This window comes from Strix aluco, chromosome 18, assembly GCF_031877795.1.
Source record: "Strix aluco isolate bStrAlu1 chromosome 18, bStrAlu1.hap1, whole genome shotgun sequence".
NCBI classification, from domain to species: Eukaryota; Metazoa; Chordata; class Aves; order Strigiformes; family Strigidae; genus Strix; species Strix aluco.
The window spans coordinates 6,432,581-6,720,938 of record NC_133948.1 but is presented as its reverse complement, the minus strand read 5'-3'; the positions used below and the strand labels follow the sequence as shown (position 1 = coordinate 6,720,938).

The 288,358-nt window shown below is 37.9% G+C and overlaps 3 protein-coding genes across 6 annotated transcripts; 1 reads left to right on the top strand and 2 right to left on the bottom strand.

Annotated features, from left to right (window-relative positions):
• Positions 1 to 51,925: 51,925 nt before the first annotated feature.
• On the bottom strand, positions 51,926 to 208,525 carry ADGRD1 (adhesion G protein-coupled receptor D1). Its single transcript, XM_074844445.1, has 25 exons — positions 208,434 to 208,525; positions 208,301 to 208,337; positions 204,144 to 204,227; positions 197,774 to 197,896; positions 192,983 to 193,162; positions 191,555 to 191,809; positions 187,965 to 188,029; positions 186,798 to 186,953; positions 183,957 to 184,016; positions 182,603 to 182,720; positions 181,571 to 181,681; positions 179,764 to 179,839; positions 176,186 to 176,327; positions 124,653 to 124,726; positions 122,606 to 122,729; positions 107,036 to 107,139; positions 104,136 to 104,247; positions 98,007 to 98,160; positions 91,016 to 91,082; positions 90,030 to 90,096; positions 82,242 to 82,333; positions 60,247 to 60,373; positions 58,966 to 59,007; positions 56,190 to 56,282; positions 51,926 to 55,489 (listed from the first exon to the last, which is right to left on the bottom strand). Exons 1-25 carry the CDS (start codon positions 208,500 to 208,502, stop codon positions 55,394 to 55,396), a joined length of 2,628 nt encoding a protein of 875 aa, XP_074700546.1. The 5' UTR covers positions 208,503 to 208,525; the 3' UTR covers positions 51,926 to 55,393.
• A 16,754-nt stretch (positions 208,526 to 225,279) lies between these two features.
• RAN (RAN, member RAS oncogene family) lies at positions 225,280 to 231,454 on the bottom strand. 2 transcript variants are annotated; one of them, XM_074843692.1, is made up of 7 exons: positions 230,851 to 231,454; positions 229,873 to 229,915; positions 228,894 to 228,978; positions 228,675 to 228,800; positions 227,457 to 227,644; positions 226,709 to 226,879; positions 225,280 to 226,601 (listed from the first exon to the last, which is right to left on the bottom strand). In XM_074843692.1, exons 2-7 carry the CDS (start codon positions 229,906 to 229,908, stop codon positions 226,557 to 226,559), a joined length of 651 nt encoding a protein of 216 aa, XP_074699793.1. In that variant the 5' UTR covers positions 229,909 to 229,915; positions 230,851 to 231,454; the 3' UTR covers positions 225,280 to 226,556. The 2 variants fall into 2 exon arrangements, with proteins under 2 accessions (XP_074699793.1, XP_074699795.1); XM_074843694.1 differs by having other exon boundaries at positions 230,810 to 230,944.
• A 3,333-nt stretch (positions 231,455 to 234,787) lies between these two features.
• STX2 (syntaxin 2) lies at positions 234,788 to 253,492 on the top strand. Of its 3 annotated transcripts, none has more exons than XM_074843889.1 (11): positions 234,788 to 234,998; positions 241,500 to 241,571; positions 242,068 to 242,167; positions 243,651 to 243,725; positions 244,678 to 244,751; positions 244,942 to 245,050; positions 246,691 to 246,764; positions 246,876 to 247,013; positions 248,413 to 248,523; positions 249,861 to 249,909; positions 251,400 to 253,492. In XM_074843889.1, exons 1-11 carry the CDS (start codon positions 234,969 to 234,971, stop codon positions 251,522 to 251,524), a joined length of 957 nt encoding a protein of 318 aa, XP_074699990.1. In that variant the 5' UTR covers positions 234,788 to 234,968; the 3' UTR covers positions 251,525 to 253,492. The 3 variants fall into 3 exon arrangements, with proteins under 3 accessions (XP_074699990.1, XP_074699988.1, XP_074699989.1); XM_074843887.1 differs by having other exon boundaries at positions 234,789 to 234,998; positions 249,861 to 249,988; positions 251,400 to 251,545; XM_074843888.1 differs by lacking the exon at positions 249,861 to 249,909 and having other exon boundaries at positions 234,791 to 234,998.
• Positions 253,493 to 288,358: the final 34,866 nt, after the last annotated feature.

The following is a 288,358-nucleotide window of genomic DNA, read 5'->3' as shown; positions in this document are numbered from 1 at the left end:
TTTTCTTTACTTCTTTCATAAAAATATTTCTTAGAAAAAGCTGTTCAAGCAGGGAGGAAAGGGTGGCTAGATATCTCAGTGAGACCTGTGGCATCAACTGCATGGACAAGCTCTGGTGCTCCATCCCCTTCCCTTCCACTCCTGTTTCAGGCCTTTTCTCTCAAGTGATGGATGTGGCTCCCCAGCGACGGTCATGCTGAGCTTGGGTCAGCGTGTACATGTCTGGGGTTAAACCGTACAAATCCTGCCATGAAGAGGATCTCAGGCAGAGTCCTCACTCAGCCACAGCCCTCAGGCTCCTGCTTGAGCCTCCAGAGGTTTCTGCCCACTGCAGCACAGAGGTCCTGGGGACCCAGCAGGATGCTGACAGGATGGACCCTGGACTCCTCCAGACCAGGGCCACCTGTTTAGCATACACACCCACAAATAAACCACCTCCTTCTTTGTCTGCTCAAAGCCCAGCCAGGCTGGAAGCACAGGTCACAACCTTTTTCTTTGTGCTATGTCTGCCCTCCTCTGCCATTTCACCGTATTTAAATCATCATAAATTACTAACCTGTGCTGTTAGTATCTCCACTGAGGTGAATAAAGTGCTACAAAATTTATTAAGTCTAATTTCTTTGCATATTGGTTCTTTCTATATTCCAGCTCCTGCAGGGTTTAGTAGATATGCAAATTGTGTTTGATCTATTTTGGGAAGTAAGTTTTAATTATTAATATTGTAATAAAACAATTGGAATAATTTTTTTGGAGTTGTTAAAGATATTTTAAGTTCATGTCATTTTCTTAACTGTACTGCTGGTTATAAATAAAAGTTATTATTGCAATCTCCTGACCTAATGGGAGTAACCTGGCAAGTATTATCGTTCCAGAGATTTTTTTCAATCTTTCTTTTTTTGCCATCATCTGAGCAAAGATGGATTTTTCCATAATATCATTATAAAACATTCATAAACAATAATGTTTTCCTTATTGTAAACGGTATGTTTTAAATTACGTTCAAAGCATCTGAAAGTAATTTATCCCACAGCTACACAGTGTCACTTGAGAAAAGAAAATCAAAATTGCTTTTGAATTTGCTGTGACTTCAGTATTACTTGTAATGGCAGCTGAATTTGCTGTTTAGAAAAATCAAGTCCCTAAGAATCGTGTGTGTGTGTGTGTATATGTGTATGTAATTTCCTCAACCTCCTGAGTACTTTAAAGCTTCACTTTCTCATTCAGGTGTCTCTGATTCCCTTGACCTTGTGAGCATGTTAATGTTGTACTTTCCAAAAATGACTATTGCAGCTGCAATTGAATATTTTAATTTGCATTTAGTGCTATTTTGCAGTGGCTAACACTATAAAGCCAAATTAGACAAATTGCAATGCATGTTCATAGAAATTAATTATTCTTAATGATTTTGTGCCCAAATATATGTTCCTTCCCATTAATGAAATAGAAAGCTGGTTCTTTACTCTGGAAAAATGTCCATATGTTTATCAGATTTTAACTTACAATCTTATTATAGTTATGAATTATACAATAATGTATTTCTATTACAACTTTGTGGGTTATGCTTTTTTTTTCTTTTGGACTATCATTCTCTCCCCGCAGCATGCGGATGTGGAAGCACTTGCTGACCACCTACCCAACAGGTCTGAAATCAGTTGTTTGAAATTTCAGCTGGCTTACTGTTCTGATCAAGGTTGCTTTGATACTGTAGGCAATGATCTGGTTTTCCTTGTGGCCATAAGGAGCCTGTTGGCTGTCCTCAACAGAATAAATAGTTTCTATCCTTAAATTTCCACTGTGTATAACATTCGTATTCACAACTCCAGGTAGATGTTACATTTCAGCTCATGAAGTGCTGCAAATGCTGGGCAGCTAGGGATCTCAAGTATAACAGATTTCTTCTGCATAAAGAGACTATAAAACATGAGTATACATCTGTTAAAATAAAGTTCCTATCATTTATGTAGTGATGATATTTTTCTGGCATAATAAGGCATTCACTCCCCATTCTGATAATCACCGAAATCGCCATCCAAGCCTGCACCACTTCTTCTGTACTCATTTGTTTAAAGAAATGGGTTTTTTGTGTTTTGGTTTGGTTTGGGTTGTTTTTAATCTCGTGAATATTCTTTGTGTTGCATTTAGTCTAACTTTCATTCATTTAAGAGTACAGTTCAGTAATTAATGGGCTATTAAGCCAACCTTATCCATACATCTCTGATGTCATCACACATCCAAGGGATGAGAAACAGCACACCTTAGATCTATGAGGTGCCACGCTAGCAAAGTCACTGGTTCTTCCTAGACAAGGTTAGCATTTTAGCCAATATCAGTAGAGAGGCAGACACTTCCAGCTTTGAACACTCTTTGCCAGTCAGAACCACCCATTCTCTCATTTCAGCTCTTCTCAAAGTGTCAGAAGGTGCAATGGGATGGATATATATAGCTGAACGTGCATTAAAGAAAAGCTGAAGGATGGGGTTTTTTTCAGTATTTTTGCACTTTATTTCTTTGCATTTTGTACATACAGGAGGACTGTTTTTATTAGACAGCTAGTCATTTATTTGTCCAGGTCAGGTTTAAGTGAATTAATGCTGTTTCCATGTCTTACAGTTAAAAGTAAAATGAGGCATTTATCCATGGGTTGTGGCCTCCTTAAGTAGCCTTGAAGGAGCTCAGGCTTCACTTATGGTCTTATTTTATTACTAAAATATGTATATTTTGGTATATTAAGATGAGAAGCCAATCTTGCCTCAATCTTATGGCAAGTCACTTTGTTCCTCTGCACCGTAGGTGCTCCTTTATGAGAAGAGACTATTAACATAACATCCTTTGTAAGTGTTTTGAGATCCCTGGTTGAAAAACATTATACAACAGCTTGGAGTCCTGATTTCTTCCAGTATGAGGTCTTGATTTTAAGAAATTTTTTCTGATGTACCACTTGATTTTTTTTTTTCTGCTGATTTTTTTCTCCATTATAAATTGTTCCGTAAACTCTACAGATAAATATCTCATATTTTCAGCTATTTATTTTTCACTGGTTGTTGTTTTATATTATTTACTGTTATGTTATATTGTCAGAGATAAAGAACTTGATCAAGTTTAATCACATATTCTTTCTCAATATGGCACTGTAAGAGAAATAGATGGAAATTGCAGGTCATTTTTTACAGCTGTCTAAGGAGACATAAGCAGTTCCACTGGATGGTTTGGGGGCTACAAAGAATTTTGAATCTCAAAATAATTAGGCTGGGTTTTGTGAATTAAGATATTCAAATAATGAAGGACTAAAATTTCTCAGTATGCTTTCACTTAAAAGAACAACAACTTCTATATATTGGTGGCTTTGCTGTTAAACAAGTGACAGAAGATCTCAAATGGAGAATAGTGAGGGATGGAAAGGATCATCTGGAGAAAGGTACTTGAGAATAGTGAAGATGATGAAAGATGTTAAAAAAACCTGCCCAGCATTCAATAGCTAAAGGTCTCAGTAAGTTTAGTACCTAAGACTTTATTTAATACCAGTTTGATGAAGTAGGGTTACATAGTGAGAGCACTGCTACCTCCTCTGCAGAGCGTTTTTCTACAAAACAGTAGTTAAAAAGCCCTGTCTTCTTGGTTGGATAGTCTTTTATTAGATCTTGTGTTATGTAGATGTGAGACAAATCACTAAGTATGGAGTATCTTAGAAAATAAAGGCTAGAAGAGGCAGAGGAGTCATAGCAATAAACTTTGTGTCTTTCTCTCAGTAGCATAGAGACCTTGACAGCAGAGCGTGTGCTTCCCACAAAGAGGGAACACAACTCACTTGGATGGCCTTTCCTTGTGGTGCTCAACCTCATATGCAACCCTGGGGAAATGTAAAGGGAGGGACTCAGCAAAACCAAAGGGTTCATTAATGTGAAATCCCAGCAACAGGAAATATGTCCTTGAAAAAAAAAGAGGCAGAGGATGTGCTGCAGTGATAACCGATGCAGAGAAACAACAGGATCAGCTCTGATTTCACGCTGGGAAAGATGCTGATCTCATGCATTTTGAGGAGGGCTGGCAAGTTCTGAAAAATTTGCTGTGATTGCAGAATGAAGCCTCTGCAAAGTGTTTGATTGTCACAGATAGCATCATCCCTAATGACAGAGCAATCTTCTTTAACCCAGTTTAAGCCTTCCATCATCTAACAACCTCCTTCTATACTTGTTAGCTAACACTGAGAGTTGGTGATGTGTTACCAAGGGGTATGATTTGTTTTTCAGAAGTTAGCAGAAATTTGATGGCATAAAAAATTAAGCCTTTAAGTGTTCCCCAGTCTACCATATTGTTATTTCTCAGTTCTCACCGGTATATGGTCAGGGAATATGGTAAGTACTGAAATCAGTAGGCACTGTAAAAAAGAAAATGTTCAAGCGAAAATGACAATGAATATTTAGAATAATTATGTGTGGACAGATGGTGAAACCCAGTAGAAACATTTACATATTTGTAAACAAAGGCAGTACATTTTAATGATGCAATGGGAATGATCACCAATCCTTTTGAGAAGATTTAAGTACAATCAGCAAAGAAAAAGGCCAACCTTTTGTTGAGACCTCAGTTCAACAAAACAATTACAGGATATCTTAACTGCAATGTTAGTGTACATTTGTATTCAAATCTTAATGCCCAAATCTTTTCCATTTATAAACAAATTCTCACATCTGTCTTGAATGGTACTTTAAACCTGGACTAACACAGTAGAGGCTACCACAAGTCTTAATTCCACTGGGAACAGCAGCCTGCCCAGTCTCTCACGAGGAAGCAAAATTAATCATTCAGGTCCAGACAGTGATTTGTGTCTTCCCCCTTATGAGGAAGTAACTACTTTTCCTACAACAGACTGGGAAACAAGTATTGCCTGAGGCACATTGCTCTTATCCATGAAGCATAGCAATATGCTATAAAAATGTACAAAGCAAGCAGAGAGAAAATGGTGACTTGTGTGTCATTGCAATGTAGCTGCTTACCCACGCGTGACTGACCAGGGCAAGACCTCCGTGCTGACCATGTTAGCACTTTAGTGAATATAATCTTTTGTTTGCAAAAGCACTCTGAGCAAAATGAGGCTCTCAAATCCAAATCAGGACTCAAGTTGACTCAGGATGGATGACCTCCATTAGTCCCAGTCCCAAATTGTGCAGAAATATCAGTGATGTATACCTCTGTCCCTCTAACTCAATATATTGTAAGACTTTGCACTATGAAGATGTGAAAACATTCAAAGACTTCATGTCTTTTTTCCCATTCTTGTGATAGAGAAAAAAGTTACTCAGGTTACTTCCAAAGTTGGAGGATTTGTCATAAGGTCATTTATCTCTTAGTCGTACAGTCTCAAATTCCTGTGCAAAGAGGTAGACACAAAATATTTTATGTTCTCTGAAGTCACCTATCTGACCTCCTGCCTCACAGAAATGGGATGGGTATTTGAGAAAGAACATGTTGACAGTGTCAGCCCAAGGCATAAATCTTCTAAGAGATTTCTCAGGACCCCTGACTTCTGGCAGAAGCAGTCCTATCCCGAACCACAACCTATATCTTTTTTATAAGCTTATATCATTTCAGAATGAAGTTTTTCATTTTCTGAATTACATAAGCCAGACTGACCTCTAAACATTTATAAGCATATCGGTGACTCTTTCCTTCCTCCTCAGCTCTGTCCACCCAGGCTTATTTGTCATTTAATGTCTTCTTTTTTTTTTTTTTTTTTTAGAACATTTGGTGTTCACCCCAAAGGGCTGAAAACAAGTATTGCAATTGGAAAGACCTAGTAATATTGTGTGAGCGGTACTGACTCAAAAGGGTGTCTGAGTAGACAGAGCCTGAATGCAGCCACACAGAACCTTGGGCATTGCAAATGCTGCAGCATTTCCTTGTCTCTCCTTCACTGCTCCCTGGGGAGAGGTTATTTTCCTTGCTGTTGTTTAAAAACCCATATTATTGCTAGACAAATGGATAATCTGGAAATGTCAAATAGGAACTAACTTAAAAACAGAAAACCACCAGACTGCAAAAAGTTTTGGGCTAAAAAAAAAGAGTGGCATCAGCTAAATTTGGAAGGCAGAGGGAAACCAATTAATAGAAACGTATTTGAAGGAGCATACAAAATGAGGCATAAAAACTTATATAACAGGTTTTGTTTTGGCAAGAAAAATAGAACAGAATATGGAAAGAATGATGAAAGTGGATAATAATGGTTTGAATGTTTTAAACAGGTTAGGGTTTGCAATATTTTCCACTTGAAGTGAATGCAGACTTCAGATGTTGTTATTCAAAGGCTTGGAAGTCTTTAACCAGGAAAGACAGTAATAGATGTAAGTCAACCTGCTGGATAGTTGGTTGAATGACAAAAATGAATCCAGCTGGACAGTAATTTTTTTTTTTTTTTTTCTCTCTGCAGCGGTACATTGCTGTTTAGAGATGTTGATGGTTAGGGTATTTCCCTCTCAATTTTACTTCCATTCAGAAAGCGCCTTTCCTCTAGTTCCATTAACAGTGATTACAACCCTGTTCTAGTACAACAAGATATACTGATTTATGGAATTATAACAGAGATCATTTTTCATGCTCAAACTAGCAGTTATCAGCAATTTTGATGATGCGTTGGAACCTACCTAGCTATAAAAGGCTCTTTCTAGTTAAATATGTGCTGAAGCTAGGTTGAGGCATTTGTTATTTCAAAAAATCACTTTATTAGATTGTTTCATAGCTCTTTTATTCCAGTATAAATCCACTTGACTTTACTAGAGAAAATTGTCATCCTCAACAATTTTAAGTCATTGATGGCATATGTGGCCATAACTTGCCCCCTAATGTCTATCCAGAAGGATAACGCTTAGTCATCACACTTAAATTTTTTTTCTAGAGGGGTGCTTATGAGGATGGGTATACAATGCAGCCTGCTAATGCGGATTGCATGTCTCCATGTCCTCGTTCTGTCAAAACTATCATAATGATGTAAAATGTTGGCCAAGAGAGCTATAATGGGTGATTACATTTTGACATCCAGGTGCTCTGTCCAACTATCTGTGTGATTCAGTACAGTGCATTGTTTTTACCACTATTCAGCATAGTTTTAACCTGACTTGCTCTTGGTGAAAGGCCAGATGCAGTACAATCAATCTGGCAACACTGGGAAAAGTGGAAAGATAATAAAAAGCCTAAAATAAGGAAATAAAGAATCCATCTAGAATGAAGCAAACTCAATTCTAGGTTTTATAATTTACATGAAATTAATTCATGTTGTCAAAATGAAATGGCCTTCTCCTAGGTTTGGCATGAGTCAAAGTATGTACTGTGCAGAGTATGAAACACCTCTGCATACTTTGCAGTGAGCAGGTCAGCCTGTGGAGGTAGTACCACCTAAGAGCTCTTCATGGGACAAGTAATATATTGCTTTTTCTGGTGACTCTAGGAATCTCTTGCTGACAGTCTCCAGCTCTGTATCACTGCCCCTATTCACAAATGGGCTTTGAAAAGCCATGCAATAGCACATTATTTTTTTGTCTGTACATGCACCCAAAAAAATTTTCTTGATTGGTAATCAATAATATATGGGCTGCCTCCAAGAATATGTTAATACTAATGTCAACATGAGAAAAAGCACACGATAAAACAGAATATATGTTTCTGCCGTTCCTGTCCTTGCATATTTGGGCATTGCACTGTAATGTTTATGAGCATAAGCTCTGTTCTATATCCTTACAGCAACGTGTGCCACCACAATTTATCATTTACTACCCACACAAATACTCTTTACTAGAAATTAATCTTTTTTTTTTTTTGTCATCCATAGTTAGAGGCACAAGGCAAGGAAGAGATGGAGAAGTAATCAATCAAAGTATTCAAGCAAAATGTAGCTTTTTTGACTCCTACTTGATGTTTTTTTGACAACTATCTGTTTTTCTTTCTTCTTTTTTTCTTGGTTTTCTTTTTTCTTTATTTTTCTTTTTCTCTCTTTTTTGTCTTCCTTTTTTTTTTTTTTTTTTTTTTTGACAACAGCTCTTGCTTCATAGGTACAATACCCTTCACTGCATTATTCCTTATTTAAGAAAACATTCTAGGTACTAATCCCTGAAGAAGACAGTGCAGTCCTGACACTGGTTCATAATAACCAGTGGTTACTCTTAATTTCAGGACATTTTCCAAGATACTGTCATTGTGTTGTAAGAAAATCAGGCCCAGGATCTCCTCCTTGTCCTTCTACCTCATTTCTTGCTACAATTTGCTCCCTTTCATTCTTACTCCAGTGTTTGAAAGAAAGGTACTTCTGATCTGGGACTACCCACAGCAACCAGCATCATTATATTGTCATCTTTCTTATCCTGCTAGATGTGCTATTATCTGTCTTGAAGACTGTCCTCAAAATCTGTTTTTTGCATCCACTGAAATCCCGTCTATCCAATCTGCTTTGCTGCCTCTTTCTCTACCTAAGAGATTTTCACAAATCTGATTTTTATAGATAGCTGTCCTCACACTCAGTGACCCCAACACCACTTAGCTAGAGGTCATCTCACAATACGTAGAGATTTTTGAAGCTCCTTCCTCATCCCAGTGCTGTGAAAAAGCAACAGAAAAGGAGCAGGTAAAGGTGCTGCAGGAAGCTGAAGCAGATGATGTCCAGTGAAGAGTTAGGCAATCAGTCAGCTTATAAAATACCACGTAGGTATGATCATGAGCTTTGGACTGGATAAGTATATAGTTGTTTGGATTAGCCAGACTGCCAGACAGCCTGGGCATATAGTGTCCAGCAGCTGAACTGCACAGAGAATTGCCTTTGTGGACAAAAATGGATTTTGAAACCCCTCAGACTAGACTAGAGACTCTGAAAACAAGGCCAATCTGTGAGGCAAACAGTGAGAAATGTAGCGCTGCAAGGATACCATAACCATCTGTGCTCAAGAAGCTGCAGGTGGAAGACCAGTAAGTTCTCTACTTAGAGGTCCTCTCCCCAGAAGTCCATCACACATATAGTACAGGAGGTTTCCCATCTTTGTTCACTTGTCTCTCATTCTTTCCTTCCATTTGTATACAAAGTTTTCCTTTCTTCCCCTCCCCTTTTTTATTCTCCATCTTCCCCTGTGTGACTCAAGACACCAAACATAGGATGAATTGTCTCATTGAATTGGTAGGGGAAAGGGAAAGATTCAGATGCTATGTGTAATATCTAGAGTTAGAGAAAATATGCCATAGGACATGAGAATCCAGGTGAAAATAAGTATTCTTTTTTTTTTTTTTTCCCCTGTCTATGGTATTCCACATAATTGGTATTCTGCTGTTGCTATGGTAATGACAGCATTTCTCTGTCTCTATATTGTCCTCTTTTCTGTCACTTAGATCTATGTACTACACGGACCTGCTTCTACCTAACAGATGAATTGCCCATCTAGAGGAGAGGGTCTCTTTTTTTTCTTCTTTTTTTTTTTTTTTTTTCCATCCTGCTTTCAAGCCTCATGCAAGAGACTTACTTTAAATCTGCACAAAACTTAAAAATAGATATATGCTTAAAGACTTGGCTGGACTGGCATCAGTGCAGTATATCTCACGTGATTAAGGTGCTACAAAAGCAATGGGAGCTCTCTCATTCATCCCAGAGTATTTAAAAGACCTCTTAAATTAAGGCCAACATTGTCTCTTGAACTGCTTTAGAAAACTGGCATGAGAAAGACTGAAATTAAGTCTACACTATTTTAGCAACTATAAACCTTCCTCATCTTGTGTGATCTTATATTTAGAGCTTGGCTGAACTTGAAAGGCTTCAAGAGAATGGAGTGAGGGCTGGCTGCTGAGCATTCCTCATCATTTATAGTGCATACCAGGACATAGCATGTGATTGGGACACAGGCATTTCTCTTAGTTTGGAAGGCTGTTTCTAGAGTTTCACAACCCAAATGAAAGAGTTCACTAATAGTGGGCAGACAGTTATCATAACATAACATCACAAAGTAGAAGCATCTTCATTTCTCAGGTATAATGGACACTTCATGTTCATCTTTTAGAAAATCAGAGCTATTGACTTTACTGGATGATAATGAAGGGCAAATTTTTAAGATGAGCAAGTTTTATGACAAAAATGGCTTGTAACTGATTAGCCAGATTAATCCTACTCTGAATGGGCTTGTCCATAGTAGTGCCATGCAGCAGCATAAGAAGAGATATGCAGTAGCATAATCTGGAGATGTCATTTATAGACAAAAAAATTGTGCATATGCTACAAGAGGGAGAAAATTAATCCAATATTTCCTGGACAACAGAACCCATAGTGGTTGGGTTTGTCTTCATGAAAATTGTGGTTTGAAACAAGGTTCGTCTGGCTGCCATCTCAGTACAGAGTGAATGACATCCTAGTTAAACTATCTCTGTGGCTCTTGCTCTGAATATGTTCTCCAGGATCCTTCTATCACTTAGCAGAGAATCTTCTATTTTTTTCCATAGACAAAGTTAACTTTGAATTAGAACTCTGGCCCTTTCAGGATCAAAGCATCCATATTCCAAAACTGGCCCCTACTTCTGCAGGATATGTAGGAAAAAGCCCACAATGGACAGATGGTAAGATACTTGTCTTTCCAGTATTATCTTGTCTCAGCCTCTCATTGCCTTAACATCTGCAGCAGACTTTATATTTTCTTGGAGAAAACAAAATGCATGAAAACATGAGAAAATGCAATTATTATAATAGGATAGACTGAGCTAACAAAACAAATAATGCTATTTTCCTCCCAATTTTCAGATAAACATTAATCTTGTCTTATTCCATTCATCTGAAAAATACAGTTATTGCTATTGTCAGTTGTTCAGTGACAAGCTCCAACTTGTCTAGAGTCCAGCTAGCATCAGACTGGCAACTGTAGATAGTGACTGTAATTTCTCTCATGCCAGTTTTGGTGAGGTTTTTCTCAACTGCTTTACCCTGAGACTCACTCAGGTTTTTAAGCTTGAGCTATATACAGCACCATACCCTGCAGAAGTCACTGGCCATGGCAATTGCACCTGGGGCCTCAACATTTAAAGGCATATGCTGGCAAAATTGATACTGATGGGAGTATCTTGTCTCCTGTGTGTGGCCCAGACTTCTCAAGGAGAGCAAAACATTGTATGGCTTGAGATTATACTACATCAAAAATGTCTTTTAAAGGTAGTAACCAATTGTAACTCATCCACATGTTCATGTGGAGATAGAAAGAAGGCACACCACATACTTTATAGTTTTATAAATGTAAAAAGAATCACAGTTAGCTGCTAAAACTGCATATAAAGCTACAGAGAAATGCTAATGTAATTTTGGCTCTTTTCTACTTTTGTATTATACATTGTAATGGCATTTATGTATATACTACCATTTGGAGATTTCACTTGAGACTGTGAGTTACATCTTGGGAAGAGACCCTAACACACTTTGCACTTGATGATATTTTCAATAATACGATTTTTCTGTACAGGAGGAGATGGATTCTGACACATAATTATATTGAGCAATGTGCCCAGCTGATCAAAATTCCACTTTTTCCCCTGGATTGAAAGTAATGTGCATTCATTAAATACTGACTCTAGAAGTTACATTCTCCAAAATTACCAATATTTTTTTTCCTTTGACTCTCATGTCATTCTTTCAGCCTTCACCTTTGAGAGGTGTTTTCTTTGCTGTTTTCAGTGGAGGCTACTACTGCTATTTTATTTTTTTTTTTAATGAAACTTTATACTTAATTTTAATGCAAATAAAACTTCAGTTTGTGGTGTTTCTGGTAAAATATTAACAAGTATTCATGTAAGTCAGTATTACCACAGCTGCTTATTCCCATCTTCTGATGGCAGAGGAAAGCATTTTGTCTGTGGAAGAATCCCCCATTAGTGATCTTCAGGCTTTCATCTGATCCAAATAAAGTGATAAAACCCAGATACTTTACTGAATTCAACTGTATGCACACTGATTAAAATATCAGTTTTTAACAATCACTGTTAATACAGGCACAGCATTTCCATGTTCTGGGGATCAGCTTTTAATGTTTAGACTTAATGGCTCAGTGAATGTAATAGAGATTTCTAGGGACTAAGCTCATATACGTTTTCATTTGTCTTATGGCAGAAAGGCTTATCAGCTACAGTAGCTGTAATACTATTTTCTCCTCAGTGTTTCCAAAGGGAATCTCACTGTTGCAGAACCTGTATCTAAACTTATTTCTGGTAAGGTATTCTTGGCCTCTCCGAGTATGTTCAGGTTTGTTGCATGATGCTATTACTTGCTATATTGTAATGGCAAAGATGTTTTCAAAGACTGGGGCCACCTGTGCTAGGAACTCTGTATGTGTATCACCATCCCAAAGTATTTACAGTTCTTACGTTAGAAGCAAAAAATAGCTGGGAAAAAGAAGGCTTGATACCCTTCCTGTACTGCAGTGAAGCGAGATACAGAAGAGTTTAATACCTTGCACAGATCAGTATGTGGGAGAGTGGGGAAGTGATCTCAGGTCCCCTGTAGTGCTAAGATATAGGCCTATCCTTCTTATTCAATTTAATTTAGAATAAGTATTCATTTTTAACTGTGCTTCTGTATAAATCATTTATTAATAATCCATCCTCTTGAAAAAAAAGCTATAACAATCAGCTGGATATGAATAATTGGTACTAAAAGATAAGTAAATTGTCTCATTCCCTATAAAAATGTCTTCCTTTCTGAATCAATTCAGCATTTTCTCTCTCCTAGAGAGGGAAGGATATTCAGGCTGCAAAAGGATAGAAGAATTTTGTTTTCGTTATTTTTTTTTTCCAAAGAACAATAAGAAAAGCCTCATCTCTTCCTTACATTGAGCATACAAAGAAATGGTTTCCTCCACCAATTCACAAAACATCTGTAGCACGTTGTCAAATAGCCTGGGGCAATCACAGTGCCAGGCAGATTTGGATTCATTAGTATTACTAGCTTGAATACTTCTAATAATTAGCCAAGTCCCTCTGGTGAAGAGTAGATAGTCTTTATAACTCTGAAGCCATGTCTCAATTACATAAAAGAAAGCGAGTTGCTACTCACAATAGGTACAATAGGTGGTTTGGAAATCTGTTTTCTCTAGATGATTAACAAACCTGATGTATCAGAGAGCTTTGTGCTTTCTTTTATCTCATCTTTTTGCACAAAAAGTTGATTTTAGTTATCATTGCTTTCATTTAGTGACCCACTGAATCAAATTTATAACTGGAAGACATGGAAACATTTACTGATTTCTTTTTTTGATGGAAGGAGGGGGTGTTGTTTTTTCTTTTTTCTTTTTTCTTTTTTTTTTTTTTTTCCCCTCGCCCCCCATCCCTCCCACCAAGATCCCTTGCCATCCAGGAAGCAATGCATTTATTTCCTCTCCTGTGTCATTTTAGGGAGGAACACTTTAGTAAACCATTAAGAACACCTTGTGGAGAAATTAAATTCAATGAGAAATGGAGATCAGGAGATCAGGAGGCCTATTTTCAAGTTCTGTAAGCACATTTTAAAACTAATCACCAATAAAGCCAAGGATCCTTTGAGGAATGGTCATAATACTGTATGCTGGGAAAACAGGTCTCTGTAGGTGTGTGCTGGAGCTTTCTCTTTTCATATGGCTTCAAGTCTCATTCCATATGGCAAAAAAAGTGACAGGCCACAAAGGATTTACAGTCATGATGAGTTTAATCCTGTTGAAATCAAGGAGAGTTTTGCTCAGAACTTCAGTGGGGCTGAGATTTCACCTTTGGATTTTGGAAGAGATGTTGGCTGCTCCTTAGTTTAATGTGATTTATTCTTTGATTCCTTTTAAGTTCATCCTCTGATCAGCTTTAAATTCAGGTTAGAGCTTCTCTCCTTCTTCTTACAGGGAGCAGTAGTGACAGCTGTGGGCTATGGCAGGGAGAGTGGAAAATAGCTGCTTTCAAGGAGGGACAAGGGTAATGCTCTGGTTTCCAGACTAAACATTGGTTTCCAGACTAAACACCACCAGCATGCTTGGATAATCAACAACATGCAGTCATGGCATTTCATTTAAAGTCGTTCAAATCAAAGTGCCATTAGGTGGGTGCAGGAACCTTTAAAAACATTTGCAATTTAAAGATGGTTTCTAAGATTTTTCTTTAAACTCTAAATGTTCTTAAGCCACTGAGGCCAGTGAAGTATTTAAGATGTGAGCTTTCCATTGCTTATTGTGGGGAGCCGTGCATGATTAAAGCCACCTGTGTGCTCCAGGCACCTCACTGAAATGGGGTCTGGGAGAGCAGAGGGTCAGGAGGTGTTGCAGAGGCTCTTTGCTTTGATAGAGCTCTTCAGAGAATTCCTGCAAGGAGAAAAACAGCTTCCGTTAAGAGAAGCAGAAACTGAGGAAAGCTTAGACTCCAAAGACACCCTATATGATACTAGATTGAATGGTTTCTGCTGAGTGAGTCTCGTGAGGTGCTTAAAAGAGGGAAAAAGGTGGGGGTTAGAGAAGCTGAAAGGTTGGGCACCGTGTGAGGGTGTTTATTAATGTTCTCTGTTACTAAGTTTGTTCTTTCATGTGGCACTTTACAAAAGTAAAGGTGTACAAATACCTGACAAGGAGAGTAATCAGAAGAATGAATAGGTCTGAGATGGATTGTTTTGTTGTTTAAAAAAAGGTATAAGAAGAATATAGTATTTCAAAGACATATTAAAATCATATGTCATAGAAGTGGAGCTGAAAAGCCTAGATACATTAATAATATGTGCTGTTCATTACTCCAGCCATGCAAGCTGATACAGAGTTTGGCAACTGAAGAGCAGAAGATTTTTGCTGAAACTGAATAGCTGGTATAAAATGCAGATCCAAGGCCCATACAGTTATTTTTAAGCAGACGTGTAAGGCCATTGACTTCAAGTATCTTACACAATTTCCTCTATTAATGCACCACACTCTAAAATACAGTATCATTATTTGCATTCTTTCATTGGCTCTTGTCCTTGTGTACATGTGCAGTACCAAAACTTGAAATAAAGAAATGCTCTACTTAAACGAATTTCTACAAGAGAATCATCCATGCACGTAATACCATTGGTAATTATCTGTCATCTTGACAGATATAATAATTTACTGTTGATACATTTGATAGTAAAGGTTCTGAGTCCTGGCTTCTCCTTATTAGCTACTGACAGCTAGTCACAGAAACCTTCACTGTTGTCACTTCATACAATATATGCAGGAAAACTGCAGTGGAATTGATAGCCATTTGTATGTTTTGTTTCATATTCGTATTTAAATGTGTGATTAACACCTGACTGCACTGTAAATCATAGCACTGACTAGCTGCTTACATGATCTATCTATCTACATTTGTCTACTGCACTAAAAATAACAAAGGAGCAATCAGTCTTTAGTATCAGATGTTTCAGGCCTAAAACAAAACCAGAAGGACTTCTTTCTTTTCTCTCTCCAGTAAGTACTGGTACTGCCACATCCAACCACCCCTCAATGAGTTCTCTTGACATTTACTTCTGGCTGCAGAACAATGCTATCACATTTTTTTTCTCTAAATATAGTACCTGAGAAAAATGGTTATTAGGCATTTCTGTAGGCATCATTGTTTTTTACAAGTACACCATAAAGTCTTTTGGAAAGTTCCACTCTGTTCTCTGATGGTCAAGGTTTACCTATAAATATTTGTTTCTCCTTCTTCCTGTTGCTTAGCAGCCTTTAGTGGTTGGTTGATACATCAGTTGATATATACACATAGATCATGGTGCAATCACAAGGTTGGAAGTTCAAATTTCCATCACACATTTTTTACATATATTTTATACAAACCTCTAAAGATCTTCAAGTGCAATTTGACACATTTGTTCTCATGGAATTTCTCGTCCTGCTGTCAACAATCTGTGTACTATTATTTGGAAACACACTTCAGATGGTCATTAATTATGCCTAGTTAGTGTCAAAATAGTTAATTCTTTTTCTTCATTTTTTTTAGACTTAATAGCATGCTATCATCTGGCATCTTAATCTTTGCCTTAAAGAACAGTACCAACACATTAAAATGATGTGAAAATTACTACATTAACTTTACAGAAAAAATATCATTAGTACAAGAAGCACATTAAATTCCTCAAGGATATCTTAAGTGCATGGATTTTGAAGTTGATTAGAAGTACTTCTGCAGAAATTGTTATTTTAGGATGTTTGCTACCCTTTCTCCTGATTTGCTATAAATTACCACTGTATGTCATAGATAGATTTATATATTCTGTACAGATATAATAGAATCTTAATGCTTATAAGGCTACCTCTGAGATTCTAGTTTATTACTTAAAATATAAATAATCACAGTTTTTAATGATTTTGGCTGGAGGTCTAGGCAGGAACTGTCACAGTATGCCTGTATTTAGACAGATTTATGTGGAATATTAACAGTATATGTATATAGGGACAGATGCTCTTTCTTGTTGCACTGATGGCACTGTTACCTTTTTTTTCCACAAAGACTCCACTTGTCTGAAAAAGCATATGTGCTGTTCTAAATGTTGAATTACTTTGGTCTATATTACTGAAAACCTTTCAGGGTCATCATACTACTCACTTTACCACTGTGAGTTTTATAAAATGAACCAGATTTTGCTGCATTGCTGGACTATTTCAGACTACTACTGTAACACAAAGCAGTTGTACATCTGGCATAGCTCTAAATAACGTAAAGCATCCAGACCTGTGGGTGAAATTCAAAGAGTGTAATATAAGGTTGTAGGATATAGTATTTTTGGCCTTTCTCTCCTGCTGGCTCATCACTGGCTTTAGTAGCCAGAAGTTGTCAGGAGTCAGATTTGCAGAGTATTAAGCACCTGAAGGCTCAGACAGGCACTCACTGACATTTACCAAGTGGCAAAGTGTGTTAGCAGACGTCTAACTCCTCACTGACGTTTTGTCTGCCTGACTTGCTTAGGCGCTTCTGCAAACCCAGCTGGATGTGTATGTTCACCTTCTGCAAATTTGACACTAATCCCATGAAGTGATCTACTTGATCACAGGAAGTGTTCATTCAAAAATTGTCTTGCAAAATTGGAAACTGATTAAAAAAACCCCAAAACACTAGAAATCTTTCTGTCTCACTATTTCTCATTTGTAAATCAGCCATTCTTGATTCTACCTGAGACAAATGAACTGGCTTTTAGAGACCGTTCTGACCCATCTAATATAATTATATAAGTCCATGGCAGGTTGATCTTTCTCTGTTGTCTCTTCTCATGATTTCCAACCTCTCTTACCATTTTACTTCTTTCCTGCACAAGATCATTAAATATGTTCCCAGCTTCAGTTCTCACAGCTAAAACCATTTCATATGAGTCTTTATCTGCCATTACCACATTTGTGCTGAACTTACTACTCCCTCATAGGCCTGAAGGGAGCCTGAAATGTGGCCTGAGCCACTGTTAAATCAGGCTATAAGATTTCACTCTATTACTCTTTTATTGAGCCCAGTATCTTTAGTTAGTTTGTCAGATCTTTCCTAAAGTTATCACTCTGAACCAGAAGACTTCAACACATGGAGGCCCATTGCCTTTCTTGGTCACTCATCCCTCATTTCCTCTTGTCTTTCTCCTAACACGATGGCTGGATGAAGCCACCATTCCTTCCTGTGACGTCCTGCAAAGACTTCTTGCAGTGTCCCATAGTTTACACTGCAGCACCTTGGCTTCTGAAAAAAAGGCTTTTGCCCACACTAAGCAAATGCTTCAGTCATCCCACTTCCCACCAGAGTGTCAGAGAGGACCACTCATCGCATGAGCCTGCGCTGGGTGGGTGCAGTCGTGTTGCAGCATCACATCAGCTAGCATATTTAAATGGGTCTGTTGTAGGTAGATGCTAGCAAATCTGTCATATCATGTACCATACTGCTTTCTGATCTAATTATAATTGTACCTTTAGAAAAGCCATTGTCTGACACATTGTTCCTCCTCTTTTTTCTACATACGGAGCTATTTCCCTTGATATTTCACCATCTGGGAATCCTTCTCTTCTCTGAATTTAAATGTTCTGCAGTTTCAGAAGGGCAGCTCTGTTCTCTTAGTTTTTGGTTATTCTCATTATCTTGATTAATTTTCTTATGATCAGGTATCTTTTCTTATTTTCTTCAACATAAGAAGTGTCCTGGGCTCTGAGCCATGAGATGGAAGTCTGTGATATTGGAGGTCTGGACCTGGATTTGGTTTTGGAATTTACTGACATGCCCCAATTCCCTGGTGGTTTGGGTCAGAATCTTCTGGCTACACCTCCTGCAATTTGCAGAATACATATGTCATACTTGTATCTACATCTAGTTTCAATTTGCCATTAGCATTGCTTTTCCTCCCCCAGCACTCTTACATGGGCTGTAGCATGTACGCATTAATATTCTCCAATAGTCTCTTTTTTTTACCTATACATTTTTTTTGCCTAGTTAATGTGATTTCTTTAGCCTGTATTTCTCATATGTCCTTTCTAGTTTTTGAAGATGACTTTATCTCTTGTCTCTGGAGGAATCTGACTTTCAATGGAATTCAGTATATTGCTTCAAAGCACCCAGAATGCTATGACCCTGCATCCCACACCTTAATCTTAATTTCTAAAACCTTGTGAAATGAAGCCTGCATGTAGATATATTTTTCATGGAGACCTGAATTCTCTTTTTTGTATTTTCACCTTTCTGCCAGTCCATATTTTCACACACTGAGTTAATATTGTTTATTTTCAGACCCTCTTTATCTGAAAAAAAAAAAAAAAAAAGGTCTGTTTTGAATCCCCTGTCTGTCATTTAGCATGAATTTTTATACTGATAACACCAGCAGATTGCCAGATGTACTTTTAACTTCTCTGCTTTGGAGATAAGATTGATATTAATCCCTTCTTTTTCAGTAATCTACTGAAGTATTTACCTGCCTGGAATCATCTTCTTTATTGATTTTTGGATTCTAAATTCTATTTTTTTTTCAATATCCCTTCTATATGCTTTTCATTTCAAGTTGCTTAGATGAGTCATTACTAGTCTCAGGTAGGGAATACATTTTCTGTGCCAGCCACAGAATAACAACTTCAGATGGTTTCTTTTCCATAGACGAATTTTATGATTATTATTTTTAATCTTAGCTATGTCTTCTTTCATGATGTGCTGCTGGGTACTAGCAATAGATCTGACTGTAGTTTGCATTGAAACTCTTTTCTGGCCATTTAAAGGAGCATTAAACTCGGAGTAAATTATTTGTTGCTTTTTTCTGATCCTCTTAAACTGCCAACATAATGAGAAAAGGATTTTGTGTAAAAGACAGCTATATTCTAAATGTGTCTAAAGAAGTAATAAAGAGTTTAGTCCCAAATGGATAAAGGTGAGAACTTGCCTGTATTTTTTAAAATAAAATATTCTATGCTAGAAGACCTCATTTAGAATTGAGTAATTCTCCTATTCTCCCCAAATTAACTTAGGAAAGGTCAGTTCCAACCCATTACAGAAAGATGATCCTTGTCCCAGGCATTTTTCTCTGTTTTGCAGTTATGTAAATCATAATAAATATTAACATTTTCTGTATTTTCATCAGAGGATGGTTTTATGGTACTGCAGGTGCAAGGATGTACCTTAAAACTCCCAGAGTGTCGTGAGAGTATAAATATAAATAATACAAAACTCAGAACAGATTTTGCAGGAGAGCAATCCCTTCTCTAATTATTCCCAGATCTCAGGGCTTGTCTGCCTTTAGCATTTTTAATCAAGAGACAACTGTTCCTGAATAATTTTGTCTACAGGCTCCCTGGTAGGCTTCATGTCACCTAATTATAAATGTGTGACAATGTAGGTGTTTGCATCTGAACTAGTCATCTAAGTAGTCAATGGAAGAGAGAGGCATTCCTACAGTGTGATTCCCCAGGCACACCTCAGAGGTCCTTGTGAGACTGAGATAACAACCGCTGGTTTCTTTCCCTTGATTATAAGGGGACTCTCAGACAGAGATTCTGATTTCTGCATGGCACATATTTAAATTCAGGTATGTTCTTCCATGCCCAGTTTCAGAAGTGGACTCAGCTCAAGCAGAATAAAGTGGTCATCATCCTAAACAGGAGTGTTGTCATGGGCTTGTTCAGGGGTCCATTTTGCAGTTTAAATTCCTACTCCACAATTCAAATATATTATTAGAGAAATTATTGAAAAAAAACATATGAAAATGCAATACCTTGGGGCTAAACACTCTGTTTTTTCAGCTAAGTATACACTCTGCTTGCCAAATACTGAGCTATATTAAGAAAGGTGTCTTGAATCTACAAGGACAGAATACATTTATCAATTTATCTTACTTGTGTTTACAATTACCTAGACTTTTTCCCTCCTTTTTCCTATGCTGAAGATGTTGCATATGATGGCATTGTGCCAGTCACACATCAGCAACTGTAACAACAAAATTTCAACTGTCTCCCCTATACTAAATTTTTATGATAATGTAGCAAGATGTGTCCACAAGAGATTGAAGCTTCAAAGTAGCCAGGCTCATAATGGATAAAACTGGACATCAGCACTTTAAATTATTTTGAAACCAACATTCCTCAAAATAAGGGAAAATTGCATGTAAGTCTTAGAATTTTCTTCCCCCAAGGCAACAGCTAAAGTATAGCTGAAATTATTTTTTTTTCTTTATAATGCATACCAATTACTTCTACAGTAAGTAGATCTGGTTTCCTCTCCCTGTTTTGAGAAGACATTACTTACATTATAGATAAGGGCACAATTCTGTGTCCAGCAGTGCATTAGCAAAGAAACAATTCCTTGCACCTGAGGGCTCTGCTTGCCATCTGTATAGCTCAGTGTGCCAAATTTGGACATCTATCTTGGAGACGTTCATCAGCAAAAACTCCTCTTCAAAAACATCTTCAGGTTTCCTCAGGGTTTTCCCCTTAGTTTTCATGAGCAATACTTCTCACCCACTCACTCAAATATTATTTACCACCTGCTATGTTCAGAGACTGGGACTTCCAAAATTACCATCCTATAGCTGAAAAGTCCATGTTTCTTCTGCTAGTGAAGTCAGGAGAATTGCAATAGATCCAAATGGAAACAACTGGGGAAAAGAAGAGGAAGACTAGTTTACAGAGGTAGTTGAGAGAATGAATCTCCACAACATACATTAAGAATCAGTAGCTGTTGTTAAAATGCAAATGACACAGAGCCTTCATCACTCATTCTGATCACTCAAATCAGCTGCCAGACTTTGAAGCACTTGTTGATGACGTGGTTTATGACTGCCAAAGTATCAATTTCCTTTTGTCTTTAAGTTAGTACATGACAAGAACAAAAACCAGTATGGAAATAAGTAACAATTTGCTTTCTGTTTTTAATTAATTTTGGCAAAATAAGGTCAGAAGAGGAGTATTTGAAGTTGCCTTGGGTATTTTTCATACTTTTTCAGTCAAACTGTTGCTAAAAATATAAAGAAAAATATGAGATACAGTTGGAGCGTCATTGTCATGACTATAATTGCTTTAGAATTTGCCTGGTACTCTCTAAAAGAAATGTGAAAAATTTCTGTTGACGTGTTTGGAAAATGGATTGACCCACTGTTTACTCAGTAAAATAATTTGATGTAATCATGATCTGCAGCTGGTTTTTAGCATTTGCTGAAGCCAAGACTTGAAGAGAAAAAAAAAGTAAATGTTGAATGCTGGCACTGATGTGTTAAGGACGTTAAATATGTATGTTGAATAATAGTTTTTGCATTTCTCTCTCCAAATTAGCTTAGTCACTGTGCATTGGTTATGTGTTTTATTTGTTCCTCTAAACTGTACAAGTCTAGAAGCTTTCTAAACTTTTTGACAGAGATGTGTTAGAGGCCATGCATTAGACTATTAATCTTGTCAGGTTCCTGCAAAGAACAGGCTCAGAGAAGTGTGAATTTGTGTAGAAAATTCATAACGAAAATGTCTAGTGGAACCTCAGCTGAGAAATACTTACGGAGCATTGGCCAGTTCTGTGCATCAGCCAGTCTCCATTCTTTTCCCACATCCTCTTTATCATGTTCAGCATCTTAGCAGCAGTCAAATGATCTCAAGCACTGAAGGTTTTCAGTCTAATCCAGCAAGGCATCAGCCTCAATGAAAATTAACCATGTCCTAAATGTCTGTGCCTATTTCAGGTGGGCTGAAATGTGCTGAAAGCTAAGCATTAGCTTAAATGCTTCATAAAATCAGGATCGTAATCAGTGATCATAAAACACTTTGGAGGCCAAGAAGATGAAAAGCACTTTTGAAAGATAAATGAAAATAATTTATGATCATTATATTTGTGTTAAAGCAATGACATATGCAACTCTTCAGTTTTCAGTCCTTATATATTTCACTAAGATTAATGTTGCTAAGTTTATTTCCAGCAAGACATGATTTTTCCACCCTTAGAAACTTAGTACACGAGGGCTAACAGCTGCATCTTATCTGCACCAGGCAGTGAAGCTGCAACACTGAAAGTGTTTTAGCCCACTAAGCTCAAGTACTCTGACACAAAGTAGAGAGGGCTACTCAAAGCACAAAGGGTTTTCCTCCCTGTGTACCTCCTTACACTTTGTTTTGGGGATGGAAAACAGCTCAAGCAAAGAGTTTGCTTTGAGGTTCACTAAGTCTTGTAGCACAGGGTTGCATGACACCATGAAGTTTGCATGCCATTTACACTGCAAAAGAGCTGTGTTACAGGCATACAGTCCTAAATCACTTTGTGCTTAATGGGTTATAATATTTTGCCATTTTTTAATTACATTGATTTGATGAACTATATTTTGATGACCCTCTCTGTTTTAAAGAAATGCCACTGATACAGACTGACACTACAGATTAATTAGGTACCACTTCTGGTTAGTCTGGCTTATTGCCAAGCATCATGATGGGAAAGAGTTTAAAATATCTGGTTTTAAACCTTAACAAAGAACAATTTTTCTTCTCCTCTCTTTTAAATCTGCACTACTATAATTATGAAAAGCAACTCATTTTTACCATCACCTACGGGCAGAAGCTAGAAGCTGCCATTTCTTTTCCTGTACAGCTGTCTGGTTCAGTAAATACATCTTTGGGGACTCATTTGCATTAGTTACCAAGAGATGATGTGCAGCAGTGAATGGTGGTTTGTGCTTTATAATGGGCTTTCTCAGCCCTCACTTTCTAACATGATTATGAGCTCTTCTGTCGTTAAGGGAGAAGTACAGATTCAACACTGTGCAGGAGACCTGAAGGTTAAGACTGAGTAGGCAGGAGGGACGTGATCTGGCATTCCCCATAGTATCTTGTAGCAGCCCAATGCCAGACTTTCAGCCAAGGTCCAGCAAGGTTTCCCTTTTTAAGGCCTGACAACTGTTTTTCAGAGTTTCATTAGAGTTTGGTATTATACTCTAGGAGCTTATGAGAGAGAGTAAAGTGCACAGTATTGATATTTGTAGTTATCAAAGAAGTAGAACAAGAAAGCCAAAGGGGTCTGCATTTAGATTATTTCAAAATATTTAATGTGTGGCTGCATTATTTGAAAAATAAGATCAATAAAACCCCAGGAGATAAGGCATTTTGGTTTTAGTGGAAAAAGGAAGAAGAGATGCTAAACCCTTCATTGAGCAGAGGAGCTTTGTCCCTGAGAGGAATATACTGGCAGACACATCCCTGCATGTAGGTGAAAGTGGGGAAGAGGGAGGAGGCACGTTGTCTCTTAGCCTGTCTAACCACTTGTCTCAAAGTTAAAGAGTTCAGAGGAACATTTTGGAATGTACTAGAAGATCTGGAGAAAACACATCCCACTGCTTTTCAAAACCACATTGTGCTCAATTCTTTAGATAATCTGCACAGTTGTGATTTCAGGTTTCGTAGGTTTTCAGTAATACACACTTGGGCATTTTATTATAAGCCCATATCATGAAGTGTTTCTCTTGGCTGGTCTACAAAAAAACGTGATGGCATGATTTTACAATAACAAGTAAACTCATTAGCTTCCAGTAGGGGCTCTCTTACCATGCACTTTGTATAGTTTTGTGTTCATACAGGAAGGACTGTGGAGTATCTGCTTTGCTTATTGTGTACTGATTTCCCAAGTGAAAAAAAATTGCATTTTCACTGAATAACATATTTTTCAGATTGATGTATGTTTTGTTGTGATGTAAGTTATTCAGGGCTTCCTCTGGAGCAAATCAGATTGAGTATGAACTAAGGGCTTTGTCTTGCAAATTTTTAACTTAATGTAAATAAGAGTGTGATAAATTTATTATATAGAATCTATCAGTAAATATAAATTATGTTTCGCATTGGATAACACGTGTTCCAGGTGTCTTTTATTGTATTTTGGAGTGAAGGAGAGGGAAGAAAAGGGAAAAGATACTGAATTGTAAATATTATTTAAAAGTATGATTTGATGTGGCCTTAATAAACACGAATGCCTGTGATCCAAGTTAAGGGACAGGTTTTAAAAAAAGCTGAGGAATATGCATGATTTTTTTTTAATATTCAGTGCTGTTCTCTACAAAACTTTTCAAAGCCATATTGATAAAGAAAAGCCACCCAGTCCTTTGGGATCAGCTATATGTAGTTGTTTTAGCCCACCATTACAGCAGTCTTTCAGCTTTATCAGTTAGTGTTCACTCTATTCTTATCATTTCTCATTATGCACCTTTGTTTTATATGTAATGATTATATCCATCAAAGCCCATTTTAATTAATAGGTTCAGCGCTTTATTCTCAACAGTTAAACCTCTTTACTTTCCGCAGCTCATTTATCAGATATATCTGTCAAAAATACTTCTTGCTTACAACAAATATTATTTTGAAGTCATATTCTAAATGTGAAAAGGACAATCTATTTGCTACCAGTCAGGACTGTTCTGTGGTTTATCAAAAATGAGGGGGTTGTTGTGAAATAATGGTAGTGGGATAGATGATTGATGTCACTAATTGGAGCCTGTGCTTTTAGGCTAGGTAGACATATCAAAGACTAAATGGACATGAAAGCTGAATTCACCTCTCACCCTTACAAATGAGCTATCTCAGCTGGGCTTAGAGCATGCTGTTTAATCAGTGAGGAGCAGCCTCTGCCGATACTCCCGATGTTGTTCCTATTTGTCATTAAACGGAGGTCATCAGTCTCCGTGACTCTCCCTTCGACCTTAGTATTAAATTTGCTGTAAAGAAAACAAAAGCACTGATTAGTGAGGCCTGGAGATGTTTGTCAGGGCTCCAGGCGCCTTTCTCGACTGGAGACAGAGAATAAAAATAAATCTTTGTAAAATCAAAGGCTTCCCTTTATCTCAAAGGGTGGGGGAAGGATTATGGATAGTTGAAGGTGGGAGAACAAAATTGCCAGATTTGAAAACTAAACACGTGGTCTTTTTGTCCATCAGAAAATTGGTTTTGGTTACTGTTTTTTCCCCAGCTGATTTTCTTGGACAAAGTTCACATCTTAGAGGTAACAAACTTCTTTTTTCTTTGTCAGACAACTTGTAGAAATAAAATTTTGCTTCTTAAAATATAATGCAATGCTGAGTGTTTAGTATCATGCTTTTCGTCACTGTATTAGCTTGCAGAGAATATACGTCTGTGGTTCTAGTAAACACCTTCCTTGATGCAACATCAAGCTATGCATCTTCTTCATCCTGTGCATATCTCTATATCCTTTGCCTCTTCTCCATCAAAATGCAATCACTAACATCTGATCAGAAAATGCCATTTAGATGAACCCTTTATCAGTTCTTCATGAGGAAGCTGAGTATGAACAAAATGATGGTGCCCTGTGTGGTATCATGAGGTTGGGGGTTTTTTTGAGAATCTGTAAGGAATAAATACTGTTGATTGCATCAAGTGCCTGAAACGTGATCAGAAACAATTCTGCTCTTTAGATTTACATATGAAAGTCATAAGCCAAGGTTAAATGTCTTCTTTGTACATGTCAATATGATACTCTATGCCAAGTGTTCTCCTTGAGCAGGTATAGCCAACTGTCTCCATCAGGAATGCAGGCTGGGGTTCAGATCAGTTTAATTCTCTATATTGTGACAGTACTACGCACTAGACTTTCAGACAATTTAGAGGTAACGTGCAGTGATGGTTATGTATTATGCAAGCTTTTTATCCTACTGACTTTTTCAGAGCCCTTGTAAGTCCTGCCCTTCTCTGTTCACACCATCTTCCCTGACATACCTGTAAATGTGATGACTTCCTGATTATTTAGGTTAAAATGTGCATTTAGTTGCATAGGTACCTACACATGGAAATAAGCAAGTTATGTTTTAAACTAGAAATACATAGATTTAACTTATCATAAAATCAGAGACAGAAAATGAATGGGTTTGATGCCTTGCATTTGGGAATAATACAGCTGGGAAAAACATTCCTTCCTGTTTTGCAGTACATAGAAAAGTGTGTTTCTTGATATTGATCAAATAAAATACATTTTATTACACTATAATTGCAGATGGAGAGACAGAGGGGAACTCTTATAACTGTGAGAATTAGATTTGAAAGAAAAAGAGCTTTAGGACTGATAACTAAAAGAGTATGGCTTAGATAACATGATAATGTTCTTTGTAGAAAGCTCTGAACAGATCAGACTGGAACTTACTGAATAACTCGGTATGTGATTATAGCCCTTGGTGAATTGTCTGAAAGTATACTTTGAATTGTGTATAGATTTATTTGTTAATCATAGTAGTTTAGGCAATTTACGTGATCTAGCACATTGCAAGCCTTCATCTGCCATCAGATTTTATTTCTTGCTCAGATCGTTCTGCCTTATGTGACTTGAATAAAAATTTTCATAAAACCTCTAGATTCCTCTTAGGCAATGCATGTTCACCTGTGAGTTAAGTCCACAAGCAGGAAAGACGAGTTCATTGAAGAATTAACGTGGCTATACCTTCTGTTGTATGTTCATGACTGTTACCTAAAAACTGGTGAGGAAGTTGCACTGAAGGAGCTTTGGTGTGCATTCAGACGGGCAGAGTTCAGACAGATCAAAGGGCTTGTTAGCCACTTCGTTCCCTGTGAAGAGTCAATCTCTGGGTTTGCTTACACTAAATAGGAACAAGTTTAATATTCAAAATAATCCAGTTACACCAATACTAGCCTGTCCATACAGCTTTTGGCACCACATACCTTGGTTTAAACTTTACAAATAATCCACGAAACACTGCTTTCTTTGTGAGCAAGTTTGGTTTGCTGGCTCACTGAGGTGGGAAGAAGCATAAAATAATGACATATATTACCTTGTAATAAACACATTGGTTTGCAAGGACAGGATATCTTTTCTAGCTGAATATGATATAATTCAAGCTGAGGAGTACCAATGCTATATGATGGACATGGGGCTTGAAAGAAGATGCTGATCTGCTCCAACCTTCAAGGATCACAAAAGTCAACAAATCAGATCTCACCTTGAATGACTAAAAATTTCCATTAGAAAATCTACACAAAACACAATAGGATCCCACTAACACCATTCCATAAAATGGATGCCTTAGCAGCTGATCTGCAGCATTTTTCACTTTTACATTGCAAGCAGCCAGCTAATAATCAGATCAGTGCCCTGCCAGTTTCCCTGGATCTCCATATCCTCATTATGTATTTATCCTGTGTTGTGTGTGACTACAGAGTAACTGAGCAGCCAGAATTGTTATGCTTATTCCAGAATCGACTTTTTAAAGCTTATGATGTGAGAGCATATACCTTAGATATGAAAATTGATCCATTCTATAAGATAGGAAATATTTGGGCATCAGCACAGAATCCCATGCAGTGTATATCTACTCTGAGCAGTGGGTGTAGCAGACTGTCTGTGCCACAATTACATCCAATTCAAAACTTCACTAAGTTTAAGTGGGATTTAACTTGGCTATAAGTGTTGTTCTGGTCTTCTGCAAAGATCTGAAATTTTGCCAAAATTTATACCAGAAATGGACTTTTATAATAATTAAAATTAAGACAAGATAACATTTTGTACTTGCAGGTGGCACAGAGGAACAATAGAGGCTGATCTCGTAGCAAAGAAATTAAAATAAAATGTCAGTTAAATTAGTTAACTACATAGTCTGAGCCAATGTGAGATGCTTCAGTGCAGCTTAAGACCCTGATTGATAAGGCAAATGCAGACCCAGTGATCACAGCAGCCAGCTGGTCTGCAGCTCTTTGCTCTCAGCAGCAGGCAGGATATGGCATCATTCTTTGCATTTGATCATTCCATTTTCTGCTATGCATATTCACCAGTATTTATAATTATTTTCATTAGATTTACAGCCAGAGATGCTCAATAAAATATCATGTAATTGTACTCACTTTCCTCTCCCTTGTTGCTCTGTTCCTGAATTTAGTTATGACTCTGAACTTAGCCATAGTCCTGACGGTGAGTATGCGTGAAATATGGACGGGGTGCTATACATGTCCACAAAGTAATTTTTCTTGCTTCCTGGCAGCTGAAAGGCAAGAGTTTTGTTCAGGGTCATCTAATGACAGAGAAGCAATATGTCCCTCCTGGCCATACAGCCCTCAGATTATAGCTCCTACTCAGAACTGCAGATAGATGTTGATGTTATGTACTCACTTTGGAAAGATCCTTGTTTCTTTGAGCTAATGAAGCCATGAAGCAAATGCACATGTAAACATCGAAATAAAAATTGAAGTAGAAAATTTTCAGAAGTCCATGGCATTTGTGGGTGACCTCATAAGAATCCAGGATCCACACTAGTAGTTAACTGAGATAACCTATCTTGGAAGCGTGGATGTGTTGCTCTTCATAGCAGGGCACAGACAATGACAGAGCCAGGGGTTCACTTCCTTCTTTACTCCCAGTTAGTACCAAATGTATTTCTGTGAGTAGGCTCAGTCTTCAGTTGTGTTTGCGATGCTTTCTGTGTCACACCATACTATTTTTCACTTTATTCTCAATGTATAGCTATTCAGAAGCTTTATTTTATGTGAAAATTTAGTTTGTTGCCTTGAATATAACCAAGTTTATTTTTTTCCCATTTTTAACCTCTTTTGAATTTCAACTTTGTAATGAATCTTAAATTCAAGTCAGTTTTGATTGGGCTGTAGTCTAGTTCCCAAGGCTTGCGTGCTGTCTCAAGGACAACACTTTTACATGTATCATTTAACTTTTCTTTAATTTCTCTGGTCTGGGCTCTCACCAATTCCTGAGAGAACTGGCTTTACCATGTTTCCAACCCTTCACTTTCACACATCTAAAGCATCATTTTTCTGTTCTGAAAACCCAGCATCTGGTTATGCTCATACTGAGCAAAATGAAATAATAGAGCAATGACATACCAATTAGATCACTAAAGAAATCACAGTCAGTTGCCATTTCCAGGAACATGTAGTACTTCTGCAAGACAATACTATTATTACCTTGCATTTGGAAGTACTGCACTCTTTCAACAACTTTCATGGATGTTTGCCTCAGAACTGAATGACTCCAGTTTAATTTAAATGTAAATGAAAAGTACATAATGTTTAAATGTTTAACAGACACACAGAGGATTTTGCACAGAGCAAAATTATTCACTTACTATGTTCTGTAGTGGTTATTCATTTATTGCCACATCTAAATTCCTTAATCAGATCCAGATGATATTCTGCAGATTCCCTCCCTCCCCTCTCCATGTAGATGGCCTTCAGGAAGACTTCCCAAGAGCTATGCCAGCTTGGCTTCTGCAAGATGCTGCTGGTTTCCTAAATTGTGGCTGGAAAATAGCTTCCATGATTGCAGAGCGTAACTAATGCCTTCTAATACTTTCTTTGCAATGAGTAACAAAACCAAAGCAAATGGCCTTAGTTTCCGCAGCAGTTCTGGACTCTGGCAGGCTCTCCTCAGGAGTTCTTGGCCTCTTTTTACCGGAGTAAACTGCATGTTCAAAAAGAAGGACAATAGGGAGTCTCTTCATCTTAAATCTTGCATAGCTTTTAGACACTGTTCCTAGCTCTTAAAAATCACTGCTACAGTCTCAGAGCTAAGAATAAGAAGGCTTGTCCATATCTTCAAAGCCTCTAGTATGTTATACTTTGTACAGCCATTTATTCATAATTGTTCACTACACTTGTAAAGGTTTTATTACTGGTGATTTACATATTATTCTGGACATTCCATTTAGTGTCATTATGGGTTTTGACGTACTTCATGTCTATATAGTCTCCACACTTTCTTTTGTAATTAGAAAATGTTATTTTTCAAACAAAAGAGCAAGATAAGATCAGGTCAATACTTCTGTTGCACATATCCGTAGTACAACCATGCCCTTCTCCATGGTGTATCTCCTGGGCCTAAGGACATCCAGGTGGGTAAATGATAACAGTACAGCTATTTTGACCTCCTTCAGCAATGACAGTGATTTCAACATGTTCAAGTTTCTTATATTATTTTCTTTTCTATGAAATAGCTACAAAATTGGAATTGCAAAAAAAAAATGGTCATCTTGCCTGCCTGAATCCTTGCAGATTCTTGTTACAGGTTCTTGTTACAGCCTCTTTGTTTAATTCATCTGCTCGAAAAAAGCATTCCATTTTTTATCACCTTCAGCCTTTGCCAGTCTGGAGTTTTCCCTATTTCTTATATCTGCTCAAATTAATAAGTGTAGAAATTGGTTTTAGTGTCATAACATTAAAAATACCTATATTGAATCCTGCTGAATTTCACATTATTTTTGATGTTCTGACTTGCACGGAGATCCCTAGCCTGAGAACTTGTTCATTCTTTATACTGTCTGAGATCTATGAGTTTAATCCTGTATATGGTAAATTTGTCAGATTAACATATTCTTTGATTTTGTTCTGGCTGCTGCTGCTGACAAGTAAATAGAGAGAAAATCCACCCATCTCAGTAGGAACTGTCTCCAGCCTTGGACAAGGTGTTGCAGCCACAAAAGTAGGTGATGGTGACTGTTACAGTGAAAGCTGGAAACTCGTTTTTGTTTTATACGAAACTTCTTAGGGGGACACTGCATGGTGCTAGACCTCAGCCCTCCCGCAAATGCAAAGTGAACAGGAGTGCTCGGGCTGGCTGCAACAGACTTTACCCAAATGGTGCTGGAGCCAGCACGGTAGTATCAATTTGGGAAGTTTGCCAAGATTTTCTGACTGGCAACTGAATTCAAGTTCCTTTCTGACCTCTCAAATTAAAGCTTAATCTTCTTTCTAATTTAAAGTGAAACCTATCCCTACTTATAAAACAGCTTTATATAAGTATCTGTTCTGCCTAGTTCATGCAAAGAGGAGATGAATTCATATTAACAGGGGCTGGTTGGTAACTAACATTTTCACTCAAAATATTTTGCTGAACATAGAATACAATACACCATAGTGCACTATATGACAACAGAAGTTCCCCAAGTAAATGTACCCTCATACACAATATTTTAGCAAAAAATAATTACTGAATTTACTCTGCAGTACAACTGTGTGATAAATAATTTCAATCCTTTAGTTACTCACTGTAAAGAAGCTACATAAATAATTACTGATTTACTGACAGCAATTAAGTTGGCCTAAGAACCCAAGATTAATAACACACTTACTCTGCTCATTCTCTGGAATAATAACTTAGATGCCATTTCTAAACATCATATATCTTTATCTTGGATTCTGATAACTGTCAGCTCATCCTGACCAAAGGATCTATGAAAATGTAGCTAAAATGGAGATTTCTTTCATCTCTGTAAATCTCTTTCCCTTGGTGCCTGTTTTTGCAATAGTCAGGGTTCTAGTGAGGCAATCTTAATTTATTAGTATAATCTGGGAAATTAGTTGCTGTAGGTTTTGGTTATACAGATTAATGGACAATAAAAACCATTTTGACTTGAATGAGATTTCTTTTCCTTTACTAAGGATGCAAAGAGAATGCTGAAAACAATTTGACTATTATTGTTTTAGAGACTAAAATTCAATAGAAAATAAGTATTGCACTGGAATGTCTGATAAAGGGAAGTTTGTTGCTATCTAACTTCAGCTGTATGCAACTGTGTAAAGACATAATATATTAAAAGTTTATATAAGTAGCATCTGTTATGTTAGAAACACACCCTCTCTCCCCCAATATATTATAAATTACATTTTACATGCAGGAAAAATGAAACATTTTTGAAAGCTTCTATCTGATTTAGGAATCTAAGTCACATCATTAAGTGACATGGGGCCAAAACCACATAGCTGTACCTTCAAAAACATCTTTTGAAAGTAGAAGTTGGACTTTAGTTGCTTTTGGAACATTTTGCTAGGTACCCATTTGTATTTGAGGACTTCAGTATATTTTAATGTTTGTGTCTGTGATTTAGACTTTAAGGCCTGTTCAACGTCTTTTACTACTTGGGCTTCCAGCTGTCTCGTCACTTACGAAAGCAGGATTTAGCTGTTCAAATCCTTTAGATCTTGTGATGCTTAGTGCAATGGCATGAAAAAATTCAACCTGGCTGCCTAAAGATACAGCTAAGTACTCAGCGGCATATTATAAAATGCCTACACAGGTGTCATGGTTTAACCCCAGTCAGTAACTAAGCCTGGCACAGCAACTCACTCGCTCCCCCCTGGTGGGATGGGGGAGGCAATCAGAAGGGTAAAAGTGAGAAAACTCCTGGGTTGAGTTAAAGACAGTTTAATAGATAAAGCAAAAGCCACATGTACAAGCAAACCAAAACAAGGAATTCATTCACCACTTCCCATGGGCAGGCAGGTGCTCAGCCATCTCCAGGACAGCCGGGCTCCATCACACATAACGGTGACTTCAGAAAACAAACGCCATCACTCTGAACGTCCCCCCCTTCCTCCTCCTTCCCCCAGCAGCATGTGTGACCGTGGCACCATTTGGTCTGGGACATCCCTTGGGTCAGTTGGGGTCAGCTGTCCTGGCTGTGTCCCCTCCCAACTCCTTGTGCACCCCCAGCCTCCTCGCTGGCGGGTTGAGGAGCAGAAAAGGCCTTCATGCTGTGTGAGCACTGCTCAGCGATAATGGAACCATCCCTGTGTTATCAACACTGTTTTCAGCACAAGTCCAAAACATAGCCCCATATGGGCTACTATGGAAAAAATTAACTATATCCCAGCCCAAACCAGCACAACAGGTTAGGCTTGAATTCAGTTTAATCAAAAATCACAAAAGTGCCCATGCTGTTTTTTGAATAGGGGCTAATTAGTACATGGAGATAGTGATAAAATGCCTTTTATCCTTCTGTAAATGAGAAATTATTCTCTGCTTGTATATTGTGCTGAAATGTGTATATAATTGCAGGAAAGTACCTGCAGGAAAAATAATCAGCCCAAGAAGATAATGCTCTGCCTTTGCTATGTGACAACTTCTGTGGTCCTGAGAGTGTCCAGTGTCACCATCTGATAACACCAAGCTTCCATGTCTCATGTAAAACGCATACAGAGGCTAGCTCTTAATGTCCTTTTTAAGTACAACATTGAGCAGCTTGAAGTGCTTGAGAGCAGATCACACTGCATCTTACACATTGTGCTCCAACCCTAACTGCTCTGCTTTTAGCAGTTAGAAGAGTCAAAGCCAGCAAGTACTCCAATTCGTGTTGTTCTTAATAGTCTTGATTGCTCATGCCTGCCTGGAAGAAGGGTCTCAAGCCAAAATGACAGAAAGGTGGGAGCTGCTTGCTCTTTCCCCCAGTAATAAATAGATTTTAAATTGTTCTGTTAACATTTGGCTGTTTGCAGAGTTCTGCTTTTATTCTAAAGGTTTTTGTAGGACTGAGAGGGACCTTCACTTGACTTTTTAACTTTAGGTTGCATCTCAGTATACTTGTGTTTTGGAGTGTAACATACAGTCTTTAGTTCTTTTTCCCCTTCGTTTAGAACAGAAATGAAAGCAGGGACCTGTTGAATGAGTTGGAGAAATCCCACTGCTACTCTGATACCCTGCTTCACATGGACTGCTCAGGCCTTTTGTGGGTACTCGGAAGAAAGAGAATGCCATGATGTATTCCGTTTGTGACTGAGCCACCTGGCTAGTTGGAGCTGTAGGTCATAGTTACCTATTAACATTTAAGAATCACACTCTTAATTTGAAGCTGAATAGAGTTTGAACAGTTTTAAATGCTAAAGGATTGATCAGTGATCACTGTTCAATGATTACATTGAGTTTATTCTAGTCTTTCTCCAAGTTTGACATTGTTTGGATAAGGGTTACATCTCTCTCTGCTTGAGTTAGATTTTTAAATGTTGACAATAATCCTGAAGTTTTATGTAAATTGGAATCTAGCCTGAGTGGGTAAATAGATGCCTTCCTTTACAGTGTCTATCAACTAATGCGAGCCGTCAACAACTGTTTCCTTTTAATAAAACATCTGAAATTTAGCTTCTCTGGCATTATAAAAAACTTAACTGAAACCCATCCATTGCATGAAGTCTATTAGGAGATTAAGGAACTGAATTAATCCAAATGTGTTAACGCAGCCGCTTTATCCTTTCTAGATATTTTGATACTGTCACACATGGGTGCCATAACCTTCAGAAACCCCAATGTTGTCAGAAGGAAGATCCTTAAGAGAGGTCAGGAAGGAAAAGGCAAACAATTATCTGTCATTTGTGACCATAGAGGAATCTTTTGCAAGTACCTATTACCTTTGTTTTCTCCTAAAAAAAAACCCCAAAAACCCACAACAAACACTATCTGCTCCTTTCAAGGTTCTTCTGTGTCTAAATTCCCTGTGTTTGGTAAAGTTCACATCCACTCAATGGCCAAAGCCTGCGTGCGTGTGTTGGCAGGATGTTCCTGGCCATGGCAAGGTTGGCCCTGCGGATGAGCAGGTGCCCAGTACTTGCTTAGCTGGACTTGTCACACAGAGCAAGGGTAGTGTGGAGCTAAGGACTTCTTCATGGAAAGCAAAAAGATGCCTTTTTTGAGACCTGGGCTCAAATCTCAGCTCTACTCTTTTTAAGTGTGCAACCCTGAGTAAGGTGGGTTCTCCAAGTTCCTCAGCTGTTAGACAAGATTGCATTTTATGAGACTGTTATGAGGATGAAACTCATAAATTTGACTCAAATATGTAAGGTAGTATGAAGTTTTTGCTCTTTCTTCTGTTTCCTACCTGACCTGCAGTGGTGATTTTAGGGGAAATTAAAGGATCTATTAAACTGTGGATGAAGTACCAATAACAATATTATTTCTAGAGATACATTCTTAATGTCCTTTTGTAATAATTATTCTGATATTATTATTATTAGACTTGTCTTTACTATTGTATTACAATAGCACTGCAAGGCACTAAGTAGAAATCAGGATGTGCACATAGTACATATACAGAGTAAACATTTGATGCCCTAGCAAAAAATGCACACTTTCGTTTTAAAACTAGGTGCTAGAGAGGGATAAAATGAATACATGTAAGAGAAGGAGACCAGTGGTAATGGAAGAATAGTAAGTAGCAGACATCATTAAACGTGGCAGTTTGGTTCAATTCCTACTTTTTTAAAAATTATTTTTGCATGCTTTTATTTTGTGAGAGATGAAATGCGATCTGTGGATGAATTGCCCTCTCTGGGATCACAAGACTTCCAGTTGTGAGAGGGCAGAAGGGAAATTATTTTCCATGAGGCATTTTAGTTTAGATTTTTTAACAACATTAGGTACCCACTTTTCCAAAGTTTTTACAGCTCTTGGCTGTAACATCCTTGCTTTTTGATTCAAAATATCCTGGACTGGGCAAGTGTTCAATGTATTTGTTTTATAACATCATGCTTGGATAATGAGACCAAGGTGGATTTTTTTTTTTTTTCCAGTTTGCCCTGGAAATAAAAAAGACTTATACTATTTCACAAGTTCTGATTAGAGAAACAGTGATATATGAAGGAAATTCTTGCACTATGACAGTATGAGGTAGGGAGGCCTATATTCCTATGCTATTAGCAAAAGACATTGAGGCATGAACTTACAATTCACTACCCTGTTTTACAAGACAGAGAACAGGATCTTATGAGAATAATCTTGTGGAGATATAATCCAGGGTCAATGATGCTCTTAGTGCGGTCAGTGATAAAGTCATTGTTTTATCATGTTTTAAAATGATCTTGCGAGAGACAGAAAAGTATTATTGTTCTTGTTGTGGAAGATCCCTTTATTCATAATCTAGGACAGCTCAGGTAGAGAAAAATGAAAAGATTATGCATTTAAAAAATCATAAGGATAGACAAATCCTGCCACAAAACATTTTTTAGATAAATAGAAGATGCTATCAGTAGCATCATCTTCAATAGCCTTTTAACTCTTCATCCATTCAGGGTGAAACCAGCCCAAATTCCTCTTCTGCTCTCTGAGGGTTTGGTCACTGTGATGTCTGTGTGTATTTTCTTGGACCATTCATGTCTGAGATAAGTCAAGGCACTCTAACTTTGATAGAAAATGTCTTTTGAATTTGAAAAAAACAGACAAAATTAAGGATTTTACATCTGAATTTAAGCAAATATGGAATGGTAAAGTTCATTGACAGAAAATCATCTTTATGCCAGACTGATGCTACTTGGTCAGTTCACTTTGTTCCACTTTGAGTCTAATGAGAACAGAGGGGCAGGAATGACCTTCTTAATATTACTTTCAGTCCTGCCTTTAAGCCATACCCTTCATATTTCTATTGCAAGCATTTCATTTAAATAGTTCTCAGAACAGCTTCATCAGTAAATGATTTAAGTCTGATGGGCTGCTGTGTAACTCATGGGGTTTTTTGTGTTTTTTTTTTTTAAGTTAAGGTCTTGTTCCGGAAACATAATTTTCTTCACTATAAAATGCAGTGTGAGGAAGAGGTTGCACTTCAGAGAATATATACCTTGCTGCAAAACATTAGTTTTTTCACCTCAGTATTTCCAGATTGCCTGGTAATGTCCCTAATGTATTCATTAGAGACCGGATGGATCAGTGTGGCACAGAACCAGAATAAGATTCGCACTAGGAGATGTGAAAACACAATATTGAGATAGGGAAAGGAATTATTTTCATGTATGGAATAGAAATACTGTGAAGATATAGTATCTGTGCTTGCTTTCCGCAAATATTTTTCTTCCTCTTCTTACATTTCCATTCTGAAATTACATTTCTGTATAAAGGCCTTGTATTTTTTCCTTTTTTGAAGTGAAATGGCATGTACTGTAAACTGATGTCTTAAACAATAATGACTTGCTCTGGACTCCTTGCTGGCGACTAGTGAACCACAAATATATACTGAGGTGGACAATGGGAACAAAAGATTATCACATTATTTACTTGAATTCAGCAGCAAACTTGGATTGAAGGGGGTCTGGTTGTATATTTGTTTCCCAAGAATATTTGAGTGTCTGACCTAAACACAAAGAGTAGTCATAAAAGTGTGGGAGTGGTTTACTCCAATGTTGGAATTTTTACCAGAAGCAAAGTTTGATACACATCTTTCTAGTTCATTGTATGTTTTATCAAATGAGAAAACCAACCCAATAAGTGACTATGTTTTCTAGCTGGCGCAATGTCTATTCTATTGTAATATCCTATTTTTGTAAGTATTCGGTATTTTTGCAATTAGTCACTTCCACCTGACTCATACAACTAAAAATGGCCTGTGAATGGAAAACTGTGAAAATTTGTGACAAGATTTTAGCAAACAGTTTGAAGAATGATCGTTACTGTGAAGTAGTTAATAAATGTCAATGTCTCATCCAGTTCCAGAACAAGACACGACAAGTGGTTGGAAGTCTTTCAACAAATTGACTCCATTAAGCTTCAAATTGGAGGGCTTATCAACTAAAATGGGATGGTATTCAGTTATTTGTATTATTTGTAGCATATTAATAACTTTTTTATCTTTGAATAATATCATAGATTTTATTTATTCAAAATGTCTGTAGCCTTTCTCTGAGCAAAATCTTTCAATCCCAGAATTTCGCATTCTGTAAACTGCCAGTCAAATTATGACAGTCTTATGGCAACCTGTTTTATTCTGCTTCACCTTCCTCTCTTTCACTGGAAGATAAGACATACAAGGAAATTAAAAATAATGCAAACTCAAGATAAGAATTCTAAGTCATTAGTTTTAGGAAGATTTTTTTTTTTTTTTCAGATTTGGGGTATTCCTCAAATAAGATACAATAACCTCAGCATGCTTATGAGAATATTATCATAAGAATTTCCATGTTATAGACCATCCAGAAAGACAAATACTTCAGAGGTAGAAACACAGTAGATTTCAGGTACCCCAGATGTAGCCATTATATATCACTCTCATACATCTGATTCCAATTTTGTATAAATGCTCATACAAAACTAATTATTTTTAAATCGGTGCAGCTATACAAGAGTAGCATTGGACCCTTCTTGCACCTCTCTGACTATTAAAACTGATTTATGATGGAACAGCTTCTGTCATTCCATTGTAGTTTTCTAATTGATTTTGGTATTAGCCCTAAAATCCTGTCTTGGTTTTTCTTTCTTTTTTTTCCCCCACAAAAAATTCTGTTCACTCTCTGTGGTGATCTTAAATGATTACACCAGGCATATGTTGCTAATGAGGAAATGAGGCGGAAGCAAACAAGGCCTGCATCTGTATACATTCCAGTTCCTGAAAACAATGGAGTGGGAGGGTGTGTTAAATGGCATTTCAGCAGCCAAATTATTCCTCACTCACATATCAAATGCTCCTTCCTGAATACTTAATTAACCAGTAAACTTCCTAATTAGAACACAAAGGCTAAATAGAGAGTGCTTCTGGCTAAGCAGGATGAGATGGCCTCTGTAGGAGTACTGAATAGGCTTAGGTCCACATAGCACTGAGATACATTAGTGCTGTAGGAGTACAAAGAATAAGTTTTCAGATGACATACTGGCTTTTCACCTCTAGGACCAGTTTCTGTCCGTATTCCTACTAAATGTGACATTAGCTTTATAATATATCTACTAGGCTTTTCTGAATAATATTTGGCATCTCAGAAGCTCTGATGTCTCTCAGCACAGTTTGGGCCACCTGCCCTTTCTGCTCAAGGCCTGACCTATCTGAAAGGTGTAGTATCAACTATTCACAGAGGAAGGGACCTTCCTAGGACTGCTTTGGCTTGTGTCCCCATCTAAGTCGCTTTAACAGATGCCTTTGATGCCTACATTGCATGCTCAATCCATAAATTTCCTAGGCTGGGTTCCTTCCACTACTTCAAAGCAGATGTTACATGGGCAGTGTCCGTATTCTCAGTGCACTAGGACAGCCCTTGCATCTCCAGAGACAAAAAAGCAGCACTGCTGCTATCATGCAAGGATATAATCAGGTCTAGCAACCTGAATTATCTGTTTGAAAGAGGTATTCCTTCCTGTTCAGGTGTTGAGTTCATTCATAAAAAAGTGTAGTTCTGGCATTGCCTGAATCGGTGCTCATTCTGGTACAAATACTGCCTAGGCTGCCCTTCTGTGTTGTGCTGGTTAATGTTGTTTCTCTTTGGTTGTTCATCCTCCTAAGACACATTCCTTTGAAAAAGTCACAAATGTCTAAGTACTGGAAACTTTTGTAGGCATCCTGACATTTCAAAGCCAGGACTGATCTTCTGGATTTGCAGTTTGCAACAAGGTTGCAGATATTAAGGCCAAACCAGCTCAGATTTTCAAATCTACAAGTTTAAAGGTATGTATACATATTGATATGTGCCTACATGCATACAGAGACCGCTAAAGAATAGCAGACTTGCATCTGACTTACAATTTGACTTATAGTTGGGAAACAGGAGTTCAGCTGAAATAGACAACTGAGTTTATATTAAGTCAATAAAAAATATAGGGTTTAACTAAAAAAATCCAGGATCTTTTAACAGAAGTCAAGTGATTTTCTCATTTGTCTAGCCAGCTTCTATCAAGTTCATTACTCTTTCTTGATTAAATCTTTTCTAATGATTTCTGCCTGAATGAGAAGCGGAGAAAGGGTAGTCACAAATCACTCCACAGACAGACTCTGACAGCGATGTATATGACTCATTTACGTTCAGCTGGATGTAAGTCTTTAATTCTTCTTCTTAACTGTAAGGAAAAGGGTATCATCAGCAACAAATATCCTAAGGGTGTAAATTCTAAGAAGGGAAATTTCTACCATGTTGTAGCTGGCAGTAATCAGAAAATTGGAAAAAATGTTGCAAGATTATCAGGAATAAATGATTTATCAACGATAAAAAGGGAACTAGTGTAATAATACTAAGCATTTAAGTTATTACAGTCCATTTATCTCATAGAATTTATTTATCTGGGGAAAAAAAAGGCAACTTTTGCCTCTATATTTCTATAATTGGAGTCTATAAACAGTTTGGTCTGTGAGCTGGACCACTTGAAAATGAGTAATAGGTACCTTTTGGCCTGAGTAGAGTGACTTACGTAGAAAGAGTACCCTATTCAAGACCAATAGCTACACAAGTTTTTGATGCAATCAAATCTTTCAGTGAAAGATATAGGTAAATTTTCATTTTATCCAAAGGATACTATTCTTATGTTCTAGCCTCAATATTGGCATATTGTTCATGTGTGTACCTAACATTATGCGCTTTGCTCAGCTTTACATGTTCAGGTGCTACCAGATAGGGGTGTGAGAAACTTGTTGCATTGGGAACCAGAATCGTTTCTTATTCTGGAATAGGCAGGTCTTCGTTTTGCATTGTGTTAGCATCTTAACTTCATTTAGATTTAAACGTGTTAGAAAATAGAGGTGGATGTTACTCTAGCCTGGATAGTGGGTTGCATGTATCTGTTTCAGCATCACAGTATTCCAGGATGCATGCTTTGCCAGGCAACAATAATTGGGAGAGAGAGAAGGGCTGCAGCCTCCTTAGCTCCATTAGTAAACCTGTGCTTACATACAATTAAACACGTGCTAGGTGCAGAATAGCAGCTTCCCTCAGTTTGGCCTTCCAGATAGAAGGGAAGGGAAAAATATTTTTTCCCTCTCAGACACCATTTGTCTGTTGTTTTTTATTTACTTTTCCTCATATGTCTGATTGTAAATGTCGCCTTTTCTGACAGAGAACTAGGCTGCTCTGAGCAAGATAACAAACACGTGCTTTTTCTCACACTTTCCTTATATAAAATAACATTTCTTATTCTATTTGCTTTGTTGCCAGCTCTTATCTGTAATTTGGATCATAAACCAGGACTGCCTTTTTCCAGGAACACTGAATAATATAATGGCTGGTAAATTGTGAAGATTCTTTTTTTTCCTTTTGTTCTGAATTTTTTGATGTTTCAAAATAGATTTGGGAACTATTCATACTCTATAGAAAAAGCAGAAACAAAAGCCTTTTATCCTCTTCATTTCTGACTGCTATGTCTGGTTGTTTTAACATGTTGTCTTTCCCTTCTTTACCAAAAATTAGGAAGAGCTTTATTTTTTTCAGTGATATTAGTGTGAGTCAAGGTCTCATCCAAAGCTTACTGCTGTTAGTACCAAAAATTTCTGTCATCTTCCACTGGTGCTGAATATGGCTGGAAATCTTACCGTTCAGTGGGGGATTTGGGTCCTTGGATAGGATTCCTGGCTTAAAGCTCCTCTTAAGAACAGCTTCCAAAAGAAGATGCTTTATTGTTTCTTCAAGACTTGTATTAACAGGTCCTGAAATGGACCACAGAGAGAGCTGCTCTGCACAAAGAGTGCTGAGAAAAGCGGCAGAAAAAAAGAGACCCCCAAATATCAAGCGGGAAAACCAGACTTCAAGATGGGTCTCTGTATGTTAAATATGTCCACTACTTTTTGGAGAACTGAACCCCCACTTTGTTCTCCAGAGCAAGAGTTTCTTCTTTGCTTTCCACTTTCCCTGTTTTTTCTTCCACAACTGTTTACAGGAATAGCTGTTAAGAAACCAGACTTTGGGATAGAACTAAATCCAGGGCTAGGTGATTTTACTTCAGTCATGGACATTCACAGGTTGTCAATTCCCTGGTAATTCCTGAATTAAAAGTTTGATAACATATTTTCAGTCCTGTTAGGGGAGAAGTAGACTAGGATATTTTAATTGTTTTCATAGTTGCCTTATGATTACACAAGCTGGAACATCACACGGAGTCAGTCTATTTAGTCATGTTTTGAAAAGGGGTTACTAGGTAGTAGGCTTATTTCATTCCTTCACTATGTTTTAGTAAATGGTTATTTCTTCCTGCCCCACCTCCCCCGCCAGTCTCTTTCTTTCAAACAATATCATTAACATGCTGGATGAAGAAAAGTCTTTCTGCTGTTGCTCTGGATTCCTGTCACCTTTTCTATCTCTTGTGGCAGTGTGAACATTCCTTTAGACTATGTACTCTTCTGGAAAATGACCCCAGAAACTTAAAAGTACGTACAGCCACCAATACCATGGGTTTCTGGTTTTGATCCTGGCCTTTAGACACTTCCATTGTATAAATAACTGTGCTTAATAAAAATAAGTTATAGAGCCACTTCCAGATGTGCCAGCACAAGGACCAGCAAGTAAACTCAGAGGGACCTGTATTGCAAAAGAAAGCTTTTACATTTATTGTTCACTTAGTTTGTGTGCTGCCCTTCCACATTCATCCTACTTACCAGTGAGGAGACCAGCTATTACCTTCTGTTTATGCAGTGTTGTTTCTTGCTAGCTGCTAAACACTACTGTCATCAACAGTATTATTTGTATTTATAATAATAATAATAAATAACAAGTAAACACTGTAAATACTGCACATGAAACTGCTCAAGAGAATACTTCTCACAGATTAGGGCTCAGTTTACTGTTCTGTCATGAAATCTCCTGGTATCTCCTCAATTACTAAAGAGAAGTGAATTAATTTTTAACTGAGATGCCGTGGGTTTTACTGCATTCGTCATCCAGTAGATCCTTCAAGGCATTTTGTCATGCTTATTAAAATGGTACCTTCAGCTGCTAGAAGAATGAAACTTAATTCTTTATTCACTGAGGCACAGAGGACTAATGTGACACCAGGAAAATCAGGGTCTCTGGTAGAAGTTGGAGGCACTTGAGTCCAACCTGTGGTAGGAGGTGGAGTGTTGCTGGCCTGGGGCAAGTTGCTAATTAAAAGAGTCTTTTCTAGTAGCGTATGTCAGAGGAGCCCTGACATAACTTTCAGTAAGGGGCCTCTTTATTTCTTTTGAATGCCAATGAAATTATTAATAAGAAGATCAATTTTAAGTGCTACTCCTAGTTTGGGTTGCCATGGAGACCACTGACCTGCCATTAGAACAAGGTAGACTTGGGGAGCAGCCCCTGCGTGCTGGTGTCAGGCATGTTCTGTGACTCGGATGAAAATGCAGCAACTTACAGCTGTGCATATCTGAGGCAGGGTAAATTCAAATGTCATGAATCTTAGGATCAATGGTTTTCTCTTCAGAGAAATAATTTTATCTGCACCCTTGCAGACTATGAGATAGCGAGAGAAATTAAGTTGGAGAGCAGTGGCAAGAAGCATCCAAGCAGAGCCTGTCTCAGGTCAAGGATGTAAAACAGGGCCTGGATGAGGCCATGTTCACACAGTACTCTGCTGGTTTTTGAACGGTAAAGGGGGAAATAACCCTCATTATGGGAGTCTATTCATGGTCCCTTGACTGTGTCCATTGCATGGTGCTAAGGATAGCAGAGAACTGGAGCCAGTGAGTGGGCTTTCTGTGCTCCTGCTTACAAAGGGCTTCAGAAGCTTCTGGGGCAAAGCATAATTTTTGCAGTCTTAATTATTGTTGGAGAACCAGTTTTAATAAATTCAAACTAGCTACTTACAAGTTTGTGCCCTTGATCTATCTGTGTGGGGAAAATACCTTGCATAGAAACTGGTATCTTAAGAGCCCCAACATGCATCACATGCCAAATTCAAAAGATAAAAGCAAATAAGGCACCGAGAGGTGATGTTCAGCCAGCAGCTGCCTATCAAGACACCAAGCCAGCCCAGAAGGAAACAGGGGAGGCCAGAACCATCCTGAGCCAAAAAGCAGAGAGGGGAGGTAAGCACCTGGCTCAAAGCCCTCAGCAGGGCTGCAGTAGCTCTTAGCTGCTAGGGAAGTCGACTGGGGACAGGCCCTCAGGTGGCACGAGTTGCCATAACTTAATTGATATCAATTCACAGCACTTCAGGATCTACTTCACAGAGCGTCTGGGCTCATGGAGAGGATGTTTTCAGAAAGCTCTTGCCCAAGTATGGATTTCTGTAAATGAGTGTTTACAAATAAGCCACTTACCACCTGGGCTTTACAGATAGCCACAAATTTCTCTTTATCACATAATGTCAGTCTCCCCAGCCAGGCAGAGCAATGTTAGATGCAAATGTTAAAGGGAAAATGTAAAATGTTGGCATTGCAGAAATGGACATTTACAGTATCTGACGTAAGTGCTGGCAAGACCAAGTAAGAAATGCCCGAGGAGTTAAATAAACTCAAGAGTTATTTATGGGAAGAATGAAGAAGGGAACAAGACCGTGAATGTATTTGATTACCAGAAACAGAGACTAGCTGCCTCATACATCTTAGACAAATGCAGTTTGACTTGTAATTAATTTAATTATATAAAAGCCACCATCTGTAGGAAGAAAAAGCAGAAGGTAGAAGTGGAGGTAGCATAACCTCTTCCCCCTGCCAGTCCCAAAATTAATACTGCGAAAGCAGCAGTGCCTGTAGACAATGTAGGAGATAAATGCCTATAGTTTATGACATCTGCTCTGGCTTCACTTGCATAGATAATGCCAGATAAGTGAAACAGAAGAGTTTGGGGAGTGACTACACAAGTGACTAAAACCAAATTGTTCTTAAAGCATTGTGGGAGGTGCCTGGTGGTAGTGATGCACTTTAAAAAGAATGTTAATTGCCAAATAGATGAGATAACTGCAATTGAGTTTTAAATATGTTTATTTTAAAATGTCATGAACTAAAAATACAGTCAAACTGAAAATGCAATAAGGCTTAAAAAAATGTTTTCAACTAATGGTCAGTTTAGAAATTCAGGTTTCAGATTGCTTAAACCCAGGATGCTGTCCATCTGTGCAATTAAAACAAGGGGCCATAGCTCTGGTCCCACCCTTGTGCTCTGCAGAGAAATCATACAGACCTAAGCACAGTAATTAATGTAGCTATGAAACACACCAAACCTTTCAGCTTTTCTTTCTACGAAGTTTTCTAGTTCTCAAACAAATCTTGAGCTACTAGGTATTTAACAGCAGTCACTCTTGAAAGCTGCTTGAACAAGGGTGGTTTAACATGGATTGCAACTTCATTGGCATAGAGAGACACAGTTTACAGATTTTTTATACTTTTCAGCTCCCTCAAAGTCAACAGCTCTCTATTTGACTGAAATTGTATCACTAGTAGAAATAGAATAGCTTTAGAAACAGTTGTAGCATGGATGATAGAGTGCTTGCATCTTATTCAGACAGAAGCAGAGAGGTCCAGGTTATACAGATGGTGTGTTATTATGCTTTAGTATCACTGCTATCATGTATGAGAATTTTATTGTTTTATGGCAGGAATAATTTGAAGGAGTAACAGTGGTTTTGGCCATGACAGCAGGTGACTAACTCTACTGTGATTTATGGGAATTTCTTATTTATAAGCAGAGTAAATATTGCTCCTTTTGGCACTCCCCATCACCCCTGCCCCTGCCAGGCAGGTAGCTCTGTTCCTTTGAAAATGGGGGTTAATGTGCACTCTGATCCATGAGCAGATCCTGTGTGTCCTGCTGTTTCTGCAGGGGTGCTTCTTGACTGAAATCAGATATTTTTGGCCAGGCTCCTACAGTGCTGGCAAGCAGGGAGAGTCTGCAGATGTGTACATGCAGTGTGTTCTTTGTACATCACTTCCATGGAACAAAGTGAGTTGCTGTCTATGGCCCTTGGCCCAAACAAAGAATAAGGCTGCAGCCTGCTTCTGTATTACTCATTTTGCATGGCAGTTTTCTGGGGTTTTTTGTTGTTTCTCCTTAGACTGCATCTCTAAATTCTTTCTTGCTCACTTTGGAAAGTACAATGATTCACAAATTGTAGTACACAGAAGAAAACTAGAGTTTAGCTCTTTTGAGCTTCCCAGTGAGCATTTCTTGTAGTGCCATTACTGAGGCTGTTATCTGAAAAATAGCTCTATTAAATGAAGAGCTTTGATATGTAGGAAGAAAATTATCTGATATTTCTTTCCATGTTAAATTATTGTACTGATGCACATCCAGGAGGGTCTGTATTTTTCTGGCAGAAAGAACAGTTAGGTGTTCGTAGGACCAAACATTTTCTTAATGGGAAGATGTTATTAAAAGTTGCTCTACAAAATGTTTTGTTTGTCGTTACAAGTTATGGCTAACATAACAGTCACAGGGGAAAGACAGACTGTTATTTCACAAAGTTTGCTCTGCACACAGACATGAGTTCTGCAGAAGGGTTTAGATGGCTGAAGGAAGAGGACAGCAGGAGGTGGGGGTGCAGGGGGCAGGTGAGCAAGCGATGCACCAGCACTCGCACCGCTGCAGCAAAGCAGGCACTGGCCACCGTGTCAGGGCTGGGGAGCCCCTTCCAGGAGGGATCCTTGCTGCAGCCCCAGTGCCAGACTGCTGTGCTTGCAGGAGACAGGCCTAAGGATGTTTTCCTTACCTCCTGCATTCTTCCAGCTGCCTTAGGCAGGTCCCTCTTGGAGTGCCAGCTTCTGTAGGGACTTGTCTCAGAGACCTGTGCATTGCTGTCACCCAAGGCTGAGCCCCGGAGCAGAGCTGTAATTGCACAAGGCAGCAAGTCCTGGACTTCAGGCTCTTCAGTGCCTGGGTGTGTAGCGCCTGCTCCTTTCATGAGTCTAGTCTGTTGATAGACTAGAAAATAAGTTTGATTTCAGAAGTTCCTTTGATTTCACCTGCCATGGATTCAAAGAGAAATTACTCATAGAAGTGACTTTCTTGAAGTCATGGCACAAATATTACCCTTTACCATCCACTGAAAGCCTCCTAAGTGGCTACTCTGATCCAAATAAGCTCTGCTCTTAAGATGGAAGAGCACAGCATGAGTTATTTTATTTTGCAGCACAAATGTATCCTGTATTGAGTGTCTGAGGCAGGCAATCCAGTAAGTGTAAATAATAACTGATTCTTGACAGAAATGTCTTTTACACTGGAGACTCTTCAGACAAGCAGAGAGTGGCTTTTACACATTTTTTCCAGCTACATTGTAGAACAGGATGCAGAAATCCAGATTTGTGACACTCTGGGTGATTCCTGCTCCCCTACTGGAAAAAAAAAAAAAAAAAAAAGAAAAGACTGCACTGCTTCACTGGTGTGGCTTTTTGTCTGTGACAAATGCATTGACATGACTTTTTCTGCAATTATTTATTTTCCTTAATGGGACTGAGTGAGTGGAAGTTCCTTGACAGTGTTATGGAAAGAAGCAACAACTATACAGTGGCAGGAAGGGAGGTATAAGGCATGTAATATATCCTGGCTCTGCAGCTGTGCTGCGGAATGAAATGCTGTCCTTTCCCCTGCAAAATCTAAGTGATGCAAATTGCATCTACTGTGGGGAAATCTCTGATTTTAACTGGGGTAGAGTCGCTCCTGAAGATGATATAAGCAGTGAAAGAAAAAAGGACAATACAGGAAATATAATACATACCGTACACACAGTGAATGAAACCACAGCTCTGCACACGAGGAGTGCAGCTTCAGTGGGGTAATGATGAAGCATTTACTGATACAAATGTGGGGGGTCACTGCCTGAGCTCGCTTGGCTTGACCCATGTCTCTGTGTGTGCATGCCTGGCACAGCAGCATGCTGCAGAAACCCGCTTCACATGCTGCTGAGCCACATCCAGGGCTGGCAGCAGGGAAGTCTCATGGGGTTTTGTACTGACCTTACAGCAGCTGTAATGCTCAGGGACTCTCGGTGGGAACCTCTGTGTGGCCAGTCCTGTGCTGTGCCACACACTTGCTGGCTCAGAGCACATGGGAGGCCAGTGGGAACATCTGCACTTATATGGGATCTGCTGCCAGTGCGTGGACAGTCAGCGTGTCAGGGGGAGGTCGATGAAAGTGGATATGGGAAGGTGTTCTGGGAGCTGCATCCAACATCAGAGTCTCCCCAGCTGGTCAGGGCAAGTTAAAGCAGCAAAACACTTTCTACAGCAGCCTTTGCTGCAAAGACCCACTGAAGATAATGGGTGTATCTATTCAAAACTTTATTCTGTTCAGTAGATGTACATGTGTGTGTATAACCACCATATTCAGAAGATGAATAATCTGAGGAGATGTGGCTGTCAGTATTACCAGAGCGCTGATCAACCTACTCTGAATGCAGTATCTTCAGATATGGCTTTTTCACACCAGCATGATTTAGTCTATTAGTTGTTGGTGTTATCAACATTTTCCTCAAACTGTTTTCTTCTCCACACACTGTACATCATCTGCATGGTAATACTTCTCTGTGTACTGTTTGCCCTATGCAGAATTTTTGACATCTTTCACTAACTTTTCTTTTTCAGACTGATTGAACACTGTTCCTAATGGCTGATTAGCAGTAAAGGTTTAGGCAAGCTGCTTAGAGAGTTCCCAACATTAAACTAATTTTTTGCCAGATGATAAACAGCCCCTAGTTTTGATATACCCTTCGTCTGAAGGTATACGAAATTATTTATAACATCACAAAATAATGGATAGTCTGGCTTTTAAGAATGGGTTCTGTGAGAGTTTTGCATGCTATATGTTGACTTGCTGTTAGTAGCAGGCAATACTGACCAGTCTTTTAGGCATATAAAAACATGAGTCTGAAAAATATCCCTATGTCAGGGGGTTGATGACACATAAACTTGCAGTGTATTCTATTGATGATACATCTGAGAATTTAATTCATAATATACAATCTAAATGCACAATATTCAGTTTACCAGTTATGAAACCTAGTCCACAGACTTTTTTTATTATATAATTATGTCCTTTGCTGTTGCTGAAGAAAGCTGTCTGTGCAAATATTCACAGATGCAAGCCTCAGATCCTGAAGCCTCCCACGCAGTCATCAACAGAGAATATAGAAGGCCTGTGGGTCAGTATGAGGATTGAGCTTTGCCCATTTTCCTCTATGAACACATGCCCATACATGCCCCCCCCCCCCCCTTTTTTTTTTTCTTTTGGAGATGGTAAAATATGATAAATTAGTGATACATGACTGGCTAAGTGAGAAGACGTGCTCACATTTAGTTGACCTGTGCAGAATCTGAAACAAAAAATGCCAGAAGGAAACATGCTGTAGTCAACATAATATGAATTTTAAGTTGTCAAAATCCTACTATATAAGGCCCAGATTTTCCAAGGAGCATTCAATCTTTGCTGCTTAATTTGAGACACTTTGTGAGGGTGAAAATTTTGTCTTGTTTTGTTGTGCATTTTCCTCCAGAATATTATGAGCACAAACTAAAACTTAAGGCTTCTGCAGTGACAGAGTTGTTCAGTGTGCTTCAATTTATTTTTTTTTTGGCTTGAATGGTTTTATGCATTATTCCATGTCCGTAAGTAGAGATAAGCAAATGCTTAGCTTGAAGCATGCTTAAAGGAACACATGCAACGCCCAATCAAGGCTGCTTTTGTACAGTAACCACAGAAAATAACATGGGGAGGGAAAATTTCAGTTGCCTTTGGTATAGGTAAATAGACAGCCTAAAGCTGCTCTATTGGGAATTACCCTTAGCAGGTTAGCAACTGGTCAAGGAAGCTTTTTGGTAAAGATGCACTGAACAATGCCTAAAAATCAGCCTTGCGACTCAATATTTCTGTCATGCTTCAGCACCTGGTGAAGATGCTGATGTCAGCGATACATTTAGCATTGTAATCACCCTTGACAAGATGAAATATGGCCTCCGAATTCCAAGAACATATGGGATTATTGAGAAAGAAAATTGTGTGAACAAGGGCAATTATAGCAATAACTATCTATGACATACTACACTTAGTCATCCAAGCGTAACATAGATATAATGAAAATATTTTTAAAGGCAAACATGATGTAAACCAGTGCCAGAATTATCTAATATATTATTCTATCATGAATGATAAATGTTAAAAATACCCTCTATATTTCACAGAATAGCAAGAAAGCATTCTTTTATGTATGCCTTGCTACACGATTTGGAGACATACAAAGGGAGGAAGGTTTCTTTGTAATGGGTATTGAAAGATGATGAAACACCTTTCTCATCTAAATTCCAATCTTTAATTTTTCAGGATATAATTGGCCTAGTTACTCTTCATCATGTAATTCTCCTTGTATTAAACTTTCCATCATCACCCCACAATATCTACACAGCTATGCAACATAGAGGAGGCAGCTGGCAGCCTATTAATCATAATAGAACTAGCCTTAACCTTGAAAACATGTAATCTACAGGATCACACCCCTATGATGATAAGCTTTTGGAGCGTTTGTTCTTTGAGATATAACATTTCTGATTTACATCGTCATTTTCAGATAAAAGTGTAATAGTAATGAAGTTTTAATACAATATGCATTAGTTTTAAAAAAATCACTGTTTTTGTAATGCACTTCATTATGACCCATTGCCCTGCTATAGAGTGAAATTAGTCCTAGAGCCAAAGCTTCAGTCCCTGAGCCACTCAAGCGAGGCCTGAACCTTGTGCTGGTTTTCTGCACTGGCTGTACTAAATCCCAGAAAGTCTCTTTCTGCTGGTAAGGCTACAAGTTCATTGTTCTGAAGGTAAAGAGGAATCCCACCTATTTGATGCAGCTCTGGGGCATCATCAAAGTCATTCCCTGCTTTTGGTCTGATGCAGGGTACGTGGCAGGTGGACCCACCAGCCCTACCGCCCATGCAAGGATGCTCCCATGTGTACATATAGACTCTGCAGCCACAATAAGAAAGACATCTCTGCAGCTGTTAGAAAAAAGTAAGTGGAGAAATCTCTGTCCTAATGCTGTAGCAGTTGCTTTCCATTGTAACAGGACACAGCAGAGTGTGAATATGTAACACGGTGTTTGGGGAGAAAAGGATGAAGGTTAGGGCCCACCCCATACAATGTTTTTGTCCTCAGCACTGGAGCCAGCAGTAGGTGAAAGAACAAAAGTTACTGTGTAGCATTAGTATTTAATAATAAATGCTCTGTTTGTCAGCTGTGAGTTTCAAAGCACTTAACAAAGAAGGCAGTATCATTATCTTCATTTCACTGATGGGATAAACACATAGTCAGGAAAAGTTACTTGTGAAGGTCACGCAGCAAGGTAAAAGCAGAGCAATGAGAAAATCCCTGGCATTTTTGAAACACCAGCCTTTCTGACCATGCCTGTGCTCTCAGGCATCCAAAACACGGATAGTTGATGGCAGTTGATAGTTGCTACAGTTATTTAGCTGCAGGAGAGTGCAAACTGCCATGGAAAGTTAATTGTTGCATGTGCACCCCTCTTCTATTCAGCAAATTATCTGTCCCCAACCACAGAAAATAGAGGAGAAGAACATGCTGGCGTGATGATAGGAAGAGACTTCCGAAAGATGTATATATATTTTTAAAATATATATATTTATATATGTAAAATGTGTGTGTGTATATATATCTAACCTTGTGTGGATATATATAAAAAAATATATATGTGTGTATATGTATCTATTCATACACACAATGCTATATACAGAGATCTGGTAGAATGAGAAGTTTCCTCTCTAAGTCTGAGATGGAATCTATTTGTCATATTCAAAAATGTCATTTTTTCACCTTGGAACTGACCTTGACCAGGTTGCTGGAATAGTTGTGTTAGAAGAAATAATCTGCAGCAGCTACTTTATAAAATAGACTCCTTTCTTAAAGAGGAGGGAATGACTTTCCTCACTATATTCTGCGGGTATAAACTTTAATATAAAAATATTGTCTGCACATTACCTAGGCACACCTGACACATATAGTAGGACTTCTCATATGAGTAAATCTCTGCTTGTTTAATCACAATAGTAGTCATAGGGAGCCATAATTGTTATGCTGTTGTTTATAACCCATGTCAAAAGAATAATTTGAACAAATACAAAGTTCTTTTAGGAAATTAAGTTTTCTTATTTATTTGGGGGAAAAAAACAACAAAACTTAATTATTTTACTACTTACTGGCAAAGTAATTCTTGCTACATTACCTATTTTAAAACTCACATCTCATTCAATTAAGATTTCATACTATTGACAAAATGATGCTGTCCTGAAAAAAATATTGCAATAGCTGCTATATACAAGCCCATAAATAAACTGCAAGATTTTCAGGCTTCAAAAGACTGAGGACAGGAAGAGATTGTTTAAAGATTCATTTGAGCATTTCTTATTCAGTACATTTGCTGCATTCAGTAACAACAAAAATACATTGAATCAAACAAAAAGAATGGACTTAGATGGCAATGGAACACATTTGTACTTTGTGGGTTTTTTACTAGTTTATCAAAACCAGAAGAAACCCCATCCCCAACCTGGCTCCTAACCTCATGTGACATAAACAACAAGATAAACTGCTTCATCACAAGTAACGTTCAAAAGTTAAAGCACGGGATGCAGGTTATCCACAGTGGATCTCAGTAGATAAAGGATAATAAATGCTCCTTCAATATATAATACATCTATGTCACGTTCTAGAGAATAAAACCAAAAACATTTTTATGCTCTTATTTTTAGTGAACAATTTTAAAATAGGGTATACCTGGATGAAAAACAGATTTAGCCCTTTATATTACTGTCATTTTGTACTGTCATTTGTATGGTGCATGTTTTTTTCAAATGGACCTTGGGTAGTGACATAGGTGACCAATATACATTAGCACAGGAGGAAATGCAGGCAGTGAAAATTGTGTAGAGGGGAATATTCTTAAAGATTAAGACAAAAAAAAAAAAAAAAGCTTTTATATGTCCTCTGGTTCATTCATAGAACTGTTTGTGCTATAATACAATGATTAGAAGAGAAATTATCAAGGAGAGTTTCAATCAATATCCACGGTCACAGTGTAAAAAAAAAAAAAAAAAACCAAACCAAAAAACAAAAACCAAAACCATAACAAAAAGAACACATGCTCCAGTATAAAAAAATATGCTTAAATATGTTGTCTGCACACAATACAAACACTGAACTCTGTTATCACAGTACTGTTCTGTTACAGTCTCCTCCATACATTCTGAGGGTTCCTTCTACTGCATCTTTTTGGGGAAAAAAACCGAAACATTCTCAAGCCAAGAAAAGTCCATATGTTTGCACAGCTGTAAGACAGTCCAATGTAGAAAAGGTGAGGAAAAAGCCATACACAAAAGCCAAAATTATGATATAACCATTTAGATAGTTAGCTTTTACTGACCCGCCTTTAGATTTAGCTGTCAACAATTTGAGTTGTTTAGCAAAAGGAAACACAAGATTAGAAGCCTATATATTTCATGCATATGTATACATGTGATATGCAGTATGTCACATTCTACTTCATTCCGTCTGCATAAATCCAGCATAAATCTGGTGAAAATAAGATAATTTCTGTAGAATGTTTTAATTTGTAGCCACAGACAAACTTGGGTGGACTGTGGTGTTTCAGTTTGGTGACCATACCAACAAGTCTTGGCCAGGAAGGGGAGAAGGTGGAAAAGATTGGTCCAAACTGAAACAGATTGTTTCTTTCTTAGTGCAGGAAGGAAACATGGAGAAAACTTGTTTTGGATCAATCAAAAAAGAAATACATTGATAGTTTCTAAACTTTCCATGCCATGTCTTTTGGATGAAACACTTCACTAAATTCAGTCCTAATTGATGAATGTCTCCTGTTCCCTAAAGATCAATTTACTTTTATTTTCCTTTTTATAAATTTACTATCCAATAAACAATTTCCACCCTGCACATTAGGGTGCAAATACCTTTTCTCTTGGAAATCAATAACAGGTATCTTGCTAGATTCACTGGGACCAGAAATGGCCTGAGCTGCTGAAGATACAAACCTTTAATTAAGAAAAAAAAATCAACGCAAAAAATGAGGTTGAAGATTTTCATATTTCCCTCTTTTTGTGCTATTTTGATAGCCCAGTGTATTAGGAAAGCTAATTACCTTGGTGGTTCCTGCAAATCAGTATACCCAGTCTGTTAGGGATACAGCTACTGCAAATAAGGAATACCCGGGGTTAAGGAGACATGACTGCAAAGCCACTCTGCGAAGGGGGCCTCATCTTTGGAAATTGCTCTGAAGACCCTGGCTGCTGAGTAAATCCTACAGCAAGACACATATTTAGGGGCCCTGACCACCTCCAGAGCTTATAGTCTGCTTTACCCCCAGCTGGGAAGGTGCATCGTTGGCACAGTCGAGATCACACTCCCTTGTGCTCCAAACATCACTTCTGAGAACGTACAAAACACTGGTCAAAAGAAAAATTACAGTGTTTTTTTTTCTCCTTAAAGATACTTCATAGCAGTACTAAAGCAGAAGCTATTAAGTGCTGAGCAGAGTTTAAAACCACAAAAGACTCTGCAGAGACCTATTTAAAAGATGTCTGTAGGTAACAATACATAGACTTATTTGTAGTCTGGCTGTCTTCACAGTATATCATTGTGTTACATTTTTGTGGTTGGAATTCAGTGTCTTGATCTGACCAGTAAAAGGAGAAAGATAAGTCACAGTGCCAGGTTTTGATTTCCAAAAGCTACAGCACATTTGTGAAATGCACTTGATGGACAGTTGTTGATTGCATCCGAAAGCTTCGGGCAAAGCAATACTAATGCTTTGTACTGCGATATGTCAGCAGACACAAATCAGCGCTAGAAATGCTGTGGACAACCTTAGCCATTCCTACCTTTTATAGACACGATGTAAACAGGAATATCTAAAATACTAACAGGCCATGATTAGGAGATTTACATGTTACATATGCTCTTTATGTGCATGGACACATATGTGTATATTATTAGCTTTGCTAATTCCATGCCCATGCTGGGAACTGAGTAGCTGGAACCTGCTTCTCCCTCAAGTCCTGGCTTCCTTGTAGCATTTAAATTAATCACCACTATGTATTTTGAATAAGCTTCACTTCGATAATTGGATTCTGTAAGGTAATAAATGTAAACAGAGAGTGCACAGCAAGACCAGAATAGCCCCATTACAACATCACAATGGGAAGCATTTCATTTTAGAGCATAAAAATCCATCTTGCCAGAGGTATGTTGCCTTTCCTCAGTTCTGGGAGCCGGAATGATTCAGATAGCAATAAGCCCTTTTTGCGTACCTAGTGTTTTCATCATTGGTGACAAAACCATCCAGTGTATATTTGTGCTAGTTATATTTACAGATATTGCTAATAGCCAAGTGGTAGAATGTGTTACAGTTCCAAAGGCAAGCAGATGAGGGCTATTTACTCTACAAAACAACATGGCAATTTCCAATTTTTTAGGCAGTGATTTAAAAAAGCAGTTTTCTACTGGTATTAACAGTGAGAAAAAACTGGTGGACACTGTGTCAGAGGTCCTGAATGTATGGCTTGATTTTCACTGAGAAGCTGGTATTACTGTCAGACTGCTGATAAATCAATGCGGTTGCCTGAATTGGTGCTTTTATCCCAGGTGTTCAGCTTTGTGGGGGTTGTGCCTGGTCTGTTCCCAGTCATCTGGAAAACAAAATAATATTGAAAATAGATTTATTTATTTTGCTAAACCACTCTTGTCTGGATGAAAAAAAAAAGCTTGAAAGCATCTATTTACATTACAGCGTTGTCACAGAGTCTTGAGAGCATATGCCATAAAGGACTTTTAAACAGTTGCTGCCAAGATCTAAGGTGATTGACAGCGATCACTTAATAATACCTATCACTTCAGAAGTCTGGTTCTTTACAAAAACAAATGTCTTTTGCCTCAAGACAATTTAAGGAGAGCTAGAAAAGCATATTCACGTGTTGACTTATTGAAGAGTTTATTCCTCAGGCTTAAATGTAAAAGTGCCCTATCAAAAAGCCATCATCATCAGACAAATACATTGCCCAAATGCTGCTTGAATGCATAATATGAAGTCCATTACAGCTGGTGGGAACAGTCTTATTGAACCATACTCCAGAGTTCATAGACCTTTGTTTACTTTTATGTGATGGTTTGCCAGAAAGCAGAATTTTGTCCTTTACTTTCAAAACAGATATTGTAGCTGCAACTTAATGCTTGCTGATTCCACCTGTCTACACCATGCATTAGGTTAGGTACTAAAAATACCCACGTGCCTTCTTGTGTCCTGTTCTTTCCAACAGAATTTAATGTGGAACACTTTCATGTGCAATAGAAAAAAAAAAAAAAAAAAAAAAAGAAAGGAGGAATACTCACAATGTCTGAATTGAAGGGTTTCACATTTATGTTGCGAGTCGAACTACTAGTAAGGGACCAGACCTTGGTTTTGTGCTTAAAGGCAGCTCTAACCTTTGGGGAAAAAAAAAATAATGTAACCAGGTAGAAGATTTCTTTTGAAAAAGTTGTGTTTATTTTCACAGATGCATTGTACGATCATTTCCCCATTATCCTTCCTCCACATTAACATCACTGTACTAAAAAATAACGATCTGCCCCTACATTTTTCTTTATATTCATGGTACTTTTTGAGTACCCATACTTTAAATACAAAGCATTGTATAACCTCACTTATGTCTCAGTTCATTGACAACATTTTCATGTTATCTGGGTTATCCTGTCCTCCTAGATGTCCAAGGTATGACTGTATTACCATTCATCTTGTTAAAAATAAAAAAGAATAAAAGCAAAAAACCAAAACTGCATGGAATGTAAGCATACATCCCCAGTAATTGCAGTCGTGGTTTGAAAGAGTTTGTGAGGAGTCATTATACTGATTTTCAGCAGCTCACTAGGATGCTTCCACATTTTCTAACTAAATATACAGCCCCAGGCTGGTCCACAAGCTCCCCTATTCGGGCAGGCTCTCCCTGGAGCTCACGCAGCCCTGATGGTACCCAGATGCCATGAGGACATAAGCCAGCTGCCAGCCTTTTGAAAACTGAAATTATTTAAAGATGCTGGATGAAATTCCCTATAGATGTAGGCAGATTCTGCACCAAGGTGAAAATAATCCGCTGCATAAAGATGGTGAGACAGTCATTCTTTAGGCAAGCAGGCAAGATTTATCAAGGATTACTGGCTGGAAGTAATTGAGCAGTGTTACGATGCTGTGATAAAGAGCATCTTGTCAGGAGGAGCATAGTCTGTAAAACACACAAAGTAATCTTTCCCCTCTATTCTACACTGGCATGGCCTCAGCTACTGTATTGTGTTCAGCATCCCAGGAAAAACAGGGACCAGGTGGAGACAGCCCTGAAGAGAGCAGTGAGGATGATCACAGGTCAAGCAATCACATGTTATGAGGAGCTCAGGTTGTTTAATCAAAAGAGCAGACTGGGGGAAGACTGGGTAAGTCTTACAGTCTTTCCTTTCCTGTGGAGAGGAAGGGAATTATCTGCTCTTTATATGTATAGTAGCTAAGACAGGAAAGAAGCTCAGACTGCAGTAAGAAAGATGAAAACTACAATTTAGGAGTGGCAGTAGTGAGACACAGAGCCAAATTGGTGAGGGAGGACAAGGGGCTTTGGTGACTGAGCTGTCAGGGGTGACACTGGCACATTGGACACGTGCTGCAGGAGAGGGTGCTCAGGCCCCCGTCAGACCCATTCTTCTGTGCTTCTTTATCGTGCATGTGCATTTCTTGTCCAGGTGCACTGGGAATACAACACAACCACTTGGAAATATCTGCAGATTTCGCTCTACAGTATCTGAGTTTTACTTCTATGGTAAGATTGAAATTCTCAGGAATTCTCACAATTTAGCTGAAGAAGTGTTTTAGACACGCATAGCCAGTGGAGACAATAAGACCGGCTCTCCCAAAATGACAGTTCACGTTAGCTATATATGAACTGGTTTTTGAGGATACAAATTCTGAAAAGTTTCTGAATTTAATTTCTCATGAGGTTCCTGAAAAAATGGCAGCAATTCAAATATTTGTATTTGATGTAAGACTTTTGAAGCTTGACAGCAGGAAGAAAGTTTTCTGAGCCCAGGGGAGAATAGCATAAAGAAATATTTTTCCTCCTTACCTTTAACCTGCCTGCTTAACTTTAGTTGATTTCAATAAAGATTAAGAATTTGATAGTCAGTCCTGACTCTCCAAAGTGATTGTAGCAAAGATCATATCAATGCTCTAAGACTGAATAGGTTGGCAAATATTAATAAATCATAACGTCTCCACAAAAGAGCTGGAGTGCTATTGTTGCATAGGAAGAAGCAGCAGGCTATTGGGACAGAGCTACTTAGCAGCATCCAGAAGAGCGAGCTGGGGGAGAATCAAAGCTGTGTGGGTATTCACTGAGCAGTACCTCCCTGTCAGCGTGCTGGAAATGGTTTTCATAAGAAACTTTCATTATCAGTAATACGTGTTGCTGAGCATTTCCTGCTATCTGCCATGGGAGGAGAGGATGCTGCAAGCTCCAGGCCCAGCAGAGGTGGTCCCCACAAGCCCCGGTTACATCAGTCTTGTCTAGGCTTTACTCCAGTTGCTCTGAGAGACCTTAATGCAAAAAGATGCCTCTTGGTCTCTGAACTTCCTGCCAAGAAAAATACCTGGAATATGTTCTACTCTGTTTGGTTTCCCATTAAGGATTGCATGAGCAATGTCCAAAAGTATGTTTTACTGAGAATATTTATTTTCCTCTCTGGAACTGCATTATGTAGCAAAGCCAGAGCCCCCTCAACAGGAACTGCCAGATTCCCTGCTCCCACTATTTAAGCATGCTCCCTTAGCAGCACAGCCCATGCCCTGCCCAGCCTTTCCAGCCCTCAGGATTGCTTCCTTCCCTAGTCCTGAGCTACCTTCTCTTATCTTTGGGGGTTTTTTTTAAACCTTTCTTACATTAAACAAAATAAATGTCAAGCATGGGTCAAAATGCTGCAAGTCACAAAGTCACTAACAGTCATGTATTAATTGAAAGAAAAAAATCAGTGGCATAGCAGGCAGTGATAATGGAGAAAGTCTTTTCTTGTTTTACACTCATGTTATTTAATTTAGCAACACCAAATTTGTTAACACCATTTGGCTACATACCTCTGAATTCAGAAGACAGTGAAACAGGAACATGAAAAATCCCTGAAAACAGATAAAAGGGAGAAGGGTGAAGACTGTGAAGAGTTAAATACAATAATGTATTTCTTGCACTATTGTGTAAAGCAGGTATTGAATAGTTGGAGATCTATAAATATCAAAGAGTAGGCCAAACTGTGACTCATGTTAAACTGGAGAAACTTGCAGCATTAAGTTAGTAAGAGGCTTGTCTCGACTTTTTCCTGTAAAACAGCACCTCCTAAACTTTGTGGTGCTAAAGGAGAAATCTGGCTGAAAAGAATCAGGAATTCTGTTTTCATGACAACAAGAGAACTTTCTGTCTGTGCTTGCAAAGATAAAGGCAGAGAAAAATGCTCTTTGGGAAACACCAGATCACGATTTTTCACATTAGAAAAGCAAGATATTAGCATTAGGAAAATTTTCACAGCAGAATTTTGCTATCTTTGGACTTTCTGACCAATAGAAAGTAAAAAAGGCCTATCCTCTTTCCCTCCCAAAATAATTTTATTTTCTTTTGGGGAGTATTCAGCCAAACTTTTGATTTTTATTTTGGATGAAAACTGCAACTTTTCTTATCGGCTTATGGGGAGAACTCTGTTGCAATCTTTTTGTGACCATAGTGCTATTTGTTCCTGAGACAACAAAGGATTTACAGGAGTTCATTTTTTCTTCCCCTTTGTAACCATTATTTGGGAAAGAACTATAACACATCTATAGATTTATGCCTCTACAGAAATGACTGCTTAAAGCTAAGCAGATGCTTACATTCCTCCTTGGACAGAGCTGTTTTTCTGGATTGGTGTATTAAGATGAGGGTCTAGTTGCCTGCATGCAAGAGTCACTTGCAGCATGCAGTATAGCTCCACTTTTCTCCTCATGCTGCACCTTTCTCACAAACTTCTGTTTGCTTTCATCTAGTCTCAGTAACGAAGCCTCAAATTGACACTGAAAAACTGTTCTAGTATCTCTACCAAAGAATCTTGCCTGTGGTACATGGTGCTGGAAGAATGAATTTCATTTCTCAAGCTCACTGTCTCATTTATTTAATTATTGCTACTGGAAACACTAAGGAGTGGGACAAAAGGTCTGTTCATAGAGACTAAACAATTGCCGGCACTGTATGGTCAGCACTGACTTAAAAAACAGAGGAAGAAACATAGGAAAACTCCAGTAAACGCAAGCATGTGAAAACATTAGTAATGATCCATTTATTGGATCTCAGCAGCGGTTTGGTAGCCATAAATTGTCCCACCAGGTACTTACTTGTAGTGAATTGAAAACAGCAAATATATACTGAAATACTAATGCGTGGGCATTGACAGCCAAAATCCCAAAGATCCATGAGCTTCCCAAGATTGGTAAGAGAACAGCAACGGCTTTAGCTGTTAGTCTGAAAGAGAAAATGAAAATAGGAAATGCGATGAGACAGTTAAACAAATTTCAGCCCACACACCAGGGCGTTTATCAGTTATATCCTGGCAGCAAGGCGGTGTGTGTCTATGACTCTCTTCACCATAAAATTCTTTTAATGGGCAAGTCTCTTAATTACACATTCCTCATCTATCTATGAAAATGGGGATCACATAACTTTGGTATCACCTTGAATAAATACAGATCAAGAGTCAGTAAGTGAGGGTGCAAAGGAAGAGATGGAGAGATGGTCATATAACTACTGTAGTCATAGCTTCAGTTTACAGTGAAGTGTCCTTTTGTCAGTGAAGAGTCAAGTGTAAGAGTCAAAAACAGAGGGCAGAAACAGAACAAAGGCAGCATGACATGGAAAAACTAAACTCACTATACAGTACATCCAAAATACCTTTGCTCAGCACTACAATTAGGTCAAAACATGGTATTTCTCTCATAGAAAGTGACTTGCAATTTTTAATCACCACAAATGGGAAGAAAAATGATGTACCTCTGCCAAATGCAAATCCTCTAACACCCCGGTATTATTCTGCTACCACCCTGCTTTGTTCAGAGTTGATTCAGAGAAATGTATGCCAAATATTTAAATAGCTTGTGTTTCTTGGAGGTCCCTACTGATATATGTTCACTCTGCTTAGCTTGAAGGAATTGGCAGAATTTCAATAAAAGGTGGTATGACATTTGGAAAGCTAATAGCACTGAGAAAATAAGAGGGATTTTTGGTTTCGCCTTAATGAGTTATGTGCAGGATGTTTGTTTTGGTGGAAGGTGAAAAGAAATTGTAGTATACCAGACAATTAAGTGATCATGGAAAGTTTTCTGCAGCAGCTAAATTCTGTGGACCAGATGTTATATAAAAAGCAAACAAAGGGAACCACAGAGAATTGTAAGATTGCAGTTAGGTGTCTTCAGTGTATACATAGCCTTCTATTTTAAACACCAAAGGACTATGCACTTTCTACAAGGAGCTCATTTCCTTCATCTGCAACAGGAATTAAGGGCAGACAAATCTCACAGAGCACTCAGGGCGCTGTAGAAGAGGCACAGGCAATACTTGCACCCGTTTTCTGCTTTGATGTAAACATTGTTACTATCTCTCTCTGCAACTGAATACCACTCAGACACTTCCAAGAAAGACAGGCACAACTGACGAAATTTAACTCACAAAGATTACTGCTTATCCCACACAATTGTCTTCTCCTTATGAAGCCCTCAGAGCATCATCTTTAATTCATGCTAATGAATTGCTCTAAAAAATTGTACTTTTGTGTCTGCGTATACCCTGTAATATTGACTTCAAGAGTATCGTAGTAACAGCCCTACAGAGTGTTTCTAGTGTGATCACAGAAAAAGTAGGAAGACAAGTGGATTACTCTACGGAAGTCCTGTCACAGGATGCTATGGAATTCTGAACATGATCCTATAAATTCATGGCAGATAGTTCTGTTGTGGATTGTTAAATGTGACGATACAGATGCAGCTGTTTGTGCAGGAAGTCCCTAATCTTTTGTGTGCTGAAAGGTGGGAGTGTGTATTCAGAGAAGAATCACTCTGCATGACTTTTATAGTAGGGATACAGGGTTGAATGGACCCCCAGCCCATCTGGTTTAATCCCAGATGGCAGTCCTTCTGTTCTTAGCCTAAACCATCTGGCTTTTTGATTAAAACAATAAACACCTCCACGGCTCGTTTTCACATCAGTTTGACCCAGTAAAGGCAGGTGTAAAGTAGAGCAGGGACAGGTGACCAATAATGCAATTAGTTAAGAAGTCATCACTCACTTTTTCCCAGTAAGTGCTATATATCTAGTTCACAGCACTGGGCAACCCAGAAGCTTTCATGAAGTCTGTCCACTCTGTAATTACTCAAAAACTCCTGTGAATCCCACAGGGCAAAACATTCTTGCTGTCAAGACACTACTAACTAGACAGGCCAGCGCAATTTTGCCTGTCAAGGATGAATAGACATCAAACCTTTGCACATCCAAGCAGCACATTTTCAGTGACAGCTATCAAAGGACAAACTCTTCCTCCTGGGCAGCTAAGTACAATCTTGATGGTACAAGACAGAAAGCACAAAGAAGGGACCTGTCCCCATTTGAAACATCCTGAACCAACAAGGCAGATCTAATCCCTTACCACAGCACTTATAAACACTTACTTAACTCCTGTTGTAGTCTGTGGGATTTAAACTCTTTACTTACAATTAAATAAGTGTTTAAAATATTTCAGTGAATTTAGTCTACGGTACAATTCTAGATAAAGAAGCCAAGAGGGCAATAAAGGGAACAGGGGCAGTGAGAAACTAAAAGTCAGTCTATGCTCACTAAAGATACATTTTTTCAGAAATCAGCAGATTTCTATTGAGCTGCAAACCTATGCAAGAGAGAAAGTTGTTCTAAGGAGATTAATGTCCTACTTGTGCCTTCTACCCCCTCGTACAGAATAAAGCACAGGTTCAGGAGAGAAGTGCATAGAGCTGCATGACAAGACACCACTTGTAATTACAACAAACATAAAACAAATGAGAACTTTGTACAACGCAATTCAATGAAGAAATCTTTTAATTAAACTTAGAGACAAGACATCTTGTTCATTTCAGTGATCTGAGCACACACTTTGTTATATCCTTGATTAAAAGTGTATGTTGAAGAACTGCATAGGCTTCAGGTTTATAGGGAAATCTGGGATGGGGAAGAATGTGGAATTTTTTAATTTTTTTTTTCTGTATTGAGTCATATATTTATGTCCTTGGCCATGAATATTTCTGCACAATTCAATTGAATTCTGCAGAATTTGTTCAGCCAGAAAATGAAGGAATACCTTAAAGCTTGAGCTCTCCTATTTAATTTAAAAATACATTTTAAAAGATACAATTTTAAAACAATTGATACAACTTTATTTTCATGATTCAAGGATGCTTTGGGTTTTGTTCTCTGTTAAGATTAAAGTTCATCACCTCAACTCTAACATAAGACGTGCTCCACTGGGGAGCTGCCAGCAGATCACCTCTTGCAATCAACTTTGTGCAGAAAGACCTGTATAATCCTACAGAGCAGAGCCCCTGTGCCTTCAGGAAAATGCGTTTGTGCAGGTCTTGTGGAACACCGGGGGGGAGGATACATGAGAACCTGGAAGATGGATTGGGTACATTCAGATTCCATGATGATTTAGATGCCCTCTCCAACCTGATACAGCAGGTGATTAGTATGCCCAACACAGCTACACTTGTAAAACTGTCTTCATTACAAACCACCCTTTTTTCCTTTTTCCCTTTTGTTCTCACACTCTCAATTTTTATGAAATTTGCAGTTTGGAACGTAATTTTCCTCAGCTGGTTTGTTGCCAAAAATAAGTTTTCATTATTTCTTTTTGAGTCAGAGCATAAAATGATTCATCTGTAATTTGTAGTTGGGGGCAGAATAGAGTTAAGTACTCAATTTCAATGTTTTCAAAATCATTCTTACAGTTTGGATTTTGAGGAGCCTTTACCATCACAAATGCCTTACATATTTTTTTAAATAATATATTAATAAAGACTGCTCACCATTAAGCACAGGGTTCAGCACATGTGCAACAGAAATACATAGCTAAAAATGAAAACAAAATACAGATATGTGGGATTTGTCATTCAAATGTATTAGTTTCCTACACATCCATTTAGAAGACCAGCCATGTGAGGGTGAAATTCATCTAAGACTATCTAAGGGTCAGCTCTGCATATGTATTGCTTAAATCTCATTAAATCTTTCTTTTTTTTTTCTCCTGATTATTGCATAGCTTTCTATGCTTGTGTGCTCTGACTTTCATCCTATGTATGAAATTATTAGTTCAAGGTGTTTATGAGCTTTACTCAACAAGCAAAGGACTCAGCTCTATTTTTGCTGGTCCTCTTATTTTCTTCCACTTACCCCTCCCCTTCCCATCCTTATTTCATTTTGTCTTTGAACTTTAAAAAAGAGAAATACTAAATGTAAAATGCTGCGTCAAACACCATTAAGGTGGCAAGGTTAAAAAATCTTAGAAATACAAAAGTTAATGTTCCACTAGGCACATTAATTCCGACAGACTGCACGTACTTTATATTTTTTTTATTCCCATTTTTCTTTTCTACATGAATATTTTAGTAGATCCGTTCTAGTACACTAAGATATAGAGCACAATCAAATACATATTGTTTTTGGAGAAGGAATGACTTAAACTGTGCAACCTTAAAAAAAAAAGTCACCACCATCACATGAGCTTTATATTGTCTATGAAATTGGTGACATGAAGAAGAAATACTTTTGGGGCAGGGGCAAGTCTTACTTTGTAGATATTGAGGTCCAGCCCCACCAGGGTTTCATAAACCTTGCTAAAATCTTTCTTTGTCCTTGTGCCCTAATGTGTCAGAAAACAGAATGGCCATTGCCTTATAAAGGATTCTCTAAATTTCTCCTGCGTGCCCCTTCTCATGCTCTGGCTTTTGAAATTAGAAGCAACCTACAGCCTGTTTCTCACATATACATTTAAAAGCTCAGATATTGTTACTCTTCCACAGTCTAGTAGCACTAAGTTTGGTGAGATTTTTGTCTTTCTGCATCTATATACAGTGAAATATCAGTCCTGAAATTAATTAATTAGGAACCAAGCAAAACCAGCACAAAATATTTCTTTTCTCCTTTCTACTGTTCCGTTTTGCCAATATATATTTATATATTTTTAAAGTATGTACCTGTTATTACCTCATTATATAGACAACTTCTGGAAAACACAAAAATATGTTGAGTCTGATTAAATTTTTATATCCAGTGCATATGGAATAGCCTTTGGGATATTACTAGCTGTACATAGCCTATCTATCAATTCAGTCTACAGTTGGGGTTGTTGCTCACTCTGCCCCAACACTAATGATCTCTTCAGCTGGGCTGCAGACACTTCTGAAGCATGGCTCACCAAGAACCACTTTGGCATGACTTGATTTCATTGCATGGTTGTTTATTGCAAAAAAGCAAGCAGCAATGACTTAGTACCGCACAGTGCCACATCCTTTGCCATCAGATCTGCAAATGCTGCTCTGCAGACATTGCTGGTCCTTATATAAGTTCATATATAGTCCCACTCACCTGAGCAGTCACATATGAATCCCGTTATCGGGGCGGGAGAGTAGAGTCCTTTGAAAATCCTTAGAAAATTTTTCTGATACACTTCTTGCAAGAACAGTGTTAACTTTATTAATTAATTGTTAATCAAGTTGTCCATTGAACAGGCATTCACCCTTTAAATCTGCTGATCAAAAGAAGTATTTTTGTTTTCCTGTTCTTACAGTTTAATTCTCATTCCTGAGAAGTAAACCTTGCTCACCAGAGATCTTCCACTCCAAATCTCTTCAAGTGGCTTTGTTTGGTTGCTTTTGTTTTAGCATTCACTTCAGTGCAGGATTTTGATATTTTTTTTATATCTTGCTCAGAGATGAACTGTTAGTCAGTGTTTCACACCAACTGAGATCCTGAAGTGTGCACAAATCAATCAATAGAGGAAGGGAAGTTTTCTGAGCTGGATAATTATGATAGCTGTATTGAAGTCCTGGTATAGAAGAAGTACAGGTTTCAGCACCTCTGAGATGTATTTTCATTACCAACATCATATAAAATCATTGCACTGTTACCAAAGTTACTAGGAACATTTTTCCAAAAGCAGGGTTGGGCCTTAGAGTTTTATTGTATTTGCAATTGGTTTGGAACAGCTCTACTCAATTGAGATTGCTCCCTTCCCCTTATTTAATCTCTGCCCTTTTCTGTTATTGCCCTGAGCACGCTGTCGATAGCTTACACCAATGCAGAACGATTACACTGACAGCTACAAGAAAGAAATTTCACTGCTTGCACAAAAAAAAGCTTTATTACTTCTGTGAAGGGGACCCCTAATTCACAAATCAATTTTATTGGTTATGTATGGAGCACTAATCCTTTTAAGACTTCTGACATCCACTTTTCAGTCATGATGCTTGCTGAAGTAAGAACTAAATTCAGACCCATAAGCCAAGATTATATAATAATTGGAAGAAACACTGTCTAAAAAAAGCAAAAATCCTTCACAACATTTCACCAAAATTGCTACCTTGACAAATAGGCCTTTTAACTGAAATTTCTCTCTTGTTTCTTAAACTCGTCACTAGCCACTGTCAGCAACATCCTTTGTACTTTATATAAAAATAAATAAATCCAAAATCCTGTAACTAACATTTCAGACTAATGCTGGAAAAAGTTGAATTTAGCTTCAGTTTCCCATTTGTTACAAGTAGTGTTCACTAACCCCTAAGCTGGAAGCTGGAGAGCTGCTGGGAAACTACATGCAGCAGTTCTGACTACGAATGAAAATGGTTGTCATTCCGGTCCATAAGCGCTTCCAACACACACCTTGTCTACTCCTTCTACCCAGCACTCATGCTTTTGTTCCTGCTGGTGCCTCAGGATGGCAGTTCTTCTGGCCACGGCGTTCAGGAGTGCTGTGTGCTGCTGCTCACTTTGTTACCTGATCTTCCAAGGAGCAAAACCAATACCAAGCGATTTAGGTGGTGAGTTGACACCATCATCAGACAAATGGAAGAATACTGATGATGCCTTGTCTTTTTTCGTGAACTAGGCAGTGAACAGCAATGAAAACATATGCAACAGTCTTCAGGGCTGATTCAAAGCCACTGATATCATCTGGAGTCTACAGAATCAAGCTCCCTTTTACTCCTCAATAAAAACCAAGCAAGTCTCAGTAGAGTAATGCACTGTGGGTGTGGTATAAGCAGCTCAGCAGAGTAGCCAAAGCACAGGCTTGAGAGCCAAATCCCTCAGGACACCTCCTAATTTAGCAACCAATTTACTCCGTACACTGCATGCAAATGACTTTGAGAGTAGGTGTTTGGGGTTTTTTCAAAATGAAATTAATCTGTGAACTCTGCTAGACATCTTAATCTAACAAGTAGAGCTCTTGTCTCAGAAAGGACAGAGGAATTTTAATTCTGCTCCTGTCACTAAGCAGTAGCCCATGAACTCCTGCAAATACATATGCATCTTTTTCTCCTCCTACATTTTGTCTTGGCTGTATAGGCAATAAGGTTGATGGCATAAGGAATGTCTTTTAATGAGCATATGCACAGTTCCTAGCCTAATCTTGGGTGATTTCTAGGCACAACTATAAGAAATCGGAAAAAAAAAAAAAAAAAAAAAAAAAGACAAAACCACTGGTAACTGCAGATGCCATTTCCCATTCTCCGAAATGTTATTTTGTCCTTTCAAAGTGATGTAGTGAAACTGAATAAGAAATATTTACAGACACTTCAGATCATTGCTTTCTAGTGGGTGCCATTTATAATCCAGGGAAGACGCTGCTAGTCAAGGGTATTGTAGCTAGGGAAAAAAAAATATCTAGGTTGCAACAGCAACTAAATTCAGATTGATTTTTATCATGTGAGTAGGAAGGGGGAGTGGCATTCTTTTCTCAGTGTACAATAACCAGCCCTCTCACCACAGATCCTCCCAAGAAGGCAGACACTGCCAAAGTAGTGCTGCTTCTTGTAAGTCTTCCCAAAAGTTAAGCTGCTTTTAGTAGATACAGCATTTGCCCAGAATATAGGACGTCTGGGCTCAGGTCACTCTTCTGCCTAAGGGAAAGCAGTTCCCTTTTATCCAGAAGAGCATTTCAACTCCCTGCTTGATGCTCATTTTCACCTGTTGAACCTGTCCCACTTACATTAAATAATTAAATATTCACTGGGTCAGAGAGAGGTATACTCCACAGATTAGTTGTGAGGCACTCTCCTGAGAGAGGAGTCCTACCTAATACTTGCTTTATTAATATTTCTTATTTTATATTAAATATTCATATATAATAATTCATAATAATGCTAAGGGGCAGGATCAAGTCCCGTGTCACCTCCAACACTTCCTAAATCTATAAAGCTGATCCTAAAAGTACAAAAGAAAAAAATATTTCCCAAAGAAAGTAATAAGTACTTAACTAAAACATGTCCTTCTCCTTGTCTCTAATGCAAGCTATTAAGAGAATATAAAGAATTAAAACTTAATGTCCTTGCAAGCTGAATTTTCAGTGGTTACGATTTTCCCAGGGGAATGGAATTTGCAGTGAGATTTTTCCATTTTCTTTCTAAAATTGCTTTCTCCAGCATTTTTTGACACTAATTCTCTCATTGCACTACCGCTGAGACAGCATTCTCTGCTTCTTGATCCCCAAGCCCAAGGTTAGAGCTAAATTTTCCTTGAACTTTGCCATTGTGTCATCAAAGAAAACAGTAAGAGCTTATTCTCACAGTAGAAGAATATTCCACATCCAGCCAAGGAGTATTAATAACTGGGTTTGGATGAGGAGGTATAGTACCTGCACTAAGAGGCTTTGTACCACAGGATATCCAGTTGTACATGTATTCATTCCTAAGAGACACCCAAAAGCTTCTCTCCTCTTAGAGAAATTGTCATATCTAAAAGGTGACTGGGAGCTTTTGCTAGTGAATAGTCTTATTGCATATCTGTGCTTTAATCATCCAAACATTGTGTGTCTCTGTGCTTCTTTCCTGCTCTGCTTCTATTGAAGCATCACTTGAACTGCAAGAACAACCCCAGTGTAACAGAATATGTTTTCTCTTTTCCCATAGCAACCTCTAAAAGAACATGCAGTAGAAATATTTCCAGTTAGATGATCACTTAAGATCTGCTGAGTACCATCATAGGCGAGCAATGATACAATCCTTTTGCATACAATCATTTATAATAAATTCACAATCAGTGGTGCATTTCTTTAAAATCCAGGTAGACTAAAGGGTTGACTGTTTGTTTCAGTCATATGCTAAATTTTTGGAAGTTCAAAAAACGTGGCTGCTGGAAAAGTTTTTTGAGAAACTCCAGTAATGGGTGACAGAACAAATTTCCCAGCAGTTGGTATTGACGTCCACGGCCAGAAGCCAAAACAATCACATTCTCAGAAAACCATGTGGAAAATGAAAGCAACTTAAAAGAAAAAGGAAGAGAACAAGCACTGATCCTTACAATAGTGAAGATTTATGGATTTCTTGAACACAAACCATTCACTTCCCTATTTCTTACAGTGTTTGGTTCTTCCTTAAAAGCTGATGCTGAAGTTACTTTAAAGGAAGTAAGAGGGGGGAAAAAAGACAAGGAAATATTACTCACTTCCACTTCAGGGGTTCTTTAATAGCCTCACAAAAGCAAATTGACTGGAAAGTCTGGAGGGATTAATTTGTTGTTTTAAAAAGAAAATAAATTGCAATGTTCTAATGAGTCAGGTCTTTTTTATATAGCATGCATTGGTTTGTTTCCAAAGGTGGAACAGTTCTCTTGTTTTTCCAGTTTGCACCTTACAGAGCAAGCACCCAAGAAGAGAGCAGCATTTTTTTCTCACAACCAGACAACAAAAATTATGCAGGAGGATTTTGTTTTATCCATATAGAGTTAGCCATGAGCTAGTCCTGGATTCAAAAAGGTTACAGTATTATTTCTGTTTCTAGACCAGACAAAGATATCAAATCATAATTGCCAAATATAACCATAAATTTAGCTATAGAAGCAACATATTAATAGGATAATCTAACCTTGGCTGTTCTGGATGCTCTGCATATGTGAAAACAGATGTGCCTTCAGACTCCCCCTTTCTTCTAACAAGGACCTAGTGCCTAGCTCTGCATTGGAGTCAGACCAGGAGAAGGAATTTGTTTTGACAACTTATTCCCAGAAAACTCATTACCTGTCTCTTCCAAGGACAAGGCAATGAAAATGTCCCAAAGGGCTAGATCCTGCCTGTGGGTGCCAGATGGACCAGGCTAGATGTCATCTACTTCTTTTCTCCAACATTTGCACCTAATTATTTCTTCCACTACAGCCTCCATTGTTTTATCCATTTTCAAAGCTCCCAATGCAGGACTTCTTCCATCTAATGACAGCCTTCTGTATAGATTATCCCTAGGTATATTGTCAGTGTGAGGCATGAATCTACATTAGTCCAACACTTGCTATTTTTAATTGGCTAAATCTCTGCAAGTCATCTTGAAACAATATACTGAAAATTAATCTTATTGTGCTATTTACAGCCATCTGAATCTTTTTTATAGTTATTATATCATGTGGTGAAAATCTTTGTTTTCCCGGCAGTAAACCAAGATGACAGACCCAGGGCTAATAAAGGGGGATTGTCAAATTACAGAAGTTATGAAAAGTACCTCATAGTGTTCGCTTTTCCTCACATAACAAGAGATTTGAGGGAAGAATTCATGTGCCTGGAATACTGATATGAAAGGGCAGAGCTTGTTCAGAAAGGACATGAAGGGAAAAAGAGAGGGTATATCAGAAATGTAGACCTGCTCAGAGAGCCAGAAACTATAGGCAAACAAACCTTTCAGAAATCTCTATGTAAAAATAAAGGCAAAGGAAATGGGAACAGTATGGCAATGTACATCTATTTTGGCTTGCCAAACCAGGAGGCTAATGTGGATGGGGCCTTTTTTTCCCCCCTAAACATCTCAAGAGTTTTCCAAAGCACAGTATTAGGTGCTAACATGAAGCTAGCTTCATTTAATTAATGATAATGAAATACAGTTTATAAAAATTTAAGACATAAAACTGCAGCCAGTGATGTAACCCCCTTACAATTTATTTTTTTTCCTTACTCTGGGATGTCAAACCAGGAACGTCATGTGTTAAAAATATGAAGTGGCCCCTACTTTGTGCTCTGTGCTGGTGATGCCTGCTGGAGCATCATTTGGGGTTTGGGTATCAGATTTCAAGAAAAGTGCAGTCCTCTAGAAAGACTCTGGAGTCAAGCAACAGAAATTATTGATAATCTCAAAAACATGGCCTGTCAAAAATGGGACAGGTTTTGAGTATACAAGTTTACAGGGAAAGGAGGAAACTGTTGTCAATGTCCACTAGAGAAGGACAGGCTCCTATTTGTGCTTTCTTAAACTGCCCTTGTAGAAATGTCAAGCTTCTTAAAAGAAGCCATTAGGAGAAAAACTTCTGAGCTAGCTACATCACGGAGAGACTCAAATTTCCATCCCCAGAGGCTTTTACCAGTATAAGTGATTGTGTTTTACACACAATTCAAAATGGTCAGGAGGAATTACACAGCCAGATACCACTGTTCAGCTGACAAGTGGCAATGAACTTCATAACTTGGTAGTTCTGTATGCCTGGGAACACCCAGAAAAATCAGACAGGGTTTATTGGAAATCTGTAGGTTTGGCAAATATTTCTGGCTCTTAGCTTGAAGTCAGTGGGGCTCATAGTTTAATTTAGGATGACAAAGTAACAATCACATCAGCCCATACACAAAATTTCTGTGGAATAACATTTATCCCCCTGAGGAACTGAACTCTGAAAATGATCTCTTGACCTAAACAGTCTCAGTGACCCTTAATTATGCAATGATATCAACAGAAAGATCATTCTCCCATTTCCATGGCAACAGTACCAGTGAACAGCAAAGCTATCAAGGTCAGGCATATAAACTGAGAAAGAAAAGTAATTTTCTGTGTAATGGTTCATATGAGCTTTAACTGCAGTAGTGGCAAATAAAGAGCTGTATAGTTGCTTGATCGCCTGTCTCAAATGTACATAAGAGAAAAAAAAGAATTGCTGAAGTACAACTACAATCACACTGCCTTGGTGTTTGGTTTCTAAAAAATGCTAGTGACTGCTGCTTCGGAGGATAACACAAACGGCAGAAAAGTATCCAGCTATGCAATACTGTAACGTGAGGAACTCGATTTCTTATTAAGCTGGAATTAATGAAGCCAGGCAGCATACAGTTTTTATCATGTTTATCAAAGTTAATGTCATAGCTGATACTGTATTGCAGAAAAACCCAGTCAGAAAAGTTCCAAAAAAAATTTCCTAATTTATCAAAATCAAAATGTTTTATTAACTGGTTTGATTCCTGCCTCCCCCCAAGGACCTGCTTGCAAATGGAAGATATGGAAAAAATCTGCATACTTCCCTACTAACTTCCTTAGAGCATGCAGGCTGTGTCGTGCCAGGCTCCGGTCCCCTCCTCTTTCTCCCTCACCCCTTTGCACCATCCGTGAGGTGTCCAGGAGCAGGAGGTTTGCAGGCTGGCCAGCTGCCTCATGGGGTGCGGGAGGCTGCTGAGAGCTGCCCCAATGCCAGTGCTTCTGTCTGAGGCTCTTTTGGCTTTTGGAACTGTCTCAAGCCCTTTGCTTCGGTAAGATGCTGCAGTATCAGGTACAGTTGTTATTCCATATACATTATGAAAATGAAAAATAGACTATGTGGTCATTTATTTTTTTTTTTTTTTTTCATTTCTGAGCTGAAGATTTGCTGGTTCTCTTGTTCTGTACAGTGTGCTCAGACAATAGCTCATGACAAACTCCTTTATGAGGCTACATACATATTTATGTCTCTTATTGCTGCTTACTTTTTTGAACAAGTAATTTGAATCATTACTATCTCTACTCACATGAGAACACCCAAGGCTTCTTTGTTCTGTTTCTGTGTTCAGATATTCCCTAGTTTTTTGATATCTTTAATAAAATAAGGCAACTAACTTGGGAGGGTGGCTGGAGAAGCTATGTGAGGCTCACTGGGGATAATAAACACAGTAGAGGTAAAGGACCTGGCTCTTCACGGGGTGATTGCAGCACCTCACTTCAAAAATCTCACTATTCTTAACATTCTCATGCCTTCAATTATCACCTGCTTTCAATTATCATCTGACTTAACGGCCTTTTTGATTATTTCTAATATTGTTCCAAAGAAAAGTGCTTTTTATCCAGTTTCTTTCACTAAAATATATGTTTCTGCCTCATGTCTTTTTCAATTGAAAAGAACTGAGCATAATTTCCAATTTCTCTTTCCAAAACACATGTAACATATCTATAGTTAATAGCATTTTATTATTTACCTGAAGATAATATCTAAAAGTTCAAAAGGACTTCTAAAATAGGATGTTTTCTTTATTGTAATTACCTGTATTTTTCATCTATTTAATTTTATTTGAGAGAGCATTGTCAGGAAGATATGTAAATCACACTTAGCTAAGAGCTGTGTCAGACTGGGTAGTGATTTACAAGGTTGCCTAGAGCTCTGCACAAGGTGCATGTTTAAATAAGCATTTACTTTGCGCGATGGCATAACTATAATATTTGTCTTATTATTCTGCATAAAGCTGACATAGAGTTCTAGGATTATAAATTGGACCAAGGATGTAAATGCAGTAGTTCAAGCAAACTCTTGAAGTTATTGCTGTTCACAGTGAATTGTACCATTTCATGATGAACGACCAGCATTTAATTGTTACTCTGGTACCAGGCATAAAGCTATGACTCATAACACTGTCCTCCTCCTACCAGTATTTTCATGGCTTAAAATCAGATATTAAAAGATTGAAACCTAAAAAAAAAATTAGGAAATCTTTGAAACAAAAGAATGTGAACTTCAAAGCTGTTTTTCACTGTAGATTTTTCAAAAGCTGAAACTTTCTGTTGTTATAATTCTAGAGTAAAGAAAACATGTTATTCTTTAGACTACTTTGGTGGGGGAAACCCCACACCTACATTGTTCCCACATGTCACAATATCATATTGCTAACGTCTTTGACCCTATTCCTATGTATGCTGGCACCTTGTATATCGCAAAAGACTCATCAGGAATGCTCCAACCTTAGGCATGAGGCCAGCAGAGAGTTTTGTTCTTATTAAATGCTGTATAAATCCTAATTTGACTTAAGGAGGCCCTGTCTCAACCTAGTGCGCCCTCAAGCCCCTGCAGAGAACAGCTTTCACTTGCAGCAACTGCTCTTAGTGTCTATCAGGTACTGATAGGGTGGAATCAAGAAATTGATTCAACCATAGATCAATAAGCACAACATAGGTTTCTAAACGTTGAAGAAGAGAAATAACTTAAGGGTGGCATGGTATGGCCCCTTCTCTCATACCCTGCCCTTCCATTACTGATTTTGTTCTGCTCAGAGCAAGATTTCATCGTAGGGATTTAATAACCGAGTTTTAATAAACCTCATTCTATCCTGACATTCAGATACGAAAACAAACATGCCTAAGCATCTCTAATGAAAAGTATATCTTTATATTCAGAAAATCCAGCACCTCTTAAATATCTAGTTTTCCTAGTATATTTTGTATCTATATGTTGTGTCTTACTGACCTTCCTAACAGAAGAAAGAAATAGGCACATGAGTATCAGAGCTGTTTCTTCCTTTGGAGCTCACAATCAACAGGCCCTGATCAAGCTGGAGCAGTAAACCCTGTGTAAGGAGAAATAACAGATGGAAACCGATTCCCACAAAGAACAATTTTGGTTCAGAAGGAATCAACTGAGAGAAAAAAAAGTTGTTGAAGACTCACAGTGTCATCTTGTCCAGCTCAGCCATGAGACAGGATCAGTTGTCGCTCCTGGCACCAGAATTAGCCCTGACAGACATTTGTGCAACCACTTCTGAAAGCCGTTTAAAGACAGCTCAGCAGCTCTCCAGGTGATCAATTCCATTGCAACTCCCCTCCCACTACTGCAAGCTTAAAGATACTTGATTTTTTCATCAGTTTAAGCCTATTACTATTTGTCCCTTCTCCTGCAGTTTTGCAGAGTAGCCTCCTCTCTGCAGCTATGTTTTACATACTTTTAAGCTTTTATTACTCCTCCCAAAATGTGTCTGAAATGCGCCTGAATGATCACAACATGGCCTGGAGCCTTTCTGTCATGCTATGGCTCTTAGCATCTGTGGTAAAGAAAGCACTACCATTAGTGTCATTATGGTTCCTAAAAGATTAGTACTTCCTCATTAATACTCTCATTGGCAACATTCAAACCCATGTATTTTTAGCCTAAACCTCTGAGTCTACTAAGGAGATATCCAAACTGCATTTGTATTTGTCATATTCAATGAGCCAAAAATTTAATTAGGTTGAAGACATTATCATTGGCAGTAGCACTTCAGCTCACTAATTGTCATTGCTTAATACTTTCATTTTAATTATTTCCTTTATTGCCAGTCAACTCTCCTCCCTCCAAGAGTTTCCATGAGGTACATCACTCATGCTGTTTGAAGACATGTTCAATGAACATGATTTCTTACACACAATTAGAAATAGTCAAGGAATTGCTGAAAGCAGATTTGGCCTGCCACACTGCTTTTTCTAACTGATGGCTCTCCTTCAGCAAATGGGAAAAGCTCTTTTCTTTTTCAACAGAGCACACAAAAGCAGGGGCTCCATTTCTCCCAGGGTTGCACTGCAGCATCTGCCACCCAGAAAGGCAGAGAAAGGGTTTTCTAGTGCTATGGATTTTGAATCCTGGTAGAATTTCAGAAGAGTTTGCAGATTGTAACTTGGTCCTCACCTCTCTTGAAAGGGGAAAAAAAAATAAAATCTCTAATGGTATCACAAAGGGGTGGAATTTAGTTATGGAGTGAGATTATGGTATCTCCTTTAGCAGGAGAGCTCCCATGAGAGCTTCAAGCAAGTGCCATGATTGACAAGTATGTTCTGTGAAAATGAACAGCTGCAAATAACCCTTAGAAAGAGAAGTATTTGGACATCAAATGACATGAAACAGGAATGGAATCACAAGAACAAAACGCAACAAATACACGGTATCGTGGAGAATAATGTCTCATGTTAAAAGCACCAAAGCTATCAGCTCTAACTTGGAGGATTGGTATCCAAGACAAAAGGTGACTGGGCTGAAAGGCAGGCAGTATGTTTATAAACAAAGTAAAATACCGATGCAGAGTCATGGCATGGAATGGATCATTGATTAAACGGATGAGCAATTTGCCACAGTGCATTCGGTGTGCTGCAGGGATATAATAGACGGCTTTGCAAAGTGCTTTGGAATGGTCAATTACACGGTTAAACCATACAGATGTCTGCAGCATCATGAGCTGTTGGAGGACAATCCTCTTGTATTTGTATCTGTCAAAGGGAAAATCTTTCTGTACAGCTTATTTTTTTCAAATAACCAAAGCAAGGAGTGGATTTGCATTAAACCTACATACTCTGTTTTCAGTGTCATGCAAAGTGGTTAAAAAATGCAGAACAAACTAACACAGCAGCTTACATGACTTGCTTGCCCTGCTGAGCTTTCCTTGAAGGCCTGTTTTGCTCCCGTGCACTGCAGCTACTGCCATTTGTTCCAATTTTCAGTCATTAATTTAACTAAACAGAAAAAAATGTTTTTCCTCCACTTAGCAGAGAACAAGAGTCTGTTTTATTATTTTACAGAGTGAAGACTGAGCTTTGAGGGACAAAGGAAATTAGTAAAATGAAAGAAAGAATGGGGTAAAAAGCTAAGAAATATTTCTAATTTTGTCATAATTGCTTTCTCCGTGGATGATTATGATAGCTATGACTTCTGGTTCACTAGCTTCTGAAGTGTAAGCTTTATACAAAAGATAGAGATTTTTCCAAGTCATTGGACCATTTCAGAGCAAGCAGTGAGGAAGTATTCAGTAAGAGTTGGACTTAGCAATTTATTCAAGAAAAGTTAATGAAACTGTGTCTTCCAGACTATACAATGTAACAGTGAACTAACTGGGAAAGCGCAGTGGTATGGCTAAGCATGGTATCTTTGTTTCTAGTTTAAAACTACTGTTCCTGCAACAGAGACTGCTTTGCATTTCTTCCTCTATTACAATGAATATTAGTCAGTGCAAAACTAATATCTTTGGAAACTATGTTATACTTTAACCTTTGCAATCCAGGAGCCAGGTAACTCATGTAATCAAACAACTACCTGTCGTGGATAGACTTAATCAGGGAAGCCTTCTCCCATGGCTAATGAAATGTGCACATTTCTAAAACTCTGACATATTAGATATCTTTTCTCACTGTAACAGAGAAGTAACTTCCCAAGTAAACACAGCAATGAGACTTTGAAGGGGTAGAGCAGCAAGAAAAAAGCTATTTAGGTCCTAATAAGAGTTAATGAATGCAGTAAGTGGAATTAAGACTTTACATGCAGCAGAAATAAATAAGAAAAAGAGTTCAAATAGTCCATAACTCAGAAATGTAATCATATGCCTTTTCAAGCACATGAGTAATTCCATTAAACTAGTCTGCTTTAATTGCATTAAGCTTAGAGAGACCAGTCATATGCTTAAACTCAAACATATGATTAATTATTTCCCTAAAAGAAGGCCCAGTCAAGAATGGAGAATGCAAACAAATGTTGTCTGTCAGCATTTAAATGTTTCAAGGTATTTGATTCAGCATTCTATAAACTAAAACATTCAAATTAGCTTCTTGGTGGAAAATCTGTTCCCTGGATCCAAAACATTCTCAGAAAGCAGCATGTAAATTATTGCACAGAATTATCTTGCTGAAAGTGAATAGCTAACCATCTAATAAAAGGTTCACATATAATCAATCACAACTAAGTGAAACAGCTCATTTTCTATACATGTGTTCAATCTGCTTCAGAAAACAATACAAAAAGCATGTTCTTGAATAAATTCAAGTACTAAATAGGAGCTGATAATAATTCTTTACTTAGCTCCTACCAGTAAACTGCTCTTGCAGAATTAAAGTTTCAGACACTAAAAAAGTCACCGTTTTCACACACATAAAAATTCCTACAATGACCAAATACTTACTGTTCAGACTGTCACAGGAGTTTATTGTGTATTAATTAGCATCTCTGATCATATACTGATTAATTAATTGTATTCATTTTGCCTTAAATTGTTGGGTATTTTACAGTTTATGTATCATATAAAGTTACCCTTTTATGCAGCTGCTTCAGTTTATCCTATATTTTATTTTGGGAGTGCTATTATTATTTACTTTAAACAAACAAACAGAGATGTCCACACCAGTATCTCTGAAACTAGAATAAAATGTTCAGCAAGATGCTGTCTGATATTGCCATTGTGACAAGCAACATCTAAACCTGAGAGGTCAATCAGCCCATAATGTACTGCACTTTATTCTGGACAAAATGTGAATAGGGAAGATGAATAATTAAATACTTTTATGATAAAAAAGTTTTGTTCACTACTTTCTATTCTACTTTGACCTTTTAATATGAAGTCCAATGGACACTGCCTTAGAGTGGAGCACTGGCTCACCCTCATACATATTCTGTACTCACACTTGAGTCAGCATTTGAGAGGACCTGTTGCCATATGGAAAATTGGGAAGAATTCCTCTAAATAATTACATCAGTTTATTACTGTCTGTTGCCAAGAGAAACAAGCCTTGTTGGTAATATCCACTTGCGTTGCCAAGTAACTTAATCTTTAGGGAAACTCAATACGCTCCAGTACTAGCACTTCTCTAACAATAAATATCCTTTCTAACTGATATCATCGTGGCTTGTAACTGCATCTTTGTTCTGACAATTTCCTAAGGTAATCTCTGCTCAGTTATGGGTTGATGGCCTAGGAGGTGTGAGTTATCACACCTGGCTTGAGACATGCACAGAGATGGTATCTGAGTATGAGCTGGGCAGTCTAGGTGACCCTCATGGTCACTGGGGAGAAATCAGAACCTTTAAGGTGAGATGAACACTTGACAAGATCAACTGCACGGTAGAAACACCCATTTCTTCACTGATGAGGAGTCCGGGTGGAGGTGAGCTCTAAAGTTAGGGGAGATGAATCCAGGTCAGGTGCTCTCCCATCCAGGCTGCCAGCAGGAATGGAAGTCAGTCCTTGTCAGTGTGATTAAACTTTTCCTTTGGCAGCAAAGCCTGGCAAGAGGCAATCCTGATGATGAGCCCATTCTGTAAAACCTGTGGGCTGGGATTTTCAGACTACAAGGGCTGTTGGTATTTGAACTCAACAACAGCTGCAAGTGTGAAGCCTCTTAGTCAGGTGTTTAAAGGCAGATATAAATATTGGCCTGAGTTACCAAGGAAAGGCAAGCTGGTGCTGGCACCTCCCTCACTCTTCTGCCACAGGCACCTTTGTGGTTCTCCAGCCAGTATTGCTATGTCTTTCAGTTCATTATCACTTGTAAACTTTGAAACCCTGCTGTTTAAGTGCTATCATCCAAATTGTTGCAGACAGCAACTTACCTTTCTCATTGTGCTTTCCACTTAAATTTCATTCCTGCTTGAAAAGACAGCACTGAAATCCCTCTTCTTTTCCCTCTCAAGTTTATTGGATCAAGCAGGCTTCCTCCACAGCTCCTTGCACTGCAATTCTCATTTTCTGTCTTTAGCTTTCTGAAACCATGAACACAGCCCTAAAAAAACCCACTTCTGCCTTATGTACCACTTCACTGCAACATGGTGACAAAGTGCTTTCTTGTCTCACCAAAATCATGCTGTGCCATTTTAATTCAGCTGTGTTTCTAACAAGTGCTTGATAAATTCTTTCTAACATATTGCAGTTTCCCCCATAGCTAATATCAAATGAACTGCACTATTCATACGGATGCCTGACAGGCCCTTTATTTAAGGCTGATCTTACACAGCATTTTGCAGTCTTCAGTGATTCTTCCTTAAGCCAACTGAATATGTTGATTCAAAAACTACCTTGCAGTCCTTGCTGACAGTGACTTGACAGAAACGACAGAGCTTATTGCATTTTTCTGATTTCTCTGTGCTCTCTGTCACTGATTCATTTTGTGGTGCTTAGCTACTCTCACATGTTAACCTCTAATCAACATCTAGGCTCCTTTAGTGGTTGGAGGCATGGTTTTTTTTCACTCTGAAAAACATTTCCTGTGCAGCTGTCAGAACAGAACTCTCTTTTGTTTTGTTCTCTTCTTATTTGGAAAAGAGTACCATCGACAGAATGATTTCACACTAGATATATAAACTTCTCACCTGTATAAGAAATACTGATGACAAGAAAATTAAATCCAGTGTTAGAAAGGACTTATATTTCTCTTTATTCCAACAGACCAGTTACTTTCTCCATGACATCCTCTGTACATGAAACTCCAATTCATCATGCCTCACTGCTACATTGAATCAGGGTATAAATACTCTCTAAGATCTGATTTGGACAGCTTTTCTCTGATGTTGGAATGCCTTTCTCATTTCAAATTTCTTCTGAGGACCCCTTTCTGTAATGATAGTTCCAGAAAAAAAAGCTATTCTGTATGTTCTGTTTACCTTCAATTATATTTTATTGAATTGATTTAGTTCTATGAGGAAAGCTGTTCTATCAGAGCACATTTCTGCTTAATCAATAATTTAAAGATTTAATGCTTCCAGATATATCTTCCCATCGATTATAATTTTTCTCCACCACCATCACTTTTGTTAGGTCAAGTCCTAAAACTGTATTTTAAAAATTATTTGGCACAAGGAGCAGCTCTTAGCCTGGTTATCTGGATTTTCAGTACAGAGCTCCACCATTCCAAATCCACAGCTGATAATATTTGAACTAAGAACATATACTCCTGATTAAATGCATTTCATCTTATTCCTAGACCAACCATTCATAAATCATTTTACTTATGTACACACACATAGTTTTCTTTTAAAAAATTAATATATAGTGGTGTGCAGGGTACAACGTGTATTGAATCAATTCTTTGTAATATAAGTAAGGAAATATCTAAGTACACAGAGCAATCTGTGTAGCTCATCTTCTACTTATGGAGGTTGTTCCTTTGTCTTCATAATTCCAACAGTGCATACAAATTGGCATTGACAATATACAGTTATTTGCTTCCTAAGGTTCCATATTTCCTTTGTATTTCTGAAGGTCACAAGGACTCAGCCAAACCTGAAACAGTAATTTTAATTCCCAGTCTTTTCATTTCACTACAGTGTAATTATCTTATAGATTTTTGTGTAGACTTATTTACTGTTTTTCTTTTCCTGTTGGATAAGTATACAATAACTAAACTAACTTCAATTAGGTAACTGTCACCAATATTTAAAACTTAATGGCATTTTAAAAATTACATAAGTAATCCAAGCATAAAAATTATTCTTTATGATAACATTTCAGAGCAGTGGCACCAAATCCTTACCTTACAATAGCCTGTGACTCAGAAACATTAAACACAAAACATCATCACATTATTCTTCTACCTAAAATACATATTCTTTGAGTTATATACAGTGTCCTTTATATATTTGCACTAAAGCATGTTTAGGAGATACAAAATATAAAATGGAATATTCGGCATCTTACTTTAAACTCAGTATATTAAATTATCTTCTTAGCTACCCATATATAATCCTATAGATTTTAGAAATCAGAATTTGTCCTTGTGCATTCAGATGTAGCAATGTGTCTACCTTACATTTTCTCTCTAGCCTTGCTAGCACAGTATTTTAAACATGATACACTGTCAGAGAGGCCACCATCCCAAGAGGCTCAAGGCACCTTGATATAAAGACCCATTTGAATTTAAACACACATTTTAATCTAGTATAAGTCTGTGCGCTTTGCAGTATCAAGAGAGTCTTAAAGATAAGCATTGCCCAAATATTATGCTGAACTGGGGCTAGAAACAAGGTTTATCCTTTGAAGGAGCAGAATAGTTGCAATACCCCAGTACAGATTAATGATGCTCTGCGAGATTTATCTTTGAATATAGCAGGAAGAGGAAAGTCTCCATTAATAAAAGGGAAAATCATGAATCAGCAAATGTTGGAGACTGTAATAAGCAGAAGAACATTTTAGCTCATGCTGAACCACAGGTTTCACCCTGTGCAGCATTTGCCTTTCATAAAATATAGGTTAACTGGCTGCACTACCTTTAACATTATTTGCTTTTTACTAAAGAGGAATGATATCAGTGTTCTGGGAGAAGTCCATAATATACGTCTCTGCGATACAACATTGCTAGTGTGAGATTATTAACTTGTTATAATTTGAATGAGAAAAACTTACTTGAGGGCATTGGCATCTCCGTGGACCTTATAGCTGTCTGCACTGATTCTTGAGATAACTCTGGTAACAGCAATGAGAATACCAATATTGACCTGAAGAAGAAGGAACAAGACTTGTTCAGGAAGGTATTGACTGTGTCAGAGGTGCAAACTGCCCTAGGAGTGTGTTGTACAATACAACAGAAAATAGGAACTTCGTGTGTTGTATTTATTTGGCAAAAGAGGTTTCCAATTTTGGATTGGTAGAGTTTAACCGTTGTCAATGGATTTCCCTCTCCCCACAGTGGGTAGTTCTTTCTTTCCTTCAGGAACAGTCCTTGTCTGTTTAGGATAAGGCTGGACTGGTACATTTCTTCACAGCTAAAGAAGTGCTCAGGATTCCTACTGTACAAATAAATACCCTAACAATCTACTACAGCTGACAAATCAGACAAGAACTCCAGTGAAGAGGGACATGTGTCTGCATGCTCTTTATTTTTGTCCTTGCATGTGCACAGACTTCAGAAGGCACCTTTCCCGCTAGACCTCACAGTGTACAGTTCCCGTTTCTTACCAAAGTCTGCCTGCAATTTAAGCACAAGATTATTTTAAAACAGCAATGAGGAAAATATGTTAAGCCTGAGCTCTGCTCTTCAAAAACCCTGCTCTTTGTGATGTCAGGCCCAGCAGAAACATCAGTAAAATGAAAAGAACTCCCACCAGAAAAGTAGGAAATCTTGAAAAGACTAACACTAAAAATGTCTAACAAAAGAGAGTTTGCTCTGGAGTCACAGGTGAAGAAATAAGGAAATCTTTATCACTTGAAGGAAATGTGGCAAAGACTGTCTTGCTGTGCAAAAACCTTAAGTTTAAAGGAAAAAAAAAAAAAAAAAGAGGAGAGAATGTGAAGGTAAAAGACATATTTCTCCCTTCTTGACCAAAGTTACATATCAGCTACAAAGCTAATATTTAGCATCAAGTTAAGAACAAGGGCAGAACAAAACTATCTTGAACTACAGAAGAAAAAGAAAGACTTCAAAATCATGCTGTTGCTCAATTAAAACTCAATAATTATACTCTATTTTGACATAAATATTCTAATTCTGAGAATGAGAGGATGAATTTAAAAATGTATAATTTTGATGATAATGATTTCCTTGGTATTTTTCAAATCTTCTGACTACTCTTTTAATTTTAGATTTCTAAGTGCAGATCATCACCTGGTGTGAAGTAGGAGCATAGCTGTTTTAGAGTTCATTTCCACCACGGCTTTTTTAGCCTGTCCAAAGAACACCCTGAGGAACCTGACAGCTTTTCAATTACAAGTGTACTTGTTCAATCAGCTTTAAAGAGATGAATAAGAAGTGAAATTCAATGGTCTTGGGATCATTTTCCCTATTCCAACCAAATCATATTTTGTAAATATCTTTTATAAATTCTTTGAGGGTGTAACAAGCATTTTTGAGAAACCCATTTATATGCTAAATATGCACGCTGACTGAAGCAGCAAACGATGAACATGAACAAGTTACACATTCTCTTCTCTTTCTCTCTTCTCCTTTTCCTGCAAACTTTCCGATTTTCTGCTGCATGTCCACCAAATGCTCACCATCATTACTCCAGCTTTTCAGGGGAATTACACAGAAAATGCCTCTCTACCCTTAACCTTTTTCCCAATACATTATCATTCAGCAGTTTTGGTCTTTTATCCAAAATATCAGTCTCCCCTTTTGACACTTCCTTGTGTGTGTCTCACTGACAGTTCAAGTTCATCCTGTCACTTTTGCTCCATGATCCCTGCTTCTGATGACTGCAAACAACAGCACACTCCTGCCAGCCACACAAGCACTTAACCCTAATGCTTTCTTTCATTCCTAATTCTTTTAAGACACTCCTAGATTTTGTTTTCTGCATAATATTTTTAAAAATATGCAGATTATGCCTAAATAATATATATTAAAATACTCCTCCAAAAAATCCAATGGAGTAAAACCAAAAAGATTAAACCTCATTCTTCAAATTCCTACATCTTACAAAAGTCAGTGAAAGTTATTAATGATAAGCACCACCAAATGAATGCTCAGAATCTTGCAAACTCTCACTCAAACTGGACACAAACGCTAAGATTTGGTCATGAAAACAGCACAAGCAAGATAGTCTCAAAGGAGACAGATGGTTTTCTAAAGCACAAACTGTTCAGCATTTCTAGCTGAAATTTATTTTCTTTATATAAAAAAAAAAATAAATTCAAAAATTAATTTCCTAGGTATTTTGGATGGTCTAAAGTGGAAATTTAAAAAGGCCTTGAGCCTCTCCTCTTGTGCAGTCAGTGTGACGATGCTTTCCAGGGTGTCTTAGTAATATGTTTAAAAGACGAGAAGAAAACAGCTGATAAAAACCAAGGTACTTGTAAAATTAGCAATGAACCATTACACTCAAGTCCCAAAGTTCTATATTTAAATTTCCTAAACTACTTGAAAATTTTTGCTTAGGTATTTTGAGAAATTGGAGTAATCTCATCCAGCCTAAATAAACAGATTAGCTACAAATGTCTTCCTTTGTTAATGTTTCAGTAAGTAAAACATGGAGGTATTTCCACTGCCCTTATAATTGGAAACCAAAATAGAGCCACTGAATTGTTCCTTCAGTGATTTTTTTGGCATCTGATGTAAATACTTTGCCAGTGATTTGAACAGGAGAATGCTTAGTTGATGAAACACTCGTTACGCTTTAACCTATATTAGAATGTTCAAACTAGGAAAATAAACATTTAGATATAGCAACTGTATATAGTTCCTAATTTTACTTTTCTGAAAGGCCAGATTACCTAACAGTTGCAGTTATTTTGCCTTAAAATTACAGAGGAGCTCAGAATATTTTTGATTGCAGGTACTGGCCACACTACTTTAAAAAAAATATATAGCTAAGAACATTAGCGCTTGTTTCCTAACTCACAGGATTTCTTTCAAGGCAGCTTGTCCAACCCCAGGCACTCACAAGTCTCTGTGAAATCAGCAGGAGTTGCCAGTTCCCATTATTGTAGGCTTGATCCAAAGCCCATCAGAGCCCATGGAAAGATCGCAATGACATCAGGGAGCTCTGGCTCACTGTAGTGACAACTTCATCTGACTAAAAATTGTCAGAACAGGAAGAGAGTTAAATGACCAAAAAGGACCTCTTTCAAAATCTTTTCTCATCTAAATTTTGTCAGACCAGATACAGCAAGACAAATTCTTTCCCTCACTTATGCTTTTTTGCAGGGGTTTCACCTAAGTTTCCTCCAAGTCTCATGAGATTTTAGTTTCTTCTTTAGTAGAGTGCAGAAAAATCCCATGTGTAACACCCTCTGATGTGGTGTGTTGCATCCTAGCCAAGAAAAGGCTTGGCAGCACAGAGGAACTAAAAAAAAAAAAAAAATGGATAAAACATATTGCCTTAATTAAATCCATTGACCAGCTTTCCTCTAAAACCACAAAGTATTTTAGACACCACTTCAGTTTTGGACAGTGGTACAGGGAGTTATAACTGACTCTTCCAATCTGAGGTTTAGCATACTCTCTCATGGTGCGAGGTAATTTGATCCTTATCATGACATCACTGGTAGCACACCATCGCTGCAAGTTGGTGCAGTTGCAGCCCATTGCTAGGGCACATCAGAAATCATTACTGGGTAAGATGCATTTCCAAGCACAGCTAGCCAATTAAATTAGAAAGATGGTAAAATTTGGGAGAATGATTTGGGAAAGCCCGATTCCACTTTTAGCTATCCCAAAGCAACTACAGATAGAACAGACTAAATTGAGTTATTTTAGACTTCTGTGTTCGTGACTTTATATTAATGCATACAGTGTCACACTGGTCAGAGCTGAATATCAGAGCAAAACTTTGAGGTTGAAAAGGAAATACATAAGAAAATAAATAATAAACATAGGGTGTAACAGATCCCTGACTTCTCTTTCCTAATATTAATCTTTAATTTTTAATTTCTTACAATCTGTCCCCTTGTTAGAAAAAATGTTGCATGCTTTCCTCTTGGTTAAGTAAGAAGAAATTTAATTTTAAAATAATGAAGAAATTTAATTTTAAAATAGTAAAAGTGCTCATAACTGAGTGCTAATAAGAAAAAATTAGAAGCTTAGCAGCTGTGGTCTGTTCATTTGGTCTCTAATCCACCACAGCACTGAAGTATGCACTGGATTTCAATGACTCTGAAGAATCCTACTGTTTCAGGACCTTTGAACGCTATGGCTCCAATTCTGTCACCTTTTCCCATGATGAATGATGTCTAATAAGGGACACGAATTGTCACTTTTCAATCAGTGGGCCTACCTGCAGAGTAAGATACTATTCAACATATGGAAATGATCCCAATTCTGCACTGGTACATAAAGGTATGAATAAATACCATACGGCAACAGAACTTACTAAAACATGTATGATCAGCAGGTATGAGGGAGCAAATTATTTTTTATATATTGAATATTCATAAGTAAGTCACAACTGAAGACAGTGATGGCAATCTCAGCCTGGGATCCAAATTCCATGAAGTCCCATCTGAGGACACTGGTTACGAAGCTGATGTCCCCACAGCACAGAACTGTTAGTAATATGCTAATGAAAATCTTTTAGTTCCATAAAAATGCTGTTTATCTGAAAGACTTGTAAAAAACCACCAGGAAAATAACTACTTACAGGGAAAACAATAGAAAGGACTTGCCACTACAGCCCAGTATCTACCCCCTGCAATGGATTGTTCAGTGTCTGCAGCACACCCACTGCTCCATGTACACAGATGCTTTTGCAGAATTTCCTTAATTTTGCCATATCTATGGAAACACACCAAGGCAGCAGATGGTTGATAACAAACAAAGCCTTCTGACAGAAGTTTTAATGTCTTGTTCCAAAAATTCAGGTGCTTTGTCAAGGTTTCTTTTTTTTTCTGTTGAAGTCACGTCCCAGGCCAACTTTGGCTGAGATTAGTTTGGTTTTCAAATTAATTGCAACAATTTTTTTGTGAAGCTGCCTTAAAAGGATGCTATGGAAGCTTGGGTGTTGTGGTTTGGAGGATGGGGGAGAGTGTTCTTTAAATCTTAAGATGCAGGTAGAAGCCAGAAGACCTACACATAGAAGGAAATATTTCCTTCATCCCATCCCTTGACTCAAACCCCAAAGAGCGAGCACTTTGGGTACGAGAATCCATATAGGACTGGGAGGTTCTGTGAATTACTCCCTAGAAAAGTATGTGTGAGTATTTTTTCCCAGTCACACTCCCACCACATCATTCTGTTTTAAGGCTCCGTGATGTCTATATTGCCTGTGAGGCTGTGGCAGGACAAAAGTAGACTGTGTCTGTCTAGTCTCTAGGGAGTGGGAGTTGAAAAGAGCAGTGCCCCTGTTTTCTTTGCAGCATAATTCTTTTTCTTGGCAGAGAGAAACTGTGGATGGAAGTAGTCAAAAACTGCTTTTTGAGAAGTATTTTCAGATCTAAACACTAGTTCATGCAATGAGTGGCTAATTTGTTATTTAAAGAGCACAGGCACACATGCACACAGAAAATAGTGTTTAGCCTTGTTATTTCCCTATAGGCTCTAACACATTTTTCAGCTAGCGTATTCAATGCCCAGAGAGAATAATTTGTCAGCTAGCTTGCTGCTATTTTGGACAGAGCTGGGTTTAGACTATTTAACAAATTGCTCTACGTGGATCAACCTTGTGAGCTCACTCTTTCTCAAAATATTTGTATCCCTACAAGAATATAACTTGAGCTACACAAACGTTATATATCGTAAGCAAGAGACAGACAGTTAAACCCTTACTTTCACTGGCAAGCAGCTATGCATGGAAATTGCTGAACACTGTGCTCACTCAGGTGAGTAAGCGTTTCACTGTTTGGCATGTTTTTAACTAATATCATCTTTGGACAGCAGCTGGGAAAGATTTGATTTTACTGGTTGTATCTCATTTCCTCCTTTGCTGCTGAACAATGGGTACAAAGCAAGTGCTAATGTGAGATGGAGACATTTGAGTATTAGATTATTTTAATTGCTCTCTAATCATCAATATCTACATATCTTTGAATATAAACTCACACACAGAAAGTCCAAGGTGCAGGCCACCAAGGAATTAAGTTTGTTGGAACAAGTCCAGACCTGTTTAGCCATCTCTAATCCAATGATCAACATTTCTTATTTACATGTATATGCTTTCACTTAGGTAAAAGAAATTCTGCCCTTACTGCACAGGGACTTTCCAGTGTTGCCATTAATAATTTGATTAAAATGCTAACATGAAACAATTTCTGTCACATCAATACAGCAACCATTTTCATTGGGTTTTTAAATATATATTTATATTATCTAGTTTTTCAGAGGCTATATCTTGGGTGGAAGGTGTTGGAGTGGACTGGGCTGCCTACAAGAGGTGCTGATTTCCCTGTCTCCCAGGCAAATGTTAGCATGTCCACTCAGCTGCAGTGTAATATTGCCTGTGATGGAAAAGGTCAGCCAAGGAGCCACCTTCTGCTTGCCGAATAGTTATAGACATATGCAGTGGTAAACACGAGTTCTATATGTATAGCTCTCCTTCCTTCCTTTGGCTTGTGAGCAGATTTGTAGGGTTTTCCTGTGTGAGGAAATTTGGTGAAGTATCTTTGTGCTTTCCACAGAAATCCTAGCTTTCTTAGGAAAGTACAAGGTACAGTCAGTGGCTCCTTTTGATGCTCTTCCATGCTAGTACTCAGGATCTTATTTTACCTGATCCTCCTTAAACACCACAGCAGTCAGTCTCTGGTATAGATTTGGGCTCACATCTTTAAAAATCTAAGTAAAGCTTTCAAGACAACCTGATTTCACTAATCAGTGAGTCTATTCCATGTTCATACTGTCACTCTGACATTATAACCTGCAGCAAAAACTGTAGATAACCTGATCAATTAAAGTATTGGAAACAGTGCTGAAGAGGAATAATCTCCCACTTAATCCCTGCAAACACCCCTGACTCCTTAAGTAATCATAGTGATTAAGCTACAACTCACTGTAATTTAATGTGTGGGCATAATTAAACTGCTGTAGAAGATTCGTGTATCAGCATCAGAGCCATGAACCTGCATCCTTCCCTCGAAAGATGATGTTCATTATAGCTGGCAGAGGTGTTTACGGCAGCCACCTGAACCCTGGCAAACTCACCTAAATAGCCCTGCCTTGACCAGCTGGACAAACTGCCATACCTGACATCAAATTCAAAATCAGACAAATAGCACAAATTCCTTATCACTGTAAGACAGGTGTAGAGGCATCTTGTCACCTTCCCTAGAGCTCACCCAAGGGGTGACAGCTCACAGAGTTGTTTTAACCCACTCTTGCTAGCTGCAGACTGCTTGCAAACTCTGCGGCTGATCATCTTCCCTTGCAAAAGCAAAGGCTTCAAATACCAGTGGGGTGGAATCAGACTTTCATCATTTACTGGTGCATATGAAACACAAACCACAGGGTTTGTTCTTTTGGGAGATCTTTCTGAGAATTATTAAATTAATGGCCCCAAGAGGACTGTTTCAGAAGAGGGCTGTCCCAGAATTTTAGGTTGTATTGTCTTGGAATAGTAAAATGAATAATGTGAGAATTAATATGCATAAACTAATACACAGGTGTGTACAACACAAAAACTGAAGGAGGAACAAAGTAATTCTGGACCATTCATCTCTGTTGTTTCACTGTGCTGGCACACGGTCTGACATCAGACCTCCAGCTAGTTCTGCTGTCCGGCTGACACAGACACGCAACAAGAAAACAGCAGCATCCGTGGTTTTACCTACCAGAATTACAAACAACGCCGGTGCCACAAAAGCCCAGATTGCTCCATTCTCTAGTGAAAGCCAGCAGCTGCAGAGAAAAATCAGAATGATTTTAGATGAAACACAGTCATTTAATTAGTAATGTTCTTAATTAAAAAAGAGAGTACAAAAAGACTGATGAATTTTAAAAGCAAGAGACATGATAGAGCATCAATAAGAAGCTCCTTTTCCCCACACACTCGGGGAATCTGAGGCAGAATCTCATTTTGATTTGTATCTTGCAGAGTGTTGGTGACAGCTATCTGCTCCAGCATGCCTTCGAATAGCATTAGGGACGGAACGATGGGAAGAAAGGAAAGGTTTTATTTGCTATTTGTTGTTCTTGTATCCTGTATCACAGGCAGTTATTTCTCTGCTGTGAGCACTGTCATTGTAGCAAGAGACAAATTGAAGCCCTCCCTGCCTTGCCTGGCTGGTGTTGAGGAAGAGGCTGGGAAACATGCTGTCAGCTTCACATGTCTTTCTTACAGCAATGACAATATAAGCTAGTTTACCACACACAAAAAATAACCCTTGCTCCAAATCTTTTTCTTACATTATGGTAGGATTGAATCTAGATCTTCAGATGTTTAACTGCAGTTTTCTTCAAAAGGTTAAATATCTTTAATCAAAGATTATTCTCATCTTGTTAGAAATGTTTGAGCCTGTGCTTTACTCTGTGTGTGGAGTAAGGAGGGCGCTCACTGTAGGAGGCCTTATGCCTCTGCAGAAAAAGGGAAAAATAGGGAAAACATTTCAGGAGCTTTTTGTACATCATCTCAGCAGTGAAAAGCAAATCTGAGGCATCTAGGGCTAAGAATATGCCTATACAACAGTCATGTTTTTGCAGGCAATCTCATCACCAGGATCTTGCAGATCTTTGGCCCTGTTAACAGATCTATGAGTTTTTCTCCCCATCAGATTTTTCATCCTTATTGCACCTGGAGTGAAGACATTTTCATACTCACTTCCCACTTTCTCCATAGCTGTCTAGGGACGATGTTGTAGAAATTACACAAATCACCAGCGGGCAGCCTGCAAAACGGCAAAGTCAGTGGCAATATTAGTAACAAAAGAATGTCTTCCAGTAAACTCTGCAAGTTCACCTAAATTTCATATGGACAACAAAGTAATTTTAGAATTAAGTCTAATCTGACATCCTCCTGCAGCTGTGTAATATGTTTTAATCAATTAATGTCAGACAAATAAAATGACTTTTCAATAAAGCACTAGTTTAATAGTTAAACTGAGTTAGTGCTAATTTCATTGTGAATCATAGTCCTTTTTCAGCTTGTTTTTTGTTTATGTAATTTTTATCTCTTGCTATTCAAGCAGTGATATCCTGTGAAGCAATATCAAGCTTATTTGCACCACTTTCCTCCAAGTAAGTGCACCGTGTTCAAGAATTCAAAACAATCTAGAAAACAAAGTAGGGTTTCTCACAGCAGTCCATAACAAGCAGGCAAAATGGCAACATCTAGTTATCTAGAGCATCACACACAGCAGTAAGTGACAATTATGAAGACAGAAGCAAATTCAGATCCCACTCAGATGCCCAACCAAGACTTATTTTAGCATAAATATGCAATAGCTCTACAAGATTTCTGTGTTTAAAGTAGACTACATTTCCAGATGGGTTTTGACAGTTCCAGTGTGCTGCATCCTGGGAGGTGGAGGAGTGCTTTACAGGATTGCACAGGGATTACACAAAGGCAGACAGTTATGGGCCTGCTGTCACCGGGAGCTGCGTGTCTCTGGCCCTCAGCACCGCCATATCCTGGTGTGACACTTTAACGCAGCTTTCCAAGCCAGGAGCTGGAGAGGAAGCAAGGTTTTTCTTGCCAACAGTTCTGAATATAGTAAAATCTCAATCCCTTTAAATATTAAATGATTGTCTGTTAATTCCTATATGATTTAATAAAATGAAGGTTTGGGGTTTTATCGTCTTATGGAATTTAATAACCAGATCCCAAACAGAGTATTATACATGATAGCTTAAAGTCTCAAATTTCTTTTAAATTCTTCAGGTTTTCTGCATGAGGATTTACAAAATTCTCTGAAAAGCAATTTCTGCCTAAACTTACCAATATCATCCCCATAAAATTCTGTAAAATTTGCCTGTAATGACAGAACTTTAATTTTTCAAAGAAGTATTTTTATTCTGTAATGATTGTGGCTAGAATCACCTTGTATTTATAAATAAGAAAGATATTCAGTAGTTAAGAAGCAGCATCTACAGGCATTGTTTAGGTCTTAGACTGAAATCCAATCTGCAGGATGGAGTTTAATATCCCATAATCTTGATTCTGCTCTCCCATGTTTGTCCAAATCAGGAATAACTCCTTAGAAGTAATATTTGTGTAAGACCTAAGCAAAGGCAAGATTTTAGTTTAGTATTACATTTGTCTATTTAAGAAAGGAAATTCCCACACACATGTGAACAAAATCAAGAATAATTATATTCAACAGAGCAATTAAGCACAGAGATAAGCCTATCTGCTGAAACTCAGTCTGCCATGGGTATGTAAACTACCTGGACTGAAGGTCCCACAGGTATGTCTACACATTCCCAATCACACCTTCTGTTGCTGCTGAGATGATGTTGATTGGTGCTGTTTGTCTTCTGATGCAAGTTGTCTCCCCACAGCAGGGACTTTGTCACAGAAGTAAAAATACCTGTGCCCATCTAACACTCCTTTATACTTCTAGTCTGCTTTTTTTTTCCCAAGTCAAATGCTGATTATTCGAAGGATTTAGCATGACTCTTTATCAATTTTAAATGGCAGTGAAGAAGAAAATTAAATACAGAGTTCCTTTGGAAGATAATAAAACTTATGCAGATGAAACATAGAGCAGCCATCTGCATAAAAAAGAGCTGTTAAGTCAGTGAGAATAAAATGGTCTGCAGCCTATAGTGCAGTGTTTGCTTTTTCTTTGCATTAACAAGATATTAAATGGATAACGGCAATTGAGGCAGAATCAAGGTTATGTTACACTGAAATTGGAGTATTTTTCCTTTAAGAAACAACCATTCAATAAATTCCACAAAGGTTGAAAAAAAATATATTTAGCCTAAGGGGATCGTAAGATTTGATCTGGACTGAAGAATTCGTATGGATTATATATTATACACAGAAGTAAGTGTGTTTGCTTAATCTTTTGTCAGCAATAATTACATAACAGATGTGAACTTTAGTCTACACCCATAATAGGTAATGTTAATGCTGTGCTGGCACTGGTTATCATCCATGAAAGAATAATGGTTATATTTTTTTACTGTATCTGAATGTTTTCTCCGTTAGTAGATGCTACAAATATGCTCACCAACCCTACTTTAAGTCGCCAAATTTATGATGCAATAGACCATGCTTTCCAGAGCACAGTATCAGATGAAAATGTTCTAGCACACCTTTCTGGCAGCTGATCTATGACACTGGTGTCATCTGTGTCTCTGCAGTCCTAGAGTATTACAGCATCACATTTAAATGGGGCAAATCAACCCACATGGAGCCGTGTGCTGCTGCAGGTTGAGTTCTCTGGGTCCCCAAGCCAGCTAATTTAAAGTTACCTCCCAAACTCAACATCAAAATACAGCCTACGGAGCAGGCATAAACTCTTAATACCCGGTATGGGAAGCTCAATAACGCAATCCTTGCTCAGACAGAATTCTCCCTGAATTCAGCCCAAATACAGTCACTAGAGTAAAGCCTAAAATTAATGTCAACTAGGTCCTCGTATTCAGCATTAAACTTCACATCTAATCCATTTGCTTTATGTTTCTGAGGCACTAATGATAAATAAAATGGAAAATGCTGTAAATCTGTATGCTGTATTTTGAAAGCTTCTGTGTCTTCTATGCACAGCAGAAAAACAGACAGGCTATAGAAACTCTGTGGCAGACTTTGAAGCAATTTTAAGACGTTAATTCTAAAAGGCTAAATATGTCATTTATTGAGAAAGATGAAACATTAGACACAAATGAAAGTGTATTTCCTTCCAATACTGAAAAGATCTACTTTACTTGATGGCAAAAAGTATATTCTCCCATTTGTTTTATAGAAGTTAATTTTCTGTGATTTTCTTTTTCTTCTGCTGCATTACACCATACCTGTGCAGAAGTCTGGGACTACATCAAGCAACAGCAAATAAAGAAATTTAGGTCTTTTGACAGCTCAGAACAAAATCTACATTCTAAGGCAGTCTCTAAAGTAAAGGAAATTGTCTGAAATAGGAAAACATGTTAAGGCCAAAGTCCCACAGCAAAAGCTTCAGTATCTAAAACTGTATCATCAGGGTCCTACAAATGGGTAGGTGGGAAAAGTTTTGCTACAATAATCTCTGTGTGATATGCTGAATCACCAAGGCAACAAAGTATTTTTTTTCCCCCAATCAATCTCAAGGTAGTTTTAAAGGTAGGGTATTATCACCTTCCTTAAATTGGTCTTCCTTTGAATTCCTGACTACTACAGTCTTTGAGGTAATTTTAGCACCCTTGGGACTAAAGATAATGCACAGGAACTTCAATCAACACTGCATATTTGGTATCCTGTCTCTCTGATTACTGTTGAATTCATTTTACAGGAGTAATATCTCTCAGAAATCTCAATAGGTGTTAGGAGATCAGTGATACTCAGTGCAGAGTTCCTTATCCCTATCTCTTTTCATTGCCTCAAGTTTCACTTTGTCATTAATATAGACTTTGCAAACTTTTACACACGTACCTAGCCCAGGTTTTCTGCTTAAATAATGGGTCTGGCTTTTTAAATTCAGGAATGGGGTTCGGCAGTATTCCAGGAACTATGAGTTTGCCAAAGTCAAATGCATTCACACTTCAATTAAAAGCAAAGAACAAAGAAATGAACTATCTGTTTTGACTAGCAGGAGATGAGACATCCTTGTCTTCGACTTCTTTCAACCATCTTTGGTCAATATAATAATTAGGCCTAAAAAAACAGCCATTTTTATCAGATACTGGAAAATGTACATCTATTATGGTCTCAGGATGGCACAAGAATGTTCGACTTCCTTTTGACAGTTGCATTCAATGCAAACTACCCTTATTTTAAGAGCCAAACAAAATAATTTGAGGACAAAACCTTTTCAGCCTCTTTCTCCAGCCTTGCAAGACTTCTATTCAGGTGCAGGGATTTTATGGAATATATATAACTTCTCTCTATTGTACGTTCATCAAGTTCATGAAGAAACAACCTAAACCCTACCCTGTGGAACATGAGCAGACGCTGCTGCTGAAGGCAGTACTGACACTTGACCTCTAATTAAACATTTCCATTCATGCTAACAAAAGAGAAAGTTTGGACCTGACAAACCTCAGAGTCCTTTTAAGCATTTAAGTAGTGAACACTGCACTGTGAATTTGCTCTCTAAAAACATCATTATTCAGCAACGTCTATTACCAACTGAATGAGCATTAGAGTTACATACCAGACAGTGATTTGTGATGCTGTGGACTGAATGAAGGTTGCCCTGATACTTCTCAAGAGATAAACAACTTGGAATGCAGTTGCCTAGTTAAATTACTTCAGCGATGCTTAGACACACTTGCAGAAATGATGCGATGTCAGATATGATTAAGGAAATTCAACATTTAATTCAAATGTAAATACTTCGAGCTATATGGAAAAACAAAGCAATACAAACTACTTTCCAAGCAACATGGTAGATTTACTGGATTTCAGAAAACATATTTTTTTCCAAGTCATTGTAGGAATAATAATTGGAACGTGCTTTCCAAAATTAAAATATTTGTCAGAAAAGGGCTTTGGAAAGGTTTACACACAGAAATGTATTACTGTTATATGGATGACATCTTCCATTATCAGCCTCCAACAGTACCTTTCCTAGATTTAAGAAACAGAGCATTGTGAGAAGAACTGATATAGAATCTTCTACTGCTGGTGCCTCCTGTATTTTGCTACATACATATATTTTGATGACGAATACCTACTGTTGGGCCTGAGGGACTATACTCCAAAGCATTACTCAAAATACCACTGAAGAGACTTTTTAGTAACCACATTTAACATTCCATTGGGTTATCTACCAATAGGCTATGTACTCATTGTGCTTATTACTACTAAAGGAGTGGTAGCAATCATATTGCAATAAAATGAGCAAAATGCAACATTTAGCACTTGTCATATTGGAGTCAGATGCCATGTTTATCCTTGTGTCTTCTAAATCACTTTGTAGATCACTGTCATTTTACAAGAAATAAACCTGCCACAAAATGCCAGAAGAAAAGGGTAAAGGTGCATTGCGGCATATATAAATCATTAAGTTATTTCCATAAGGTAATTAATGATTGATTGTAAATTGAGTTAATCAAAGCATCTGCTATAAGCAAATACCCCAGTGATTTAAATGCCAGTTCTTAATTATTTTATTAACTGTTGTGGCTTTTACTATAATATTTCTGAAGGAGAAAGAGTTCTTGGGCTTATGAGAACATTTTCTTTGGTTTGATATGCTTGGATTTGTATTCCATGAGCTCTGGATTAAATAAATCCACAAGAAACCTCTCTAACATCAGCAGGTTTCTCTATATTTAGTGCTGAATCTAGAAGAATCTACAAATCTCCAATGTCTTCAACCCTCAGTCTGTCTAGGTTCACTTACTTTTGGGTCTATGTGCATGAAAAAGATTAATTACTCCACTTAGCATGTTTTGAGTAGTGGTTTTGGAAAAAAAAAAAAAAATAGGGAAATGTTTTACACAACTCTACTAAAACTTCAGCAAAACAGCTTTCTAATGTTTTTAGCTACCGAAGCTTTAAGGTGCATATTGTTGGTATGCAAACTGGTCATTCCTTAAGAGGAAAAAATCTATCTTAAAGCAACCAGGATAAGGACACATGTATGTGATACTCTTGAACCTGTCACAGAGTAACAATGAGGGCAATGAAAAAAACTTCTAACTAACCAAACTGCAGATTGTCCCCTCAATCTAGCAGATAAGATGTTCACCAAGGATTGTATCAAGCGGCCCTTAGATCTGCTAAGGGGATTGTAAATGAAAGAGGAATAAGCACAGAATAAAAAGGCTATATTAGAAAAAGGACAAGTAGGCAGGTGTTGAAATATATGTATATACATATATATATACTAAAGTTAACCGCATTACTATCACCCAGATCTGCATGGTGCCAATAGGTATTAAATATTCCAATTATAACTGCAGTAGGTCTGTATTATTGGTATAACTGGTTTTCACTCGGTTTCCAAATGAATTGGGGGGGGGGGAGATAATGCATATTTTAACATATTTTGATATTGTCTTTAATTACATAGATATTCCTTTGCTATCTTTTTACATCTCTCCTTTTGACTCAGAGTATGGGGTTTTCTTCTTCTAAATGTAGAGGTTTGTCAAGCATCATTGCTGTACTTCCAGGACAGGGGAAGTAAGCTGCTTTCATCTGCTGTGAAGAGTGGAACAAAATAGTCAGCTTCGACTCCTCAATATGCACACGGATTATGCTTTCATTACTGCATTTAAAAAGCTGTGAATTGTTATCTGTGAGATTCCTGTGTCACAGGACTACTTCTTTATTCTTAATAATAATATTAAGGTTCTGTGCAGCCTTTTTCATCTAAGGATTTCAAGGCACAAAACACCAACTAATGAAGTCTTGTGATACTCCTGTGCTACTGCACCAATTTTTTTATGCATGTATTGCAGAATACAGATAGAAGCCAGTGCTGTGAGTTAGAACCAAAAAAAGAACATACCAGTGCAAAGAGACCTCCCTCCTACACCCCTGCTATTGATTTGGTAATAAAGGATCTGTTCTGGCCCAGTGAGGTCATGGAATTCACTGCAGTGGAATTAAGTTTAGGGACTACACATTTTAAAGTCTGATTACAATTTTACATATGCTTCTGAATATATTCTTGTCCTGCAGTGAGGAGACTTAGAGAAAGCAGCTACTAAATACTTACCCCATCCAATTCCATAATAATATAAGTGCTTGCTCTCTTCTGATCCAAATACTTTGATCACCATACTGTAAAGATGAAATCCTTCCACCAGCATCCATGCAAAAGCGCTCAGGAAGAAAAAATGAAGGAGAATGGCCAAGATCTTGCAAGGCACCTAAATTAAGAACAAAAATTAATACACTACTTCGTGATGCAGTCACATTGGTTTTTCTTTTTTTTTTTTTTTATTTCTGTATACATATACATGTTAAATGCTAAATCACTGGAGTAAAACAGTCTTAAAAACAAAGCACTAGAGAACTTCATTTCTCTACAACATTTTCAGATAGCTTCAGAGTAACAAATCCTCTTACCTTTTAACCAAAACTAAAACCAAACATGATATGGAAATCCAAACTGATTATTTATTTATCGTAGTAGGAGCAATACTCCTAGTAAAGTTTACAAAATATTTAAGAATTCAAAACTGAAGGGTTGACATCCTGTTGTTGAGCCTGTAGTAAATATAGGAGAGTCAAAGAAGTGGAGGTACAGGCATCCCTGTTCTGGATGGTAGAAAAACCATCATAGTTTTGATATGTTCATGTCTTATTTTCTACAAAGAACTGGTAGAAAGTCAGTGGATCAGTTAGGCTTGAGTGAAACATGGAAATTTTAGAATAAGGTGCCATGTTGAACCTGCCCTTTAGTTACACTTTGCCATGTGGCTTTCATATTTAATTTGTGTATTATCCTATTTTTAATCATATTGTATTCCAGTGTCTGTCAGTCCTGGTTAGAAATTCTCTGAAAGTCTCATATGCTCCTCCATCAGCAATACTAATATAGATATTTCAAAAAATTATAGCAAGTTACCATTGGCTCTTGAGTCCTAATGGCTATATGATGGGCATCTAAGTTACTCACCTATTTGAATTCTCAAATTCCCATAGTCTAAAGTATGTACCACCTGTATACAAAGTCATATTTGACAAGAACACATCTAGTGATTAAGGCAAAGAACTGAAATTCTTCCCTGTAGGGTGTTTACCGACAATTCGAATACTCCTTGATAGTCCTTTATTCACTATGTGCTATCAAGATTCTAGAAACAGGAGCTAATATGAAAGTCTTAAGCAACAGCAAAATACTGTCTAGAAAGTGAGCCCACCTGGTGTAAACTGGACTATCTGTTTCAATTCAAACTAGAACACGTTTCGAAGTGAAACAAATGTTGTCCCAAAAGAGAGGAATGCCATGACAAAGGCAATGCAGCAAGGAGTAAAAACATTCTCTTGAGTCCTGTTCACACCCACCTCAGTGCTTATGGCCCACTACAGCCTACAGGAAAGGTAGTCTGGGCTTAAGACCTGGATTCTACTTAAGTTGCACTTCAAAGAGATCTTTACATTTTTCTCTAAATTTCCTATCAGCCTACCTTATGACAACAGGAAGACCTAATCCTTTCTTCTTCCCCACTCCTCACGTATTTGCACAGCACATTCTCCTTTCCCCACTAATTGCTTTTCGAGGATGTCTCAACCACAAGTAGTTTCCCTCATCATACAGTAATTGAACAGATGTGACTGTCAATGATCTTACCACAAGATAACCTTGTTTGGTTTGCTTTCAGTTAAGGCACATTTTAAACACGCTCTTGGAATGAGTCCCAGCTATAGCTCAGTTTTGCATCTTGTAGCATACTGATGATGGTCATTCTGCTCTGTAGTTGTAACATCCCTTCTGTGACACCTACAGAATGTTCAGAGGGGTTGCCTGCTTGCAGTCCATGTAAATGGGAAGACTTTTTTTTCCTTCTTCAAGGTTTCCCTTCCTCACCTGGACAAGTGACAGTAATGTATCGAGGCAGGAGGAGTCTCTGTGATAAGGAAGCATTACCCGTAGGAACCAGTTTGCTGCCACAGTGATCTTCAGATGTTAATCATTAGTTCCTTTTGTTGCATTAGCTTAGCTGCCCTGCACTGGAATTTTATTCTTTTTGTTGATGGTTCAGGGTTTTGTACACTAATGAAAATTATAATCTGGGGACTTGTTAGTATAATGAAAATTGAGGCTTTCCCATACCTTCTCACTCACACTCAGCTGGTTCTATGCTAGCGCAAGGACATTCTAATGCAAATCCACTGTGACTACACATATTAAAAAGCAATAATTTTGGTTTTAATTCATGTAAGTGAGATCTGTAACTGGTTTAGTATTTCACAATGTTCGGTGACATATAACTAAATCAGATTTGCTTATTGACAAAAACTGTAAAAACCTTTCCAGTTAATTTAAGGCTACATAAGGCTATAGATTTCATAAGGCTATGAAATCCATTTTAATGCCTTTTGATTTCTACCAGAAGATTAGTCCATGGAAATAAAAATGCAACATAAAGCTGACTTACAAGCTAGTTCTGTCAAATGGATACTTTCCAATTTTTGAGTAGCCAAACAATATGAATCACAAAACAGCAGAAAAATAAAACATAGTGAAGTAGCAGGAGGCTGGTCTGTATATAATTTTGTATAATACTGAGTTGAAGATTTTACATAAAATCCATAGCAAAGTTGTTACTCATTCTGTATTTTTGCCTTAATTATTACTTTGAAGATACTCTTAAATGACAGAATTGCCTTCTTGAAAAAGGCATTGAAAAGCTGAGACTTTATATATTAAAAACAAGCAGGTGTCCTTTGCTGTATCATATGGTGCACACTACTTTTGGTAGAATACCTCTGAAAAGATAGATCTCATTATTGATATTCTTACAGTTGACTACTTGTGAGTCTGTGGAAATAGAGAAATCAGTCCAGCCTACAGCAAGGCCTATCGTGTTATAGTTGTTGAGAAAGTAACACAGGCTCTTAGAAAGGCCTCTTGGAAAATAATACTCATTTGTTTACTGAGGACAGTCTTAAAACAGATAGGTAAATTTGCATACATTTTCTAAATTCAACTTGTAATAGTGTTTTCAATTTAAGTGGCAATCTTACTGCATTATACAGAACCATTATACAGAACCAGGGAAGTCATTAGACTGGCATGTGGATAGCAAAGATATCTTAGGGACTTGGCAGCATAGAAAGAAAATGCTATGTGCGATGATATTTGCTTTCTCTAGAAGAAAGATATTCTGGTTTCAGGAATAATTGCCTTCCTGGAATATGCCATGATCATGTAGGACTGCTGTTTTAGCACTACTGATGTTAGGTATCAAGGACCAGCTTTTAAATTTAAAAAAAAAATAATCTTGGATGTATTAGAAACATCAAAGTCCTATTCATGGAAATTGAATTTTGTGGTTAAAAATTACTTTTACTCTATAAAAGAAAAATAGCTGTAATATAAATTGTAAATGATTAAATAATACATCTGAAATTACCAGGGGAATACTGTATGCCATATCTGCAATCAAAACCTAAATATCCCTAGAGATGGAGATGGGAAAAGGATGGCGAGTCTAAAAGCAGCCATGCAAGAAAGCAATGCCAGCTCATGGCCAGTTTCTATGCTGTCATTCCCCATCGCACTGTATTTTCTCAAGCAAACTGGTAGCACTTATAAACTGTTTAGCACTAGATACACCCATCTTTGGCAGAAGCAGAAGATTAAGAAATTTACACCTTCTAGTGTAAATACTGACTCCCTCTTTTTGTAAACTACCATTTAGCCGTCCATTTAAAGCAACACTTAAAGGTACTAAAACTGATGTCAAAGCTAGTGAGAGCAGAGCATGCAGGGGTAAGGACACAAGACTAATAGGAGGATGAAACACAACACCCCTGACCCCAAGAGGATAAAACAATGAAAATCAAAGTGTAGAAGATAGTATGTACATCATGCTTTTCAACTTTAAGATCTTTACAGTATTGTGCCCTACAATTACAGCTTTTACAGAGGAGGCAGGGCTGAAATATCCATGGATTCTGTGAAGCGTTTCAATTAGGAAAGCTTGTGGCATAAAGCAGGTCTGTCTTTCTGTGTACTATTGTTTCAATTTAACTGAAGTAAATTTTGGGTAATTTAAGAGAAATGAAAATATGTACCTAATAAACTGCAACTTGTCTCTGTGAGCATTTTGCAAGCTTAGCTACATCTGTTTAAGTAAACAAGCAAGAGGTCTGTGTGTGGACAAGGCACATTATAAATATAGGTGGACACCGGGTCTCTAAAGAACATGGGCTCTACCTACACCCAACTGAAAACAGGAAACCCAACTAGTGTTTCACAGTATTTTAAAAGATTGGAGGTGATGATGGACTTGATAGGGTGTAAAGAGGCTTTTAGACATTATCAGTGACTCAGTTGGATTGTCAGAAATTCTGGAATGGATGAAAAAGGAAAAACTGAGAATAAGACACCCTGTTATGCTGACCAAATGTTTTACTGCCTTCAAGCCCATGTTCTTTCAGCAGACTTTTAGCTCTATTCTTACTCAGAGAGGATTATTTTAATCCCTGGTTTCCATTGTCTTTAGTTTCAAGTTCTATCTGTGCTGCTCTCCACTGTCTCCATTTCATTTTCTTTCTAAACCATTCCCTACCATTTTCTTCCTTGCACATTATCTTACTCATTCAGGACCTACCTGAATGTTAAACAGTAAAAGAGTATGAACTTAGTTTTACAAAGTGCTTTTAGATCCTCAGTTAATAATAGCCTATGTAAAATCAGACTTTATTGTTATTTATAAATTTCACAGATATTCAAGGGATCCCATTTGAGCTGAATATAAATTTAAGTAGCTGTTGTATTGGCAAAATGAAGAGTGTGCAAACCTCATATTTGCTTGTACCGAGAATAAAAAGAATAAAAGATTAATAGAAACTGCTCACTACTTGTCAAAAGTAATATGGAGCAACAGCTGGTCACCAAAGCAGCCAAGTTTTGTCCATTACAAAAAAAGAGCACAGTGGAAGACTATTTTAAAATCAGGTTTTCCTTCTGCTTTTTGCAGGTGGCACTTTTCATCAACAGTCCTTATGTTACTTTAAAGAACATTTTTTAAACACAACAGTGGAAACAAATTGGGTTTATTGGAATGTAATACTGTTAACTTGGCATATTCGTCTTAACCTAACCCACCTGTTTTAGATGCCAGTTTTAACCAGTAATCTTGGTACTCTGCATAAAGAATTCCCACCTGTAGTAGCAGATCCATAAAATCAATCTGTAATTTCAAGTTCCGATCTATGTGATCAGGCAGAAAAAGCCTATACATGCATAGAGCTTAACTACCATGTAAGCAATATGATGGTGTTTGTCATTTGCTTAAGTGGTTGCCTTAGATGCCCAGAGGAGTATATACATGTTTTATGACACTAAGGATCTCAGATTAAACTCTTACGCAGCAATACTTAGAGCTAACGCTTTCCGCCACCTCTGGCTAATTAAGCAATATTTGCTACACCTTTCTCTTTGACTACTCAGGTCAAATAAACATGAATGCTACTTTAAAATAATCTAAATTTCCAGAGTAGAGATCAGAATTAATAGATTGGCTGTTCAGAAAACAGCGTATTCTACCACACAAATAAAACTTTATGAGCAAAAAACAAAGACCTTCTGTTTTGCCCTCCAAGAATGCAGAAGAAATTATCACAGCTCCATGAGGAAGCTTATTACCTTCCAACAAGAATAAGATGACTTTTTAATGTGGAAAAAGAAAGGTAAAGCAGAGAATCGATGATTAAACACCCCACCCCACCCCCCACAAAAAACAACCCAAAACCCTAACAGAAACACAAATACCTTACCTAGATACAAAATTCATACAATTTTCCCCAATACAGAATTCCTACAGTTCTCAATACAGAGAATGGATGAGAGAAAGCATAAGCCATGTCAGGCAGAAGTCGGCCATGCCATTTGAACACACAACTGAAATGTACTCCATTACTGTGGTGATTTTTCCATTTGATGGGTGCATATCTCTAAGTTTTGCAAACATCCAGACATGGCTGGATACTATGATAACACTATCTGGATGCACAGAAGGCTTTATCCAATGTTGGAGGAGGTCATTTTTGGCTAAGGCATGTTAAAAATAGAGGATCTCATATGAAAGACAGTTTCTTACATGTGCTATGTGGATTCATTCCACGGAAATGCCTTGCAAACACCACAACCACTCCTTTTAGCACTTACTGTTCCAGGGCTGAACTGAAAGCTGGTGAGAAGCAGGATCTGAGCCACCAAGACAGCAAAGGACAGATTGGCATGGATATGATAGCGCTGGTTGCGGATCGTGCTGACAGACCTGGCAGAAGATAGAAAGACACACGAATAAAACAATATTCCAAGAAGCATGAGCTATTATGATTTATTAGCAAGCATTTTGATTGGGTTTTGGTCATTCGTTTTGGTGAGGTTATCATGATGTCTTTCAAGCACTCCTTCCACCAGGATGGAGTGTTACCTAACTGGTTTCTTAATATTCTGCTGCCATCCTGAAGGCAGCTGAAAGACTGACTTGCATATTAACTAGCTCTGCTGATTACTTGTGATAGAATATTACCAAAGGGCTTGATCCTGAATGGTGCTGTGCTGTCAAGGAAATCAGCTCTGCACCTTACAGAAAGCATACTGCACCTTGCACCATTTAGCCCACACTACATCCCAGAGTTTCTGGTTTTATTTTGTTGGTATTTGCCTGTACTAGAAATAAGGGAACGTGAAAAGACATTGGTTACAATTCTGTCTTTACTATTACCAGCTTTTGAGCACGGGAACTATAACTACTTATACAGATGGGCAGTGCCTATCTTGACAGAGACCTGACCTTGATTACAACATAATTTGAACATATCTCTCCTGGCTTTTCAAAAACCAGCTGGAAATCTGACAAGAACATGCTTTCCTGGGAGTCTTCTGACCTCGTACTTCTGTTCTCATACAGAAATAGGAAGTAGGAAACAAAATAAAACATTTATCTGAACATTTCAGGCCTTTTGCATAATTTTATTCTTCTCTTTAAAAAAAATAATAGTATTACTGATAACAGGTTTTCTATTTCAATCCATACTGCCTGCCAGCCCCTGCCGTCAGCTTTAATCATTTCAGGAGACCTAGACCGTTTGGCTATGTGAATGGTAGTGCTTCCTCCACACATCAGTATGCACTCCCATCTTTTTGTTGTATCACACTGGATGGTGATGATTTTTGTAGCCGCTAGTGACACATCGTGCATGTCCCCTGCAGCAGGGTGACACAGACTGGACAATGCAGATGATGGTTTGCTGTCAGCCCTGCTCTTCCCGCACTGCTGTAGCGAGTGCACCATTAGAAGGGAGTGAAGGGGGAGACGACAAGAACTCCATGTCCTAAAAGTAATTCAAAGATATAGGTTGTGCTGCCTGGTACCAATGGCTTTCTAATAAGAAACTCCGTGTAGTCACAAACTGGAACATCGTTCCCCAGAAGTCAATCAGGACTGCCCTCCTGGGAAGTGTTTGTCCTTGCCAGTACGCAAAGAACTTGCCAGATTCCTCTCTACTTACCTCATGGTCATCTAACACTACATTGCAAAATTTCACTTCAGCTGTTTAATGAGGCCCTGTTCTCCAGTGAAAACCTAATCAAATTATTTTTAATTGGCAGTTTGAATGATCCTGTATGTAGGTGGGGTGCTTAACCTTGTGACAGTCAGCTGGGTCCAAGCTCTCTTTCCAAATCTTCTGTTTTACTCCAGTTTCTCGAAGAGTTTTCATCCCCGCTGCAGCAATACCATCTCCTTTTGCTCCTTTTTCCTTTCTAAACGCTACAACATCCAGTTTTGCACTCAGACAAAAATGGAGCAGATCATTCCCCTTAGCCTAAATATGCCAACAGCTCAATGCCAGATAGGCAGACGTTGGACTTATTTAGAGTGAATTTTGCCATGCGTTACACACTTAATCCAAGTATGACCAACAGAGATCTTGAGACTTGGAAATAATACCAGGTTTGGAACAAACAAACATTGCAAACAGTTTACTGGGTTTCAGCAAGTCCTTTTTCCTAGAAACTGGCCTCTTAACAGGATGTCCAAAAGACATGCTTAGGCACAGAAATCAAAAATTGAACTCTTGAGTAGGACGAACATGGTTTACTGTGTGAAAGGAGACAAGAATGCTATTCCTCGCTGTGCTCCAGTCCACTGCGCAACCTCAGACAAGTTACTTCACCCTTTTTCAGGTTTTCTATTTTGTGTTTAGACAGAAACCTCTATGAAAGCTTTTTGAGAAATGTTTGTATCAAGCCTAGCTGGGCATCAAACTCAATTGTCACTACTGGAATATAAACAGGCATAAAGACCCGAAGTCCCCCATGGCAGAAACCTTCCCAGTGCAGAGAGCCCTTGAAGGGGCTGTTAGAGGCAGGAGGCTGCAGAGATCCAGAGGATTTAAACATAAGCCATGGAGTGAATTTGTCACTGCCTATAGTGTCCTTCATCCTACAACACATTAGAAAACTAGCGTAACAGAGAACAGCAAGATTCTTGAAAATAAATGTGGGTTATATGATGTAATTGTATACAAACTGTATGAAACAAAAGTAAGGTAGCTAATGTTGGCCAAGCCTTCCTTTCTGGGCATACCTTTATAAACACAATGCCTTACAGACAAGACAGTTGAAAAGCAGAAGTACTGACTGTACACTGCAAGCAATCCCAAGATGTACGTAAGGGGTGAAGAATGGGTGATCCTCTGGTCCTGGTTCATATTGTACTTGTTTTGAGCTCCAGACCAAGCCCTCCTACAGCCTCCTTGCAAGATTCCTGAACTATAGCAAAATGTGGAGAGTTTAAAAACAATCCCAAAATCCCTCATAGGATGGAAATACCTTGCTATATAAAGACCACCTCATTTCAGGAAATGAAAGTAATTTAGAAATAACCAACCAACTGTTACAAATACATGTGCAGAATCTAATTAAGGAAGGTTGTAGAATTAATAGCCTTTATTTTATCCTGAGCATCTGAAGAGATCCTAACCAGTGGCCTGAAATGCACTGCTTGGCTTTCTGCATGACAGTTGCTCAGCAGGTATTAAGTTAAAATTACTCACGACAATATAGCAAATGTGACCAGTGTGATCGTCAGGCAGAAGATGGACAGAGCACAGCCAATGTAAGTGATGGAGGAGAGGGCCACCTGGTGTTCTCTTGTTAGCTGTACAGAAAGAAAGAAAACGAAATAAAAACTATTAATTGATTTATTACACTACAGAACCATAGGTCAGCCCCCCTGCACAGAGCATTTCCTCCTCCATCCGCCCAAATATAAACTGATGTTCACAATCCTTCGCTGCTGTTTCTAACACAAGAAATGAAGATCCAACCTCAAACTCAGTTGCGCAGTCAGGGCATTCACGTGTCCATGGCATTTTGGTTCCCTCTTTTATTTCATAAATCAGTATTTCCTCAGAATAAGTTCGTTTCTCTGCTGCTGTGATATTGTCAAGCCTGAGATTAGAGCAGTTTATTGGGCTGCCCAAACAGTATCAGCAATGGGATCTTTCACAGCTCGCAGGGCACTTTGCTAATGCTCTCATGCTGCAATTATTTACATCATTGTGCAAATACCAGAAGTGCTTCACAGCAGTGAGAACTGACAAACCAAGATAACCCATAAATCACAGGCCATTTATAGCCCACTTGTTTTGTTTAATGTATCACGTTTTCAGTGCCTGTTGAAGGAGCTGAACTGACATCTACAGAATGGAAAACCACAGAAAAGACCCAGCATGAGCACTCGCAGTGTAAGACTCTCATCTTAGCCTCTGTTTTTATCTACAGGAACATTTTGTAGAAGTAATTCGATTTTCATGAGCATTTAATCTGTAACTCCGTAGTGCCCGCCACCAGGATCTATGTTAAAACCTGGATAGATTCAATGGGGAGGGACAGTCTGTTTTGATCATTCATCTCAAATTAATCAGAAAGTGTGCTTTAATTTTCCATGCAATTTATTATAAAAGAATGACAAAAAAGCCACACCCAACAAAGGGAGCCAGGCAGTATTAATATATAAGAAGAACAGAACTAGGCAGGAAAATGTTTTCTCATCTCAGAAGAATTTTCAAACATTTTTCTGGGCTTGAATTTGGATAGAGTTGACATTTTCATAGACTGAACATTTGGGGAAAAAAAAGCAGTCAATCAAAAGTTTTAAATTTGATGCTTGGAATATTGTTTTTATTTCAACATCTATTCACTATAAATTAAATTGCTAGCTAAAAACTCATTCAACATATTTATTTATTCTGAAAAATACTGAAAGTAACAATATATTTTCCAATTTTTTTACAGTAACTCTATCTAATAATAAAAAAAAAAAATCCTTTCTCACAGTTTGGAATTTTCTATTATTTTCCCCACACACAATAAAAATCCCCCCCCCAAACAAAGTATTTCATTAGAGATTATCAAACCCAACCAGTTCTACCAATAAACTTCCCATTAAAATTCCTTTTAAAGAAGAGAAATAACATGCCATGTAGTTATGAGGAAAAAAGTAATTTTAAATACAGACAAAACCGATGTGGTTTATATATACATTTTTCTTGTAGTTATCTGCCAACAGTATCAGCTCACGTGCAGTAAGTTTTACAGCAGGATAGATTGTGGGTCACTCAGCAATCTGAGAACTACTAAGTGATGCAGCAGCAGCATTAAAGACAACTGTTGCTATGGTGTTACAGTTCCTAGGAAATATGATGCATCTCTTTAGTATTTTTTCTCTTTCAGCCAAAGATACATTTCTTTTCCCTGACTTGGACAGCATCGAATACAGAAACAAAAGGGTTCTGTGTGCTGAACCAGCTTAAAAAAGTCCATATAATTTCTACAAAAGAGCTCCTATCGTCCGTTATCCCCCAGAGAAGCCATGTATAGCCATTCTTCAGATTATTTCTGAAATAGGAATAACCTGTGTGGTAAATTAGGCAGTTTAGAAGTGATTTCCTCATCAGGGATATTCACGTCCAAAATGCACAGACCTTCTTTCCTGATTGCTCCAATACACATCCCTTTCTCTTGCTACAGGTAGCTTGCAGTTCTACAGAGGGAGGGGGGGAGCAGAGGAAGCTATTCCAGCTTCAAGTCACTCTGAAATTAGTATTTCTCAGCAGTTCAAGGCTTTCTTTCACTCCTTTCACTCCCAACACCTGCAGCCAGAAAATGTTCCCTGCAGAGGTCAAAGCTGCCCAGTGCTCATTTAGATTTACAGTGGTCTATCACAGTGTTTGCATTGGCAAAGGCACATAAGATCTTCAAAGGAAAGGTAATGTCTTACTATCGCATACAAGTACAGGAGATACAGGGGATCCATCTAGTGGAAATGGGCAAAAATCAACACCTTTGTTTTTTTCCATAATAATCCAAGAGAAGATAATGATCACACAAACATTTTTTTTCTAACTCATTTCTATCATAACTAACATGCCTCTAAGAAAGTCTTTCTCTGGGTTTTAGCTCAGTCTTCCTCCAGAAACCCCTGCAGAGCAAGACAAGACATGAATCAAGTTCTCCCAAGTGGAGTCTGTATTACTTAGAAATGAAAAAGGAAAAAAAAAGTATCTTAGCAAGAAAATGTAGAAGATTCATTCAATCCTAAAATAACCTACATAGGCCCCTGCATCTATGAACTGGAAATTGCTCTTTCTCTGGTAAACCAACCAAAATCTGATGATGCTCTAAGAATGTCAGTCTTAAATCAATACCCACATCAGTCTGGTAACAACTATTTCAAAAGAAACACTGCTGTAGTTCACATCCTCATCTTGCTAGTGTGAGGGACAGAAAGCTTGTAGGTAGTTTTGAACCATTGTTTGTTTATTAAGGAACAGGTGGAGCCTGCGATAGCTCTTCTCAAACTGAACTGTTGGGTTGGAGGAGTGCAAGAGAGCGGTCCCTGTTCACAGTGGCTCCAGCCAGTGAGACCAGCTCCTTTCTGTTGGTGATATGAATTGAAGGGGACAGATCCAGCATGAAAAGAAGGCCTGGAATGATTTCCAGGTTGTGGAGCCTCATTTTTAAATACAGGTATATGGTAGGAAAGAAGAGAACCTGCATTTAAAATATCAGGTCTCTACTAACTTCTCACAATGCAGCTGTTATAGCAGCTGTGTGTCTGTGTTCACATTGTAAGAGATAACAAGCATGAGTTTTCCAGAAATACCTGGATCATCAATGCATTGTGCATCATCAATTAAGAAACAATTTCCTCTAAATTCCAATGCTGTGATATGAGCTGATTTAATCTTACCTCAGCTTGTCTTTTTGAAAACTTTCAGACTTTGTGCATGATGTGGAATATAAGACAGTAATTTGGGATGATCTTGTAGTCAGCACAAAAATGCTAATCAGGTTGTAATGTTATTACTAAAGAAAATAGCATTAAAAAGTACCAAATAAAATATTGAGCAATCTGTAAAGTAGTCCCATGAGCCTGATTCTCACACTTGTCCCAATCTACATTAAATTATTCTTTTCTTCTAAAAGGTTTTGCTTCTTTGAGTTTATATGGTCATTCTCTTACTCTGCAGCAAGCTGAAAAGCTAGGAAACGAGCTCATGCAGTCATGAGTGTTAGTAATCATGAACACTAAAAGACAGATGTTTTTTAGTATTAATCTTTGACAGTCAGATCAAAAAATCATGCTCTGTGTAAAACTCCCACCCTTTTAGGGTTTAGGCTGTAACACCCTTTACAGTTTAGGCTGTAATACCCTTTACCTTGTAAGTGTCACTAACAGCATGGACAAAGATCTGATGGCTTCAGTAGTCACACCCATATGCAATATTTTAGTCTATTGTTCTCTCCTTCATTAAAGAAGTTAGTACATTGCTCAACATCTTTATTTTGGAAACTCACAGGCAACCGGATGGCCTGAGAAATGATCCTGGAAAGATACCAGTTCAGACTCCAAATACATATTTTTTCTTTATGATGTTGTTAATAAGAAGAAAAAGAGTGACATCTAACTCCCCTGTTTAAAAATAACTGCACAGGAAGATGAAAATATATTATTTTAATGGGATGGTACTTTTAATCTCTGGAGTACCTGGAAAAGATCAGTTGAGGCTGAAAGACTTGCTCAGTAGGCTATGCGTGAAAAATGATTTGATCTGTATCTAGAACAGAAAACCTTCTTATTTATATAACATTAATGAGCAACTGTATATACAACACAGCACAACAACCCATCAAAAAGCTAGATGGGCTCCAGGAACCCAAAATAGCAACTGGTCAGATCAGAGCATCTGTCTGGGCAACACAGGGCGCTCTCTGCTCACTGTCCATTTCTAGCTGTCCCGTTCTTTTGTGTGAAATTTGCACTCCTGTCCCTTTTTGTCATTATTCATCTCTCAGTTCACTGCACATTTTCTGCTTTGCAAAGGGGGTACTTCTGGCTTTCTCCAGAGGAAGGAACATTTTGGGGAAGTACAAATCTAAAATTTTCTTCTTTACATACTGCAAAACATCCCTCTATGCCTTTAGAGGCAACATGTCAGACAAAGGGCTGAGTTCAAGTACTTAAAACAAGGTTTGTCATAGCTGAACCTGAAAGGGTTTGTCCGTATACCAAATTACAACTTCACAATTTAGCCACCAAAAGCAGTAATTTCATTGTCTATACTACTTTTGAAATCTCCTTTCTGAAAAGCAGTTTATCTTCTTCCAAAAAAAGACAAGTTCTTGAACCAAAAAATAGTTTACAGCCTTAAAAAATGAGCCCTGCAATCTAAGTTCATATCATACCTATAATTTGTATTTTAGTGTTACTTACCGGTAGAACACAGAATATGATATTTTTGTACGTCCTTAGATAGTGTATACATTTTACGAAACCAGATTTGTTTACTGGTGGAAATGTAAGACATGACAATTGTATTTTGCCCTAAGTCCAAACATAAGAACAAGTTATATTTTAATGTCCCTTTTGGTCAGCTTTCCATCTCAAAGAAGCATTCCTACCATGAAGTTACTGACAATGATATATGGTTTTTACCCTGTTTATCGACGAACTGAGATCTGCCATGAGATGATTAGCTGCTGGCCTGGGCTGAAATCCACTCTCAAACCCTTCCGCAAAGGCTTGAAACAATATCTTATGAGACATTTCTTGGGAGGAGAGGTAGGGGTGAAAAATTAAGGCTCAGCCAACCCTATTGAAGCTGCACCTTTAAAATGCAATCTGAATCCAATTAAGAAAAGGATGAATAATTAACTTTGGCAGCCTGAGTGTTTCAGAGACATTAAAACGCTGGCCTTGGCTGATGAAGCTAATGGTTTTAATTGCCTCCAGAAAGGCTGCTGAAATTCAATTTCAGTCCAGTGAGGCCTTTATTTATATATTAAATAATAATAACAATACAAATCTCTGTTTTCCTTCAGCTTGCCAAGCACTTTGTTATGTACATAACATTATGGTTTTTTCAAATTAACATCTGTGTTTAGTTCAGGAGGCTCAGTCAACTCACTGAGACCACAAGAATGGTTTTGGTGGGGCCATACCTAATGGCACTGCACAATCATGACTCACAGGAAAAGAAAGTCTAACTTGATTCAGAGACTTCTTTTCTCAAGCTACAATGTATCAGATACCATGAGTTTAGAGAAAAAAGGCCTCTGAGAGTCACGCTTTGCAGCACAATCATCTTTATCAGCCATTTCCAGCAGAACTGCTTTTGAATTCCCATTCTCTATTAACTCCAAACTCCTAGTGATCAGCAATAAAGTGCTACGAAGGGGGCTTTTAAGGATTAAAGGCACGTTTTCCTACAGCGAGTCCAGCCTGGTGGCTGCTTATTTAAAACTTTTCACTGTGACATGAAAAATTTAGAATTTTCCAAATATCTCTGCCAAGTTATTAATTAGTATTTTTAAAAGCCCACATCGTCTTTTAAAGCAGTTCTGGGCAAGATGTCATCAAACAGTAGGTAATCTGCTCATTACAAATCACACACAGCACATTTTTAGTTCAAATGAAGCCTGAAGGAAGCGTGGCAGGGAGGAAGGACTGAAGTTGTGAAGTGGTACAAAATTATAATAAAGTTTGGGGATCAGAAAAGCAAAGTTCTCCCTCATACCTCTGCTCATGTAACACAAAGCAGTGTGGTTCTTCTGCCTTCATTTCAGGTCTAAGACTTGCAGTGTTTCTTATGAAATGCTAAATTCTATATTTACAGCAGATAATCCTCTGTGAAACTGAAGGAGCTACTTTTGCCCATACACCTAAGATTTGTACATCTGTTCTCTACTCTGTTCCAGCAAAAGCAGACTCATCCTGTTCTCCAATTAACAGCCAAACTGAAGTCCATCAGAGAGGGCTACAAGGAGAATAAAACCCAGTGTGGTTCCAACAGGCTCTTGCAGGCAGAGAAACGATGATCTCTTGCCAGACTCTGAGTCTGAGATTTTTCAGAGCAGTTGAGGATAATTAAATACCCAGCTCCCAGTAAAATTCAATGAAAATTAGTATGTCTACCTCCCTTATCCCAGGCTTGGGCTTTGATTCAGAAACGTCCATTTCGATTCAGGATTGCAACTAGCTGTGTCTTGCACTGCAGCCAAGAGTCTCCAGGTACCCAGCCCTGAATTTCTCCTACACCATGCTTCAGGGAGAAAGGGCATAAAAACACCAATACAGGAGACAGACTGAACTCAAGAGTACAGAATGACTAGATTTAAAGATATTCAATAGAGAACAGTGATGGATAAAGGTGCAGTATCATAACATTTTTATACTGCATGGGGAAATCCTTTAGTCATCAAGAAGACCTCGCTGCCAAATGGATCAGTGCTTTCATTTTCACCATAGGAAGGAAGTCTATGTTATTTTGTTAAGTATTCTGATTAAAACAGAGTCCTGTTTCATGTTCCTCAAACAAAAGAGTTCTTTTGACCGTTATAGCACTCTTAAATATTTGTGCTTTTCCAAAATAAAAAGTCATTTTTTGTTCTCCTCTGCTGAGTGAAATTCAGTAACTGCCAAAGAATTCCCTAAGGAATTTGAGGGGTTTAGTATCCTGCAGGGTTAGTCCAACATTTTCCATGTAATTCTATGGGATTAAGGACAGAACCAGAGTCTCCTATTTCCTCCCATCAAAATTAACAGAGTTGTACTGGCACAGGAATGGAATAGCAGAAGAATTAGCAATGGCTCTGAGTTAAAAATCAAGATTAGTGCTCAGTTTTCAGGAAAAATGAACACGATCATAGTAAGGACAAAAGAAATATGATGCACAATCATACTATGAACAGATCAGTGAGACAAGTTCCACCATAGGGAAAACATTCACTGCAATAAAATGGAGGGGGAAGTGGAGAGAGTAAGAAAGAGCAAAGAAAGTTTACAAAGCAATGCTAGAATAAACACATAGGCTGATTTATCTTTGTTCATGTGATGGGTAAGGGCTGTCTAAACTGTCTGTAGAGATCTCTTCAGTTAAATAAACTGTCAATGGTAATAAACAAGGATCAAAAAAATTGCAATGCCTATCCAATTTTTAAATATACAACACAAAAGAAAAATTACTGGACTAAGGCATTATTCTTTTTATGTTCCCAGCAATGAAAAGCATGCTGAGAAAAGTAATTATATTAAAATTACAAAACAGCAGAAATCGGAGAATGACACATTATTTCCATTTCATTGTCCTATTAGAGTATATAATCTGAACCTCAGCTTGCTGAAAAATTTAAGAAAAAAGGTTATCATTTCAGACTGCTGTTTTAATGCCCCCCGAGTGCAATATTTGATTAATAATGGCAATATTAGATTTAGGAAAACAATGCTCCAAACTTATAAATTACACACCTATCTTCCATATTTTAAAGCATTTCACAATATTAGGACATTTTCAAAACAGCCTTTATAAACATGAATAGATGCACTTTGTTCTCAGTCAGTCATACATTGTCAAAACTTGCTGTCAAACAGAGAAAAATAAAAATAAAACCACATATTGCCCCAAAGAAGAAATCTGGGATGTCTTTTCTTTTGTAAATAGAACCTCACAGCCAAATCCCCAAGCCTTTTTCAAAATCCTGGGCTCCCTAAAGAACCTATGGGTTCCCTCTATAGCTCCAGCTGCAAAATCAGACTTCTAAAATATTTTCCTCTTTATAAATGCTTCTCTGCTTTCAAGTGCATTGGTGGGCAGCTTGAACTATTGATTGATTGTCCCCTCTGAATTATGGAACAAGAGCTACAAATGGGATGAAAAATGAAGGAATTTCTAGCTTTAGAAATGCAGAAAATGTGTTTAAAAACCTGAATAATTTCTACCACAGATTGTACGACACTATTAGTTTGCTGGAAGTGTCCATCCACATGTGAACTTTATAGTAGTCATTTTTATACCCTCACAGTTGGAAATGACAGAAAGAAGAAAAAACAGGGAAGAAGAACAATTTAAGAGAATGTTCTAGGAGCCATAAATATTACAGTTGTGTCCTGCATTGGTTAGTTGGGGGACAGGGACCCAAACCTCAAACTCTTATTCTGATGCAGGAGACAATGATTTCCCCTTTAAAAGGATTTTTCAACTCTGGGTCCCCAGGTGTCCACCATCCTTTTGCTGAAATGACATTTATGTGGCAGATGGTACAAATAGCCTGGCATGCTTTGTAGTTGTTGGATCACTATAAAAATAAAAACTGCCAGATGGCTGGCATGTTTCCTGGCAGGAGCATAGGGCCCCACTGACTGATGAGAGGAAGTAAAGCTGCCCAAAAGAAAATAATAGCGTCTGAATTTTCTTTGGAGTTCTTTTGAAATGTGGCTTACTCCGTGTTGAGTTTGATTTCCGCTGTCTAGGAAGCACCTTGTGACATTCCTCCATCTGACTGCACTCACGTCTCTCCTCCTGATTTCATCTGTCCCTCCCACCCCAGGAAGGGGACCTCTCCGCCAGCCATTTCCCCTCTAGCAGGAGGTACCGCTGGGTGCAGGAGGTGGCATTGCAGGTTGAGATCTCCCCAGGCTCTGTGCCAGCAGATGCCTACTTAAGGGAACATCTCACCTCCCATCCTCTGTGGTTCCTATCCAGGTTCAAGCCTGCAGCACAGCAGAGGACTGTCATACTACAGTACTACAAGAACACCACCACAGGGAGCATATCACCCTGGGTGCCCTCTACTTGGACTTTCTCCAGAAGCGGCAAACATAAACCAGTGTAAACGGATCAAACTAAATGTATTATTTATTTTTCCTACTGTAGCTCTATTAATGCACTATTGTCTCCCTAACTATAACATTGCAGGGCAGCTGGCAGTACGGGTTTATCCTGACTGCACCAGATGAAGCAAAAGCTGGGACACTGTTCTCTGATCAAGGAAGGCAGACAGACACAAACCCCCAAGGTGCAGCTTTAGCAATGATTTGCTATGAGGGACTTTTTTAGTCCACCTCTGTTTCCCCCATCAGAAAGAGAAGTTTGATCAGAGCAATGAGTTTCCCGGAGGAGGGTACACGAATTAGTTAATATCTGCACAACTACTCTGAATGTCCCACTGACACATTTTGTTAGGGGGATGCAATTGTAAAATTCTCAGTCTTACTAACTTTGATCGGAGTTGTGAAAAGACTTCTTAACTGTGTTTCCAAATTCTGATCATGTGCTGACCTTAATTACATTCATGCAACTTCACAAAGGCAGTCAAGGGATGAACATGTTTCTCCAGGAACGTTCTGCTCATCTTCGGTCACATTTTTTCTTCAATTAACTAACTTATTCATTTAAACCAGTTGATGATCACTAATCTCCAAAACTTCAAATAAATGCTATCATTTCTGAAGTTAAAACCAATATGATAAATGAATCTCAGCAAGCAAGCATGAATTTGGGCCAGCCGTGATACAGACATAACAGCAGAGTGATAAAGACACAAATAATTTTGGCATTCCACATGGGCCAATTCATCAGCAGGCTAGCAGGTCAGTGCCAGGCTGACATCTGAGCACCACATGGTTGTAAGTTTTTCCAAGATGGTTATTTCATTCCTGAAATAAACTTGTTACAACTGCTAATGCCCTGTGCATCACTGAAAGCAGCTAAACTGCATACACGGATCTCAAGCTCATCAGCAGTATTGTTCGTACCATTCTTTCACAATCACTGCGACTTTAGTGCGTTCAAGCTCCTGTTGAAACTAATATAAAATCTGGAGTAGTGTTCAACTACACTTGTAATCTTAGCTTGGTTTTAACTAATTCACACCATTCAAAGTTCTTTTTCTTCATACACTGCTGTATAGCACACAGATATCAGTGGATGTTCGTTTTGTCACATTTAATTTAAAATTCCAGAATTTTAAAATTTTCTTTGTGACCTCTCTCTTTCAATTTGTCTCTCTGAAATATTGGAATACAAATGCTTTTTCAGCTCAGCAGATTTCAGTCTCTGGAGATTACTTCCAGCTGGCATACAGTAGAATAGTGACTGAATTAATCTAACCTGTTTTGAGTAAAGATCAAGAAGAAAAATCAAGAACTCACAGCTTGTTCCTAAGAACTTTCTTGCATTTCTATGCTCCCTGGAAATTAAACCCACCTGACAGTCTGCTCCATAAATGTCTAACAATTTGCCAGCATTCGTCATCTCACAATACTTCAAGTATTCAAGAGAAACCACCATCAGATACAAGACAACCTACAATTTCATTCTTATGAATGTCTCACCAAAACAAAATGAAATTCATGTGAGACACTGTAATTCCTCCCCAAGCCAGGTGCATAAATTATTAACATACATCTGCACCTTACAATAAAACTGCAATGATAAAGAATCTTGAGAATACATAAAGGCGTTTATGTCCACAAGAAATGCACAAACTGTGTAAACATATAGAGAGATCTGCTGGATATTGGTGAAGGTGTGAAAATGAGTACTAGCAGGAAGGGAGGTACTGGGGAAGGTTCGTGTGTCAAAGCTGACAAGGTCCAGATCATGCTATTGGTCTGTAAGTGGAAAAAGCTAGACTTAACCAGGTGAAGGAACAAAGAGAGGGAGTTGAGTGAGGAGATTCTTGCTCCAATTTAGCATAACTCAGAAGCCACCATCCTCTACAATTACTTATCATACAAGCTCAGCTCTCTGGTCATTAGAAATGCTCACCACAAGTATTTATGTGGCAAGTTACTTCTGAGGAAGAACAGTTATTTTCAGTATTTGTTGTTTAGAGATACTCTGGCTTTTTCTGAACTCAGAGAGTATGCCATAACGTTCAGTTGTGAACAGCAAACTCTTAAAAACTGCAGTGTCTCATTAATGGAAAACTTATGTTTTGTTTTGGGTTTTTAAGCAAAAAGAAAATCAATCTCGTGAAAATTTGCTGAGAGAGTCAGAGCACTTATCACACTGAACTGGCCTCAAGGGTTCATGGATTTCCACATCAACAGTGTTCTCCCTAGGGATGTTCCCCCAGCTGCTGCACACATACTGGCTCTGTATTACATCTATTTAGAATTGTTGATATCCCCCTCTTTTTTTTTTTCTTCTTTTTTTTTCTTTTTTTTTCTTTTTTTTTTTTTATTATTTTCTGTGCATCTGCCTGCCTTTCTGCAAGGGGTGGTAGAACTATTCATACCCAGTTTTACTGTTCCGCTGACTGGTGCATTAGATTAAATGCTGTTATGGTGCCCTTGGAGATGTGTCTGCCTGTTTGGGCTACCCTGAGAGCTGCGTTTATCCATACGATGAAGAGAAAGGGCAATGATACTTTCCACAGGAGAATGGAAGTATAAAGCACCCAAAGCAGAATTCCCATGAAGAATGAAGTAACTTTCTTGTACTAAAATACAGCTTTTGATGAAAACCTCTCCAGTTTTCAGGCAATCCTTTTCCACTATTTTGTTTACATTTTTCATGGAAAGCAGACCCCTTTTTGTAAGAAACAGAATTTAGACAATAAAATAAACGTTCTATCAAAAATAGCGTTCATGTGGAAAAATTTCATCCAGTTTCATTATACAGCCACAGATATATAATAGCTATATAAGTAGAATTGTTCAAATATGGGCAATTGCATACTCCTACCCTCTCTTTTCCTTGTCTCATTATCTGTTAACTCCATTTATGAAAAAAAAAATATAAAAGCTCAAGACTGAATATAACATCATTGCAACAATTTCTTAGAGCATTGACAATCTAGTATTCCAACAGGTGATTTATATGGGTCCTCTGAACCTTGGCTCATGAATTTCAGAACATGGTGAATAAACACGGATATGTGTTTAAAATCCACAGCATTTTAACATTTACTTAACAGGGTTCCAGGGATGCCTGGGAGAAGTTTCCAACTGTCTAGTTGATTCAGTAGGCTCTATTGCTTAGACATGTGAAGCAAATACTTAGCAAATGTTTTAGGAATTTGTAACTGAGCATAGCCTGCATGTATAGCTCAAAAGCCAGGCAGCTTGTCTTTGCTCAAATCTTAACTGCATGCCAATTACACAATGAAGATACCAATTTTTTTTCACTGGTTAAAAAAATTACTACCACAAGATAATCCTAAACAGTCAATTTAAAGGGTATATCTTGGTCAAAGATTTGGGATGAGATCTTCTGATGAACTCTGAGAGAGGGACGACATAATAGCCAAACAAGAGAAACTGGAATTAAAGCACACTGAAGGGATGGCATCCTTCACTGGCTTGTTAGCAGCAATATTACCTGAGACCCAACATGGCCCCACTCTCATTACCACCTCGCTGTAACATCAAGCTTGTGCAGGTGATGGGAGGGCAGGGCAAAGCAGCTGTGTCAAGGCATAGTTCAGGTTTATTGCTCTGCAGACCAGTGTACCTGATTCTCTCCATGCTACAATGTATGTTAAATTCTGCCAATTGAGGTGCATGCAAAAATTGTTTTTATGTAAGCTTTAAAAGGTTAGAAATGACTGCATATTTTATACCTATCCTGCACAATCTTCCATTGAAAGCTGCAGCAAGCATTTAGAATTCTCATGGATTTGCACTAGGAACATACGGACCCTATACTGGAAATAATTCTATCACCTTTCAACATTTCACTTTTCCTGCCACAAACTTATAAATTCTCTTCTTTTTTCTGTTCAGAAATGGGATTTTAGGTGGAAGGGGTCAAAATACAACAGAAAATTATAGGAAATAAGTTTAATTTAAAAGAAAATCCTGATTTATACAGACTTTTACAGTACTATGTCACATAGGGAATGTTTTTATGCATCAGAGTGATAGGTCTGTGTGTCTCACAGATCCATGTAACATCTCAGCAGTACTTTCGTTTTGTTTTTTAAATTATCATAAAGAAAAGAAAAAAGCAATGCAAAAAACATTATGCATAAACTTTGGCAGATAGAAATGCATTAGACCAAAAAGTTAAGGAGAGAGAAAATATTGAAAATAGAATGATTAAACGACTGTCAGGAACTGGACTGTCCATTCATGTCCAGTCTTTCCTAGTTATGCATTTCAAATCTCCAAGAAAGCTTGATTCTAAAGACTCTGATATAAAATATCTTTGATCTCCAATTACTAATATTGCATAATATTAGAGCTTATTGCAGCATCTCATTAATCACGACAATCTCAAATCTGTTTATTTGAAAGTTAGACCTTCCAGAACTATTCCCCAGTAGAAAATCAACTAATGTTTCACCAGCATTTAATTGGTGGACACCCTGTTTAATCCTGGTTAAATCCCTATATACAGCTCTTTAAAACTGGGTTAATAACAGTGCATTTCTTCCATTCTACTTTTGTCTCACAAGATGGGAAGCTCTTCAGGCAAAGCTGCATTTTATTATGAGTATGAAGAGTTCCTCAAAAAATAATACTTGGAAACCAGCTGGGGTCATTAGGTGCTTTACAAGTAATAAAGGTAATAACGCTTAGATTAAATCTGGGTGACCTGATCAAGATACCCCCATCTTCAAATGGTTAGACTAATACAAAGGGCTGTGGGTGTTAAGCTCTTTGGATAGCAGACCTTCTTGTTCTAAGCTGTGACCCTGACTTCGATGGCATTACACTGTCTAACCAGGATTACTGTGTGAGTAGTTGTGCTAACAGTGTTACCGAATCAGTAAGTCCAAATAGCAGTCGGATGATTCATTCCTTGAAAAGACTTCGGAGCTGCTCAGTGTTATAACCCTGATTAGAGTTCCCTTATGCTACAAGCTCACTGTTGTATCTATCTGCAGGAACTTTTGTGCCGCCCTCACGAGCACATGCAGCCCATCCTGCAGCAGTAGCTGTCTCGGCAAAGCTGCTGTTTGAAAGAAGAGCAAACCCATCATTCAAACCAATTAACAGGAGCCTGAGACATGGCTGTATCATCAATGCATCCACGCCAACAGAGCAGACAAAGCCCCTCTAGCTGTACCACAGAGTACACCACACTTGTTAGCAGCACACAGTGATAAATGTGATGGTAGGACTCCTACTGTCCTACTGAAGCTGCTCTTCAGTCCGTTAATTTATATTATTAGTATGGTGTCTGTAGAAAGAGGAGAATGTGCCAGAGAGTATAAATTTGACAAACAATTAGTATACATTTCTCTGGAAGTATGGTTTGTAAATTATTTCTATCATACGTTCATTATTAACCGAGGGTTGTCTGAGCAGGGCTTCATCACTACCTCCATTGGATCCTCCCTAACAGTAGCACATTCAAATAAAGCAGTAAAAACATATTTCTCGTGCTCATGGCAGTACTGTCTGTTCTTTTAAGATCCAGGATGGGGCTGACCTTGCCTGGTGTCGAGTTTTGTTGAGGGAATCCTTCAGCAGGCACAAACCAGCACTCTATCTGTAAGGAGCAGACATTCTGCTCCATCTCTGCAAAAATCTTAAGGCATCGTAAGGTCTCATGAAGAGAAGAAAACTTTCTAGTGAGGAGAGCAAAACGTTTGCCATCAAAGCTTCATCTGAAACCAGTGATGAGTATGACTAGCAAGCATAAGGTCCTGGGTAAACAGGGTATGTGTCATATTCTAGCTGAAAAGAGGCTTGATTGATAACTCTTTGGACAAAGGAACAAAACAGAGAAAACTATACATAAGGGGTTCACTCTCGACTGTAAAGCATCATTTTCTTTCTCATCCTCCTTCTACACAAGCCCCTGCCTGGTAACAAGGTGAAGAAACGGCAGCAGGGAGGCACTTGGAAAGCTGGCAAAGAATGGTAGGGGCCAGCTGGCAGCAGAGCTTGCTTCACATGGAGTTCATGCTTGGCTGTTCATATTCTACAAGTCTAGTTACCAAAACCCTTAAACAGTCACATCTCAGCTGCCTCTGTCTTGAAAACAAATCATAAAAGCCAGGGTCATCTGTACAATGTCCTCTAGTCCTTTTTCTGCCTAGTACTTTAAGAAATCATGCCAAAAGGGTGAGAGTAGAGTAAAGAGAATTCCCACCTACCACAGATGTGTTTCATTTCATGCTCCACTTCAGTTCCCAAAAGTTTTAAAAAATAAATATAGTCAAGAAGTATTAAAACATCATCCCAGAAAGCAAGATGCGGAATAAATTTGAGTTGAGCAAAAATGAGCCCAGTTCCAACCACTTACTGATGTGGTGTGGGGATGTAACTGATGTACTTATGCTTCATTTTTAACAGACAGATTTACTCCTTTGCTTTATCTCACCTTCAGAGGCACCACTTGCATCAGAATGGCGAAGTTAGTGAGGTGGTTACAAAGACACACTGAATAGTTGAGGTCCCCGCTCTCACGCACACAACCTTCATTAGACCAAACACCAGTTCCATTGCTGCAAAGCACACAAAAATGGAACATAATCTCTATCAAAATGCATTTTATGAGGTTAATTTGACATGCATTGTACTATACAGTACAAGATAAAAAGGTTTGAAAGCCATCTCAGGCTGGAGCATCCACAAACACTGTTAGCGTCTTCTCAATTCCATCATGAAAACAGTAAAGGAAAATATTGACTGGAACAGCGCCCAGATCAGATTCCTACAGGAATGTCTCTAGAGATTTCTTTCCAGTTTTATAACCAATGAATGATAACTACATTTTTAATTTACATTGTGCAACCCTTTTATATCATTTCACCTCGACTCAAATTTCTATATTCTGAGAACTATAGTATCAGAGAAATCAATAATCTTGCAAAAGTCGGAAAAGTCAGCGTATCATATCTGCTGCCTCTCCCTTATCCACTGTCCCACTCATCCTGTCAAAGTAAGCAATTCAGTCTGACTGAGCATGATTTCAAGTGACCCATCCGTATCAATTGGGTTTTGTGACTTCATCTTCAGGGGCAGCAAGAGCAGCTCCTGCTCCACTGAGGATATGGCTGTGTGGCCTGGTCGCAGGGTTGTGCAGGAAAGTGACCCTCATGAGTTTGCTTCTTCCTGGAGCCAGGGAAACCCAGAAACCCTGTGCTATCACACCCCTGCAGTGGAGTGGGGATATGGAAGCCACAGCCACACACCCGGGGGGCTCCATGGGCTCAGGCACCATACCTCATCCACCCAAACTGCCTGCTTCTTAACCATTTATTACTTTTGATATTATTCTGGGTCCTGAAGCTAGACTGATCGATCTCTATTTTTCTTGGTGCTTGTTTTAAAGATAGGTATTACCTCACCTTTCCTCTGTCTTTTGGGACCTCCCTGAGTTCTCAAAGAGAGTCTGTCATAGGTCAGAAACCAATTGCTTATTCCTTAACTACCATGCACTAGGGAATAAGACCATCCTGACACAAATAAAACTCATCTGGAAGGACAGATTTCATATTTCAGTTTCTATCCTGAGGCAAAGCCTCAAGGGCCCAAGCCCCAGTGGAAAACAGTACAGGAACAACGTTCCAACCATATTAATCCGCTTCAGTAAAATCTGTTTCTAATTTATCGTAATTTGTGAGTAACTATAACGACGAGTAACTGCCAACAGCTGGGAGAGTTCAACATACTTGAAAAAAAACTTCAATAAAACAATTACAGTGACCTTCCCATGTGCATGCCGGATAGGAGGGATCACAGCATTGCAGGCCATTGCTACATCAATTAGGCTTATACCGTTACGGCTCAAAAACTGTTAATCCCCATGAAATTCAAAATTCAGTATTTGTATTCTTTCTTAATTAATTCAGTAAGAGCAGCATGTTTGGAAACCAAAACCAGATTAAATACATTCAGAGCTAAAAAGAAATAGCTACTGTTTTTCCATAATTCCTATTTTCTGAGTGAAATTTAAGGTGATATTTATTTCCCTTTTATTCCAATTTGCATTCAGGGGCATAATATTTCTCCGTTCCATGCATTGGCCAAAATTCACAGCTCTGAAATACTGATCTCACATGATGTTGTGACACAGGCACAGATCCAGTGAAAACAATGGCTCTGCTGGAGGTTTGCCATTTTAAAACATCCAAGCATCTGCCCAAGTGGACATACTCATAAACCAAGATAAGCACGATTTGTATCAGTCTGCAGTTTTGATTCCAAAATTTTTCAGTCTCTCAGTTACCTACCTAACAGAGGGTCTGTGAATAACAAGTCTCCTATTTCTGGTAAGAAGCCACTATCAGATTGTGGTTTTTGCAAGCCAGTGGCTCCATTTCTTTAACTATTTCCAGATATAGTTAGAATATAGGTAATATATAGCATCAAAAGCTAAGGGTAATTTAATTAAACGTTAAAGAATTTGAAATTATGTAACCTACCTGTAGTCCAGAAATGCACAGTAAAGATGAACTCTGTTACTCTTGTTTAGTGCTTGGCTGTATTGTCTGGGAGTCTGCAAGAAAGAAAATATGAACCCTGAAGGAATGTTTAAAAAGGACTCAATTCCACTATTCAACTACTTTAAATTGTCATTGCTATAATAACTTCAATAGACTTATTCTAGATTAACACACCATAACTGAAAGCAAATTTTGTCAGTCTTTGTAGCTTTAACACAAACTCCAAACGCAAAGGCTGGCATTCAGTCTTAATTTTATGCACTGGGATTAAAGTCATGTCCCTTCAAGTGAGAAATCTGTGTCCAATTTAAGTAAATAGCAAACCAGAATTATATAAACACAAATATATGTGTTAATTTTTGCAGGATTGGGGCGTTATTCTTCAGCATATATTTGCTTTTGCTGGGTTTTGTTCTCATTGCATAATAAAAATCTCACATTTTAGGATTAATAATATTGAAATATGTGCATTACAATGACCAACTCACAGACATTTTCTTTCCACAATAGTGGTTATTTTAAAACATACAATCAAACTGAAAGAGCAATGCCATAATTCAAGATTTTATTTTAACACACCTTAGCATTATAGTGACACAATTTCCATCTTCCATAAACAGACTTAGCCACTAACTCAATCTCCTCCATTCAGGAAACTTTGAGACCCCATCCTCCACTCTGTTACACCAGTTTCATGACAAAATTACTCAAAGCATATTGGAGAGAAGTAATAGTTTGTTATAGACAAAATATGCAAACTAGAGGATTTCCAGGATCTGTTCAACCCTTTCTAATACATAAATCTCCAAAGTCCACATTGTGTTAGATCTTACTTTAAAGCAATTTTTTAATTATGAGAGTCTTCAACATAAACAAATCACTAGTGAATTAACAGCTCTCAGATTATTGGAACACAATTCTGCTGCCAAGCCGAAAGATAACCAAGTATTGCTTTCCTTGTTTTAGAGAAAAAAGGAAAAAAACCCACTGCCTCATCATGCTGAAACTCAACCAAGTACAAGTCGTCCCTGATGCAATTTTTCTTCTCCTCTCCCACAAACCCAGCAATGAGTGTCAGGCACAAGGTAGCACAGTTCCCTCCTTACCAGCGATAATAAAGAATTTCTGTCTAACCCAGGACATTCACACATTCATACTGGATTTCCACACATTTCAAGTAGCTATGCTGTAGATAAGACCATTTACTTCATCTTAACTCACATCTCCGGATAACATAGATGGAATTCTTATCTGCTTGAGCAACATTCCCACACAAAATTTCTAGTTCCTTGACTCACCCTGTTTTCCCTAAGCCTTCATCGTAGAAACAGCTGAGATTGCAAATCAGGTACTCACAGAAGCAGAGCTCTGTGAAGAGGAAAGACTGACACTTATCTGCCGAGGGTCTCTATCTTCCCCTTTGACTCTGGTGACATCCTGTAGCCTTCTTCCATGAGGGGAGCAAAGCAAATGATAAAACCTCACGCTCTCACAAGTGTGCCACACTAGGAAGTGATAATGGGACCAGATTCACATCCCTCATCACCAGGAAATATCTCACTGATATAACCCACAATCTGCTCATGCCACTTTCTTTCCAGCTGTGGTGAGACAGATGTAGTAAAACCAAGTATATGACAGTAATTAATACAGAGGAGCCCTTCCTCATCTGTGAAAGCCCTTCCCCATCACAGGCTGCCCTGTGAAGGCCCCATGCAAGGCTTCAGGATCAAAGTGGTATGTTCCCTGCTAGATCCATCAATTGTGAACTTCGCTTTCCTTTCAGAAAGTGCCCCATCATGAGCCTCACCTTTGAAAACAGCAGGGGACCCACACACCTTCCAAATCACAAGCCACCTATGAAATATGGAATGTCTTTCAGAAACTGCTTCCTTCCCTTAATCCCACTTATTGCTGCACAGAGTATTCTTGAAGAGCTCTAGTTCAGAAACTGCAGAAGACTAATAACCCGCGGCTGGAAAACTGCCTTCTGCAACTTCAGCTAATTTAGAGTTTTGTTGGTAGAGCTCATTCTGTTTTACCAGCAGCAAGGGCATGTAGCATAATGTTTGCCCATTACACGGTATAATGTTATGTCCATCATGTCTATAGCTTTCCTGAAGTAAGCAATTGAAAGAATCTATAGTCAGTTTGTATTACAAATTACTTCACTTCTATGACAGACAAACTGGCTAAAAAAGAGAGAGAGAGAGAGAGAGAGAGATCTGCTGTAATAACAGCTAAAATCGTACAACTGTCATTTCTGATTTGTGAGATATCTCTAGATAAATCTTGATTCTTAATACACTAAATGGAAAGGGCACCACAAGGTCATATTGGAAGAAGACATACTACTTCAGTTGTGTATCTTTTTACACAAATAAATCCCATATGTATGTTTTACCCTCAATTAAGTACCTCTGGCAAGGGATGAGTTATTGTTTTTCTCCATCTTTAACTCTAAACACAGATGTCACTCATTAGACAAAGAACTACACCAAGTGAGGCTATACAGTCTCTGAGCTGTCCAGAATGGTGTTCATACCCACATGGAAAAAGAAAAGATAAATAGTGCATATACAAGAAGGGTCCATACCAATTTGCCTATTTACTTCTCTTAAAGAATATGTCCTATGTTTTAACACACATAACATAGGCCTCACAAGGTTTTTCAGCACCATTTATAATAACTGCATAAAATACTTATCTTCTCAGACTTTGCTGAACTTCTGCAACAAAACCATCATTAGAATAGAAAGCCCCCCAACAGAAACTGGCTGCAGTGAGGAATAAACCCTCTTTGATCTTCAACAGCTCTACTTCAAAGTACTCTCTAATCTATGAAAAATGAACTGACTGTACCTCAATACTGCATTTTTTAAGTTAAACTGCTTGTGACAGCTTATATGTGACTTGGATCCTGTAGCACTGAGGATATTGATTTAATGACATTGATAGCAGAAAGCTTAATATACAAGTAGGCTTTTACACTAAAAGATTAAGTCACTTGAGTGTTTATAAAAGCCTGTAAAAGGACAGTTTATGCAGCTTTCAGTAGTGTGGAAAGGAAAAGCATGCTAAATAATCCAGGATCTGTGCATCAGTTCTCCCTAATCTAGGTTTTTTTATATCAGTCCTTCTGCATGGAATGGGGTCCACGCAGCTTCTTCAAAAAAGATTTACATTAAGAGAGGAAAGCAACCTCTTGTCACTGTGAAACAGTGCAAACTCTATGTCTGCTTGAGGGGGCAGGTGGTATCTTGAGGAAGGACTGTCTCTGTTTATATTATGGCTGTTCATCATCCCTTACACTAACCACTGACTCGGTAAATTAGTCACACTTACAAGTAAACCAGAGAAACTCATTGTATGTGTTGAGAGCATACAGAGGATGTGCACGGATGTGTGATGGGGATATGGTACTTACACTGCTGGGAACTAGGCACAAAGCCACGGTTAGTGGGTGAAGAGGCCAAAAAAGGGGGGTGAGGGACTGAAAGGACTGCTGGAAACCTTCAGGAAAACCTAGTTGCAGGAAATGTCATGAACACAATTGCAGAAGAAAAACAGTCAGCCAGCTGCTGCTGGGAAGGCTTGCCAAGGAAGAGAAGCCAAGCAGAGGGTGGGGTGAACCTTTATGAGATTAGCTTGTTTCTCCTCTCCTCCTCTGAATTTAAAAAGCAAATATTTAGCTACATAGTGGTGGCCACCAAGGAGGAGGGTGTGTACCTTCTAATTCAACATATATTTTTCTCCAATATGAAGAAGGACAAATGTGTGGGTCAGATCTGCCATTGATCTAAACTCCAAGGCCAAGGTGTTGGACTTCCTCTCATCCAAAGCAGCTAATTTACCCTGTTAAATTCAATTCGGAGTTCACTTGTCTCTACAAAATATAGCGTTTTGTCTAATTCAGAGATTCTGAAGCCTTGTCTTCTCAACCTCCAAGAATACCATGGATTATTCTGAAGATGGTGAGAAAAGGCACTAAGACAAGCCTCTTCTCAGTATGCTTGTGTCTTTTGTGCAGTTCACAGCCCCACCAAAATATTCTTACAGGTGTAGGAATCAAAAGCAGTTTTTATTCTGGTTTATAGATTAGAGACTAAAATGATGCCTCTAATTTAAGGATTTCTTGTCCTCACAGTGACACCCCGATTATTAGCGTGACCTATCCAGGGCCGCATGGTTTCTTTTCCATCTTATAGGATCTACTTCTCCTAATTACCTAGAAAATTAAAACTTTAAGGTACATTAATCTACTCAGTTCCCTGGAAAGACAGACAGAAAGAAAGAGAAAGAAAGAATAATCACCTATTTCTATAGTGGTTATCTTGGCTGTTTTCTTCCAAGCTGTGACAAAACTGCATTGCAACAGACCTTGGACTTAGATCACCCAACTATTTTAATTTAGAGTCTGTTTGGTTGATTCACCCTAAGGTGTAACTAGCATATGTAATTAAAAAAACCGTTACAAATTGTACAAAAATGAATTTAGCTTAAGTGTTATGCATAAAAGCCAGACCTTTAGTTGTTCCATTGTTGTCAACAGAGCTATGTCAATACACACTTACTGAAGCAACAAACAAAACACTGTAGGCTCCCAGGGTCAACATGAAAGCTTGCTGAATGCATTTCTTAATGGTACAATCTTATAGGAAAAAAAAAAAATCCCATATCACAAATGGTGGAACATTGTGACAGACAACAATATAAAAGAAAAAAAAAACCAGTGAAATATCAGAAGCAATAAAGGCATCAGAAATTAGAAAAGGTTGCTATATGTAATTGAATATGGATTGGGTTTGATCCTTCCTTGGCCTGAGGTTAAAAATAGTTGACGTATAAATTTCCTGCAAAAATATTGTTAATCAAATGCTACACCGATAGCCTTCCCCAGTTCTCAGAGTTCTCCATTTAGCAGCTGCTGTATTGGGCACGCAGTGTGAGAACAAAACAAGTAATGAAAAAACCCATGAGCAACAGACTGAAAAATATCTTGGCTGCTCTACCAAATAGCATTTTTATAAAGAGAGAAAGAAAAGGAGGAGGGAATGGATGAGGAAATTGTCCTGGTGCTTTTTTTTTTTTTTTTAATTATTGTGCATAGCAAAAAAATTTGATTGCTTCTGAATGTGTACAGCATCACAAGATTTTTCTATTTTTCTTAGACTAGCGAGTCCACATCCTTTTAAATAAAAATGCCATCCTCTTAACAGGATCCCATCCATCTTAAAGCACTGAACAAGGAGCTTCACCCAACATCTTCCAAGACAACATCTGACCACTTGCAGATCTCAGTGTGGGCTGTCAGGCACTGTGCATCTGTAAAACAGTTGCTTATGGTCTACAAAAACTGAAACTACTACTTGCGCTCATCTTTTTTCAGCTTGTCTCTTTGATCCACTTCAAGCTACCTGCTTATAGCATGGATAGGCTTCACGGCACCTACAAAAGCTGGGGGAGCGATTGCTGAATGTACTCCGGGTGCAATGTCATAACAGTGTTAAGAGAGTAACAGTTCTTCTCTTTGGTTTTGGGTGCTAAATAGTATAAAAGTCAGGTTTTTCCAAACTGCTCAAGGAAAGCTGAAATTTTGGCAACGGAAACTGACTACAACTTTTGAATTAAAATTATAATCTCCCAAAACACAAATGCACAACTCCCAAATGGCTTTTCTTTCATTTTACAGCTAAAAAATTCCCACCCTAACAGAAGTTACATTCATGTCAATTCCTCAGGCAGTTAGCACAGCATCGGTGGGTCAAGTGCGGAGGCTTGGACTCAGGAATTTCTGAGTACAAAGTACCTTGCTCAGCCCCACTAAGCCTCATATCCTCTATGGGCTATGCTTTCATACAATCCTCAATTTCAAAGATCTCAAATATGTAACAATATATTTCTTCCCTTTTGCTTTCTCTTTGGCCTGGGTGCATGTGGGCATGATGAGTGTTTTGTGTGTATTTGTAAACACTGGGCAGTGACAAGTAGTTGCATGCCAAATTCTTTCAGCTTGGAAGCCAAAACTATTTAAGATGCAGCGTAAAACCATGCCAAACTCCCATTGACTGCAATTTGGATTAATAATACTCACAATATTGTTGTAAATCATGGTAATAAATGGAAAGCACAGAAAGGTTGAAAAATAGCCACAGAAAGAAGAAAGTTCATTTTCATTAGAGATGCATGGAGCTGACTTCAACGGAAGGCATGCACAAATAGAAACTGCAGGATAAGGACCTTTGAAATTCAATTTGGGCAGCAACCAAGTTACATCAGTAAATATTTGATGTTTAAAAATTCTAAATGCCAGTCAGTGAGAAATGGGGCTCAGCATGGCAGCCTTTCCTTATGTGAACACCAAAAAACACAGGATTGGACTCATGATCTGTATGAAAATCTGCCTTAATGCTTAACTGAAAAAATGATTTCTCGTGCTTCTCAAAGGACAGTTCTGTTCCAAAGAATAATAAAGTGAAAATATTAATATTCTCTCCCTTAAAATAGTCTCGTTTAAGTAATTAGCAATATAGCAGTCAGATGGTTTTCATATGTTAAATAGTTATAGCCATATGTAAGAAAAAAATGTATATGTACACAGTCCTCTAAACCTGCATGTGATTTAGACACCTAAGGATGGACTGAGGGGTGCAAAGTTAAGTCTCTGATACTGAAATACCTGGGACATGTTTTTGCACCTCTTTGAGTTTTAGCAAGTCAATTCAAATGAGAGAGCAAGCAAGAGCTAGTTTCTTTCCTGCGTGTTATTGATAGAATTGTTTACGCAGAGCCAGGGTCATCAAACTTATTGGGACACTCCACATTGCCTCCAGCTGACTCAGGGCATAACCTCCAACTAGATATTACCTCTCCAAAATTAATGAATGCAGTCTGGCTCCAAAGAGGTCTAATTCAAATCAGGTAATTTAAAATGCAAGTTATTTCACTCAAGGTGCCCGTGTTGAAGCAGTTACTCATTGCTTATTTTGTTTTAATGTAATGCAAGCCCTGCAGAACAGCTTTTCTGCTCTTGCCATCTCCCCTCCCATCCAGCACACACTCAGAGCTACCAGAACTTCACACCTGACAGAAGAAGAAACCCAGTTTGATTGTCAGGCCTCAGGAAGAGTTTTTCAGACTGGCAAATAAATAATAAAAGGAAATCTATCATTGTTTTCATTGGTAGACCTACTTGAAGTGGAGATTGCTGAGAGGCTGTGAACACCAAATCCCATGGAGCCATTCTCCCCTAACCAAGATCTCATTTATGTCTTTTATGCTCTGATCTGTTTTAACACATCTGAGTTAGACAGGCCAGGCTGAAAGTAATCTTTGAGCATGGATGATGCAAAGCTACAACTACAAAACTACCCCAAACCTGGGCATTTGGCCTGGTTCTTCCAGGAAGTAATTTTGTGAGATACTACTTGCCAAGGCTGGCTATTCATGTAACTGGTTGTCATGTTCATTCCTCTGGTCCAAGACTGTGTTGCTTTATGCTGCTTCTGCACTCCTAGGCTCTTTGAAAACACTATTTTTTTTTAATGCAAATCATGTCAAATACTATAAAGTTGTGCAAACCATCCACTAGCGTTGCAAAATTCTATTCACATTTGCTGCTAGAAGCCTACAGGCTTTTTTGGATAGATGAATGAAATGTTTCAGCTTTTCCCCACCCTCCTTACAATCAGCATAATAAAGTAGATTTTATGGTCATGCTGATACAAGTTCATGATAACTTTCCAAAACTGCTTAATGAAATAGATGATGCTGTCTTTTGTTAAGGTTTTCTGTTTCCTTTTTCTGTGCCTTTTTCTGCTACTCTGCATTATTATATTAAAAATGTATTGCTTTTCTAAAACAAGAAGCAGATGTTCCTTCTATACACCCTTTCTTAAGCTCCTCTATTTTTCTTAAGTCATGTGAAAGTTACTACTAAAGGAAAACAACTAGTCTAATTGCTATTGAAAAGACTATTTAAACAGGTTTGCTAATCCAAATGAGCCATAATGAAAGAGGCAAACAAATCTTTCCCCTCCCCCCCACTCACCTGTGGTATTTTGACAGAGGCAGAAATATTTCCCTTTGCCATACAACTATCCAGGCCAAATACAGAGCTCTGTAACAGGAAACATCTAGGTAATGACAAGAGTGGTGACAGGGACCAGAAGGCAGACATAAAGCATAATCCCTAAAGAGATACACAGAGTAGAATCAGTTTTAAGGATACTCTTCCTATTAGGTAATATTTCCACAATTCTTGGTTTCCAAAACAGTGCTTGGACTTTTCCTCCTGATGGCTTTTTTTAAAGAAGAGAAGAAACATTTGCGTCCGATGAGAACCATTCAAGACACTCAGATTTAGCATTTAAAGTGCAGTTGTGATTTGCAATCCTCATGTTACTTGGGCAGAGAGAATTTAAATCAGAAACAAGAAATTGGGACAACTCAGCACTAGCTGGATAGGAGTTAGGCACTTTGCCTGTTGTGCCGCACTGCCCATGGAGGCAGTCAGTGCCTGAGAGCATTTGCTCTGATTTCCACTGTACAGTCACCCATATTCCAAACAAGATACGCCTGGGTTTTGATAACAAGCACCAGCAAGAAGTTGCACCTAATTCAAAAACAGCACAAAGCTACAAAACCCAACAGCAATGCCAAGTCTCACTAGCACTTTTTGGTTTCAATTTTACATTCTTCTTTGCCAAAACCCAAATGAAGTCTGAATTAGCAAACATCTGTTTCCTACAAGACTGAAAGTTGTAATTAGAAGAGGAATCGATGAATATTCACTCATATTATTATGGAAGAGGCTTTAGATTTAGGCCATTTTTCACACAAGGAGCACATAGTAGTTAGCCCAAGATAGGTTTCCAAGTGAAGAATCAATATGTATTACCTTTTCTACGTAGACAAAAAGAAAAAGCACAAAGATGTCCTAATTTCCCTGCACAAAGACCAAACAAAGTCTACGCCCTTATTTTTGAAAAGCACAAGGACTTTAACAGCCTGGAGGAGTGAAACATTAAAATTTCATGTACTCTACATGATAATAACAGGAATAATGGACTGTTTATGGAATAATTGGAAAGAATGCATTTATCTTCTTTACAAAGACACCAGTGCCCTGCACTTCACCTCCAAGGAAAAAAATAGCTTCTGGAAATGGGTAACTTTGGGAGTCTGGGAATGCAAGAGGTCTGATATGGCCAAAAATCACCCATGAAGCAGGATAAAGACAGAAGGCACCATGGAAATAGGAATATGGCAAAGGGGCAGGGCTGCTGCTCCTGGGGAAAGTTCCCTGAGCCTCCTTTGGGAGCCCAGTTAAGCCAGCAAGGCTTTACCCAGGGCTCCAGCTGAAGCACAGTCCTGTCTCCCATGTACACACCTGCATAAGCAAGGGCTTTAGCAACCCTTGGTGAGGAGGAATAGAGGGGACAGCAAAGCAGCAAGACCTAAGTAAGCACCCAAGGAGCAAGGTCTTCAAGGCACAGGCACAAAAATCCTTTTGCTTTGTCTATGCACAGCAGGTAAATTAATGGAGCTCTGGTTTATGACATAGATGTGCTAATATGAATAAAACTGTACTCCTGAAGGAAAATACCAGCTTCTTCAGATGTCAGAAGCCCCTTCATCAGCTTTACTAAGAGTTTGATCAGCTCTGCGTTGCACACTTCAAAAAAACCCAAAATTTTGTAAAATATTCAGCTGATTTGCCATCATACATTTGTAGAGTCATCTTTGCTAACGTTTCTTTCCAAACAAAGGACCATGTTTTAAAGGGTGTTCTGAAGATGTGATTTAATGAAAGCTTTAGGAGTATTTTAATAGTTCACGCCAGAAACAGAGTACCAGGCTTAATGATAAAAATATTTACCACTCAGTACATTTGTTGCTGATATTTTTTTCTAGGACTGGATTTATATGTTAGCATTTTCCATTCTCATTAAAATCCTGGCTATGTGAATATTGCCTCTGAAAAGCAATGCCTCACATTCTTTGTCAATTATATGTGGCAGCCTTTGTTTTATATTGACCCTTTCAGCTCTTACATCCCTTGACTAGCTGCTAATCATCATTTATCCTTTCCCTGACTCTGCTAATCTCCGGGGAGCGGGTGGGACAGGCAGTCAATGGAAGCAATGGAGTATAAATAATGACAGAGTACAATAAACATTCCAGTTGCAATGCCGTATCTCATGACAAAGACTTGCAGAAAGATACAGTGCACAGTCCTATGATAAAGACTGTTGTAACCAGACTGGAAAATATTACAAAAAAATTACACTTGCTTAGGGCCAAGATATTCAGGCCCGCTAGGTGAGATAAGGGAACGTTTATTCTGTATAATCAAATAATCACTTGGATTCAGGACACTTGGTTTTATTCCCAAATTCACTTTTGCCATGTGACTTCTAGCAGGTTCTTTCTTGTCTCTCTGTGTTTTGTTTCTCATTCCTTATCCTACCTATTTAGTCTGTAATGTCTCAGACTAAAATATGACTCCTGCAACTTGTTATGCTCTGCAAGGTAGGAATCCAGGTAAAGTCTGCAGAGACCAGTGTAGAAGCCTGTGTTCACACACAGCCTCATACTGCGGCATTTTCTGATAACAGCCGTGGATCATCTGAATACCTTAAGTAGCTGGTGAACCCAGGGGCTTTCTTCCCCTGACTTCTGTCTCCCCAAACTCCAGATGGGGATATACATGCCCGCTGCTTCACTTGTTCCAATTCTAACAAACATACAGCCACGGAGTGAAAATTATCTGAAAACAAACAAAAATTAACCCCAACAAAAAAATGCAGGTTTTCTATCACATTAATAAGCTACAGCTGCTCTCTTAATCAGTACAATCAATAAATGAGACAAGGAACCCATGGCAAGGGAGACAAGGACAGGAGCAGGACTGCTCTGTTCACATACGACCCAGATCTGCACCTAATTGTGTCTAAAGTTAATCCTGATCTTGAGACAAAAATACTCTTCCTTAATGCTTCTGGAGCAGCAGAGAGATGTAACACTCCCTCATGCAAGACTCTGTTTCTTAGACCTTAACATACCATTAAGATATTATATTCTCCTGACTAGATCTTTCTAGGATTAAGCTCATGGGTTTCCATTGCCTTTTTTTTTTCTTTTCCTTTTCTTTTCATTGTGGAAAAAAACCTCTCTCGAGAACATTTACATTTTTCTTCTTCTGATTTGAATCTTTTCTGCACATTTGCCAAATATGAGTTGTCTTTTAGTCTGTTGCATGAATGGGGATGAAATTCACACAACTATTTAGTTTAGTGTCATTTTTCATTCACAGGAAGTGTCAGGGTGCCAGAACTATTTGATTTGTGCATCAGCCACATCCAACGAATTGAGAACCAGTCTGGAATTAGGCCTGGTCCATTAACTCCAGCTACAAAGTTGAGTAATATGAGACTAAGCCATTGAGTTCGTTTTTCAGATGAGAAAATGGAAGTTAGTGGAATTTTGTGTATGTCTCTAGACATAACGCAGATAGAGATATTGTTGCTGATACAGCAGTGACAGAAAAATAGCCAACTGTAATTTAAGCCAGGGCCCCCGGCTCTGCTATGACTGAGGTGCTGCACAAGGACAGTGTCAAGAGGCTGCAGTGCTGGCTCAGCCAGCCACCCTCCTCCCGCACCCTGTGGGGAGCCTGGGCTGGTAGAGGGGCCGGGGCGCCCTTGGGGCTGCAGAAATAATGCAAAGACAACCTCAAGGCTGTGTTTTCAGAAGCACGATAAATGCAGCACTCCTGAGAAGATGAAGCTCTGAGTTTTCACTATATGGTTTTGGGTTTGGTTTTTTTTTTTTTTTCAGGATAACCAGGATGAACGTTTTAAAGTAGGGGTACATTCAACCTTCCAGTCTTTCACCACTTTGCAAATAACACCAGCTTTTCCCCTTTTTCCTCAGCTAAAGTTTACATGAATGTTTGACCAAAAGAGTTGTGTGCAGCTGTACAGAAGCGGGGGCAAAGCAAACCCAAAGCACACTGCAGCAAACTCAAGAAGAGGAACAAGCAGCCCCATAAGGTATTGCTGCCTGGCGGCTGATTAATCTGGGCATATCATAAAGTGCCACATAAAGGCATCTTCTGCCATAAATTTGAATACCTCCATAATTACTCAGTTCCTAATTTGTCCTGTTTGTCTGCAGCTCAGTTTTAACATGTGATTCCTGAATCAGCAATGGGTCCCTCTGGAAACTGAGCTAATGGTTTGAGGAATGCAGCTATGGTCATTAGAGCTTTGCAACATCTCCAAACTCGCTTGTCAATTACTTAGTACAGCAATTTAAAATGGGCAAAGAATGAGAAATCTTACGTTCTCCCTTCAATGGAAATGCTGCTACACCCCTTTCCTTTCTCTTTCTTGCACTTCAGTGAAATGTCACTGTGTGGTAACCCGGATTTTTAAGCATCCTGACAAGATGCAGTGACCAGTAGTTAAGTAACATACCAGAGTGCCACATTCCAGTAAGCTCCTGTGACAGAGGCACCCTGTAAATCACTCGGCATCTTTTCTTATTTTTTCTTCAAGTAAAATATATTACATAAATAGGGGAAATGCTTTTAGATCTAATAAAGCTATAGTCATACATAAACAGAAATGGCTGACTGCACAATTTAATTTACTAGGATAATTTTCTAGAACTTCCGGAAATTTACAAACCAAAAATCAAAAGCCTTTAGCAAACTGCTGCATGACTGTAGTTTTATAGGGCTCAGAGGCACCCGTTCTGTTCCCACTGAATGTAGTAGGGAAACTCCCAGTGACTTTAGTAGGTGCAAGGCACAATATTCCTGTTCCACGGTGATTAAGAGTTATTAAAAAGAAAGACAGTCCAGTTTTAGGAACACAGTGTCTCAGAACATTACAGCAACTATTTCAGTGTCATCTGAGTGCTAGTTCGGGATGCTTTATGCCATGGAGCCTGGAGGTTTCTTTCTTTTGCTAAACACATTATTTTTGGAAACATTCTTGCTAGCGTTCATGGGAATATTTCCAATGGGGCAACACTTCCAATTAAGACCTCCTTTTCATAGTTTATAAATACTTTAATAAGTGGCTGACAGCCTTAAAAATAAATATATTTTTTAATAAACTGATGATGGTTTAACCTGTCACAGAGTGATACACAGTCCAAATAAGTCAAGAGATTCCTTCCAACCATTACTTAGAACTTAAGAACTTTCAGTATGCTCATAACCAAAATTGACATGTGCTATGCGTATCTATCCCATGTTCATATCATCTACTACTTATTTAGGAATACTTAAAAAGTGGTTCATTAAAAAAAATGCAGTTACTTCTTACAAAGAAAGAGAGGCTCTTTCACAAACTCTTGTGGTAAGTAATTCAAAATTAAGTATTTCTAAAAATGGAGAATAGGAGAAAGAGGAAAAACAACCTTTCCTGGAGATGTATTTAGATCCTATTCAGCACAGTAAGTTATTGGGGTATCAATGCTGTCACTGGAATTCTTGGACTGCCCTGCACACAAAAGGCTTTGCTGCAGTTAACGGAACATCACACAAGCACTCTCATAAAACTGCACCATAAAGCTGCAGTTTACCTAGTGGGGACCATGATCACTGTAGGGAATAGCCCAGGTTGTGCCCGCTAATAAATCAGAAGTTTAAAGCACCAGAGTGAAACTGCCTTGGGTCTCAATACAAAGAGAAGGAATATAATTTAAATGCAATCTTCCAGGTTTTGGCCAGCTTTTCATTATGGTCTTGTGCTACACAGAATCAAAAAGCAGAAGAGCCTTGGGAAGAGGACGGAAAGACAGGAAGAGGGAAGGAAAACCACACCCCTTTCTTCCTCTTGGATTCAGCCATGTGTACGAGTTTGTAATCTGTCTCAGAGTACTTCACATGAAAGGAATGAAAGAAAATACAACTTTCAAAATTATGTTTCGACCATCTTCACCGAGCTTAGGTGTTGCACATCACAGAACAGAAATCTAGGGACCGATCCTACATCACAAAGATATGAGTATCATTCCCCCTGGAGTATCCCAAAGAAAGGAAGGGGCTACTCAGGCATCAAAATTATGCATGTCCTTGGGTCTGCACCACTAAGGATCTTCTTGTTTGCTGTTAGTAAGGGTATTTAAAGGATCCAACATAACAATCACAAGAACCTGCATGAGAAGACAAAAAGATAAAATACATGCAAAGACATCTGAAGGCAAAATGTAAACATTCAGGTGTACTGAGTAGCTATTTGATGCACTATTGAGGATTATTAGATATAATCTGTATTGCAGACACGTGTCTTACGCTTGAAGAATCAAGGTTATTAAAATACTATTTCTCCCTAAATCCACATGCCACTTGTAGTGGTTTTAGCTCCTCTTTCTTCCCTGCCCTCAAGGACTGAAATTATAACAACAATCACATTATTTTTTAATTTAATAGAAGGAACAATGAAACTAATTCCAGCCTTGGGCTGTCCAGACAGCAGTAATTTACTCTCATCCTTGACGTATTGTATATAAATCAGATTGCGGCTAGATTGCATCTTTTTATCAACCACACACTGAAGAACTGGAACATGGAGCTTCTCTCTGTTCTTTTCACTGGGTGCCTAGCATTCCCTCTGCCTCAGTGGGAGCATGGTAAAACACTGAAAAATCTAAAGATAAATTAAAGCATACATAGCAACATAGCCCATGTAATAAAATTACTGTAGATGGCTATATACGTTGTGCAAATTACAGCATACAACTATGTGGTACATGGATATTATAGGTTACAGCACTCACTAGGCTTGGATTCGTCAACTTCAGCTGACAAAAAATGACATCCCAAATACCGACTTTTGCCTACTTCTTCCTAGTAATTAACACAAGCAGCCTTTAATGCACGCTACACCAGGGGACTGCTATCCAACCGTTAATAATGCACACAGGCCAACAAACGTAGCAATCATGAGACTCTGATATGGCAGTCTCCAGTTCCCCAGCATCAATTACTAACACAGCTCCTCTGACACAAGCTATATAAAGCAGTTTGCTGGCATGCTGAGGGCTGAGGCAAAGTTTAAAATATCCTCAGAAAACTAATGTACGCAGATTCCCCACAATTAAAAGCAGTGGGGTTTTTTTCTATTAATTTTGATTGTAACATTTACAATTTTCTTTCCTTTAAAAAAAAAAAAAAAAAACCCTTATTTTATCTTGTTGGTTGGTTGTGGATTTTAAACATACTTTTCTTAGAGGGCCATTTCATGAAAACAAAAGAAAAAAAGAAAAATATTGTTTCCCCATACTCCTCAAGGTCACAAAAATTTCTTTGAGAGAATACTTCCATGTTAGGCTGAAACAGGGTGGATATTATTCAAACAGAACTATTGGAACCTAATTTCATATATCTATAGTGCTTCTTTTTACTCTGTTCTCAGGCTGAAACACATAATGTGTCTGGGCACAGCGCACAACTGCAACTAAAATACATCCTCTGGACCATGCCAGGAGTATTTTGACTGTGGTTGGAAATTACGCAAACACATGGATGAACACAGGAAAGAGAGAGTCTCAGAAAATACATTCTGTTCACAGAACAAACACTCTCCGATTAGATTAAATTAGACTCCAGTTTATCTGATAGTAAAAAGGATCACATCCAAAAAAGAGCCATAGCTACAAATGTTCAGTGCACAAACAGTGCTCAGCATAGTCAGAAGCCTGATGAAATATAAAATTATCTATTGGCAAGATTTGGACAGCTTTCTCATACACATACAGCAAAGTAAATGAAAGTTATATGTATGCCTGTCCATTAAACTCTTTTGTGGTATGAAATTACCCATTTCCGAGTTGATCCATTGGACAGAAAACTCACCAAGATTCATGAAGGATTGTTTCTTACTTTTCCTGAAATTTTACATGAAACAAATATTCCTCTCTACATTTCGTTTGGATGTGGGGGGGTGTTTTAATTTTGCTTGGCTTTTCCATTTTTGGTGCAATGTGTGATTGGAAAAATAAAAATATTATGAAATTCTAAAAATTAAAATACTGAAAAGTCCTAATTTTCTATACCATTTCCACCAAGAAATCACTCACTAATAAAAAAATTGTCCCCTAATTTTGAGTAAAAATACTATGACATTTTCAAAAAATTTTGATATTTCTCTTCTGGGGCATATTCTTTTGTTTTTCAGCCTATATATAACGCAGCAAATTATTAAATTCAATTATACTAAATCTTTCCTCAGAGCACGTATCTTGGTATTTCAGAGGTATACATTGTCACAGTCCAAAGTTGACAACATAACTGCTCAACGTGGTTCCCCATAGCATATAAATGAAACAGCCTGCAGGCATTTTTATCACATACATTTCTAAGGACATATGTGTCATTTTTCTTTTTGCACATTTCCCCTAACTGTTACCCTACTGCTTTACCCAAGCTTTTTTTCTTTTCCAGTATAGGGAGTTCAGTCACTGGTTTTGGTGGCAAGAGAATCAGACCCACCAAATTCATGTAAACTACAAGATCAGTCCCACTGGGGTGATGATGTCCAGAGATTTTCATTAAAATAAAAGAGAAACAATGCTTTTAGGTCTTGTTGGTTGTGGGTGGGGTTTTTTTGTGGTCAGGTTTTCCTTTTAGAGCATGACAAAGCCTGAAGCCAACAGTGTCATTTATTTATCTGAATCTTTGTGATGTAAAGGTTACTAAAGAGCTGTTTTCATTTTATGAGAGAGGGAGAGAAGGGGAACAACTTTGCTTCGAGCTTGTTTCTAGTATTTCAACTTTTAACTCTGAGGACAACTTCAAGGCCAAACTGTAGACGCCTAAAATACAGGCTTTCTAAAGAAAATGCTGACAGCCTATGAACTATAAAAGTTATGGAGAACCCTGTAATAGTAATAATAATATCTTTCATCTATATATAGTGCTTTTTCTCTGAAAACATTTCTTAAAATATAAGTCAAACAATCTCATCTGTGGCAGTAAAAAGGACTAAAATAACAATTGTTGTAAACTTCTGGATTGGAGAAAGGTTCCACCCCTGGTTCAGTTGCTGGCTGGGACTTTATTTCCAGCCAAATTGAGTTAAACTAAACAAATTATTTAGGGCAGCTCACCTGGTCACTAATGCCTTCCCTGTGAACTGCTCTGAGTGTCAAGAATGAGAGCGGGCACGCAGTAAGATCAGATGTCCAGAGATTCGCATGGTGAAGAAAAAAGATTTCCCGTAGGGCTTCGAGATCCGAGCAGCCTGAGAGTCACAGACCACAGCATACGGCTGATAACTCTGAAACTCCAGCGCTTGAGATTTCCCTCCAGAGAGCTCAGGAAGGAACAAGTCACCACTATGAAAATATACAGGCTCTTTATCTGGGTAAATAATAGTAGGGAAAGGGAAAGAGAAAAAAGAAGATAAATTTTTCCAGCAGAAACGAGTAGGACTGCAATGGCTTTTCCAGTTTCAGTTAAATCTTTCTGTTGAGATGGTGACTTCAACAGAGAATAAATTTTCTCCTGAAGTTTCTCCAAGAGATCGAAGTTACAATAAATAATAATAATAAAGTAAAACATATGTGAATCCTATATGAATCACAGAAACTAAGCACATAATCACTTGAGGAAAATTGAGGCTGCTTCTTTGATGTATGCTATTTCCTATTACATGACACAGTATACAAGAAGTCTAGCTGAAAACATGAAATCATTAAGAAAATAGTTTTAGACAGAACTTAGTGATTTATTTTGCATAATAGCTTCTTTTCCAAAGATCCTACTAGCAAGCTGAATAATAAATGTCTGATTCAAATTTATGATGAGAAATGGACACAAACCAAATAGTAAAATATTTGTGGCATATGGGAACCAGCAACTGTGTGAGCTGCCCAAGTTTTTTTCAGTTAGCTTCACCTGCTTTTATTGAAAAAATAATATCTATACATAAACAACCAGCTCCTGGTCTCTTTGAAGTCAGTGGGAATTCCTGCCATTGACTTCAGCGGGACCAGAATGTGGCTTACTTGGATCTTATTTGGAAGGTGGGGGTGGGAAGTTGTTTTTTGTTAAATATATATATTGGAACAGAAAGACTTGTCAAAAAACAAAATCATAAAATATCTGCCAATTAATTTCAACCAGTAATGTAGCAGCAATATATCCTAAAATCTCTGTTTCGAGTCTTTATTTGTGTTAAGTGCCAATATGCCAAGCACTGAGCGCACACACAGTTTCTGGTCAGAAGAGCCAAATATCTAAATAGAAAAGAATGGTTAAGAACAAAGTAAGTTGAACGATCGTTGTGTCCATTTCACACATGGGAAAACCGAGGTACTGAATTATCATGGAATATTTCCCTTCTTGAGATAATTCATCATACTTCCTCTTATTTCATCTAATTGAACCAACTACATTTAAATAGTTTGTTCAAAGTTACAGAAGCAGATTATACCAGATCCAGAAACTAATTTTACATATCAAATGCTTGGTCAGTGTAAAACTACCTTTTCACTCTCCTTTTGTAATTACAATCATTCACTCTATACAACTGCAGTTCACTAGCGTAATGATCAAGTGTATCATAGCAGCTCTAATCGAGAGACCATATATAAGGATTTTAAAGGCAGTAAAAGAGTAAATATATGAAAAAAAATTCTTGCGCAAATAGGTTCCTCTTGATATTTATCCTTACAGAAAGCAGATTTAAATATTCAGGACTGTAATTATGAATGAAAGCAATTTATACATTGATTCAGCAGCACTCTAGAAAACTGAGGGTAACGTGACTATTGTGAGCATTCACATTACAAGTGAGTACTGAATAAGCTTGACAGAACATCATCCATGCTTTTGTTTCCAAGAATTAGAACAAACCAAAGAGACTCTGAGAAGTTATATGTTTAGTTGGAAAGATATGAAGTATCTGAATTTCCCCCACAGAACCAGAAGTTCCAGGTGTCAGGTTTTGTATCAGAGGCAGGCTCCTAATGGCTGTTTAGGATAAGGACAGATTTTCTGATGGCTCAGCTTGATCCAACTATATCACAAGGCCTATTTAAAATTGAAGTGGGCATATCATAGAAAAGGGAAAATAACGAACAACGGTGCATTGGCAGAAAGATGAACTCTACAAAAACCGGATCATTTCCAGTCTTTTTTCTTATTTTATCTTTAGAAAGCTCAGAAATCTGGGACACTGCTCAAAAACTGCGTGGTTTACTTATAGCATATCTGAAACTTGGCCCACAAACTGCATCTTTTTCAATTTCATGGGAATGACAGTTGCATGAGATTCGCCGTAGTGCCTGGTTAGCCACAAACCAAAAATGCCACATGAAAAGCTATTTTCATAGCATTTATGTCCAGTTCAAACACAAATCAAGAAGTGCATAGTCTTACACTGTATTTTTAAGCTAACAATATCTTTTTGGATCTCGTTAAAACTTAGGTACTGTTTGGCTCAGAGTTTGAGCAAAGGTTTACATAGTTTTTATTTTCATTAATTTTATTTAAATTTCTTATGCTCCTACAGTCAGTCCTTAAGGACTGAAGAAGTTGCCTCATTCCACAAAACCTTCAAGGTTTTCTAGAACAGCTGGGTTTAAACTTTACCCTTATAATTTAACTTGCTGGCCAAATCTTTTGTTTGCTTTAGGTTTTTCTCTACATATCTTTTTTGGAACCTTTCCTAGCTTTTTATAAGACAGCCATTTGCATGTCAGCTTTTTTCCTGCTCTCAATGCTCTGGATCACTACAATATGATGATTTTCTCAAATTAAATACTTTGATTTGAACAGATATCTATCAAAGAGAGATATTGTATAGCATTAAGATTTAATAAAAATCAGGACTAAACAGAAATTTAAAAGGCAGATTAAAAGAAAATTAGGATATTTACAGGACTAAGAATGAACCAAATCTTGCAAAGGCACAAGTACCCAGAGCCTTGTCTAGTCATTTTTATATATGCAAGGCCAGCCTCAAATGCGACTGAACAGGAATAGAATTGCATCAGTGTCCACAGTACATAGCTACACAATGGAAAATAAGGTCCATGTTCTCAACTCAGTGTAAGAAAGCCAAGTTCTGAATTCAGCAGTTTACACTCACTGAGAACCTTGACCCCCAGGGCAATTCATCTTGTGAAATAGTGCAGACCCTTCTTGCTTGGGGATTTTCTCCCGATGCTTCTATCAATTACGAGTCATCAGAGGATGAATAAGTGGATTTGGATAAGGGAATTTATCGCTACCAGAAAATGAAGAAGGCAGTCCGATGTGGACACTTCGAGCAATTCACCTTGTGGCTAGGTTTCTGGATACAATAATTCAATATAGTTTGAAATATTCAAAGACAAGACAAATCTCATTGTAAATAAGGCCACAGAGATTATGATTAATTTTCACATATGCACTTCTAACACTCACTAGTATAAGCTTAAATCCATGTGCCAAATCCTTTTATTTTTGTCAGAAGCTATTTCAGATTAGCTGAATGACATTTAGTGATTAATTATTTTTTAAAATGTGGAATGTGAAATGAACATCTATTATTTTCTAAACTAAAAGGAGTACCATTTCTTAAATCAATCCAGATCATTCAATCTACTTGAAAGGACAAATTACAGCTTGATTGTAGGGCAATTATTCTGGCGGGTATCACTTGAATGACTATAAATGTAGTCTTTCACAGGCAGTATTTGTTATTTGAACACTAATGTTATTTAATTACAGGATGAAAAATATCTAAGGTACTTCAGGTCAAAAACTCATTGAATTGACTGTTCTACACATATGCTGTTGTACTTTTCTGGAATGGGTCTTTCAGCCTTTGAGGTCTGAATCCCAGGGCTCAAAAATAGTTCTGCAGATGCCCATGGAGCTACACACAAGAGAAAAAAGCACAGAGCCAAGCCCATGGATGATTTGCTTTCACTGATATCTGGATGACAGTGCAGGAGCTTGTAACAGCAAGCCCACAGCCACACAGAAGGTGATATCCTTTGGAAAGATCAACCACAGGGTCTGCAGGTTGAAGCAATTCATTAGAGCACAAGTATCCACTCATACTTGTAGAGCTCAATGCACTCATCTGCGTGGGTTGTATTTCGCTCATACCAAATGGCTCTCAGAAAAGACTTGGTCACAAACTTTCTGAGTTGGCCCCCACTGCTTGGCGCATCAATCACTCCCTTATTATAGCCTAGATTGCAATAAAAAAAAATACGAGTGTATAGTTTATATTCTGAACAATAAATTGTCTCTCCAGAAATGTTGTATCTAAGGAACAGTAATGCAGAATTTATTACCAAGAGCTGATTATGAAGACTGTGAACCAGGCTCTGGGTTATTATAATCTGATTAGTATAATAATCTATTTTATCCCTCTCCATGACAGTTCAGTGCAGATTATCTTGAATACTTCAGCTGGTTGTGCTAACCCACTGAGAAGTTCTTCCAATTGCACTGGCTAACATTAACTCACAACGAAAATGTTTACTGTGTTAAAAATAACCCTTTCAGCATTTAGGGGGAAAAAAAAATCCCTTTATTTGTATTTATCTTCTCATTCTTCACATTTTAAGTCATGTCTCAAGATCAACTAAAGAAGGCCTTATTGTGGTTCCAATGCCAATACTTTTATTTCTCATATTCATTGGAACTGACATTTTTCTGGACTCCGTTCACACTATGACTTATGAGCTTAATTGGGTTTCATTTGTTTTGCTGTTTAAAATAAATTAAGACCAGGGTGGGGGGATTTATTCTACTTCATGATCTTTATTTTCTAATATTGTGCAATGTGAATTCAGCATTCTAGTTGCTATTGAATTATGCCATCTATTATGCCACTCTGCCAAGGAAAGACCTTACCTAGCTCCTCTTCATTTCAGAACTACTATTTCATTTAATCCCTGTAACATAAACCAGAGATCTCATCTAGTTATACTCATGCTAGGGATGAGGAGCTGAAGCAGGAAGACTAAAACAAAATTAGCAGCTGTGCCTGAGATGAGATGGTTGTGCAAGGGACTGAAGTTCAATCTCCCAAATGCAGTCTTAGGATGGGTCATACATGTTCTTAAAATAATCAGCAACAGCAGAACAACTGGGCAAGCTCAGGCTCAGAGGATCTTGGAAGGTCTTAAAGAAAAACCAGAGTAACAATACATGATAAATTATGCACTCAAGCAGATTTAAATCACAAAATACCACAATTCAGGAAAAGTTATTCTCCTCTGATACTGCTGATGTCGGAAATAGCTGCCACATGTCTAGACAGCAGAATTCCCTCCCCTTCCTGATGGTCCTCTGCAGGCACGAGCTGCCCCATAGAGGCCATGGGAAGAAGGCGGCTATAGAGATGGATACTGCATCTGCCCTCCAAAGCCCAGGTACTGAGAGGCTGTACACTAATCAGGATCCCCCTACCTGAGTATAATCCACTCCATTTCTTCTTTGGAATCAAGATTCATCTGTCTCTGCTGCAGTCCAAACACCTCTGAAGCCAAATCCAGTCTACATCATAAGGTATTATTAATATAATAAGAAGAGAACAAGGTGATACAAAAATCTTTATGCTGTTACAGTTAATTCCTGCACTACTTCCTCATATTAATAAATTGCATAGTTTTGCCTGACTGAAGCCCAGAAGATTTGTCCTACATAAGGTTTTATGCAAAACTCACTGATGTCCAATTAAGTTCTTGCATCAGGGAAAATACTGTCTCCAAGGAGCGAGCCACTGCACCAGAAATGAAGGCACACTTAAAGCATGTATACTTGAGATGGAGAGAAAAGAAAGACTTGCCTAATCTGAAACGATGAGAGCAGAAAAGCCTTTTATTCTTGATTCCCAAGGCTCTTCACTGATTCTTGGAGCACTGTTTGGGTTCTTTTTGAGGTCAGAACATTTCAGAATCACATTGTGTAGGGTTTTCAAAACACCCTAACAAGGATCGCTGCCTCCTTCTCATCAAACTATGCCTCAGCATAACAGCAATGCACAACGCTCAGTTCTCTTGCAGTAAAGTACAGATCCAAGAATCTCTTGCAGGGTATGCAACACTTTCCTCTAAGAAATCTCCAGCCTAACAACAAACTGAAAAAGGCCCTCAAAACCTCAATATTGTAAGCATAGGTTAAATGCTTTTGCTGTGTTTAGGTCTGAAAACTGTTCACCAATAGACCAGATGTTTGGGATTTTAGGAGATGGGGCTCACAAAGATTTTTGATGATCCTTGGGAAATGCAGGAGTTATAAAGCAGAAAGGCAGAAAACCTGCTTGACAACCACGGGAACATTATAATTATACAACTGCCCATGCACAGTTTGTGCTAATCTTGGACAAAGTGGAAAGGAGTGAAAGAGGATGATAATTAAAAAGGTTAGTTCGGTTATCTCCTTTATGTGGATAAATAAGGCTGACGACCATCCAGACAGAGAGAACACCACCTTAATTAAATGAACAATTATTAACAACAAAAATTGTTAGGGGATAGCTGGTGCTCTGTTAGCCACCCCCAGGTCAGACACTCCTCCTAGATACGATGTCTCAAAGAGCAAACTGAATCAAATTTAAAAACTCTTGATGATCACCTGCAAAATAACAGTTGGCATGACTAATTTCTGATGAAACAAGCATTGATGACAATAAGGAAATGCTGTTTAATACTGTGCTATGTTACTGAAGCAAAGCTGGCTATTAATTGAAGTATTCATAAAAGGAGATGCAAAGCAATTCTGCTGGAGGAATAGCAGGGCACTTCAGGGATAGATGATGCAGACAGAATAGGAAAAGGTTGATGGGCCCCAGAATGTTCTCAGTAACTATTCTTGTTCTTCTTTTAAATCACGTTTCAAAGCAGTTTATGAATCCATCTCCAATAAGCTACAGAGGATCAGACAAAACCAACCTCAGGATAATACTTTAAAAGAAACTGGATTTATCCCTAGGAAGAAACAAGCCCACTATATCTTTTACATGAGATTTCTCACCAGCGCTTCATTTCTAAAATAGCCTTCTAAGGGCATGTTCCACACACCTTTACCTGATCTAGTGGGTCACCTTCTACAATAGCCTGGTGTTCTGTATACCTTATATAGTTTCTTCCCAGCTTTCAACCTGCCTGGTTTATCCCATATGCCAGCTCTGACAGCCAGTTCTTTTTATAAAATCCTAAGTTATTTTACTTCTCAAGTCACCACTTAATCTTCACCCCTTTCTTTATGCATTTGCTAAACAGCAAATTTTTAAGTTTTCACTTTGGTGCCATTCAATTTTGGTTTCGTTGAAACACCTTAGACCTGCTTGTTGGTTCTGGGATGACATATTAAATATCCTATTTGCCTCTGAAGGAAGGCATACATACAGGTTTCAGCCTGTTTAAGAGGGTACAGAAAGGTGACTACATTTGAAGCTGCTGACACCTGCAAACTCCAGATGGAAATATGAGCACTGATCAGTGGAAATATATTCAACTGCTGGCCTCCACATACATTTCTCTTTATTATGTATCTTTTCACAGAGTTTTGGCCTTGTACAGTTGCTCCACCTTACTGGGTTTTATTTTCCATTCTATTATTCCTTCAGTCCTATCCATCTTGTAATTTTATACAGATGGTGTTGAATAGTTTGATCCATCTCATAGTTAATCAACCTAGTCCTTTCTTGACAGCAGGGATTGATTACAATACCCACCGTTTCTCCTGAATTACCTTGCTTACTTAAATATTCTTGAAGAATTCTCCTACAATGGAATTGCCCTTTTATCCCTCTGACTGTGTAACGGTCTGCTATGTCCAATGAGGACTGTAAGACTATAACTGCTAAGTTCATTTAGTTTGCATTCCAAGTGTGGAATATCTTCTTGTTAGTATGAAACCAGGTGTCAAATGTACATGTCAGACAAAAGATGGTTAGCATTGTTCTGAGCAACCATTCTAGGAAGATAAACAAAAACTGTAAATTTGGTGTATATCCTACACAGAGTTACAAACAGACTTCTAGTATTTACCTTTCCACTATTTACCTATATAGATACTGTTTCTATGTTCTGCCTTCTAATTCAAAAATCAAGTTATGTTGTACATTTGCCATTGTTGATACAGACTAGATCTTGGCATGCAGTACAGACACTGAAGTTCGATTTTCAGAGACTATTAAGAAAATCAGAAATCACTGATTTTATATATAGAGCAGCAAGAAAAGGAATACAAATAGTCTAATTTTGTCTTTTCAACCATATATACCAAACTCCATGCTGTCTCAGGGTTGACAAGAAGAGTTGGAGTTGAATAGAACTGCTATGGAAACACTTTACTGAATTGTTTGTATCAGTATAGCTTTCAGTTAAATCCATCGTAATTCCCAGAAAATGGAAGAAAATACAGATCCAAAATGTCAAGAATACTCAAAGGTAATCTAAAAAGATGCCTGCTAAATCTCATCTTTATAAAGTCAGGTATCACAATACAAAACAAACTCTGAAAACTTTGCCCTTTGGGGAGATTTGTCTGCATTTGGTTTCTAAAGGCAGCAAACACTATCTGGTTGGTGCTCATGGAACAAGAAATGGAAAAGTAGCAGAAACGCCTGAAGACCAGTTGAAGTAGCTCAGGCAATGACCAGAGCCTAGCGAGGACCTGAGGACTTTGGTTATAGTGACCAAAGTAGCAAACAGAGCGGGAAATTGTAGTGAGATATTCTAGGTTGTAAAAAAAATCCATTTTCTTCTTCGATACAATGAACCCTAAATGCATGTAACAAAACATTGAATCTTGTTTCATTTTTGAAACAGAAACCACTCTGAAAACATTCAGATTCAATATGTCATGTTAAAACAAATATAAATATTCCATGTTTAAATACTGAAATGAAATGTTTCAATTTAAAAAATAGTACACAGGTTTATAAATACTTAGCCAGAGCTGTTCAATACTTCTAGCACAAATGACACCTAATTCAGCCCATCTGAAGTTACAAGCTTTAGTGAATAAAAGAGTAGGTAAGGAACACATTTCCTCGGCATACAGCACAGTTAATTCTGCATCACCCTCTGACTGTCTCAGGAGCCCTGGGCATTTTGGCCTAAGCACACTCACCCCAGTGAGCCTGGTGCTGCTTTGCCGACCCCAGTCCTGCCGCTCTGTCTCAGGCAGAGCACACTCCCCTCCTCTCCCACCCAAGGTAGCGCAGGACAGGGCAGCACCATCTGGCTCCAAAACTCACCCTCTCACCTCATGAATACCATTAGTGTTATTAGGGAGGGTACAGTAACAAAGATCTGTGGAGCCCATTAAAACATCGCAGCTGCAAGCCCACTACTCCCCTTTTCAAAAGTAGAAAAAAAAAAAAAAAAAAAGAAAAAAGAAAAAAAAAGGAAGTTCTTTTTCAGCATAATCTTTCTTTTAAGCTGAGCAACCTAAGGTAAGGAATGTAAATTCAGCCTCAACAGAAACATTATTCTGGTAGATTTCTTAAATTGTTTTGTGAAGTACTTCAGCCCCCGAGCTTCAGGACATAGAGAGCAGTGCAGTAAACACAAATTTTGGGATTACAACTTTGATCACACTGAAAAGGTTTTGCCAACACACTGACACCAGAAGAACTTTCAAGTAGATAGGCATGTCACTTATACCAGCAAAAAATGTTTGTCAGTCAAGCAAACCCAGGTCCCTGAATGACATAGACTGTTTTTGCACTGACACAGGCAGGCTTGCCTGCACAAATGTTATTGTTTGGGGTAAAGAGCAAAATAGTGTGGTGCTGGCCCAAACATTTCTCAGAAACAAGTACATCTCCTGTGCTCTAGAATTTATTGGAAATGGTCAGTGATTCAGCTAATTTCACACTTTAGTCAGAGCTGGACTTTGACCAGCATCACTAACATTTTTGGATAATTGTTAAGGAAGCATTGAAGCGCAATCCAATTTCTTAGAAAATAATCAGTCCATCTGAATTAATGCCACACATTCATTTTGCTGACTTGCTACACAGTTTGTACTATAAATTGTGGACTCAGAGACAAGCAAGCATAAAGGGAATACATCTCCCTCCCCTATAATAATCCTGCATGTTAACTCTGCACTAACTTTCCTGAGGGTAAGGAGGCACACAGACAGAACTGGTTACCTGAACCATACCCAGTGCCCAATTCCCCAGTCACCACTTGCAGATATTTCTCCAGCTTGCTTTTTTTCAAAGGAAGGAATGGAAGAAGAAACCTCACATTGTCTGGGGCAGAGACATGGTCTGAATTCTCTACCTTGCACCAAAAAGAGAGATTTTCTATATTTGTCAGCACAGGCCAAATACTGAAAAGAGTCAGACCAATATAGAACATTTCTGAAAATCATACTCTACGTGTCATTGTTTACTCTTGTAAAAAACAGATGGAGCTCTTGCACAAATCAGGGTACTATGTTTTACATCCCTTCCTCACAAATGTAGACTACTTCTGCAGGCAGTAGTGAATTGGGTACTTTGGATTATTTTTGTCCTTTTTTATCACTATGTCCACACATGACAACATGGAAAATAGAAGTAACAAACAGCTAAGTTGTTAGTACACTGAGGTAAAACTCATGAAAGACAAAATATGTCATCAATCTCCCTCAAAATTGCGATGCAAAGGTTTTTATGGAAACACTTACTCTCAACAGCATATATGTATTCCGGACATAGCAAATTACTTTAGCATGAGCAAACAACCCATTTGTCTATAGAAGTGTTCCTAAGAAATACCCTGAAATTATTTAAAGTTTGTAATGACAGTAACCATCCCCCCAAAAATGTTTCACTGCATGGAGATAAGTAAAGAAGCAAATATACTTTGTACATGACATGCTATTGCTTCTCTGAGTAATTTCTTGTCTTTCTGTTTGAAGTGTATTTGCTGTTCTGCTCTAAACAGCAGGTGCAGATGTAATTGAAAGTGGCTGATTGTGTCAAATGAGAAAGATTTAATGAGAAACCTTAAAGAGCTAACCTGTATCCTACTTGGGAGAGCTGGATTCACTGATCTGCAAGAGGAAAGTTGCAGGGTGACTGCAAAACAAGAGCGCCCAGTTGGCCTTCCTCCACCACTCCTGATGAAATCATGCTTTCCGGGGGCCAGTATAGCTCCGCAGATGTGCTCTGTCTTATAAACAAATGAGTGAGGTGCCTTGGGAACAGGCACTTTAATGTACGAAACAGATTGCATTCTGTTCTGCCACAAGCAAATAGATGACTGAGAGAACAACTGACATCTTTATTTGCAAGTATTTCCAATCCTTTCCTTGCACTGGGCCCCTAACACCTTCATCACAAAACTGGTTTCTCCAGCTCCTGGAGCTTGGTCCTACAGCCTCCATGAGGACAAATTTGAGGAGATGCAGACAGACCCTCCCAGTCTAAATGCCTCTTCTTACCTAAGTGGAAACAGGGACTGGTATTTTGTGAACTTCTGTCACAGCTAGTCATGTTTAAGGGCTTTGTCCTGAAGTAAGAGGAAAGATGATGGATGTCCTCCTATCTTCAGGTGAACCAGAATGCCGTGGATATATCTATCTGTTACACAAAATTGCCAGTTCTTTGGCACCTGGGTTAAAAAACCCAAGCAATAAAAGAAGAGCTTGGAGCAGGACCAGTGACGATTTTACAGAAAGGTGAAGTGCATGCCTGAGTGTTAGACATTAAAATTACTGCCACTCAGGGTGCCTTTGTGTGACATCCTAGAGTCATACTTCTTAGGGTTTCCTTCTCAAGGAAAGTTGAGAAGTCTCTCTCATTGCAAGGGCTGGAAAATGCAGAACTTGGCCAGACTGAAAACAGGCAGAGAAAAGTTGCCCCCGTTGTTTTTCTTTCCAACCTGAAGAATGAACAATACAGATGATAAACAAAGAAGCAACAGATGTTTTCGTGCCCATTTGGAAAGTCAAGAGACTCCTATACCCTAAGAGACTAAATAAGAACTGCAGTACTTATGACTAATGCTTCCATGCCATAATCCAGGCTGCATGATCCCTCTTATTTTCCCAGCTTTGTTTTTAAGTGTTTGCCTCCCCTGTCCTTCTTAAACCAATTAAAAAAAAAAAAACCCTTACCATTTTTGTTGCCACCCCACATTCAACCAAGAGCCTCCTGAGACTGAGCATCCTGGAAACATCCTGCAATGTCTGAATCACTAGAAATCTTAAAATCCTTTGTACCTTTGAGATGATCTCTCATTACAGTTCAAAAGGGTGGAAAAACAAAGAACAATGTGGAATGGGTAATTATTTAAAATTCAATAATTATCCAGGGGCCTTTTTTTTCCAGATGTTTTAGCCCAGTCTGACTGCAGTTCCAATACACCATCTAAGAATCTAACTCTCCAGTCACAGTGGGTGGTCCAGGAAACCTGTAAAAAGGCAGGATTATATCACAGTGAAAAGTGCTTTGTTTTATAGACTCATCCCAAGCAACCTAGATCTCTTCACAGAACTAATTGTAAAGACCTAATTCTCATCCAACCCCTCCGCTGCCAAAGCGCATATCAGGTCATGTCAAGAGGAGACAAAAAAAGAAAAGTTTTCACCAACCTGCTTTAGGTCACAATAAATTTGGGGAAATACATATTCACATTAGAATTGTAATATGTCCGTGTAAGGTGAGGCACAAGCATTAATGGGTATCCCTTCAGAAAACAATGTCTGAACTGATCTTTTCTCTAAACTAGGTAAATACTCCCATTTTTAGAGCAGCTAAAAGAAGAAAGGAGTTGGAGCTGACCTCAGTCTCCTAGTATATTGTAGTAAAAGTGACAAATGCCAAACAATAGCTGAGGTATTGCCTAAGTTGCACCAGAGCAAGACTGCCAGCCTCCACCTCTAGCTGGAGGGAGCACAGATTCAGACCATCAGATTCAGGGCTGACTCACCAGTCCATGTTTACACCTTCTGCTCCAAGAACGTATTTTGACAGCATGCAGTGTATGCTACCACCCGCCACAAAGACAGAACATTCCTGGAAGGGAGTTCCTCTCTTTCTTTCGCAACTGATATAGCTTTAAAGGCATTTTTCTGTTTTAGCATCTGCATTTCAATTTTTTTTTCTAAGACAGACTTTATAAGGCTCTTGTTTCTTCACAAGCAACAGCTGTCAGGTTTGATGAGAAGAGGCTCTGCATTTTACAGAATATGGCTACAGAACAAAGGCTGCAGGCCAACATTCTGGCCACATCCAACCAGAGAAAGAGTTCCTCTACCTTACACAAGAATTTATAGGATTAAGATCCATTGGGTCTCTTATGCAGTTCTACCGTTAACATGGAACATGTTCACAGTGAAATGGTCTCTATTATGGCTGATCTAAAGTTGGGCTGAAAATACCCTCATTCAAATTTTCAGCCCAATTTCCACCTCTGCTGTATTTTTTATCCACAAACATTAAATACAGTACTTCCAACTTCAGGAAATTTTTGCCATGTTTAAGTATAGTCCTATGTTGTTCCTTTGGGGATATTCATTGCTTTTAAAAAAGCATCTTGTTTCTGTGCACGCTCTATTTTAGGCAAGGCACTTATTTCACAAGACCTGGTTTTAATTTACATTTGAGTGACTGCCACTGCACAATGGCCATTCATGACGAACATGTTCAATAAACTTAACAGCCTTATGATGTGCTGTTTCCTGAGATTAGTTCCATTGTATAGCATCTGTAGAAAAATACATTAATTTTTTTAATTTGCTTTTGTTGTCTAAAAGAAATTTAATGACAGTAATACTGGAATATGAAGACTTATTAATAAATCAAGTTTTTGCCTGCTTTGTCAAGTTTTTCATTGCTTAGAGATGCTGACATAATGGCTTGCTAGAAATATTAGATCTATTAATGAAAATAAAGCCAGTCCAGAGCTGTACTCAATCTATTTCTGCCCTTAACTTGAGTTAGGTAAGTATGTTAACTGGTGTCTGATACTAGTTATGTTATGTAGATATTTTGTCTGAAAAAAATCCAACAAGCTACCAACTTAGATCTTGTCCCCCTAAATTATTTACGTGTATCTTTAAAAAGTTGATGCTAAAATAATGCTATTTCTATTTCAAATTAAACATAATGAATATCTTATTCATGATTTTTAGAAGATAAAGGTTGCTCAAAGTTTAATTAAAACAAAAGCACAATATATTATGAGATTTTTCACAAGGACACTCTGCTGTTTCAAATGCCATTAACAGAGAAAGGAGCCATTGTACTACTAAGGAGATTTGTTTGAACTGTAATTACATTAACTGTGAGAAATTGATAAGTATAGTAACAGAAGAGGAACACTAGCTGCTTTGTTTGAGTATTGGTCTACTCAAGTGACACTGCAAAAGCCCTTTCTTAATTCCCTAATCTTTAATATATTTTATATATAGATGGCAATTCTCATTCATGGATCTTATTTCCATTAGTTTCAAAAACGGTGTGTCCGTAACTGCTTAAATCAAATCCTCTGAAGTCAATCACATCCCGCCCACCATCTTTGATCAAACCCAGTAGAAGGAACGAAGTTATTGTTAGGATCATAGAATCAAGACTATAACTCTTCAAAGTACTAGTTATATAGAAGAAATTAAATACAGGTAGTTGTAGGCTTTCAGTCTAAAATTGCTTCTTATTTTGCAATTTTTAATTGTAGGAATAAGCACATCTGTTATTGCAGTAATAGTGTAATTGTTCTTTTTTCTGGCGGAAAAGACAGGAAATCGCTTAGCAGAATGTTAGAAAAAAGCTTACAAACACCTTGGAAATATCATAAAAATGAAAGCATAAGAGCAAATTTCAAAGGAGTGATTGACCATGGACTCTTCAGAGCGGACAGAGACTCCTGTGCTTCTATAACCTCCCTGCAAGAAACCTACCGTTTTCACTAACAGCTTCTACTCTGTTACACTAGGAAACAAACAGGATTTCAAAAGAGACTTTCTGTCCATAAAGAAAACAAGAAACAAACAGGGTACTAAAGAGTTAGCTGTGCCAGGATCTTTTACTGAAGGCGATTATTACTAGTTGATCCACCCAGAACTGGAACAGTTAAGCAGATGTGATATTTGAGCTGTGTTTCGTTTAATCGACACACAGCTCCAGTGATAACATTTTCAGGAGAAAAATCATCTCCACTGCCTGGTGCTCTCCATCAAGTGCATTCCTTCCCCAGCCTGGCCTGGCACCACCAGGCACAGCCGTATTGGAAGGCACTGCCTCATTGCTAACGTTTTCTTAAAGTCTGGAGTTTTTGTAGCTGGCATGAGCAGGACAGAATGAACCCTGGAAAATACTTACACAGATTATACCAAAGGAATGTAGGGCAAGGATTAAATTATAAACCAAAGTGAGTTTAAATGAAATAACACAGCAGGTTGTGATGGCCATTTGATATGGTCATTTAGTATATGACTTTCAAGATATGACAGAGGAGTAGGTAGTAGATGTGAGAAAGAGGAGGGGACTCCTGGCTTGCCTGAGGGCCTGTATGATATCCCAGGTGGGGTCTACATTCCTCCTCCTTCCATCTCTCCAAACTACTTCTCCTTGACTTGGTGCCTAGAAAATCTGGTCACCTTAATATATAGTTGGCAACATACCAATGTAAAAGTCCACATTGACATCTGAAAGTGATCATTTTACTGCCCACACTGGAGGAATGCTTCCCCACAGGAATAAGAAATTTTATGAGTGTTATAAAAAGTTACTGGCACTACAACATATTATCACTGTGGTATAAATTACTGATCTGCATGTCAGCTATGGGCCAGCTAGGATGACAGCCAGAACCATTGCTCTACTCTGAAAGAGCTGCATGGGCAACTGCCTCCCTTTGCAGCCTTCATCCTTAGTGTCACCCAGTGTATTCCTTCTCAGGAGGGATGGATCCTAAGCAGAAGGCAGAGAGGGGCAGAGAAGAAAGTTCTTGCATCACATATGATAGTAATACAACTGCTGTTGTCTTGCTGCCAATAAGAATAACACCATCTTTCATCAATAGATACCAAAGCTGCAGTTAGTTTTGCCATATCCTCAAGCTTGGAGTAAATTAAGTATACTTGGACATACTTAAGTATACTTAGTTCTTAAAATACAAGATACTTAGATTCTCTTCAGGCCGTATGTTTCAGCTGCACAATTATTTTTTTGCCAAGCGCTATGAAATTTACCTTTATTTTTAGCCTATGTTTTCTTGAAGTTGCCAGACGTTCTGTGACAGGAGATATTGAGTACAAAATGCAAAATATTGATACCTATACTGTCCCTCATATTCCTAAACCGAGCGTGCTTGAGTCATCTCCCAAGCAAGCTGTTACATACCAGCAGTAGCAGCGCGGGGAAGTGGCACCTCGCACGGGGCAGTTTCCTCCCCCTCTGCAGAGGGCAGGCACGTACCGTGCACAGTGAAGCTAACACAAAGGCAATCTGTGCCAACCCAGGCTTGCCCAGCACAAAAGGGCAATCCAGCTGAGAGCACAGACTCAGTTTTGGTCCTTTACTTTGTGGAAAAAAGCAGCATCCAAGCCCTGATCCATTCATCAGGAGTTAGGTAACTGAGGTAATACTGAATTTTGGATCCTGCAACTTAGCACAAACTACAGCTAGATGATACATCTTTATCTCCTGTTCAGAAACCCAGTGCTATGAGGCAATGTCATATAAAGAATACTGTCAGACAAATGAGAGGAACTGCAGCTCAGACTGAAACAATTAATCTGTATGCAACAGCTGTCATCATTTCCCATTAGTTTGGAAGCTCCAGCCTTGTCAGCGATCTATCAGTGGTTCCAAGACACAATTTTATTTTCAGGGCTCTATAGCTCTAGGCTGAAATGTCGCATTTGTGGTGTCATCAAAACATATAAAATCTGGTTCAGTCATGCAAGAAAAAATATGAGGAAAAATAAAGGACTTTCATAGTCTCAGTACCTATTCCTTTTAATTTTTTTTTCCTCTATCTTTCCAAATGTATTCATTAGACTTAAATATTGCACACTACAGAAAATCCAAAATGGGGCAAGTTTTCCTCAGCAAATAATCCAAACTTCAATCATTACAATTATAAATCTCCATATCTTATCTGTACAGTCTTTACACTGAGCAAAATAGTACCTCTAATTCCTTAATGTATCTCTACTGCTCCCCACACCATATTGTCCACAGCAGGGAACTTCCCTGTGAGTGCTGATCTGCATAAATCTGCAGTGAAGTAAGACACATAGGGCGGGTTTTAGCTGAGCAAATCTAGGTGGTTATCGCTCCAGGTTGCCTTCATATCAGTGGAGACAAATCGGTGTAATTCAGCCAATACATTTTAAACAAATACTTTGGCATGAGACGAATAGTATCCTGGAAGAACTAACATCTCTTCTTGACTGAACAGATAGTCTGGGCTGTTGAGCAAACATGGAGATGTCAGTTGTATAAGATGTTAAAATACAAAAGTGTTACTCAAACACACCCTGACTCAAATGTAAACAGGTCTTCAAATGCAAACTGGGTGCAAGCTTCATTCAAATAAAGAGTAAGTGGATATCCAAACACTTTTACAGATCTGGCTCTTACACGTTTTCTGAATTGCTATAGGGACTGAAATAGCAGTCAGTGAAACTCCATATCCCAATCATTGGACTGGTCTTCCTATCTCTTGTCCCTTGGAAGAGTGAGTTTTGTCTGCTCATTATTTTGTGTGAATGGCAACAAATACACCTCTAACGTTTTGGCTTAATATTCTACAATTCAGAAGCTAACTAACTCTTTGCTAACACTAAGATGCGTGCTATAAAAGTCAACGCAAAAAGCTGTGGCATGAAAGTAAAATTCCCTGATGATCTGAAAGAAAATATGATGAGACCTCGAACCTTAGATATCAAGTAAAAAAAATTATGTTCTACCAGGCTTGCACACCAGCAAAGATAGGGATGAAATGTGTGCAGCAAGAAAGTGTAAGTGAAAAGCAGATCTTTTAGAAGTAGCACTGGTACAGAGTTATTTTATTGATTAATTGCCTTTATACAACCGATCACTATATTTAATCCAGTAAGTCTCTGGAAGTTTTGACATGTCATTAGTGAAGATAGAGAATATAGTAGATACCTAGGAAAAAATGCCACAGTTTGGAAGAAATGCAAAATTCAGCATTTCTGCTTACTCTGTAACTTGAAGATACTACATCTAGTTTAGATAAATGTGTCTATGAGAAAAGTTGCCTTTCTGTAATATCTTGTACCTCTGCTTTAAAAAAATAGTCATGCATCGGTTAAGATCATTATTATATAAATGATCTAACACCAAAGGAGAAAACCTTGTTAGGTCTTCTCAGACAGGATAAGGAGTCTCCATGGGCTATTTTCTAAGATGGGACATTTCAGGCTGGCAGTGTAAGGTCCAAACAGCATAAGAGAATTGTGGCTTGGTCAGCAACCACTTTTGATCTTAAGGCATAATAGGAGAACCAGTTTGGGATGTTTCATAGGCTTTCAAAGAAGCAATAAGCAAGTTACCCAGTAACTCTTTCTTTTTATAGTCAGGATTTGGCTGAGTTTTCTGGGGTTTTTTACTGTATGGGTTTTCAACAACATGTAAAATTCAAGACAGCAGTACCTTTGACAATCCCCAAAGTCATAGATTATTCTTTCTTCACTTGAAGCAGCACAATTTTAAGTCAAGAGCTATAGTTAAAAATCCGGCTTTTTGGAGTCTGCCTTCCAGGAACAGACTTCAGTAACCACTTAAAATTTGCTGCGCTGCTAAATATTCTTGCCAGTACATTTATTTTCTGCTGGCTAGTTGATGGTTGCAGGAAGCAAACTTTAAATTATTTTTTTTTCCTAAGTGGAAGAATATTTATGGCTTTTTTTTAATAATATTTACTGAGCTCTAACTTTCCTCAAGAGAAAGCCAAAGAATGAGTTAAAATATGTAAATCTAGTTCTGGAACACAAAATATTCAAGTTGAGGGAAGTAAAAAGCTAATCAACAGTCTGCAGACTACGCCAGAAGAATGGAAATATACAATAAAGAAATATACTATATACTGACGTTGTGCTTTTGTTCCCTTGGGTACAGACTTTACCACAATAAAGCACTAAGTCTCTGGAATTCTTTTTATAAATTTTACTGGAAATATTTCTATCGTTCCATCAGGTTTGATGTTCACAGGATATTCCTGGGTTTGATGTTTATGTGGCTAGCTAAGAAATACATGATTTAAAGTGACATCACATACTCCAAGGTGGTTAGATAACTGTGAGGTTACACGTTTCTTAAAATAAATAATCAGGCTTAATGACACATTTATAAGGAGCTTCTTCCCTCCATGCTGCCTTCAAGGGATTGTGCAGGACTTTTACACGGAATGATTTGCACACAGCATCCCATTTCAGCCTCCCAACTGGTCATCCCCATGCTGCTTTTTCATTCCTGTACATTTTAACGCTAACGACAAGTCTACAAAAGAAAATAAGGCAGAAAATTCCCCGTTAGACAAATTACATACCTCTAGTTAGGATTTAAGGGCAGGAATTTCATGGTCACACAGACCTGTGCCTGGTGCTGCAGCTGTGCATGCTTGTTCTGACGACTCCAAGCAGGAACATGCCAAGCGGATGGCTGCACTGAGAAGCATCCTCTCACAGCTGGGTATGAATGCAGCCCGCATGGGTATGCACCTTCCTGGCTCCTGCCAGTTTGGCTATGAATGCAGTCATAAATGGGCTCCGAGTATCTAACTGAACCTCACTTAGTAAAAGCTTTGACCCAAAAGACTAAAAGTTAACCTAACCTTATCACATGCCAAGCTCTGAAGTGAGTGAGCTGACAGCACTTGGCCATTTTGCAAGAGAGCTCAGTCCCGCAGAGGATGCTGAATTTATGCCTATTTGTCTCACACTGGCAACTGTTCCCAAGAGCAAAGTAATGCTTCTCTGAAACAGAAATGGTGTTTGTGCTATATTTTCTTCTGCTATATTAAATTATTCCCTTGAAGATTTTCTTCCTTCGCCCACACCTCTTTTACCCCCACTAACGCTTTGTCTAACTTGGCAGATTTTCAGTGTAAATATTTCTGCTCCCTGAAGGAATTTACATAAAGCCCAACTACTTTGCAAAGGAGAAACGCGTGAAGCTGTCACAGCTCCTTGGTGACAGTTTAGGAGGACTCAACCTGCATTCACAGGACCAAGAAAGGGAACATTTTGACCTCCTCTCTAAGTGTGCTTCTGCCATTCATCAACCAAGTTCAGTTTAAGAGTTTGTTTTAAGTTTCAAAGCTTACCAGTCTGAAACACATTTTTACTGGTACTGTTCAACAGGTTTGCAGTAGCGACATTGTTGCAAATTTTAGCAGTTTTTGCAAGTATGATGGCTGTACAATAACGCTCTGGTGGACAGTGTTGGCTGAGCCTGAGAACATCTTTCCTGGAGGAGATGCCCTCAGTTGGTACAAACTGTCATCATTTTATTAAGTTCTGTGAACTCCTACTGATTGACTCCATATGAGAACCTGGTCCCACTAAATGTTTAGACAGTTTCTATAACCATGTCTTCTCCCCAGTTTGAGCAAGAACAAACAAGACCATTGGACTAGAAAACAGATCATCACAACATCACAACAGTTGCATGTATTGAAATCAATGGAAATTAGGACTTTAACACGGACATAAAACTAGGGGAAAACTTTTCTATGAAACACAATACAACCAGTAGATAGGAAGTGAAACAGAAATCAGAGATTAGAATAAAAATTCAATACTGTTCTAGCTTTTTAATTAGTTGGAATTCATAATTAACAGCATTACATTGCAAGGCTGACTTTCTTGACAAAGAAAAATTGATCCAGTTCTGAGGGACTTCAAGTAATACTCGTAAAAGAAGAATTATCACTTGCCTGCCATATTCAAAACTAAAACCCAATTATTTTTTAGGCGGGGGGGGGGGGGGGGGGGGGGGGGAACATGAAAAAAGCATACTTTCTCCCAAATCTGAAATTCTACAACTTGTTGAGGTTAGAATTGTCATCCCTAATAACAAGTGGGAACCAGTAAGATTTCATCAGTGTAGCTGAATAATTACAAACATCACTCAGGAAAACCAAATTCCCTGGTGTGTCTGGTGCTTTCTCCAAATTTATTCTTTTGCTGGCTATTCAAGCTGTATTTGATATCAATTATCACCGCAGACAGAAACAAGGAATGAAAAATACAGACAGCAGTGCTTCTGCAATTAATGCTATTGAAATTATTTAAAGCATCTTTAGACTAATAAAAAGTCTATTGTAAAAATTGTTGCCAAAGAGCAGCATAATTCACATACAGTCTAACATTGACCAATCCATTTCTTAAGTGGCACAGGATATTTTTTCCCTTGTAACTGTATTAATTAGAAATCTCCTTGAGCATTCAGTTCACACATTCTCTACTTCATAGCCACAGAGAGACTATGAAAGAAAGTGTCCACTGTGTATGGGGGCATTGAAAAAATGTTAGATTTTACAGAAGCTTTTTGTACCAACTTATAACGCATGTCATAACAATCTCTCCAAAGCATGGAGAAAAGGCACTCTGATGCTTTACACCACCTCTCCCCTTCCTCCTATTTATACAGAGTGGGAGTCTTGAAGTAGCTCACAGTAGAATCTCCAGATTTTTGGTAATATCACCAGTTATTACATCACTACACTGAACAAAGAGATTTAGGCATACTAAACAAGATTAACTTATTTTACAGCTCTTTGGTTAGCACAAATGCAAAATAATGAAGTTAATGACTTACATCGGACTAAAAGCTGGTGACTAAACATTTTTCACTAGATGATAAACTGTGCATCTAGGGATTAATTCCACCCTAAATCCTTACATGATTAGTCAATATACTTTCATCAGCAGAACCCCGTAAGTTCTTCCTACAGTGCACCATATATAATATAAATAAAAGGAGTGGTTTAATTCTAGGATGGAAGCATTACATCTTCCTTCTACCAAAGTTCTCAGGCTTAGTTAAAGCCCCACATTATTTGGCACAGCATTCCAGCTCTTGCCTATTTTTCAGCAATATGGAGTTTAATATTCACATTAAGCATACATATAAATGTATAAATAGCAGGCTATAAAATGACTAAATTAGGATAAATATAGATATATAGATACAGATATGGCAAGCCAAGAAAAAAAAAATTGCCAGTTGACCAGATTAGACTTGTTCTAACTAAACCTGAGAATACTTTAACCAATATTGGAAATATTTATCTATTTCTTTCTCTGAAGTCAACCAGTTGCTTTTTTACTAAAAATATCTGTGCCTCTGAGACGTTACTTTCTATACTTATCTTCATAAGGATTTCCAAACTGATCTTTATATAAACCATATTCTATAGTCCCCTACATCAGTTATATGCACGAAACATCTATGAGCTCAACCCTAGAAAAACAAATAAAAGCAAAACATCAAAATTCAATAATATGAGGAAAATAATCTCAAAGAAAAACATGCTTAGAAAATTAAAAACCCATGAAAAAGAAAGAAATTAAAAATGAGAATGTAAGGAATTACTGTTTTTAAAGAACAGGCTAATATTCTGAATTAGAATTTTAAACTTATCCAACTTCCACTTACTGCAAATTAATTAAATTTCTTTCTGTTTCACTTTACTTGTTCATGGGATTTGTCTCATTATGAATTTCACATCCTCTCTCTCCTTGTTTAGCACTAATACCCCACTTCAGCAAAGCACTTAACAATGTGCTTGATTCAAATCACATGAGTAATCCCTGTAAAACATGTTGCTACATTCTTCACTCGCTCTCCTAAACTGTGATGCTCTGGTTGTCATACTGAAAGTGTTATCATATAAGCCCTGCCTTCGTCTAGAGTGCACTTTCCCCTTCAAAACATATGTTAGTCATTAAATGATAGCTTGAACAGATCAAGATTACTGAAACTTATTGCGAGTCACTGCAGAGGAGGAAGGTATGCAGAGCTAACTTCAGGGTGAGTCACCAAAATGCAGTTCCTCTTGGCTGGCCCTGTTCTGATAGGAATCTTGCTGCTGACCCAGCTTGTGTTAGCCTTTTAAATTGGGAAGGACTCTGCTTTTATTTTTTTTTTAACAACAAAAATAAAGGAAAATCCCTCCTTAGCAGCTGCACATTTCCTGCTAGAAGTGCAACTCCAAGTTTCTATTGCTAGCTGTTAATATCATTATCCACCAGCTCTGTTGCAAAGCAGAGGAAGTCAAGTTAAAATGCCTAGTGCAACAAGTGGTGGGGAGGGGAAAAGCAAAACCAGAAATTTACCATCCACAGATTTCTCTAAAGCATGACTCCTCTGCCATTTCTGAGCTAAAATTAACTCTGTTTTCTAAGCCTAAGTTTTTATTTATGTTGTGTGAACTAAATACAAGCATTGTTTTAGATTGGTGATGTTACTGTAACACAGCCTCTACTTAGCCATAATGCTGCCTTGTAATAAGGTCACAGCCACAAGGCAGCATCAGGTGATTTCAGTTTTGCTTTAGAATAAATGCCACTGTGGAAAGGCAAAGGCAGATCACACTCACCACTGCTGAGCAGGTGCCTTGTTTTTAACATTGCTGGTTAAATGCAACAGCTCAAGAGGCTAATAAAAAAATCTGTTCAATTATTTCTGTACTAATGCCACTAATCACCAGCAGCAGAGCAATAATCTTTGCCTCTATTAGACTGTATAACTGGTATCTCTCCCTCAAACTTCCCCACTTTTCTATTACAGTTGTGATGACTCCACTCTGAATGTGGATCATACTCTAGCTTTCCCATTCAGTGGTCCAAGGCAATATTCACAGCATTTTCCTGCAGAAACTGTGAATATTTAAAGGGGGGAAAAAAAGTCAATTTGCATTAAGTGGATTTGTAGAGTTTTCAAATCCTCTTCCTCATAACTATAATTTCATTCCATTTGAAAACTGCCCACTACTTTATCACTAAAATTTCAAAGTTGAACACAACTTTTCAACCCTCATTAACACAAACCAAGCTTTTTCAGTTCCACAAAACCATACTGAAGTACCCTGCATTGATCGTTAATGTGTAATCTGTGTGGCCAATATGCAACTTTCAAAATTTCGTAGTCAGATCCCTCTTAACTGCTAGCTAAGATACAGGAGTTTCACCTTCAATAACCTTACATATTCTGTGGTTTAGATGTTCAAATGAATAAATTTCCTGTTACTATCTGTATCCTTCTAGATCTTGTACTCTTTTCAACGGACACATGCACCCCGCACCTCCAAAAAAAAAAGTTATTTAAGGGATTAAAAAAAATAGCTTATGGCATTTCCACAGCATTGTTCTAAAACAGAACATGTGCAGAAGACCCTACTCTGTTCAAAACATGTTCCATCTTCATAACAGTTAGCCTTTCATTACCTTATCATTTTCAGTACATTTTTGCATATGCTTCAAAGGCAGCTGGACATAAATCAGGAAGACAAAAATAGATCTAGTATATTTACCATTTTCTGAGAGAAGCACCATTTGTTTACATACATTTAAACATCGGTCATTCATGCCATATAAATCATTCCTGCAAGCTTAAGATGTTTCACAGAGACATGGGCAGACATGCCAGAAAACTAGGAACTTGAATACAAGCATGTGATAATGTCTTGGATTGGTGAGAAATGTACACCCACAATCTAAAAGGCAAAAGAGCATGAGCAAAAGTTCAAACTATGTACAATTAATAAAAGTAGCTTAGCTCCCTCAATACTTTATGCTAACGTTTTGAAGTCACCACTACTGCAAAAAAACTAGCAACTGTTACACCAAAGTATGTAAAGGAGAATGTACAAGTTATTCAGATCCCATACTACTGAAAGCAATAAAAAATAAATTAGATTAAATAAATTTAGAGTTGCAGATGGCAACCCAGCTGAAAAAACTAGTGAGAAATTTTACAGTGAACTTTCTACTTATTTACTTAATATATGCACTGACAGAACTTTGGATTTTCAGAAATTACTTGTACAGAGGGCCTTTGCTGCATTCCTCATAACAACAGGCCCATTTAGCTGCTAGGACTTGTCCTGTAAAACCAGTGGTATCATGGCAATTCTGCCTCTCAGAGATACACATAAGATGTTAAAGACAGAAAACCAGCTTAAGAGCAATTCTCAGCACTTAGGTACGTGATCTACTCTGATTTAATTCTTGCCATTTGTGAGAACACACTAAAAGTAAGATAAGTAGCTTAGGAAAATCTAGAACTTAAAAGTTTGTCAGTGTGTGTAAGACTTCCAGTGTGAAGCCAGACAACGTACAATGTGACGCAGTTGAAATATGAAGGATCAACCTAACAAATCAAGGAAAAATATCTTACTGAAACTTCCCTCCACGAGAGTAACTTGTCTGGAACCTAATAACATTGATCTGGAAGACAAACTGAGTTGAACCTGCCTAGAGTTGTCAATGGTTCCAGAGGATCCGGAAAGTCCTTTCTCTTTTTGCTTTTACATGGATTATTCAAGATGTAACTAACAGAGAGACAGCGATGCATTAGCATTAGACTTCTACTCACTAAAAAACACTGACTGCCAGTACAATCAACAGACAAACTATCCGAAACAAATTTAGTCTTTGGACTTGATTCTGTTTTCTCTTCAAATTGTTATGAATAATGAAGAATGGAGTTGTACCAGTCTGAAAGCAACATTAGATCACTGTGTGAGCACTGAAAGCTTGGCCCCATGGGAGTAAGCAGTTCTATCATGGACTATAATTAAATCAGAATTTTACCCTTTATATTTAATGTATTTCTTTACAAAAGTTTTGAAAACATACTCTATTCAAGTGTCTGACTCTAGTGAATTTGAAATTCCCAACCATCAAAACTATTTCTGACCTTTTTTTTTTAAAAAAAATAATGATAATTTGGGCATTTTGCATGTAAAACCAGCTTTTTGCAATTCAAAATGCTACAGTTTACTTCTCCCACTTCAAAACAGCTTGACCTCATCAAGAGAGATTTTACAGGATCTGTGCTCATAGTGGGGATTAAGGACTGGTGGTATGTTATTCTTACTTTTCTGTTTATAAGTTTAAATATCAAAGTTATTAACATCTGAATGTTGGCTACTTCACCTCTGCAGTAACTTTTTTTCATAACATTTAAATACATATATATCTGTATTAACACTGTGCAAAGAAATACAATGTTTTATAGCAGCAGCCCTGACAGTTCGTTAAACGTAGCACAACTGGCTGGAACTCTTGCGATAAGCCATCACCACATGCAAGGATGCTTTGAGGATGTAGTCACTGATGAGGAACTTAAACAAGAGGAACTAAATTGAATTTAAAAATTCTGTTCGCGGCTGGGATAGAACTCTACAGCGCTGGACCAGATTTGATCATGTCAAATATAAACCCTGTAATTTTTTCTTCTTCTCCTGTGACAAATGTTCAAAGGCAGAGAGTGAAGTAGCACAATATGCCACAGTTCTGTAAAATAGGATAACTGTGGAATTCAGCTCTGGGTTTATAAGTCAGCAGGATTTTTCAAAGTTTATTGCTTGATATTGACTGACCTCCAACTGCTGATACACTGTCACTTGCAAGCAGAAATTTAAAAGACAAAAAGCAGATGCTTTTTGCTGTAGGTTGATAACACTTGGTTCTGGTCACCAGTAGTTATTTTCTTTAGGCAAGAGGTAATTTTATAGATGCTAAGTGGAAGCTGGCATTAAAATTACCCACATACCCAAAGAATAAAAGTCAGCACCTAAACTTAAAATTGAAAGCAAACTTTACTTGCACACTTCCAAAAACATTCAATCACTTCATGATACCCTCACTTCTGTTGCAATATCGACCTCAAAAGCAAAGGACTCATTTACAAAGAAATATTGAGGAGTTGTTTCATCATAAATGAGTGATAACATAAGGAAAGTATTGTGCCTCCAAAGACTTAAGTCTGTTCTGACATGGAAATGAAACCTTCTATGAATTACAGCTTATTACAATGCAATCCTGATTCTTACAACAGGCAATCTTCAACGTGCTTAATTAAAATCTATATTTTTTGTTACTGCACCTTTCTAGGCTTTTAGAATGGATTCCTATGAGAAAATAAGTCCTAGGATGTTTCTGTTAATAACATTAACAATACAGAGCTATTGCTGTATTGTTAAGAGATGCGATATATCATCATAATGACTACTGGTATTTTAAGGTTGCCCAGGAGCAAGAAAATTAGCTGCAGCTATGTACATTTCTCATTTGAACTCAATGGATTTTCTGTATTATTTATAGCAAGGATTTAACTTGCGTAACAAAGTGCCGAACTTTGCATTGATTTTTAAATTACAAGCTTTATTTTTTTTTCTTTTTGTTTAATTGTGGTACACTCTGTAAGAGTCACAGTTTTAATTGCATTTTATTCAAGTTTTTCTGACAAAGTCCATCCAGTGAAAATTATACCTTTGTTCTGTAGATGTGGGCAAAAGTAATTGTTTTTCTTTGATTGATATATAAATTAGTCCACACTTAAACTTGCCATAAAAATAAATTGGCTCCACATTGATCTGTCTCTCTTGTGGTAGCACTAATATTTGTGTACAAATGGGAATTGGTTCTTCTCTCATTTTATTTTCCTATCAGTAATGATGTTAAACAAACCTCAGGACATGGCACAGTGCTGCCAGAGAGAAGGATGATGTCCGGGTACATTTTAGAGGCAAAAGTCCCATTGACTCAATAAAAGCGCAAGGAAAATGTTCCTTAACCTTATCTCCCTGAACTGCAAGAGGACTACCAGCACTTCTTTATAATGGAAGCGCAGTTCAGAGAAGGGAAGGTCTATCTTTTCCCTACACTTTACCATCTCCAAAGGAGGACCCAAAGGAGCACTTCTCAGACATGCAGGCTGCACTTACAATAATGAATGCTGATGCTCTCATATGACTCCTGGTTCTGGAGATTCAAGAAAGTCATGTAACACAATATGAGATGGGTTTAACAGGAAAAACTGATAGTTTCATTGATGAAACATTCTACCAAGGAGTATAGAGGAAGAGGAAGCAGGTTGCTGTGGGGTTCTGATGGGAAGCATTCATCGAAGAAAGTAAAAGAGCAGAAGCAGAGAAATGATCAAGAGAGGAGTTGGTCAAAAAATCAGAAGAGAAGCAGCTGTTTGAGTGATTCAGTGTAATAAATATGGTAGGAAAGATTAACACTTTGTGGTCAGGCAGACAACTCCCCAAGTACTACATCTGTTAAAATGAACCACATGGAGCAGAGGAATGAGATGGAACAATGCTAAATTAGTCCTGACTTGGTAGTATCTTAGCAAAGCACTTTTTTTTTCCCAGAATCAAACAAATCCCGAAATGGTATTTGCATTAAATATATTTGGGGGAAAACCAGCTACATTAAGAATTCCCAATTTGCATCTAATCTTCGCGGGAGGCCCTCTCACAGAGGTTGTAACAGTCAGGAGTTTGTAATTCTCCAAAACCGCAGCTGCATGTGTTCACTTTTGCAAAAAGTAAAGGGAAAAATAAAGCCCTGGAGAAAACTACAGAAGCCTCAAAGTGGTTGAAACTAGCAGTCTTCTAGCCATAAGACTATTTTCTCTATGGTACCAGTCAACAATAAGGGATCAACAGAGCAGTGACCACAGTGTGCTTTGGTGCATCATCCCGAGTATGAATGCTGCCCTTTTGCCTCATCACCTTAGTCAGTCCTTTACCCTCTCTTCACCAAATATACCTGAATTTACACCAAGCTGGTATTTCTATGTGCTGAAAGATGGTCAGCTACGTTTCAGGAAAGACAGGAATTCATAGTTACTTTGTCCCCAAGACGGTGTCAAAAAGCAACTTCAGTATGGTCACAGATCAAGGTCTATGCTATATAGCCATATGGATTTTACAAAATATTGGTGCAGTTTTACACCATTTCTCCCTCTGTTGCCTCTTCTGACACTTGTCAGAGCATGTTGTGTATGCATTTCAGCCTTGACATTCATCTCTTCTAGATTTCTAACCTGTGCTGTAATTTCTTGAATCATATAATGGAAAATGTTAGATCTTCTTTAGTTGCTCCTGCTATGAAAAACATCTTGCTAGAAACAGAAATTTTTTGAGGATAATCATTTTACAAAATGTACTGTTGCTTCATTATAAAACATCTGGACAGGTTGAGATTAAGCATTCTTCAGCTGCAAACTACCATCAGTCTTCACATCATCGCACACAGACTGAAGGTGTTGGTTGATTTCTGTTACCTTTTTTTGCTGGAGACAGTAGTTTATCCAAGTTGCTGAAGAGCATCATTTTTAAAATCAGTCAAACAATGTCTGTCTTCCACTGAAATGTTCCAACTGACTATGGTAACTTAGTATATCAACTTTTGTCTCTTAGAGGGCTTAGTTAGACAAAATTTTGCTTATAAAGAGAAACATTTATATTAGAAGAAATACTGCAACGTATTGTAAACAAATAATTTAAAAAATGCATCTTTAATATGACAACTTTACAGGGCCGGAAGTGTTCCAGTCTCTAGAACAACAGAGACTACAACCTGATCCAATCAGCAGGTATATCAAGGGAGCTGGTAACTTTAGTGGAAAACATGTGTTCACACTGAATATGCTGCAATTACAGGCAATACCGGCTGTCAATGAACATAATTTTCTTGTATTATAGCCTTTTTCTGATAGTTTTTCAGGTGAGTTATAGAAAGAAAACAATGTGTATATACAGAGCTAGCTCTTCACATCCTTTGCACAGGTGTATGCTGACTGGCAAGACTGTATTATGACAAACATTGAATCAACAATATAAAATATTTAATGAGATATAAAATCCCATTATTAATAAAACAGCTTAACAGAGTAACAATAGATCTGAGTCTACAGTGTCACAGTCAGTAAAACTACCCATGAATGTAATTCTTCAATATGTAAAAAGTCTTAAGGAAAAAGGCCCTCAGTGATCCCTAAATATCACAGGAAAAGCTATCTTATACCTACAGAGAAGGAAAATGAGAATTGCTTTTCACCCCTAGCTATGTCATTGTGTGGACACTGGATAGAAGGAATGGATAAGCATTCCTCAGAACGGCAGAAAGAACAAAACAATCACTTCATGTTCTTATGCAAAGAAGTTAATTTTAAACCCTTGATGAAGTCTTCTTGCAAAACAATCTTTCTAAAGCTGTTAATATTTTCCTAAAGATAAAGAGTAACAGAAAAACCAGTTTCAGGGATTGTGCAAGAAAATAAACTGTTGTTAGAATAGTGAAAATTAAAACAAAAATAACACTATAAGAAGTAAAACATCCATGTTTATCCTATCCACAGGGAGTCTTTGCTTCATAAGAAGAATTAAACAAGCAATATTTTTATCCTGTGAAAAAATTGGGATGACTTATTTATCCTGATTCATGAGAATTTCTATTTTAACTCAGAAAACTATTTCCCATTAATGGAACCTTAACTAGAAAATTTTCTGCCTCCTCTGTTGGTAGAAAGAATGTCAACCAGCAATAGTGGTCCCATGAGAATCCAGCTGTGAGCCTGAGCATCAAGGCCTAATGGCTGTAATTACTCATGTCCTCTTATGTCCTCTCTGATGGATATGAGTCTGTAGTCTAGTCTCCCTAGACCTTGTACCCAGGAAATTAACAGTGTATGTATTAACTATGAGATGGCTTCTCAAGCTCCTGGGCCCCACAGCACCAGTTTAGCCGCCAGCCTGTCCCCGAGGCTGGGCACCCATCTCTCTGTGCACTCTGCCCACTGCCTCGTGGTGCTCTCTAGAAAAGGAAGCATTAACATGTCATTTAGAAATATTCTCTGCATTCTTACCTAATTCATTAGATATTAGCATCAGTTTGTATTGCCTCATGTTTTAAAAAGGAAGAGAAATTTAATCATCTCACAAGCTCCTAAAAGCTACATAAAAAATGCAGACAACTTCAGAGAAACCTTGTCTAACAGAATATTTAACTAAGTGAGTTAGGCTGTGGAATGATAAATGCTCTGTGAAGTTTTGATTCAGGAGGTGATACTTAGTTCACAGACATTCTCTTTGTAACTATTTCCTAAAATAGACATGGTTTATTTTACTCCCTTTTGTTTTCTGTTGCTCAATGATTGGCATTTTTCCTATACACACTTGAAGAAAAAGAATTAAAATTTTATTAAGCTGGGCCAAGCATCACTACAATCAGTACAAGAAACCACATTCTCCTTTCACTCCTTGCATTTTTCTTCTTGTGAAATCCAGCAGACTCCTTTGGAGTAGCTATAACTAAATCAGATCAACTGAAAAAAGTCAGACTCAAATTTAAATTTGAATAGAGAAAAACTATTTGTTTGGACTTGTTATTTTTTACTTTTTCTTATTACACTTTCCACTGTTAAACTGAGAACATTATGTGGAACAAACAGGCAACTATAAGAATGATATTGGTATCCACTTCAAATGTTTCTCCCATTATTACAAGCAAGCAGTATGTTAATGGATGAAACAGGTTTCTAAACCAGATTTTATGCTCTTGGTTTAATCATTATATTCAATCATAAACTTACATAAATACCTTAACTTTTACTCTTTATTTTAAAGTACATACTTTAACACAGTGATCTTGCAGCCAGAATTTCTTTTGCATTTTAAATTCTACTTTTATTTCATGAGTGATCATACTCAACTCAATGAAATAACTTCAGAGTGAAATAACATGTATTATGATAGAAAAGACCTGTGCTGCTATCATATGAAAGCATTCAGAGACGTGCAGCCTTATCCCAATCTGCTTAGGTAAATTCACTTGAATTTACTTCTGTAATCTTGCTTAAGTAATTTACTTAAGTAAATTCACAAATAAATTGTCTAAATTTATATTTTTAAAATTATTCCATGGAATTCATTGGAGACACAGTAGTGTAAAAGAGAACAGATTTGGCCCGCGGTTGCCATATTTAGGCATAACTGGAAGGTATAATATATTCATCCATTCCTTAATATTAAACATACCTGCTAATTAAAAACCAGAAGAGAAATTATATTCCCAAAGCTATAAGTGTCAAAGGAAAGCAGTCTTCCTATCAAATTCAATGTAGATACCAGCAGAGCTGAACACATTCTACTCACAACTCCTTAGTACTTGTCTTCCTGACAGAAAAATACTCAGTTTATTTCTATCTACATTATATCTTTGTTTCTAAAGATTACTCACTGAATTTGGAATCCATATACAAGATACCCAGAGGCATTTGGGTTGGTTCTGTTGCTCACTGATTAATAGGTATTTTTAGCGAATTCACACCAAAAGCAAAAAAATACAGGAACTGCAGAGCAGATAACTAGATCTATTCCCATTGCCCAGATCTCATACTAGAGCTTTACTAATTCTCTTTACAAACTTTTAAGCCTAGTTCTCATTTTAAACACCTATATCTGATGCTAGATTACACTACTCCACTGGGAAAACAATATAAATGAAATATGGCAAACTACAATTTAAATAAAATATTTTATGATGTCAAAAGAGATTTTCTATTTCAACACATTTGATGATTTCAGAATGTTTTGGTATTTGAAACTTTTTAGCATTTGGATTTGGAATTTTAAGAGGAATTTTAGAAACCAATATAGGAGATATACAAAGTGCTTCACCATCAGATAACACTGAAATTAGGTTCTGGAAAAAGCATAGAAAATCTCAGACAGTTGCATTTAGTTTTGATTTGAAAAACACTGGAGAAACTGATATTTAGTCCAGTGTGGGACCAGTTTCTAATTCAAGTCCACCAATTAATAAGATGTAAAAGCCAGCAGCATAGTTCTACTGTAGGGAGTAAGTGGGTGAAGAGCTCCCTGTCTTTCAGAGGGGTGCACCTTCTGTTCTTTATCCATCTCCTTTCAGGGTTGTATGCCTAAGAGCAAAATCTAGAACAGTTATTATCCCAGTACAGTTTCTTGAACAGAGTTTAAGAGCATGTTCACTACACATTTAGAAATACTTCCCTCCTTATAATTAAAACTTTCAGAACTTTAAATACAAATGTATTGACATGTATTTATGGACTGATTTCAGACAGCACTGAGCTATTTTTAAAACACTGTTAACACAATGTGGTAAGGATTTTAAAAAAATATAATAAAATAAAATTTAAAAAAAAAAATCAGAAACCCCACCACAAACCAAAACCAAGTCACACTTGAACAGGTGTTAACACAGTTCATAAAACCTGAACAAATTGGAAGTAGCTGTAGTAAATATTGTGATAGATAGTAGATGGCTGCCTGTGAATGCAGTGCCAATTAGCAATAAGAGCTCAGTAAGGGAAAACAGCCACTCCCCTAATGCACAATATGAAGCACACACTGCTCTAGGTAGAGCCTGAAACTCCCAGTCAACCTGTATCTGTTATACACAGGATATGTTAGGCAGACATGTTCATACCACATTCTCATGCTGACTAAAACAGAAAAAGACAGATGATAAATGTAAAATTTCTATCTGTATACCAAGGTCACAGTGATCTTCAGTGAAAGTCAACAGGCATAAAGAAAGAACCACAGGTTTGTTTAACAGCCTGCTAGTAAATCATACTAAAGCATAAGGAGGTACCTGAATAAATAAAGCAAGGTACATTTTATAAATGATCTACACAAAATATAGAGTCTTCACTTCACAAGTGCCCACACCTCTAAGAGGCCACTAGGGACATTCAGAAGAGTCCTTAGTTTGAAAAACTGTCAGCAAAACAACACTTCTCATTTCTACGCCTTTGGGTTTTTTCATATATTTGTTTTCTGTAGCCTACTCCATCTTTATCAGAAGCCCAAGAGGAAGAAGATAAACTGGCTTGAAAATAGCCATTGAAAGAAAAATATGACAAAATATTCAGAAGAACATCTAAGAGATGTTTTCTAGGAAACATTTAAGAATCGAAATCTTTCTTTTTCACTTCCATTCAATGCTGTAAGTAGGTCATAGGTGCTGCATGCCTCATGCCAGCACCTCAGAGATTGAACTCAACTATTCTCCATTCCATTTACAAGGAGATGCGTTGCCCATCATACTTGTATCTGCCCTTGGAGGAGTTATTTACAAGAACATTCAAAACACCTCAGTTATCTCAGTGTAGATTAAGACCAAAAGCAAAAAACATAAGTGAATTCTTGGTTTTGACAGCTCTAATGAGAAATCAGTGATTCATACCATCCTAGTGTTGATTGTACAAACGCATCCATAGAACAATGCATACAGAAAGGCCTGAAGCTATACTTGTCACTTCACCTTCTTTTTCAACATGTGCACTAATCAGCCTTTTGCAGTGATGGAAAAAGAAGTTATTGAAGTGTAATGGCTGGAAAAATACAATATTGTAATCACAAATGCCATCTGAATTGCTACTAAAAATGCCCACAAAAATTACAAGAGAAATACAAAGAAGTCATCACAAACACCAACTTTTTGAAGAGCCCTGACAATAGCCCAAACTGGTAGTTTCCATTTCACTTACCAATTTGTGGGTGAGCTGGATGGTAATAAGAGGAGATCCTGACAGATTGTGGGACAACTTGGGTAGAGGTTCCACTTTGACAGAAATAAGATAACTGGTTGCTGATATCATATAACCTTTGTAGGCAGCAGCTTCAGCAATCCTTGGAAAGAAACAAATATATTAAGGAAGTAGAACAATGAAATTTTTTTAGTTCATCCACAATACCCACAACAACAGGAACACAGGACCTTCTTTTTCCATTCAAGTCACTGAATTTCTATAGGGGAGCAAGATCTGGCCCCAAAAGATCTTACAGCTCTTAGAAGCTTACAGATCTTACAGATCTTAGAAGAAACAGCTACAAAGTATAAGAAATGGCTTTAGACATTAGGAGACATGATATCATAAATATTCCTTCACTCTGCTTCTCTTTTGCAAAGGTTTACAAGCCTTGCTGAAAGTGCTTTAGATAATTAGAGAGAATTCTTCATAGTAATGAATCTATTGATAACCTCGCTAAGCACAGCAATCTAAGTGAAGAGTCAACTTGGAGGGGTTTCAGGCCGTCTAACTAAACATACATATTAGTGTGTAAGATGCATATATATATGTAAAAACACATACATAGGAATACATTTAGAAGTAGTTTATAACTTTACTTTGAAAAATTATGTCCAGTTAGGTTTGTTAGATAGTAAGTCAGGTCACAATACAAACAGCTGACCCTAACTAAACATCTGATTAGTCCAGGTAATACTTTTTTCTAGGCTGAAATAATTTTACAGTACATAAGAACCCTTTTATTTCTGCTTTCAAATAAAACTTATGACTTTGGCATTTTCGCACATTTAGGAATAACTAAGATCCATTTGGCTGTAGGGTAAAATTTTTTACACTATCAGTAACTAACTGCGCAGGTCTCTGCCATCTACCTCTTCAGTATGCAAATGAATGGTATTTACTATGAGAAATATGAGCCATGGCAAATTAACCATCAGCCCAAACATAGCCAACCACTGGAAAGAGCAAGTTTGCAAAGCACAATAAAACCACCTTATTTACATCTGCCACCTGTTTGCAATGGTTTCTTATTTTTCTTTCTGAAAAAAAGTCACATCAAACATTGAAATAACTTCATTCAGTTCCTCAGCAAGATCAAATAAAACAGAACTCATTTAGCACAACCCCAAGCACCTGTCCTTAGTTCTGACCACAAAAAAGCATCAGTATCAGAGATTCCTTCTGTTCCCAGTAACCAGCATGGGAATTGAATTTGTTCATCTGAGGGCAGAATTTGCTACTCTGATATGAAAAGTTTAAGTTTAGAGAAGGACACATAATGTTAAAACCACTATCCAACATTTTGAGATTTCTCCTACACAAGATTAACAGGATGGACATTTTTTCTACATGGACTCTCTGCCATTTTAACTTTAGAGGACTAGATGAATTTTGAAGCCTGAAAAAACTTCAGCACAAGCAAGAAACAGTGTTTCTGTTTTGTGCTTGCATACACAAGCCTTTCTTCACTGTGGTCCTGGATGTTAGATGGCAGTGAGTCTGTCACCCAATTACCTTCAGTGAAATTGCTACAGATTAGCACAAACTGTATATGAGGAGGAGCAGAACTGGGCTCAAAACACACATTTTTTTGTAAAGAATCAAAACTGACTCCCCTTAGAAACTGCTATTTATGTAGTCTGAAAATAGAAGTCATCTGTCTGTACAGCACAAAAGCTCCAAGAGTTTTGGTTTTAGCTTTCCACCGCAAAAGAAAAAAAAAAAAAAAAAGCCCTTAAGAAGAAAATGGACAGGCTTCAAATTACAGGTGTTCATGTAGCCCAGCGCTAGAAGGAACATAAAAGGAAGTCTTTAAAACAAACTGCTCTGGGAAAAAGTTGTTATTCTACTGAAATGTAATCAAAAAAGTTATAATAATACCTCACAAAAAAATAAAACCAAGCAGAAGATAAGTGCATACTTATTTTAAAAACATTTTTTGAATACCTGGGGTTTGATTCCACAGAAGAAAAATCACTAAGCTAGCATTCCCTGTATTACTAGGTTTTTAGATGTTGTTTTGGACAGATCTGCATCTAGAATTTTACAGATGTGATTCTGTAGTGGATTACATACTGCAAACAGTTCAAGTAGTTTGGATTAATTATATAAATCAGGAACATGTTGCTTCTCCAGCATCTTTGTGTTTCTCTTTAACATTGCAGCAAGGGCCAGATCCTTCCTTCTCAAAAAATGAGTGCTAAAAAATACATACAACTCAGTGGAACAGAAATGGGTCTCCAGGTTGTCTTATTCAAAAAAACTCAGAGGATGTACACAAAGATGACATAACTGGTTTATTTTGCTATATCAGAGCCCTAGGAGCTGTAGACTCTATGACAATGCATTAGAATACAGCATTTTGACATGCAGCATCTTTAATCATACTGTGTTTCCTAAACTTTGACCTAAGTCAAGACCATATTAATTCTCTTTCTCTCTTTGAGAAGCTGAGATTTTAGCTTATTATCTTAACAAATTGCACCAATCCTCCTGTTTGAAAAACATAAGCTGCCATAAATTATTGCCTCTATTTCTTCATGTCAGTAAGAAATATTGCACACTAATGACATGGTTCCTTCACAGCCACCTGCTAAGTGCCTTTTTTTTTTGAGAGAGAGAGCAGGGTAAACAACAGTACAGCTTGCTACTTGATTTTTAAATGCTATTTAGTAATAGCTATGTGATTATCTAAGTGTCATAAACAAGGATTCTTTACCCTAAAGTTCACAAATGAGTTCCCGTGATCATGACCTTCTGTAACTGTATGTGAAGAAAGGAAGGCAATCCCTGACAGTCATGACAGCTGAGATTCTGCATCTTTCCTTCTGCTGTCATAAACAACACAGCAAAAAGTCACAGATTGGAAAAGACTGAGAGTATGTGTAAACTAATCTACCTACCCCAGTGAAGATCAAATAGAAACATAAAGTCATACTAGCTTAAAAGGAAAGTCTAATGATTTACATGAATGGCCTTGCAAAATTCCCTGGGGAACTGTACTGCCAAGAGGTGTACAGCTCTGCATTTACTTTATCTTATCTGCTAATGATTTCATTGATGCAGCATATAAAACAAAAGGTCTTTAAAGCATTGCCTGGTCTCCTGTTATAAAATTACCTTACAGGCTTCTAGGATTAGGATTCAGATTTTATCTGAAGAGGGATGTTATGTTTTCTTACTTGTTTCATTTAAGTGCAAGCTTTATCTTTATATGTGTCAGGAGAATAGATGTAATTTCCTTTTATGAGACAGATTAAAATTATGAAATGCTAATACCAGATCTGATGAATGGAAGGAGAAGACAAAGAAAGACAAACATGTCGCTACGGGAATCTATTTTAGTACAGCATAAAATAAAACATTTAATGTAAGCTTTAATCTCTCTCTAGTTAATGACTACATGTCCTCAGTATTGCAAAATCAGGATTATGGCTCGTGATTTATTTACAGTTGATAATGACACGACTGTTATAAAAGTATATCGCTAAGGTAATAAACAAGCTCTTACAGCATGAGAAGTCTGAGATACTTACTTGGTATCCATAGGGTTGATATTATGAAAGAAATAATGCATGTTATGGTAAAGCAGGCCGACAATGGTAATCCAAGCTGTGGAAAGGGAACAGGGGTTAATCCTGAGAGCAACAGTTGTAAGCAAGAGACACTTCTCTCCTAGACCTGAAACTCCGTGTTCATTAAGAGCCTTGACTTTCATATCTTTGCTTTAGCAGATTTCTGATTATTCTTGTAAGTGAAAAGGTATGAACATCTTGCAGTACAGCATAGGAGACAGGTATCAAAAGTAAAATATAAGGGTGCCTGCTCTGTACAACTGTACTTCCAAAATAAGGTAAAGTAATCAGTTTTCAATTATAAATTTCCCCACATAGCACTAGAAAGGGTTGCATGACATACCAGAGTCAATGTCTCAATGGTAGCTACAGTAATCTCAAGGCTACTTCACCACCACCTACATTAACTGTCAGATTATGAAACTCAAAAATAGACAACAGGTTTCCACTTTGGTCATCTGTTTGCTGCCTGCATTCCAACTATTTATGGGTTCTCCAGCATCTGAGTGAAGAGACAGATGCATATTTTCTAAGTGTCAGCCACACAGATGTATTTTACTATCCCTTTTGCTGGGTTCCAAGTATTTACAGTGTTAACTGTTTAGGGTGGAAAAATAAATTTTTAGATTTGCTTATTTGGACAGTGTAGAAGTGTGGCCTAAAGGCTGAAATTACTCAGAAGTGAACTTTAGCTGGAAAAAAGAGTTAAACATTTGATGGGCTAGAGCATTTCAGGATACTAAGCATGATAATGTTCTGAAGAAAAAAAAATCTGCATGGTGAGAGACTAAGTGGGAAAGGAAAAAAAGTCCTCTCACATGCTATTTTTTGGCATTACAAGTTGGTTTGCAATTATAGTTATTCAAGCCTCAGAGCACTTGCAGTGAAGTCTCCAGCCAGAGCCCCCTGCCAGTGCAAAGAAACACAGCTGTCATCACAAATCAGGTAGACAGTTCAGTAATTATTAGAGTATTTCTCACTGCAGGTTATCTGCAGCTAACTTTCCACTTTATGAATAGGGACCAACCTTCCTTCAACAGAGGTGACTGCGGAAATGTCTGGGTGTGTAAATTCTGTGGGTTGGAATTCAGGGCACATAGGTCAGATTTTCAAAGATCTGAGGATGCAGGTAGATGTTTTTGTAGATAGATTCCTTCAATCCCCAATTAAAACATAGATAATTAACTTCAAACATTGTATTTTAGAATCTTGACTAAAGCTTCAGATTTTTGCTATACCTTGTTTTTTTGAGATTATTAAAATTTTAGCCTAGGTATGGATTTCTGAGTTCTGCCTTTTTGCCTTCCCTGTAGTTTACATCTTCATTCTGTTTCTGTAACTGTTGTTGCTTAAGCCTGTCATTTTACTTTAATTTCATACAACATTTTAAAAGCGATTTTGCATGAAAGGATAAGTAATACCTGATCTGACATCCTGGAATTTCTTAAAAATAACCAGTTCAGATGATTAAAAATAATTTATGAAATTGTCTTGTGTGATGTAAAAAGATGTCAAAATTAAATGGCTTCAGTCTCTGTGGCCCAGCTGTATTATTCAAGATTAACTCAAGTAATATGAAAATTCTACCACATTAATCATTCGTTAGTATGACAAGACAACTGCTGCTTTTTTAGAGCCAGTATGATCAGCAGTGATCAAATCGGTTACTTGGAAAAAAATAAAGCAAACTGAAACATCTTTTCAAGCAAAATCATTTTTGGATACACTGTTTACATGATTCTGCTCCTCCCTCTGAATTTTTCCTTACCTTTTTCATGAAAAGCTTCACTGGGAATGGAAATATAACTCTGTCCTTGAGATGGAAATCGATAGTGGGACAAATTCAGAGTCTGAGGCTGCATTTTGACCAAGGTGTAATCTGTGTGATAACCCAAACAAAAATATGATAAAATCAATAGCCTCTACAACCTACTTGACTATTTAACTAGACTTCCCTAATAGCTATAGCAAGTCTTGAATTTAAAACCCCAGATGTTTGCAGAAAATATAGTAAATTCCCCAAGTATAAAAATGCCTTTTATATCTGACTCCTTTATGACAGAGAAGGTGGTACACGCACTGTTAATATACCATGGATCACTTCACCCATGCTCAAATACTGAGCTTACCAGGGCAAGTAAAAACAGATTGATAACACACACTTCCACTGACATTTGAAGGCATTATTTCAGACCTCCACTGCTCCACTTGAGAACACCAGTGTCCAAGAGAGTACATGCAGTGATTAACGGTACTGGTGACTGCTCAGGTTACTTGCCCCCTCACATAGGTCTCAAACAAGGCAGAGCAGAATGACAGAACAGATAAATTACCTTTGCTACCTGTAGCATTCAAAGACACAGATGAAATCAGGGTGCTAGGATGCTAAACAGCAGTAAAATAAAATTCTCTTAAAAGGTCAAAACTATTCCTGTTATTTGCAATCCCTTGCAAAATTAAAGTTGCAGACATCTACAGCTTCAAAGTGCTGCATAAGAGCTCTAGGCCCTTTAACTGCCTATTAGTATACTATAGAATTGCTAGATTCATTTCATAGAATTCATATTCTAAACTCCTCCCCAAACAACCTCGAGGAAGTTTAGTACAGTCAAAGCTGATTACCTCTGGACTAACTGCACAGTCATCTTTCTACAGCTGAAACACTGTTTTGTATACAATGTATACAGAGAAAATTATCTGGTTTGATTTCCTCCTTCATGTTGGCAAAGGAGGGTCTGCAAGCACAGAAGCGTTTAGGACATCCAGACAGTCCAGAGAGAACATTTCTGCTAAAACCTACCTGCCACAGATGACGTGCCCTCAACAGTTAAGGGCAACGAGTTTTCATCCAGATTACGCATCACATGAGCCATCACACTGTCAATAGTTTGAATTAAACTTCCAAATATATGAGCGGTCTGAGGGAAGAAGAAAGAGAAGGCTCTACAACAAAAGAAATTGCAGTTCATAGCACAAAATGCCAAGGTGCCATGTTAAATTCCTGGATGACTCATCATTCAACCATCCAAAGTCAAATGTGACTTTCTCTACAACCTTTTCCACATATAGTGGATAAAATGTTACACAAATTGATGCCATCCAGAGCCTCAACTTATAAAATACTATGTTTTAAAGGATGTCTCCAAATTACTCTCTGCTTCTACCAGCACTTGACAGTTAATTATACTCAGGATTCACCAGAATGAGGCCAAGAACCGAGCAGATTATTTTGACAATATATAAAGACTGGTATCAGATCTTTATTGGAACATAAGCTGAGACACTACAGTTTGGCCTTTCTGTCATCTTCATTAAAATGGTCCCCAGTATAATGCTACTTTCAAAGTGTTTATATGTCCCCTGGAAAACAACCCTCCAGGTTAAAACTTGATCCATAAAGGAGTAAATGCATGTTTCAATGAAAAAGAAATCTATTTTATCTGAAATATATTTACGTCAGAGATGAGCAAGGCATCAAAGATCTTACGTTAAGAACTTAAATCAGTTCGACATCTTTTTGTCCTAAAAGCATTTCAGGCTTCAGTGAGACCTTAATTGATTTTAGCCTCTCCTCTCAGTTTAAAAGCTCCCTGTTCTGAAATCTGTGTTCCCTTAAGGTTCCTTCTGCAAGTATTTCTCTGCACGCTAAAAGGTATATTAGAAGATAAAGAACATTGATACAAGTTACTTTTCCCTATATTAGGTTTAATCTCTCTCAAAGCTTCAGTTCACTAAAAAGATAAGCACTACCGCATATTTTACATGCATTGAAAAACATCGATCCACAAAATAAATATAAACTTTCAAATATCAAAGTCCATTACTAAAAAAGGAGTGATTAAACACTTACTTTAGTGACAATATCTGTTATTTTATAAATACAATTTTGTTTCATTCATCCAGATATATGTGGAAACAGCAGCAGATAAAGTTCCCTTATTTTAGCCCTCAGAAACACGTTATAAAAGAAAACGACATAATTGTTTTGTCTGTGGATCTTTATTGCAAATATGAAAGTGACATATGAGAAGATAAATAAGTCATACTGCCAAAAAGTCCTAACAAGAAGAATAATAGAGGCAACCAGTTTCATTACGATCCACGTTAAATTATGCAACCAAAGTAACCTACAAATCTAAGACCTTTTGTCTCACCTCTGGTACATCAATCCAGTTGGGCAATAACAGAAAGTCTTCAATAGCTTTTAAAAATGCCTAAAAGACAAATAAAACTATATTATTTGATTATTTATTAATCCGCTACATCTCCTGGTAAGGATCCAAAGCAGATCTCTGCTAGTGGTTTTTAGGTTTATTTTAAGATGACAAGCCCATTTTCATCAAGTCACAAATTCATCTCTACCTGTCAGCACTCTCATCATGTTCTGCTTGGTGACATTTTGAAGTAATAGTTTGTTTATTAAAAGTAACACTACTGTGAAACTCCCAAAGTGCAATCATTATACTACAGCTGAGGTGACAACACTGGAACTAAGACTAAATTGAACTTATTCTTCCATTTTATCTAAACTCTTACAACATAAATACCTCTTTTAGATGACTAGATACTTCAACAGCACTAGATAAATATCTGGGTTCCATCACTTGTACAATTTATTATCTGCTTAACTTTTGCACTTAAAGGTTGTTTTAGAGGTCATGATCTGTCATGGTAGGTATTGTTTATTTGCTTATCATGATACAGTCCTTGTCCTAAGGAGTCTTGCTGATGAAGATAAATAGAAGGAGGAGAAAAGCGAGCACAGAAAATTAAAAGGAAAGAAAACCCACATCTCCTGCTTAAACTTCTTTGTTAAAAATGTCTTAAAAGCATCAACTGAATATAGAAAAGTTGCACTGAGAAATGTGGAAGAAAGCTGCAAAAGTTTTCTGAGCATAATTTTGCAAGCCGTAATACACAGGGCAGTACCAGTGGTTTGCTGGATGAGCTTACTTTCAGGCAGCACAAACCTTGCAGCCCCTCTCAAACATTCAGTGTGGAATTCTACCTGGCATGTACAGCAGCTATGCTAAACCCAGGACCCAGGCCAAATCGCCCAGAGCATTCAGTGAGTATCTCTTTTCAGGTCACAGCATCACTCCAGAATTACTCCAAAAAGGATATGTTAGACCACTGGAAAGGGAGGGAAAGCAGGAGTGCTGGAGCTACTCAGCAGAACAGCTTTATAACAGAAAACACAAGTCAGATTTGTCAGAAGAAATGCATTGTAAACGTGTGTCAGTAATCAGAAAGTTTATTGCCTATCACTTAAATCAAATATTCTTGTGCTGTGAGGCATATGACAACCAGGACAGAGATAACTTTACAGAAAATAGCATGCATGCTCAGTGCCTGTCTTTCGGGGAATTAGCTGCAGACAATACAAAGCCTAACTGTCAATCAGACAAATGACAGAGTCTGTATGTATGATCAGGACTCTCTTGTGTTTACTTCCCAAAATAGCATTGCTAAAGATAATCATGTCCCACATTTCTGTCTGCAAATGACTTTCATAGCACACAAAGCAGCATCAGATAGCATGAATGAGCAACCAAATGGCAACTGAAATTATGTGGGAAACAGGTACGATATCTGACAGGACGATGTTAAATCTTCAATTTAGAGCCCACACAAAATTTTCAGCGAAACAAAGGAAACAATGTATTAGAGCTTTTTAGAAGGGTTTTTGTTGCATATTAAACTGTGATCCATAAAATCCAAGCTTTACAGTTTGCAAATGCTAAGCTTTTAACACAAACTATCAATTGCTGTCCATGTAGTTTTCAGAAGCATTTATTTATATTGTTTGTCTGAGTAAATAATCCTTGTCACTCTGGTATTACCCACAGGCCAGAGCTGATTACTGTAATAATAGCTTTCTAGGCTGCTGAAATCAGGGAATTAGATGCCCATCATTTTACAGAAGGCTAACTTTATGTTAGCAGAACATGAGCCCTTGTCCTCAGCTCAGACTGCAGAAAACACCTTTTGTTTGTTTGTTTGTTTGTTTCCTCTGTGAATTAGCGTAAACAAAAATAAATTACTCATTTAAGCTTTGGACCTGATCTTTCCATGAACTAGTTTCAGTGGAGATTTGTGATATGTCTGCACAGGAGTCCTGGCCGTGACTGGAACTCAGTGCAGGATAAAGCTATTAACTCACAAAAGCTAAGGACACCATCATCACAAACAGGCCCTCTCCCGCAGCTCTCCACCTCCAACGCAGAGCTGCGGAGCAGTGCGTGTGTCTCTGCCGTTGCAGAGTCCAGCAAGAATAATGCAGCACTCTGCAAAAGAGAAGCTGGAGGAGAGGCACTAATCGCCCTCTGCTTATTACAAGAGCAATAAATGCTACAAAAGGTTGGGCAGAGAGCAGTAATTGATAACTTTTTAACCCTCTAGTGCAGGTGTGAAACTCAAGATGATAAGTTACAAGTTGATACTTGGGCAGTTACCCAGGGCCAGCCTGGTGCAGCCACAACCAGTGCTCCCTGCACCCAAGGTAGTTTGTTATTAGCTCATGCACGCCTCCATTTCGCTGCTGTCACTACTCTGATTACAGTGTCTTTATGTCTTGCACCTGACAGATGACTGTCAAACTCTGCTGCATTTTGGATCAGGTGAGCCATGCAGAGAAATGTTTATTTTTTTTCCAGACTTATATATTCTTCATTGGATACACTCACAGCTGAAAATAAAACCAGATTATTTTCTCCTCTGTTTCCTGCTCAAGTAAATAATTATATTTGATGTGTGGTCATGGTTCCAGGTACTTGTAATTTATGCATTAAATAATATTGCCAAGAACTAATGAAATCTTTAAACTATTTTCTCTAGTTGATGCTCACCTTCTGCTACTCCGCAAAATAGTTACTGCTTTTTCCATATATATTTTCTGCGAACAACAAAAACTTTCAAAGCTGCATTCAATATTTCAACTTCTAGAGAAATTTCAGGGTCATCTGGCTCCACACACAGATGTGAAAGACACGTACCTCTGTCAGGCTTAGAGCAGTATTTTTTGACAAGGATTTGTTGGGCAAGCTGAAGGACACGTTCTCCAGGTAGCCCAGCATGGTGTCGGGGGAGTGGAAGTTCCCTCTCTCCTCTGTCAGATTAGTTATGATGGGACGATAGGCATTTGTAGAGAGCTACAGGAGAGAGATGTAACTCATCAGAAATTATTCCATATGGCAGTTGTTATTTATTGTTTTAGCCCAAAAGGGAGTTTGAGGCATAGCAGACTGCTGTGTTATACACAGGAGGCTACACAAGCCAAGGGAAAAGGAAAGCACACAGATAGACAGACAGACAGGATAAACACTATATACAGACACAGCTTTATTTTTTCATTAGCAATTCAGGTCCTATCTGTCACAGTTTCCTGAAAGCCCCTGTGAACAAGAAAACAAATAGAACTTTGACACTGCAGATAGCAAGAAGGCAAAAATACACTGCAACGGCTAACTGTATGTATTCTGCATATGAAAATACAAGTTTTATTTTAATCTTTTTGCACTTACCAAACAGATGAAAATTAATTTTGTTATTGTGGTGAAAAATTTTTTCTAATTGTAAAGGAAACGAGGAAAAATGATCAAAATCATAGAATCATAGACTGGTTTAGGTTGGAAGGGACTTTAAGTCCCTTAGGTTGAACCTTAGGTTGCAAAGGACCTCATCTAGTTCCAACCCCCTGCCATGGGCAGGGACACCTTCCACTAGCCCAGGTTGCTCAAAGCCCCGTCCAACCTGGCCTTGAACACTGCCAGGGAGGGGGCAGCCACAGTTTCTCTGTACAACCTATTGCAGTGCCTCACCACCCCCACAGGAAAGAATTTCTTCCTTACATCTAATCTAAATCTAAATGTTTTTGAATGTTCTACGTCTTCAAAGTTCATTGAAATACTGCAGAAATTTCTACATTTTTTAATACAGAAAATATCTTTATTTAGCCTTTATCTGTCCTACATTAAGACTTCTGTAGTACTCCCATCTTCCCACATTGACTAAAAATTCTCCCTATGCATATCTTTAGTTGTTTATAACTGAGGTACTAAAATAAGTGCCATTAATGAAAACTGTAAAGTGAGGAGGGTCTGTAACTCTGTAATAGATACACATTCTGACATTATAGAAAAGAGTTATGAGGACTGTCCTACCACTGGTTTTGCAGTAGTTGTCATCACAGACCATGGAAGCGTTGAAGAAAGCAAAACTTGCACACCTGGGGAAAATACATATACAAATGAGAGTGTTAACAAATCTGATGTTCCCAATGCAGGTTAAATCAGTTCTAACTGAAAGTAACATATGTGCTGTTCTGTGAATTTTACTTATTTTCAGTACTGTAGCTACACAGGCTTGTTTAAATCATTTCATTTACTGATTCTCTCATCAATTTTATTTTGGCATCTTTATATAGATGAGTCTTAAAACTTAGTCTAAGTCTTAAACCCTTAAACCTTTGTTTGCAAACAGGAAAATTCAAATATATCTCAATTAAAAAAGGACAACAGTACAATTAAAACATTGCCATCCATCTTCCTTCTATATTTCTTCCCCCCACATTTACAAAAAATATTTAGGGAAAATTAAAAAAAAAATTCCTATGTCTTATCAGAAATTAATAACAATCTGCAAGCACTTCTGACAATTTCATATATGACCTTGCTGTATTTCTGTATATGGGATGAACTGGGACTGGGAACATACAAACACTGGAAAAAATGAGACTCAAGTCTCAGCTACAATCTTCAAATGCTAATGTTTACTTATATCTTGAGTTTAAATTGCTTGGGTGACAAATAAAATCACACCCATAAAGGCAAGTTCAGAAAGACTTTTCTACATTAAAAAAAATCTGTAAGAAATATTCAAAGCCAATGGAAATACTTTCATTGCTTGCAGCAAAACTAAGGCACACTCAAATAAAAGAACATTGGTAGAAATGGTGGGCTACTGAAGCTTTTGGGGCAAGCCAGTTTTGCATAAAACAAGTAACAGGGGTCTAGGAGTCAAAACACAACCTTCATTAGTAGTTTGAGCATCTAATAGATAATGTCTCTTATGATGTGTTGGTAAGTTGATTTCAAGCAACGGTGAGGTTGCTATTAATAATACTGGCTTTACTAATAAATGTCACCCACTAGCACTATATCCATTGAAAATTACCCTATGAGTGTGTCATAAATGATTTGTCAAGAAAGAAAAATAAACTCGATTTTGGATGGTTTCCAGTTGCTCCATTTTAAAAATATTGATTCTTTTATGTACAAAGGGATTTATTGGTCATTTGTGATAGAGAAATAAAATTTTCTTCTAATTTACATCTTACCAAGAATTTATATTTGCCAGGAGTGTGGTATTTCAGCACAATCAAAGAGTAGTTGCATATATAGGACACATTTTTCTCACAGATCCAAAAGGAACATGATTATTCATTCTATTAAAAACAGGCTGTCCTATTAAGTTTCTTATGTCAAATCACATTAGCCCAGCTTCAACCTTGCTTTAAGTCCTCCAAAGTCAATAGATACCAAGAATAACTTTTGTTTACTATGTTGATTAGTACTGTAATATCCATTGGTTCCTCTGAGAATGTTATAATTTCATCCATCAAATTGGAAATTTTATAAAATCTGATCAGTCCACTACTTTGAAGTAAAAAGCTAAAAATTCAATATTCCACATTTCTCAAGTGCTCCAACTCACCTGAGTACTTTAAAATAACATTGGCTTGAAATTCTTTACACTTAGAAAAAAATATGTATACCTACCACCTCTTTACATTTTAATTCCTAAGCCCCTAGAAAATACACCTCAAGCTTCACTTTCAATTAAGAGTCTAGAAATTTATTTTTCACAGATGATCCTGAAAACCTGTGAACTAGATGTTTAAGAAAAAAACCACCACCTAATGTCATGCAAATTTCAGTAAACTCACAAAAGCTCACATCATGAACATCTCTATAAATCAGGGAGTTTACTATAGAGCCTTCTAAAAATCAGCAGGGATTGAAATGTAGGATACAGGCAAAATTTTTTACAACTCTTTCAAAATTTAAACTTTATCAGAATTTGAGGGCTCACCTCTTTTCTTTCTGCAGTGTTTCAAAAGCTAGCTACAAGCATTAATGTCCAGCAACCAGATATTTTGAGCCCCAAACTCTTTCCAAACAAAAGTATAGAGAAAAGAAGTAGAAACTTAAGTCCTGAACAAGATTTGCATTTGTGGAAAGAACTTTCCATGATGCCTTGATTATTTGTTAGAGTGAAGATGGGAGGGTGAAGGGCTTCAGAGGATGTTTGCTGTAAGTTCACAAGAATTCAAGGGGTCAAAAAAAAAAAAAAAGAGTTCTCTTTGTATTTATATAAGTCATACTTCTCTGACAGTGAAACAGGGCACACATATAGATGGATCAGGCCAATTGGAAAATCTACTGTTCTTGGGTTTAGTAACATAACATTCTTCTGGAGTTACACTAAATCAAATAATGTGATTTATGGTAGCTTTGAGATGGATAGTGTTATAGTAACCCTAGATTGTTCTGAAAGATACAACAGCCAAATACAAAAGCATTTTCTCCCCACATGACCAGAACATTATAGAGTTAATAAAAACTTTAAAAAAAAAAAAAAATTTAAAACTATTTCCTGTACCAAATTAATACTCTCCCAATCAGAATTTTTGAAGACTTTCATGTGAATGACTTTTTAAACTAAAAGGTTTTAAAATAAAAAACCTGAGTGCAATTACTATTATTTGTGTGGCAAAGCAAATAAGTTGCTTCATTATATACCAGATGGAGGGGTTTCTCTTTCAGTGACTTCAATTCCACATAAACTAATTTATATTTTCTTTTTGATAAAATATATTTTGAATATATTTGATTGCTATAATCAAATCTGGAAGTCACAAACACATCCAGTCTCATTTCCAGGCAAGCATCAGAAGTTCTGTGTTATTCAAAGAGTTTCCATTGTGAAAATGGTTCCCATGGGTTTAGAAGCACAAGAGTTATGGGTGTAACTGCTTTAGCTCTCAGTAACCTAGTAAGAATAAATGAAAGCAGGGAAACTGCCAGCAAAGCCAAATGTTCCAGATGCCCCATAGCTTTATTCCCAAAATGGATGTTTTCTAATTGATACTCACACACAAGCACTTAATAGCAACAGTCTTTCTTGTAGCAAAAAGTTTATTATAAAGATCCATAGAACAACTGACAGGGTTTACTGGTCAGTCTTCTAAGTCTTTGTTCTAATTCTGATTCTTTGCCTTTTATATTATGTATCAGCTGATATCTTTCTTTTTAGTTCACAAGCATATATGAGTCTTTATTGTTCCAGGAACTGGAGAGATAACCATTATTATCCACATCTGCTGGAATACACTGAGTGACTTGGCTTTAACTTACACAACAACCAGAGCGCAAGTTAGAAATCTGGAGTCAGTCTTTCCTAATACTGTTCTACCTCCAGTCTAATTATTGCTCCTCTTCTCTTGATCCTAGGGGATCTGACAATGGCTGGATACTTCAGGTCTTGGTAATTTTTTATGACACTTTTAGAATGAAAAGACTGCACACCCAAAGACAGCTGAGCATTTTGGTGACATTTGTACCTGAATTTTCTGACTCTAAAAATTATGTTCAATAGCTGAAAGATGCAAAATGAACATAAATCCCACTAAACATTTTTAAGTCAGCATCTTTACAGAAAAATGAATTATGACTGCAGCACATATACTCACCAATAGCAGCTGTAAAGTACTGCTCAATTTCATTGGGGGTGAGTGCCCTTTCCCATATAATGAATTCATCAAATGCCCCATTCACATAGCGCTTAGTCTGATGCCCCTCTGTCCCAGTCAGCAGATTTGCACTAGGGTCTCCATAATCATAGAAGACTTTCCCATCTGGATCAGTTGTGTTTAGAGTTCCATTGACATAGACTTTCAATCCTTCTCTTGATTTCCAAGTAAAGAGAATATGAGTCCAATAAGGACCTGCAAAACATTAAAAGTCACAGCAAAATCCATGAATCAATTCCATTTAGAGTCTTTCCTGTCCAGTATGTTTTTGCTGACTTGTGCAATGCTATAGAGCTGTATAGGAAGTGCTAAGAGTGAATTATGGAATGCTGATGTCATGTATCTTAATCTTTATACCCATGGGGAAGCCCATACTTTGGCAGAATGCCTGTTAGCTTTTGTCTGAACTCTTACTTGGGCTCACTGCAGTTTCATAAATTACGCTTGCTAAGTACTATTGGCCAAGATGTGAAGTTTCTTCAATACTGTCTCAAACTCAGTTCAGCAAGAACCACACAAAGACTGCAAGAACTGGAGAACAAGCAAATAGACTAATTAAAAGTTTCTTTGTCATATCTGAGAGGCTGAAAACATAATAATTTTCACTTGGATTGGATAATCCACAAATATGTGAATTCTTACCATTTAAAATAAGATTTCTAAACTGATTTATTAAGCTTTATAAAACTCTGCTACTATGAGGTGAGAAAGTCTTATAAGTGTACAGGTAGTCAAATTTAGGCAAGAAAATATTTAGTGATTGTCAGCAGCATTACTAGAAGACCAGAATTTGTTCCAGTCACTAGCTAATACCACTCCCCAGCAGTACACAGTTTAGATAGAAGCAGTAAGATACATGATATACCAAAATGTTTATTAATACTATGCCATGGTATACAAAACTTGTCACTCAACAGATAACAAAATGACTAAAGCGCTAAACACCCAGTTAGGGAGTTACCAAATAAAGTCTTAATTAAGGAGGCAGTAGAGGACAGCACATATATCCAGTTTTAGAATATACTGAGAACTGTCAGGGATTATCCTGCATTCTTCACTCATGTTTCCATCTAAGCACTCATTAATCTGTTGATGTCAGTAAGAGTTCCACTTCAGAAACAACTGGAAGTTAGGTCCAAGGACTGTTACTGAACGGCGAAGTTCTATAATACAATATCACTGTTTTTTCAGTCTGTACTTTGTCTCTCTCTCCCCACATCAAGAGAATTCTTAAGCACAGAGGTCTGCAGCTATTTTTATATATCCACTTCTCTTTCCTGAGTTTGTGCTCTTATCACTACATCTCTCTGCAAGAATAAAGTAAAATATAACAAAGAAATTAATTAAAAAAAAAAAAATAAGGTTTACCTGGTGGACTAAAGCTTGCTTTCCACTTCATCATTGCATTCCCACGGGTGTAAAATTCCACTGAGCCTTCACCTTCATTTGAACAGATTTTGAAACCACTGGAAATTACTTGTCCACCAGAAGCAGGGAGAAACTTAGCCTGCTGGTCTTGAGTCTTCCAGAAAAATGAAAATGTTACTCCTGATGAAGGCAAGTGAGAGGAGATTTTAATTAAAAAAAAAAAAAAAGCAAAAAAACCAAGTGCAATTAAAAATTTCCAATACTGTAGAATACAGAGAGTGGAAATGCTTTTGAGGACAGATCATCTACTAGCATAAACAAGGACAGGATTTTTAAAATCAACAATGCTCTAACAGTTTAAACCAAATAAACGTCTCTTACTTGGTTTCATATCACATGCTCATACCCAGAACATAGTAGTAATTGTCGCTTCCTGCGTAGCTTCTACCAGTTAAAACTAAAGTTCTTTGAGCACCAAAACTAATGAAGTCTTCTTTTCTTACAGATTTATGTTTCCATTTCTTTGCCTTTTCTCTCCGATCACCTTACCCTTCTCAGCTTCCTGTGATGACCCCTTTTCCTCCTGTGATCTTCGCTTACTTCAAAACACAAGTTGTTCTCATATCTCCATATCCTCCACCAGCATCTACATCTTTTTTTGATGTTCACCAAATACTAGCTGAGCCAGAAACTGCATTGACTGCTTCCAAACTACTGATGCGCTAACTGGCTGCCAGCATGCCCATGCTTAGTGAGTAGCATCCATTGCCAATTACACTTTAATTCTTCTAAGCATGTTATTACCTGTGTTTTCACACTTCAGTGCTCCAATAATTGCTGAAAGGAAAGAACCAATGTAAAAGAAAAGGATAGCAACATATGCAGAGCCACGGTCAAAATTCTGAGGTCCTCACCTACACAAAAATCAAAGTCTTCCCAAAATGCAAGTGCAATCCTGTAAGTGCACATGTGATTAACTTTGTCCACCAATAATCCTGTCCAATTCACAGTAAATTTTACTATTATACTGTAAAATTGGAGAGCTCTTCAGATTGCACATTAGTGAAGAAATATGATTTCTATAAGATGGCTTGTTTCTTTAATAAAGGTTACCTCAAAAGGCTTGACTGAAACGCAAGTAGCAAATCAAACCTCCCTGGCACTTCAAAAGTTCATAGTGGCTCTGCTGTAGAGGTTCTGCAGTCAAATGCAATTACAAAGAAAATGGCTCGACTAAACAGCTCCTAAAAATGTTCATCTCAGAATTTATAGTACAAAGTGCTAACAATAAAATCTGAGTTCAGAGCAGGTTGAGAAAAAGTTTATGAAGTACAGAAGTGGAAGAGGTTTGCCACAAAGAATCATAATGAATTAAGTTGTTAATGACCCTGAAGATCACCTAGTCTAAACTGCCAGCTCAAAGCAGGGGCAATTTCAGAGCTAGATCTGGTTGCTCAGAGCTCAGCTGAGGTTTTAATGTCACCATGGATGCAGATTGCACAGTCTCTCTGTGCAAACCATCCCCATGCTTGGCCACCCACATTGCAAAGAAACTTTTTTCCTTAGATCTAATCACCATTTCCTGTGCTACAACATGCCTGCATTGCCTGCCACATTTCCATTGTGCATCTCCAAGATTGTTTAGCTCCATCTGCTTCTATAACCACCCATTAAGTAGTTGAAGACAGCCCTTAGCAGTCTCTTTTCTTCACTGGCAGTAAGGAAAAGCCTCAGCCTCCCCGCCTCGCCATGTCATGTTGTGCAGCCCCCTAAGACATCTGCTGGACTCTGGCTTGTCAGCATCTCTTTTGTATCAGGGGACAAAAACGGGACAGTACTTCAGATACGCTTTCATGAGCGCTGAGCAGAAGCGAATAATCACTTCCCTTAACCTGCTGACTATGCTTTTTTGATATGTAGTCCAAATATCTGTCTGGATGATTTTATAGTAAGTAGTTCTGCAGGCCCCCCAGGCAGTATGAACTTTGCCAATTTGCTACCAGATAGACCAGCACAAGTTAATGAAGCCCTCAAACTATTATGTACATTTCTTGTTAAAATCATAGACTTTTAACGTGTTTCATAATTTTATGATTAAAGATGGAAAATCCTCAGACAGGTCACTACAGTCATCGGAAATATTCCCCTCCACTACTCTCTAGAAAATAATTTTTTTTATATTTCCCATATTCTTTTTGTCACATTAACTTAGCAGAAAAATTAAATTATTTATTCTGGAATAATATAATTTTTAACTATGTATTATATACCTGTCTAACTGATCTTTCTGTTTATCCTTATGACAGCACCCATCAATTTACATGATCTACATACCATTCCCTAAATGCTTTATACATTATAAAATAACTACCATGGAAATGCTAATCAATTATCATTGGCCTCCTAGAAATCAATCAGTATAGGAACATCATCAATCTCAGTGCTAGACCTTGATGGATATGGGTTTAAAGCTATAAATGCTGTGAACTCCCAACTGAAAAATGTGAGGTCTGTTGTAAGTAAGTTGCAATACCTTCATCAACAAAGTGTGTATTTCAGCTTCTTTACCACACCAGTAACAGCTTGAAACACTGATCCAACCCTCTTGGGTTACTCCCTTGTACCTGCATACCACCCTTCACCACCCTAGTGAAAGGGCCACCAAGGCTGACCATGTTAATTTATTACTGCTATTAATGCGATTCCTCTGTCAAAGCGACACAATCTTTTTCCAGTGCTTCACCACACTTCTGAAGGATGGAAGTGCTGTTATTCCTTCTTTACAGGCTGAGAGATGACGTAGACAGAGAGACTAAGTTCTACAGCATGTCTGCAGTGGAGCTGGTTTCCCCCATCTTTGACTGTCTACCCTATTGGACTACCCTGTAGCTACTGATCATCCTGCAGCCACAAGAAAACTGTGGATCCAAATTCTCCTTGTGTGCACTTGGTTCATGGAATGCCAAAACTAAAAATAAAAACTGAAGTAAGGCACACAATAAACACACAGCTTTATGAAATGCTATGTTGTGCATAGGGTTGTTTTTATAAAGGTAGGGCTTTTTTAATTTCAACTTCAAATATGTTGACCAAATCCAACTTCTACTGTGTTCAAACTAATAATTAAGAGATCATTCTCTTGAATCTTTCACAAATGTTTCTTTTGACTGAAAATGCTTTTGACTTTTAATGAGCCCAAAACTGCTTACAGAAAACCATTGTTTAAAAATTACTTGAGAAAGAAGGAAGGCGGGGGAAGAATGTTTCAACTTTTAAAAAACAAGAATTGTTTGTTTTCTCAAGTCAAAGTAACAGTTCTGAAATATTAAATTTAACCTAGGAAAAAATACTGGGATTTTTGTTTCACAGGTTGAAATATTTCATCTGAAAAGATCTCAAGATTGTTTCAGAAAGCATTCCTTTCTTAAGTGTATTTAACACCAGTTTGACACAAATACAACCAACTGTCAAGAGATGTTTAAGCAATAATAGCCTTGAATAAAATTACATCTTATCATTGCCACAGGTTTTATTTTATTTGGAGAAAAACAGACACTCTCTTTAGATACAGGGGTGTTGGCTTTTTTTTCCTTTTTTTTATACCTGCTACAGTGATTTAGTATTTATTGTTTATATGACTTCTTCTCTTCACATTTCATCTGCTGAACATTTCAGTGTTTTATGTGTTTAATGTTCTTGTTTGTGAGATACTGGGAGTGCTCTGGTACTATAAAAAATTTATTCTGATTATTATGTTATACTATAGATGTAGAAATAATATGACTTACTGATGATTTTTATTTCCCAGTGGAATGAAAAAAAGTGTGAAAAGATACAGCATGTATCAGAAAATATACCTACAGCAGGATACTGAATTACTTTTTCTAATATTCTTATGTAATAGCTGCGTACCATCTACTCTCTGAGTTTCTCTTACTTTCTTAAGAAGTTCATACAGAGCTCTTGTTTTGGCAGGTAAAAAAAAAAAATCCTAATTGAAGTTATGCTACCCATTTGAAGAATGGCCTAAATCAAAATGGCCTAAAGCAAGAAAATTCAATATTAATAATACTGCTTAAGCTTAGAGACTGCTGGAGTTTATCTATAGAAAGCCAACATTTTCCATTGATCCTTCCATTTTTACTAAATTTTAAATCTCTAGTGACTGTTTTATGCTAGTGACTGGCTGTATATTTGGTTTGACAGTCATACACAGTTTTAATCATCTTCCATAATCAACATATTGTGAAACTTGCACCCACCTATTCCACCTGACATTTTGTGACCCTAGCCTAAGAATAAGAAAGGGAAAAGAAATAGAATTAAAAGATTTAAGCACCTACAAGACATGGGAGACTTAAAAATTTTCTTCTCTCCAAAGATAAATCTAAAAAAAACCCCAACTTTCCTGCTAAGAGGCCACACTGAAAAACTGTCTTCTAGATTTGAAACCTGTAGGACAATTTCTTTGTTTGTCAAACTGCAGTTCTTGTAGGAATTAATCTTGATGCCACAGGCAAGATTTTGGGCACTGTAAGCTTATTTTTGTTTTTGTTTGAAGTAATTATACCATAGATCATTGATCTGAGTAGTTGGTGATTAGTTCTAATTTAAGCTACAGTTAGAAAACACTAAATTTTCAGCAATCAACACTCAATTGTTTTAGAAGTCAATAAAGTGTTAAGCTAGAATTTTAGAGAGTACATTTCAGTGAGGAAAGAAACAATGATTATTGAATTACATAATTTGACATAAAAAGAAAAGTAAATAGCAATTAATGAATTTACTAACCTTCAGGTCCACAAACTTCTGGATTACTAATGCAAGAATTTTGATAGCTTCCAAAGAAGAGAAAGGTAACTCCTTTCTTTTCAGTGACGTAAATTCCTTTGTTCACCATTCCTTCTACAATATCTAAACAAAAAGCAAAATATAGTTTAATATTTGTATAAATCAAAAGTTCCTGAAAACATGATTTTAACAGACTCAAACACCTCACATGTTTATCTTTTTCCAGCTATAGTTTTGATTTTGTTGGGTTTTTTGGTTGTTGTTTTTCTTTTTGGTTTTTGTTTGAGTTTGGCGGGGATTTGATGGTGGTTTCTTGTGGTTTTTTAAAGAACCATAGAGATAACTCTTTCATTTCGAGTTTGTAAAAATTATATTCATATCCATCACTCATATTCTTGATTAACTGACTGCTTGACAGAACCTATACATCCCAAAATTATTATTTCAAAGTAATCTGAAAAAATCTTATGCTTTCCAGAGTTCTGAATACCAGACATCACAGCAGTATTAGGCTGGGTTAGTGAAGGAATTCTTTAATCAGTCAAAAATGTAACAGAATAGGTTTTTTTTTTCATTTTTTGAAAGGGAAATCTTGTGATCAAAAGCCACTTTTCATTAAAAAAAAAAAATAGTTCAATGAAATATACTTGACAAGCTATATATCCTTTTCAGACGTTCTTTGGTATGGCACCATTGTCATTTGGAAAGGCTATTTCTTTGTCTAACATGGGTAACAACTAATTATCTTGTGATTTGATCATGATTTGCTTGTGTTCCCTCCTAAAGGAAAGCACTGTTGATTCATCTTCTACTAGCTAAAGCACATGAGCCTTCTTAATACTAAAAAAAAAAAAAACCCAACACACTTGTTTATTATAGGAAACCTCACTAAGGTCTGAAAGCCCAACTGCTAGATGATGATGGGAAGTTCATTTCATTTATTCCAAGATAAAAAGAGGGACTAATTTTAGCAATGAAGACAATAAATCACAATCAAAAAATTCCGCTCTGTTAAAAAGCCTGCATTCCACGGACCACAGAATATTTTATCATCTATTTCTGATCAGATAGAATGTAATTGTTCAGTTTGGAATTTCATGTTAATACCATTGTTTGTGATGGCATTTTTGAAAGGATTGGGAAGATTCAGGACCTTGTTTTTAAGAACCTTCCCTATAATTTCTTCTGAAAAAGTGTTAGGAGAAGATGTGCTCCAAGGGAAACACCAGCGATGAGAATACAATCTTTTTCTGCTCTGAGAAGAAAATCCCAGCTAGGTGCTGCTTGACATTTGAAAATCTAATGAGATCATAGGGGGAATGAGGAAGGCATACAAATGGTCTAAACCACATGAAGGGTGGGACGTAAGGGACTTCTCTCTGTATATCTACCTGACTTAACCGAAGCCTTTTGCATAGCAGAGCAGTGTGCAAATCATGCCAAAGATGCACAGTCAGCGCTCACTAGGGACAGACCATCTAGCTAGAGTGATAAACGCCAGTACTGTTGTCACAACTACAGGATGGTTCATTCCTTTACGCAATGGGGACATGGGCAAAAGGGCATCTCATTTTCAAATTGCAGACAACCATCAGGCATGAGGACAGCAGTCACAGTGCTGGCCCATCTGTAGGATAACACCTCTCAAGGAAACAGCGACAGCATGGCATAGCCCTCAGTGAATGTATGTCCAAATATTTTCTTAGTTCATTCCAAACCTCAACACAAATATCAGAGTTTTCAGGTATCCTCCCTTTGAAAAAGTAATCAAGTTCTGTTTGTAATGAACAGATAAAATTTAGTTTCTTTTAAGAATTTGAGTGTGTATTATGCGTGTATTATGAGTGAAGCAAACATTTCTAAGCTCTTCTTGAATAACTTCAGTTCTAAATTAACCTAGACAGAATAAATCCCATAAGTTAACGCATTTCCATTTTCATGGCATTTCTTTTGCCAATGATGTCACTCTTTTTAATGTTCATATTGAATATATCTTATTATGTGAGAACTATGCAAATGGTCTGTAAAACAGATAAGAAAGGACTGAAAGGAATTAGGGTCATTTGAAGTTCATTAATAATAGAGTTCACATTTGCCAGCATAGTTTTAATGTTAGAGAGTAGAAAACTAGTGGGTTTAATATTTTAATATAAACTTCCTGGTATCTGAGCAGCCCAAATGATAGTTCTACTATTTCCATCCTTCTCCTTAGGTCAGATTTTCCAACAAGTAGATGTGAGTTAATACCTAATTGTAAAGTGGACAAGAGGTCATATTTCAATTGCACCTACACAAGTATAAATGCTAGTGACTTAAATTAAATGTCTTGAAGTTTATGCTGCTGCAGATGTAACTGGTTTCCAATCTGTCAGGTTTCTGCCTGGACAGTTGTCATTTTCTGTTCTTCCTTTTATCTCCTGGTGTGTTGGTGTAAAAACAAAACAAAACATTAAAAGGACATATATATGCAGATTTTGCTTGCCTTTTTTTTAAAAAAAAAAAACCAACATGTTAATCAAAGATGTCATGATTGACAAGATCTTACTTCCAGTCTTTCTTAATGTATCCTTTAAAAATTATTATAAAATGGTGAAAAACAGTTGGCTTCTTTTTCCTTTTAACCTTGAAAGACAAGAAAAAAAATTAACCTATTTGTTCTTATATGTTCCCCTGAAATGTCATGTCTGTTTAAGCTTAACAGAAATATTTTAGGTTTTGGAGGACCACGGGGGCCCGTCCTCCCATAGGCTGCTTAGCATTGGGATGCCTCTCCCGGTAGATCAGAGTAATTCAGGTGACACTGCAGGAGTGCTCTTCCAATAACATATGCCAACGTAAGCATAAATAGACCTTTACCACATGACCACTTGAACCAAAACTCAGTGTTAACTTTGAATCCAATGTTACAAGAACCATCCAAGCTTGACAAATGCAGAACAAAAAATATGTAAATCCTCACCTACAGTTGCAGAGAAGTTAGAGTAGGCAGAGTCATTGGTATATACAAAGGTAGAGTTATGGGAAGGAAGCACAGTGAAGTTGTGGATTCTTAGAGCTGGGTGGAACAACAAAAGAAAATAAGCAAATAAGCAAAACAATGAATAAACACAACCAGTAATGAATTGACCAGTTCATATCTCTCAACATAGCACAAATCACAGATGTTGGTCAGTGGCCTTAAAAATTATCATATAACTACTTCTCCCAAGGACTTTAGTTTTTTAACTATACAAGTTAAGTAAATGCAGTATCACTAATTTTTTTTTTTTTCCTTACAGTAACTGAGAGGAAAAAAACTATAAAAAATACAACTGCAGATGAAGGACTCTGAAATATAGTCATGCTGGTTAAGGAACTCTGCAATTATAACAAAAATCATTATACTGGTGCAAAAGCTATGGGCAATTCAAGTCCCATGTCCAGCTCTGGGCTCCCCAGTACAAGACAGACGTGGACATACTGGAGTAAGTATAATGAAAGGCTGAGAATGCTGGGACTGCTCAGCCTGGAGAAGAGAGGGCTCAGGGATCTTATCAATGTGTATAAATGCCCCACGGGAGGTGTAAAGATAGTGCCAGACTCTCCTTAGTTGTATCCAGTGAACAGGTAAGAGGCAATGGGCACAAATTAAAAACCAAGAAATTCCACCTAAACATAAGAAAAAAACCCAACGTTTTTATATCTGACAATAAAATTTTATTCTCCTTTTTTTTTTCTTATTCTGATAATTTAACAGTATCTTGTGCACTGTAATTATTTAGCCTGGGCAGGCAAATAGAGCTTGATGGAAAGACCATGAAAGTAAATAGAGAGACACTGATTCAGGATTTACAACTGAGCTCACAGAAGGGAAAGGCAAATGCTTTTAAAAAAAACCCCAAACCCTCACACAAAACCTCAAGAGAAAAATGCATGGAAAACAAGGGGTCAGATGAAAAACCTGAACATGGCCACATCTTTTTTTATTTGCTATATTTTAAGTTGATTGTTTCCCTTCAATTGCTTCTACTGCCGAGATAACCCCAAAATTAATTTGCTGACACTCTCTCTCACACAACACAAATGCATTGAGAGATATAAATCTGGCTTCACACACAATGGCTTCAACAAATAAAATGGATTAACATGACGGACAGATTATGATGCTTCAAGGATTTAAGAGGAGAAACATGGAATGAAAATAATTGCATGATATGATGAGTGGAAAAACAAGAGAGACTCTAGCAATAAACAGAAGAGTTGTGTAATCAGAATGGTATCAAAAACAAGCAAATTGTCACCTGCATTAGATTAAAACAATAAAGAAAACTTTTCTTGTATATCAAAGTCAAATATCAGATAGATACATAAAACCTCTGCTGGAGGCAGTTGAAATAATATCTGTGTATTATAAGACACAATATAAGCAACTGAGAATAATTTGAACTATCCACTACAACTAAAAAAAAAGAATTCAACATTGACAGAATTGCACTGCAGAGAAAAAGACTTGGCTGCTGGCATCCTCTGCAAATAATAGTAAGACAAAGTCCTCCAAACTTTTTTCAGCAAAGTCATGCAGCTGGTTCATTTATAAAGTTATTTAACACAATGTCATAATAGGAGTGAAAGGAGATTGCTCATGTGAGCCAGTCCCATTCCTGTAAGTGAAGACACTTTATATGTTCTGCTTTATCTCTTTACGTAGAATCAGGAACTTTATATGTTCTGCTTTATCTCTTCCAAGATACTACTGAAAAGATTTCTGAATTTTGCTGAAATAATGGAATTTAACATAATTTGAAAAACAATCTAACATCAGTTGTCATTTTTCCAAGAGATATATTTTACACATTACTTTCAAGCACATTCAAAACAAATTAGTTGTAACATGAGTGCCAAAACAGTGCTAGATAGGGAGTGCTTTACTATTCTTGAAACTAAGTGAAGTCCAGTCTCAGAAAATTACTTTAACACACTGTTAGAGAACTCATATGGTAAATTTTTGTAAGCCAAATTATGATGCTATTGAAGTCAGTAGGAATGCTGCCATCAGCTTCTAACAGGAGCAGAATATTGCCCAGATTTATTTCTGGTCAACCGATTTCATTCCTTTAAGAAACTTTGTGGAAAGATGGGTCAAAGTTTAAACTTAAAATACTTGAACACCTCTGCAATAAAAGGTTTTAGATATTTATGAATCTTTTTCCCACTTAGGAACAGAGATTGATATTGCCATTTTTGTGTAATAACTAGTAATAACTTTGCACTTTTGTAAGATTTTTCATGTAAGGTTGTAAAGGTCTCTAACTCCTGATTTAATCTTCTGCAGTGATCTTTCTGGGTAAAGATATTATAGTCACCTAGTCACCAGTAGTAACACAGCAGCTACCCCTTGCACTAGTACAAAACAGTTTAGCTCAACTGCCAAGGTGGTCAGCCGTAGTGTGAGAAATACTGGGGGATATACATCAGCCCAACATGGAATCGGCTAAAATGTCAGAAGAGAAAAAATAGTTCATGTGAAAATTACTAAGGGACCTTTGAGACTCAGAAGGAGGCAGAGCATAGCTGAAAATTTCATCTGAAAGGAATGGCCCTGCAAGCCCATAATGCTGCGATTGGATACAGCGTTTTGGTCAAAGCTCCATTAATTACATCACCTGCAGCTCCCTGGGAAGCACTCACCACCCTTTTTGGTCCTGATGTGAAACATCAGAACCAAAAAACTGCTGAATCCAACTAGTCTGCCTTCTAATATCATTCCCTTTGGGATCCTGTAGTCCTGGCAACTGACTCTTTCAAATCAGTGAGGCTTTTGCCTTGCCAAACCTCTCTTGATTTTGCCCAATTGGAAAAAGAATTTGAATTAATGCTGCAAAACTGTTTTTAAGGAAATACTCAAAAGCAGATAAAAATGAGTAAAAAATGAGCTTACGCTTCTCTTTCTATAGATACTACATGCAATTTTCAAAAGTGTATGAAGAATTTGGGCATTTAACTCCTTCCAAAACACAAAAAGAAGCAGGCATCTTCACTGCTGGCATAACCAAAGATCTCAGTCTCTGAGTGTATTAGTGCATGTTATGCATGTACCAAACCACCTAATAGCAATGTGATTTCAATGACTCTTTGGATCATAAACCTTTTCTCTTTATAACCTTAACAATGCATAGACAGCCCATAAAATGTCTGAGAATACTCTATAAAAAATCAGTTCACAAATACAGTATCATTTGGACATCAGAGCACTGCAAAAACATTAACTGAAAAAAAATCTCAACTGCTGTAGTACAAAAGCTAACCCCTTTCATTTCTCCTGCTCCCTTTCTACTTACAGACTGGTACAAATACTTATGTTATTGCCATTGTCAAGGAATCCTTTGTCTACCTCCATTTGTATCCCGAAATTCATGAATTCCTTCCACATCTTCCAACGGCCAGTAATGGGAAGCTGATGCGAGAACTTTGAACCCTTTCAAGAAACACAGATTAAAAGATTATTAAAGTAAGGACCAACATGGAGTGCAACAAGTCTCCACAGAAGAGAACAATAAAGGAGGTCAACAGGTTAAGTAAAACAAACTATTTAATGTAAATCAAGTACGACACATAAGCAAGATCATAAATCAAAATGGCAGAGTAGATTAAAGCCATATAGCTGATTGACCACTGCAGAAAACCTGTTTTTAGAACTGAACTGATTTTTATTTTAAATGCACTTAAAATGTCTAACAATCTCTGACTAAAATCTGCTAGCGTATCAGGCAGCATTTGTTGAAGTAACAGTTGAGGAGTCATTCAAGAGGAATTTCAAGATTTTACTGAGATTTTAAACACATGGTGGATAGTACAAAGCACTGATAAGGGAATGCACGAGGGAACATTTAGCGTCTATAGCATACTACCTCTGCTCCTGCCTCTTCCATTGGTAACTCAGCTCTTTGCAGTTCAAGGGAGTAGGAGAAAATGCTAGAGTTCCCAGGAATCTTATCCTCTCTCCAAAACCCACTGGAAAACCAGTGCAACACCTTCAAGTTATATTAATCCAAGCATTTTTCCACCTTTGGTCTTCTATGGAGACACTAGTCAGATTTAGTAAGGAGCAGTACTCAGTGATGGAGAAGCTGCAACATGGATGAGAGCATAGGTGCATGCACAGTTGTTACTGCAGAGTCTAGCCTTCCTGATGTCTCCAAATAACTCAAGAGTCCTAGAGCAAAATTTCCTTTAACAGAAGGAATTTGATGTCCCTCAAGAAAAGGTGTTCCACAACATGGAAAAGAGTTCACTCTCCATATGGCATTAGTGATTCCTTCAGAACCTTCTCCACTACACCAAAACTAGAACAACTGTTTATGGCTGATGAGAAAATTTTGTTTCCCTAAACATCCTCCTTAACAATAGGTGTACAAGCTGACAAAAGCAAAACTTCTTCTGGTTTCCCTTGGCAGATTTATCTGCACAGATTAATTGATGATTTTGAACAGATTTTAGTAGATGTGACTACTCAAACCTGATCAGAAGCAGGCTGCCCAAACCAATCAAATTTTCTGTTAAGATAACAATTTTATTTAAGTGTAGAGCATTAATAATGTAGAAAAGCATGAATTGCAATTTCTTATTATCTTGTTTGCTGCAAGAAACCCTTTATTCTCAAAATAATTAATTTAACTGGCTGTGCTGAAATAAATTTATAATCTCCTATATCTAAGAAAATTTTAGAAGCTTGATACAGATACACAGAAGTTTTACTATGAATGCAAATGAGAACATGTTTTGCTCACCATCATGGCATAACATCCTATTAGTTTGAGTTAATCTTTTCTTTTGGAGGTGGGTGGGGGAATGACACAATGGACAATAGGGACAAAGAGAGCAAGTATTTATATTATACCATATCTGTAGTTCTTTGCCCTACAAACATTTTTCATTCCCAAGCAATCTTTCAAGAGCCTGAGGTGCAAAGCTGATAGACATGTTTGTTAAAATCCACTTCAGCTGTCATGCACCATACAAAAGCTCCGTACACCCCGTGTGCAAATTAAAATAAATCGCAAGCAGTGTTCTTTGACATTTACTGTCTATCCCACACCTTTCTTCACTCTCAAGATCAAAACAACTTGCCTATTTGATAATGATTCTATTATTGTAATGCCCAGGATAAACATGATTTCTTTATCATTGATATGAAGGTGCAATAATTTTATTTGCATCCTTAAACTGCCTAGCCCACACAGCCAAGATTAGTTTGATGTCTTCCATGCTCATAGTATAGTTTCAAAACTGTGACACAGAGAGAATCCTAAGATTTTTTTTTTTTAATAAGAGTGTAAAACTGATAAAATTGCTAAACACCACAACAAGCAATTGTATATCTGACAGCACAGAACCAAAAGAAGCTCTGCATCTTGTGAGGATACATGAACTACTCAGACTTGCTTCCAAACTCAAGTATACCAAAGATATCTAACAAATGATGCATAATTGACCAGGATCTATTATTAGCCTACCTAACTAGAAATGTTTGCAGTTGTCAGAGGTTTTCCCACAGAGAGGGAGCATGATAGATAAGATGGTGATGTCTTTAGAGAAATGGATGAGATTTTATGACTATACATTTCCTTTGAATATTTGCAAGATACCAAGAAAGGTATTTGTTTGCTAACAAAAAGAGAAAGCTACTGCCAACATAAGAGAATAACGACACAGAATAAGCATGTACAAAACCCAGTCTGAAAATTCCAGGCCACCCAAACTCAACTAAGCCGAGCATGGCAAAGCACGCTGAGGAAACAGGATATAGGAACAAGGTTTTTTGCATTTACATAAACTAAATCTGGGTACGTGCTTAGTTCTATTTTCAAAGAACGTATTCTGGCTATTGCAAAAGAAATGGAAGTTATAAATTTCTTTGGTATTAAGATCCACATAGACTACCTGTGCTAATGTACTTCCATCCAACTTTCATCAAACTACCAGTTCCATTTTGGAGAGAACAGAACATGCTTGCTGTTTCACAGTGTGCTTATATGCAAATATTTCTTGCTCGCATTAACATCTCCCTTTTATATCCAGGAAAAAAAAAAAAAAAAAAAAGGATTAAAAAAGGATTAAATTTAAGAGAGGTGGTAGATTAAAAAAATCAAAAAAATAAAGAAATATAGAAAAGAAAAAATCTTGGGACAAAGTTATTTGATGCCAAAAAACTGTGTCACAATGTGGGACAAGTATTTTAGTAGTAGTAGCAGCATCACAACAAAGGTATTACCATGGTTGGCATCAAACTCATAAGGAGAAGCTATATTTTAAGGAGATTACATTTAAAAGTTTAAAAAAAATAGGAAAGGAAATAGATATACAGCAATGTGAATCGCCTAGAGCCACGCTGCATGTTGGTGGCTTTCCCAGCTCCCAGTTCTGAACTATATAAAGCCATGCTGTTACCCCACTTCCAGCCAATCAGCCCTGCTAATACCTCTGAAAACAAATACCTGTTGCCTTGAACTCAGGTTATACTTGCAATATCCTTTCAATAGGTAACTACGCAGTGTTTAGAACAAAATCACAGGACTTGTTTACAGCCTAGCTCAAATCCAGAAAGCATCGCTCGCAGTTATTCTTACACACACACTGTACTACAAAATAAGTATTGTGTAACTTGCCCCCTTATTGCAGAAGGCTTTTTCCCCCCGCTATTGTTCCATCAGCTAGAAGCCAGTGATCCTCATCTATAGGAAATGAGACTGTATTTCTTTGGTTTTGAGTGAAGGTAGAACAAAAGAAACTAATTGGGCTGAAGCTACTGCAATAGCAGACAACATGGCTTTTCCACATCGCTCTGTATTATATTTGAAAATAATTACATATGGTTAAAACTTAAAAGCACAAAGCAATACATGAATTGGTAAAGCAGTAAAATTGTACTTGTACACCACCATGAGGCTTGAGGTTAAACTATTTATATAAACAGAAGAATTCAGCAGTTACACGCACAGACCCCAAATAAGCTTTGAGTAAGTTTCTTCTACATTGAAAACAGATGAGAGATCCTTCATATGCTCTGTAACTGATTTAAACTTAAGCATGAAGGCTGGGTGGAGGGTAGATGACTGGAAGCCATGCCAAAAGTACTCCAAAGTATATAAGCTGGCATATCTAACTGTAAATTACTGAATTGAAAATGCTGAACATTAAGACATTGAGAAAAAAAGAAAATAGTCTGTGCAGAGGTCTGATTCAGAAACTCATGCTCAGAAAAGTAATAATAAACAAACAGTGTATATAGGATTTTTCTACATATCAGATTCAAGCCATTTTTTTTCCAAATATATTTCTATGCAGAATGTGTTGTAGGTATGTTACTGAATTTAAAATGACTGTGACAGTCTGATACTTTAGACTTTATTACGTTTTTAATACTGAGCTGACATTCAAATGCAGGATCACAGTTCCTTTGGAACTACTAAGAAAATGAAAAATACAAACCAAAAAAGCAAATGAATATTTAAGCACGTTATCATAAAATGTAAATAGAACATTTCTTACCTGGGTGTTTGGGTAGCTGAGAATAGTTTCCATACACCTGCACATAAAACATTACATAATGAGACATAGTGAGGCAAAACTTGCTAAGAGAAATCCAAATATATCTCAATGCTGACCATATTTAGAACATTACCTGGTATTTGTACTGAAATAAAATCAGCAAAGAATAATGACAACAGAGCAGAGATAATAAATTCTCCATGGTCTATTTAAGGTTAAAAATACAACTGAAATCAGATTCCTGTAAGATTTCAATCATAAATTCTCCTTTGCTACTTTTTGTATTAAAAGGGACATTTTCCATGCAGGTTCAAAAAGTCCGTTCCTTCAGTGATGGCAAAATATCCTTCCAGACCCTTTAAGTAGTATTTGTTCGCTTCACACTTTGATCTCTTCATTTAACTATAAATAAATTACCGTGATTGGAGGAAAATTAAAAGAAATGTGCATCAGATCCGAAAGTTGTACTGTTCCATGGAAAGAAGTCAAATATTTCTGTTACAATCTGTGCCAAAAAGAAAAGATCTTGTTTTCAACTTTCTTCTGATGGTTGTCTTTTCCTTTCAATTACTTTCACGTTGTCAGAGTTCTGAAGCCAGTTTTAGTTTTGCTAGCAAGAAAATGTACTTCCTTATAGCACATAGGGCGTACAACTCTCAGTATTTCCTCAGAAACCGAGCTGAAAAAAAAAGAGTTGCTAACTCCTCGCTTGTCCAGCTCACGTTTGCACCTCCATCCCAGATCTTTTTGGGTGGAGAGCAAGTCTGAGTGATGTCATGCTTTCTTCTCAAACTTTGTCCCATTCTGGTACTCTATTTATATCACGTTGCTGCTGTCTCTTTTCTGGGTCCTAACACCAGCCAGCTAGGAACAAGTGGAAACAAGTCAATGTGCTTCAGCAGACAGATAAAAGAGATTACTGCTTTTAGCAATCTGCGCACTTAAAGAAGAATCAAAGCCAGAACAAATGTTCATAATTCAAACGCTTAAGAAAACTAAAACAGGTTTTAGATAGAAATTTTTGAAGGAAAGCTCAGATCTGTTTATTTTAATAACAGATTATATTTCTGTCTAAAGAAGTATGACCTTTAAAAAAATTCTGATTAAAATCACATGGCACTCTGAGGGATTAATTTTACTACGACTCTATCAAGAAGGGGAAACTGAGGCATTAGCCATTTCACTGATTTGCTCGAAGTTGCTCAACAAAACTAGTAGAAGAACTAGGAAAATACTTCTGTAGTTGCCACTTTACTAGTTTTAAATAAAAAAAAATATATTTAAGTATTTTTATAAGAGCCTCCCAATGACACTCTGAACTATGTCAAATATTAACCATCGTTTTATATGTAAAAGAAAAAGAGCAGCTAGAACTAGCTGATATTCTCATGTAATCTGCTCCTCTATGATAAAATCTTCTTTTCAGTTCCCTCAAAGTTCTTTTTTATTTTCAGTGAAGTAAACTGAAAGGGTAATATTTTAAACAAAATTTGATAAGCTTTCCATCCCTGTTCATCTCTCCCTTGCATTTCCATATCAACTCCTCCTTTATCCTCACATGAGCCATTTAAAGGTGATGTAGGCAAGATCAGAAACTAAAAATCGGAATCAGACCACGTTAATATCTCAGCAAAATTCAAATTATTTTGTTTCCTTTTCCTTTTGCCAAAAGTTATGTCAACAGATTAGATCTTATTTTCAGCCTCAGATGCTTACTTGTGCAGAAAAGCATTCTCTGTCTAAAAAAAATCAATGGATGCACAAGATACTGATCTACAGAAAAGTGATCACGTGTTCCTGTTCCCATACATGTCACTGCCCCTCTATGACTTATCTTCTGACCTTTGGTTATCTTTCCCTCCCCTCCCATCCATTTGGTGACTCTTCTATCTATGTGATATAGGTACCTCTTCAGGTACCTATATCAACCTATATTTGCCTGGTTCCTTTTCTTAGCTCTATTCCTTCCAGTATATAAGTCCTCCTCTTACTTGTCTACTTCTTAATCACAACTTCTGCACCAAACTCTTGGGTAGAGTTGATTATAACTTCTGGGATGAAACAGTTTTCCACTGACACTTTACATAAAGACTATATAGCTGGAATCCCAGCAAGTTTGGTAGTAGCTATGGCCCTGATTTACCCAGTTGGCTCCCCAGTTGTATGCTGAGCTTCCAAAGCCTCTGGTGGTAACTAGCTCCTCGCAGATGACTGGCAAGTAGATGGGACTCCAGGGTCCAAGGACTGAAGAAATCAAAATTAATTTCAGAAACCTTAAGACATTCATGCTGCATGAATGCTTCAATATTACCAAAGTTCAATATTACAAAATTTCAGTACCGAAATAAAATGTGTATTTTGTTTGTAAACCTCATTAAGAATCTACATCAAAACAATTTTGAAAATTTTGAATTTCAGTTCTGGCAAAAAATTAGCATCCCACTTTATTATCACCAGTCTGACCTTTGCTTATTTCCCTCCAGGTTATTACTGTTAGCCACGAACTCCTCTATATCCTGAAGGAAGAGGAGGAATTCTGTGTAAACCCTAGGAATTCTGCATCACGTACTGACAAGCAGAGCCACCCTTAGAAATAATAGAGAGCTGCAGCTAAAAATCCTGAGAAAAGCTAAAATATAGAAAGAGAAAGACAGGAATTTGAAATATTTGCCAAGAGGGGCCTGTCAAGGGAAAGAATATGCTTACCAAAACAATTGTGAGAATCCAAGCAAACATGTTCACTGCCAAAAATTTTTGTGGAAACAGCAAATTGCAAGCAGACATTGGAGATTATTTGCAGAAACAAATTCTGTATTTATTCCTGTGATCCTCTGGAAACCTGATCTGAAAAGTCACACTGCTCCCACCACAGACCAGAGGCAGCACCAGCAACACCTTGTGTGTCAACCAGAGTAACCGATCCAACACTCGGAAGACAAATAATCACAGCAGATTGTTCTTGAAGAACCTGTGGATGAAATAACATTCATTTACAGTATCTGCATGTTAATAAAAGCACAAACCTCTGCACATGCTGTGTGACGGGGCAGCCCACGCTAAGCCCGCTGGAGAGGTTTCTCCCCACCACAGCTCTCCCACCCTGCTGCCCTGGGGCCCTGCTAAGGGAGTAAGGAAGGAGAGGGCTGTGCCCCCTGTGTTACAGTATTGGGAGGGGGTGGGGGGTGTCCCTGAAAGATCTCTAGATTTTCTGTTCCACTTAGGCAGAGAGCAGCCAACAGGCCACGGAGGAGCTGCTCTGCAGCTCAAACATTTGCTGACAGGTAGAATCAGTTCCTTAACAGACAGAAAGCCTGACGATCTGTGGCAGCAATCAAAGGCTTGCAAACAGCACTGGGAAGTGATATGCCCCAGGTTTCTCTCCCTCTCTTTCTTTTTTCCGTCCCTCCCCCCCCCTTTTTTTTTTTGGGGGGGGGGGGGGGGGGCAAAAAACTTTCAAAGACAAATGTTTAACAAAAAAGAAAGATCAATCATTTTATGTTGATGTCAGTTGCAACACTTTCACAGTAATGTGAGTGGGACCTCTTGTGATAATTAAACTTAACTTTCAGTTTCAGCTCTCCTTGTTCACCTCGTGTTCATTCAGGATGATTATATTATTGAAACAGAAAATTAGCAGATGCTGTAGCTGACATTCACCAGGAAATGAAAAATAACCTGAAGTTAAAAATCTTTACTGCTAACTATGTAAATACAAGCACAGAGAACAGTCCTTTAAAGAATGTTTTACACTGCAGAAGAAAAACAATCTGTAATACAATTTTCTTCCTTTGTTTTCATTGGAATCATTAACTTCCCACAAGAGAGATGGTGCATAATTGGGATTGAAATGTTTTAACAAACATCTTAGGAGTATTTTAAGAATAAATCTAACAGCTAGATTTTGTGCAACTTCTTTAATATCACAGTCTCTACTAATAGAGCAGTAAATATTCTGGATTAAAATAACTCTCTGGTCAAACTATTTCTCTGACAGTAACAGAAGTTATTAACAAGGTGGTTACAGCTGATATATCATACTCATCCACTTAAATCTGAAATTTTAGTGCTAACTTTTCTGTCTTGTTATGGGCATCCAAGGTAAGTAGTTGTAGAACTGATATTATTTAATTCACTTACACAAAAACCCCACAGTTTTGTAAACTAATTCAGCTGTCCTTTGCTACAGGGAACATCTAGGGCAACTCTACCAGCTCTCTTGGAACTACTGTGATGTACATAGGTGCAATTTGATTAGATTTTCACATCTGCAAGGAACCAATACAAGATCCTGTGCCAAATGTGCCACCTTCTCAATACACACTTTTATACCAACACAGTTATTTTTGCAATAAATATAAATTATTTACTCACAGAACTCTAAAGCAGAAGCAATTTCACAGATAAAGGGGTCACCTCTAATGAAGTTTATTGCCTTTTCTTTACATGATCTTATTCCAGTGCAGAACTGTGAGCCCATACCAAATAAGAGGTGTGTGGGGGGGGTTTATCACCACTTTGGTGATGAAAAAAATAATTCCTAAACATATGAAGTTGGCCTTGGACGGGGCTGCAGCCAGGGAAAGGTCTTGCACAGCTCCCAGACCAAGTTTGATATATTCTCTACCAAAGCAGCACACTGGCACATGTATCTGGAACCTCTTGCAGTGCTCACACTCACCAGAAAGGTCAAGGACTTGGTGAACAAAGTCTTCTCCCTCTAGTTACTGTACAAGGATGAAATACAATACAGGGTGAAGAAACTGTCCCTGCTGATAACTGCACTCCAACATTTGATGGAGAAGCAATCTGTGCCATTCACCTGGTCCGCCTTTGACTTGTGCATCCCCATCGCACAACCTCTGTCTGGACTCCGCAGTTACCTTCTGAAACCAGGGACTGTGCTCTCAACTGCCCCATTAGCCTTTTCCCCACCTATTCAAAGCTTTAACTGGCTGCAGCTGAAGCCACTTTACCACAGTTCAAACAAACTTAAACATCCAGGACCAAGAGTTAAACTGACAGCACAGTTTATAGGCAAGAAGCTTACTTCCTTCTACTAGCGACATCTCATGTAATCAAAGACTGTGGGTATCAGTGCAGTGGGCAATGCAGACTCAAAGCTGTCTCTTCCATTGTATGGCTCGTTTCAGCCTTTCAAAGGAGCCAGGGCTTGGTCTGCACCAGCTCTATCCCGTTCACTGAGACTAGGACTGCTTTGATTTTTTAAAAGAAGCAACCCCCATATCGTGACAAACAGGTCCATCTTGCATTTGGCAGCACTTAAAGCACTGTAGTTTGAAAGATTGGGTTTTTTCCTTTTCCAACCTCTCATGTCTTCTTTGAGCAAGGGAACTGAAAATGATCATTAGAGTGAATTGGCTGCAAATATTTCTCTCAAAGTATTTTATATGTTGCTAATGACTTTTATTTAGGTATCTCAAAAGACTTAGCACTTAGTGAACTAGCTCTTATTTTTATAGTGTAAATAATTTATATTGTATATGAAAATTTAAGAGGCAAAAGTTATGTGATTTGAAGAGCTGAACTGGTTATCTAGAACAAAATACTGCACATTAAATATTTTGATTAGCAGTTCCAGCACATTTGTTGTATTCTCACAAGTTTTGCTTATTTAAACCTACTGCTATTGAAGCGGCAGCTTTCAATTTCAGCAAATAAGTCCTCTTCTTCCTCAGAACAATAATTTTCTCCAGGTATATTTAACACCCTCAAAAGATAGCCATTGTTCCAGGCTCAATAACATCTTCATACAGGGAAAAACAAAACAAAACAAAAAAAAAAAAAAAAAAAGAGAAATCATTTGCCAGCTGCATCACTTTCAAAGAGATTGAAGAATGTTTCCTTCCCTAGTGTATTACAATAAAATCATGATGATAGGCAATACTAACTAGCAAAGTAATTATGGAAGATTCACTTCAAAAAGATAACACTGTAGCCCCCTGGTTCTAGAGAAAAGCAGGAAAACACAAATCTCAAAGTCAGAAAGTTGTTGCTTAAATTGCCAAATGTTACTTTAGAAAGCAACAACAGATTATTTTAAATAGTATCATCATTGTATTAATATGCTTTGATGTATTGGATGGAGATGAGGCAGAAAAGGCTGAGTCCTGCTTTCTTAAGGTTTCCAGCACACAAATTCTCTTTTCCTCATGGGATGGAGTGCAAGTATGGCTGCAGTAACATACTATAGCACTTCTCCTGGGTGCTGGAAGAATTACGCAGCGTCTGTTCTCAGGCATTTAACAACTACACACCCCTCTTCATTGTTATCCCTTACATAATGCACATCAGGGCTATACTTAACTACCAGCCAAAATCAAGTCTATGATAACTTTTATTTCAACTGAAAGCATGCACAGCCTCCTCTGCTTTCATAACTCAAGACTCTGCAACTCTACTCAAAAACAAAATATACAGCTGAGGGGTATTTTCATTCTTATTTTGAAAACTGTTGGTCAGTGTTTATTCCTGTGGATGTGCCATCGTTTTATGTTACCATACTATGCTCTCCATTGACAGCATTTGCTGCAACCCTGTAACATCCCTGAACTGTGGATGGCTACAAGTGAGCAAGTTTGAAAGACATTGTAGCCATTTTTTTTAGAATGGTCAAAAAAAAAAAAAACCCCATGCAAGTATTTGGTCCCTTTTCTCCTCTTAGCACTTTCCCAGTGAAACAGCCAATTTAACAGAAGGGGTTTTTTAGGTTAGTTTTCTCTAGAACTGCAACAATTGGCCAGCAGCATTAGTTGTTCTCTTTACATTGAAACTTTGAAATTAATAAATCATGTGTGAATGTGTTTTTATTAGAAGAGAGGGTTGTATAGTTGACATTAAGGTTACGTTTTCATAACAACAAAAGTGTGGCTATAGCCCGTATAGTAGCAGAAACAAGAATATTGTAGATGGCACAAGCCAGCAAACATGATCTATTATCTCCAAGGATCCAATCAGCTTTTGTTGCTACACTATCCCAAAGCTTGCTACAGCTTTGCCTCTATCACTCCTTGTGCAATACTCAGTACATTGAGCTACAAAACTCAAATGCTTATTTTTGCATTCGGAGCTAGTACAAAATTTAAGGGTAGATATGAAATAAAATTAAGTCATGTATTCAAAAGATGTTGGGACTTTTTTGCTGGTGTTGTTTGGGGAGGTGGGGGGGTGTTGACTGCAAATTAAGTCATAGGCCTGAAGTTCCCTGGAAAGAGCCATAATAAATAAATAATAAAACATGAGTGGATGCGTGTTCCATATTTAGACACAAATAACTTACTACATAAATTCAAGTTAAGAAACAGATGTCTGAGCAGGTTGTTCTTGAGAGAAAAAAAATAATTTGGTTGTGCTTAGGGGGGGCATCCCCAGCAGAACAGGAGTCAAGAGTGACGAGCCAAGAGTACAGAGGGATTTGGTTGTGTGAAAAGAATCAAATCCAGTTTTCACACTCACTGAAGAGGAGTAAGAGGTAGCAAGGCTTGGTATTAGTGTAGACCATTGCAGGAGTGAAGGATAAAGGTCTGTGCAATCTCCATTATTGGATGTTTTGAACAACAGGCTGGACAACCACTTGTCAGGGATACTATGAAAACAGTCAGTCTTACCTTGCAGCATGAGGATGACCTAAATTAGTTCTTTTGGTCCATTCCAACTGTATTTTGCCATGATTCTGTGACTTCTGAGATCATTGATGTATTTGTATATTCTTTTTCATTTTTTCCTCATAGTCAAACACTATTAATTTTGGCTAGTATCAACACTAATATTTTCAGTGCAAATCCTGAAATAGATTAACCTTGAGTTTCCAATACATAGCAAAAAATAACCAAACAAAATCCTTGAGGCATTATAAAGAACAATTTTAATAAAGAATAAAAGCAAGACTTTCTAGATCTTATGGGAAAGGATTGTGAATAAAGATTTTGTACAGGCTACACAACCTAGTACTGCCTTTGGAAGAATGCACAGTATGGGAAGGACATAGAAATTTTACTAGCATGAGAAACAGTTATAAATACATACAGATTTTATTAGCATCTGTATTACTGTGATTAACGGTAGGATGATTCTTGAGAAAGTGCAGCTTCTCAGAGTTGTGACCTTCAATAGCAAAAACTTAATGCTGAACAAGCAACTATCACATATGATGTAACAAGCTACTTTATGAGCAATTAACTGGGCCCCTGACTCTGCTAGGAATCCACCTGAACAAAGATAGCTGCTGCTGAGAGACTCAAATGCTTCTCAGATCAGCAAAGAATCACAACAGCTATGAAAAAAGCTTCACAGAGTAGAAGAATTTCAGGCATTACAGTTCTTATTTGCACAAAGCCATCTAACAAAAGGTGGCAGCGGCCACTGCATGACTCTGGCCCCTAGGACACATCACATAGTAAAAGATATTTCAGCAAAATTAGTCAGAAAGTAGACCACACTCATGTAAATATTGCATGAAATTTTCTTTGAGTTGATTATACTGAAAAGGACAAACTGAACGGTTCAAAATGAAGAAAAAGGCAAACAAACAAAAATCCTGGAGCTAATTCAACAAGGCTAATGCTATCATGAAAAAGTATTTTTCTAATTAAGAAAATGAGAAGTTGCTAGTCGATGCCAGAAAACAAAGTACAGCTTTTTGGCAATAAAAATTTAGGCCTAATCAGATGAAAATACTTTTATCATGCTATATATGTAATGTTAGGCTGATTTAATTTATAAATTCTTTCTAAAAACATGAAGAGTCTGATGATTCAAAGACCGAGTAAGCAGGTGAATAGTATCATGCAATAAACTATACATTTAAAGTTCTCTTTGGATGATGTCCCACTTACTAAATTACTGGATTATTCTATTGTCTATTTACTGTATCATCCTGTCTATTTGACTTTTATTGCATTGTGGTAGTGCCTTGAACATCTTACTCCATACACCGAAGAAAACATTTGATTTTTGCAAAATAGTTTAGGCTTTTGTGCAAATCCCAAAAATTTAATCAAATCTTTGATTATCTAAGCCTTAATGCCAAGCTTACATAAAATTGGATAATTGTATAAATAAAACATTAATTACAAAAAATTTGTATAAGCCAAATCTTATTTGCCAAAAAGCCACTGCCTGTAACTACATATTTTTGGTATCGTTCAGGTAGTCAGATTTTCATAATTACAGAAGTATTTCACCATGATAAAGTTCTGCCTTCAGAATTTGTGCCAATTTTTCTTACAATCTTACTTAATTCTCTCTTGCTTATCTGGGTAAAAGCAATTCCATGAAAGTTTCATTCAACTGCTTTGTGGAACAAGTTTACTAGCACAAATGGAGATTACACCCAGAAGCCAATCTGCAAATTACTTCTCAGTAAGAACATCTGAGCCTATTATAGATATACATATTAAAGACTTTTCATTCTATGGGGAATAACACAGTTCCTGTCTTTTGTAGTTTCTTATGTTAGATCTAAGTGGCAAAAGCAACGAGAGGGTGGGGACAGAAATTGGAGAGCTGGCAAAAATGTTGGCAGTAGCTTCCAAATCTGCACTCTTAAAGTCTGAAGCCATCAAATCTGAAAAGCAACCCATTAGTTTAAAAGCATGAAAACTGAATTTCAGAATTAAGATCCAGACTAAGCCCCACCATTTCAGGTACTGAGTCTTGGAGTTTTAGCTCTCCGCTGACAGGAAAGGGTCAATACATAAACCAAACCCCAGCACAGATTCTCTTCCGTGCACTCTCTTGACCACCATGACTCCTATTGATTTGTTGCTCATTCTGCTGTAATGCTTAATAATCTGACTAGAGAAATCACTTACATCTGTTGGCTGCAACAGCCATCCCAAAGATCCTAAAACCACAAGACACACCCTGGAATCATGGAACTGGCTAAAAACAAGTTTTCAAAACAGTAAAAAAAAAAAAAAGAAAAGAAAAAATCCCATTTGTATCTGCCACTGTTCTTAATGTATACTGCAGGAAAGCAAACTAAATCAACCATTCGAAATGTGATTTTGACTATGAAAAAGGATATGATATGGACATCAAAAAAATCCCCTCTTTCTTTTTCTAGAGGATTTGTCAATCTCTCAGTGATTTTCATAGGCTCCTTAAATAAGCGTCACTTTCAGATATCGCTTGCAGCTAAAGATGGCTGATGTGACCTTCTTCAGATCCTTTTTAATTAGTTAGAAATACTGATTTTAAGAGATTAAGTGTTTCCCTTCTTTCTCTTGGGCTCTAAGCCTTTTTTAGCACATGCAAAGTCAGCTGCGGTGAAAAGAAGGAGATAGAATCATCAAGGAACACCTACCACATCATTCACATCTATAGAATTTAAGAAGGAAGACACAGTTCTGTAGTCAAGTCATTACCTGTGAAAATGTCATTACAAAAATTTAACATGTCAGATTTTAAATAACCAGTGACATAGGCCATGTGTTTAGAAGTAGGATTTACCCATTGCTCACAGGGGATAAAAGCATTAGTCCTCTAACAGCAGTGAACCACTAGTAGCAAGTATCCACTCAATAGAGGTCAACAGCAACTGTCAAAAACAAACTTTGAAAGCGTAATTAACCCAAGCAGATAGCATTTTTTCTTCTATGAGTTTTGAAGAGGCAGAAGGTGTTTTATACCTGTATGTTTTCGTTTGCATTTATTCCGCAAGGCTGATAATATTTTATTTTTCATGTAAATATTATGTATTTCACATGTGTTGTACTGAAGCTTCCAGGTCAGGACATCATCTTACCTGTACAAGGCGCCATATACATACCTGTCAAAAAGACAGCACCTACCCCTTCATAGCCTATTACCAAAGCACTTGAAGAGCACTTGCAAAAGTAGTCAACTGAAATAACTGAAAGGAGTAATAAAACAGGTAAGAGAAAAATGCTTGCCCCAGGGTATAAGACTTTCAAAATGCAACAAAGAATATGCTACATGCCTAAATCATATTTATCCTTGGCATGTTACTAAAGGTCCCAGCTGTTTACTGAAGTAACACCCAATCTGGAAAAATCCAAGTTATTCACCTACAAGAAAGTTGCAAAACACTCTACCCAACAAGGAATCTTCAAGTTGCAGGGTGTTAAGGTAGATTTTTCTCAGGCAGCTTCTATTTAAACCACAGAAGTTCTAGTAAAGTCAACTGACCTGGGCACAACAAAGATTAGCAATGGAACAAACTCAATTTTCCATTAGGTCCATTTCTTCTCTTTAAAGCTTTTTGTGATGATATCCTGTCAGCACTGCCTAAAGCGCTTTCCAGCAAAGCAGGGGAGCATGATCAGCCTCTCTCAGGGGCGGGTACAGGGAGTTCTTGTGATTTGTTGAATACCAAGCTGGTCTTTTAAATCCTCTGTGGTGGAGAACCATCTAGTGAAGTTCTTAGTTGCCAGGAGAGCTTTGGCATTTTCCCTCCCTCTCCAATCTGCCTCTTTATTTCCCCCTAGTGTTTTCTTCTATTTGGTTTGATATCTAATAACAGATTTCCATTAATTATTACTGCTACTAGTTTTGTTATGCTTTCACATTATTAGTACATGAGCATTTTGTTCTCTAGTCATAGTTTATGTCTTCATCTATTCTCCATACCTTTTCTGGTGGCCCAACTTGTGTGCATGCTTTCTTCTTCCTGCTTTTGAGTTCCCTCATATTCCTTCTCACAGGTTCAGCCATTTACAACAGAGGTGTCATTTCACAGCCTAATGCAACATTTTGCCTGTTGCTTTATCTTACTGACAGTCTAAGCTGTTTCCAAAGATGCCACTGGGGTTTTGGGCCACAGAGCCCAGGCTTCTCCTATGCAAGAGCTGCCATTAGTTCCTCGAGTACTACATCAGCTCAGAATTTGCCTGTGTAGAGCCAGTCAATTGCTTATTCAACACTCTGAAGCAGGGACCTCAGCTGGACAGCACGGATGCAGTTTACCACCTACAAAATACACAGAGTGCATTTGAGGAACTTTTTAAAGATTGCATTCTCCAGCATAGCTAGAGAAAACTCTCAGAGCAGTTATTCCAGCCATCCTAAATTCAAATTTGAAGGTCAGGTGGAGGAACATCTCTCCCTTATTTACAGTCTCTTTACAGCAAAAGAGGAACTATAATACTCAGGGTACCAATCCTTCAAGCTTTCTGTTCATTTCGCTATTCATACCGTAACTTGACTACAAGATCGAACATGAATTACATGACACAGTACTGTGTTATTGCACATTCCTCACCAGATTTTTGTTTTGCATCAAGGTTAGCTGATCAGCACTTAATGCACAGATTTTTTTTCCCCCCAGGTAAAGTTATACTTTAATTCAATGCCAATTATCAAGATGTTGATTGGTTCCATATAGTACACTCCTATATTTTTTTTTTAACCTAAATTTGCAGAAGAGTAGGAAAACATGAGAAAGTGCACGATGGCACTGCCTAAGCTTTGCTACGCTAACAGCATTAGGGTAACAAAAATCCTCCTGTAATTCACTCTTAGTCTATTTTACACTCTTAGTAGATTTAACTTCGAGAAAAAAATAGCCTTATTAAGAGTCCAGTTATGTTTCTCTTATTTTGCAACAAATAGCAACACAAAACTGACTCACTTGTCTCCCTTGTCTGAGGACGTGACATTTACAAAAAACTATTTTAAAACGGAGCAGTAAGTCATCAAACAGCATCTACATTACTGCACATACCTTATAGCTATTTGCTACTGTTAATAAACCTAAAGTCATGCACATCACTTTCTTCCTGAATACATGACACTTGCGCATCCCCAAGAGGTGTATTTCGATTTAACACAACCCGACTCGAGCAAAGCAGCTCCACAGACGATGTGCCCCACCGCGTGGCTGGAGCTGGTACCACAAAAGCAATCCTCCTGGTTTTCTGTCCCAGAGACGAGTTTCATTCAAGCCTCGAACTACCCCACAGTCTGCTTGCTAGGGAGAGAAAAGAATTATGCAGTAACCACTCGATCTCCGTAACAAAGGTGGTTTTTTTAAGCCATATCGGATTTGGTTCAAGAACCACTCTCTCTCATCTGGTCTCTCATCTCTCTCAAATACCTGGCAACGACTTCTGAACTTCTAACTGGCAGATGATGCGTCTCAAGCAGCTCTTTTATATGTAATCTTTGAAGAATTACTGTACTCATCTGCTATAGTTTGAAATAAATTTTATAACTAGACATCAGTTTAGGTAGACAAGTAAAACAAAACATCCAGAAACAAAAAATTAAAAATACTAGATCCAGAATCAAGATGCAGTGAATAACGCCAAAAAATGCAGACAGATTTCTTGTTTATTATGACCCACCTTTTTTATTTATAAATAGAACAAACCTCTTTGGCTTGAGCTCTTTCCTTAAATACTCGCCCTGCAAACCCAACCTGAGAACTGGAAATTTTAACAATTTTTTTATGGTGTAATCCATCAAAAAAGTCTGATGGGAAAGTTAACTTTCTTTTATATTCTCAGTATAAGCAAAACACACATTGCTTCCCATGATGCAAAAAATCATCAGCAAGTTACTGCTGGTTTGGCGTAGGGAAAAGCTTATAAAGTAGCAGCAATAGGAATTAGTATTACAACTGGGAAATCAGACTTGTGGCACTGGCTCACGCAAGCTCTAACCCCAAAAAGAAGTTCAAAGCAAACAACCATTTATACTAGTCACTCGATTTGCTATCTTTAGCCTAACACTTTGCACAGAAGACTTAAATAGCTATTATCAAGAAGAATCCTGATACTCCAGAGTATAATCAGTGATTTTGTCACTTGGACAATCACAACAGGAAGGACAGTGGTTAAAGTTTTCTTAGATGTCATTGATCACAACAACCTCAGGAGTTTTCTGTTCATGACTGTCTACAGAGTTCTTGTTACAGCTGCCCTTTTCAGTCCTTATGGGGATAGGCAACTGAAAACAAGCCAAGCTCATTGCCTCCTAGTAACCTGAAACTATATTGATGAAATTCAGTTTTGAATGCTTGTATTAATTATACTAAAATCATTACTTCAGAGGATTAAACATTAAAACTTTTGTTAGTGTTCTACAAAATATGAAATTCTGTTTAACGTTTGGAGAAATCTGTCCTCATTTTTTCAATTTCTTCTTCCTCAAGCAAGTAGTAGACATATGGGAATCCAATTTTAATCACAGAATTCCAGGATCACAGCAAGACAGACATCAACTATGACTACCCAAAGTAAAATAAAAATCAACCTATTCCTATACTGAACTAGAGCCCTAATATGAACATTGGCTCGTTTCAGTGATGCAGCTTGTAGAACACTAGATTTTTGGGGAAGTGTCATTCACTCATTGAACAATCTGTTCACTCTGTGAACTAGAAGAGAATTACCTACACAATCGTTAAAAGTATTTACCTTGTACACTCAAACCTATAATCTAAGATGATTTCGGCTCTGTGCTAGAGCCTTGGTATAAATAACATGCCTTATGTTTCAACACTCCTACAGGTATTCAATAACTAGATATCTAAAGAAGCTACAGTTCAGCTCATCAGTAAGCCCCACTAAGTCTGTTAAACAGGGTATCAAATTAAGCCGTTGTTTCAAGCATAACATTCTTCCAAGTTTAACTTTACATTATTTGTCAAGCAGCCAAGTGAGCTCTAAATCAGAAAGGGGAATCAGTCTTTTTCACCCTCTTTGATGGAAAGGCAATAGCTTGCACCACAAGGACAGTTACCAACACACCAGAGGGCAGTGAAGACAGAATCACTACAGCTGTTTCCAGTGTTACAACCTGGGAATTGTCTGAAAAAGCTACTGGCCTAGGACAGCATAGTCATTCATATTCTCCCAATGGAAGTCCTCAGCTGAAAGTGCTTCCCAATTTTGGCCACTTGCAGAGAGATGATCAGAAGCGTTACAGGACACATGCAAGGAAGAACTCCATGGGGTGCTCATGTAGCAGCTTGCGCTAGGAAAAAGGAATATTCTTAAAGGCAAACTTTTCAGCTCAGTGCAAAAATCACACATACACAAAACCAGCCTATAAATTAACACACCCATGTGAAAACAAACTGATCAAAGCAGCAGCAGATTTAGCTTTTCAGTTACTTGTAAGACATTGCTATCAATCCTGGTTTGAGGGCCCAATCAACTGTTGCCAAAACTTGGGCAAGAGAAAGCGACCAGTACTGCCAGTCCAGGTCAGGAAAACAACTGGCTTCAACCAAACCGTGTATTTCTGTTTTAGGAAGGTGAAGGCAGAACAATTTGTCTCAGGATTGTTTCCCACACTAGTTTAGACTAAGACTGTATTAGCAACACAACAGAACCAGTTCTAAAGAAAAAAAGACAAGTTTTGTTGTATTGTAACTTGCAGGCCTAAGAGAGGCAGACTTCAACTTCAACCTTCTTGGCCTAGATTCCAGTTGTCACAGAAGTGTTCTCCAATGTTTCTAAAAAAGATCCTGTTGAAATCCTGAGAGATCCAAGGGCAACCCTAGCTCTTTTAAGAGACCTTTTAACACTCCTTCATTTAAAGGTTCTGTGAGAAGTAGCAAAACATTTCCTCTGCCAGTTTCTCTAATTAATGCTTTTGCCTTACTTATTTTGCACAGGCACTAGTTCTGCAGCTACTCTTCCAATACAACCCTCTGAACTTGGACACTTAAAAACCCACAGCTTTATCATGGAACTAGGAACAGTAAATGGCCCAGCACCTCCTCCTGCTCTTGAAAGTTGAAGCTGAGCATTGTCTGTAATGAGTAGTTACTGAAAACCAGTCTTAAGCCAGAGATCTAGAAAATTCAAATGGTGTGTAAGGAACACAAGAACTCCTACAATTAATCTGATCAAACCATAAAGCAGTTCAGCAAGAAGAACAAAGTAGGTCTTGCACCAAAGGATTTCAGTCTCATGAATTCAGTCCTGATAAGGGTAGAGCTCCAACACAGACGGATTTTGGACAGAGGTTCTTAGAATTGAAGTTTTATTTTCCTTGCTACTTGACTAAATTTTATTTTACCTAAATCCAACTAGTGAAAAACTTCTTAGAAGTGTATAGTTAAGGAACTTCAACTGAGGAATCTGCACATGCATATTAAGGCTACCTGCATTATTTATGACCAATTAACAGGGACTAAGTGTGACAAACCAAGTATAATGCTGCAACAAGTGGACTCAATTCACTCCGAAAACATTTCAAGTTGAAGAGATTGCTTTACAGGACTGGTATTACTGTCTACTTCAGAGATGAGCTTTTGTGGACTTGGAAGTAACACTGAAGATGACAAAGGAAAGCTCATAGCAATTATATTAGTCTTTAAACAGCTGTTCTACTTCTCATAAGTCTTTTCAGGTGTTTTGTAGGAATTCATATTAAGGCTAGTACCTGTGTGCAGCAGTTGTAAAGATGATACCATACACACACTATCAAACAATACAAATGTAACTTCAGTGCTGAGGGTTTTCTTCTCCTAAGGCATATCAATACTGCAGAACTACTGAAGTTTTCTAAATCAATTCATGTTTTTAAGCAGTGCATTTTCAGCTTGAAGACAAGAAAGCTACCACACCTAGTGAAGGAGCAGCATAGTCAAGCTAGCGGTATTAACCAAGATATGCACAGGTAAATTAGTAAACACTACAGGCAAGAACCTAGAATATGAAGTTAAAGCAAGACGATGCAGCAAGAAGATTCAATGGAATGTTAAGTGGGAGTTTGTCTCTTTGCACACTAAGCATATGACATGCCTTATTTTCATGAGTTTCAGGTCCTTAATACCACAACTCAGCTTCTCATTAGCTAGCTAAAAAAAACCCCAAACAACCAAAAACCAAACCACAGAACTCCAACTTGCACTAACTTAAAAATTATTCTTTTACAATAGTATTGCAGAATAATCGTAGTCCACTTTTTGCTACCATATACCAGAAAAGTTGAATAAATATTCAAGTAGGATTTACGTACACAAACATGCAAGTTAAAAGGAATAAATGAAATGCTCCACTTTATTAAGAAACCAAAAATACAAAACTGAAGAGTTCAAGGCTTCATGTACTCAAACACTACTGAAAAATGGTATCTTAAACTTAGTTTTGTTCACTAGCAGTACTAATATTGACCAAGATTAATCTCTACAAGATAGTGTTCAAAGTTGATGTTTTCCACCATTTGTGCTGTAGTAAGCTAGTTTCAAATCAAGAACTTGGTGCAGTTACAGTCCAGTCTAGATATTTATATAAACGTGGTTTCAGTTTATATGCAATTTTGTAGCCAAGAGCTTTTTAGCTCAAACTACAGCTGTTTTCTAGTTAGTGAATTTTAAGATGCTTAGAGAGTTTGTTTAATCAGCTATAGCTCTACTGAATGATGTTCCATGCAAAGATACAGCTTTTAAGTCCCCTAACAAACCTAGACGCCATTTGTTTCTGGCTACTAAAAATACAGAGCTCTGAAGGCATATTGTAGAACATATGAAAAGTTAAGAGAATTGAGACTGTATCTAATGGTAGCATACGCAAGCTGAACTACACACTTTTCTCTCAAGACACCCTGCAGACCACAAACATTCCCATTTGCATGGGAATGCTGATCCAGTCACACTTACCAGTCAAAGTGCTCACTGCTTTAGTTTTACCTGGCAGTTAGTTCAGCTTTCCTCAGGTGCTTTAATTATATGCTTCAGGAAATCAAGGGAAGGTTAACTGTTAGCTCTGATTTAGCAAGAGGAGCGTAACATGAGAAGCAGGAGGGAAAAAGGAGAACAGAATGAGAAATGCAGTAGACAACCAAGTATTAGCCTCAACTGAAGAACAGAAGACACTTTGAAGAGTTTTCCTAACAATGCATGAAAGTTCACTTGCTTAGATACTTGAAATACAACTTTATTATCTAAACAAAAAAGAATGGGAATGACAGAAACAAGATTTACCACTTAACACTCTGATGTGACTGCAGCAGTCTTATATTTGAAACTCAAAAGGGGAAGTAATTGCAGTCCAAAAAACAGCTAAATATGCAGGTCCAAAATATGAAGTTTTTTGTTTTGGTTTTTTTTTTTTCATTTTGTTTTGTTTGTTTTTTGTGGTTTTTTTTTTTTAAACTGCCACATTCACTCCGAAGCCCATTCATCTCTTTCAGCATCCCAAAGATTAAGCACATGTTCTGCTCAGCTAGATAATAAAGTGGCAAACACGCTGCACCACTGACATCACAGGACAGTTGCCTATAAAACTAGACTTCTGACGCTGGGCTCCAGCTTCATCCCTCACAGGTCATCATCCTCATCTGGCAGTGCAGTGGTTTGAGCAATCTGGAACAAAGAAGATACACTTAAGAACTGTTCTTTAGTTATTTGCCCCAGGAGTCCAAACAGTAGTTACAGGAACTCATTTGACCTTTGTGCCCTTTGTCACTTACCTGTAAGTCTTGCTCATACTGTGCTGCCAGTGCTGGGTCCATAACAACTTCAGGCGGTGCAAGAGCAGGCATGGCAACAAACTCCAAGTTAGGATCTCCAATTAGCTTTCTAGCAAGCCAGAGGAAAGGCTTCTCAAAGTTGTAGTTACTCTTAGCTGAAATGTCATAATACTGAAAAAAAAAAGTACATATTTTACATTATTAAAAAAAAGACATCTCTAACTGATATTTAGGGCATACCAAGATTAACACACATATAATCAGCTCTACTTTTACCTTAGTATTCTTTTTGACTGCATGACTTCTGTTTATGCTCTCAGAAACAGTTATGATCTAAGTGTCTAGAAATGTAGTTTCAGACAAATAGGCAGAAATTGATAACTGAAAAGATACTCAAGCTGATCAAAGATGGAACTTTCAGGAGGCAGTAGTGCATTTATCTCTTTCCTATGACTTAGATCTATTTTAGTCTCACTTCTGTGTCATCTGATGAGATTCTGAGCAGTGAGAGCCAAATGCACACAAGCTCTTTAAGAACTTATCATAGCTTCTGCTCAAGACCAGTGAAGACCATCTTTAGCATCATCACCTCCCCCTTCCCTAAAGTTAAGTTCAAACAGCCAATAGATGTAAAGTTGAAATATTACAGCCTGTAGTGACAAGGGCAGAACACTCAATTACCACAGAGAACCCAACTGCAGTCAACAGACCCAACAAATTTGATTCATACAAACTCATGCCAGCATACCTGGAGATTCTTCTTCCTGTGGAAGACAATGGATTTTGCCTTGACTTTTCTGTCCTTAATATCCACTTTGTTGCCACACAACACTATAGGGATGTTTTCACATACTCGTACCAGATCTCTGTGCCAATTAGGTACATTCTTGTAAGTAACTCTTGATGTTACATCAAACATTATGATGGCACACTGAGCTGCGAGAGAAGAATAGTCAAGAGTTACATCAGGAGAGTAAGCGCTTGCTTGTAAGATAGGAGAAAGAAGAGGTACCCATAGAAATCCCACATGAGAATTGAGCATCTGCATTAACTTTTCCCTCTCAGCTTCACAGTTCTGAGAGCCCATGTCCTGTTAACAAGTTCAATGCACAAGTCCATAAAACGCAGCCCACGACAGTGTCATCTCACATCTTTAGCGCCCAGGCTTAAACACCAGCTAGTTTTATCAATGCAACTGTCCCACTGGGTAACATGGTGTTGCATGGTAAGAAAATATACAAGGATTACAAAGTCAACTTTACACAAATATTTTATAGAAACTAGTTAACACCTGTTTAACTAATCTCAGGCATCTTATTGAGGCTTTCAGGTAGGTTGAGATGTGGACTACAAGCTCTCGGCATGCCCTTGTTCAGAACAGTTTTTCAAAGAACACAGGGACTTGACTTGATCCTGATACTTCTGAAGGAAAAGCAAAGTCAAATTCTAATAATCCCCTGCAAATTTTGAAGACACACAGGTGACTGAAGTACACACAGAACAGAGCTTGGCCAAGCAGAAGTAAGTGGCACTGTCAGTTCTTCTTTAGAAAGACAACTAGAAGACTGGCATGGAGATGTAAAATCTCATCATCGTGTCTAAAAATCTTCCCAAGTCCTTGCCTCAGCACAGTACATTAATACAGATATAAATTTGTACTAACTGAAACACTTTCACCTCTTAAGCACTGAATTTCATCAGCAGTATCTTGTAATTTAGGATGCACCATTACCCTTCACTAATACCAAAGCCTGCAATGGCATACTGAAACACAATCTTAGAATATTCCATCAGCGCAAGCTGCCTAGCAAAGGAAATTATCACACCTACGTGAAGAGTTTGAAGACCCAGAAACCAGCTCATCACTGCAAGTCACACTGACAGCTTTCAGAGTGGCCAACATGAATGGAATGGAGAACTGAACTGGAAGAGGTACAGAATATTCACACACGTACACACATCTTACCTTGGATGTAATAGCCATCTCGCAGGCCACCAAATTTCTCTTGGCCAGCTGTGTCCCATACATTAAATTTAATAGGGCCTCTGTTAGTATGGAACACCAGAGGATGAACTTCAACACCCAGTGTTGCTGTAACAGCAAGAAAAAGCAATGTACTTAGCAAGTCACGAACCGCACTTCTAATTGTAATGTATTAGATCCCAAATGTTTCTTCAGACATACCTACATACTTCTTTTCAAATTCACCAGTCAAATGACGCTTTACAAATGTTGTTTTACCAGTGCCGCCATCACCGACCAGGACAAGCTGTTGATAGATAAAGGCAACAAAGTCAGAGCAATACACTTTTAGAGACATTTTTTGGTCATTTTAGTGTAAATACTCATTATTACTACGAAGACCTTAGTCCTACGAGATGCTGTAAACAGAAGACTGAATTCCCCATGAAGAGACTCACTGTACTGGGACCCAATCTGTTAAGCCTATCACGCTGTAACTCCAGTCTGACTTACCTAGTTCCTGTGGCTGAAAGCTACAATGCACTGTGAATATGGTTCCCCTGAACTACAAGTGACTGAATTAAGAGTATTTGGAGTTTTCAACCTGAATGTGACCATATCTGGCATCCCTCATTTAAGCACCCGAATTGGAGAAACCCACCACAATCTTACAATTAAAAAAAACCCCCACACCACCCAAAGAACTGCTCTACTAACAATTGGAATACTCTGGCCAAGTATTTTAAGAAACACAAGTAACAGCCTTTCATGCAACAGTCTTAAGGACTTCTGGCTGTTAAGGTAACAAAGAAAAACCCCACACAAGACACCAGAAAACTGTCTTCTGAAACATTTCAACTTTTCTTCCCTGAACAGTTAACACACAACAGAAAATAGGCTATTCTAATTCACTCTAAGGACTTTTTGCTGTGAACTTCATTTCTGAAACTTAGAAGTCGTTCTATGTAGAAAGCGTTACTAAAATTTATTACACTAAACTACAAATAGCATCAGTTTGACACAGTGTGACAGAGCCTTTTTGTAGAAGTTAGATGCAATACTAGAATAAACAAACCACTCTGGTTAAGGACAGACCAAGACTTCAAAAGCAAACCTACCATCCACGCTGGCACTCGAGAGTCGCTTACGCTACTTTTCTATCGAAGGAAAAAAACCAACAAACCCCAAACCACCGCCTTACCTTAAACTGCACTTGGGGCTCTCCTTGGGCGGCCATGCTGGGTCTGCAGGGGAAATGGCAGCATGTGAGCTCACAACGGGCGAGCTGATTCAAGGCCCAGCCGGAAGGGGCCGGGCGCCGTTTTCGGTTCCCAAATCGCCCCCGAAGGCGCGTGCTCTGCGCGCCAGTCAGCGCGGCCAGCGCAGAGGCCGAGGCTCGGCCCCCGCCGCTCCCCGCCCCCCCCCAAACCCGCCGCGCGTGGTCCCGGGCCCATTCATGGGGCAGGAAGCGCCTCCACGTCTCCCCACATGCGGCGGGAGCGCGCGCGGTAATGGCGGCGGCGCCTCCCCGCCCACCCCCGAAGCCCCGTAACGGTAGGCTGCCGCCGCCACCGCACCCCTCTGGCCTTCGGGCTCGAAAAAGGAGAGACCGCGCCGCGGCCTACGAAGGGCAAAGCTCTGCCGACCCCAGCCTCGCTCCACAGAAAGCCCTCCCCAACCCGCCCAGAACCCGGGTCCCCTCCCTCACCAGAATCCGCCTGCTGAGCGGGAGAGCCCGGGGCGAGTCCCCTGGGGCTGCCGAGCAGAGCCTCCCCCCAGCGCCCCCCCAACGGGCCTAACGCGCTCTCCCCGCCATCAGCCACCATGACTGAGCAGCGCGCCGCCTCCCCTCCCCCCGCAGGCTCGGGCCGTCGGAGGCCCCGCTCTATTTCCCCTCCTGGATTCCGCCCGCCCTTTATCCGGGACGGAGCAGAGCGCCGCTCCCGCCCTTCCACCGCCTCCGTGCTGAGGGGAGAAAGGCCAGCACACACACCAGGGCTCACAGCCGCAGCGCTCACTCGGGCCCAGCCTCTCCGCAACCCAACCCATCTCCTACCCCCGCTCCCAGGCGGCAGCCATCGGTCACCGCCATCCCCACCGCTCACGCTTTTCCAAGCGGCCGCGTTTCCCCCACACACCCGCTCCCAGAAGGAAGAGGAGGACGTCCCGACCCCGCTACCTTTCCCGAGGCTTCTCTCCGCGGCGCTCCCCTCAGTGACTGGGCGCTGGGAAGATGGCGGAAGCGCGGTTCAAATACCCGGAGAGCGACGCCGCGCGGCCACAGGGCGGGAGGGGGAGGGCCCGTCACGTGGGAGCGGCGGGCGGGCGGGAGCCGGGCGCGCGGCGCCGCGGACGTTGTTCGGCCGCCGGCCCGTCCTCCGCGCCCCGAGCGGGCCGGGCTGCCCCGTCCTGCCCCGCCGCGGGCGGCAGCGGCCTGGAGAGCCTTCGCCCGTTTGGTGAAAGGGGCGCGGGGGAGCGGATCCTTCGCGGTGCGGACCGTTGGCGGCCGCGGCAGGTCCCAGCCCGCGGAACTGGCTCCCGGCCGCGCCGGCCCCGCGTAGCCCCCGGCTGTTAGAGAGGGGCTGAACCCCCGGTGCTAAGCAGCATCTTCGCGGTAAAGGCCGAGGTTTGCTGGTGAGGGCTGAGAGAGCGAGCCTCTGAGAGAGCTGTCCCCCCCAGCTGCTCGGGGAACTCGGCAGTCTCCCTCTTCAATCACTAAAATCGCATCAGGAAGTGTTTTAGTCAGCTGATGATACTCCTACAAACAAAGTTTAAAAATTGGATGTAGTTACTTAGAAAATCTATTGAACTGTCTCCAGCACAGTTTAATAAAGCAGTCTTTAAAAGCAGCAGGATAATTTAATTGAATAGCTTTCAGGTAAAAACGGCTGTGTTCAAAAGGACTTTCCTTAAGTGTACTTCATTATTTTCGGTTCTTGATACAAACCGATCTGCATTCACTAGAGAGTGCATTAGTGAAAAGTAGTTTTGTAAACCCTGGATTTAGAATAGTTCTCTTAAGTCCTCAAGTCCAAACTTCAGTGGAACAAAGTTGTTCAAAAATTGACTTTCATAGACGGTAAGTGTTTTGCATAGGTCCATAAACATCAAGTTCATGGGTTCACACTGATTTTTAAGGTCTCTGATTTTTTTGTACTCGAGTATACTTAAAGAATTTTTATGTGGTCTGCATAATATTTGTTGGTGCACCCCACAATCTAGAATAAATACATGATTTTTAAAAAAATATCGCTGGATTGAATGAACATAGAAAATATTTCATGGCAGGTGAGATATACAAACATAGCTTATGTCTTGTCCATTTCCTACAGACATAGATGCAATGTATACAAGAGTTGTATACAAGTTTTGGATGTAATATACATATACAATGTATACAGGAAGTTTTACAAGAGTGGCTGCACTGTGCTGTAATTTTTGCTTATTTGATAGTGTAATGCCAATCCAAAAGTTGCATAAGATCTTCTTCGTTGGAAAAATCACCGGCTTGTTGAATTTGCCTTACCTTCCTTCGACGAGTTGGGCTTGTGGGTTTTTTAGCATTTTTGCTGATCGCCTCTAGGTGTCAGGAAGGATATTTTTCAGAATATGTAACTCAAGTTCTTCTCACCACAATGCTATCTTTATAAAACCCTTGTGAATTCCACCTCTCTGCTTGACCAATAGGCATGCATTTATAAATAGGAGCCCATAAAGCCACATTAGTGGAGTTTGGCAGTTTTTAGGGATATAAACACTTCCAAAAAAATAAAAGCAATCTGTTTCTAAAGTGTACTTTAGAAACTTCTCAATGTTGTTACAATTTTATTAGTAAACTACTATTTTTTCCTGCAAACAAAATGACAAAGTCAATTTCCAAGTGCTGATAATACTATCTGATACTTTAATTTGGAATAATTAATAAAATAGATTTCTAATTAAAAGTTCCCTATCATGGTATTTGAGCTCCTGGCAAATATTTATTTGTTACAAAGATAAATTACTACGTGGAATCTGGTTTTTATCATCTGTTTCATCATCATGTATAAGTAAGTGTTCAGTTCAGAGGATCCACACATCAGCTCTAGATAAGCGCATTCAGCAAAGGCAACAAAGCACTTCCAAGCACTCATCAGCAGTGATAGGTCACTATCTAAAAGATTAGAGTCTCTAAGACATCACTCGGTCATCAGCAGAATAATTATCTTTAAAATATCTTGACATTTCCTATATCTTCACTCAGGTCAACTGTGAACCAACTTAGCAACTTACTGATGCAGATAAATGCACAAAGTAAGAGGCAGCCCTTACTGCGTGTCTGAAGATGCGTATGAGGAATGGTACACAAGGTAGTACTGGAGATAAACAGTCACAGAGCTAAACAGAATAGTTGGATGTAACTCCTATATTAATAGGACGCAAAATCATTTTGTAAACGCTAAACAAAGACAAGAAGATATGCAGGCAAGCAACGAAAAGGAACGCAATTGTACTTCCCAGTTAAAGCAGCGACTGCGGAAATGTCTCGGGAACTCGGGCAGGAGCGGAGGTCTGCACACTCGTGTTCGAGGCGACACAGGAAATTACACTAAGAGGTTTGAAAAGGAAATGAGTCACTTTCAGCATGGATAGGTAAAATGGATCCCACAGTAGCAAAATTCAATCAAAATATGTATTCAAGAGACAAACTTTATTCATTTTTTCACCAAGTAAAACATGTCTGACTAGGTTTTGTTAGGGGACTACACTCTTGGAAGATAAGCCTTTACCACATCAGTGATGAAGGGCAGATGTAGAACTAAATTTTTTCAGAAAACAAAAATGCAGCATTTACTGTCATTAAAGCAGCTTACACTGCTAATTCAGGATATTTAAATTCACGATCCAGCACTGGAATAAAATTCTTTAAATACATAAGGGAAGTTATGCATTGGATTATTATGCTCAGTATCCAAAAGTAACATTTTTAGAATTTACAGTTGTTCAACATGTAGTCTAGAAGATAAAGTCTATATATGATAGAAATGAGATACTAATTATTACATGTAATTGACTATAGTCTGAAGTAGTACTTTTTAGCAAACGCCTAAGAACACAGTGGAGCATTTTCTGCTTTCCATAATATGCTCTATTTCCTAGAAACTCCCAGGCCTTTAAGACATACCTGTTATTGTACAGATTTGGGACTTTGGCAAAGTTTTGATGTTTTACTAGAGCCCTAAATATCAAGAACAGGCAATGTGTGTCAACATGTTTTAGTTGAAGAGTCAGACAGTGGGTCATCTTCTGCTCCATGGAATGGAAGTGTACAGCTTGCTTTGAATTTCCAGTCATGATATGGATCACTCAGCTGTTTGTGGGTGATTAGCAGACTGCAAGCCATAGCTCAATTATTATGAAATGGCAAAGGGTCTGCGATGAGCAGAAGTCTCAGCAAAAAGCGGATGCAAGCTCTACACTTTTTGGACTAAACATGAATTACATGAAGTCCGACTGCAGGCTGCCCACATCACGTACCAGGAAATAAATAAAATTCAACTAAAAAATAAATCACAACTTTTACAACTTTTTCTCTCATGACAGTCTCCCAAAACTGCGTGTATGACAATTCCTGAAGGGGTATGTCCAGCCGCGCTGCTTCCTTGGGACGGGCGTTTCCTCACAGGTGCCTGCGGTACCGTTCAGATCCCTCAGTTCCCCCACACCGGGTATTTCTCTCGTTCGGGGCGCCCCTCTTAAACACTCGTGTGGCAACGCTCTGCTCAGCCGTACCTTCCTGACCGCTCTCGCATCCTGCTTCGCCACCCTGAGCGCGGCTGCCTGTTTTGCTGTGGTCTCGCCTCCTCCTCCTCCCCCGCCGCCGGGAAGCGGGGAAGCTCCGGCACAGCTGAGGAATTACCTCAGGGCCGCGGCGCAGCTGCTCCCGCCCGAGCAGCGGGACCTCGCCGTGACGTCAGCAGCGCGAGGCGGGTTCCCCAAGGGGATGGTTGCCGCGCCCGCCCGCTCGCTCCCGCTGTGGCGCGAGGACGCACGCTCGTCCCCGCCCCTTTTTCCCCCGCATGCGCCGCGCGGTCCAGGGCCGCTGTGACATTGGGCGGGGGCGGGGGCGTGGCCGCTGCCCCTCGCAGCGCGGAAGGAGCGCGGGGCGGTGGCGCGGCCCATCCGCAGTGCCCGGCCGCGCCGGAGAGGGACGGAGGGGGCAGAGGCGGCCCCGGCGGTAGCGGGCCGGGCGCGGGCAGCCCTCAGCGGCGGGCGGGCGAGGAGCGGCCGGGGAAGCCTCGGGGAGTCGCTGCGGGGATGAAGGACCGGCTGGCTGACCTGGCAGAGGTGAGAGTGAGGGCTCGGGGCGGGAGCGGCGGGGCTCCCCGAGAGCGGGGCGGGAGGGGACAAAGGCGGCGGAGTGCGGGAGGGCGAGGGCCGTGCGGGCCGCTGTCGCCGCCTGAGGTAACGGGCAGCGGCGGGAAGGCTGGTGCTCCGCCGCGGGATCCGCGGAGCCGCTGCCGCCGCCTCCCTGGGGGCAGGGAGGTCCCCGGCTGCCGCCCGCTGCTTTCCAGCTCCTCTCACGGGGAGGGGGGCGGCTTCCTCCCGGGCGGTGCGTCGAGCCCGGGGATCTGGCAGCAGAGTTCAGGCTTCTCCGAGTTCTGTAGATCACCTTCCTCTTTGACTCTAGCGTGTTTAAAAACGTTAACGTTTTGAGTGACAGATAAACTGGGTAATAATTTTGTTTTCGAACTGTCCGTGGTATCGTGGGGTAGATTTAGCTGCTTGGGAGCAGTTTAACCAGTAATGCGTCAATAAAGCGATCTGCAGATTTTATTTTCCGCGTGTTTACAAAATGGTAGTTGGTTGTGTTTATACGTTCTTTTCCTTTCCCTTATTTGTGCTTTGGAAACAGTATCCTAAAAAAGAGGAGAGAGTTGGAGGGAGGTACCATCATGTCTGTCTTCAACAGGATACAGCTTGATTAAAATAAAAGGATATTTGACCTTTTTTTTTTTTTCCTGGAAAGAAATGGGAGAACACACAGGAGTTCCTGTGATATTTCTAGACGCCATATATATGTAGAAGTTGGCCATTGTTGAGCTTCATGCAGGTCTGGGGCTCGTTCATATCTTCTGGATCACAAAACACATTTTGGGAGCTCTATCTCTTAAGTGATGGAATTACCAGTCTCTTTGTCTTACTCTCCAAAAGGATGAATTGGCATCTGAAAAGTTTTCACGTGATTAGATTACAGTATCTTTACCAGGAGAGATGTTTTGGAGTCATGCCAAAGAAATCTGTAATTTCTTTCAGATATACTTCTGCCCTTTCCCTATTCCTAACATGTCCAGGTTGTAGGAATACTTGCCACTTTCCAGTGATGGTGCACGCTTCCCAGAAAGAGGAAGCAGCAAATGGTGATCTGAATTTGCTTTTTAACTTACCATCCTAAACATGTAGATTTCATTCTGACAGAGGGGAAGCAGCAGTGGTCTGTTGTATGTTTTATTTAACAATAAAAAAAAAACCAAACCAAACCCTAACCTCCCTGTTGGATATTGTTAAAAAGTTTCAAAGCAACTGTACATAGGGGATTTTAAGCCAGTTTTAGTATTTGACATCTGAAAACATTACTGTGCTGCAGCAAGATACTACTACTTTAACTGAAACATTATGGCAGCAAGCTACTACTTTAAACACGATGGTCAGTATTGCTGAAGTGCTTCATATGTTCATCAACATAATTTTCACTGCTGGTAGAATTAACAAATAGCTTAGAGACAAAATTGAAGTTTTCTTCTAACTAGAAGAAAATACTTAATCATCAAATGAAGGTGGATGTTATTGAAGATCCAGTCTACATTTTATCACTTAAGTGTTGACCTGAAGTTTTGAAAGGTTGCATACCTGAGGGAGATGGCTTTTGTAAAACCTGATTTCTACAGGGAACTTGTGGAAGTAGCAACTTCCATCTTGCATCTTTATCTGAAATATCAGAGGAACATGTTTCGTGAAGTGATTTTCCTTCACCTAGTATAAACACTTTGAACAGTGATCCTTGATCACACACAGATAAGACTGCTTTGAAAAGGAATACATAATCTGAAGAAAGAATGTATTAACACTTATTTGCTTATTTTCCAAACTGTTTCAGTTTGATTAGTGTAGTTCCATTGTATTTTATTTGGCTAAATCATTAATTGAAGAGTACATCATATATGCTGGGGTTTTTAAACAGGCCTGGACCTGCAACATCTTCAGGAATAACTATGCCTTGCCTCTTTATTTTAATGTAAGAATGTCATTGTGTATTACTTTAGTACCTTACACAATGTAACTTACCATCCATCAGTTTTCCCCCAAAGACCCAATGTGGTACACAAGTAGTTTAAGAGATCCTAGTGCTTTAGCTAGTCTACACTGACCCGTTTTAACTAAATACAGTTCCCTTTAGCAGAAATGTTAATTAAGTTTGTGTCCTCATTTGTGTGTTCCTGGATTTTATTTGATAGCAAGCAAACTCTTTTGTCGTTAAAAGTTGTAACTTTTTCCTAGATTTCCCTTCATCTTTTTTATAAAGAAGAGGGGTAAATATTACTTGTCAATGTTTGTGGTCTGTTAACATAAAATTATCATAACTTTTGGATACTTTTGTTAATACACTGTATTTAGATAGTTAAATACTGCTAAAATAGTTGCTGGAGAAAAATTGTTGAAGACATGCGGAATATAGAGCCTTTAGATAATGTTGCTTCCTCTTATTTTCTAGTTTGAAAAAGTCTTGTAAAATACATGCTTTTTCAGAAGACAGCAACCATATTGTATTTGTCCACTTTCAGGGGATTATTTTAATGTCATTTCTAAATTATTCTAAGCAGACCAAAATTAATTTCTTTCAGCTGTTTGAATTGTTCAATTAATTGCATTAAAGGACAATTGGTCAAATCCCAGACTGGTTTTCGTTATTTTACTATTTTAATTATGTAGTTATTTTAATCTTACACAAATAAGATTAAAAGCAGAATAAAGGTTCTCTCTGATCCAGTATGCTGTTTTCAGCAGTGGTTGACAGTAGATGCTTAGGGAAGAAAAAGAAAAACAGAGCAAGTACATAGCAATGATTGTGTAAAATATTCTCCCAGCCTTCAATGGTTTGCTGTTCACAGATACAAGTCCATCTTAAAATGGCTTAAAAAGAGCTGTAGGATCTGTGTTCAGACACGCAGTTCAGCACATTTAGCTAGTGTCAGATATTAAAAACAGATGTCCTTTTAAAGGTCTATTAGTAAAACTCAGACTTTTTTGTTATTGTTGCTAAATCATTTAAGAAAGAGGTAAGATGTAAACCACCTCTGCTTCAGCGTGATGTTTTAGGTCTCAAGTTTGGGGTGCGTTGTTTGTACGGCTCAAAAATTACCATCTTGTTATATGCTCAAATGGGTACGGAGCTGTCTAAAATCCATTTTTTTTGCTTTATCTGTGAATCATTTTATACACATTTTAAGTACATGCTTTTTATATTTCTTTACTCTTGAGTGTTACTGAGGATATCTTAGACAAAAGTTATAGGCGTCACCTTTGAAAATACGTTTATATTTGATTGTAGATTTTTTTTTTTAAACAAGGACCTGTAACTTGAACAAAACTGCATTGATTTTTTGTAAACTATTTCTTAGGCATTCACTTGATGCCCCTAAAACTGCTTAGGAATGAGTGAAGAACCACAAAGTCACAAAAGTTAAAGTTGGTAAAACTGGGTGATATGGAAAATATGCAAAAAGAACCTTTGCAGAAAGAGGAAAACATTACTGAGCTGTTTTTTTTCCCTGAATTAACCTCTTGCATTAGTCTTTGTTCAAACATGGAATTTTCTGAAGATGAGCTGTGTGTTTTCCATGTCATCACAGCATAAAGTAATTTTTTTTGTAGATGGTTACCATATGATGTTTTTCTGGTTGTACAATAGTGCTACTAAATGCATGTTAATGATTGACCTGCCAAAGCTGCCTGGCCGATCTCCTTGGCCCTCTGTAAGCCCTCCTTGGCTACTCTGATATAAAAGAATTTCTGGAAACACTGATGCTGTAAGGAGAAACTGTAACACTCTGTAACCTGCTCCCTGGGTTGATTCATTGGGATAATGGGGGTCAGTTATTATCCTCGCAGCCTGCCAGAGGAATGCACGTGATCTGGACTGAGAAATAACTAACCTTGAATGGAGTTTCAGGGGCAAGTAATAGTCATGGGTTTAGGTCAAAAGCTGTTTTCAGTTTCAAAGGTCAATAATTAATTTTGTAAGATATCTCAAGCCAGCCTTATTTCTTTAATTCTCTAAGGTATGGGAAATGTCAGAAGTTTCATAAACCATCAGGATAGCTCCTGCTTGGAGCCGAGAAATGATATGGTCTGAATATCTGGAATGTGTCATATAAACCAACTTCTGAGGGAACTTGATAAATTTTATAAGTCTGTGAATGTTTGTGCAGTTCTGTGGCCCAGACTTTCAGTCCCAAGGTCAAGCTATGAGCTGCAAATAGACTTCATTAGATTGTTCTTGACATTAAACTTTTTATCTTTTTTTGTGATACTGCTTATGCTGGGAAGGTCAGGTCTAGGACAAACAATATGTTTCTGCTAAACTTGATGATAAAAGTGAGTTCTTGGTTGAATTGTGTGCTTGTCAAAAGAAGGTCCATCACATAAGTTGAAGAGAGTTGGCAAATGAGCTGTATTTTAGGTAAGTGATGGTTTAAGAATGTAGGGAGCAGAGGTTGACAAGTCATCAGGTGTCTCAAGTGCTGATGCTCAAAGTAGGATGTCCATAAATCCTTCAAAACATTGTAGACAGCAAATTGATCTGTGGAGGGTGTCATTGCAACCAGATGTGAAAGTGGAATGAGCACGAAACTGACTGCAGGGTGGGTAACCCTGATTGCTTTCTTCCAGCCCAGCATCCACAAACAGGGACTTCCCAGTAAGGTTTTTGTATCTTTCCTTTGTTTAAGATTCACTCAGGTGAATCTTCAATGTTTTACTAATATTTTCTGACCAAACTAAAAGCTGACATGGTGAATTTCTTAGCTGATTCTGTTTTCATTATTTTTAGTTCAATTAACTAAATATAGGATGTGGTTATCAACAAGTAGAAAAATTATTCTTTGCTCAGTAAATAGAATCAGAAAGTGTTCTTTTACATAGATAATGAAATAAAATGTCTTTAAAGTGTAGCCCATTCTTAAATACTAACTTACAACTGATAGCTTTGTAGTACTGCAGTCTCTGGGGTAGGTAAAAGTTGGGTACTTCATTTGGGCACAGACTTCCTCACTTATTTGTATTAAGCAAGACAGCTAATTGATTACAATCCGTAAGGACATATTCTTTAATATTCAGTTCTAGCAATCATCTCTGGCAAATGAGTTACTGTAAAAACTATGACACACAGCACTATGACTGATTGGAGGGTGGTCCAGGAGAGCAATAACATCTGAATTCCTGTGTTTTAGCTGGGGCATTATGGTTTCCCCTGAGCATAAAAACCAGATGATTTCTGACAAACATATTGTCATAGGGCTTTATGCATTCCCTGAGTCTGCAGGAAAGGAACTGTTACAAAGTAATAACTCTTCTTGAAGATTTGAGGCACTTTTAGATTTTGATGCATAGATCTTCACTGAGTATAACCTTCTTTATTAGATAATAGCAGTATTCAACATCAGATTAAACTGCAGAACTGTCATGCAAATAATATGCATCTGATCTAATTTAATAAAACCATAAACAAAGGGCTTATTGGGTAAAAGGATCAGGATTTAAGAGTAGAAAGTGGGTGTTTGAAGATCAAAGGCAGAGGCGTTTGTAGGAAAAAAGGAGTCTTGGCCATGAAAATCCCTTAATGATACCCATCTCATAGGTTTGTTTTTTCTAACAGATAACCCATTGACTCCATGGTAGAATAATATTTTTTCTAATTTTGATTCAATGCCATTCAAACAGTCTGTGCTGTACAGAGGGAACTAGAGAACATGGAAGCTGGAACTCTTTGCCTTTATATGACACATGTTAATTCTCTCTTTTCCTTTGATAAAATTTAAATCTCAGTTACTGTCAAGATCCATATATTCTGCTGGACTGGCACAAGGGTTAGGGAAGTGTGACTCAGGGAGTGTATTGGTCTGTGTGCCCTGGAGATTTGTGAGAGCCTGTCAACTTGAGCTTCTGCCTCCTTGGCTGCTTTTCGAAGGGTTTGTCAATTATGTAATGCATGTATAGTTTAGTGTAGCATAATTACATCTAAATTGGAGTGGAATGGCAGCCTTGAAAACACCCAAGGGCAAAACTAGTAAGCAGATGTTGATAGCTTTTTGTTCTAGCTTTCATTAGATGTTTAGCTTACTACATTGCAAGACAGTCATCAGAACCACTCTTGGTAAATTCTTTGAGAGGGTTTGATTTAGTGTCTCAGTAAACTGAATATTATTTTCAGTTCCTGTGGGACTCACTGTGGAAGTACCTTTATGCTGTAAGAGAACATTTATATGCCGTATTGTATTTTAATAATTTTTATGACAGGTGATGAAAACTGACATCACTTACAGATTGGTTCAGTCCTGAAGTTGCTTACAGAGGAGTACATGCCTTAGCATTCACAACTTCATGGTAGTCAGGTGACTTATTTTGACCTTCCTGCTTATTTTTAGATTATAGTCCTCAGAAAACTTACTTTTTTATTTTGCAGATTATTAACAAAAATGTGTATGCAGTAGAAATGTGGAAGAAGTCATAGTTGTTTCAGAACAGTATCCTGAGTTTTATTTCATACATCTGTTTTGTTGTCTTTTACAGTGTAAAGGAAATGAAGATGGGGAGACGGTTATTGTTGAAAAAGACCATTTTATGGATGACTTTTTCCAACAGGTAAAGTTATAGTTTTCACTGTGCATTAAAGGCTTACAGTTTTCTCTCTGTGCCTGTTCATTTCTGTAATTAGGTTTAACAATTCATCTACACACAGACCCCCCAATATGCTTTGTAATGGTATGCCAAATCAAATATTGGTAACACTTTTGCTTGTTTATTTCAGGGTCTTTTCTGTCTTTACTGCATTTAACTCTCTGTTGACAAGGAATTTGCTTATAGAATTTAAAAATCTTTTTTATTGAGAATAGTAGCACTTAGGTTTTGGCCATACAGAATATATTTGCTATTAAGAGTACCATTTTTTCTTAAAAAAAAAAAAAAGTGCAAGCTGTTTAAATGTCAACATTTCTGCTGGGATTTCTGTCAGATACTTAAAAATGTTGTAATGAAATACTTTAAGATTTTTATTGTCAAAGATTTTAACTTTTTTTTTTCTTAAATTTTTGCCCTGAATTATTCTAATGTTTTCGTTGCCATATTTCTCCTCTTCTAGGTTGAGGAACTTAGAAATAATATAGCAAAAATAGCACAAAACGTGGAAGAAGTGAAGAAGCAGCACAGCATTATCTTGTCAGCACCAAATCCTGAAGGAAGTGAGTATCACTTTTTTTAGATTTCAGATATGTGTGGCTAGATATTCTGAAATAAATTATTTTGTTTGTGTTAGCTATTGATAGGAATAGACCTTCAGGTGTTCAGAATGCAAAATGCAAAACAATTTATATAATAATTCCATTTTTAATGAATATTTACATTAGCTTAATTTTACCTTTTTAAGTCTCATTTGAATAAAAACATTTTCAGAACATTTGTTGCATCATCCAAACCTTTGTTAGACCAAAGCTCAGTTTAATATGGTATAGTTGATTGTGTCTTCAGAAAGTTAGAGGCTACTTGCATTTCTTTTAATTTGTGAAAATGTTGAAGTTGTCAACTGAAGCTCATGCGGCAGAGCCATCATCTTCTCTTTATTCTTCAGTAGGGGCAAGATCCTCTCTAACACTAACACTGCAGCCAGCTGCTTCAGCGGTAGTAAGAGTTCCATGCTGGAGCTCTATTTTAAGAGGCTGTAACCTCAAAGCTGAAAGTGAAGATGTACTTTCTGAAAAGAGAACTTGAAGGTTTAGGGAACTTTCCCAGAAACATGGAACCTTCTTTGTTCTTAACACTTCTTAATTCAAGGCATGCCTGGGTTTGTGGACAGGGTTTAAAGGGAAGAAAAGATGCTGAGATGTTTTTGTGGGAAGTTGTAACGCTAGCTTAACATTGATCATCTTGTTGATGAAAACTGAACTTCAGATGTTAGTTTTTCTTTTTGCCTCTATTCTCTTTGTTTATGGATGGGCATATGGTTGTGTTCTTACAAATGATTTTGCACACTGCTTTTTGTCTTAATCGCATAGGGTCAGTGAATCTCAGGTTTATTAAGGTTCATCTGAATGTTTAAAATCAGTGGTCTCAGCTAATTTATCAGCTTGTGTTTATGCTAAAAATTGTGCTCAATAATACATCTGAATTCTGTAGGAAGGTGACATTGCTTGTAAGTAACATATGCTCTTGTGAATCTAGTGTCTTCACTAAACCCAGTAACAGAGATCTAGCTTGCTTCTTCATGAATACTCTGTATTCTTCAAAAAATATAGCTAGTGCATGGTATAGCTATGTTAATAAGGGTAAAATCAATGAGTTCATGGTAAACAGAACTAGAAAAAATGAGATTAATCTGTATTTTCACTTAATAGACTTCGTTGAACTTCCATTTTGACCAGCAAATTAATATTACCGTGAAAGTATCACATTAAGAAAAAACGTGGAATATTTTATTACCTGGTTTAGTTGGTGATTTGGTAATAACATTCCCCAATGTAAGGTCCTGTCATAAGAAGCAGAAATTAGTATGCTGTTATAAAAATCATACTTAAAATGTGTAGTAATTAAATATGAATACTTAAAAGGAGTGTAATAAACTTCCTCCCTGCATGGTTGTACTGAATACAATTATGAGATTGCAAGGTAGAGTTGTTGATGGTTGCTGGCTTACTATTATCAATCATTAAAAAAAAATTTTTTTTAAAGGAACAAAGGAAGAACTTGAAGAATTAAATGAGGAGATAAAGAAGATTGCTAATAAAATCCGAGCCAGGTTAAAGGGTAAGTTGTGAGGAGAAATAAAACTACTGTTGCTTGTAATGATTCAGGATGGTAAGTGTTACAAACAATGCATTGCAGCTGAACTTCTAAACTTTAAAAGCTGCATCATGTATGCATAAATTGTATTGTACAGCTCTTGAAAGAAAAAAAAAAAAGAGAGGGAGAACAGCACCTCCCTGCCAACTAATTTACAGCCCATGTCAGTAACACTATCGTCCTCTAATTTATTCCTCCTTGGCAAACTTCACTGCTGATAAATACAGGTCTCAGCACAACCTAGTTTGTGGAAAACGACAAAAAGCTTGCTTGCTTTCAGAAATAACCTAGAAAACTACAATGCAAAATAATTCCTCTGTGTAGAAATGTATTCTGCAACTGAAATGCTGGGTTTTGGCCATGATGTTTTGGAAGAAGATTAACTTTAACTGCAAAAATACAGTGTCTGTTGCATAAATGTCTACATAGGGAATTTCTCTAGAGCACTTACTGTATTTTAAATTCAGACTCGCTAATTATGCTGTGGTCTTCCCCTCTGAGCATGTGTTAGCATAGGTTTTGAAATATATTGAGTGTTTTAATGTTACTATATTACAGTTACTATATGCTTTTATACTTCCATAAACACTAGGGTATGGTTTATTGTTTAAACTGTAAGAGCAGCCCATTCTGTTATACCTTTTGAAATTTTTCCAGAGTAATAGACAGTAGTATGACTGTTAAGAGGATTGAAGTAGTTACTGTGTTTTAAGATCTGTACCAATTATCAAAATTATTGGAAATTTATATGTATATCTCACTGCTACCCCTGTCCTTCCCCTGAAATATTAAACATGTTAATGGTGAGCTTGTACATGAAAAAAGTAATAATTAGCAGTATTTACAAAGTAACTAAGCTACACTATTAAATAATTATAATGAATGTTGACTCGTAATATTCTTGTATCGTTCTTAGCTATTGAACAAAGTTTTGAACAGGGCGAAAATGCTAATCGGACATCAGTGGACCTGAGGATAAGAAAAACACAGGTATGATCACTTAAAATAAAAGGGTTCTAGTAAATCAGAGAATGAGATTCACTTTTCTGAAATAGTTTCAGAACTTCATGTTCTGTTTTGTTGGAATGTAAATACCACTTTCAGTTGTTGTGCAGTAGTGTTTGCTGTATCAAAAAAAATAAACGTTTTTGTTCCACATTTTTAAATCCTCAAAAAACAGCACTCTGTATTAGCTCACAAGTTTGTGGAGGTCATGACGGAATACAACGAGACCCAAACTCTTTTTCGAGAACGCAGCAAAGGTCGGATACAGAGACAATTAGAGATAAGTAAGTGACCCGAACACCCTTTTTTAAAAAGATGAATTGTGTTGTGAGTACCTCCCTTGTTTCTTATTACATCATACATCTTGAAGCATGTGAGGGAAAATAAACATTTTTATCATAGGGCATAAACTCTGATACTACTCTTCAGAACAGCTATAAAGAAAATAGAACTCAATCATTTGTTTTATGTTGAAAATTGTTAATGAAATTATCTTTTTCCTTTGTTTCATTTATTTCCGATATTGCAACTTTAAATGAAAAATTAAGAAAAGCTGCATTCTGAAGATAGCAGGTGTTATTAAACGTACTAAACAGGACAGCATCGCTTCTTATGCTATGCTATTTTTGTCAATAAGAATATTTGTTAAATTCTGCTGACATAAAATCAGTGCTGCCATTGTATCTAATCATTTGTTGACTCACGTTCGACTTGTTTCATCATTGATTATTACGAGGAGTATTCAGAAAGATACCTGACCCTACTCTGAACTACAGCATCTACCTCAGAAGGTGTCTAAAACATGTCCATAACATCTTGTACCTAAAATTAGTCTTTTTGAATATCTCCTGTAAAAGCAAATACATACATTGCTGATATAGGAAATGCAAACAGAAGAGTTGGCAAATTGTAAGAAGACTTTGCTTTTGCTGTGCTTCTCAAAATTGTCATTAGCCTCTCATGCTAGTGGTTGAATTCAGCATTTCAGTAAAGTTTGCTGGGCAAATTAAATTTTTCTTTAGCTGTGTGTTTGAGGGGAGTGACTCTAATAAACTCAGGACATGATTCTTACAAGTTAATGTTGTTATGATCCAGTTAGAGCCCTCAGCTTTTCCTCAGCACTAAAAATTTTAAAGCAGGAGGTTTTGCAGGATTCTTGGGTATTAACATCAGAAAGTAATACTCAGCCTGTAACTTTCATTTGATAGGACTGAATTCTATGTTAATCACAAATGTTCAACTTACATATTAAATCCCTGTTCTTCCCATGTAAAGTAATTTTTAAAACTGTACAATACAAATCACTTGAATGTTTGTGTATTCAGTTTGCTTAAACACACAATAATAAACTACATCAATTGTTAGATGTATTATGAGAAGCAGAAGTGAGGGTATGCTATGGGTAATCATCTTCTCTATATATTTAATCCTGTCTTGGTAAAATCAAATTTACGTAAAGATTTTATTGCCCGCACAGTGGTGGTGAAGTTGGTAAATTAGGTGCTAATGTGACATGATTGAATAGGTAAATATGGAATGTTATCTAAATACTCTGTATCTCAAGTTCTTCCTTCTGAAGAACACTTGCCCTAACAAGGTTTGTATGTACATTGTAAATGTTTCTGATCACTCTTCAATTCGATCAAAGAAACCCCCCAAACAAATTAAAAAGACCCCTAACCCACCAACCAGGAATTCATTGTAGTTTTGGATCGACATTTGTTTTCTGCCTATTGCATGATATTTTCTGTTTTTATTAATATGCAAAATGGCACTTGTTAATGGCTAAACACTACAATGTTTTATCCTGAAAAATGCTCAATACAAGAATTTTCTCTGAATTGTCATCCTTCTGGTATGGTAAGATTTTATGTTTGATAATTAATAAGTGATGTTATGTGAAGTACTGTTGTTTTTATCCTAGCTGGAAAGACCACCACCGACGAGGAACTGGAAGAAATGTTAGAGAGTGGTAATCCTTCAATTTTCACTTCTGATGTATGTATTTCTGGTCCAGTTATGTGTCTCTTCTGTTCTGCTGCATCTGCTATTTAGAAATTTGTCAGTACATACTTATTTTTGTCCATATCTTTTTCTGTTCTCCCAAAGATTATATCAGACTCACAAATAACTAGGCAAGCTCTGAATGAAATTGAGTCACGTCACAAGGATATTATGAAACTGGAATCGAGCATACGGGAACTACATGAAATGTTTATGGACATGGCAATGTTTGTTGAGACTCAGGTAAATGAACCAATTCAAACACATTTATGTAAGTGGGATATTTTTTTCGCCAGTCTTCCTCTTTTTGAAATATGCAGAAACAATTGCTTACATTCAGATAATACAGACGTCATGTTTTTTGACTGTGATTAGAATATATGAAAGTTAATCACTGAAGGTTTTTTGTTTTAGGCAAATGTGCAATCTAGATATACTCAATATATGCTGTGAATAACTGAGCATAGACCTCCTTTTCAGTCTGTATACTTAGTATTTTCTTCAGCATGCTTATATTGCAGTATGCTTGAACGTTTTGTGCACGTTTAAGAACAATCCTCTTGTGGAATGTTGGCTAATATCTTAGGAATTTAGGATTTTTACAGACATGGTAAAAGACTACTTTGTAGTAATATGTGCGTTAGCAAGGACGTATGCAACTTGCACATACTACAATGGTATGATTGCTGTTAAAACATGAATGTAAAGGGATTGACAAGTCATTCAAGTTGTCTCTTATATTCATAAGCTTTGTCTTGACATGTATGTAAATTTGTTCTATTTGTAGTCTTTACCAATTATCTAACAAAAATATTGTCAACTTCTGTTCTTAAAATTCTTTGACATACAGGAAAGTGAAAAGAATAATTTTCAGGAGATAAATTTTCCTGAAAAGGACTATTTTCCTTTTATTGGGTTTTGTTCTAGAAGTCCTGTGTTGCTTTGATATTAAATATATAGCCAAGGCAAACTGGTAGCAGTTTTCTTTTGAACTAGAAATGAACAAAAGTTACTTGTGCATCATTCTTTAATGCTTTGCTGTTTACTGCTGCTGATTATTTCTTCTGATGGACAGAAACACAGGTAATAGATTTACTGTAATCTTCCACCAATCCTTCATTTCATTACCAAATTTCATTCATCATAATTAATTTGAATTTGTTATGTATTGACATTCTAAACCCTCAATTCTGAGGAATTTTTGAAGTTGCTATTATATGTGTGTGTGTTCTTAGATAACTGTTGAACCTTGTGTCAAAACAGTCAATAGCCTTTCCTGCTTCCAGGCATGTCAGAGATTTCTGATCTCTTTAGTATGTCCGTTTTAGTTTTGGCTGTTAAAACATACCTCATGTTCAAAGGTATGTTTTCAGGTGTTCAGTATTTGTTCCTGCAAAAGAGAGATATATGCCTGCCCTGCCCATGAATGTTCCTTGTTTGGTTAGAACTTTGAGCCCTTGTTTCTCATTCCCTTTTTTTCCTTTACACATCAAAGCAGAAAAAATGTCAGCCACTAATATGCACATTATTCACTTGTTTAAAATAATCATTGATGTTCTATAGCCTTTCTTCTCTTTGGTTCATTAAACAAGGATCCATGGATTCCAATAATAAAATTTCTTTTTCAAAATTTCATTTTAAGGGTGAAATGATCAACAACATAGAGAAGAACGTGATGAATGCATCAGATTACGTGGAACATGCAAAAGAAGAGACAAAAAAGGCAGTTAAATATCAAAGTAAAGCACGAAGGGTATGCTGTCTTTCTGTAATTGTGCTGGTCAGTGTATTAATGTAGCACAGCATGAAGCGACCTTCCACTTCAGTTGTTTTGTTGTTGTTACATTTAAGCATTCCATGTAGAAATAATACATGCATTTTACTTGTTCGTAGTTGTGATATTTGAATTAGATTAGAAAACATTATAAGTTAGTATATGACAGAGGAAGATTTACCAAAGGATTTTTCAAACAAAACCTCATAATCCGTAAGAAATCAGAACACTTCCAGTGTGAATTAATTTGTTGTAATTCATACTAAAAATTGATACTACCAGTAGAGGACAGAAACTTCTTGTACCACAAAAATGGATAAGCAGTTCATGCACAGCTAAGGCTATGTTCACAATTTTCCCCTTAAAAAGCTGTCTTTACAAGAGTGTAAAAATCCCAAAAGAAGAATTAATATATTATGCTAGTAGATAAATGCAACGGTGATTCTTATCAACTACCATGATAATTATTCAGACTCTAAATAAGCTTGAAGGTTTTTGGATCTTTTTCACTGGTAAGCTTAGCTGGATTTATAGCCATAAAATCACCATGTTAGCAGGAAAATAAAATTATTTGTTTTTCTGAATCAGGCTTACTTTTTTAGAATTTCATCTGTAATTATTCTTTTCACAGAGAACCACTTTTGTAAAAATACTAGATTAGGGGGATCTTCCTTCTGGAAAGGGTGTGATGCTAAACCATGACACTCAATTTTGTGGAGGAATTGAGTTCAAAGTAATGTTCAGGCATTTTCCATTGGCATGGAAACTTGTTTTGTGTTTCAATATCTTTCTTCCCATCAGAAAGCCAAAGAATGTATTCTGAAATCAAACTATTATTTTATTTTTATATTTTGTAACTTTATGATTACGGAGTGAATAAAGTGTTCCTCTGATATTATGATTTCCTCTTTGGAGATGCTAAGCTATTTTGTGAGGCTTTTTATGGCAAGTTGGATTTGAGGGAATAATACGTCTTTATATAGATAGACAGATACCTACATATAGATATCATGCCTGTTACATTTTAAAAAATCATTTAAGAACTGTCAAAAGAGGCCACTTCATGTATTTGTAAATGGTCATTTTTTCATCTTCGATAGCTGTATAGGTATTAATCACACCAGTTTCCTGTAAAGACTGTTTAAAAATGTTTATTCTTATGCGTGCAAGAATATACAGATAAATTTATCTCAATTTGAGAATACTGCAGGCTTTAAAAATGTGTGGATCCAAAAGATTACTATTTTAAAAACTGAAAATAAATGCTAGTCTTAATGCACTTAATATTAAAATAATGATACCTTGTTTTTTGACAGAAAATGTGGATAATTATCATTGTGTCATTGATGTTGATTGCCATAATTGGTCTAATTATTGGTTTGACTGTTGGTATTCGGTGATGCTTGGATAACCTCAGCATGCATGACTTCCTGCCAGTGTGGCAGTAAGTAACTAATCAACTAATTTTGCTCTTGTTTTGCTCTGGTAACTTGTATTGTTCTACTAACCTTTAATATCTGTACCGTTAGTATTGGGGGGTAGGCTTGAGATGCATTGGTGGATCTTCTCTCTCTCTGCATACTGTAGAAGTGCTATGCATGTGGATTTTAAAAACTGACCTCTAGTGGTAACCTGCTAAATCTACAGAATGCAATTGCTACATAAGACTCGTAAACACAGAAGGAAATGAGACCAAAAAATCCAATTATTGTCTTGCAGTGCTTTGAATTTTTTTTTATATTGAAAGTTCACATCAGCAAACAATCTGCTCTAAGATACAGAATGTTAGTTACACTTGGAACTTTATCAAATGGGGTTTTCTATGCTTTTAAGTACATCTTTCATAAAAGTAGATGTCTGCAGCCATGAAGTTGGCTGTTCTGCCTTGCAGAACATCCTAAAAATTCTTTCTTCAAAGCCGTTTGTTAACACTAGACTAAATAAAACAGTGGGAAATAACAACGTATTTGTAAAAGGTCTGCAAAGATTCCAGCGGAATTTTAGGACATAAATTTGAGATTTCTTTCAGTCTTTGGATTTTTGCTGTACTAATCTACCATTTCCTGTCAAGAACACCTAGCCAGGCTAAGTAGAAAATTAGCAGTTAACTCTTCTGAGTCTAATAGAAACTCAAATTTTACGTGTTGTATCTTCAAACTGTAGATGAAGCACTATGAGCAGGATGTCATTTCAGACAGCTAATCAAGAATTCAGTTTTCTGTACTAACCTTCTTTTAATATCAAAGTTTTTAGTGTCAGTGTTACAGTTTCTTCTCAGCTTTGGTTTATAGGCAGATAACAGGATTTACTGTATCATCGCTTATAGTCAGAAATATCTGACCTAATGTCAGACTTTGCATTTACATAGAACCTATCTCTTTTTCATTGCAGCTCTTCTGAGCTATTACCTACATTTTTTTAATTTCACTAAGTGTAATTTTTATTGGATTCCACGAAGTGTGCAATTGTAAAGGTTTGAGCAGGTTAGAAATATTTATCCGAGGGTTGCAGTAAGCAATGTTACTGTACTTAGGCTTGATCTTGATAAGTAAATGTTCACAACTGCATGTGTTTCTGTATATAATGCTATTCACAGAAGTTGGGTATGAGTATAAACAATTATTCTGTGAAGCAAAATACAGAAATGTTACACAGCTCTATCTTGTAACTATGGTTACATGTATGTTAGAAAAGCAAGACTAACAATAGGAAATTGTAGCAGTAAGTATTCTCTAGAAAGAAAATCCAGTCAGATTAGGTATCAGTATTATTAATTTTCTGTGGCTGTGCATGTATCTAAACAGTTCTGTATCTGACAGGGTATTTAAATGTCAACTTTTCTCTCTTTTTTGCAGAAATTGATGTTCATAATTATATGTGTAACTGTATTGCTTCTGATACTTGGAATTATCCTAGCAACAACACTATCATAGCAAGCACGTTCCAAGAGTTCAGAAACTCCGACATACATCTTCAGTAAAACCAAACCTTTTTTAATGAATGATGTTCCATGATGATGACCTATCACTAATGGTTAAAAACGAAAACAAAATCACTCTTAATGTTTACTCATAAATGAAGATCAGAATGTATTAGGATATGTATGGATTTTCATCATAAACTATACATTTGTAAGACTGAAACTTGCTCTTAATTGTTTTGAACTAAAGTGATTTAGGATTTTTTTCATATCTCAGTGTTACAAACAATTTACACGGGGAGTTGAGAGACTATTGAGTTTTGACTGTTTGGCTTTCTTTCCTATTGCTAATATAATTCTAATCACGAAATTTAGTACCTTACCAGTGCTGCTTTTGTTAGCACTCTCGTGAACATTTTTGAGATGTAGCCTTGTCTTTAAGTGTATTAATTATTTAGTCACCTTAACCTATCTAAGCTTTATACTTAAAAATTTTTTTCTCCAGCAAGTGCTAAAATATTTTATCCTGAAAAGACTACTTACTTAACTGCCTATTGCATTACACTCGAGAAGGAAAAAAAAAAGCTTTTTTTATACTTTCCAGGTTGTTTTTTTTTTTCTGTTCAATGTGACTAAGGTTAATTGCTTTAAATATTTCCTTGCCTTTATAATAAAAAGTTAGCTGCAACGTTTCTGGTAAAAGAATGCAGTAATGAAGCACACTGAATTTGAACTTGAGCCGATAATTTTACAAATAATTCTTATGCAAATGAAACTGATGGATCAGTTTAGCCTTATTGTTCATGTGATATGACAGAAATCACCCTTTTTCTCTATAAAGCCAAGTTAAGATTTCTAATTCAAAAGCTTCCTAATGTTGACGTGTGAATATAGCACATAGGGATAAACTCCCTCAGAAGAGTCTGAAACATAATACAAACTAAGACACTGATTTGTTATGAGATTTGTGTTATATAACGTATATGAAGTGTTTTAGTATATACATACCTGTTGTAACGCTAGCTTGCAAGACTTGAAAGCTTGAAAGACTTCAAATGTAACCAAATAACTGCATTTAATGTTACAGGTTATTTTTATATTGTGTGTGTAAAGTATTTGTAATTTGAATTTTTGACTTATTGTTTAAGTATATCCATGTAGATATGTAGATATATTTACACTGTAAGAGGATTAGAGAAAAGTATAATGTGTGCCTTTTTAAACAGTCTAAACTACACTTGTCAATGTTTCCAAATATTCAACTATTATGTTAACTGCAATAACTCAGTCCTAAAAGGTTAGAATCCTTAAACTTACGTTTTGTTGGAAGTGTCTTGAGATCAAAGTTACTCAGTAAACTATAATTCAGTCTGACTTAATGAAATTCAGCAAAGTTTACAATTTATATTGTATGTATGAATATTCCTGCTTTGCTGTCCAAATATACTGTGAATGTGCTGGAGCTATTCAGATGTCAAACATGTTTGAAAAAGGAAAAAATACTATTTTTGGTCTTTTTGCAAGTTAGCCATAAAGAAGTCGCTTGAAAAATCCTGGCTTCATTATTAAACAAATTTGTTTACCTCTTAAGTCCAGAACACTCACTGATGTTTGAGGAAGTTTACATGCAAAGTAAGGAAAAATTGGTTGCCTTATATATTTTACCTAGAATGAGTACTTTTTATTCTATAGTTTTCCAGATTTTTATCAGTAAATATTATTTATACAGCTACACAAAATAGATTGTGGGGAAAAAAGTAAGTTCTGCTGCTTAACAGCTGGTTACCTAAAATGACTCCCAAAATCCCATCATGTTGTATTTTTTTTATTTATAATGCAATAATTTACCCATCAAGACCATAAATTTGAATAGGCCACTCCATACTTTTTACTTGTTATATAGCTGCCTCAATTAGTTTGTTTTAAAACAAAGCAAAACTTGTTTTTCACATGAACTTCTTTGTTCTGTTAATATTGGAGGGGAGTAAATCTCTAACCTATGCACTAATAAATTTATCTAAGCAAGTATCTTGTGGCTGTTTTTATATTCATGATGTTATTGTGACCTTTGTGAATATTTCCAGTGAGTGTTTGAATAAGGCTGCTATGATTTTGCAATGACATATGTCAGACAACTGACACTTAGGTCTTGGAGTAAAGGTAGTGTATTTCCTGAAACATTTTACCAGAAGTGTAGAGATCAAAGTAGGTGTAGAGATAATTATGAAGACATGAATAGGATTTATGAATTTAAGCTATTCCCAGGAACTTTGCTTTAATATTAAACTTGAAAAATACGGGCATTATTTATTTGAATAAAGCTATTCATATATTCTCAAAAATTCCTCATAAAAGTGCATCTTTCAGTGTGCAGAATTAAAATAACTTCGTCTTGCCTGCCTACCCCAGAACTGGCAATTCTGGAATAGATTCAGGGTTCCGATGTACAGGTGCCAGCTGGAGTTTAGGTTGCCACTCTGACGGCTGTTTGCTGGCGTGGCCCTGGGCACTGTTCTCCAAGTGGTGACACCGGAGGGACGGGAGGTGGGGAGGAACAGCTGTGCCTGCACGGGGCAGCACAGGGACTGGTGCTCCTCTCTTTCCCCTGCCTCCTCTCCCTCATCTTCCTCCCCTGCATATCGTGTATTGAGGTACATGAGCCCTCCCTATGGTCGGTGCTCTAGCAAATGCAATATGAGTGTCGCTGTGGTACTGTAGAAGGGGGAAGGTTGCTTGTGCTCTTTTTGTGTTGGGGGCTTTCTTGGAGAAACTTGAAGGTAAGAATGCCCAAGGCTTCTTTTGCTTTCATTTGAGTCTGTGCTATCTGTGTCCAGAAGGAAGTTGTCATTACAACTTTGTAACAGTCTAACACCAGTGAGGATATGCATGGAGAGTTCTGCTGGTTTGGGCTGGGATAGAGTTAATTTTTTCCATAGTAGCCCATATGGGGCTATGTTTTGGATTTGTGCTGAAAACAGTGTTGATAACACAGGGATGGTTCCATTATCGCTGAGCAGTGCTCACACAGCATGAAGGCCTTTTCTGCTCCTCAACCCGCCAGCGAGGAGGCTGGGGGTGCACAAGGAGTTGGGAGGGGACACAGCCAGGACAGCTGACCCCAACTGACCCAAGGGATGTCCCAGACCAAATGGTGCCACGGTCACACATGCTGCTGGGGGAAGGAGGAGGAAGGGGGGGACATTCAGAGTGATGGCGTTTGTTTTCTGAAGTTACCGTTACGTGTGATGGAGCCCGGCTGTCCTGGAGATGGCTGAGCACCTGCCTGCCCATGGACAGTGGTGAATGAATTCCTTGTTTTGCTTTGCTGGTGTGTGTGGCTTTTGCTTTATCTATTAAACTGTCTTTATCTCAACCCAGGAGTTTTCTTACTTTTACCCCTCAGATTGCCTCCCCCATCCCACCAGGGGGGAGTGAGTGAGTTGCTGTGCAGGGCTTAGTTGCCAGCTGGGGTTAAACCATGACAAGAGTTAATACCAAAGCACTTGGAAATTGGCCAACTTATGACTAACTGTAAGGTAATTAAGCAGTTATGCTTAGTTTGATATTTCTTTGTGCTATTGGGAAAATTGGATAGGAGTGGGAATGTTGAACTTACCAATTAATAAGGCAAACTTGTCCATAAAGGCAGACCAAGAAAGTAAAATCAGCATAAGGAAAATGTTGAATGGCTGTTCTTACAAAGATCTGTACAACCAAAACGTTCAGATTATTTCTAAGTGCAGGTGTATCTGCTGTTTCTCACAGTGGTGCCGTACAACCCATGGAAAAAGCACCAAATCTGAACATAAATGAACTCAATAGAATGAACTAAAGCTGTTTCAAAAATTAATCTGTCTATTCTGCTTCTCTTTGTAGTGTAAAACACCGAACATGTTTCTAGGCACTGGAGGACTTGTTTAGCATAGCACTGCATGAGTTTTGATGAATACAAGCCTGATCAATTTAGAAGGCTAATGAGGGAACTGCTGCATATGAAGATGTTTTTCTGTATAAAAATGCTATTATTTAAAAACACACCCTTTCAGACAGTTCTGCCTAATGTAGTTTTGAGAGAACAGTTTGGATGCGGGTTTTGTGTTGGGTTGGTTTTAAACCGTGCCCCCCTCAAAGAAAAAGCTTAGGTTACCCAATGTTAAATTTGATTTGATGTGTTCATGGGGCTTGTATGCAACTTCTGAAAATAACCATGGCGTTCTTCCTCATGCTGCAGTCAGTGGGTCAGCCTTTGCACCTGTGAATCAGCTCAGGCGTTTGTCATGTACAGTAATTGGCTGCTCAGTTATGTAGTGCCATTTGCAGCCCCTTTTAGCTACCTCTGTCAAACATGCAAAGTCCTTCTACCAGTTGTAAAGCACTTGCAAATGAGCATTTCGGAATAAAAAGTGCATTTTATAGGCACTTGTAACTAGGTCCTGAAGAACAAAAACCTTCTGGAATAAAAGTGTTTACGAAGGGAAATACATAAAATGGTAAGTAATTACAATATAATTATGTTTATGTTTGTAAAGAATGATTGCTTTTATTGGCTGCATTTGAATCCATTTTATTACAAATAGGGGGAAAGAAGGATTTTCATGTTCAAATGTAAATAGTTTTTAGAAATGGCTAAGTTACAATAGAAATAGCTAACAATATATAGCAGACCGTGGGTTGGGAAGAAAACAAGGATTATTTTGCATACCAAATTATATTTCCTATATCCATACTTTAGAGAGAACATGAGACGATTGGGTCAGCCCATGCTAGTTACTGTCAGTTGAAAGTAAATTGAGCTGGACAACATTAAACTAACACAGAGCCCAACTCAGTTTGGAGAATATGTCTGAATGAATACAGACTCAGCAGAGGTGCCGTTTATGTAACAGGTCACGTTCTAGTCCTTTCGTGTAATCTTACAGAAAACAGAGAGGCAACTTCAATACATAACTGACAAGGTTACTTGGTAGTATTGCATGGAACTGTTCAATTTCTGCAGTTACAAGGCTTTTACTTTTTTGAGTCTGCTATTATATAATCTTCATTGATATTTCTACCATAGGGTAAGTCTGTTAAGGGAATTGTATCTAAAATTTCAGAAATGAGATGTGGAGGCCTGTAGATGAGAAGGCATACAAGAATTAATGTGTGTATCATAATATTGACAGCTTGTTGTAAAGAAATCTTTGGCTACTTTTTTGAGCTTCCTCCTTTCCTAAATTGTGATATGAGCCTATGGTGAACATCTATATATCACAGAATCAGAATTACTCAGGTTGGGAGTGATCTCTGCAGGTCATCTAGTGCAACCTCCTGCTCAAAGCAGTGTCATTGGTGAGAGCAGACCAGATTCTCATACTGTTCTACATCGCAGAATGAAACACCTTTGATTTTGATTAACTGAATCTTTTAAATATAAGCATGAATTTATTTTTTAAAAAACCCAAAATTTTTCTGTCATGACTGCTCATATAGTAGAACAGTATCTGTTAATATTCTATGATTAATTGAATTGTTTTTCTATCGGAAGTCAATCAAGCAAAATAACATTTTGCTAGTTTAAAAGTTTGTAAAAAGATAGTCTGGCCTTAAGAAGAATTTTTTCCTTGGCCTGTTAGAGGAACAAATCTCTGTTAACTGAAGGATACAAACAGTTATTTTGAAGGACATACTCTAGACTAAATGTAAAATATATGAGCTTTAGACAAGGGGTGGGGGGTGACTGACTATGTTATTTCACAACAAAGATAACCAGACAGCGGCTTCTTCACTGTCAGTAGTTTCATACTACCTGAAATACATCTTTGTCCAGTCAGATAATGGTAAATGCAAGTGAAAGAACTGCAACTATTTGAAAGCCTGTTTAAGGCTTTACTTGGCTCCCATTTGTAGGTCACTGTAGAATCAAACATTCATCAGAGCTATTAGAGAGCTGTTCTGCTTACCTGGAGAGTTGGAAGATTAAGTCCTAGTTCATCCAAGTCACTGAAATGATTTGTCCAAGATGACACAGAATCTGTGTGGCAGAGCACAGTGTTTGTACTTGGGTGCCCATTTCAGCTTATGCTTCGGGGAGGAAAGTTGAACTGAAAGAACTAGTATTGACACTTCAATTTTCTGCACATTATGTTCTTTTAATATTAGAACTTTGAATCATATATACTCCCTTGCAGTCATGAGTTACCTCCACTGCCGTAAATGAGGTCTAAATTTGGTTCCTCGTTAAAAGTGAACAAAGGATTCCTGCAGAAGAAGAGAAGCTGCCATTTCAACCTTGCACTCCAGCATCTGAAGTACCTTGGGAGTATGAGGTGCCCTGTCCTGTAGGAACACAGGGATGCAGCAGGGAGTCTTTTCTCTCATTAGTTGTAATCCTCCATCACTGATGTGTTCAGAAGTGACAAAACCCTTTACTATTAGTCACGTTCATTCAGTGGTCTGGAAGAGTGGTATATTGCTGCACAGTTCATCTTCTGAGCAATTTTATGCAATTGGTTTAATTATCTTAATCAGCATTTCTCTCTGCAGAGCTTTTCATGAGTTTTCCAGTAGTAGTCTTCACACGCACCTCCAGGAATTTGGCCACAATGTAGATGCTGTGCATTGGCTAGAATATTGACTGACTTGGCAGGTTGACTTGTGTTCTGTCACTGTTTCAAAACAGCAGGCTGCTGGTCATGAAAGGTGCTATCCTTTAGAAGTATGGCTAACCCCTGTTTTGTTTTTAATTTATCGCTAGGTTTTATATTGGGAAATTGGAAAGCAAATCCTTTGAAAGCTGGCAATGGGGTAGACAAACCATTTCATTTGGAGCTCCCTCACAACCTTTTATATTTGTTGTAAATTTCAGCTGGATAGAAATGCTCTTAGTAAACACAATTAATTCCAATTTTATTCTTCCAGACTGTTCCCTGGGATTTCTGATTTGAGCACAGCTAGTAATCTGGACGCAAGCCTAGGGAAAAGATCTGCTACCTGGACTATATTTAGTGAGAACAATTAAGCCATAGTACCCTCTGCAAAATCAACTTGAAGCTCGGCAAAACTCATTCCCAACAGCTGCCTTGACAGAAGCTGGTGTCTTGCCTCATTGCTCTGACTTATCTGAGAGCTTTATGTTAAAGGGTAAACTTTGGATCAGTAGGGGAGTAGTTTGGAGAATGGTACTCTTGAAACTATGTTGGGTGCTACAGCAGGCTTGCTTGGGTTGATGCCTACTGTGGATCTTATTTGTCTATCTACCTTTTCTCCTGAAGTGTCAGACAGTGGTACAGGTACATCACCAAAACATCCCTGCTGCAGCCATGTGTGGGAATGGTCAGTTGACAGATCATGCAGATCTACATCGATCAGAAAAACTGGGAGTTTTGAGGGAGAGGAGTTTAAACCTAAGGAGAAACCTCTATGTCTTCTACATTTACAACAAATATCATAGGACCTTTGACATCTGCTGAAGCAAGACATGACATTACTACTATAGTCATTTAAAAAAGCAAAAACAAAACCGCAAACACAAAAACCCCCAAACCTTTGTATGAGGGTTGGCTTTGGGTTTTTTTTATTAATTCTGAATGAAAAGTTTAGTCACTGAAAAATACATGGGAAAGATCAAAAAGAAACAGATCCAAACCAATCAAGGCAGCATTAGTCAGCATTGATGATGGGTTTTTTTAATTAAGTTTATTAATGTGAACTGCCGAGGTCAGATCTTCAGAAAATGAGCAAATTAAGTCATCTATATAGGTGTGGGATGCAAGGAAAATTAATTCTCTTTTCTCAGTTTCAAATGTTGTTGACTCATCTACTGTGCCTTTTTCTATCTAAAGGATTGGATGATTGCAAACTTACTCTGCCAACTTACCATTTTCCTCTTGCTTCTTAATTTCTTTAATGGACTTTTGACAAAGACCTTTTAAAATACTGTGACTTGTAAGCATCAGCATTCTGCAGTGCTCCAGATTGGCTTGGGACCTGACCAGGAAAATATTTGCCACTTCTTCATGCCATTGCTTTAATTACTGGCAGTAGTCACAGAACACCGTTGAAAAAAGATAGGCACTTTTCCAAATGCAGACTTTCTTAGCTATTGAGCTATCTAATGGCAGATCTTAGATTTTCTGTCCATTTCTTTTCTTGGTTTTGGCTTTCCTTTTGTTTGGGCTGTTGCTTTTAGAGACATAGTCTATTCTATTATTGAATCTACCTCATGGTATTTGTAGTGAAGAAAAATGGCAATATGTGTGTTTAGTTAAGCATGACAGTCATCCATGATATAGACTAATCTTAGTTCTATCCACACTGCTGTCAACCATCTTTAAATGGATAAATATAGCTGCTAGCAAATGAATCTAAATGAATCGGAAAACAACCCAAATAAAATTTTAAAAATTCATACATTAAAGAAAACAAACTGCTTTTAGTCCAAAAATTTGCAAAAAAACATTTCAAAACATCCTGGGCTTAAATCAGTTCATACAGCAAGTACACATTGCATTTCCAGCTTGCATGCTTGCTCTGCTTTTGATTTTCCCTTTTGGCAATTTATTCAGAGTAGAGTTAGTGGATGGAATCTCAGAGGAGAATAAAAGCCAGTGTTTTGAGAACTAATGAAGTAATTATCTAAAGCATTATTTACAATGATTATTTACAAGATAATGAGACCCTTTAATTATGTTTGTTCTGCATAGCTAGCCTTTCAATAATTCAGGATATTGCTGTACAATTTCCTCTATATTTACTTTGCACATTTTTGTTTAGAAAAATGTCACAGCTGTCTGTAATGCACAAATATGGGCCCTCCTTCTGGATATCATTTGTCACATGAGTATCACCTGCTCACTTCAGTTGGAGTAGGAGGTTGTTCAGTGTGATGTGAAGGCTGTTTCAATGTGATATGAAACAAAATAAACTATGGGTGAAATAAAGCTGAACCTACTAAAGGCTGTTATGCCTTTACATGAGCACTACTATAGCATTAACATACATGCATTAGTCTAGCAATGTTTCTGTTAGCATTTACCTTATTGGAGGTGAAGTTTGCCTTGAAGTTTATTTTCATTTTGAGAGTCATGATAGTTTTGTTTCAAACATAAGTTTTTTTTAAAAGAGCTTTACTCATTTGTGTATAAGAAATTCAGAGCATCATTAGCATTTTAGTATCTAATAAAACTTTCACCAGCATTTTCATATGCATCTGTGAACTTGCTGCTAAAATAGACAATTCTGCTTAAGCACATCATTAGCAATGCATAAATAGTATAGAGTCCCAGAGGAGATGCATCTTTTGTCACAGGCTAGACCTTCATTTGGTATACCAGTGAAGCCTTGCTTTGCTGACTGCAGTAATGCAGTGGCTGATGATGTAGCCCTTGATGATTAGAAACCGATAAGGAAAACCTTAATCTCAGAGAGGGTCTTGAAGGCTTGGAGTTTCTGTTCTGGTATGGCTGGCCATTTATTTAAATCAAATCAACTTTTATAGGAATCTTTCCACTGACTTCAAGAGATGCTGCAAAGGGTGGCTGATCTCCTACCTACCTTCTGTTCCTTTGAGGCAAATAGACAGCATGAGGAGGAGTATATTTTAATTTTAATGGAGTATATTTAAAATATATAGCACAGGACCATTCTACAATATGGTAGCAGTTAAAAGTTCAAAAGGCTTATTAAGCAATATAGTCTTGGGTTTCACATGGTTGCTATGAAATAAAATCTAAAAATAATGTATTTAAATAGTGCAGAAGACTACAAGTAATTCTGAATAGAGACAGCTAAGTGAGCTTCTGAAATACCCACACATGTACAAATGATGATTCAATCTAGTTTCTCTGCTGGACTTTTTGTCTGCTCAAGGAGAGACTTCTACAGCCTCTCTTATTGAAATTCACAGCAATACTCCTGTTAGCTTCAAAGGTACTTGTTTCAGGCCTACCTGCAAAGTATACTTAAACCTGTGATTCCTGAGATAAAAAATTTGTGCATTAATCTATTGTGCCAGTAAGCACAATTCTAATTTAAATCTGCTAATTCCCCACAAACGTTTTCCTTCTGTTAACCACAGAAAGCACATCTTATGCCCTTCTGAAGTGTGTAATACAAGTACAGACTGCAGATGAATGCCAGTAAGAGTATTCACACCATCATTAAACAAGCAATACAGGCATTAGCGAACTTGCATCTAAAGTATGAATCTTTTAATTTGTATCCTGTAGACACCAGCTTTTCAGTCCCAGCTGGACAACCCAAAATACATTAGATAGAAAGCTCTGTGTGGTGCTCAGTAGGAGCAGTCACGCTTCTGATTGCTTTCTCTCTTGAACCGAGGCAGGAAGCTTAGATTGAATTTCTCTGTACCAATGTTGCAAGAGTAACTTCTCTTAATGTGGGTTTTAGCTGTTACTTAAATGTAAGGGTCATAACTGGACATACATGGCTCAGTGGCTTGGTGCCTGACCCATGATTTTAGATAAAGGAAGTGATTTGTGTGTGGTGCAGTCGACACGCTGGAGGGAAGGGATGTGCCATCCAGAGGGACCTTGATAGGCTCAAGAGGTGGGTCCATGGAAACCTCATGAAGTTCAACAAGGCCAAGTGCAAGGTCCTGTCCATGGGCTGGGGCAATCCCAAGCACAAACACAGGCTGGGCGAGGAGTGGATGGAGAGCAGCCCTGCAGAGAAGGACTTGGGGGTAGTAGTGGATGGAAAACTGACTGTGAGCCAGCAATGTGCGCTCACAGCCCAGAAAGCCAACCGTGTCCTGGGCTGCATCAAGAGATGTGTGGCCAGCAGGTCGAGGGAGGGGATTCTCCCCCTCTACTCCACTCTCATGAGACCCCACCTGGAGTCCTGTGTCCAGCTCTGGGGCCCCCAACATCAGAAGGACACGGACCTGCTCAAGCGGGTCCAAAGGAGGCCATAAAGATGCTCGGGACGCTGGAGCACCTCCCCTGTGAGGACAGGCTGAGAGAGCTGGGGGTGTTCAGCTGGAGAAGAGAAGGCTCCGGGGAGACCTTAGAGCGGCCTCCCAGGGCTTGAAGGGGCCACAGGAAAGGGGGGAGTGACTCTTGATCAGGGGGTGTAGGGATAGGATGAGGGGTAATGGTTTTAAACTGAAAGAGGGTAGATTGAGATTAGATCTAAGGAAGAAATTCTTTCCTGTGAGGGTGGTGAGACACTGGCACAGGTTGCCCAGAGAAGCTGTGGCTGCCCCCTCTCTGGCAGTGTTCAAGGCCAGGTTGGACGGGGCTTTGAGCAACCTGGGCTAGTGGAAGGTGTCCCTGCCCATGGCAGGGGTTTGCAACTAGACGATCTTTAAGGTCCCTTCCAGCTCAAACCATTCTATTAATCTATGATTTTTCTTTTGGAACTGAATCACTGATTCTGTACTGAATTGTTGGAATGTATAGCCGTGTTTTTTCCCAGGAAAGACACCTTGTTGCTTTCTTCTTTTTTAACTTTCAGTTTGCCCATGCACTTTCCATTTTATTTTTGGATATTTTTTCACAATAAAAGAACACTGAATTTCAAATCTCAATGGATTTTTTTGTTTTGTATAGTTTGCAGATATACTTTCCTTTCACTCTCTTTTTGATGGATTTTTAAATAGTCTTTTGCAAAATGCTTTTGAAACGCAGCAGTCTATGAATTACGTGCAGTGAAAGCTAGATACTAGTTTCTCAGCATATAAATGCATCTCAAATGATTGGGAGCTGTGTATTGTACTCCATTCACTCTTGAGCTCTTTCTTAATGAAGGAGAAATGTGATGTTCTGTCTGTACAGAGATTTCTCATGAAATCTGTTCTAGGCTTTTTCATCTCGGATTGGGTTGCTGTGCCTACAGCTCAGAACAAAACAGAAAGGTAGGTGGAAAGCACCATCTCCTTTTAATGTCAAAATTTGCAGCCATCAGACTACCCCATTCTGAAACTGTTTGAAATATTAAACGTATGTTTTCAGAAGAAATTTAATTTTCAAATATGGTTAAAGAAAACCCCAGAATATGTTGCCAGATGTTGATGCACAGCATTTTGTTTTGCCCAATATGAATCTTTTATATTGCTGGCCTAAGAAAATGATTTTTACCTCTGTCCCAATTCTGGATGGGAGAAAAATTACTCCCTTTCTAAAACACTACTGAAACTGTAAGATTCACTCTATCTGTGACTATGCCTTTTGCTGGTGCACACTGCCTTGTTCTGTAGACATTATACTTAGCTGTTATAAATACCAAAACAAGAACAATCTATTGTTACTGGATATAGAACACTTCACTGTTCCCATTGGGTGGAGAATCTGCAAGTGCTGACAGGAAGCTCTCCAAAAGGGAAGGTACGGTGCTGCTGCTTTTAAGAAGTTTGACCTATTGTCTCACAATATGTACCAAAATTCTGGGAGGTGTCTTACTAAAAGTATTAGCTTCCAAGGTCCAAAAGCACTTTGGCTGCTCATCTGCAATAAAACTCCTTAGAGGAAAAAGGAAACTGAGCCCTGCTTAATTCTCCTGTGACTAAATATCTTAATTGTCTTTTGAAAAGCCCTGGGAGGAGAAAGGGAAAGACAATTTCCTCTACAGGTGTGTCAGAATACCCACCCAGCATCTCCAAAGCTTGAATTAAAGACGCAAGACAGGAGATGAATGTTTTGGAGGGGAAGGAGGAAACAAAGGCAAATAGAAAGGAAAGAAGAAATATCCAAGTAATATGTCTGTTAGCTTGAAGCTGTAAATACTGAAATGGTGCTGGCTGACTTTATTAAAAGTCAGAAGTCCTGTAAGCCAATTCAGGCTTCTCTCTAGAGAGTTTAAATGCTCTCAAGCCACTTTTCCCTCTATTACAGAAGAAGGCTATCGGCTGCTATTCTGCACTGGATTCCCCCAAGGCAAATCAATCATTTTCAAAAGTGGATAAGCCCTTGACTAAAGAACAAGAGGAAGACAAAGTGGTGAGTAACCATTTCCAATACAGGACATGCCAGATTTTGACTGAAAACTTGCCTGGGTTTTTTTGAGGGGTGGGGTTTTAAGCAAGTGTTTAAAAGAAGCATTTTTTAAAATCTTACCATATAGAGGAACTATGTAAAGCCTTGTTAATAAAAAGCTTTATATCATAGAATATGTCTCTAATATATAAAATAATTAAAAATAAAAATCCTACTATTTGTTAGTTTAGAAAGTGAGTGGAGATTTTTTTAAGCAGAAAGAACATGGACAATAAGCAAACAAGAATGCAGCTTCTTTGTGAGCTGTAATGTCATAACATTAACCCATTTCTTTTGGCTACAAAGATGGGGTATTTTGTTTATGCTGTGGCTGTTATCATGATGACAATTCTATCAAAGAAGAGTTGCTCTAGAGCTTGTGAAACTTTTGATAGCAGGTAAATTTTGGTGCCCTGGTAAGTCTGAAGTGAGTTTGTAGATCCAGTTTTTTGAAAACCAAGATCATAGTCCCAGAAGGCCATGGCTGCTCCTTCAATCTGTCCCTATTTCTTATGCTTCTGTTGTGGAAATATTTTTATCCCCACAACAAATAATTCACATTAAGAATTCTAGTTTACTATGTGCCTCTGTCTCTCCTGGGTTGGCCACAAGGCATCATAATAATAGTTTATACAAAATATTTGCATGGTCTGTCTTCAACTATATTACCCACATGTGATATCACCATTTATGGTGAACTGATGTTATTGTCCCCGATGCGTACATTTTAGGCACTCATTGTTAAAATAATTGTAGCTCCTTTTCATGTTCGCCTCATAAAAAAGTCTCTGCTTCTTAAGCTGCCTACAAAGTGGTACATTTATTTTTAAATAAATTAATTTGCGTGTGTGGAAGAGTACATTTAGTCTATTCCTACAATATAAAGCTATTTCTCACGACGTATTTACACATTTCCTTAATAGTCACTGATGGCAAGATTTTTTTAAAAAAAAGTTCACCTAAAATTAGGTTTAGAACCATTGTAAGAACTATAGCAAGTTTCTACAAAAGGCTTTCAAAGTGCTTAGCAGAATATTGTGTGATCGCCATTTCTGACAGCCTATGTATTAATTTAGGAGGCTAATTTTAGGTTACAGTAATCTTGCCCTGTGCCTGAAGAGTTGATCCATCCTGGAGAGTCACCCACTCTATCTGCCAGGACAAACTCAGAGAAAAGCTCTGATGTTCAGACCCAAAGCATGACAGCTGGGCACACTTGTGCTCACTTGACTTTGAAGCTATTTATAAGGTTTTGTCAGAGTTCCCATTTATACAGTTTCCCCTAGTGTATTTTTGGGTCTGATTTTCCTTCCAATATGAGGCAAATAAAAACATGGAACAAATCAGTCTTAGAAATAAAACAGGTAAAATCACAGGACGATAAAATTCAGCAACTTTTGAAATGTGTTTTTAATTACAACTGATATCTATATATTTAATCCCTAGAGATAACAGAATTTACTATAAACTTCAAGTGAGTTTGAAGAAAATAAAGGCAAAGTCTACGTTTCCCTGTAATCCAGATGGATTCATATATCCATATCCAAGAGTTGTTTTTAGATGATATATTTGCTTTCTACGTTTTTTCTTATCTAAGTCGGTTCGTTGCTAAGCTATAGGCAAGCATGTGCTACTCAGAATGACTCATCGGCTTGTAGGCCAAGATGCTTTTCTTGGTTTTCCATTGAGCATTCTTTTTACCCTACCCAGATATAAATAAGTGCCCTTGTTGACTTCCCTATCTTTTAGTACTAGGAAAGTAAACCTGAAATTATTTTAATTGCATTAAAATGTTTTATGTGATTAAAGATTCATTACCATCTGTTATAACCTTAAAAGTTCTATTCTTACATACTGATATATGTAGCGCCACAACATGATATAGTAACATATAGAAGCAAAATAAAAACTGAACTGAATTGCTGTAAAATAGTGGTTATTTAAAGAAAAAAGTGAATATGTATGTAACATTCTCATTAAAATGAATGATTTCATTGCAGTTTGAGAGAAATCTGAGAGCTTTAGGAGGAGGCAGTGAGGTTTCACAAGCTTCACTGGTTTGGAAATGAGAGCTTGGAAGGGAAAAAGGTTTTCCGATTTCTTCCTCTACTCTTGGGAGGTGAGATAAGCTATAAGACCAGGAAGGGAAAAAGAAGGTGTGAGCAAGGCTGGGAAATAGAGGGTCCCTCTGAGCAAGCCTTCACTTTGTTTTTCCTAGGGGCGGTAGTCCATGGCGTCAGTGCCAACTGCTGCAGCTGTGAGGACTGCTCCTGTTAGCATTAGCAATGTCTCCCTCCTGCCCTCACCATCATCACTTGCAATGAGCTGTGCTAACTTTATCTACACCTGGTTCCAGCCAAGAGTTAATTCAGTTTTATTTCTGGTTTTTATATTCTATTTCAGTCTGGTTTTATTATCCAGGTACAGTAGTAAATTAAAGAAAAGGTGTTCATACTTGTCTGCTGTACCAAGCAGGCTTATATAGATGCTCTTATTCAGGGTCCATCAATGACAGGGTTGGGGGTTTTTTTAAATATCTCATTCATATCCAAACACTTTGGATGAGTATTTCACATGTAGCAAGTTTCTTTGCCTATAGCCCCCTGTGCTCTTCCTTCCTGACTATGTTTGCATTTGTTGTGTATATTTGCTACCTCTCCAGTTTCAGTGTTGTCTTAGATGTGGTGGGTTCCCACCAGTAGAACATCAGACGAAAACAGGAAAAATTCAGAGAATATGGGGGAGGGGACATTGTTTTAATTTTTCAGAAAAGACTTCTGGATTCCTCCCAAGCATCCTGGCCTATAGCAGAAATCATCACAGCTAAAACAGTGACAGATGGTTGGTGTTTGTAGTACAATCAGTTCTAATGACCACCTTTGGTTCACAGACAGTGACTGCAGAACAGATACATAAAAGGTTTCTTTTCAATTCCAATTTATTAGAACCAATTTACTTTTTCTTTCTATTTGGTTTGTTTTGTTGTTTTTTCCTCCTACCATCTTCTGCTGGTGGGTAATTAGATAATTTTGAGGGCTGATTAGAGAAAAGAATAGACTCTAAACTTCCTTTTCTGAATACAGCTTCTTGCTTGGTATTGCAAGGTTTAAATTTTATCAGATAAGAAGTCCACACCTCAAGTGGTACAAACTGCCAAGTCATGCTGGCCAAATAGAGACAGCCTGACTCACCACCAGCAGAGAAAGGATGAAAATAAGGGCAGTGGTGTTTGGAAAAACACAGATCTCAGTCACTTTGTTTACCCTCTGGGAGCGGTCTTGGTTATCCAAGATTAAATGTTATGTAAAGTAAAAAACCCAGCTGCTTTGTCAGTGCTTATAGACAGCACACAGAGTGAGGGACAACAGGAAACTCCATTATGAAATGTCCCTTAAACATCCATGAACAGAGGAAAGAGGGATCAACCTTCCTAATGGAAAGAGTACCGAACTTCCCTGAACTGAGCAATATGGTATGAGGCCAATTCCCTAGCTGCTTTATGTCGTGTATTTAGGTTTGTAAGTTCTAGGAGACAAGACTGTCTTAATTGAACATAGCATATTACAAAATTGACATGTGATTTCAGCATACCTTGAAATTTAAAAGAGGAATCAGTGATAAAATCTCTAGCACGCTTAAAATGATAGTGCATATTTACTCTGTACCCTGTCATTCTCTATTGGTAACAGCAGAAGGAACAAAGGTCCTTCTTTGTGTTTCTTTACCCCACTTAATTCCAGGGATGTAGTAGAAAGTGCCCTCTTTTGACTGAGTAATCTGATGAAGCAGTGCCATTTATCATTTTAACTACATGCCACTTATATCCCTGCTGTTTTATCCATCTTCCACATAAACCCAGTATGAGATTCTTCCTGAGATTGACAGACAAAATGCCATGCAAGGAACAAATTGCTCCTAATAATATTACTTATTATTTGGATTGCAGTGATATCTAGTCTCCCATTCTGTAGCATTAGCACAGTTCACACCATGCTAAGCACTGCACAAACACAGGACTAGTGACTGGGCTTTGCCACAGAGATGTTACGTCCTCTGCTGTTGACTGAATGCCACATCGAATTTGTTCCATTAACCCTCTGAAGCTTCAAGTCTGTACTTTGAAACCTGTGTTTTACTGTGCAAGAACATATTGATTCAAGACCAACAGAATCACTGAGACATTTTAGATGTGTTGTAATATATTTTAATCAGCTGTTGATGAATTTTGTTCCACAGTCTAAAAAGGGCAACAAGAAAGCAAAACAAACATCTGACAAGTCTCCACACTGCAGATCTGAGGGCAGAAGCAAACAGAAAAGTAGCTCAATAAATGTTAAGAAGAGCAAGGTGAGTGTTACATGCTCTAAAATCTTCCAGTGGCTTTACTGCCAACTGCTGAAACTTCTGTCACGGCATTGACGTGAATCAGAAGTGATTATATGTCGGGTGAAACCACCGTCTGCACCCTCCCCAGCACCTGACACGCTAGGATTTTTCTTATGTTTTGTTTCCCTGATATGTATGTTTTGGTTTTATGGTCCAGCATAAATCACTTAACTCTCTGTAGTTTTAGGAGTTATGCTATGAATGTTAACCAGTTACAGGACTACACCATTACGATTTTTTTTTTAACCTTTCTAATTACAGTTCTTTACTGCTTTCACTGTAAGACACCCAATTTAAAATATCAGTCAACATCAAATAATCCCCTAACAAAAAAATTAAACGCTGATGTTAAATTCCTTTTGTCACATTTCCAGCATATTTGTTTGCACAGGAGGCTTGTGAAAGGGGGGGATCACCACCTTTCCAAAAAGCATTGGGTCTGAGATTGGCACAGAGGAAGGAAGCAGTGAGGATAACCTGAGGAGGCCCTTGTGATCGAGGCAGAACACGCTGTTTACCTACAGAGAAACTGCTTTTCCAATGACATTGGGGTGCATTAGTGATAGAGAACTTTATCTGATGTTTGCTCTGATTCATCTTTCCTAGTCGCTAATGGATTCACTCTCCAGAGCTTTCAATGCTTTTCCCTTCAGTAGATACAAACATGATAAAAATTGCTTTAAAAAAAATCAATAAACACTTAAGTGTTTGGCAACTCTCAGACTTTTTACTGTATCATTTACTCAACAGTTTAATGCTTAATAGAAGAAACTTGCCTGTTAAATATTCATGTGCGGATTTAGCAGATATAACACACCACAGTTTGATTCAGTTTTTCTAGCTCTTTTCATTCATGACAAAATTAATTGTTTCAGAGCATGGCAATTGTATTTGCTGGAGAGTAACACCTGATTTACTCATTTGAGGTCAGTGCCAGGATCTACTTGTGAGAATCTGCCAGTATTCTAGTACTGGCTCAGTAACCTTTTCATCATTCAAAATTTGGAGCCTTTTTGTCTTTAAAAATGAAAAGTCAGTTCAAGTCGACCCAGTTTACACAGCTGTATCTTGTTTACGTTAAGTACGGCCTCCCTCACCCTGAGAGACTGGTTGCTGTGCTGGGGATCTACTTTGATAGAGGAGAAGAAGAATGCTGACTGCTTCGGCAGAGGCTATTCTCTGACAATTAGGTTGTATTTTTGGACGATATTTTAAATGCATGTGTGGGATAAATGCCCGTGCACAGGCAGCGGCAGCTGAGGGGGCTGCAGGTGCCTCTGTGAGGAGAGGCCGGGGCTGCCTCGCGCCGGTTCCAGCGGCCCCACCGCAGGGCACAGCTGAGCCCCTCAGTGAGGGGAAACGCATCTAAGAAAGGGCAAAACGGTGCATGGAGTGAGGAAAAAAAGTGTGAGAAACAGCCCTGCGAGCACCCAGGTCAGAGCAGGAGGAGGTGGTGCTGCAGGCCTGGGGCAGAGAGTCCCCTGCAGCCATGAGGGAGAGACCGGGGGAGCAGATACCCAGGCTGCAGCCCGCCCCCGCCAGAGCAGATTTTCCTGAGGGAAGGTAGAGCAGTTGGGAATGAAGGTGTGAAGTTGAGCTTGGTAAAGTTGGGGGAAGAAAGTGATGTTTTAATTTTTGTCTTTATTTCTTATGACCCAAACCTATTTTAACGGGAAATAAATTAATTTTCCCCAAGTCAAATCTGTTTTGCCTGTGATGATAAATGGTAAGTGCTTTCCCTGTCTCACTTCAACCCATGAGCTTTCTCAACTTATTTTCTCCCCCCAACCTGTTGAGGGAGTGAAAGAGCAGCTGGGTGGGCATCTGACAGCCAGCCAAGGCAAACACATCATACTGCAGTAGAAAGAATTAATATAAATGTTTGAACAATCCAACTTAAAATTTATAATTTGACAGTTACAGCAGTATTTCAGGTTGCTGTTAAAATATGAGTAATCTGCTGATATGACTCATTTGGGGACACACTTTTTTTGAAATGCATATAACATCCTTCAGGTTGTTTAATACTTGAGAAATTATCTTTTTTTTTAAAAAAAAAAAAAGCTGTCCCACTGCTTCTGTAAAGTCTTCCATTTCATGAAGTAGAAGAGCTGTTGGGAGATGCTTAAAAATTGTGTTATCTCTGATCAAATTTTGATCCTGCTGAACTAATCATGGATTCTTGTTCAGTATATTACAAAGGTAAATAATATTAAAAATTCTCAAATTTTTCATGAGTATTCATCAAGTTGGAGTATGTTTGTATTAGTGATGTGTATCTGGAAAAGTTTTGTTTACAAGGTTCACATTAAGTGACCTGAAATTTGGATATTGCACCCCCCTCTTATTTTTCACACTTCTAATACAAAAAAAAAAAAAAAAAAAAGTCCAGAAAAGATAGGTGGTGCAATAATGTTAGTAGATACAGCTGTTCTTTGGTGATACCACCTCAGAAAAATCTCATCTTAGAGGTTTCCAATAGTTACTACTTCAAAATTAAGAGGATCCTGGTTTTTTTAATTATTTGATTATTAGTGTTTGCCACTTCACATGTAAAGTATGGCTTGTAATATTTACTGTAGTTTAATGACTATATTTACTCAGGCTTCTAAACCTCTTTATCACACCAACATGCAACGATGCCCCAGGTATGCCCTTGGAGGGTCTCTCTTGGTCCCCTTCATGGAGGAGGTAGGGCTGGGGTTTTGGGTGAGCTTCACTGAACTTCAGCACTGAGGAGGAGCCACATAGTGGGCTGGCAGAGCAAATGCTGAGAAAGGGAGCTTCTTGCTGTGAAACTGTATCTCTGATCAGTGGCAAGTTCCATTTTGTTTTTTCACCTGTGATCAGTGTCTGGGCCTTAATCAAAATGTTGGTTTGAGGAATACGGCATTGAGTGGGTTTCTTTCTCTAGCCCAAATAGGGGAAAAAAAAAACCAAAACACAAAGAGATAAAAATAGGCAAAACTTTCATAAGGAAAATAAGAAAACTTACTTTATAGACTTTGGGGATTGCACATCACAGAATAATGAACTGAGAATTCCATTGTCATCTCTAAAATTAGGTGTGAAATGCAAGAACAAAATTTAAGCAAAGTGAAACCAAAAATGTTTAACTCTGCTATAAGTAAAACACTACACAATCTTAAATTATAATGTCAGTTTTCAACCATGTTAATATTCTTAGCTGAATATGACACAAATTGGGGCAAGTTGTTATTTCTGTATTAAAGCCACGCCAAGCCAATCTTACACATAGACTGTGTTGTAAAATTAGTAGCTTGTTCAAATGATTTACTGGTTGTAAGTGTCAATACTAGGCTGGAAGTGGTATTCTTGCAAGAATGGCATAAGAAGTTAGCTTTTTTGTCTGCCTTTGTATATTAATTGTGCATAGAATTAACATGGAGGACACTATGGTTTTTGAAAGGTTTTACTTGGTGATCATGGAATTTGAGAAGGGTGGCTAAATGTTATGAAAAATGGGATCTGGGGGGCTGATGGGGGTACCCAAACAACTTAATTTCCTGCACAGAATAATACTTATTTTTCATTTTCCACATATTAAAATATCTAGACTATTTTGTTTAAAAAAAGCCAGAAGAAACAGATTTGGTGTAGGGAAATAGTTACAATTGTGCTGACTTCTAGGAATGCCTTTTGTTTCAGCAAAATGGCTGTGTATTCAGCAGCAGAACTTCTGTGAATGTCTGGAGGACTGTAAGGCTCTTACACCTAATATCTGTTTGTTTTAACAGTACAGATGGACCCTCCTAATCAAAACTAAATTTATTACATGACACAGAGTAGTATCTTGCCAAATCAACCTGTGTCACTGGGCTAGGTTCTCATACTGTTGCTGAAGTGGTGTACTATCTTGCTGCACAGGAGAGCCTGTTGGGATGAGTCGAGGAGTAAGGTAATTAATGGGTGTAGAGCAAGAAGACTTGGGATATAAAGAGCTGTGAAGGGAGCTTCAGTTTCTTCCACCACTCTCACACAGTAAGTTTGACTGCAGAACAGCTGATTCCCAGTGAAGGGTTTGCAGCGTGGTCAAACATGCCTTTTGGAATACAGCATCTCTGATGTTGCTGGAGCACAGCTTCCAAGTGAGGTGCATGTTCAGTTGCAAGGGTAACGTCTTAATTAGCTGTGTGGTACAATGCTGACTGAAGGACCAGAAGTCATGGCTAAGCAGCAGCACTATGTTGCCATCAAGTGGTAAATACATTGATACCTATATAGTCAGAGTGATCATGGCTGGCTGGCATCCACTGAATGAAGAAAAAAAATATATGAAAAGAAATTGTCTGGTTTTCATTTCTTTCTGTTATCCCTATCACTTTACTGGTGATTGATCAAGTGAAATTGTCTCTTGCTCACTTACTGTTTGAATGAAAGATCTGAAGACAAAAATTTTCAAATAATGTACTTATGGTATGACTTTTGAAAGAATTTGAATTATACTCTTTCCCGCAGACAAAGCTTTAGCAAAAATGACATGACAAATGTATTTTCTCTTTACCAGGATGTCAGCCCTTCAACTTCATTGACATTGTCATCCAATAACGCTGCTGTCATCACAAAAACAACTACCAGAACACTTCCTCTAAAACAGAAAATGCACTTTGTCAATGTTAAGGCCCAGCATCTGCAAAATATCAACAAACAATCCAAAAGTATAAAAGATCTGGAGATCCAGCTGCTGCAAGTGGAGTGCGAAGAACTCAAACATCAGCTAGGATGCCTGAGGGTAGGTGAACATCCAGTTCTGTTCTTACTATCTAACTGTGCTGGTAAACAGTTACATTGAAAATAGTTTATTCATAGAGGTGTTAAAACCAAGTAGAAAAAAAGTGGTTTTCTGCTTAGTTTTCATCCAAACTGGTATGTTTATTGATATTAAATATTTTGTAAATTATCACGTGTAGAAGAGTTTGGGTCTGAATTCACGATACGTCTGGTTTAGCCTCAGATTAAGACTTTCACTAAGAATATAAACTTGTACTTTGGATTACTGAGTGGCATTTCTATACTCTGTAATTACTATACTAGCATCAAACTCTTCTCAGCATCGTCTTGTACTAATTTTATGCCCTACCAGCAGCATCTCTGACTCCTTTGTTACAACAACATATCGTGTAAGAGGAACTTCTTCCATTTCCCAAAGGTTGGAATTGCCTATGTTGTTTTCTACCTCAACCTAACCTGGCTTGACTAATAGCCGGAAGAAGTCTACTAAGCATGAGTTATTAGGGTACTGGAAGTGTAGGATGTTGTGCTGCTGATGCTATGAAGAGACATCTTGCTTTTTGGGTGGCAGAGGATTATTAAAATAAGCACAAAAAGTCACATGCATAAATATAGATACATTGCTATAGCAGATGCTATTGTTTAGTTAGAAATTCAGCTATGACAAATCACATGTTACAATCACCATGTATTTGAGAAAACAGAAATTGAAAATTTCTTGTCATGCAGGAAGGGCTGATGGGGCAGAAGCCAGGCGACACAGAGGAGTTACTGAAGCAGTCTCAGAAGGAGCTGTTGTGGCTTCAGAGGCAGCTGTCCTTTATCTCCACAGGAGGCCCAGTGTGTGTTTTGGCAGCTAGCAAGGTGAGCTCCTTTATTATTTTTTCAGTCTGTCTCCCTGTACAGAGTGGAATTAGGAAGGGAAGGGTTTATCATTTTGGCTAGTTTTATTGAAACAGTAGATTGCAAGATATAGCTTTCATATTAAGGGTACTAAGAGGAAAATTCACCTTTTATGATGTATGTTAAATAATTGTGTCATATAATTCAGAAAGATTGGAAAGAACATGAAATTCATTATGGCCTGTGAAAGGTTACATAGTTAAAATGACATTCCATAGAGCCCTATTGTATACAGAAAGATGTCTTATGTTCTATATCTTTTTTCTAAAGAAAACTATCTATCAGAAGGTAGGATCATTATATTGGGATTGTCATTCTGGGGGGATTTCGTGGTCTGCAATACAGAACTGTAATTCCTTTTCTTCTCTCAGCAGCACTGTTGTATACACATTCCTAGTTACTAGCAGCCCATCATCAGCATAGCTGCATCCAGCTCTGAACGGGCAAAAATTACTATCAAGCTGTATGCTTGATACTGATATTTGGCCATATAAACTACCAAATTAATAATAAACTACTTACGTTAACAATATCCTAACGTCTTACAGTTCCAATAAAATGTGAGTTCTCATCTGTGTGGCATAACAAGTTGAATATGTCAAGTTTTGATGACTCAAGTTTCTAAACGTTTACTTGAGATAAAGAATATGTTTTAAAATCCTTATAGCAGTGAATCTGTGCTGGTACTTTAAAAAATTAGTTGCTATTTTATTCTCAGGGTGACTTAATTTATTCATAAAATTTTCCATTTTTTAAAACAAGATTTCCAGAAAGATTATGATAATTTACATGTTTTATAGATATGTATATACACCCCCACACACCCATGTAAAGATACACATTTTAAATCCACCTATAAAAAGGAATTAGAGGAGTTGGTTTGGTTCAGTGTAAGACATTAATAATGCCATTTTACAGTGATCTGACTTATTTTCAAGTATCAAGTTGGTTAGCAAATTTTTGGTTTGTTTGTACAACTGCACATAAAGCAACAGATTATGTTCATCTAGTCTCCAGCCTAGACAAGCTAGATTTCCAAAATGTGTCACCTGGAATCTTCTGGTATCACTTTGTGTCAGATGCTGCAGATCTGTATTTGTTGCTGAAGCACAGTATGGTAAATGCTCATATAGTCATAGTCAGAAGGAATGTTTGGATTTGAACTCATGTAGCTCAACTGAGAGAAGGAGAATCTAACTTGCCAAAATTAGACTTTTTAAAAAAAAAAAAAAATTGTGCCACAAACTGGTTATAAAAGAGCGCACTTGCCTGGCGATCAAAGCCATAATCTAATCTGGGAAGTAACATATGATCATGAGTAGGAACATCTTTTTTCTCCAAAAATACCAGAGTTTTGTTGTTCCCACTACAGTCATGAGTAATCTCAGGGAAGGTCATTTTGGGCTGAGATTTGCATAAAACAGTGGTCTTGGATACCTTATTTTTAGATGTTGGACTTTTCAATTCAGAAAACTATAGTCTTTCTAGAGAATGTGCCAAGATAGATCTTCAGGGAAGAAAGCACACGTTCATTATCCATAACCCTTTTCCTCCTTTGTTTGGTGGTTTGTTTTTTTTTTTCAATATCACAGAACCAACCATAAGATTTTTAGCTGTTTCATGAGGGACAGATTTTTCAGAAACAGTCAGTTACTTTGAAGATCACGCTGTGATTCTCTGCACCATACTTTAATTCTGAACCTCTGAAGAGAAATGCTTTTCATCCAAGGCACCGTGGTGGTACTCAGTGTTGCTAGAAGCTTTGGGGGTAACGATCTTAATAAGGCACTTAAATAGATTGATGATTGGGAACTGGAATATCCAGAAATATAGGCAATGCCATTTTGAAAGGATTCCTTAGCTGTTTAGTAAACATCATGGTTCAAGGTTCAAATTTTATCATGGACTGGAAATCTGGATAAGAGAAAACTTGAGAAAGAGATAATCTGTCAAGTCCCTTTTCCATGGCTCTTACTACCTTCCAGTGAAACATGTGATGCTGACAGTTCCTGGAGATGAGGGTACTCTTCATGCACTTCAACTTCATAAAGAACTGTTAGGCTTTGAAGGAAATCTGGCTTCTTGTGTTAATGCCAAACTTTTTGAAAATTCTTCTCTTCCTCATTATGCCTGTTAGTAAAACTGGGTGGGGAAGACTGATATTTGCAAAGGAACTGTAAATTAATGTAGGGAGACATTATGAAATGGAGAGAGGTACTTCTGCAGTTACTTTGACAGAATTCAATAAAATAGTGCCTTTAGAGTGCAATATTTCCTTCTGCTGTTAAATACTGAAAGGAAAATTCAGAAGTTCCACTCAACATAATTTCATATGTTTTCTTGATAATTTAACCTTCATCAGCCTTGAAAATTCAGTTACGTTATAGTGAATGCACTCCCAAAGTGATCAGATTCTGTAAGTCAGATCATCTCTGCTGGGGGCTAAAAAAGAAAAAAGAAAAAAAAGGGAGGAAAAAAATTAAAGCTAGATTTAAGAAAAATTATTTATTTAAAATCATTCCCTGTATCTTCCTACAGTGTCTCCCTCTAGCTGCTAGGGAGATGGTCATTGCATACTTGGAAGTTTTTTGTGTAAATATGTTGTATACAGTTTTCTTGAGAAGAGGAAAGACGGAATGGTTAGGATGCTCCAGGTAATCTGTCTTAATACCCTTCTGCATTTGAGTTTCTAAGCCTTCCATTGGGCAGGCTTGGGAGTGAAAAAAAAAAATTGCAGCTCACATTTACAGTTCATTGGTTCGTGCCAGTAGGCCACAGATGACCTACTGAGAAGATCCTGTGATAGCATTACTTGGAGGTAAAATAAAATCTCCCAACACCCGCCTCCCCCCTTGCCCCCCCCCACCCCCCACCCTGCCCTGAAACACACCCTTGCTGTGATCCCACTTGCTGCTTGTCAGCTCCTGTCCGTGCTCCCTGCTGCTGTGTCGGGGTTAATACTATGTGAAAAAGAAACTAGCAAATAGGGAAAGCCATCTTTGTGTGCGTATGTGTGTGCGAGCACTGCTGTTTCATAGGCTCTGGCAGCTGCTGCATGGCCGATGATGCTTGCTCTCTCTTTTTCACCCTGCCTCCCTGCAGACAACTAATGAATCATTTCTAGCCTGAATACTAGCAGTGCAAACACACCAATGCTGCTGCTGCCGACGCTGCCGCCTTTCTCTACAAGGTTGTAATTTGACACAGTAGACTGCAGTTCTCTCTCGGCAATGATCTTGCTGAACATCGGAAGCACTTGATTTGAAGGTATGCTGAGATTTCACCCTTTCTAAAAATAGCTATTTCTGTTAAATGCTTCACGGACCAAATGAGGGTGGGAGGGCTGAAGATTTGTAGGGGTGTGTGTGGGAGAATCCTCTTTTTAGTTAGCAGTAATGCAGCAGTAACTCTTATTGGAGGCAGACAAACTTTATTATTCTGCTGCAATTTGATGATGCCCTTCACTGGATCTTTTCTTCTAGGTGCTGCTTAGAATAATAAAATGTGTTAGTATCATGCATGAGTACTAGGTAAAGGGATTAAACTCTTGCTAGATTATTCCGTCCTCCCTCCTATTGATGTTTAATCTGATGTCATTTTCCAGTCACTTTTAAGGTTTCAAATAAGATAAATACTATATTGACAGGTTTGATGGTGCCATGTTTCTTTTCTGTATTAGTGTCTGTGGGCAAAGTTAGTAACCATACTGGCTAGCAGCAGCTCCCCGCCTCCGCCAAGCCCCCAAGCACGGTGCATATTCACAGTATCTATTTGCTTTGCTGATGTATATTGTCGTGTCACAGCAAAGTCATCAATGTGACTACTCTTCCATACAGATATTGTTAATGAAATTATACGTGGTATTTGTCTGGCATCTAATGCTAAATTAGACCAATTGCAAGTAAATATCGCATCCTTTTTTGGTAGAAGGGAGAGATCTGCAGCTATATATATATGGACACAGTATAGATAGCAGTATTTGTAGGAAGTATGTTACGTATATGAGTATATAGCACAGAATAATAACATTTTATTATGGTATGCATCTAAATATGCATATGCATATAAATACCAGTTAATTAGTTAGCACGTACCAGTATGCTGTGCTCAGTATTGTAGGGGATGCTGCAGGTTTTTTTCATTAACCTCTTTTCAAAATTGGCTATTGCCTATAGCATTGGGCAGAGAAGGTATGCCTTTCCAAGAGTGATGTGATGGTCGACATTACAGTTGTACATGGTCTTAGTACAGTTTTAACTGAGAAAACTATAAGTGCATGAAGGCTTTGGTTTTTCTTTTTAGGCTACTGTTGTCTGTTATTTTAGTGGTGAAACACTGACTGGGCTTTTTTGTCCAGTGCAGGTAGTGATGCAGAGTTTATATATAAAATAACTCAGCAGAATAACTTATTAATGAGTCTTGTCACTGCATCTAGTAAATACAGAGTCTGCTCCTTAAGTGATTGGATATATTTTGAAGAAATATCTAAAATCAAAGCCATTGATCTTAATGTTAGGAATTGCACCAAGTATGCTGAGACAGGGAAAGAATACTATGATTGCCATCATCAAAATGCAAATAAGGACTCTTGCTTAGCAAAATAGAAGAGCTGCCTTAAGAAAACAGCATGAAATATTAAAACACAGACCAAGCTGTACAGTGGAAATTAAAGCATCTCCATAAATGCAATACAATAAAAAATAGCAGCACACATGAACTGTTATGAAAGTTACTCTAGTCACTTTATATTTCAGCTTTTTTGATGAGGAGGTGTTACATTTTTATTAGCGGAAGGCTTTTAAGTCTATGCAGCTGACAAATGAGGAAAGCAATTCAGATCAAATCTTACAGATGTCAGCCAGGATTCACCACAGTAGACATCCTTTGAAATACATCTGCATTATTTCTAGTACCTTAAAGGAGGGTGTTGGATCTTTTTTAGGGGACTGTTATTTTTGTTAAAGAGATCTGGTGGTCCTGAACAGTATCTTTGTGCATATTACTTTCTTTTTAATAGGAACAAGACCTACTCTAAATGAAACTAGTGAAGTGGTCACGCTGCCTGCAGACTAGAGAACAACCCTGGTTTTTCATAGCTATATATCTGAAGGGGTTCCAGCCTGCTGACATACAGCAGGACTGTGTACTAGAGGCAGCGACCAGAGGTGCAGTGCTGTTACATACAACTTTATATATTTGAGTGTACCTGGGAGCACCTTTTTTTAAATTTAATGTGTTGGGTTTTCTAGAATTATAACCAAATGACAGCTTTAAAATGGCACATGGTTTTTAGGGGTAGGAAGAGTGAGATGGAAAAAAATATGGGACAGTGCAGTGCCACAGATTTCTGCATGAAAATGATTGGAATAGCTGATACATGCTCCTTCACTTAGCTGACAGTTGCAAGCTCAGAAATCTTAAGCATCTCTGTGTGTGGCCAATCTTGTACTGATACAAGCTAGGTATGTACTTTTTCATATATACAAAATATGTTTCTCTTTGAACGTCAGCTCATTCTATTTTAGATCTGTGTTAGATGTGCATACTCACTGTAGTTTAGATGGGTGTGTGATACTGAGTATGAAATGAATGTATAAGCACAACAGTGTTCGTTCTGGTAAGAGCTTGTTACAAAAGTCCGAGCCTTTCTGGATTGCCAGGAGTAGATATAAGAAGCCTGGATAATTGGTATCCTCTGGGTTTTCCTTTGTGTGTCAAATTCCCCACCAAATATCAAAATTAAATGTTGAAAATCATGCTGACTTTATTCTGAAATAAGAAACTAGTTGGTCATGCATCACTGTCCTGTCCTTTCAATATTTATGTTGAATGAAGTATGGTTTGAGAGTCAAGGCTGTTTTTCATTTAATTGAAATTGTTATAGGCCCTCGTCACTGCTACAAAATATGTCAGAGTAACTGACTGGTGATGTTCTAAGCTGACTGTCCACCACAGATGAGGTTTGTTATAAAGCATCGCTGACATTGTCATTAGAATTGAAAAATATATGCCAATATCATGATTAAAGATAGAATTGGAATGCAGCCACAGTGCTGGAAAAATGCAGCTTCTTCAAAGCAACATGTCATAAAACTAGTTTCTGTTCACCAGTGAAAAAGAGGGCTTTTGTCAGGCTTATTTGCAGAGTGGGCTCTTGATAAATGGCAGTGATAACATTACCCTGGGAGAACAGTTAATGGTCGTCTGGAGCAGCTGGTTGACACGGAAGTTTGAATGTGATCACTGAGGGTTTCTTTGCTAACTGTAACCATCCTGTTAAATAACATGTTGTAGTCATGTTAATTCTGTAAAGTATGATTGTAAAGCCACCTGTGGTTGGCATTTTGGTGCGGAATTTAGAGTGGCTTATAGGATTGTGGCTCAACACTTTGGCTTGTGCTTGTGACGTGGCACTTGATAAGGAAATCAAGAGTGTGGCTTCCAGCTCTGCCACAGATTCTGTGAATGGCCCCGGGCAAAGCACTTAGTATCTCTTGGGCTCTGTTCTCTTTCTGTAAATAGGAATAATAATGAACCCTTTCCACTACATTCTCCTTATTTTATCTGTTTAGAAAATGAGATCTTCAGACCAAAGACTGTTTTCTCCACTGGGGTGCTAAATCTCAGTGGAGGCTGCTAGATGCTACTTATAAATCACTTGACAGTCTGCATTGTATGTTGGTTCATCTATGAAAAAATATTTCCAAGTGTCAGAAGAATCTGAATTGATTCCAAGCTTTTTGGAATAGCATTTGACTTGCTAAACTTTCTATTGTGCTCATGGGTATGTTCAGTTTGGAGTGAAGAGCCTAGTTTTTCCCTGATGGTGGCAATGGTTTGATAGAAGCGCTTACAGTGCAAAAGTCAGAGCAGAGGAAGTGGGACTGTAGGTCTGGGGTTTTTTTTTAATTGTTGTAAAGTTTCACATTTTCTGTATTACAAGCAGTATAACACTTGGTTTCTAAGATAATAAGTATTACTATGCCAAATGTTTGATGTTGGTTAGCAAGCAGCAGCAGTGCACGATATTACTGTGAGGAATCAAGGGGAAGGCATTGCGAATATAGTAGTATGGCACAGTCTCTGTGTTCTCATCTAATGACAGTTAGAAACTATCTTCCATTTTTTCTTTAAAGATCATCCTGTAACAAGCTCTTCAGTGTGCTACCTTCCTTAAGGCCTGATCTCAGCACAGTGAGCTGATGGGCACTCAGCATATGCACCCCTTTCCTTCCACGCTCTACTTCCACTGGGACTAGAGTGATTTTTTTTTTTTTTTTTTTTTTTTCCTGAGGAGCATAAATAATTTTTATAGACAGCTTCAATTAAGTTTTTATGATGGATATGTGGGGGGAAAAAATGACAATAATACCTCCTCTTGCCAATTTTGGAAGAAAAATAAGCCTTTTTTGAGCCAGGTTAACTTGTTTAGGGTTGGCTTAGAAAAATCCTAAATCAAGACTAAATTCCTCCTGAACTGGGATTTATTCCAGCAGTTCACCATTGCAGCTCATATATTTTCTTCTTATACAGTTAAAATATGTTATTTGTTACTCCTGTATGGAATATCATGGTGCCTTTTCACTGACATGGAAAGTGCATCTTTAGTAAGTACATTGTCCAACTTACAAATATTCTCTGATATTAATCAATAGGGACTTTGGCAGATTCGTGCCAGTTTACACCGGGAGGGATAGCTCAGCACAGTGTCTCTGGGAGTGTGCTACTGGGCTAAACTCTTACTGAAGGTGGATAGAGTTGATGGTGCTTTGAACTTAGCTGGATGAAGCTCACAGTTGTCAGTATAACAAGCAATATGTGGTTGAATCTGTCCGCTGTTTACTGCATTTTCCCTCTTTTGTGACAGTCACAGTTTTACCTATTTGTTAAAACCTCCTTTCTGTTCTCCCCACTTCCCTGCCCTCAATTCTGCATATAGTTTAGAACATTAAGAATATTCTGTCAGTTCTGGGAGTGTAATTCTTCCTTTCTCTCTTGTTTACTGCTTGCTAATTAAATTTTGTAGGTGGCAGTTTGAAATCTTAGTGGGACGTGTCATGTGACTGCTAATGCTCTGCAGATCTCTATTACATAACCTTTAAGTAGTTTGGGAAAATGTGCTTGTGTCATACTGGGCCTGACATAAGGCTCTGTCTGAAGCCAACAGTCTGATCAGGTTTTTTATGTACAATGACTGTAGAAATCTTGTGGATGGTTTGTTCTGGCACAAGATTTGTGACCTCAGTTGTCAGGCCAATTGTCTTATTTCCCTGAAATGCTTTGCAGTCTGCACTGTCTGCCTTTCCTGCAGGGTAGAAGAGGGGAGGGGTTAGATTTAAACACTCTGACATGCCAGGTAATGATCAAATGAATATTAAATGTAGTATGCTAGGATCCCTTCTGTTTTCCTGATAGGTTTGTTCATTTTAGTTTTGAAGAGACCAGAGTACAGAACAAACATAGAAAACCTCTCAGTCTGTCCCCCCACCCCTTCACCTCCTATGGATCTTAACTGGGCTCTGGTGCATTATGCAAAATGAAAACATAAATCAATACAGAAGTTTAAAAAAATGCTGTGTAGGGATGATCAATTTCTAATGCATGGTAATTCATTAGGTTGCTGTTTTGCAAAAGGAGCACTTTTATAATAACAGCAATGTATCCACTCATAGAATAATAGCTCCTCTTGCTTTGTCTGAACCAGGACCGTCTTTTGGTCCCACTTCACATACAGTTTCATATTTTTGTTGCCTAAGACATATTTATACACTATCCAATCCAGCTTAAGCACCTGAAGAAAGTAAATCTCAGTTTGGTTTCCTCGCCAGGTTATGGGCCTTGGAGGCTGGGTCTTGTTTGTGTGTCTGACATTTGACATGCTGTGTGTTCTCAAGTAAATCACAGGAGATCTTTCTGCCTCAGTTTATCTGCTGGGAAGGCTCAGCTGACATCTGCTATAGCCTTGCAGCAAAAGTTGCAGCTAGAAATTAGAACAACTACATATAATTTTGGGTGTTTGGTTTTGGTTTTTTTAAATTGAAGTCAGATTTTCTGGTTTATAATTTCATATTGAAATCTGTGATTGTGAACTTGCATCTTGTTCTAGAGTAGCCCTTAGTTTGTAATAGCAATTTTCAGTAAAAGCTCTTTACAAAATGCATAAGAATTATGGTTGTTATTGTTCTGTCCATTTTGCAGATGAGAAATTTTCAATGTGCTTCAGGTTTGTTTAACCAAGATCATTTAGCAGGGTCAATGCAAATCTATGGATATTGTTTGCAGAGTCCTGTCTGACGTGTTATCTATTGTATTGCTGCTCTTAAATGTTGTGTAAGGGGGGGGAAGTATTGATTTTCTAAAAATAGGCTTTCTTTTGTTTCACTTTGACTGTTTGCCTATGTGCTACTCAGAGTAAAGAGTTTGTGAGTGTATTAATTTTTTTAAAAATCACTGCTATCATAAATCATGGTGACTATAGTGGGTTTGTCTATTCTAATGGCTGCCTGCTTACCTATTGGGTATACTGAAACTACAACAGTTTCATTGCTGGAAGGGGTCTCTGTTGCTCAACAGTCTTAAATCATCTATACAAATGTATGTACCATACATTCCCTGCGATTCGGTAGCTTTGGCTTATTTGAAGATTAAGTGGGTACAGTTGATGCTGCTGGGTTATCATAGTTGTTGGCTGCTGGATGAATTCAGATGAGCGCAAAGAAGCAACTGTAAAGCAGTTTTCTGTTTGTGTGGTGGGGCAGGTGGGTACAGCTAATGCTTTTGTATTTTAAAGGAAACCTGTCATTAAGGCAGTTGTTTCTATTAATAACATGCGTAGATGAGCTCTTCAGGATCTGGACCTCTCCCAGTTAATGTGCTTTACAGCCATAGAGTGAGAAGAGAGATGTCACCCTGGCAAGCTCCATCCTGAATTGTTTCAGGATGCAACAAGTGGCTGACTTGAACAAATGAAGGTATGAAACATGTTACAATAGAAGAAGATATTTTCTTGCGTTATCGGCAATAATCCAATGTCTGTCTTATCTGAGCTGTCTGTGCCCTGTGGTACCTTGCCAGTGATGAGTGTTCATGAGCAGCAGCTGTGATGGTCTTTTCTTGAGGATTCCTACCAGGGAGGAAATACAAGCATGGATTTTATAAGCTTTTGAGTAACATCCTGTCTAAACACTGTTGATAAGGGAGAGGGGATTTGGAAGGAAGGGTAGATACTTCATGTCATACCAACTATCATAGCTCTGATGGCTCACATTGGACTTAAGCTTATTTCCTACAATAGTGGTAGGTCACACCTTTTTTTCATCCTTCCAAAAGGTGAAGTATTTCATGCAGCCAGACTAAAGCAACCCTGCTCAGTGACTTCTTTGTAGATATTGATCCCAGCTTTGGGATGCAAATGAAAGTTTTGCCAGCTTTGATATTGATAGATACTAATTATCATAAACCGTAAACCTTATTGCTTAGATTGAAATCTTTCTAGGTTTCCTTTTGGAAAATTTCTATTTAATTTCAGTAAATACTGTTAAAAGGCAGTGAAGTATAAAGAGCTCCAAGCTGCTGATATTTCTATGATCTAATGGTAGAAGTTTTGTAAATATCTTTTTTTTTTCTTGATACATAGATTATGGAAATTGTCTTACAATAAGAAAGAACAATTTAGAAAACAGAAAAAGACAGGGAAAGCTGTCTATGATGATGAGAGCTAAAAGAATCATAGTGAATGAGGTGGTTGTACTGCTGACACCAATGGTGTAACACACTTGTGCCTGCAGGGCTCAGGTGGTTTTATTGATTCTTTGTGAAAAACTGCTCTGAGCAGAGAGCAGTAAACATTACTGTAAACATAATATTTGTGTACTGTAAATAAATAAATACTCAATTTCACTAAACATAGCTGTCTACATTGATGCAACAAGTGTGTGACACTAAAAGTGACACTGAACAGCTGGAGGATTTCCTGTTTCTGATCTGCAGGAAGAGCTGCTGGCCAAGGCTTGAGTATCAGCCTCACTGAATGAGCCACTGAACATTTCTTAAAGAGCTGTCAGCCCAAAGATACAATTGGACACAGCAGAGTGATGCAGCATTTGAGGGAGCACAAAGGAAAAGCCTCCTTATTCCCCCTTACCCCATTTTTTAGCCACTTTCTGATGTGTCCTCTTTCCCCTCTCTCCCCATACTCTGGTTTGTGTAACTAAAATTTAGTCTGTTAGGTAAAAAGTACTAGCACGTTTAGACAAACAATGTTGTTGATTTTTAACATAATTTTATTTAATAGCATTTAAGAGACTGTGCTGCTATTGAAAAGGATATTTTCTCGGCCCTGATTTCCTGTAACTAAGTAACAAGAAATTTTCCCTAACATGACTGAGTTATACTGTGATGTGTGGATGGAACTGGACTGTAGCTGAATTGGAAGGAATTTTAAGCCCTGTGTGCTTTTGTGTTTTGTTAGTATTTGTTATATCTCATTCCACTCCCTGCAGGAGACTAGAGATTGTACTACAGGAATTTGCTGTGGTTTTCTTGTGCCTTATTTTTAAGCATCTGATAGCCAATTTTGCCTGGACTGTATGGATCTGATCTAGTATGACTGCTTCTATCCCTTTTCTTTACAATCCCAAAGAATGACTGTTAGAAAAGAATCTTGATGTACATTACTGTTTGAATAGGGTTTGTAGTTTTTGTTTTGTTTTTGTTTTGTTTGTTTTTTTTTTTTAAATGGGAGAAATTATTTAGCCACAATAAGAGAAAACCAAAATCAGAGATTAATTTTTCAATTTACTTTCTTTCAAGAGCTGGAGGTAGTAGATTTGTGGTTCTGGAGAGGTTATAATGCCATGGTTAGTTTTAGTCCCCTCACCTACAAGAAATTACTGTTTGAAAGATAAAATGTCATGCAACCCCTTAGGAGAAATTAATAATATATGCATTTTATTCTGCAAAGGAGGGAGGTCTTTTGTACACAAGGAAAGGTGTCTGGAGCAAAGCATTCACTTGCACTGGTGTTCTTTTTGAGTTTAGAGCAGCCTAGTTTGCCTACTTTGTAGCTCTGTAGCACTAATTCTTTGTAGAAGTTAGATCAAATGCTGTAGGATTTCCCAGGCAACTGAATGAGGAAAGAAGTGAAGAGACTTAAAAAAAAAAAAAAAAAAAAAAAACAGTGAGAAGGTAGAGTGGAAGATGAAGGAAGTAAGGTAAATAAGAAATCTTGATCATAAACCTACAGAATGAAAAGGTAACATCCATTTATTTTCCAAATGTATGAAAGGATTCTCCTGGTGTCTTGCCAGACTTGCATATTATAATTATTTCATATATGTGATAGCTTGGTTGATTTAATATTAAGTTCAAAAATGCTTTTTATTAAATACTGATGAATGACAATATCCTCCTTAATTCCTTTCATTGGTCCTCAGTAATACACTACAATTTAGCTTTTTATAAGCTTATCATTTGTGGACTACTACCACATCAAAACTAAAATTCACAAGTAAGCAAAATGAGACTGTCCGGGACATTAAATCTGCCTTGAGGATAAAAATGGTCTTTTATTTGTGGCGTGTAATAATTGCCAAGAGGACAGAATTTTGATAGCAATCGTGGCTCTTAGAAAAATACAGAATTGAGGCACGTAGCACTATGCATTTTGTTTTTATAATGTGCAACATTCATTTAAAGTATAATTGCTGGCATTATCTAGGAGGAATAACACATGACCATGAGCTGCAGTGCTTTTAAAGATCCATGTTGTTCCTATTATCAGAACTTCTTAATTTATTGGAATAACTTCAAGTCTGAAAAGGTTTTATTTTGTAATGGGTTGGTACAGTATATCTTTTTCAGATAAATCTTTCAGGTAAATCTTTTCTCGTGTGCATGAATCCCACTTGTAATCCAGTACAAGTGTGCATGGGAAGAAATACATTTGCCTTTTTATAGTCCCATCAAACCTACTTTATGGAAGAAGGCCTGTGAATTCCCACAGGAACATTTAACTATCACTATCCATTATTATTGGATTGATGATAGACTACTATTACATAAATAATACAAACATCAAGTAAATACTTTAGGGGAATTATCACAACATCCTGCTCTGTGTTGCATGTCTCTTAAAATTACCATACACATTTAAAAGGAAAGCAGAGAAATGTAGGAAACGAGCCATATTATTTCCATCATGAATAATTGAAACAATTTATGTATACTGTGAAATACTTAAAATACATTTTAAAGCTCTGCCTTTTTGTGTCGGTGTAGGGTTTATGTTCAAGAAAGATGAACTGAAACATGCAAAAAGAAAGGGCTGTATGAATAAACCAGGAATTTGGACAGCTTATGTTATGGAAGAACACTAAAAGAGCTTATTCTTTGTAGTCTAATAATGACAAAACAACTAAGCGATAGTCTTGATTTCATCACTAATTCTGCCTCTTACAGTTTTTAAAGTTAAGCATATACTTAAGCGCTTAGTGTTCCAATTCAAACACCAAAAGATTGTCAGGATGATAGAATTGTTCACAACTGTTATAAAGCTGTTCATTTTTAGTGTAATTTGTCAGTAGCATCTGTTTGTCTAAGGTTTAACCTTATCTAAGTGCTTCATGGACTTGTTTGCTGCCTGAATTCAGTAATTTTCAAGGAACCCTTTGTTCAAAGTGTGACATGAATGCTATTTATGTAAAAAAAAACCCTTTTACTTTTGCAATCCTTGCATGGTGCCTGTGGTATTTTTCTCAGTGTAGGTGACTGAATATTTTAAAATGCAAAGTTCCTAACTAAAAGATATGTCTGTTCTGGAAGCCCTAGGTTTCTCCTAATCTTTTACTGCCATAATATTTGCTGTATTGTGAATAGTTCT

Excerpts from the sequence above, each read along its gene's own strand:
- ADGRD1 (XM_074844445.1), bottom strand. The coding sequence starts at position 208,502 with ATGGAGAATTTATTATCTCTGCTCTGTTGTCATTATTCTTTGCTGATT. Across the intron at positions 191,810-192,982 it reads AGCAAGCTTTAGTCCACCAG|GTCCTTATTGGACTCATATT; the intron begins GTAAACCTTATT and ends AATGTTTTGCAG. Across the intron at positions 55,490-56,189 it reads AACCCTTCAATTCAGACATT|ATGACTGGGAACAGACCAGG; the intron begins GTGAGTATTCCT and ends TTTGTTTTCCAG.
- RAN (XM_074843692.1), bottom strand. The coding sequence starts at position 229,908 with ATGGCCGCCCAAGGAGAGCCCCAAGTGCAGTTTAAG. Across the intron at positions 228,801-228,893 it reads ATTTGAAAAGAAGTATGTAG|CAACACTGGGTGTTGAAGTT; the intron begins GTATGTCTGAAG and ends TTGCTGTTACAG. Across the intron at positions 227,645-228,674 it reads AGATGGCTATTACATCCAAG|CTCAGTGTGCCATCATAATG; the intron begins GTAAGATGTGTG and ends CTTCTCTCGCAG.
- STX2 (XM_074843889.1), top strand. The coding sequence starts at position 234,969 with ATGAAGGACCGGCTGGCTGACCTGGCAGAG. Across the intron at positions 234,999-241,499 it reads GGCTGGCTGACCTGGCAGAG|TGTAAAGGAAATGAAGATGG; the intron begins GTGAGAGTGAGG and ends TGTCTTTTACAG. Across the intron at positions 243,726-244,677 it reads AATCCGAGCCAGGTTAAAGG|CTATTGAACAAAGTTTTGAA; the intron begins GTAAGTTGTGAG and ends TATCGTTCTTAG.